A 232701-nucleotide genomic window follows, 5' to 3' on the forward strand; every position below is an offset into this window, starting at 1 on the left:
GTAACTAGGCATATGGAAGTGTAGTAGGTTCCCTTCGTTGTAACCTATTGACGAACGTTACAAATAAATTAATCGTAGGCTTATGTTGTAATGTGTATGCAGCGTGCTGTCAATGATAAAAGACGAGATATCCCTGAGGACAAAAGTGACTTGAGATCCCAACTAAAACCGTGTGATCGTGGCGTGAGGGCCCCGCACATGCCCTTTGCCTCGGGCCCCGCGGGGGCTAAGAACGGGCCTGCTTGAGGAAGCCATTTTGACATGTATACTACCTAGGTCTCAGTTTCCATGCATTTCGGATCGGTTACACTTCTTTTATTTTATATCAGGAAAGAAAAGTGGGCCAATCAAAAAATTGTGTATGAGAGACTGTGAGAGAGAGAGATTATTTGTTTTACATGATGAATCACTGAACGGTATAAATGACATAAACAGCCACCCACAAAGGTCACCTTTCTCTCTCTCTCTCTCTCTCTCTCTCTCTCTCTCTCTCTCTCTCTCTCTCTCTCGCCAGTTTTTAATCTTTTCGTTCTTGCTGACACAGCTTTCATCAATCCCACTGATCTTTCGATGATATTTCTTTGACATTAAAGAAAACAGTTTAGAGCATTGTTAATTTCCATAAAAAGACAGTACAGCGCTACTCAATTCTGCCTAACATTTCATAACAGGTATATAATACTTTAGCATTTCATTAAACTTACAAAAATTGTTTTTTGATAAAACTTTACATTTCGTTGATGTAGAGTTTGTTGTTTTGTTCGATTTTTGTTTTTTTTTTCTGTTTTTTGTTTGCTTGTTGTTGTTGGGTTGGTTTTTTTTTTTTTTTTTTGTTCCTGTTATTGATATTTTGTTGTTGTTTTTGTTTTGGGGAAATCGCTCTGCCAAGATTCAATCGAAATATCATCATCATCATCTGCTTTCTGCGGTAACCGGTCACTGAGGCCATTTTGACCGTGAGCCACCAGACCTGACGCCCTCGACAGGCCAACAAGTCCATTACACGCGAGGCTGCTTCGGTCATTTTGTCGACTTTCATGTTTGTAATCCACAGACAGATGGTGCGAAAGATAGGTCAGTAGAAGAATAAAAAACTAGAGAACACAGACAGCAGGCTCGCCACGCTCTTTGTCTCTGGTATTGCCTGCTGCTAATACCGATTTCAAGCAACGAACTAAAACATTTATGAACTGACAAATCAATCAAAAGAAAAGTCTCTTCTCACCCACCCACCTTCTTTCCCTTTTCTCCCGACATTTTCTCTGGTCTCTCTGTGTGTCAGTCGATGTGCATCTGCCTACAACTGACTCATGAACGCACATCACAAGCAACCAGATATACAAACACACAAAGATATTATATTCTACAAGTGACATAGACAAAAGAAATCCTTAAAATTCTCCGATTTTTAAAAAGCACTCAAAATGCACAGCTCACCCTGGCATCCATACATCTTAGTTGCCTTCTTGAGGGTTTTTTTTTCTCTCTCTCTCTTTTCTTTCATTTGACTTATTTTTTTCTGTGTCTTGAACTACAGGAACCCTGCTACGAATGCCCGTCTCACGGACTGCCCTTCACAGTTAAGAATTCTGACGCCGAGAGAGAAGTCAGCTTCTCCATTAACAATCCATAATGGAATTTCCACGAGCTGCTCCAACTCCTCAGATATCGCTGTTCTCAGTGCGAGGCTCGCATTACATCGCTGTCTTCCTTCTACCTTCAAACCTTCATCGTGCTCAGTGCATTATTTTCATGAAAATTGCTTTAGTTTCTTGGTCGCAATTTGCACTAAGGGGAAACTGCCGCAGGATGGAGTCGCAATTACACCCTTGTGCAAAGTAATTAAAACAAACTCCATTTGGTCATTTTTATCTCATATTTATGCTGTTTTATTAAATTATACACACAGTTGTTTTTATTCCATAACTTTGTAATGTGGAGCCAAAGTCAGGGATTGTGCAATAATATTATGTTTTGCGTCACGTGATTGCTTCATATTTTGATATAAATAGTATATCCGGTCATTTCTCAACCAGATACCTTCTAACATGATGTTACACCCAGAAGCGTGTAAGTATTGTGACTTTACACAGTGGAAAGACCTACAGAGACTGTGCCAAGACTTGGTGTCAGCTTCGCCATTGTCAACCCTATCATCACAATGATGTGGAAAATGTGGCAGAAAGAGAAAAACTACACTAAGAGATAACACCTGCTTCATCAGGGAAAGTGTAAAAGATACTAGAAAATCAGTGATGCCATACAATGTGATCAGAGAGCTAAATAAATAGAAATTCGTTCATTGACCGAAGGTGCCTCTTTGAGGTAGTATTAAAATCCTACAGACAGGTGAAAAAGCGATCAAAGCGATGAAAGTCGTTACAAATGAGGATTGAATTACAAGGACTGGACACTGGAAGCCTGTATAATGGTTGTTTTCAGTAATTAAGTTTATTTCTTCGTCCAGGGTCAGCGAGGTCATTCCGGTCGGAGGTTACCCGATGAAAAGCTAAGGAATGCCCTCATTGACCCACGTGCAACACCCGCAAAAGATGTTTTAGGAATGTTTTGGGTCTTATGATGTTGGTTCCTTGCACTCAGTCAATGACATGATGCTCTCCAAGCAATACATGGAACTACTCAGCAAAAAGACTGTTCCAGACCTGAACAGGTTATTCCCTGACGGATCTGGCAACAAAATCCGGCCCCATGTCATACTGAAAGAGAAGTCAAGAAATTTTGTCAAGGCCTGGAAACTCTCCTGATCTTTAACCCACTGAGAACTTGTGGTCTGTTTGCAAGCAGCCCCTTGATGGACTGAACTGCACTACCATGGGGAATCTTTCAGGTAGTAATAAAAGTGTGATACAAATATCCTAAAATCCAACACCACTTCTCAAAGTTAATGGATTCAATGCCAAATCGTATGCTTCTGAAGAATAGAGGAGTTCATATCATGTACTGATGTGAGTATGTAAATATAATTCTTAAAAAAATTGTTTTCTGGGTTTGTTTTGATTAATTTGCAGAAGAATGTATTAGAGGGATGGCGCTCGTGAATAACTATAGAGATTCTTAATCTCAGAGGCTTACTTTGCCGAAGACACGACAATCCTTCGATCGTTTTATTGGTGAGAATCGACTTGGAAAAGGACATCCAGGGTCAAGAGTGATGCAAGGTCCAAAAAAAAAAATTGAATTCCTGCATGCAGAAGATATCTTCTTGTTCTATATGCAGAACTCTTCAGCTATTGGCTGTCACTAGAGGCAGCAGTTTTCTCTATATTTTACGATATTATCGCAAGCTTCTTCCTTTCCTTCTTTCTTTCTTTTTTCTTTGAGGATACATAGTCGGAAGCGGAATAAACAGGTTATTAGACTCACACGCAGTGAAGCAATCAAAGGTTTTTGGCCATCTGCATGGACCTCGAGGACACCACTAATAGATGATCCGACTTGGAAAAGCGCTTTTAAGTAAAGAGCTGTCAAACTGCTCTCACGCGAGAATTCTTAAATGTGTTATTTTTAGAGAAGTCGATGAGCTGTGTGGGCAGTCGATGTAAGTGAATTTTTGAGGTAAATTCTGGAAGGAGAAATGAAGAGAACACAGTAAAAACACTCAATTATTCTAAATTGCTTTCACGGCAACTTGACTTCTTAATTAAAAAGAAATCTTTTCAAATTACTTTAAAAAGACGTATTATGACATGATAACAGGAATAAAATGTCCCAAATATTGTGCTTTTTCTGGATTGTTTGCATAGACAACGGCATTTTTCAGACTTCTTATTTGCTTGATTGATTTTGAGAGGTTTATTTATTCAAGCGAAGGAAACGTTACTCCAGGTAGATGTTTAATGGAGACCAAGTAAACCCTGAAAAGACGAATGCCAGAACCCAGTCCTGAGCAGCTTGCACCCATGAACCGTGTCTCAAAGACCTTCCACGAAAGGACATCAAGAAATAGATTAAGATATCCAAAAAGATAACATTGTGAAGACATGAAAGAAAGTCTGTTGAAAGTTAGCGTCCACTAACTTAATCTTCCGGTGTTGCACTGAAGAGCCATCCTTCATAAAGCCAAGAACCTTGAAGCCACACGACAGAAAACTACGAAAAGTATGTTCAAATAAGTTCAAACTTCTGAAATCGCAAAACCTTGAGTTCATTTTTTTTTATTGTTTCTTTACTGAATTATGTATGTGTCGCCGTGTATAGTCTGGGCACGAGCTTGTATTACTGGACTGCTGGCTGACGATTTTTGCCAGTTAACTACTAAAACGAGGCATGAGACTACAAAGCTTCCGGTTTAGTCACATTTTTTGTTTAGGCTCGCCGAGACTAACCGCGGAGAACTTCGCAAGAGACTAAGCGTTGGTCTTGGCAGACAGACAGCAGTCCACCTATACACGTCCATGGTCTGGATTTAGCTTGGACTCACATTGAGTCTAGTATTTGTCTAGTTTGTCCATGAACTCTGACACTAACCTGGATTGTGTCCGTGTCTAATGCTGGCTTTGTCCTGTCTAGTCTGGATTTGCCTAGTTAGTGCCTAGTCTGTGTCTAGTCGGTATCTAGGATCTAGTCAGAGCCTCAATCCATGTCTTGTTAGTGTCTTGCCTGGGTCTAGTCGGTGTCTAGTGTGGGTCTAGTCACCGTTCTGTCGATGGACGGTTATCATGCAATGTCGTATCTTAAAGACGAGGTCTGCTACTGCATTCACTCCACAATTCCTTCCCTCCATCCTCAGCAAGTGATGTCAGACAGGTGTAACATCGGATGCTTTGTTTCTGAGGGCTTTCGTGTTTTAGTCTGTAGCTTCTACTCAGTTCTTTGCTTTATTCTCTCTCTCTCTCTCTCTCTCTCTCTCTCTCTCTCTCTCTCTCTCTCTCTCTCTCTCCATACATATTTTAACCATCACTTTCTCCTTTTATATCATTGCTTTTTATATCGTAATAGCAACTTTCTCAGTCATTACAGAAACCTAATAGTTCAGCCTACTCTACCTTTTTTTAGGAAGAAGTAGAAAAGCATGTTCTGTTTCTTTTATCACGATCGTTAATAACAAATTGTTGTTATCGTTTCCTTTTTCTTTGCCTGTGTGTGTGTAAGCGCGCGCGTTTGTGTGCATGATACTCGCAGTGTGCTCAATACAAGGATTTTATAGTATTTTGTTGTTTCCTCGTTAAACATCCAGAAATAAGCATTGTCATCAGGCCAGTTTGTAAACAAATATCGTTCGGAGGCGTTGAAAGAGATAAGTGGATGGATTGGATTCAATCAGGCCAGAGCTAAAGGCTGGTTATAAATCTGTTTACAGTCGGCAGGTTTACCGACATTTGATTGTTATCACTGAGTAAATAAAGTGTTTTTTGTTATGCTGAGTCAATAAAGTGTTTTGAACTGGGCCCAAATGGAAGTTCATGTTTGCTTGGAATTGTCAACAGGTGAAGACGATACCCTCAATGGAGATGAAGGCTGGGAGACGGCTCGAAATGGGTGAGGTTCTCTTTAGTCAGGTAGGCAGCGCCATCTAAACGGGTAGAAAGAAGATGAATGAATAAATGAATGAATGACGAACAGAAACATCGGACTGGCAGATGTATATACGAAACACAAATTCAAAAAAGAATGAATTTTTGAATGGGTGGCTAGAAACAGACGATAGGCAGAGACAATACACAAATACACACACACATCATCATCATCATCATCATCATCATCATCATCATCATCATCATCATCATCATCAACTGCATTATTGATAGTGCATCTGCACTTAAGTTGTCCTCGGGTCAACTCAACCTATCCTCTCAAATACAAACATTCAACACAGTCTTGCAGTGAAGTATTCCAGCGATTGATGACGACAACAATACCTGCTCCTCGCTTCTCTGACTACAAGCTAAACAACAATAAAACTGTTTTAATATGTGTCCATTGCAATGCTGTAGGTAACATAATTCTTTCCAGATCATCAGCAACCTCTGGTAACAGTTTTGTGGATGAAAGGGGATTTATACCAGAGGAAACACAGATTTCATAAGCCAGTATAGCCAATCAGACAAACAAACTTAATGAGTGCGATTGTGTGGTGTGGATCACAGACGTGTATTGATACAAATTGTGGTGTGGATATTACTTTTTTTTAAAAAAAAAAAAACTCTAATGCTCCTATTTAAAAAATTTTTCAAAGCCACCTGGGAGTCACTTTACCTCAGTAATGATGTTTGGCGGCCTTATAACCTGTTCACTGCTACTTGTATCATGTAGCATCACTTTAACTGATTTAGAAACGAACACGTGACTGTCCCCACCTGCTTCTGCAAACTGGTCTCAGTATTCAATCTCATATCAGACCTGTTCGTTTTCTCTGGGTGACTGCAGCTTCTGTTGACGAAATGAAATAAATCGTCGATTGTTCGTTAGCCTGATGAAGAAATAATTCCAGAGTATGAATAATCTGTTCAGAATCGAATGTCGCCATTACCCTGCAACTGCTTTGGCTAAATGTCACATCAAGATGAAACAAATAACATTCTTCTCCGTTTTTAATCAGCATCAACCCTGTAGGCATCTGAGTTCTTGCTGTCCATTGCATTTTTTATTAATTTCGGTGCACTTTCTGCTTCTTACTTGCCACTCGGGATTCAGTGTTTGGTTTTGTTTTGTTTGTTTGTTTGGTTTTTGTTTTTTTTGGGGGGGTGTTTTGTTTTTGGTTTTGGTTTTTTGTTTTGTTTGTTTGATTTTTTGGAGGGGTTGTTTTTTATGTTTTTGGTTTTGTTTTGTTTCGTTCTTGTTTTTGTTTTTTGTTGGGTTTTTTTGTTTGTTTGTTATTTGCTTTGTTTTGTTTGGTTTTTTGTTGGGTTTTTTGTTGTTGTTGATTTTCGGTTGTTTGTTTTTGGTTGGGTTTTGTTTTGTTTTGTTTTTTTGGGAAGAGGGGGGGGGGCTTGCAAGCTTGACAAAACAGTAGTCGAGTATGAAAGTGTTTGCTGTAATTTAAGTTAGAAAGTCAGAGTAATGTTCACTCATGTTACTACAGTATGAGAAGAGTGCAACCATGTTTTTAAAGAGACAAGGCTTTCGAGGAATTTGACGAACAATCTAATCGCATACGGACAGATATGAATTATTATGACTGAATGGGCAAATGTGAAAAAAAGGAAGTCCCACACTTAATAAGTCGTTTGTCAGCTGTAGTTAAAAGCGACCGGTGTAGAGCAGTTTTCAAGAGGAATAAAGAAGATCAGATAAGCCTATTTTCCTCAGGCTGCTCCTCAAAAACCAGTTTCTTTTCCAAGATGTTCTCTACAAGTAATCCTTCTCTCAGCTGATGTGATTATGTCTACAGATGTATATAAATGAACGCATGTGCTTGCATACATACGAGATACAGATATTGACAAAACGAAAATATCAGAGTGTGCTTATCTCGCTTACTCTTTCGTTCTGTCTTTCTCTCTTCACTTTTCTCTCACACACACACACACAGCACCTATACTATATGAAGGAGGGGTTCATTCACGTATTTCACAATCACCGTACAGTCCGTCTCCTCCGACTGTCATGGCGTCCTTTCTCACACACGTAAGCGTCAGCAACCCTCCCTCCCGGTGTGTAGCTCACGTGCGATGCGCGTGCATGCATGCGACGTACGTGGTGGTGGCCATGATAGTTTCTCTTTGGTCGCCCCCAGCCAATCCCGGCGCTCGGGCCACAGATGCATGTCGGGAGCATGCAGCACTACGAGGACTCAAAAGAGGGCATCAGTAGCGCGCTCTGGCCATTGCCAGGCCAGCATCACCCAGGTGCCACCGCCACCTCACCTCGCCCGCTCTGACACACGGATCATCGTCACCATCATCATCATCAGTATCCACGACAGCGCTGTGGTTAATGAGACGTCGCGAGGGCTAAGTTACCGGACACCTGAACAATGATGATGCGCTGGCAAGGGCTGATGACTACCCTGGTGGCGTGGTTGCTCGCCTCTCAGTTCAGCAGTGCACAGGTATTCTGTATTATTAGTATTATTGTTGTTGTCAACGAATGGTGTTTAGCTGTTATTACTGTTCACACTAATTATCAACAGTTGTCGTTGCCGCGGCAGGGTGATACGTTCGTTCCAAAGTAGTTACCTGCGCGTTGATGGTCAACATTCTTGTCGGTTATTTCGCATTTTTTTCTGCCTTTTGCTGACTTTTTAGAGGTTGGACTTGCTGTTGCTTCTGTGGGAGGTTTTCTGTTCCACTTTATTCTCCACCTCCTTCTCCCTTTTCCTCTTCGTCCTTATTCGTCGTCGTCGTCGTCGTCGTCATCATCATCATCATCATCATCATCATCATCTTCTTCTTCTTCTTTATTATGTCTTATCGTCTTCCTTTTCCCATTTCTCCAGTTTTTTTTTCTGCCTTGAAAGTTGAACTGTCGTGGGATTTATTTCCCTTGAATGCATTTCTGCAACCTGAAAAATCTGCATGGCTCTTTAATTCGGTGTTGGCATGTCTTGATGCCATCGGTAAATTTTTCAGATGCTAGGCTGGAAATGATCAGACCTTCATTTTTTTTTTTTTCAATGTTATTTATTTCGTTCTTAATACGCACGAGCCGTTATCTCATGAGCAGAGTTACAGCTCCTGAAAATTGTCTTTCCACCCCACTCCCTTCTCCTACCCGCCTGCAGTATTCTGTTTCCTTGAGAGACAACATCGCCAGATTGATCGAATCTGTCATCGGCTGCAATCGCAAGAGAAATCAGATGCCTAGTCTCTAGGCGCCGCTCACTACAATACACGGACGGTTGCCTGCAACTTCCTGCAATGCTTCACATGTCATCCACTCTGTCTCTCTCTTTCTTTTTTTTTTCTTTCTCTCTCACACACACACTAACACACACACACACACACACATGCTAGTGTGATCAGGAGCTCGTTCTGATTTGCTCTTCTTGTCTTTTATAGTAGTTTATTAGCAGTTTATTACTAATTTATCAGTTTTAAATAAAATTCTAGTATTGTAATAGTAATTTAATGCTGCAGCTGGAACTCCTCCTTGTCCTACTATTTCTCTTCTTCTTTGTTATCACTTTATCTTTGTTTATTTTTTCTGTCTTCTTTTCTTTCTCTTATTCCTTTTTCTTATCATCTCCTATGTTTCTGTCTGTCTCTCATATACTCACGCAGAGCGGCCCGGTGGCGCAACGGTTAGCGCTGTTAGCGCCTGTCACCAATACAGTGAAGGTTGGCTGCCCTGAGTTCATTTCTCGTCTCGGGCAATCTGTTCTTTCTCTGCACGTGGCATCTGTTTACAGGGCTGGCTGCTTGCCGTAATATAGCCTTAGCTGCTGACACGGCGTAAAACACCAAATCCTCCCCCCCCATATACTCACGCATGTACATGTGCTTTCATACTATCTATAAGCAGATCGAGATCACGTGTCTGACAGTACAAAGAGCCTCTTGTCGGTGAAAACAATAGTAAAAGAAAACTTTCTGCAATCCCGCTTAATCTTGTTGAGTTTGAAATTATCCATAAGACATGATATCATAAAAGTGTATGTCTGTCTGTACGTGCGTAAGTGAATGTGTGTGGGTGTGCTCGTGAATATGCACGGGTATGCTTTCAGATATTGTTAACTTGTGCTAGATTCAATCAAAATATGTTGAAATGATATGATATCGATGTGAAGAGAAGCCAGGAAACCTTTGGGGGTTTTTTTTCCTAATTGTTGCTGTTTATTATTTTTGTTAAAGACTGTCATCCTGGTTCTCTTACCGTTCAGGTTGATCAGTGAATTTGTCGGTTGTTTTTTTGTTAGTTTCTCTTACCATTCCGGCTTATCTGTGAATTTACTTGGTACTTTCTACTTCAGGTTGACTGTGGAATGGACCACAATTATGTTACCCTTTGGTTTACTGGGTAACTTCATGATTAATAGCATTTCTACCCTTACTCTCTTCTGGTGAATTTTATGTAGTTTTAGGGTTACTAGTCATTTACTAGCCGTTTCTCTTATCATTTCGATACATTGGTTAATTCATTTTTACTTTAAAACTTTGAGCTGCTCTGTTTATGACATTACAACTTCCATCCTAAAAATTATCAATTTTTTTCCGAATAAACACCTGTACAAAAATAACTCGAATCACTTTTTGTGGCGTGTTTCTCGTCCTGCAGATTAATCTTGTAACTTTCAAATTCATCCTATTTGCATTGATGCCATAGAAAAAATAAAATTATTCAAAATCCGAGTTATTATAACAAAAATAGGCTGTGAATATCTCCTCGCTGTTTATTTCCATCTGAAAAATAGTCTCATCGCACAATCAACAGTAGTTTTCAATATAATCTATTTAAAATAGCCACAAAGCACTTTCAAATCTTTCCCAGAGTGCCTTGGTGTCTCAGATCACAAATGTTTTTGTTAATAATGAAAATTTCTAGTGATGTATCTGTCTTCTCCAGCCTACAATATTTCTATTTGACATCACAAAGTCCACAACTTGTAAGAGTCATAAATTCAGAAACCAGAAGAAATTAAAACTTCCATCAGAAAAGATGAAAACCCATTTTTTGTGCTAATTCCTACAGCGGAATTGCACATCAAATTTTGCTTGGTCCACACAGAGACTGCTTTGTTGGTAGGTATCCTTCATCTCGCGGCCATCAGAAGATGAACAGCTCTTAATACCTGGCGCCATGGCTTCCTGCTGCGAGGTAAACACGGGGAGGCAACGAGCGAATGTTGCTTGGGGACCTGTGAATACACCTTTGATTTTCTACTTCTGATCATGCTCTTCCATGCTTCCCTCTCTTTTCCTCTCTTTATTTTCTTTTCTTTCCCACTACTCTTTTTTATCTCTCTCTACCTCTCCTCTTCTCTCTTCCAGCTTTTCATTTTTTTCTTTTCTTCACATCCTCTACCCCTTCATCTTTTTTCCCCAATCTTTCTATAATTATACCTAAGTATGATGAAAAACTTTATTTTAACTTATTTTTTAAGTTTTCCATTTCTTTATTGATTGTATGTCGTTTTCTTACATGGGTATGTAAATGTTTTTAAGAGCGGATTTTTCAATATTAAGTACTTGCCAGTGTATTCACTGAATACTGACTCCCTTGGCAATGTGTTCTGCTCTTATATCATTCTTGATTTTTTTCTTTCCACTCTTTATCGGAAATTACAGCAACAACAGTATCAAATTTCATCATCGCGGATAAAATCTCGTGGAAGTCGATGCCATTCATAAAAGCAGAAACGACTGCGATAACGATTCAACGTGTAGTTATCCCCCTACTCACCTCCTCCCGCATCCTGTCACCTGTAACCTGTACCTGGCTGTCCACAATAGAAATCAGACTCGGCTGGCACTCGGGTGTAAGAGAACTAGAACCTACGGTGTGAAGGTAGCCAGTCATGCATGCATGTGTGTGAAACAGATTGGAATGGATGCATAATTACAGCGGTAAACAGACAGACAAACACAGAGAACAAGAGAGAAAATGTGAGGTTGTGATTCTGTATTGCCATTGGCCATTTTTAATTAAGCATGAGCCGGTGTACAGTCGGACAAGTTGGATGCCGACAGGTAAATTAAATTGCTCAGAAAATATTGCCAGGTTAGCTGACTGACAGCGGGACTGACCGGCCTCAGAATGGTAAATAAACAATAAGACCATAAAGCAAGAATAAAAGGTGAAAACTTCAACAAAATAAAAAAAGAAAAAACGGTCTCTAGGTTATAGGACTGTACACCGATTCTCGCTCAACGGCCAACAGTCACAAAGAATGAACACAATGATAGACTGACAAATATTTTGCCGACTTGTCTCCACGCGAGGGTCGGAGACGGGGTCAATGGCGCGGGTGACAAAATAAATGTTGATGTGTTGAGGTCCTCGTTGTCATCAAGTGGTCCACCGGACTTTGTGTTTGCCGGGCGCCGTGCTTCCGCTGTGAGTTATCGCCCTCGTGTGAAGACCACCAGAAACTGAATATCAGATGAAAGAAGGGAAAAGGAGATGAAATATTGGTCTGGTGCTGGCAATTCCACTCCTGGTTATTTCTCTGTTGATATGTTTGAGACTACAAATACCTTCATCTTGAATTTATTTCAATTTTGTCTATACTTACGTATTAAATTTGGTTTTTGTGTTTACTTTGCTCTGTAAAATATTTTTTTTAATGAAGAATCACACAAAATAGAAATTTTAGAGTTAGGCATATCTCAGAGAAGGTAGTATAACCAAGAAAGTTGGCCAGACTTGGTGATGATATCCTCAAGTATCTTTATGGCCATTCTGGACTTACGATCTGATGACGGTAGTGGATGACCATACCCGACTGACTACGTGTTCAGATGTGAATGTTTTGGAGGACACATAGGTACTAGTCTCTTTACCTTGAAAGCCGCATGCTAAATTCTTGAATGAGTCTTTATGATGAATTCATTACAGTTTAACAATGTTGGTTTATTTATTCTTCACAGTTTTACTTATTCTAACGGGTTTCTTTTCTACCTGAACGGGGAAAAGTGCTGTGATTGCTTTTAGCTCAACAAAAGCTGTTACCAAGGCAACAAATGAGGCTATTCTTTACTCTTTAAGGTTTTCCTGTTCATGTTGCCTTCATTCTTAACTTTTGAACTATATTGACATTTTATTTCTCGTTTACTCTTTTCGTAATTGGAGCTTGCTATCGCTCCGACCTTTCCAGGACATGTTTTAAGTTTTCTTTTCCTTCTTCGTTATGTCTTGTCTTGCGATGGCTTGCGTGAGCGTGTGTGTGCATTTCTTTATCTTTACTCCTCTTTAGCAGACTGAAGAACTGTGCTAGGAGATTCTTGGTACTAATCAATGATTAACAATAACTAAACACAATATTTAACGTGTAGATGGCGACTCTGGCATTGTCAAGGCTTTAACCAATGGAAAAGCAGGGTCATGGTCTTGACCTCTGCCTACATGGGCACTTTCTTACGATCAAATGTTGGTATTCTCTTTTCTTCTTCTCATTCCCTCCTCCCCCTTCCCTACACCACCACAATTAATAAACCAGGGCTTGATATACCTCCCGTCAATACCTACAGCTCTGTCCCCATGAAGACCATACACAATGGTAATGTTAACCTCTGAATTAGAACTACTGCTCCAGGGTCAGCCTCCCTCACTTATTGCCACGACTGAGCCTCGGTGATTATACTCGAGACAAAGTATTCTCACCTTCACTCAAGCTGTACATTGTACAGAGACAAGACCGTTACTTCCCATCCCACATTTCCCCTCCTTCTCTCTCTCTCTTCCACGCCTGTACTTATCTCCCCCTGACGGATGTTTCAAGACTGAAGTATCATCAAAGGCTGTAGCCTCATGGCAGAAAGGTTTCGGAAAGCCCTGGTGAGATGGCCGCAAGACGATATTGCACTTAGCCACTGATTAGCTTTCTGCCGAGAAAGGCAGTTTCTTACTGACTTACATGTACCTCCTTTCTTGAAGAGGGTGTGGGTGTAGTGGATGGGTTAGAGAATGATGAAGTGGACCCTGCAGTCTTTTTATTAAATACGCCGACACTACTTCCCTGCAAAATCTTTAAGATTTCGGCACCACTTCCGACACGCCCGAAACTTTAGCTACTGATGAAAAAAAAATGTAAGCATAAATATTTTAAAAAATTAAAGAAATGATCTCTGACATCAAAAGGAAAACTTCATCAATGGAACGAAAATTTAAAGTGTTTTGGAATACATGTAGCTTAGTAAGTTTATTAACAACAAATTAAATACTAACATAACGCACTTCACAAAACATGGCATTAGTGTCTATTGGCTTCAAAAAAGTAAAGAAGATGATGCTTCTGATGAAATTTCCTTTAATCAGCAAGTGCTTAACATGGTGGCAGATATGTGTGGAAAAGTCAGGAGAGAGAAAAGCTTCGAGGACTTTTAATGTTTTTAATTGTTCTTTAAGAACATGGACATGTACCAACATGAAGAAGACTAACAGAACCCAGCGCCGCTCATACCTTGCTGAAAATTCTCACCTGGTCAAAGACTGATAAATCATTTCGCAACTGAATATGGAACCAACTTTCCCACTCAGATAACAAAAATGTTTTGTCATTTTCCTTCCTACTTTGTGATAGTGGTTGGTCTATTATTTTGGCCACTAAAAATTACTTTGGACTGGTCATGTCACTGATCTGCCACAGTTTCCTCTAATGACACCAAAACCACTTGCAATAATCAATTAAAGTGGAGAAAAAAGCATAAAAAATCTTTTTCCCAAATGACATGGATTATCCTGAAGGCGTCTTGCTTTCTGACCCTGAGGATATGACAGAGTTGTTATCTCCTAAATCGCTAGGTGACTGATTGGTCCTTTGTGAAGAGGACAAGCTTGGCTTACCGCCACTTCCTAATGGTTATTATGCTGAGTGCTGCCCCCATCTTCTTGAAATTAATTTCTGGCACGTTGCTTTCTGTGGATACTCATGGCCTCTGGAGAGTCCAGGTCAAATGGATTTATCTCTTCTTCTTTTGCATGCCATCGATGTGAATTCATGAAATATAAATTACCCTAATTGTACTTGCCAAAGTGTTTGCTGTACTTGCCCACACGTAGAACATGTTTGCTAAACCAGAACACGTGTTACTTGTTATTCTTACGATTGTTTTACGACATAGACAGAAAGGTGAAGATTCGAACCAGCTGACGATCGATTGCTGGCCAAAAGTGCTGTTGTCCTCCTTCCCCCATTTCTCCCGCCTCCATTTTTTGACATTTACAAATGTCTTTTTAGCCTAGCAACTTAAATGCCTTTCATGGTGAGAAAACAGCAGCTTTTGTCACAGTAATCTCAGGCACTTCCCCTGCTGTTAATGTATTTTAAACCGTCTAAGCTCGGTTGTCCAGCATTTTTGTATTTCTTTTTTGGAGTGTCTTTATCGCACAATGCAATACACCTAAAGCAATAATTTTTCTCTCGGGGGACGACTAACTCAATTTTTGGAGAAGATTCTGGTCTGAAAACATTTGTGCTGGCATAATCTGACTTTGGTCAAAAGGATTTGGACTTCATCTGGACCAGCAAAGAAACTAGGACACGCCGGGATTTAAATATCCACGGAGGAAAATCGAATTCACACAAATTGTGGGCCGACATTCACACAATGTGTAGACTGTCCTTTGGTCGTCTGCTTTCATTATTATTTCATGTCATTAGTTTATGGGGTTTATACCATAGGGTAATCTATTTGCTGACATTTGAGTTTCTTGCATAGACGACTTTGGTTTGTTTGTAGTTCTTGGTGTGCAGCTCTTGATGATGATGATGATGATGATGATGATGATGATGATGATGATGATGATGAGGAGGAGGAGGAGGAGGAGGAGGAGGAGGATGTGTCGTGTCATCTAGCGTGGAATGCCAGCTTTGTGGGTTAAAAAAAAAGCTTACTAAAGAAAAGAGTTGCAATATTAAAATTTCCTGGGTTCAAAAGTAAGCAAAGCACCAGGATTATGAGAAAAAATTGAAAAAAAAGCCAACAAGACTTTTTTATGTTTTGTCTGTTACACCAAAAAATTCAAACTAATGGATAAAGTACGGAAAAGTTTCCTTCTGTTTGTTTGTTCGCTTTCTCTCTCTCTCTTTAACTCTCTTTCACTATTTCTTCCTTTATCTACCTCGATCTTTATTTCTCTCTCTCTCTCTTCTTGTCTCAGATGAGCAAACCACGAACAAATGTCACCCTGTCCTTATTCACCTCAAACTGATTACAAGCGAACCTCCTTCTGATGACCTCTGCTATTAGGCACGTAACTTTCTGATGGTCGGAATCTTCTCGGCATCGTGACGCAAATGTCAAAGGGCAAGGCGAATGCGTCAATCGTAAGCTCGTTGTTGTGCGCATGTGCTAATTCCTATGACCCTCCCGAGACATATTATCACCTCGCCAAAGTCGCCGGCAAGGAACTCTTCAATGCAAAATTGATGAAGTCTGGAAGGCAACTTCTCCTTCACTCTGTCTCGTGTTGTATGTAAAATGTAAGAGTCCTAAGACCATTTTGAGCTCAACTGATAATTAGTGTACATGTGTTTTCAAATAACTCGTGTGAACTCGGTTTCTCGTTTGGACAGATTTTCGTTAAAACAAAATTTTGCTGTTCAAGCAAGATAGAAATGAAGAAAGCAATGAATTTAAAAAGAAAGCAAACCAAAAAAAAAATGTTGTGATTTGTCCATCCCCGCTTCCCTCTGTAGTAATGCAGGTATATCATTTACTTAGTAGCGGTATGCTTTCATTAAACCTGCTTTCAGTAAGGGGCTTGACAATATTATTTCATCAGCTACTGTTTGTCTGGAACTGTATCCTTTACATCCCTCCACAGCAACAAGACAATATTGTAATCCCTAAATTGGAACAGCTTTGCAATCTGTTTCTGAAAATATTGCGAGGTCTTTATTATATTCTTGACTTTAGGATAAAATTCTGTTTTCTTGTTGTTTTTCTAAAAACTCTGTATACATGTGTTTCAAATAATACCTCGGCGTTCGTATTCGATGAATGGACTAGAGGTCAAAACTTTCCGGCAACTGTCAGCAGCGGCAAATCAGCAACTGTGCAACCAAGGACTCATCACTTGTTTTAATGACACATTTCGGCAAAAATGGCGAAAGTCCTCACTCGTCACGCTATCGTTTTGTCTGTTCTTTCAGCTCATCCTCGCGCGTGCACGCACGCACACACACCGTTTTATTCTGTGGCTTTGCATTACCGGGTGGATTGGGGGGAAATGATTCGTGTGGAAGGCAGGGAGTATTGCACTTGCTAGACACGTTCCCTGGCCTCCAACTTTCATCATCTGTGCTTTGTGATAACAAACTGTATAATTCTGCCATATTCGATGCGGATTGCTCCAGACACGCGTGAGGCCGCTTTACCATATTGCCTTTGATGATAGAACACATGGATGTACCGCAGCGGAAAATTATGTATTAACAAAATTCAGTGACTTGACTTCAATACAAGCTGGGCGATTATGAAGAGTAGAAGTTCCTTCATTTTTTTTTTTTTCTTTTTTGGTTTCCCTTCAGATTTTTACTTAGCGGTTTGTTTGTTTGTTTTTTTTTATTTTTTGCAGGGAGGGTAGTTTGTCTGATTTTACTTTTCGTCCTTATTTTCGTTATACTGTCTCTCTTTCTAAACCCAATGATTGGCAAAAGAGTTAGTTTCATGTTTCCTGCTAAAAGAAATAAAGTTGGTAAAATAACCATGAAGGTATATTCTGGGAGTTTGAATCACTTCTTGCAAAGAGCTGGACTTCTAAGAAACAGACTTTCTTTTGAGACTCGGTTCCCCTACAGACTATCCATCGAATTAGAAAAAAAAACCACGAAGTTCTAACACTGTTTGTAATTACTTTCTATAACGAGACTGTTTATTCATGTTGACATAGCTGGCTAGCAAGACTTTCAAAGACCCTCGCCACCCGACTGGAGACTCGTTCCACAGGGGACGGCATCTGTTTGTGACTCCTTGGCTTTGAACCCAAAGTACTTTTAAATTCGTCTACTTGCCTTCAAACCCAGTCTCCCACAAAGAAACCGAGTTACATGGATGAACAAACATTATATTATCATTACTGCATTGCTCAACAACAATCGTAAAGAACACGGATTTCTTAAGATAAAAGATAATAGTATCAGAAATACAATATTTGTGGTCAAGCAAATTTACGAAAATTTTGTGTCACGTGCCATATTTTTGTGAAATCGTTATCTGAGATTCTGACGGAATATTTTTTATCGTTTGGATAACATTATTATCCGGAAACTTTGTTCTTTTTAAGATAATAAGCTTTGTATTTCCGCTGCGAACAAAATCTGGCTTCATACGAAAAAAAAAATGGAATGTTATTTCACCTAAGAGGCTCTCTCAAGCCAGTTTCTTTTTAAAGACCGGAATTTCTCTCAAATTTGTTTACTTGGCTTACAGGAAATTAACTGAATCTTTCCCTTTTCAAGCAGAAGCATTAATTGAAGACTGCGTGCGTGCCTTGTGTTTGACTGGCCGAGACTGGTAATTAAAAACCGTGACTTTGTATGCACGATAATGAAGACGGACATCACCTCAAGGGAAGCTATTGCGTGTCTTTGTCCGATCTCTTTACTTGGTCCGAAATAAGCTCTCTTGGGTCAGGTTGCAGGAACTTTTCTATTTCCTTTCTGTCGATGTAACGCCCATAGAGTCTAATCACTGCCTGGAGATTACTGGCACCATCTTGGACGAAAAAAGTCCGTAGCAAGCTTCATGCACAGATTGTGGTCAAAACATCCTCTTGGCTTCCTTTCCAGAAAAGGACCTGTTATGGCAAACACCTAAGAAAAGAAATATTGAACAGGCTATGAGAATAATTTCACTAGGGAAAGCTGTCTGAGATGGGTGAAGCTAGCTTTATAAAGGTGAACAGTCGCCTTCTGTTCACGTGATTTGAATTTTCAAACCTTGACAACGGTCAAAATCATTTGTTGCGGTAACTGTTGTCAAGGCAACAATCAATGAAAAAGCTGAATGGTTATGTTTAGTCTGCTTACTTATCGCAGTAAATAACTTCCAAGCTCTAGCTTCATTTTATGTCCCAAGGTGATTTAAGAATTTTTTTGTATTTGATGACGTGTATCTTCATATAAGCAGCTGCAAATCTTTTATGAAGAAGTGTGAAAAATGTGTATAATAATATTTGTAAGGAGACATTAATGACATTTTGCAACAGAGAAGAAGCGTACCCGCGATCATCATTACAATCCTTCTCCTCCGCCGCCCTCTCCTCCTCATCATCATCATCATCATCATCGCCAGCAGCATCAGCAGCAACAATAACATGCAAAACGATTCATTGCGTTTTCAAGTCAGGTTTTAAACTAAAGAACTGGTATGGAAACTGAAGTGTTCTTTGCATTGCTCCTGATGTAGCAGCGGAGGAAGCGCGGCATTGTAGGGTTTCTGGCCAATTTGAGGTCCACTCCGAAATGTGGACAGAACAGCCTGCAGAAAGTGGCTTGACACTCGGCAAATGATAGATCTAAATTGCTGCAATCACAAGAGACTACAAGCCTCGGAAGGAAGCCACGAGCTCTGGTGAGTCAAATTATTCTGGCGAAAACTCTTGGAGAGGACTTTTCACCTCGTGACATAAAACGGCTTTGAGTCCTGCCCTCGAGGCCCTCTCTCACTCTCTTTGTCCACACACACATTCCCTCCACACACACAGGAGCTCCCCACACACACACAGACCCTCGCCTCTCCCTTCCATACACACACCCTCCCCACACAGGCCCTCGCGCCCACACACACAACCACGCAAACACACAGACTCGCACGCTCGCACGTGCACAACACCCACGACATGCACTCTAATTTTCTCGCTCTTTCGTGCTCACTCACTCATCTTATTCCTTCCTTCCTTCCTTCCAGCTATCATTTTCATTTCCGGTCTATTCTAAGCTTCGATTTTTGCAGTCGTGCAGCATTAGTTGCTGTCGTAAAAGCTGTTGATAATGAGTTCTGCTTTGTTATCATTCTATTGTTTATCCTCCAGCCTCTGTATTCAAACTTTTAATTGAGGCAGATCGCGGAGAATCTCGACCTTTGCTTTTTGTACAATTGCATTCGTAGTTCTTTGTCACAGTCTCAGTAACTACATCATACCACAATTAGTGCTTTGTGAAGCCAAAATACTGAAATAAAAACAATAATGATTTCAACACAAGAACAACAAAATTATTACTTTAAAAATGGTAAATAGTAGATAAGAACGCTCGTAGCGAGTGCAAAATGTTTAATTCATTTTTAATGAATTATTCAAAGATATTACAATAAATTAATACGGTGTAATTATGAAGTAAAAATTCTAAAATTTGAGAAATTCATCATGAGTAAACAAGATATTATATTTGGCTATACTAAACAGATGTGCTGGTTGTAATTACATGAAGAAAGACAACTGGACCTGAAAAATGCACCAAAAAGATTGTTGTATGTCATTACAGTCATTAATATTTGCTCAATGTTAGTCTATTTTCCTTTCTTTCAATCTGTTATTCCAGTAGGACTTCAAAACAGCTTTTAAAAATGTTAAATGTGTTTCCAAAGACCTCGCCCTGAAAGTTCTAAAAAAACGAAAATCATGGTCATTAGAAAGGTGGAAGGGTTACTTCAGTAGCACTTAGATGGTACTACCAGGCCAAAAAGTAGAAATCGTAAAATCTCCTGGGTTTATTCTTCCGACTAAGCTCTCTTTTGTTACTGCTCTGGAAGAAATCACAGGTAGGGCTACGTGGAAAGTGATAAAGATAATAGGAGCACATTTAAGAGTTTTCACTTCAGTTCTCTTTCTCCGTTTCGTTCTCTCTCCTCCTCCGTTTGTTCTTCCTTTCTGTCCTCCGTCAATTGAGGAGCTAGCGAGGGAAGAATGTTGCCCTTTGTAACCACAGTATTATCTGGTTGACAAAAGGTTAATGACTGGCCATAAACACTTCTGTGGCTTGACCAAGCGTTCAATTAATGAAATGGAAGTGTCATCGACTGGTTCATCTAGACAACAGACTCACCACTCACTGTCTGTAAGGTCGCTGCAATGTTGGGGCTGTGGACAGATGAAAAATCTGTTTTCACCCTTGGGGGCTGTTTTGACATTTTTGGACAGCTGTGCACAAATCTAATTTTTTTTTTTCCAGAAGCTGCTGGAAAAACTTGCGAGTTTTTTGAAACAAATGTCGAGCAGTTTTATCCACAACAGTAAGCAATTCCCTGTGTTAGTGATTTTTTTCCTTTTTTCCCTCCTACCGGCTCTCTATCTTTCTTTCGCTTGTCTGACAGGGTGTTTGTATGGTTCTATTGCTTTCTTCTTTATTATTTATTTTATCTCTTTCTTTCTTGCTTTTTTTCTTTTTTTTTTTCTTTCTTTCTGCGCTTTCATTCTTTTTTTTTCTTTTCTACCTTATCACCTATTGTATCTCTAAGACGCAATTCAACATGTACTCATCGAGCTCCCTCGAGTTTGTGTCATCAAGGACCTTACAAGATGTGTTTTCTTCTTCGCTCTTCTTCTGGAACAGTATCCGCGCTTCCTCGTACCCGCCCAAGGGGAGGAGGTGATACTCTGGGCGAAACTTTCATCTGCGGCGGAAGAAAGTATACATTATAAAGTAGCTATACTCCATGTCACATCTCTATGCTCGCATGTAAGGTGTAGTATTTCCTGTGATGTTAGCTTCTAGACTTTGATATCATGGGCACAACTCTCTGTGGTAATAAGGCCACCACATGATGATCAAACAAGCTCATCCTGCACTGATGTCTTCCCAGGATTCTGTAGGGACTGCCATTAGGTGCAACGTTAGCTTTATTTTTTTAATTAATCTTAATTAAAGTGTTAGATTACAGGTAAGATAATATGTAAGGAATTTCCATCTCTTGCATGATATCTTTTGTTGAGAATGCTTCTCTTCTAGAGTTTCTTCAATTTTAAGTCTTTATTGTTGGGAAGATCGTGTTAAATGGCTTTGAGAAGTTGTTTTTATTTCTCTTTCTTCGTATTTCGGAATCATTTCATTTTTTGAAACATTACCCCATGTAGATGGTGCATACAATATGTTACGAAATATGCATTGTGTCGAAAAGATGAATTGTTTTCTTCTTCTCTTCTTAAGAACAATTATCCCGCAGATAATGCTGTCCCATTTCTCTTTTGACCTCTGTCTTTAAAGCTCATGTTTTGTCCATACTTTTCTTTCGCTGTCTTCACCGCTAACAAACTTAAAGAACTAGTTGACTGCAATTGTTTCTAATGGGTAAAGTTCAGAGCAATATACTATTCCAAAAATCTGTGGGAAATGAATCTTTTATTCTCGACACATCCGCCTACACACTTCCCCATGCAAGGATGAAGATTGTACAAGGATATGGTTCCATAAAAGACTCAGCCATGGGAGGAGAGCTGTGAAGATATGTTAATTAGTATCTGTGTAAAAACATGGTGTCGTGGTTGGAACTTTTTTTCTGCATGGTATTGTTTGTGGGTGAATATCTCAGGAGCAGAAGCGGGACTATTCACCCGGATTTTAGGAAACTAGATGCTGTACCGAGCTTTATCTAATCAGAAAAGATATTTGCACCCAGGAGTCCTTTAACAGTTTTCCACTTTATGGCGACTTGGGTCTTCCTCTTTAAAATTATTTCCTGAATCAGATCTTCTTGGGCTTTTTTCTTTATTTCCATTCGTGTGAATGACACAAAAAGTCAAGCAGATATTATGTGGCTTCCACTCTCGTCTTTGGCATAATTTGTCGATACTTTTATGCGAAAATATTTTTCAAGGTTTCACCCGGTAATTTATCCTTTTTGCTAAATTTGTTTTGAAATAGTGGTGGTTGTAGTGTTTGTCGATCTCATTTAGCATCACATTGACCCCTTCCCTCCATTCAGTTTCACTGTTAGTTCTTCCTTCTCTGTTGTGTTGTTAAGAAGCCAGAGTTTGTTGACACATTCTTAACACCGCCATCCCACTTTTTCATGATTGTCCTCACATTTATAACGAGTGAAAACATTATTTCTATTATCTATTGTTTCTCATAATTGTACTAACTTTTCTAATGTCTGAACCAAGTGTTCTCAATGCTGCACTGACTTTTGGATTGTTCTTCGTCACGACTTCCTTAGTCCTCTACTCTGATATTCTTCTGACTAAACTGTTCTCAAGACTGTGCTAACTTTACTAACGCCTGCAATAGTTGTTCACATGATTGTACTGCTTTGTGACTGTACAATCATTCCCAACTGCTGTACTGTTTCCATGGCTACATTAAATTTTAAACGTTCACTCCCATCCATTCCCTTAAACGATCTTACAACGACCACCACCACCGCGTATTAAAGCTAAACTCTCACCTTTAATGTTCTCACAAACTACCACCATTACCACCACCAAACTTGAGTTACCATTGACCCACGACCTCGAGAAGGCAGGTCCTCGTGCAAAGCAATGCCACCAGCCGTTGTCTACAGGGACGTAACTTTCGCATTTTTCTGGATCTCATTTCTACGAAGGTAATTAGTTTCCCCGTTTACTCCGCTTCTCTGTTCCGATTTCTCATTACTGCAGAAATCTTTAGGCAGAGAATTCTTCTCATATCCGCCAACATTGTAATCCCAGATAGCAGATAGGTTGGCCATCGTGTCGCGGATCACAGAAGCTCCGCCTGTTAACGGACAGTATCGCTGTTTAAACAAACCTTCGCCAAGACCAGTGGGATGAGAGAATGGAGAAGGCGGATGGTTTTTCATTCAGGGATTAATTGCAAAATTGATTCTCTTCTTTTTTTCTATTCAAGGCTGTGGACATGAAGGCAATTTTACCTGGAAAATGTCGATTTTTGTCGCAGTTTTTTGTTTCTTAACAAAACAATCGCTATGTGTTACATTAGCCTTTGATTTTTGTAATGCTGGATAACTGTCACTTTAAACGAAGAAAACGTATTACTGAACAAGGATAAACATGTAAAGCGTATTTATTGTCCACATGGGAAAACAAACCTGCGCAATGAGGTGAAGACCTAATGACATCCAAGAACGAGGACAGACAACGAAATGATTCCAGATCTTCGTGTCCTCATATGAACTCTGTCCTCAAAAGAAAAGTATGATTCATATAACACAATCACCAGAAAAATAGTAAATATCAATTAAATATTCAGAGTAATATTTTAAAAGATGTGTCTTCAAAAGGTTGTAAAGTAAAGTATTGACATTATTCCTCCTTTGCTTTGTCGTTCTTGCCATCTGAATGATCAGCGATCATTCCCGAAATTAGTCAAATTAAAAGCCATGCTCTGTGACAAAAGCTATCCCTGCACACAAGCTTCTTCCTGCCTTGCGCCAGTCGTGGGTAGGTGGGTGGCAGCCAAGTGTACCCACCTTCCCTGTCAACTTTGCTTGTCCAGGCTTACCAGTAAATCGCGAATGTTCGATAATCCTCTCCCACGGACGGTTCCTGATTACGAGGCAGACGCTCTAAACTTTTTTCTTTGGAGTGACTAAAGGTGACACGTAGCAAATATTGCTGGCGAGGGTAGGCCATGCTCATGCAAGAACCTCGTGCGGCGAGAAGTGCAAACAAAGGGAAGAGAACTCGCTGCTCTCTCTCTCTCTCTCCACGAACGCCGAGCCTTTTAACCAACACGCTATTCATTGATTAGCTTTTTTTTTCTTCCCTTCCCCACCACCGACCCCTCTTTCTTCTTTTTTGTTTTCTTCTGTTCACTTTTCAGATCTTTGTTTTGTACCTCCGCTATTTTTGTAAGTCTTTCAAACATTACTTGCAAGTCAAAGTCACACTTGTCACCACTACTGTGAGAACCAACAGGTTATCTGTTCATGTCTCGTGTCAGGATAGTCTCTATGTGATTTATCTCCGTTGAGATTTCCATCGGGAAGGAAAAAGTTCTCACTTTCATCCCCCATATCCTCCATTTCCATTTACATTAAGAATTAAATAAACCAAACAGCTACTGAAACTAAATCCAGTTTGCCGTGTGCTGTGCTTATTAACCCCATCGTGTTTTTCCAATCACAGAGTGAAATAAAATAAACCAAGAAATCAGATACTGTTTAAAAGAAATCCAGTTGCCATGTGTTTTGTTTATTATTAGTTTTATGAGTCCTATTGTTGTGTTTCCAGAGGGGAACAATAAATAAGTAATAAGACGGGTGTGGTGGGCAAGTAAGGTCGGTAGACCAAAAGACAGAACGTTTGAATGCAATAACATATAAAGTACTGTACATGTCTTGCGATTGGATGATTAACTCAACCATCCCAATGTAGTTAGTCAAAATCAATATCTTCCATTGTCCTGCACTCCATATGTTTTTACTTGTTTCATTATACTTTCATTCTTAGTGTGATTTCCTGAAGCTGCAAGTTTCATTGTTATGGTGTTTCGAGGCTGAAACTGTTTCACACCTCCACTGAGATCGTTAAGCGGGTGGAATATGTCGATTGACACATTTTGTGCCCACATCATCGATCAGAGAAAAGTTGTGGACAGAGAAGCGATGGGGGATGGTAGGATGGTGTAGGCGACTTAAGCTCCTTGAAAGGCTTCTGTTAGACAGCAGTTAGAGCGGAGATTGGTCGAAGAAATGAAATGTTCGCATGGGAAAATTTAGAAGTCATCTCAGAAAGCGGCTTTTCATCTTTCCTCAATGCCAAGAAAATGTAGAGGCGACTGGTGTCGAAACTGTTCTGTGACCATATCCGTAGTGCAACAGCTTTTTCTACAAACCTTTGCTACTTCTTCAACAGAAGTCAGTTGACACATTCCACGGCAAACGTCCAAGCGATTTTGTAATCATCCGATCTTTGATGTTATTAATGGTCTTTCAATAGTCTTTGCATGTCTGGACAAGTTACTACTAAAGGACGATCACTGCAGACTTACTCTCGCTTCATTATCAGCCCCTTTCTGAACATTTTGTTTCCCTTGGCCTCGCAATTCTTCCTGTTGTTTCTTATTCTTCTCAAACATTCAGAATATTTAAACCACGACTGCTCTTTTCAAATGACAGATTTATTGTGCCCGTTGTCTTATTTATGCTTTATTTATTGTCTGACCACCATTCGCCATTTTTACATTTACTCCTCTTTAATAATAGTCCTTTCGACTCGCATTATTTATTTACTGCCAGAAGGCACCACCGCGATGTTGTTTTTCACTTACATTTATCACCTGAACAGCAAACAAAAAGGTTAATGTTCGAATCTGATTAAGGAAAAACGCATCAGTCGACATTACATTCACAAGACATAAAAGGACACGAACTTTTCCTGAAGCAAAATTGCAAGTGAACCAACATGTCGCAACATTTCCAAGCGGTGTTTTATTTGTATTTCGGGCTTATCCTTGTTTTCATTACATTTAAATTTTGCTCGGCCTTTTCTGTAGACAAATCTACCACGAAATGTGTGTTTCAGACGAGCTTTGCTTGTTTTGTTCATCCTTTTCTTTAATTTCCGACTCAGATGTCTTTTCTACACTCATTTCCTTAGTAATCTTGTCCGTAAAGCTTTGTCGTTGACAATAAAATTTCTGTAATTGTCTCTCTTTTCTTCTCTTACTAATTGCTACAGGAGAATTGAGTTTTATTATTTTCACTTTGTCCTATTTTATTCAGTATTCAATGAAGCCTAAGAAGGATATTTGTGTTACTCTTGTTTCTTGCAAAGTCGTTCATAGGGGTTATACACTACTTATAATGCATTAATATGTCTACAGAACCATCGACGGCTGTCTGACGACAGTGAGCTTAGTGCTGTTCATGCCGCGGGGCCCGTGTTTCACGCAGGCAACGAGGGGGAGACCGCCACCACCATCAATACTGCGTCTGAACTCATCCGAACCGGTCATTCCACTCTGAGACCTTCCATGTTGTTGGGAGAAGGCTCCAAGGCTTCCATACCTAGCGAGGATGAAATCCGAGAGACTTCTGGAACATTCTTCTCTCAGGCAGCGCCGCCTGGGGCCGCGGACCAGTTGTCCACCGGAAAACGTTTCCGTAAAGGTCGCAACGATTTTCTGCATCAATTTATGGGCACTGCACTCGACAAGGACAGGTCAAAAGATCAAATAATACCTGCGCTCGACAGAGACCCCCGTCAGAAGCGATTCCTCAAAGCATCTGACGACTTCTCGGAGATGCTGGCCAAATACCGTCAACTTAAACCCGCACAAATGTTGAGTCATGCGAATAGCGAGGGCAGCTTTGACAGAGCTGATACTACACGTGATGGCATGTCTGAGACGGACTTTAATCGTGGCGAAGGACGGTCAAAAAGAGAAGATAATGATCTTTGGTCTGACATGCCCGGCCGCGGTAAAACACCCGAGGACAATGGCTACCATTATGGCCGCCACCATTCCAAACAGTTGCAGACGACGCGTGGACACGAACGCAGTTTGGACACAAATGCAGGTGGGATCCGGTCTCCGGGAGATTCTGAACGCCGCAGTGACGCTGATCGTGTTAGGAGAGACGCGGATGCGAACCTGAGCCATCTCCTCCCCACAGAACCTTCCTTGGCAGCGTCAGCTAAACATGTCAGGGAATATACAGCCAACCGGAGATTCCGCCGCCATGTTGATTCCTCAGAAGACGAGCTGCCCCTAGCCGATTACTCTGAGTTGTCTGATTACCCCGAACAGTCTGATTATACTGACTCTTCTGACCAGTTGGAATTTCCAGTTGACAAGCGGTTTATGCGAGGAATGAATCCCTACTTGAGGCCATACTTGCTGAATGCCCCTAAGAAACGTTTGTTGAGAGGTTTTAACCCGTACTGGCCCAGTAGGCAGTCTCACTTATACGACAGAACATACTTTTCCCAGCCATACAATGTACCTGAAAAACATGCCTACAATCCCATGAATCTTCACATGCCAATGTTCGAGTATAATTATCAGAATGAAAAGCAAGACCCAGCAGACGACAGTGAGGATAGTGATGGCAATGGAGATGATGAGGACGAAGATAGTGAAGACGTGACACCTATGCGGTTAGACAAACGATTTAGGAAAGGTTTGAATCCTTATTTGGCAATGTATTCCAACCGCATGCCAATGAGAATCAATCCCACGGAGGATGGCGAGAGTGAAGACATCGTCTTTGATAAGAGGTTTCTGAAAGGTCCCAACAGATATCTCCAACTCTATGCTAGCCGAACTGCATCTAACCAGAAATACAACCCTCTAAACTGGCATTATCAAAAACGATTGAAAGCTAGCGCCCCTTGGGACATAGCAAGGGATCCAAGTCTGCTTCTGCTTGATGATGATGATGGACAGGAATTAGACTTCGGGTCCCACGCAGTCAGCAAACGCTTTCTCAGGGGCTTCAATCCATACCTTTATGCCCATGCCAGTCGTGGTTACTTTAGAAATTCACAAGAATCCAATACTGATAAACGCTTTAAAGCAACAGACCTGTATCAACCGCAGTCTCCACCCACCTCACAAGAGCTAAGTCTAGTCGATGAAAATGATGAGGACCAGACTGTAAGAGAAAAACGATTCCTGAGAGGCCGGAACCCGTATTTTCTGGAACTGCATCAAGGGAAGAGAGGCATGAAAGGTATCTTTCCGTATCTTCAATCCCGACAGCTATTAATAAACGCAGAGCCAAAAGAAAGCGGAGATGACAACGAAGTTTCTGGACGCGTGGTTCCATGGCCGGCGGAGAAGCGGTTCATGAAAGGTGGTAACAAGTACCTCCACTCGCACAGCTTTGGCTCGCAGTCGAGCGGCGACACTCTGGACCGTCTGCGTCAATACGTGGGAGACAAGCTGGTGATGGAGATCACAAAGCCCTTGAGGACTTCGCTGGACAATGCCAGACCCTTCCCGTCCAGATGGAGTGGCTGGGAGCTCGGAAAAGGTCACGCCGGCTGGCCCGCCCTCGTGTCCAGGCAGGGTTACTCTTCGTTCCATTGAAGCTCGCGCTAGCAGGAACGTTTCGAGAAACAGATTTACAAGAGGGCGACTGGGAGAAATGTCTCGTTGACTTTGTGGAGAGCGAACGCCCTCGTGATTCTTCATGAGAAACGAGAATGTTCTCTGCGACATAGCTCACTGAGAACAGACTGGTCCTATACTTCGTTCTTGGTTTTACTGAGAACACTGAAAAGAATGTTTACGCTTTTACTGTTTACTTTAAGAAAAATGTAGGTTTACTATGATTTATGAAACTGTTTGCCATTCAACACACACACACACACACACGTACACATATGAGTGAAATCTGTCATGAAATACTAAGATCTGCTTTGGACAGTTTTAAATGCGAAGACTTTGCTCTAAATTTCAAAGGCTACCACACTTCAGTACTTTTAAATTTTCCTTGTAAAGGAAAGATGCCTTTTTCGAGATTTTCTTCCAACAGTAAAGATTATTTCATTTCTCGAATGTCCATTGTTTGCAAAACAAACATTACGTGATCCTCCATGAACGTGGAAAGTTGGAAAACATAGACAGCATTTAGTAGTTAAAAAATATTCAGTTTCACTTCTGAAAGCTGCTCTGGCAGACGACTGGCTTTGTATTTTATTCTGTGTAAATTGGGGATGAAATTTAAAGAATTAGTTTTTTGCCGTATTTTCATAATAAAAATTTAACCTACTTCATTAAGATTAAATGAAGAGCGTGATACACTTAATTACCAGTATGGTGTGATTTCCCGTTGCAACTTCTCCCCCAAAAATTTTTATTCTGGATGTTTGTGGCCCTTATTCAAATTCCAGAGCAAGATCGACAAGAACATTTGTGACATGCTTCGACTAAAAACTTAGACCTTGTCACGTTGTATTTTCTTGTATGGGAATAAGAAGACGTATTACTCTGATGAACATCACTGTTTTCATGAATTTAGCTCCCCTGTTTTCTTTTTCCATGACATCAGAATAGATGATTGCCATCTTCCCTACGGGGAGAAGCTGCAGTTACCTATTTCTCTCTCACGAAACCACTGTATTGTTATATACAGATACAAAATAATTGTCTATTGCAAGGCTAATGTGTGAGTCGCTTGTCAGACGTGTCTATCATTTTCAACTGTCTACTCTCCTGTGTCATAACTGTATACTCTGTCACAGGAGGCTGTTTTCATTGCCTTGCTATTAGACTGTCTACTCTGTCACGTAAAGCTGGATAAAAAAACACAGAACATGTCTTAACCGATAAGCATGAGAACTTAAGTTTGATTCGAAAAAAAAATGTCATTTAAATGTCATTTTTAAAATCTTAAGAATATAAGAGTAACAATTAAATTGACTTACTCTATTTTGTATCTATATTATTTATTGGAATTTCTGCAGTGTCTTTTTAATATGTAAAATGCTTCAGTTGCAACATTTTTTTCGAAAAAAGTTTTTAATATTGCTAATGAATCCTTTAGGGATTTCTGGAAGTCACATCACACCGCATCAAACAAACCTTCTCAAAGAATTTCAAAGCAAGTATCTGTTGAATGGCCTGCACCTTCATGAGTTTTTACACAGTGTGCGGGCCATTACAGGGCTTCAACAAATTTCCTTTTCGCTCGTCGAACGCGAATGGAACAAACACTCGACGAGGGGCGAGGACACCTGACCCAGCATCAGGAGTTGAGCTGAAATTGTACTTCACAGCAGCACATCATCTTGAATAATTCGATAAAAGTCAAGGCCACAATGTTAAAAAATCCCACAAAAAAAGTAAAATCCTCCAGCGAATATGGAGCTGAATTATATTGTTTGATGATTTTTTTTTAAATTCTATTGCACTGTCCAGCAATGAACGTGTACCGAAGTATGCGTCGAATTTGACGACGACGACAGCGGCGATGATGATGATGACGCTGCTGCTGCTGCTGCTGCTGCTGCTGCTGCTGCTGCTGCTGCTGCTGCTGATGATGATGATGATGATGATGATGATGATGATGCATTGAGAACACAGCAACATATCACAGAAAGTCAATCCCCACATTTGCGGCCCTCAGGATAAACCTGGCGATGTCCACGATGAGGCCAGTGCTGAACCTGACCTGATCCACCTCCAGATCCGGAAAGGAGTCCAGCCAGTAGACGGTCAACGTGTCCTTCTGCCAGTCGAACTGCTGACCCGGCCTGTTCTGCAGGAAAGTCGACCGATAGCCCTCTTCCCACACCGGGTGGCAGTTGTGGTTCAAACATTTTACCTGAAAATGATAGAGAAAGCCAAGGATGTATCTGTCTCTAATGACACATTTTTTAAATCGAAATATTCGGTGGATTCAAAAGAATTAGTCTTTTAAAATTTCAAGGGATGTTATTTGTAATTTGAAGAATGATATACAAGCCGCCTTTGCGTTCTTCTTTGATCACGAGAGCCAACAAGTTTTTAAAACTTTCAAAACTATAAAACACTTGACATGTGGAATGAGAAGAAAAACGTAGGGCCCTTATTTTCATTAGCACGCACGCGCAAACTGGCACAAAGCTGGATGTGCTCAATGATAGTATCGTCCACCCAGAAGCTGAGTCCGTGATTTCATTCTCTATTTGCAACATCTTTTTTCATTTTCTTATTGAAAGTGTTAGTGTTTTGTCTTGTCACTACTCTCGATCCACTTTTCCATGGCATGTTTTCAGACTGTTACAATTACTCAACCACGTGCTGGGCCTACTCCATTTTCTTTTCTTCTGCATTCGATCTCTCATCTAAGGAAAATTTTTCAACTTTTTTTCAGATGTCCGTATTTTGCACTTACAAAACAAACAAAAAAATTCAAAATACAGCAGGGACAATCTGTAAATTTAAAAGGCTGCCTGATACCATCTGCAATTTTTCCAGCTAATCACCCATACACTGAAACCTTTGACATCTGTCTAGAAATTGTGTGATTCCACTGTAAAACCATATCAATGGAGTCAACGCTATGTTATAAAGAGAATCGGAGAGCATCTTTGCTCTCGTGTAAGGTACAAGTGATGTCACATTTATTTCCCCGCATTAAATGAAGATACTGTCCTGTACTCTTCAGTCATATGTACCTCGTCTGTCCGTTTTTCTGCTCGCCACCCCTTTCACTCACTCACTTACTCATACCTGTAACCGCGGATAGAGATACAAAAGAGTGGGATCCACCTCCAGTAGTCTGTAAGACAGATAGTGGTCAGGGAACCAAGGAGACTGTGTGTTGCTGTTGTCATAGTACACCTGTTGTGGAAGAAAAGAAATAGGTAGTCTCCTTCTCACAATCCAGCACCAGCAACATTAAACACCAGCGGCGTCACGGAGCAGCGACCTTCCTTACACACCTCCCCTAGCTAATCCCCTCCTTTCCCCTCCCATCCCCTCCCTATATTCCCCAGATTCCCACCCAAATAGTGTGAATTCGTCCCCCCCCCCCTTAAAAATAAAGCATAATATGTGTGTCATGTTATCAGGCTATGTCATAGACAAAAGGTAATTACTAAAGGCACAGAAAAAATCCTGGACCGTAAACTGTCACAGAGAAATGTTTACGTATTACTTCATAGAACAATAAACACTTACGTCCAGGAGTCTTTGCAAGTACAGAGCTCCCCCACGCGCAACGAGGAGGGCGTGGTTGATGGACTCTGGCCAGCTGCCGTGCGCATGCCAGTCAGGGGACGCCACTGCTTCGTACTCAAGCAATTCATCCGGAAGCCGCTGCGTCCAAAACACGTGACCATCGCTGAAGATGCCGCCATAATGCACCAGTATTTCTGTGCGCATGATGTAACGACGCATTTGGTTGGTCATTTCCAGACTTGGGTCTCTTGAGAGGGGGAACTCTCTACAGAATAAAATAATTAATAAAAAGAGGTGATTTTTTAAAAATATTAGAGTATGAGCATATTATGCAGCAGGGAAATCCTTCTACCTCTCTCAAATTGAGCTCACCTGTTCAGGTACAAGACTCTGCTCCCGACATCTTGCTGAAGTCGTTGCCACCAAGGTCCAGATGGCTGCACCGGCCCATGAATCACTGCGCGATCCAGTTCCCCAACATGCAGAGCACTGTTGGTGTGTACAATTCGATACATGGGTCTGCATGAGTGTGCAATAGTACATAGCTACCACTACACAGTATACATGGCGCCGTGTGAGTGTACAGCAGTAATATCTACACTACATAGTATACATGGCGCTGTGTGAGTGTACAGCAGTAATATCTACCACTACATAGTATACATGGCGCCGTGTGAGTGTACAGCAGTAATATCTACCACTACATAGTATACATGGCGCCGTGTGAGTGTACAGCAGTAATATCTACCACTACATAGTATACATGGCGCCGTGTGAGTGTACAGCAGTAATATCTACCACTACATAGTATACATGGCGCCGTGTGAGTGTACAGCAGTAATATCTACACTACATAGTATACATGGCGCCGTGTGAGTGTACAGCAGTAATATCTACACTACATAGTATACATGGCGCTGTGTGAGTGTACAGCAGTAATATCTACCACTACATAGTATACATGGCGCTGTGTGAGTGTACAGCAGTACATATCTACCACTACATAGTATACATGGCGCTGTGTGAGTGTACAAAACAGCTAGGCCATGTGTGCAGAATGAAACCAGAGGCAACGTGGCGAAGGTCAAAGAGAACTAAAGGACCAGAAACGGTCGTGAAACAACACGGCAACACTTGCTGCTAACAAAGGTCAGGTTTCTAGTCGATACCTTAGATACGAAGAGGACTAATACAGTGTATATGGTATAAGAGTCATAATAATTTATAGGACACATGGTGCTAGGATAACAGTACAGACATTGTTCTGCAATAAGAGGTACAACAGCACAGATAGATTGTTTAAATGAGTGATCTGGTGGTCAAATAGTCACATAAGGTCACAAGTATCACAAGGCTTTTATAATTGAATATCACACTCATGCGAGAGAGATTCTTTGCAAAATGAACCCACGATGAGAGCTAAAATTTTAAATCTTGTCCAGGACGAACCCTAAGCTAACAACCCTCTGACATCAATATTGGTGACGAGCAGTCTAACCGGCCCCATTCCCCTTCAAGCATATATTTTTAAACATGCAGACGGTAGTCTGTTATTCATTCTGTTCAATACTGAGGTCAGTTTAGTCCACTGTCCGATAGATTGATACTCAAAGTGAAACAAACCAGAATGTTACGAATTCAACATGACTTGGTGATGTCATTATATCAACCAGAAGTCAGCTTAAACAATTCAGACTATTTTAGACTTTATAAATTTTCAAGACAAACTGCAATAAAGTTTTGTGGTCTCTCCTTTGTCGAAAGGAAAACAAATGTCACATTACTGAATTTCCTACATGATAAAAACAGACAAAAGGTAGCTAAAGTGTGTGATAAAACGTCTGGTGCCCAACAACCAATCATAGCAAAGAAACAAATGATGATGACCAAGCTAATGATACCCGTGATGGATCCAGTTAAAAGGCCATCGTTCGGTCTGTCCTACCTGAGAACACTTAAATAAACACTGAAGGACAGCCGGCAGTCATCAGTGCACAGGTAGTGTGCGATGCGAGGCGTACGATCATCGGCGTATGGACTGCGCCTGGGCATCACGTAGGACGTACCGTAGGCTACATTCTTGCTGAGGTTGGACAGGCGGTCGTAAGAGTACCAGATGTCCTTAGGAAAGGTCACGGAATGCAGGCGCACGCAGGATGGCTGGGAGGACGGCAGCTCCAGGAAGCGGGCGTCCGTGATGCAAGGGCGAAGATCGTCCTCCTTAGCTTGACACTGGCTGATCCTGCGCAGAAGCTGCTTGTCCTTCTGAGGCAGACTGACATTTTGCACTGTGACCACAATCGCGCCCTCCGCGAAGTAGGTCAAGGAGCAGGAGGCCACTCCCGAGACGAAGTCTTTTTCCAGATGGCGCTGCGGGATCCGCAAGAAAATGGCGTCATCCGGAAGGTACATACCGCCGTAGCGCTGCAGGATGTCCAAGATCAGAAGAAAGCGGGTGGGTCCGCTAGCTCTGCACTCTCGCTGACTCGTCTTGTCCACCTTTAGCAGCATCACGTTGGGGTACTGTTCCTGCAGGAGGTCCAGCCAGGTGTAATATGACTCGGGGTCCTGCATGGGCAGGTAGTCATAGTGGACAACAACCTTCTCAGGCCGAACAGCCTGCAGCGCACTACGTATAGCCAGATAGTTCCGGAAGTCGAAAAGCCGTAACCCGCACCAGACGTAGTGGACGAGGCTGATCTTCGTCTGGCCCTTGAAGTCCGCGTCCATGGTTTTGCTATCTGCAACAGCCTCTTGTAGTCTATTTTTATCCTCTGTGCTTTCTTTGTCTGGGTTGGAGGATAGGGCAATCGCGCTGTCAATCTAGGAATCATGATTCACAATGTTTAGAAAAAAGTTTGGCGCTCATTCTAATGTCAAATAAAGCAAAAAAAAAAGACTTTTTGAAGACTATGAGAATCAAAATGACAGTTGTTCTATTATGAAGTTATATGACAACGGACACAAAGCTATTGGACAAGTCATTAAACTTACTCTACCAAAGTGTGTCACAATTCATTCATTCGTCCCTTGACTGGTCCCGGGAAGAGTACATGGATGTACGTGGCAGCCGACAAGGCCCTCAACTCAGGCGTGTTGTGGGCGATGTTGAGCAGGTCCTGAAGGGGATGACCAGTCTACACATTTGTAAACCAGTTTTTCATCGACATCTATCCAAGGAACTCTTGAAAAATAGTCGTCGAAAGGGTATGGAGCTGGGTCACATAGCCAGTGCATGGTTGTAGAGGTTAGGGGCTTCTGGTGTCCTATAAGCTGGGCGACTTTGCATAATACAAAATCATTGGCTTCATATTCCCTGTAAGAAACCCAAGGAAAGGTCCTTAGGCACTTGTTCTCGAATGACTGGATTTTCCTCTCCTTAGAAGAGTCCATATGTAAAGCAGGATCGTTATTGCAAGGGATTTGCACAATTTGTACTTTACAGTAAACCTGATTATATAGCTATACCAAACACTGTCCAGGCTAGCCATTGCCAGTATTGTTGTCCCGATCCTGATGTGGATATGCTCCCACTGGGCCATCACCAGTACTGCGCTTGTTGAGCTCATATACTACACTTCGATGACTTGAGCGAGATCCTCTTTGATGTTAAATTTCACCATCATATGCTATAGATTCTTGTGCCAGACTCTGTCATAAATCTTCTTAAAGTCCAGCCTGGTTTTCTGCTAGCAGTTCCTAAGCGGTGGTGCTGAAACGTTTCTGTAATACCTTCCACATGACTTTGCTTTAATGGACGATTAGTATTGCTGTTCGTTAGCTCTGGCACCTTTTGCCATGTCCTAAATTTTAGAAACTGGTAAGATTAATGATCACGTCCATTCTTTTTTGCCATTCTTTGTGTTTCCAGACTATGACACAGAGTAGTGAGGGCCCTTGTTTCATCTGTTCTTTGCTTGAGCAGTTCAGCTCTGAGGTTGTCAACGCGAGGTGAATTTCCTATCTGCATACCGATCTTTCAATCTCTTCAACAAAAGGACATAGGTCTGCAGGTTCACTGGTTCTAGTCTGGTTGCTTTAAAGTATTTTAACATCTTGTCTTTTCAATATCCAGTCCATATGTATTGTATGCAATGTTTTCTGTGAGGAGGCCACATCTGTCTTGGATGACTAAGATCTTGGTGTTGAGCTGTCTTATTGAGGGTCTTAAGTACTTGGTAGCCCTTTGCTTCAACTTCAAGCTCGTTAAGGTCATGGTACTCCATCTATGTTCCCTCTTATTGGCCTTGGTGATGATGGATTTGAATCGTTTGGGCAACGGGACGAAGACGATTTGGATACCGACCATCCTGTGAGTTCCGTACTGCTCTTCTTGAAAATTTGTTGGGATGTAAAGCTCTGGGATTCGATGGCTCTGCTCAAACCCGTCTGAGGTCTCTGAGGTCTGAGGTCTTTGTGGTTGGTTTCGCCAAAGCCAGATTTACCCACGGTTCCTGCCAATTGCTGGTAGGCGTCTGGGACGACCTTTTTATTCCTGTCACAGAGTACAAAGAAGAGGCCCGTTTTCGGTACAGCCTTTACAACCTTGTGTAATTAATACTCCCTCACTTCGTTGTCTTTGGCAGTCGGAACATATACTTGGACATAGGCAAGATTGTGAGGCGGCCTGACAGAGATACAAAAGATGATTAGTCTGCTCGATACTGGTATACATCTGACGACGGCTCCTACTCCGTCCCTATGTCTGAAGAAGCCTACGCCATGCTTGTGTTCTGCATCCTCCCCATTGTACCAAAGTTTGTGGCCTTGGTTAGATGTTGTTTCATCAAATCCTGGTCATACGACCCACGCCTGTCACACCAGTACCTTCTAGCTGATTTTTTTCACTTTGCCGCTTGCTTGTAATGTTCCACCTACCAGTGGATGTTCCTTTACTCCATGTTATATCTGCACTGGTTCCAGTTTCACTATCCCTATTCTGACTTTAATATAATTCTTGTGTTCTTCTCTTCGTCTTCTTTGTTTTTATCTTTCTTTCTTTCTTTTTATCGCGTCCATTTCTCTTTCTTTTGATAACATAATTATTCAGTCTCAGTGCAGAACTATCACGACCAGAATACATTAATGTAACCAACCCTGTTGATTGTCCCTTTTACTGAAAAATAATAAAGCCCTACTCTTCGCGTGTTTCTCGGCCAGTCAAAGTTTAAAATTAAAAATTTGCCTGCTCTCCCAAAAGGCCGAATGACCCTTCCGTTGGCGGTGCTGCCGGAAATGGCCGCGACAACGCTCCCGCCACGCTCAGCGTCAGGTCACGGTTGGTAGCGTAGGCGATGAGTGTCAAGGTCAGCAGCAACAAGGCCGCCATGGTGGTGCAGCACTTCATGGTCGTCACGGTCCGTGGCTTTGGACAACATCTCGCGCGGGGCACTTCTGCGCAAGAAAGAGTAAGATTTCAGACCTGTGTGTGTTGTTGTTGTTGTTTAGGAGCATGCGTATAAATTATTTATATTTTGTGTGGGAGAGAGAGATGTTTAGGAGCATGCGTGTAAATTCTTTCTATTTCAGTATCTTCCTGTAACCTTGATATACCAAAACAGCAGTTTTCTTATGTTTACTGCTCTGTGTATAAGCAGGGTCTTGTGCAAATTTTATTTTGGTGGTAATTCGATGCTAAAAGAACACAGAAGATTCCCACGCGCTCACCTACGATGCAAAAGAAAGTACGTGTAGTATTATCGGGTGGCAAGTGGTTGTGTTCATAAGCTTGGTGCAGTAGATAGTCTCATGACTTTACGGTTGTGGGAAGTGAAAACAAACATCTGGGGGTTGGTTAGCTTTTAGCAAGGGCAGTACCCTTCTCTTCTTATTTGACAGTTGTGTCGACTTGGGGAAATTACACACAGAGGTCTCGAACACACTATCACGCCTACATAATCAGAAGCCAGTTCACTAACCACAAAGCTATCCACCACTGTTAAGATCAAAATACACTATGAACAGTGAATCTTGTTTTTGTTCAGACTCGAACTTCCCAAAGTCGTCTTATTACGGTGCCTGGCGATTTGCCTATTATCCTCTCATTATCTATCATCTAGTTCCTAAGACAGAGCAATGACTTAAGCTGCTATCAGCTCACGTCAGGTCTGACGTGTCAGGACGTTTGTTGCCAAGAGCGAGATAACAGGAAGGTAAAACGTTCTAGAAAGAAAACGTTAGTGTGCAGTTGTCTTCCTGGGGCAAAGCTCGTCTTGCCGAAAAGCTGAAGTGTTTCTGGAGGCTGTGCTATTCATGTACCAGTCCTGTTGATGGCGACTTTCTTTCTTCCCGCAATGCTATTCTTCGGCCTGATGTCGGCTCCCAGTGCCCTGTATGATAACAAGATAATAACAAGAGTAAAAATAAACTCCACAAGCGATGTGGCGAACAAAGGAGGCGATTTCACCATCGGGTGTATTTTGTTCACAGCCGAGATGAGCACCGAGCGAAAGAAACGGGACACCCGAGAGGACGATTGGACAAATTCAGTCTACTCGTCGTCCTCGTTCTCCGGCGACGACGACGACGACGAAGAAGAAGAAGAAGTAGAAAAACAAGAAGAAAGTAGCTACAGCAGTGTCCAGTCACAGCATGAGAGTACCACCAGCCACTACAGCGAGCCCACTTCGGCGTTCAAGGTTGCCTCCGGGAACGCACTGCAGGCCTTGTTGTCGAGAATAAAGGTCCTAAACTTGGAGCTGTATCGGAGGGTTTCAGACAAAACAGAAAATGTGGCCACATACAACCTTACGACCCAGAAGGTACACGCGTTTCCTCACCACAAGATATCTTTGGTCGTGAATGGCCAAGAGCAATACAGAGAGACCGGTTCCTGGAAGATCTACACCGCGGAGATGACCGTCACGTTCTTCCGGGCTAAGTGTTCCGACACGGCTGACTTCCAATGCATCAGCAAACTCGAGCTGGACGGCAAGACAAAGTATGCCACTAATCTTGGCATCAGTGTCGAGGTCGAGTCCTGCGGGCCCTGCAAGGATGGCGCAGCCTTATTTGAGAACAACTGCTACAAAGTAATCAGCCAGGAAGCCGACTATGACACGGCGAGCAAAGATTGCAACCGGCGAGGGGATCACCTCGTCAGCATCTCGTCGGACGCAGAGAATGACTTCGTCACCAAGCTTGCCAGGACCAACGGCCTCTCCCGGCGCAATCTGTTTATTGGACTCAAGGACGATAATCATGGCAAGGTTTACACGTGGGACAACGGAATGAACTCCAACTACAGGTGACGTACCTAATGCTCATAGCCGCCGCCATTTCAGGCACTGTGTGTGTGTTTGTTTGCGCGCGTTCCGTATACATTTCGTAATCAGTAACAATGACGTAGATATTATTTTGGCAAGATGTGTTTCGAGTGGTAAAGAGATTTTTTTATTAACTTTTGAGTATTAATGTCAGGCTCTCGTCCGACCCCACCCTAGAAAAAGAAAAGTTATGTTTGGCATACTCAAGTATACAGCTCAACACATATTGAAGTGACACCATCTTTATACTGTTTCAAAACGATGTTCTTTTCTTGCGTTTGATAGAAAACATTCGCATTTTGAATTCACCTGAACCGAAACCTTACTTTCCTTTGAAGCAGTGGTTCAGTGATTAGTGATAAGAGGAAGAACAGAAGAAGAATCGATTTGAAGGAGCAGGAAACAAAGAAGGAAAAGAATGAGTAGGACAGCACAGGAAGTATAGCTGTGATAGGACAAGATGGTGAATAGAATCTGTAGAGGACGACTGCCATGATGGGGCCTCTCTCTCTCTTTTCAGACATTGGAGCCTCTATCAGCCCAGTACGACCTCTGCTAACAGCTGTGCATCCCTCGGCGGGGATGGTGCGTGGTACGAGGAGTCCTGCTCCTCCAAGCTTCCCTACATCTGCGAGAAGCCCAACAGCATTCAAACGAACGACAACAACAACAACTCTGCGCATGGTTGTCTCCCCTCGTGGCAGGAGTTCATGGCGGCCTGCTATAAGCTCCACAAGTTGTCCAAGCGCTGGGACGATGCTGATAAGCATTGCAATGGCGAGGGAGCGCGGCTGGTCGAAATAAGGAACAAGGAGGAAAATGAATTCGTCAAAGCTGTTGCTAGGCAACAAGGCACTAACGAGTAAGTCAGATTCTACTTTGCATTGTGTGTGTGTGTGTATGTCTTTCTTTTGTTGTTTTGTTTCGTTCAGGCTATATTTTGATTCTCTTTTGTATCTTTTTGTTGCTTTTTATGTTGTTGTATTTGATTTGCGGAGTTTATTGTTGTTGGTGTTTTGCATCATCATCGTCGTCGTTATAGTCATCATCATCATCAACATCTTCTTCTTCTTGATCTTCATCTTCTAACCATTTTTCCTTTGTTAAAAAGAAAAACTATACATAAACTCAGCTTATCTTAAAGTTGTTTTCAATTCTTTGTGATCTAAACTGATCGCCAGCACATAAAATGCTGAACACTTTACTTACCTTTGTGCTGGAAGTGTATCGTGCAGTCGAGTACGATGCATGGCAAACAACCTCAAGTCGCATAGAAACGCATCAATGCCAAGCCGCCCTTGCTAACATGTTATGTTCCTCGCAATAATATCAAAGTGTTCCCACAAACGTATTTTTAGTTGTCCTTCGTCTGTAACTGTAGTGAATTTTCTGTTCCTCTGTCTCATAATAATGTTCATATGTGAATAACTGTGTTTCTCGGTGTCTAAGTACTTGAACTTGCTTCTTTGTCCGCAAGTTTCTACATTGGACTTCGCAACTCAAATGAGCAGCCCAAAACGTTTTTCTGGCAATCGGGTATGGTCCTCAACTTCACCGACTGGGCCCCTGGAGAGCCGAATGGAAAGAAAGCGATGTGTGGTCACGTGTACTTAACTAACCTACAGTGGGACGACATGCCCTGCCATAACAGGCTTGCCTTTATATGCGAGATGCCTATGTACAGGAATAGTTAACAGCAGAGTGAGAAATACAAGGACAGACTGAATAAAGAAAAAAATGCATTGGGCCAGCAGCCGATTTCATCAAAAGGAAGGGCAGATAGTGAGGGACGGTTTAATAAACATTTTTAAAAATTTACAAATTTATCCTAACATCATGCAGTATCACATTCTAAAATATTATATCAATATCTGATCATCGATTTATACAACAATTGAACCAGAATTATACGATAGAAGTCCTATAGATGGTCCGTGGTACTTGGAAGATTTTAAACAATGATGTGAATAAAATTTATAATTATCTTGTGTTTCTGTAATTAAATGTCAAATGTCGCTAATGTTGGGTGGACATCTAAAGAACTTAACAAGTAAATATACTTCTCGAATATTACAGTATGCCGGACAGATTAAGAGAAGGTTTGGACTCCTTGACTGCAATGCAAGTGACTTGCTGTGACAGAATTATTTACATGCTACACATTCGCATGCTCGTAATAACACACACACACACGAGAAATAAAACACATGCAGGGAAGTGCAACTATAGAATTCATGTGGCACTGAAATGTGATAAAATAAAACTAGTAAACAGCTGACAGAAATAAATCAGAAAACAAAACAAACAAAAAACTTACTGGACAACCACATGTGTCGCCGACAAAACCTAAGAGTTGGGAATAGTGTAAGCTTGCACCCCAGCGCCCTCTTCATGCATCGCCTTCCATGTCGACCTTGCCAGGTCAAGCGAAATTACGGGTCATCAACAAAACATTTTTTTTAAGTGGAAAACGCAACAAAAAAAATCTTCAACTTAACAAGGCAATAATGTTATGAGTTGCCGATTCGACCACACTTTCGATCCATTCGACAAGGAATATAATTCGACTCAGACACGTTTCTGGTTTAAAGATTAAACGAAGTTGTGTGTGTTTTATACATATATAATGAGATGTTAAACTCGACTAAAATCCTCTACCTTTCTCATATGTGGCCAAATCGACTCAAAACGTGGTCCTACGTGACTATTGGCTTTCTCTATATTGACTTTTGGCTGTCATCGAATCGAATTGATTCGTCCGTGGTCGAACTGACTTGATCGAATTGGTAAATGGCCGAATCGACCAGCTCCAGTAAAAAAGAGTAACAAAAATCACAGGGGGGAAAAATCAAGAAAAAGTCATTGAAAGATCATGGAAATTAAATCTGGCGTGTAGTTACCATTGGTGAAATTAAAAAAATGAAAAGTTATGCTACCATGCGAATCAAGGAAACTGAAAAAAAGAAAAGAAACTAGAAAAAAATCTCGTAACATCATAAACTATAAAAGTATCGAGCAAAGAATTTTTTAATAAAACTTAAAATCATCAGCACATTAAATCAAATAATCAAAAAAGAGTAAGAAGTGCAAGAAACAGGAGGTAGGCACAAACGGAAGTATTAAATTAATTCACGTCCAAACTAACAAAATTAAACCAAAGAAAATCTTTTTACATGGAAGAATACACGCAGTCATTTCTGAGAAAATGCACTAACAAGGCAATCTGCCAACCGTCCCACTGGGTTCAGAGGTAAGTGTTTGCTTTCATCAGGAAATTTTTTTTTAAAAACAGCTTGTTAGAAATAAATCATAATATAATTTTCCTCAGTTAATGCTGTTTTCTAATTTGTACATTTTTGGAGACAGGTCAGCTCACCTTCTTCAGAATCAGTGGAGTCAGAATCAGAGGCTGGCGGATTATAGGAGTATGGGTAGGGAGCAGGAATGGAAATTTCTGGATCGGTAAAGAGACTCATCGTCCTTCTGCGCTTTTCTGAAAATGAGGGGAAAATGTAGCTCTTAGATATTTCTCGTGGGAATCGCAAGCATTATTGAACACTCACACAAAATTCACACATATACATACGCACACACTCTCATTCTCTTTCTCATATATCTATATATAAGGGTCGCACTCATTTGCACGCGCCTGTAGCACGTGTACAGTTGAATGTATAACACACCGTGCTCCTCCGTGACAAAAAATAATTTCGATCAAAAATTCAATACGATAACCTTGGCGAAACGAGTTGTCAAGAGGAACTCATATTAGCTCACACCTGTGTAGGTTTCATCGACCACAGGTGCGCTGGCCCAGGTAAACACATCCAGGCTCCAGACAACCACACGTTCGTTAGACATGTGAACGGCAAGCAAACGGTGTAACCGTTACAAAGAAATCAGTTAATCCCAATATGTAGGTTGTCCACAATAATTATGGTCATGAGCAACAATACTGTTTCAGGCATCTATCTATCTAATCTGTCTATTTAGCTACGTACCTGGCTATACATCTATCCGTATATCTAGCTAGCTATCTTTTAATATTATACTCGTACCCACCTACTAGCACTACCCGTTCCGTAACGAAATGCACCCAACCTGATGTTACGAAGTCGTTAATCATGTTCTTTGTCATGTATTCAAAGTGAGACAACAAATCCATTATCAACCAAACGTGGAGGAAAATAATGTATGAAATATATGGATATAAACAAGTCCAGTATGAATATTGTATTCAGATGTTCTATTCTTTGTAGTTTCTGTATGAATATTTTATTGTTATTTTACTAGTCGACCTTTGGAGTAAAGACTGGTGGTCTTAGATTAAGCTTTCATTACGAAGTTCTTTTCTTTTCTCTCTCTCGATCTCGATCTGTAAGCGCACGCTCACACACACACACGTACGCACGCACGCACTATGCACATACACGCATACCAGTGTTCAATGCGCCCAGTCTACACGATGTAACTGAAGTAACTGATATGATTCAGACGGAATTCTTCAACGAGCTCTTTCTACATCACAAGGGCACTTGTACTGCACACGAGAACCGTCGACCACTTAGTTTCAATTATTGGCACAGGGAGAGACTATGAAAAGATTGAGTAGGTATGAAGATCTCCGTGTGTACCCCCTACATAAAACCAATATTTGACTTTTTAAGTGTTTGAACATCCTGGCAACAACAAAACTCCTTAGAGACCCCGGAGTTGTTTCAGGAGAGAGGGATACAATACCAGACAGCTAAGGTCACGGCATTCAACAGGTACCTGCGGAATAAAGTTGTTTGTACTCAAGACTTGTCAAGCGCATAATGCTGCTATTTTCTAGATGTCAGTGATAGCGGGTGCGTGAATACCAAGCCAATCCTTACTGACACATATTCAATGCATTTCAAGTGTATGAACTGAATAGGAACAAGGAAGGCTACTCTATTCTTTCCTTTCTGTCAGTTGTTTGACATCGGGTTAAAGTGGCCTGAGCTCTTTCTAGGCAAACATGAAAGCCAGCTTGAAAATACCATGATGAAATGAATAGTAGGGGATCATTAAGGAATTCAACCATTAATATTTTTCCACTGCTCTTGTCATGTGACATCGGGTTTTATTCTTTCTCCTGTTCAATGATTGTAATTAAGGTAATGAGAGATTTACAGGAGGTTGATAAAGGTTGATATAACACTAAAAATTATTATCTCAAAGACTTTCACTCATCTTCTCTAATGTAACAAAGGCCACTCGCTACTGGCATGGCAACCGAGGAGATTTAACATCCAAGCAAAGTGTTATGGGTATAAGAAATATAGCAACCTTGAAGAAAAAGTGCTTGGGGCAGCTGCTACTTGAAGAAGTAGAATCAGCATAAAAGATAAACGAAACTTGGGCTTGATCAAAACTACATTGGTCGTTTTCCTAAAAAGCTAACACTTGAAAACATTTTCTCTTACGCCATTTTGGTGTTGTAATTAGGAGGTAAAAGGAAGCCTAGCCTATTTCAGCATTCTGATTAGCTACATCATGTGGAAAGAGGTCAGGGCAGGCAAGTCCTTATCCGGAATAGAACACCGTCCGGTCCTTTGCGAACCTTGCGACATCCTCGGAAAGCCTTGCGCAAGGCTCGTACTATAGCTCAGTGGTTCTCAAAGTATTTCGGACCGCGGACCACTTTACTTAAGTAAAAAATATGGCGGACCACTTTACTTAAGTAAAAAATATGGCGGACCACCAAGGCCTAAAAATCACTCTGTACTATGAATTTCAAATTTAAATTGCCGCATTTGTTTCATTACAATTCAAAACTAAATGTCCTTTTGTGACAGCAGTATAGTAATAAGTTGACATAAAACTACCTACCTCGTTCTTTGTAATTAAAATGTTAATGCGAGGAATGCATCAGTTTAAACATCACTTTGCTGACACATGACGACTGTCAGCCGCGGACCACCTGGCTTATGCCCACGGACTACTACTGGTCCGCGGACCACACTTTGAGAACCACTGCTATAGCTCACTGCAACTCCTGTGGTTTGACTAGTAGTTAAATCTAGACATACATTTGACGGATAAATATTATTAATCAGTCTAGACATAAAATTGAACTGCTGTGTATTTCAAACTAGACACACATTTTCTAAACCAAGTATAAATTTAGAAATAAAATTACCCAGTAATGACAACAGTAAAATTACTCAATTAAAATTACACGAAGTCAGTGGTGCACCGAGCCCACACACTGCTGGTTATTTCACCGAAGGCGATCGAGGAATCGTCTAGATCTCTAGATCTAATCCTGCTTCAGAAGGGCTCCAACACAGTTTGCACGTACACGAAACAAACCTTGGCTAGGAAAGAAATTACTTCTTAAGCGCTGGCATCTACGCTTCTCCTCTTAACTCACACACAACGTCCTTCTACTTCTATGTCCGTCGATGCCGTCTGCTTCTTCTATCTTTGTTTGCTAGAGTGATCTCCCTTTTCCCGTTGACATTCTCACTCATTCTCCATTACGTGTTATTTACCCTTGCAGCTCACAAACAGCGAAGGGGTTAAACTAAACTAAAAACATGGAGGCACGGACTGGTCCTTGACATTCCCTCAGATTTTCAAAGTCTTTCGGAATACTAGAAAGGGAAATCCAGCCATCTGCCAGGCAACCTAATCGATCCAGGTATGTCGTTATTGACACATCGGCTTCGGGACGCACCGCCCGAAATCTTTCTGTGTAACCCCCTTCAGTACTCTGAAATTTGAGAAGCAATTCTCTCCTCAAGTTTCCGTATGTAACTGCGCAATTTGTGTACCTGATATTATACTCACTTGCCTAAAGTTTTAGCTTTGATTCGGTTTTCTTCCACCAACAGCAGGACGTCTTCGCCAACCAGCACAAGCGCACAAACAACTTTGAAACGATGGTCTCCAAAATAGCGAAGATGACACCGAAGTGAGCCACCATGGCGACAAAACAACAACATAAATTATGAATCAGAAAAGCAAAATTTTGACATCACTTAACCCTTCAAAAGCAGTGAAATATAGTAAACATTTTACAGAGGTCGTATAAAAGTTTATGGAAAAGTCGCTTGATACAGTAGTCTTCCTATTGCCGGTTCAAAGCCCGGATGAAAAAATGAAAAGAATTTGGCATAAAATTGTATACCCAACTCAATTTTTCAAAATTTAATATTGACATCCGCAAAGTTGCAAGCAAGAATTCATGAAAACATGGCAACTTTGGAAGATCCGACCTTCATCGAAACTATACATAAAGCGAGATCCTGAAGTCTGTAGCATCCACAAGGCCGACAGCCTGCACTCTACCAGCGGAATGTATGGACCATGTACGTGAAAGGCGAGACATCCCAAATCACAGCAGAATTAGAAAATTACAAATCAAACCCTCCTAGAAACCATGGAAACCAGATGGATGCCCACAGTTCGGACTTAAAGTACTCCCCCAGGGTGAAATGTTACTGCCCTCAGGTAATGAGAAGGAAACTATCCCACACTCGAGGGTGTAGCAATCAAGCCATCAAAACGTCACAGAGGGCATCTTCCATCGAATGACCCCAGGTTTTAAAATGATTATACTATCCTCCATCCTTCCTCTGAGCTAAGATAAAGAAAATTAATCTAAATAAATTCGGTTTCAAATGATGTCGACGACGCATCAAAAAAAAAAATAAATAAAAAAAAACAAGTTGTATCACAGACTGCAAACAATATAAAGTAGAAGGGAAAGTATTTTCTTAATCATTTGGTAAAGCTAAGTACAAAGCATAGACATTCTGTCGCCGGAAATCACCCAGCAGACCCCGCATCTGTTTTATGGCCGCAAGACAGTCCGCTGGGAAATCCATCCACACCCCTATCTCTGTATCACTGACTTATCTCTTGTTTTCTCTTTCTCTATGTGCATGCATACGTGCGTGCGTGCCTTTGTAGGCTTATGCTGTTCAGCTTTCGATTCCACAAAGTTACCAGTGACAACAGAAATAACATTTCGTGTACCAGAATCTTAGGTACATCAACCAGACATAACAGTCTCATGTACTTTAAACAGATTGTATTCAATAACTATTGACTGCTCTACGCAGAATACCTTTCTGTATATAGTTGCTTACCTTGTAATCTATTGCTTGTATAACATCAGGATTGTGTTTTTTTACTCCGTTATTCAAGGCCATAAAACTGAAAAATAATAGAAATAGTTTCCTTTACTTTCAATATTCATAGTGTTGAAGCTCGTCTATCTTTTATGTCCTCGTTAACCTTCTGGGCCACGGCAAAAAAAATGTTAAAAAAAAACTTTCTTACCGATGAAAGTGCTGTGAAGATTTTTGAAGTAACTCTATCATCGACTTTGATGTCACTTTGTGATTCTCGTTCGCCTTTTCAGTTCTCTCTGTGGCTACCTGCATCGACGCCACGGGAAAGTTATATACGCGGGTGCAGTGCTTTGAACAGGGGTGTCTGCATAGCTGTACCCACTTAACCTCACCCGTCACATGCATGACTAGGTGCGCTGTGGAGCTATTAAGCAATGTTTGTCAAAGGGAAAAAACCATGACGACCGACGAAGGAATGAATAGGATCAACAGTCGAAGGAGTACTTGAATAGGGGTGGGAGGTAGAGAAAAATCAGATAAAACGAACTGTTCAAGCGGAGCTGGGAAAAGAACAGCAGAGCCTTGACAAAGTTTTGGGGGAGCACCCCCATCGGGTTCATTGCATTGTGCATTGCTAGGCTATCTATCCCATGATCCACTTGTCACTAGAGGGAGTTGAAAGATGCCTAAAATATCCCCCGTCAGCCACCTCCCGCTGCGAGGAAACACCCCCTTAATGTTCCTTTTACGTGACTGGGTGCCCCCGTGTCCACATCTGCCGAAGCCCGCCTTAGGGGTTAGATGCACGGGTTACCAAGGCAACGTGGTGATGATACGAGCACCTGGCGGTCACATCAAGCAGACAGTTGAGGAGGAGGAGGAGGAGGAGCGAATGAGCATCTACCAATGGTGTCTGAAGAAAAAATACTGAAACATTAATAATTGGGTCATTTATCATTTGTGTGATTTTGCAGTATTCGTTGTACTGCACTGTGGACTTGGGGTTGGTGAGATTGACATTGCAACCGATGACTAGCAACTTCTGTTCGCAATACCTTGTCAGACAACAAAACAAGTTGTGCAATAAAAAAAGTACACCGTATATGAGCCCCCCAAAGAAACCCAAAAAATGAATGGAGACCTGTAACAATGACAACAGTTACCTTTAAAACCGGGTGGCTCCTGTAATCAGCTGGAGCCAGATCGAGGCAGTGGCAGCAACTTGCAATCTCTGCTCTACTTCAAGCTACGTCAGTCTACTTCAAGCTACGTCAGTCTACGTGAAGCTACGCTGGGGGCGTGACTTTAGTTTCCAACTTGTTCCATCAAGCAGATCGGGTGAGACGAGTATGTCTGCGAGTGCTGACACCTACCCGCCTGGGAAGAACGTGCGAGATTACTCTTTCCCCCTTTCACGGTTCGATTTCTCTCCCAGAAATCAAACGACACGCTTTCTCTCACGGAGAGCCGAAAAGCACTGGGTCAGTCCCCACGTGAGAATATTCTTCATTGGGTGACATTGTTGAAAAGATGTGTTATAGGGTGGGGTTGATTGGCAATGGAAACAGACTTGTGGTGAGAAACACATGCGAACAAAAATGGAAACGAATGGATGGTTGACCGCGTGAGAAATACGACTGAATTGTTGACAGTCCAGGCTGTAAACAGCAGCATGGGAAAATCTCACCAGATGATGTTAATCAGTTTATTCAGTTTATTCCCGCCATGTCATTAGCACTGAATATACTTGGCTGGACTTTGATTTAAGCTATGTTTCCTCTCAAGGAAAGAAATGGGGATACTGGAGACATGAAAGTTAAATAAATATATTTATTGATAAACAAATTGGCAGCTGCTTTTACATCAGCCAATGCTGCATAGGTTAATTTTCGACAACACGAAATATGTCTGCCACAGCCCTTTCCCATTCTTCCAGAGTCCTGAGTCACCGCAGTCGACCAGAAGCACACGAATCTTTCCCACAATGTATGTCACCTGTCTGTCCCGTAATGGAAGTTCCTTGTTAGTCCCTCAACATTCACGTTATTATCATGATTCACTTAATACAAATTTATATTTCCATTATTCTCCTACATTTATTATATTTCGAGTTCCACCTGCGGCTGCCTTGGCCTGACCAGACCAAATGATTTTGCGGTCCGGACGTTCCCCACTCCTCAAGAAGAAAAATAGCAAGGAAGATAACATTCAGCAATATTTCTAAATTATCTTTGAGTGATACTTACATTCAGCAGACAACAGCAACAACCAGTGCCACTTTTGTTTTAGCAAATGTCCTTCACGAGATATTGAGATAAATGCAGATAGCTTAAGCTATCAGACTCACAATTATTCTCAAAGCCATAGACTCCTGTTGCAGAAAAGATGGCTGCTGCAGTATAGATATGTGGCGAGTATACATACACACACTTATCGGGGGACAATTAGTTGTATTGACCCACGGGATTGATGCTGGGCCATTTTTTTAATTTTGCGGCAGCCGTGACTTTATTGGCAACCATTGCATTTCCTAGGGACAGCAAACCTGAGTAACTAGCATCTGGTGTACGAGGGGGATAGATGAAGGACTCACTCACTGACTGACTGACTCACTCACGGAGGTGTTACTGACAGAATTGTTATTGCGATCGGTTAAGGACATTTACATGTTTGTGGTGCAATGCACAGTTTTATCACAATGATGAGGTGTGAGGGATCACAACCGAAACATAGACAAGTAAACTGCAACACAAACGTTTTTATCACCACAACCTCTGGAGGCCTTACGAAAGTCTCTACATTTACGTACGCGTACACACCAACACACACACACACACCGTGGCGTGAAAGATCCTCGTTTTATTTATTTTTTTTTTTTATTTTTTTTTTGAGGGGGGTTGGGGGAGAGGCAAACTCCATGCTGACAGTGAACGATGTTCACATTCTTGCACCCTCGGTATCTTTTTTGCCTTCCACCTCGGTTCCTACGCCACTAACACACACAATTTGTTACTGGCCGTCTGGGGCACTAAGTGAAAAAAGACATAGAGAGCAACAGCAAATATTGAATGAATGACAAAACAACAAAAGACAGGAAGGTAGGGTAGGAAAAAAAATTCCCATTTGCGGGGTGGGGTTTTCATCTGCAAAGGTGTGACAAAGGAAGGAGATGTTATGATGTGGGTAAAAGGGATGGTGAACAGATTCACCTGCAGGGAGGGAGTGGTCAGGTAGATAAGATGTAAGGATGGCACAATGAGTGTTTGTATGGGTGGCGACATCGCGTAGGCCAAATGGTTTCCGTCAGGGGAAGATGACTCCAAGACAAATTGCACGCACGAACGCACACGTCCACCCACAACCACACCCACACACAAAGAAAGCCGTTGCCTTGAGACAGAACTGTAAAATATCGACTTCAATCGAAACCATTTACAGCCTGGAGTTACTGCCGACAACTCACCTAAACGCCGCCATCTCAAGCTGAAGCTCGATGATAAGAGGGGACAATGACGAAGAGGTCCCACAAGTTATCTCGAGCTCCACGTCAAGCGGCTTTCACGTTTTTATTTGTTTGTTTTCTGTATCGTGACTGACAACAATGTTTTAAATATGGTTTTTTCCATATCTTATCATGGGTAATACTTTCATCAACTCGAATGTACTATAGTTTTTGTCTCAGTGAAATTATTTATTTTGTAAGCTGAACTTGCAAACTAACTTTAGACTGAAATTTAATATGAACAGTAAAGCTCTGTGTCTGTGCAGTTTAGTGGTACATGCATGATTGTATTGTGTAACGAGGATTCAATTGACTTTTTTGCTTATTACAATTGTTATTCTTAGGTGTTAATATGCTTGGTATCCGAAAAACCAAAGGAACGAAACCCCTCATCCACAGCGAGTAATCAATCGCAAACATTTGCTGTTCAAATTAATTGTGCACACACCTCCAAACCTGTTTGTGTGATGTTCATTAGAATTAACTCATTTTGTTTTCCAATAATTCTACTTACAATGTTGAAGGAAAAGTCAAATAGTGTAACTGCGTTTAACACTTACAGAGTTTAATTATTGTCACACTAGAAAGTGTTTTCACCCAGAGTGAATACGGCTGCTACTCTTTGGCTGTCATTTGCTCAAGTGACGCACTGCTTGCAGTTCTCGAAAAATTCCAGAAGTTGTTAAAGTTTCTGAAATCTTATCCCTCATCCTTCCGCTTTTGCACATTTTTTGTTTTTGTTAAGACAGACTGGGAGTATCAGTTCACCAATTTTGAGTACCTTTCAAGGGCGACCCATCCCCGCGCGATGTACCAGTTACCTGTAACAGCAGTCAGTATTACACAGAGAGGCTCCAGAGTTGTGATTGCATTACCCAAATTAATCAAGCTACACTTACCTCTGGACAAAATTATTGAATAAATGTGGTATTGATGTAAAATCCCTTCATTATTTTTTTTCTGTATATTTAAAAAGAAGTATTATCTTAGTTTCTTAAATGACTACCTTTGTGCACCTGTTTATCTTCTTAGTACGTGTATGGTTTTGTGTGTAGGTGTGCGCGCATTGCCAGGTGTGTAGGTGTTGTATGTTAATATGCAGGATGTCTATGGGGATATTAGTGATAATTACTTATGTGTGTATTGCATGTGCCGTTAAAGTGCAGGCGTGAATGTGATGCTTTTGTGATGGGTGTGTATGGATGTCCAGGCATTTTGTTGCTTGTTTGCCATTTTCTAGTCCATCCCTGTTGTTTACTTGTGTACTTGACTGTACGTCATGTTCAGTTTTTTTCCCCTCATAGTGAATTGAACTCGCCTCTACAAGGAAATACGTTTTACAAATTCTTGCATTATTTTGTACGGATGTACATTATGGAGAGTATGGTGTAGAGAACAGTGAGAAGAAATTAAGATACACAATTCAGTACGTGATAATCTTAATAAACCTCTTTGCTGTATAAATAATTGATGACGATGATGGTAATGGGCGAGTTTGTAACAACATCTAGTTAATGAGGAAGAAGAGAAAGATGCTGTCAAGCATTAGTTCAGAGAAGATGGATGGAGTGCCTATATGATCTTATGATTTACATGTAGAATGGTAGTTCCGGGTGGGATTTTGGTGGCATGTCACCAGTATGGAAGCAGGTAGCCGAGTGGTTTGCGCCTGAACTGAGGCATGCTGTTTCTATACCCGAGTAGCGCAGCAAACTTCCCCAGTCGACCCTGTTGGCGGAAATGGGTACCTGACTTCATAGAGGGAAAGGTGAGGCAGCGATGAAGAGAGGATATAGGCACTGCTCACATGCCTGCACATTCACATGCACTAACAAACAAAGGTGCCAAATAGCAAGTTTAAATAAAACCACACTTTTATTTTCAAAGTAGATCTATAAGAGGAGTCTTTATGTGCAACATGCTTTCCTGGTTGTAGTAGCACTGTTAACTATGAGTAAACTTGCTTCACGACCAGTCGACAAAGGGACGACCATGAGAATCGTGTTTCCCAGAAAAAGCTCCACATTCTCAATGGCACACTCATGTATGTAGCACTACTACTACCTTAAGTACTATTGATTACACATGTTACAGTTTGGAAGTAACCATCAGAATCCCTGGTACATTGTTTACTCTTTTTAGAATATCATCATAAAATATTGGTTCTTCAAAAACTACAATTCCTTTAGCTCCTAGATGACGTTTGTACTTTTATCACAGTAATGAAGTTGAGTAAAGTTGTTTCTTTTTGTAATTTGTTTATATTGACTACATTTACATGACTACATAGATAGCAAGGAGCTACAGAGAGTGACTTCTTGATCCTACTGGTGTTCTTCCCAATATACCTGATGATGTTTTGAGCGGTTTATCAATTGTCAAAAAAAGTACATCTCATTCAAATCAACATACAACTTTTAAAATATTTGTACACTTAAATCATTATACAGCATAAGATCTAACAGAGAAAAAGACATTAAAAAATTGTTTTAAGCAAAACCCAATGACAAGCTTTCAACTGAAATAATCCAAAAGGAAAAAGGCAAGGAAAAAAGAAAGATACTCTACTGGCTTACAAGTGCCAAAATTGCTAAGAAGGTATCACAGTCACTTTGTGTTAAGTACATTTTGTGTACATTGAGGCCATCTACCACGTAATACTGATAAAATATTAATCTAGTAAAATATGTTCATGCTATCAATAAACAGCTAAAAGATTTAAAAGATTAAAGTCAAGCAAAAAAGTAAATAAGAGGATATAGGTTAAATGACACAGCATAACACAGTGAGCTTATCCATCAAGCCAAATAGAGGTTGCAGCTGGACAGTGAAAAATAATGCTGATCCTGACTAACAAACGACAAAGATAGAAAAAAATTTACAGCAGAAAATGATTAGCAATAACAGAACTTGTAAAATTGCATTGTAAAAAAAGGTGACAAACCTGATGAGAGCAAAAGCTATAATTAGATCTGCTTGAATGTGTGCATCTTTTTGGTGATGACAACAGTAACCTGCCTACAAAGAAAAGTGCAGTGTTTGCTGCTGTGTTTGTTCACTAAAAAAAAAGGTGTCTTTACAGCATATTAAAATATTACTTTCAATCACAAGCATGGTCTACAAAACATCCTGATGCCATGGCCAAATATCTGTTCTCTTATGTGCAATTATTAATTTTAATTCCCACTGCAATAAAATTTAGCGCTATAGTGAATTGCCCTTCAACTCCTCTTTATCTAAAGAGCAGCATTTCAGCTTAACAGACTGAAAGGCAACACAGTTTTGTTGCATTTTGTTATAAGTTCAATTTGCTGACTTCTTCAGCAGGATGCTCTAATGAATTTTAAAATGTGTCCAAAGGAAAAATATGTGGGTGTCCCAGCCAATAAACAATACACAGGCGGCAGTTTAAACATTTTAACTAACCCGATTCAAAGACATAATTTCTTGACTAGGATCTGGATTTTGCCTAACATACTATTCTACACCATCTCATCTGAAATACTGTTTTGAGAAGGTATGCCTAATTTTGCTATATATGAATATTTTTATCTCATATCAGTTGGTAAACAAACAAAATTATTTATAATATCTCTTTCATATGCTATTCAAAGATTTTAGGACAACAATGAAAAAAGGAAAGAAAACAAAGCTGAGGATCACAAAAGTAATCTTTGTACTTTGTTCGTGCTAGTCAAACACCAAAAAAGGAAGCAACAAAGAAATCAACAGAATTCTCTGCTATGTAAAGCAATATGAATAAAAAACTTACAAAAAAGTCTTGCACATTTGAGATGGACGGATTAGTGGAAAAAAAACTCCACAACATGGTCTTATTACTACTGGAGAAAAACTTAGCAGTTTGTTCCCACATCTTGAGCCTAAACACTTGCTTTCAAGATACACAGTGCATAATCATTCATTTCTCACAGTTGTCTGATAAGATGCACATGCTACACAAATATTGGTAAGAAGTTACAGATTCATTCCAAATATTAACAAAGAATCTTCTACTGTATCACAGCTGTCCTACTCACCTCATTCTTTAGGAAAACACACATCTTAAGGTAATTACAAATGGAAACTGCACTCTTAAAAATGCTAGTCTATAAAAAAATTTAATTTATATTCGTCTAAAAAAATTCTGCTGCTACACAACTAAGCTACTTTGTATTTACTTCCATTTTTTATGGACACATCCATTTAAACAAAAGATGTGTCCACCAAATCATTTGTCTTCCACACAATCTATATTTTTCACTTTTAGTATACACAACTGTTAGATTTCCTTTTAGATTTGAATTATGACAAGTTCATAAACGTTAACAAAGAAATTTTCTAAATATATCTTTAACAAATACTGTAATTATTGTTAAATCACCTGTTTCAAGAACAGGAAAGCCTTTTGTTTGATACCTTACGTCTCTCTTGTTTCACTGCTTCAACTTGCGCCGCAGAATAGGACTACGACTAGGCCTAAAAGATGGAGTAGAAGTGACACAAGCCATACGTGGTGGAGAACTGCCCCGAACAGGTGAGCGTCGGCGACCTCCCAGGCGAGATGGTGAGTAACTGCTACGACTAAGGCTCTCATCCAGCTTGCGTGTCTCGTGTTCAAGTAGAAGTGGGTCAAGATTGATATCACGGCCGACAGTGGACAGTGAGCTATCCAGCTTGGAGCGAATGTCACGGATCTCTTCACCAGCACGAGTGGACTTGGAGATGTACTGCTGACGGCGTCGAAGTTCCTGGGACAACTGATCTTTCAGTGTGTTCACCTGTTGAGCCGTGTTTTTAAAAGTGAAAAATGACTGGGTATTTTCATATTCTTAAAATACTTTGAACAATCAATGATCTAATGTGATTTTAAAAGCAGCAAATTTCTTGCAAGTCTGACATGCAAATATCTACAATCTTTACCACTAGGATTCTTTACATGTGATTTCTAATTTTAGCATCAGCAGGGGATATCACTCACCTGCTCTTCTAGACCCTTGACCTTTTGGCGGTGAGTTAATTCCCTCGCCTCCAAAAGTCTCTCAGCCTGCATCTGTGCACTGCGCAGCCTCTCTGTTTCCATCTCAGTCTCAGCTCTGTGTCTGGTAGTCAAGTCAATCAACCTGCAGCATAGCAACACAGGATAATTAGCTGGCACAATCTACCAGTCCACTATAAAGTTTTCACAAAAGATATATATTCAGCTTTCAGCAGCAGGAATTTTATGGATACTTTGAAATGAATCTAACAATCTTTTCTTATAGTCTCTAATAATTGTATATTTCTAATTCTGAAAGGACATAACTTCCAGTGTCTGTTTTGATGCTAGTTTTGTTTCCTTTTAAGCATTCTACAGTTACCATGAATTGAGCTAATCGCGATAAACAGAACAACAGTAGGTTAAAAAGGTGCAAGAGGAAATCAAATTCTGTGAAACTACTAATGAGATCGATCATACAGCATATAGTAGTCACTGCAAAGAAACAATTTTTCGGTGATAGACGATGTTATCTACTACAACATCCAAGCAAACTTGCATTCATGCATTGCTCTGAACTCAGGTGATGATCTACACTGAACGGTCACAAAACAGCTGATGTCACAGTGAAATGTGAAATATGTGACCAACACCAGGCATATTGTTTCAAAAATTATTCAAGGGCAACGAGAAAATACCTCCTGAGATGATCCTTATTGAAATCTTCCAAACTTGGGAACAAAAACAAAATAATTTCATACTAAAAGCTGTGATTTAAAAACCAAACAAGCATGGTGAAATATAATTATGATTATATGATTATAGCAAAACAGCATTTGTTTCCATAAACTACAAGAATACTTTTCACTTACATTGTAGATTGTCCCAGAAAATAGTTTACTTTCTCTCCTTCCTGTCAAAGGACTTCTCATTACACACCAACTTGCAAGAATACAACTACTTTGATTCTTGTTCTCATGAATCATGTGGAAAAACTTTATCCCCGCCTTTCAGCAAATATATTTATGAATATGAAACAAATAATACAGAGGGAACAAAAACAAGAATGCTACACTGAACATTCTCAAATTTTCAAAGCTTTACACCTAAACATATCTATGCAAGAACTACACTCAGCACATCTCACTCACCTCTGTGCATGTTGCTGCTCAGCCTCAGCTAGCTGTGCTTGCAGCTGCTGAAGCTGGCGCTGCATCTCAATATTTTCCTCTTCCAGGCGCTGGATGCTGCGGTCAAAGGTGTTGCGATCATAGATGGTCTTGGTGGCAATCTCTTCTGTTTTCAGTTTTTCACGCTCAACCTGGACATTACAGACATGGTGTAAAACACTTCATTATCGTTAATAATAATAAAAATAGTTTTGATGCTGTGCGAATGAGCATGATTTTGAAAGTTTAAAATATGTTTATGTGTTTTCTGCAAATGTGTGTGTGCATACACACATGTATATATATATATGTGCATGTGTTCATGAATGCCAATGGACATGCAAGTTTAAACATCAGTGTGATAAGCATAATGTTTGTTACCGAACACTTTCAGTCGTTTTATCCAAGAAAACAAGAGTACCTTATCCAAGGTTTTCATCAAAGCACTCCTGTCCTTCTCCAAGCGCATGCTTGATCGTTCAATTTCTCGTTTCTCAAGCTCCATGCTGCTCAGTGTGCGTGACAAGGAGGAAACACGCTCCAACAGAACTTGTTTTTCTGATCCCAGCTTCTGGATGCGCTGGTTGAGCTCTTGTTCTGCCTCTTGTCTTTGTACTAAAAGCTGTGAAAAAAAATCTTCACCCATTTCATTCTTGGAAAAAACCCACATTAACTGTAAGAAAAGACTTATGTCACATTAACTGTAAGAAAAGACTTATGTTCCCTATCTGCCCTATGGGATAAATAAAGCTGCATTGATTTATTACCTCATTAATATGGTTCTTGTATTTCACACAGACTTAGGAGATAAAACAAGCCTCAAAACAGTTAATGAAAGATTTATTTGTAACTACTCTAGTATGCAAGAAGTAATTAACCAATACAACAATCCAATAACTATTCTAAAACACTTTTTTTTAAAACTCTTAAATTCAAGTTAGATGGACCTTTGGTGCCATGATCTAACTTGAATTTTAAAAAAATGCCACAAATGACATTAATGACAGAATGGTCTTACGTTGTTTGACTGGCGAATCTGCCCTTCAAGCTCTGAGCAGCGAACTTCTGAATCCGAAATCTCAGTCTGCATTGTCTGGAGTCGCTCCATCAGGGTGTGGTTCTGCTTCTTGGCATCATTCAGTCCTTGCCTGTAATAAAAAAGTTGCATGCCCCATTCAAGCTATATCTATTATCTAATTTCATATAGCTGCAATTCTTGCTTAAAGAGCCAATGATCTACAAAAAAAAGGAAAGAACTTCAGAATTAATGAATGAAAATAGCATCAAGAATGTGGATGATAAGGATATCATTTAAGGAATGGGATAAAAACAAAAAGCCCTTTTCAAATTATGAACACCTAATTGATTTATGCTAGACCTGTAGGAACAAAAACATACCTTGTGGCATCAAGTCGTTCCTGAAGAACACGCCGATCATGCTCGCTGTTAGTCAGTGCTCGCTGCATCTGGGCTACACGATCTTCCAGTTCATTGATCACTGCATTACTGTCTGATAGCGACATGTTCAGAGCTTGAACCTGTGTATATCCAAATGATATATATATATGGTTAGCTTTTTCTGTAATAATACTGCAGTAGATAACAGCAAAATTGTTTGGCTAGTTGTGCGACTGGGGTGAGGGAGTGCATTTGTAAGTCAAGAGAATACAAGCAATGAAAGATTACAAATAAAATCATTAAGCAGACCAAAACACAGCATAGTACTTTGTAAGAGAGCATGCAACCAAGTTTATTCCAAGTCATTATAAATCCTTTTCCTACAAGTGTGTCTGTGAGTGCATGCACACACATATGCATTAAAAAGTGCTGACATACATAAACAGCAGTTTTTTAAATTCCCATGCGTCAGGCCTTCAGAACTCTAAGCTCTAAGCATTAGCATTGTAAACGGAATAGCAGAACAATACCTTGTCCTTAGACTGATGGCTATCCTCCTCAGTTTTTGCTAGCGATGTGTGTAGGCGGTCGATTGTAAGTTGTAGTGACTGCGCCTTAGACTCTAGGTCCTGTATTTGCTTGACTAGACTCTCCACACGATCTTGTAATACCTGGACAGGTAAAAATGTAAATACTCTATCAGAATGTGAGAAACGCCTGGAGTAGGTTCTGTGACTTTTGATCTACAGTAATTTCTCTCTCATTGCAGCAGTAAGTGGAGTAAAAATAGATCATAACTGGAATGTCTCTTTAAAATAAGCAACATGTACACAGCAGTGAACATACATGTACTTGCAATTACTTTTCGCAAAAATGTCTGTGAAGTCACATGCGTGTACACATGTCATCACGTGCGCATTTCACGCACAAATCACATAAAAACAGCTTTTCCAGTGAGATTGTGAGCTCATAGAATCCAACTTAGAAAATGCCTTATCTCACCTTTAGTTCTCTGTTTCCACACCTAAGACATACCATTCTGTACTGATTGTCTTTTTCATACTGCAGCAAGAAATCCATTTGGCACAGGCAACTAGTATTCTTTCATTCAGAAAATGGCAGAACGATGTCAGTGAAAGGTGGAGACCACCCAAGAAACTGAGTTTGTACTGCTTAATTGAAACTCAGGGTTAGCTAACAACAAACTCAAACTGAAAGACTTGATACATTGATTTTAATGTGTCACTGGTAGTGAAAATTCTGACTTGCATTAGAAAATATCCAATATCCTTCAGAACTATGCCAGGACAACATGCTTTCAACCATTTCCCGACAGTCAGATCTTACTATGGCTTTGACTAATTCATAATTGGTTACATCCTTCTGACTACCACTGTAGACCTTATCCAAATAAATCTAGGCAATGGACTCACTATAACACCTACTCTGTGTTTTTCTATTGCAAGCTTAAAATCGATTAATTTACATTTATAAAAATTTTTAATTTTATCTGCGATTTTATTATTTTACAAACAGTTGTAAAGGTAAAAATAAATATTAAATCTGACCTACAGAAACTTATTCAAATGGTGTTTTAAAATGACTAGACAGCAGAGGAAAGGGTTTTTACACAATGGCTATAGTGTGGTAAACTACAGGACTAGAGGACAGTAGGTGATTCTAGAAGATGGCATGTATTTGTACAGACCACATCCTCTCCTTCCATCTCCTTGGTAACATGGGAAAATGGTGTTTTAAAATCCCACAACCAAGCAGGCTTCAAACCAAAGACCTGCTGCTCCTCAAACAAGTGCACTTACCACTAGGCAATGTGCTTTTACTGAGACAAAGAAGGTAAAAAGAAAAATCGAACTGATCTGCAAGAGACATGAAAAATAAATGTCCCTTAATTAAATAAGGACATCCTTGTGTTGCTGAGTGCCTTTAGGGGCACACCATATTGAAAAATAAATCATTCAAGAACTAGAGAAGCCAAGGATGGCAGGCCCCTCTCACCAGCAACCCAAATGACTACTGCTTTTATGATTTCTGGTGGATTGACAAGTTATTGACCACTGCTGAATATATGAACACTTCTGAATGAGGCTAAATGAGCACCTGCAGTCATGTGATTAACAGCAAACACCACTTGAACTGATGCATGTTAAACATCATGTAAAGCACAGTTTATTTGAGCAATAAAATTTTCTTATTTTTCTAGAAACATCAAACTGGTATTAATATCTCTTCTTTAGAGAACCAAAAGCAGCCATGATTAGAAAACATCCCGAACTAAAGGGAGCCATAAATAATTTATATTTGTAGTGCTAGCAGATAGAGAGTGCAGTCATTCACTTTGCACCAGCCAGGCTCAAACACTTTACATCTGGATAACCCAACATAAACAAAAGCTCATACGCACACACGATTTTAAGGTTAACACCAAACGCCCCTCAACGCACACACACAAACAGATTCTCTCTCTCTCTCACACACATACAATTTTCCTCTACCTAAGCTATAGCTGTGGATTTCCCATATAGGGATAATTAGTGTGAAAGGCATGCTCCATGGCCTCCATCTTTCAAAACACAAAATCACAAACATGGATGGACACAACACACACAAGATGGAGAAAGAGTCAGCCTTGCAAACTCATTCAGGAGAGGTGTGCTGGAACTAAGATACTGACTCACAACACAAAATTCTCATTATTGTGGTGGCAGGTGCTTAACTCTTCCCATACAGTATGCACCTGTGAATGGGAACATCTTCACAGCTCTTTAGCTTAACTGCATCAATATATCTGAATGAGTTAGGCCACTGCACCACCAACCATCCCAAATGAAAAAAACTTTTTTTGATTGGAGTTTCTGTTTGAATGAAAATTTCTCAGAGACATGCAATCTTTCAAAGTAAAGATCAGGAATTACAGATCTCTGAAGATGAAGTCTCCCTATGCTTCAAGACATGCCATATTATTACTGTGACCAAACTGTAATGACAACACTACTTTTAATGAAGTATTGGCACTTCAACCATAAACACAGTGAATCCAAAGCAACGCAGACTTCTTCTACAACTCAGCAATACGGTTTTTTAAAAAATCTCTTCAAAGAATTATTGAAACCATTTGTTTTACACTATTACATAACATGTTGATAATTTTATTATAGTCAGCTGTCATTTTGTATTCAGTGCTAGTAACACTATTAAAAAACAAAGCTTTACTATGTTGCCACAAATAGGTCTACCAATGTAACAATGATATCAGTTTTGAGACAACCTTTATTGATTTCAGGTCTATGGTCCAAGGTTCTTTCTTTTAGGATTTGTATTTTATTTGAAAATTTTGCCCCCTGCATTCAAGCATCTGTTTTCTCTCCAAGAACAAATTCTCTGTAGTTTTCCTGCAGTTCTATTTCCTGAAGTAATCAGAAGCCATGGTCTATTTCCAATATCAATCTTCAACATGACAATTGCTTTTCCTGACATACTATTTCATATTGATTTAAATACTGACATCTACCACTGTACTTCATTACAATAATCAATTATTAATGATATTATAATTATAATAATAATAATTTTAATAATATTTATTTTTGTATTCTTTACTCTGATTAACTGTAGAGTAACTTGCAGGGATCACATGTATGTTAAATGTGATGCTGTGTTATGCAGGCTTAACAAATTACAAATTTTTTCCAAATAAAAATGAGCAGTTTACCTGATTCTCAGTTTCTTTGTCAGTCATGGCTAGCTTCAGCCTCTGCAACTCTCCGTCCAAAGCACGACGAGCAAGTTCCAGTTTGGTACAGCGTGACTCTGCATCATCCAGTCCCACTCTAAGGTTTTTCTTGTCTTCTTCCAGTTTGGACTCACTTGTCTTCAGTTTGGAAATTTTCTCCTGCAAGATAATTTTTACAAAATTAAGATTAAATCTCATCCAGCAAAGAGCTAACAAACTGCAGCAAATATTCTCCATAATAAAGCCCAGACCACTCCTCTCAGAAATGAGGTCCTTCAGTTTAGCACCAATCAGTCATTTCCTAGCAGCACTGCAAGGGAGATTACAAGTAACTTCCTTTGCCTCCATTTCGTTGCCTCACTCAGCCTATCTGCCTCTTCAGCAACTCTTCATCCAGGCTTGTGCTTCATTGCTTCAGCTGCACTATTTTCACTGTCTTCTAAAGTCTATTATGTAGCTCTCAGTTGCAATGTCTTATGTTGATCACTAAACACTTACCTGCAACTGACGTTTTTCAGACTCTGCTGCAGCCACAGCTCGCTCTAGGCTGTTGATCTTGTCAGCCATGGCTTTACGCTCACGTTCATTGCGACGGATTGTCTCTTCCTGCAGCATGAGGGCAGTCTGTGCACTGGAAAGTCGGCCATCAATGCCACGCTTGTCTAAAACAGATTTTTTTTTAAAAAGTATGACTGTTGAGATATACAGATGATAAAAACTTGTCTTTTTAATGTTCTCTTACAAAAATTGACTTAATGATCAGCCAAAAAATAGTGAAATACAAGAGACTGAATCATGGCATCTGAATTTTGCTCGCACCTTCTTCGGCATCTCCAAGAGACTTCTGCAGCACCTGTAATCTGTTCTCTGTCCGCTCCCTTTCTTCCTCCAGGTCCTTGATCTGAGATGTTACACTGCGCACTTGGGCCAGAGCATCATCCTGCACAAGAAACAGAAGCAACAGTTTTAACAGATGTATGTAACAGAAGTAAACACAATAACAGGAAGTGTGATGCATCACAAGCAGTTTGCAGTTGTCTCCATTCCTCACATTACACTGACAACCAGCTAACATGTTTTAAAAAAGTCTTTTCAGCACTGACAGTTCACCAAGTGAAGACTTGTGTCAAAAGTATACACCTGAGCTTCTTTTGTCCTATCTGAAGAATCTATGATGAGTAAATCAAAATCCAGCATGTCTCATATTTGAGAATTCTCACTCAGGCACTGTGCATCTTATAAGCTTGCACATACTTCAAGGAACACCAAAGCACTAAGAGTTGCTGCTAGGAAAGATCTGTGCTCCTAATACAAAAGAAATTACCACAGATATTCAGACACCCATCAAAGTGATCCAGAAATCAACTCTGGTTTTTTAAAAAAATTCGCCAGAAAGCCTGTCTAATACCCACCCTCTCACGCTCAGCATTGGCCAGCTGGTTCATGAAGTCTCTGAGGGCCATTCGCACAGCCTCAGGGTCAACATCAATGCTTTCCATGCGGCCAGGGGATGGGGTTCGGTGGCGAAGAGGGCTACCAGCACGACTAGGAGATCCAACGCGTGGGATAGGGCTGCCCTTTCCTTCAGTAGTAGTGGCATAAGTACTATCAAAACCTGTATAGAACAAAAGGAATGTCTAAATTAAAGTCAAGTCATACTGGTCATTACAAGTCATAAGAAAATGTTGACCGTCTTATTTTAAATTTACTAAATAGACTACATTTTGTATGACGTACAAAAAAAATCATGTGCATATGTTTATTTACATGTGCACAGTGTCAATGCATGCATGCATCCATTAAACTTAAAGTATTTTTAGTGATACTACATTTCATACAGATGTGTGCTTTTATCTCCTGATTCTCCAAATTAAAATTTCTAGAAAAACAAAAATTACTATATCTACATGAAAACCAGAATATAAAAGCAATGCAGAAGGAATAAAGCCTGAAATTTTCAGTTTGTATAACTGTTTATAAGATGATGACAGTGAAAATATCCATAACACCAGCAGATCATTTCAAAAGATTGAAAAGACTACAATAGCACCAAATACAGAACTGAATTAACATTACACACCTTTAGAAGGTGAATTGGGTCTGGACCTGCGAGGACTTGGACTTCGTGATCTAGACCGTGGCATTTCTTGACGGAAGCCAATGGTTCGTCGGAGACTGGACAAAATGCTACTCAGTTTGAATTCTACATCCCTCTTTGCTCCCTCCAAGCGAGCCAATGTTGTTTCCAATGCATTCACGCGACCCTCAGCTCCACTCAGTTTGAGACGAAGATCGCTAATGTCAGCACCTGCTGATTCAAGGGCAAATTCTAAGTTCTTGCGCTGATCATCCAGACGGCATTCTGAGCGGCGAGCATCTTCAAGAGCAAGTAGGTAATCCTTCTCTTTGAGAGCTGCTTCATCAGCAAACTCAGCCATCTTTCTCTGGATGTTGGCCAGTTCCTTGCGGAGGGCTTCACGCGATGCTTCTGTCTCCACTACCTGTAAGGATGAATGGATATTTTTACAATTACTTATAGTTACCAAAAAAATGACACATGCTGACCAAACAAGCAAAAAAAAAAAACTGAGCCTACACCACCATTGTAATTGTCTTCTAGAGCATCATTCTTTTCTTCTTTCTAATCTGTAAAGTCTGAAATTTTCCATGTGTACTTAAGAAAAGACATCAACATATAAATTTACACAAAAACAATAATAAATGCACAATTTATGTAGTGCACAATCATGCTCACAGACAAGAACAAGACATTGACACCATATCAAGAATTGAAGAATGAACTACAGCATTGACAAATAATAAAAGACAAACACAGAAGACACAAAAAGGAATTGGGTAACAAACAGTAAGGACTGAGAGTGAGTAATGTGACTCTGCAGAGAAAGACGAGCAGGTATATATAAGCCAACTGATGGAAGGAAAAGTGAGAGAAAGAGTTAGAAGATGGACTAGCATTGTGTAAACTATTGTTAGTAGTAATTCTCATGAAAAAGATGTGTTTTTAGTGCACATTTAAAGGATTCAATAGTAGTAGATATGGAAAAGGAGAGATTGGAGAGGAGTAGCTAAAAGTCGTGCGACCATATGCTATTATTATGGTGACAAGGATAGCATACAGTCATTAGTCAAGCAAGCAATCTCCAACCTTTTGCTTCAAATCAAATGAAGTGCGTCGAGCCTCCTCTTCTTTCTCCTCATCACGAGCAACTCTCATCTGAAGGTCAGTGACTTCTTTTCCAAGCTTGGATCGCTCACTGTCCAGCATTTTCACTTGCCGCCTCAAGTCTTGCAACTCTCGCCTTGCCTCCAGCCTTGCCTTTTCCACCTCCCTAAGGTTTACCCGCAAGTCATTGGCCTCTTTCACCAATCCAGATTTCTGTTCCTCAAGCACTGAAGAGCAAGTACAAAGCACAGCTTAGTAATAACGCTTCTACGGGGAGTTGGGGGAAATGGGGAAGTTGACTTAAAATATCTATCTTTATAAGTAATTTTCAAAAACTACAATTATGCTTATAAGCATTAAATATGTTCAAATCTTTGGTCAATTAGCATGTTGCTGATTAAAATAACAGTTAAGGTATTATCGGTTCCAGCACATCATCTTGCTTATGCCTACTTAGAAGTACTTGCAGGATTAACCGATTATTTTATCATTGCTTACCCCTAAAATTTTCGGAATGGAGTCAGCAAATCTTCCGAATAAATTAGCAGCTGTCTGGAGTATAAAACATATCCTGTACTTTTTACTCTCCTATTAACAACTTCAAAACAGAAACATAGCCTGGGCAGGAACTTTCTAAGCACAGTAACTGCTGTACTGCTGCCTGTCTGTTCATGTCAATCCACAGGACAGCCAATAGCACAAAAGAAACTCATCAACATCACAATGTTCAGGACCATCCCTAAACATATGACCTTGCCAAGAATATAGCACACCATTCCGCTTCACTGGCTCCCTACAATGCACCATTGTGTATCCATTCAGAAACTGAGTACACCTGGCTGCAAACATTGAAAGATCAACTGAAGAAACTTAACCCTTATTTCTGAAGCAACTCAGCCAAAAGAACCAAGTAGAAGTAAATTAATCATTCTATAGTGTCTCTTTTGTGACCAAATTCCTTGCCTAGTGAATAAGAAAAGGAGAAAGTCTAAAGCAAAATCAATAGGCACTGCTGGCTTGTTATTCTGATGAATCAAATGACAGCAGATGGAGTTGTGTTCTGGGAATGGGAAAACTGAATAGAATATATTTTAGTACTCAGGACTTGACAGTGATTCAACTTATGATCTATTTTTGAAAGTGTGCATCCTAGAAACATTTGAAACGATAAACAGTGTAACCACACTAAAGGTGTTTAGTTGTATAAAGATGTCTGTTTATGTCAGTAGTTTAACTACACTACAGGTGTTTATAGTTATACAGCAAGTGTAAATGTCTCAGTAGTGTTACCACACTACAGCTGTCCATAGTTATATAGTGTGTGTGTAGATGTTTCTATGATGTAACCATACTAAAGGTGTCTTTAGTTGCATGTTGTATACACATGTCTCAGGAAAAAAAAACTCATTAACTTGATCTGTCTAAAACTAGTTCTCTCATTATACTTTCACTTGCATGTCATCAGCCAAACACAATATATCTTAAATAGATAAATGAATAAAAATAACATATAGCTAGATAGCTTTCACACCTGTATGAACATTAGTGATCATTTTATAAGTTTAATTATATATATACTTGATGCACAAGATATACAGAGGGAGATAAAATGACTACTGAATAGTTATTCTACATGTCTATGGACTAGCTCGAAAACCTAACTGCCTATAGGCTACAATCCTAAGAAACTACAACTGCAGCTTTGTTTTAGCTAGGAGGTGCTAGGACACTGCCATATTCTACTATCATGAAGCATTATTTGTATTATTTTAATCTGCTATTTCAGCTTATTCAGCACTGAAGGTAACACATCTTTCTGTCCACTCACCATCTACACGCTGTTTAGAATCTTGTAGGGCACGGCCAAGATCAGTCTTTTCCAACTCTGACTTTTTCACTTTTGTCCTCAAATCATCTGCTGTGCGTGCAACAGCTTCCTTCTCACGGATCTCTTCATTGACTGCACGTTTCAGGTCTGTAATGTCCTTTCGCATCAAATCACGTGTTTCATCACCTAACAGAAAGGTAGAGAGTGTGGTTAGATCAAAAGCAAAGAATCTTGTGTCAATACAGTATCTAAATCATATCTCTATAAAGATACTTTGTGTGTACCATCACCATTCAGTACTTACTTTTTTAGTGCATCACAATTTGTTGTGCAGTTTCGATGTGGATGATTAGCCCATCAAACCCAAGTCTATTTGCTGTTAATTCTACTATCACATTAATAGCCAGCGACCAGTGTGTTAAGGTGGTAGTTTTAAATGGTAATTTGAAGTTTTTAAAGGCTTCTATAATGAAAAAAAGCCAAACTTGTTCACACCTTCACGAATTGCACGATTAGCATCAATGAGATCTCGACGGATGGCATCCCGTATCTCCTCTACCATTCTGAGCTGAGTCTTCAGCTCAGCTACCTCACGCAGTGCACTTTCACGTTGCCTAGCAACCTCTCGAAGCTGCTCGTTGAGGGTCTTGACTTCGCGTTCATGGGCGTCACTGCAGGGAGACAATCACAGCAATTTTGGACTATGGTAACAACGTCTTATATCACTACCCTTATGTATGTGCCACCTGTAAAGCATTTGTGCCGTTTGCATCTGAACCAATAAAATTTATATATCAACCTTATGCTTTTGTCACCTCAAAAATGATCTTCCTTTCCTATGACCATACATGCTCATTCTTGAAGAATTATAAAAACTTACACAAATTTAAATCTACAATTTAATTATGCGACATTTAATTGCTTTTCTTTAGGGGGTTTGTTTGTTTATTGTTTGTTGCCTGTGACATTACCTCTTATTACTCTACCTAAAAGACTTCAAGCCCAACCTGCTTTACCCATGAGAAAAATAAAATCCACAAAAAATAATGCAATTACGTTGCTTCTTCAAACTGCTGGCGGAAGTTCTTGAGTTCTCCTTGCAGCGCAAAAATGTTGGAACGATCTGTCTCAGTACGTGTTTGTGCTTCCCGTTTCAAACGGTCATATTCAACGATGGCATCAGTCAAGTCCTGCTGAGTTTTGGCCAGTTTTTCCTGCAGAATTCCTTTTTCTTGTTCTAGAATGGAGATAGCCTGAAAAATTGAAAATATCAAATAAAGACTTCCAATTTAGTAGCTGCTTTGAATAATGATGATATTAAAGAAGAAAAATCCAAAGAACAAAAGGACAATTTAATGGGAAAAAAGGCATACCTGTTGCCTGTCATTTTCAGCCAGAAGGAGTGCTTCATCTCTGTCATGCTGGATCCTGGCAATTTCCTCTTGAAGATCAGCAATCTCATTATCTGCCCGAGACTTCATCTCCTCCTTTTCCAAGGAATGGCCATGCAGTAGCTGTTCACGGTTGTTCTCAAATTCCAGGCGCTGACGATCCTTTTAATAGCAAAGAACACAAACTTTCCAAAAAAATGCAGCAACCTCATTTACATTAGTTCACAAAATCTTCAAACTTCCCTACTCATCTTCCTCTGCAGAATCACGATACACTCGGTGCTTGTTCCTGATTCCTCTTTGTGTTTTCTATATTTTCTTTTATTGCTCCTCTTTTATCAGTCATCAGGACTGTTGCTTATCCTTCCGTCCTTTGTATGTTGTCCATGTCTCGTTCTTGTCTCAAACACTAACAGCATGCTCCTTATGAGCATGAGAATGCACTATATAAATCATGCATTTATTACAGTTTACAAAACCTGACAATAAACCTCAAGCAGTTGGCTATTCATCAATGGAAATGATCCTCCACTCTCATCACCTCTCAACTGACATCTTTCCATTACAAATATTTTTATGAGAGCTATCTTCTGATATGTTTATCAGAGGTGACTAATTATCAGAGAACTGCAAAAAATTTAACAGCAATTAACTTTGTTGTACCCTCTCTGTAGTGAGTCTTTCAACATCCTCTTCATGAGCTTGCTTTTCCTGTGCTAATGCCATCTGTGAGTCTCGCTCTAGCTGCTGTAGGCGCTGATTCAGTTGATCTTTCTGGTGCTCAAAACGCTCCAGATCAGCAGCTTTCTCCTTTTCCAGGCGACTGATTTCAGCTGTAAAAGACAAAATTGTAAGGCATAATTTTTTCACCAACTGGAAGTGTGATGGTTGTTGAGGATTTCTCACATATCTTCTTAAAAGATATTGAACCGTACAGGTGATGGGGCTACTGGTGTGTGAAAGACCTGTATGACTTGTTGGATGAAGGAGCAGTCAAACAGGGGATCTTCTAGACCTGTATGACTGGAAAACTTTCACTGCCCAAATGCTTTTACTGGTATGTGATTTTTTATCACAGAGCTGAATGGGCAGAAGAAGATGGCTTTGCCATGTCCTTGACACAGTGGACCACTTTCAGTTCACTGCCCCTTTATTCCACAACTACACTTTAATTCTACCTAAAAACATATTTTTTCAAAACAAAATTATTGGACGTAAGACATGATGAGGCACATTAAAAAAAAAAACTAAACTTGTTTGGAAAGAACCGCAACAATAAATACCATCCTTTAAGAAAAAAAAAGGGAAGGCAGCAAAAGAGACAGGAAATTGGTTCACAAAAGATTACTCATCATAAATGGGTTATCAGTTTACAAATAAATAAGAATTTACCCTGGAGATTTTCTTTGCGGACAATAAGCTCTTGGTTTTCTCCTTCCAGCTGGGCTTTCCTGATCTCTAGCTGCACAACTGTCTGCTGTGCCTCATATAAAGCCCCTTCCAGCTGATCTTTCTCACTGTGCAGACTGGCAATCACCTCACTCTGCTGTCGATTTTCCCGCTCTGTTGCTGTCACCTGCAGAGAGTTGCAAGATGCTGCTGACAACTGCACTTTATAATGCTCCACAAGGCTTCTTATATTAAAAAGCAGTTAAAATGACAGGAGCAGTGGAATTTCCATTATGCAAACTTATACGTTGATTTATATCATACCTGCACAATGAGCTCTCCTTTGTCATTATTGAGAACCTCTTTGTCTTTCACTACACGGTCATATGCCTGCTGAGAGCGTTCTAAGTCACGTCGGGCAGTCAAAAGTTCTTCTGCCAATGCTTGTTTTTGACGTGAAACCTGTTGGCAAAACCAGTCATTGATCATTTCCTTTCTGTTATCACACAGGTTTACATGTTTGTTTACATGATATTATTTAAATTGTCAGCAAAGACCAATTCTTCTGAGAGTTTTCCTTATGTCACACTCTGCATAGTCTGCTGCATTTTTGAAAATCGAGTGCAATGAGGAAACGAAATAAGTGAAAGTGTTAGGGATTGTAATAAAATGTTAATCTGAGCAAGAATAACTGATGTTAAAAATTGTCAGAAAACTCTGTCGATCACATGTCTATCAACATACGAGAATAAATCTGATGTGTCAGAAAACTCTGTAGATCACATCTGTCTACCATTATAAAAGGATAAAGCTGATGCAAGCATACAGCCTGTCCAGCTTACTAGAGACAACTGTGAAGTGACTTCCTGTTTCTCACGATTAAGCATCTGAATTTCTTCCTCTAGCTGTTGACGTGTAAACTCTGACAGCTCCAGAGTATGATTGAGACCTGGTGAGAAAAAAAAGACAAGTTTCAAAGTTCAAATGCTTTTAGAGGCACCTAAAACAAATTAAGTGTTCTACAATGTATTGTTAGCACTGTATGATTTCAAAATTTTAATTGGTAAAAATACAAGTTCTCTCTCTCACTATCAATCCAAAGCAGATGCAGAAATCCACTTCTCTACCCCACAACAAATGTTAAATTTTCAGCTCAGCTGCAGATATCTTACCATGCTTTTCAGTATCAAGATCCATCTTTTCCTGTTCCACTCGTACCAGTTCTTCTCTGATACCGCACTTTTCTTGCTCTAGTGCTGCCTTCTCGTTCAGCAGGTTAGCTTTTTCTCCTTCCAGCTGAACACACCAAGTAAAAGATACATTTTAAAAGAGGAAATCATTGAGAACAAATCAGGAAAATCAAGGCCAGAGAGAAAACTAAAGTAAGCAGCCACTTGCTCCAATAGATATCAGGAAATCAATGGTTAAAAAAAAGCAAAAAACTTATATATAAAAATCCATCATGCAACATGAGGAGGATACCACATCCATTTCACATAAACAGGGGTCAATGATAAATCACAGTTGTGATGGTACTTGTGGCAGTATTAGTATGCAGTAGTAATGACTGTGATGAAAGCAATGATAATGGTGGAGTGCAATGTCTGTAGTGATTTTGTTTAATCATGCTGATGATTTTTAACATCAAGGAGCCAAACATCATATCCATGAAGATCGTATGGAGAGACTGGAAGCAATGATTATAATGTTGGAGTTATAGGCAATGCAGAGATTTGTAGCTTTCACTTTAGAAAGTTCTCAGTCAAAATATAACTCACCTGAATGATGATCTTGTTGAGCTCAATCTTGTCCTGACCAAGACCTTCATTAAGAGCCTGCATTTTGAGCAGCGCATCTCGCAGTGTGGCCTCCTCTGTCTTGAGCTTATTGATCTCCACCTCCAGCTCTGCCTTTGACATCTCAGCTTTGGAGAGGGCCTCCCCTGTGTTTGCATGAAAAGTAAACTGTGTCAGTAATAGCTAATGCACATGGCTGACACAAACATTTTTACTAAGCTGAAAAAAATGCATTAGAATTAACAAAAGAACTTACCAACTTCCATCTTTTGTCCCTCCAAAACTTCCTTATCCAGCAGAGCACGGTTTAGTGCCTCTTTTGTTGCTACCAGTTCCTCACGTAGCCCTGACACTTTGCTGTCCAGCTGATCAATCACTTTTTGACTGTAATTTGATATATCTTTATACTAAAAAGATGTCATGAAGATTCATTTTTATTGTTTAAACAGAAAAATATAAAATAAAAATCAATCCTAGAGAAAATGTTGATGTAAATACACAAATATCTTTTAATTCACCATTTTTTTGCCTTTAATGTAGTTTTGTTCAATTTTCTCTTCAATAAATCCTTAAAACTTTGTAATTCCCAGCAATCAGTTTACCACTTCAAATTTATCACATTTTGTCATTTATAATGCTTGTCATGTATATGAAATCATTCAAAAGGCAACTCACCATCTCTCGTTTTCTTTGACTTGTCGCAGTTTGTCTTTCTCTACATCCTCTTTCTCATCTTCAAGACTGTCTCGCTGGCGCTGCAGCTCACTGTTGGCTGCCTGAAGCTTTTCATTCTCCTTATGCAGTGACTCTATCTGTTCATTCAGCTCCTGTCGCACACGTTCTAACTGTGTTTTTTCTGAGCCAGTTACGTTCAGTGCATTTTTGATTCGATCTCGGTCACGTGATGAATCATCCTTTTCACGGCGTCTGGAATATGGATGATACTTCATTGAAAATAATATTCATAATTGTCTTTGACCAATGAAGCATCACAGGAGCATCTACTTCTTACCAATCATAGTAGCAAAGTTAGTTGTAATACCATGGCAATAATGGATAATACTTGGGATTAAAAGAAGTCATAACCATCAATGAAAAATGAAAGTTCTACAGCAATGCAAGTAAAACAGAGTTTAAGTGTTTTAAGTAAGAAGTTTGCATAAAAGTGTCAGTAAAATACTGCAGCCTCTTTATTATAATGCTACATTCAGGATGCTTACGCCACTTCTAGATCTTCCCTCAGATTCATGATGAGATGCTCAAGGCGGCGTTTCTCATTTTCAGCATCATCAAGATGTTTACGGATTGTGGTGCTTTGATCCTTGGATGCCTTGAGTTTGACACGCAGCTCCGAAACCTGGGGATTATCATAACACATGAAAAAGTCCATTTTTTGAATAAACTATTTTTGGGACTGACCTTATTCTAACTTTTGCTATCATTAAAAGCTGCAACCCATGAAAAGGTTGTAAGGTTTTGCCACAAAAGAAAGCATCTTTTTCTGATGGCATGGGAAATAAAGATTTGATCATTTTCCACAACACAGATAGGAATTTGGATGTTTACTCATATTCTGTGAAGTAGCATCTTGTAATAAACTAAACCTATCATCTAGAAATGATTTGTATAAGGTTAGCTTTAGCAACTACCCACAATAATTTATTTGCGATAAATAAACAATACTTGCCTGCATCTGACGCTTGCCAAGAGCAGCTTGCACTGCAGAAAATGTTGCATCAGCAAAAGCAGGTGACCGTGACCTTCCTCGAGGAGATGGTGATCGATTGCGCACAAGTGGTGACTGTGCACGGGCAGTGGGCGAAATAGAACGTGGACGATATGGAGAAATGGAACGAGGTGCTGGCAAAGCGTCTTCCCCACCTTCATCATCAGTTCTTGTCTGGTCCGCATCATTGATGACAGCTTCAGCGATGTTACGGAGAGCAAGGTGCAGAGCCTCTGTCTCTTCTCTCACCTGGCGAGCTGTGTCTGTTTCTGGCAGATCGTATGATCCCACCTGCACCTCCAGGTTACCAACTGTCTTCTGCAGAGTGGCTATTGTCTTGTCACGCTCATCCAGCTGAATTTTGAGTCTCTCATTTAGCATAGTCAGCTCATTGATTCTGTCAAAAAAAAAATATTTGTCTGACAAATATTCAGCAATCCATCTCATCTCCCATAATCTAGTTTTTTTTTTAAAAACAGACATCATTTTATCATATTCCATCAAAAAAATTTAAATGTCTAAGCCAACTTAATTTTGTAATCATATCATTTTAAATATATAATAGTCATAAACATTAAACAGATGACACATAACCATTAAGAATTTTCTACCAAATTATGCCAGTCACTAAAATGTTCTGTTTTTGGACATTGCCATTCTTCATTTAAACTTTGCTGTCACATAACAAAAGTTCCTTCATCTATCGTCATATTTAAAGCAACGAAATCATAAAAACTGCCAGCTTCAATCATTGATCTATGATTATTTATAAGTACTTTAAAAGGCATCAGACAATTAGCAAACAGCTACACTAACATTTCATTTCTTACAACTGATAAAGCCAAGCTTAAAAATTCTAAATAATTCCAAAAAAAAAATCATTTCTAGAAAGACAGGAACCGAAAAGGATTTTTAAATAAAGAAAGAATGACGGTTATGTTTCACTATTAATGTCTTCTTTGTATCAAATACCACAAAAATGTTAAAAGGTGAGTGACTATATTCCATATTCCTGTCACAGATGTGCGTAACAATGTCATATCTATTTATTGCAACTTTTTCATCACAAGATTTGATGTAAAAAGATTCCAACGCAAAATTTGCTGCATACTGTAGACAATTTAAAGGCCCTCCTTAAAGTCTGATTCTTGATGAGTACATGTTTTATTTTACAGAGCAATGTGTGCTAAGAGCATAATCCTTAGGGGTGTGAGTATGCGCTTTACAAATTTTGCATTTATTATTATTATTATTTTACACAAGAATGGTCATTCACGTAAGCCCCTAAAATATTGGGTCAATGGTAAACTATGCATATTTCCATTAGCCTAAGATTATGTCTGAAATATAGACCATTTCAGAGAAGGACTATAATAGTCATGCTCAAAGCTAGCAAGCAAAACTATTCAGCCTAGCAAATGATATGAATGATGTTACTAGAAATAATTTACAATCACACCATAATGATGACATCTGCAAATTTCTAAGGATTCTAATTTGGTACAGTAATTATATACTACAAAGGCACAAAACAAAATAAAGCAGTATCAGAAAAAATAAAGATTTTTATGAAAAACAAAGAAAGTGTAAAAGAACTTCCAAAATTTCTTAATCCATTTGAATGGTTTTTTTTTTAAATGAAAGACATCTGAAAACATGTGAGTGAAACAGCATCAATTTAACAAATTTAATGACTAAGTGAAAATTGAAGAATTTTTTATTTTTGTTCCACCATGAACCTCTATTCTCTTATTTAAAAATACATTCAAAGCTTTGGAAATACTAGCTGAGTATTTTGAGAAAAAAGTGATCAAACTTGTAATTGCTGCAGCAAAAAAAAAAAGAGCTCAAAGATGGAAAAACTAAACTTGAAAAACTTTAAAGAAGAAAGGCAAAACACAGGAAGTCATACCAATACAAGATATAATCTGTAACACCTAATGCAAATTTTCACAGGTCGTTAAAAAGGGACACTTATGTATGCATTCTGAGGTCAAATATATCAATATAATTACCCATATTAAGAAACTCAAGTACCAGTATAACCTAAGAAAATCCTTTCCTAAAGGAGTTCCTGATAAAAGATGATACTGTGAATGTAAAAGATGGACACAAGGAATAAGTAAATGATAGAAGTAGTATATTTGAGTTCTTTAATCTTTTGTTACCATGAAAAAAGTCCTCCTAACAATCAGAATTTATCTTTTTAATAATGTTCTAAATGACACACCCACTGATGGCAGCTTGATTTAGGAATTACCACATTCACATCGTATGTTTTGGCACTACAATGACACTTAAATGTCTTAATCTAAGTGAATACTTAAAACTTTCTTCTCTCAATGACCTGATGCAAAATTAAAAAGAAAAAAAAATATAAATCATTACAAGAACAGCAATCATGCTGGATTCTAGATGTGACTGAAACAGTAACCAGACTTTGTCAGCTCTAACACTTTTGCACAGCAACTATGTTCAATCCCTTGTTGCAAACTTCTACAGAAACAATAAGCCCATAACACAACCCCTAAAAAAAAAGTACATTTTCATAAATAGCACTAGTCTGTATGCAGACTATACTATGGTTGCCTGCTCTTTCTGGCAAAAGTGGTGTGACTTCCTGAGTGTTTACCTGGTTCCCCACTCCCGGCTCATTGCATCATACCTAGCCTGCATTTCAGACAGCTCGCGAGTGCGCTCGCGTAGCTGGCCCTCAACTGACAGTCGTTCACTGCGCTCACGATCCAGGGACACCTGCAGCATGGTGATAGAAAACACAAAAAGTTATCAGAAATCCTTAAAGAAATGCAACTGCTAGCTGTTAACAGCCAAAAACAATTTAAAAAACAATGCTTTCTAACATGTGACTATTAACTTTTTCATGATCTTGTAATTTGGAGCCAAAGAATACATTTTTCCATGAAGACAACAATCACTTTTTCCACAGGAAAAAAAAATCACATTTTTATGTTAGCACCATACACTACATAATTTTAGCACAACAGCTATTCATTATCTCTATGCAATGTAATGTGTACTATTAACATGCTATGTATGTCTTACCTGTGCCTGTGTGTCCACGCTGCGCATATTTGCATTCAAGTTCAAACAAGCAGACTGTACACTGCGAGCAGCCTTCGTCATGTCAGCTTTCACACTGGATATGTCACGCTCTGTTGAAGACTTCAGCTCCGAAAAATGACGCCTAAATGCCACTACTGTTCGCCACAATGACAGAAGTCGGCCATGTTCTGCACTGAAGTATTCATTGAAACTCTGAAAGAAGATCACAACAATTTTAAACCCCAGAAAGCGTCGGCTTAATATAAAATTTAGAGAAAAATCTTTTATCTAGTCAACCTACTATAAAATTATTTTACTGCCTGTAATCAACATCCCTTCTAAATCTGACAAAATGATCAACAATTTCTTGTACAAAAGAAGCTTCAAATAAAAGTCTGATACATGCACTACAATTTAGTGGCTTACCTACACATAACAAGAATGTGAACCAAAGACTTGTTATTTGTTTTCGACAAGATCAAGTCACCAAACTCAAGTTAACAAATAATTCACTTACTCTGTATCATATTACTGCACAGAAACACAATTCAAATCCACGTGTGCAAGTGCCCAGACATAACAGAAAAACACACCTTCTCCTCTTCACGCCATTCAGTCTCCTTGGCTTCCAGTTCCTCACGAGCCCGCTGCCAGTCTTGGGTCAGCCTGTGAATGTCAGTGGTCAGCTGCTGGTTTGCTTCTGTTGCCTGGTCCAGCTGCTCTCGTAGCATGCCATTCACATGAGCAAGACTGGCACTCCTAATAACAGCACACAGCATGGTATCATAATGAACAAGACTGGCACTGCTAATAATGGCACACAGCACAGTATCATGGTAATCCTCATCATGTAACAAAGAATCACAATGAACAAGACTGATAATACTAATCAAGATACAGCATCACAATGAACAAGACTGGAATTCATCATGCAATATAGAATGCATTATACTGCATTGTTCCTTTATTAAATTTGTTTTTAATTTACATCAACATTCATGTCTTCTAGTCACTCTGATTTCAGACTTCTGTACATTCTCAAACACACAAAAACTATTTTAAAATGAAACTGTAATTGAGGTACAAAGAATTGTTTTACTGAGTCATCTGTAATTATGAATGACAAAAAAATATTAAAGTTTAAAACATTCTACTATTTAAAAAACCCGAACAAGAAATGGAAAACATGAGATAACTTTACTCCCTCTCACTCTTGCGCACACACATATATATAAGTACAAAGGTGCACACATAACCTGCATGACAAACATCATGACATCTTTCATGATAAAATTTCTACTTACCTTTGCTGTTCTTCCTCCAGCTTAATCAGTGCACTTTCCAAGTCAAAGCTATGCTCTGTTTCCATTCTTCTAAAGCGGCTCTCACTTCCCTCAAGCCTATCACTAGAGGTTGTCAGCTGTAATTGCCATTTGGAAAATTCAATATTTTTTTTAAAAACCCTCCTGGCATTTTCATTCCTATCAAACATATAGCCAGTCTCAGCAATGAAATGCCCAAAAGATATAATTTCCAATTCATTCTTACATATTAAACAATCCAAGCATGCCAAATGAAAAGGCTCTTCAACTAAGCAAACTTTTGTTTAATAGTAAGTTGAGCCATTGCAACTAAAAGAACTTAACTTTCCAATCAACCACTCTTCTTTGAACTGCCCTTGAAAGAGGAGTAATAAGATGGTAAATGTTTGAAACTGTTGATGTGAGTATAAGCACATCATCATCATAATCCTTATCCTCATCATCATCATCATCAACGTAAACCTCTAGAAATTAATGCAAAAATCAAAAATTACCCAAAAAAATCCATTATTTCACAGCACACAGTTTCCCTCAATAATTTTAGTAAACATACACAGATTTAATCCGAGATGACAATTGATCGTTGTGCAACTCAAAGGCACCATGGACTATAATGTTTTGTTTTGCTACGTTTCTGGACATGAAATAATAGAAGAAGAATGGGTGTAGTAAACTTGCATTACACCAAGAAGCAATGTTAAAGCTTTTCTGCTTATAGCTAAAAGCAAGAGTAAAGCCAAATCACTATAAATTTCTTCTTGTGCACCACAAAATATAATCACTCTACATTTTGACTTCCTAACCTGTATTTTGTATCAATAGAGATAATTAGAAATGTTTAATGTCATTGTACAAAAATAATGTTCAAAAGTGTATGCGTGACAGAACTAATTATAACAGTCAAAGCTAGTTACTTTCTGCCCATCTAAAGTAATTATGTAAAATCTAATCTTCTTCTTCATCTTTCTCTAACATTTCCTGCTTCTTCCAATCCTTTCATTTCCTGTCCCCTTTAAATCCTTTTATTTTTTTGTTTTATCCCAGCCTAAATTTCTGTTTTAAATTTCCATAACAGGAAAAACCAAGCCTCTAGAATATTATTCCATGTGAATATAAAACCAAACAAACTTTGAAAAGCTATGAACTAAGTGAGGGAAGAACTATGTTACAAAGGCCTAACATAAATAGTGAAAATGAAGGATGAAACTCATAAAAATTAGCCAGAACGTGATCAGATGTATGGTCTTAAACTATTAGATTAGTAGTTAACTAAAAACTTCAAGCACAAGAGTAAAAACTCAGCATCTGTTCTCACAACTTCACTAGCATTTTGCAATAGATAGAAAGAAAATTCTAAAAAAGCAAGGATAAGCACTGGAAACAAAGATCAATCAGAAGTGTAAACAATACTTTAAACACAATGGTTTTTTGTTAAAAACTTCAATCTGTGGAAAACAGTTCCCTGGCATCTTCAAAACAATGACAAGTACATAATTTTAAAACAAAGCTAGAGAAATCGGACAATACATAGCCATAATACCATGGGGATCAAAGAGTTGCTTTATTTATTTACAAACTTCGTCAAACTTCTTAAGACAGCGACAATAGAAGTTTTCCTACTAGGACAATGCTTTTGGGCACAGCGTACTAAGAAAGTCTGCAATGCAGTGGCTGAAAGTGAACACACGACAAAGAAGTGGCCAAGTGTAGGATCCATCACACACGACAATCTGAAGACTGTCTCACCAACTGAACAGAGCTGAATCTTGCTTTCAAGTCAGAGTATTCTCCCTCTAGATCCTCACACTTTTTCTTGTACTGCATCACCTGAAGAAATTCATAGGCGGGTTTTCAGGTAGAGTGAACATCACCTAAGCAAGTATGATGGTGGGAGATTTACCTTAAAAGAAGCATGATGGAGTTCTCTGTCCTTGTTTCGCATATTTTCTTCCAAGTCTTGACATTTCTTCTTGTACTGTAAGAGCTGTTAGTTGAACACATTCAGAACTGCATGACAACATACTGCATGAAGATAAGCACTTCTTTCAAAAATGAATAAAACAAAAAATTCACAAAAGCCTTAAAAAAATTCAATTTCAGTGACAAAAAAAATCGACTTTACAGATTATAATAAATATTGATATTTCTACAGCACTGAAAAAGAACAAGAGGCCCCAATAGTCATAAGAATTGCAATTCCTGACTTTTTTTCCACACAGCACATTTCTAACATCATTTTCTGATTACAAAACCTCAGTTCATCGGAACACAACTTGCTATAAAGCTACCTTTATAAATATGCATGAATCCTGATTCTGTCAAACTCTTGTTCATGCAGTATATGCAAACAGCAAATGTAAACTTCCATGTACATGTGAAAATATGTGCTACGAGGAGATCTACAGAGTTATCAGAGCTGAGTGAGTGTTTACTGTACAGGACAGACTCCAGATAGTTTACGTGGAGGCTGTCATAATGGAGGTTCTTCACTATGTCAATATTGTGCCACTAAGTTTTCCGCATGCCACTGCATATGACGTGGTGGATACATGATCCCTAAAGGCACTTTAGTCATCCCTAACCTGGATTTTGTGATAAGAGCTCCGAAGATCTGGAGTGACCCTATCAGATTCCAACCTGAACGTTTCATTGGAAAGGACAGCAAAATGTGGCGACCCCTAGAGTTCTTTCCCTTCTCTATGGGTTTATAGCCTTAGTTGCTGGCACGGCATTAAAAACAAACTCTATGGGTGGGCACGTCTGTTTGGGTGAGATGCTTGCCAGAATGGAATTATTTCTATATCTGTCAACAATGGTACAACTCTTCCAATTCCTGTCTCCGGAAACTGAAGAGCTTCCACCATTGCAATGCTTGATAAGATTTTCCTATTCTCCTGAACATTTCAAGGTTAGAGCTGTGGGTAGGATATGTTCCACAAAAAAAACATCTGAATAAAAACAATAATGGAGCTGATGTTACCATCTCAGAGGGCACCAAAACATCTACAGTGATTCTACAACTTTTTTTCCCGTTCTAATTATGTTTTTCTTATCTTTCTTTTTTTACTGCTCTTTTCTCTTTTCTTTTCCTTTTTAGTATGCGCTTTGAGCCTGCCTTTAATGGTAGGAAAAAAGTGCTATAAAAATTCCACTTATTATTTAAACATAGATCCTCACCAAAATATTTTTTTTTTATCTCAATGCTTGTTTTTTTTTTTCTTTTATGACCCCAGTTTTATAAAAGTATTGGTATCAATAAATTAAGATCTACAATTATAATTTTACTCAGATTCTGCCCTTATGCTTTTGCTGGACCTGTCTGCTGCATTCAACACTACTGACTACTCTCTGCTCCTTTAAAGACTCCACACCCTCTATGGAATTTCTGGACCAGCACTAGCATGGTTCAACTCCTATCTCACTGATTACCCAAACTGTAATCATCCACAGTTAACCATCTTGCCCTGCTCTTTTTATTGTGGGGTTCCCCAGGGCTCAACACTTGGCCCCACTCTGTTCATTTTGTACGTGAAACTGCTGTTATCATGCATCCCAGTGTCGCCATGTTTCTCATCATATGCTGATGACACACAATTGTACTGCTCCACTCTGACAGCTGAGTCTCACTCTGCTATTAGCACTACAGAAGCCTGCATTAGTGACATTGAAGACTGGATGGTAAAATATAAACTTAAACTCCATGATGATAAAATGGAAGCCCTCATATGCTCGAGAAGAAGAAATCAATCATTGCTTGTCAGTCTGCACAAGAATGTCAGAGTAGGCAAAACTAACATCCCCTTTACCTCATCCATCAGCAATCTGGGATTCATTGTCCCTGTTGACATGAGCATTGATAAACAAGTTACAGCTGTCTGCCTATTATGAGCTACGTAAGCACCATCCGTCACATCCTCTGCAGTGCACACTATCAACACTCTTGTCTGTGCATTTGTTCTTTCTCGGCTTGATTATTAAGGCTGCCCCTTATACCTCATTCATAAACTCCAGAAGATACAAAACTCTGCTGCACTTTAAGTGCTTAGAGCTAGAAAACAGGACCATATTACTCTCCTTTTGTCTGCACTGGGTACCCATCCGTTTTCACATCCAATACAAACTGTCCAAGCTATATTTTAATTTTTTCGCTGGTTCTTCCCTATTTCTCTGAACTTCTCTTCCCCTATATCCCAGCCAGACAACTATGTTCTTTGTGTGATGACCGTATCCTAACAATTCCTGTCACCAGAATAACAACATACAGTGACAGGATTTTTAGTTACTGAGCAGCAAAACAATGGAACTTCCCCCCTTTCTATATCTGCCACACACCCACCATTGAATCCTTTAAATGTGCCCTGAAAACATACCTCTTCCTTGAGCATTACTCCTAACAACAGTCCACACACCGCTAATCCTTTTAAACCTCACCACTCTTTTTTCCATTTATTGCTACTTCCCTACTTGTCTTCCTCTGCAGAATCTTGACACTCAATTTCTCTTTGTGTTTTCTATATTTGTCTTTTATTAGTCATTAGCAATATTGTTCATCCTTCCATCCTTTGTATGTTGTCCACGTCTTGTTCTTGTCTCAAGTGCTAAGAGCAAGCTCCCTATGAGTGTGAGTATGCGCTATGCAAATCATGCATTCATTATTATTACTAGACATGTTGCAATTCACATATACTTAATATATGTAGTAATTGTTTTTCTACCCTTCAGTTACATACTGACAGTAGCATCAGCAAAGGGCAGTCTGATCCCATCAGTGAAAGGCATCATTTTGTCTGCTGTCACAGTGCTGACGTATATCCCACCTTACAGACATGCACAGCCACCATGTCGTGGCAGCAAAAGCCTCACCTTAGCCTGCAGCTTCTGCACAAGCTGAGCCTGCCGCTGCTGACCATCCTGGTATGCTTGCAGCTTGCGCTTGTAGCTAGAATGCTCTTCCTCCAGCTTCCTGCGCAGCTCCAAGTTCTGCTGCACAAGAGACCTGGAGGTAGTGTCTCCTCCATCCCCACTCCCATCTCCTCTCAGGTGCTGCTCCAGCTGCTCAGAACAGACATTGTGTTTATTATTACAGCTACTATAAAGCAAATAGTTTGTTGGATTAAGTGCTCCAGCTCTTTATAACAGACATATTTATTATTACAGTTTCCATAAAGTCAATACTTTGTTGCAACAGCTGCTCCAGTTCTTCAAAACAGACATATTTATTATTACAGCTCCCAAAATACTTTTATGCAAGCTCTTCAGAACAGAAACTACATTATTAAAGGGACAACAATGGGATACTTTGTTTCAAGAACTGCTTCAGATGTTCTTATAAGTGTACCCCAGCTTAAAAAATTAAATCAATCCTTTAACTGATCTCTTAAAGTGATTATCAACCAAAGATCAGCATTTTACTAGGCATGCAACAGCTCATTTATCTGTATTAAATATTAAGAATTTGTTAAGTCAGAAACTTCTTTTACTTACTCCACCATAAATTGCATGAAATTGTTAGGTCTGTAGATTAAAATGCTGATTTTTCAGTTACACAGATGATTTGTGTTTATGAAGTATTTCAGCTTGTGCTGACTAAACATTACAAAGTGAAAAGTATTTATACCTCCCCAACTATCAGAGAAGAATGGATAAACATTAAGTACTTATGCAGGTATACTTTAAGACTTTTTATTCTGCACAATGCTTTTGGCTGTAAGACTATAATATCTCACAAATATATTTTGCACCATGCATTATAAAGCAGTGAAAGCACCAACAAAATTGAGTGCTGCACTAAAAGGGTATTATGAAATAACTAAAGATCTGGCAGAAATAAAGGAGATGTGTTATTTAAAGTAATGACACTTTTGTTGAAAATAAGCACACATTAAAGCCTCCAATAAGAATATAAATTGAATACAATCCTAGGCATAAAAATATTGGCATAAAAATACTTCAACCAAAATAAAACATACACATGTTGATCAGAAACAGTAAACATCTCTAGAAAGAAAACTAAAAGTCTCTTCAAACTCACCCTTTCACTTAAGGCATTGTATTTGATGCTTAGCTCATCCCGTTCTGCCTTTGAAGCAGCAAGAAGATCCTCAACTCGATTTAGTTCAGAAGAAAGCAAGCGATTCTCTTCCTGCAGGACTGTGGGAGCTGCCATTGAAGAGGGTGTGTAGGTCAGCTCCTCTCCAGACAGATTTTTGGTGATGATTTCTCTCACCCTGGCCGGGATCTTGGCTGGACTGCCGTCAATGCCCCGTATTGTGTACTCTTCTCCACCCCGAAGAACTGAATCTTCCAATCTCTGCCCCCACAAAAAATAATCAGAGATATGATACATTAGTACGTTTTACTTCTAATAAAAGATAATGAAGTGAATAATTTATAAAATACTGTGCAAGCTCTTGTCACTGAAAGGAAGTCATATTGTCATACCTTCGTAGCTGATGTTTACCCCATCCCCTACATCCACACACACTTTCTCTCACTCCCCCGCCTCTTCGATCATCTCTGCATGAGAGCTAGCTGGGGGGTTATGTGTTATATCAGCATATAATAACATTTACTTAACTAATGGAAGTTAAGTTACAGAGTAACTGAGAACAGCAAATATTCTACAGTGGTACTGGTAATAATCTTTCTTTTTGGCGAGAGGCGTGGCAAAACTACAGTCGAAAAGTCAATAGTTTAGTGAAAACTTAAAAAAAAAAAATTAAGCTACTTTCTCATACCGAATCGCCAAATCGCTCGTCTAATCGACATTTAACTTTGTCTGCCCTGTCTCTCACAGGTGGCGATCCTCTCTTCGCAGAATAACTCATGTTTAAAATATTGCAATCAGCATGGCTTTGTCAATAAAGTTGGGGGTATCCTGAAATTTTTTTTCTCCTTCTTTCAGACTCGTCTGCATCCGGTGACCCCACTTCCGGTTTTCTCCAAAGATTTGTGAGTAGTCCCGCAGTCACAGCGTCCATTACCATGACAACGTCAAGCTTTCGCATTAGTTCGCCCATAAATTGTACGCATGGCCCATGTTTCGCATTAGTTAGCGTACTGGATGTCACAATTAAACAACCATTCACATTTATATCACGATTGACTTTGGAATCATGCACTAAGCTCCCCAATGTAATTAATGGTGAAAAATGATGTTGCCGAGAGCAGCTGCACTGCAAGTGCCACGTACGTACTTTGGAAACTTTTCAACCCAGTTGAAACTGGACATTTAAATTATATAGTTTCTTGGGGTCTTACATTAAAAGTTTGCATCAAATTTTATTCAAAATCAAGAAATCTTTTTAAAATATTTTGGTATTTAAATAACTATATACTGTCAATGCATCCTTAACCATACTGATACTTAAATATTACTGCGATTAAATTATACTGGTTTTCTGCGATTAAAGTGAACGGAGAATCGCACTTATTGTTTCGCAGAAAGGGGGTTTAATGGTGTATCGATCTACAGCGGTTGTACATTTGATGATAGAAGCCAGCCATGCATGCAGAGAACAAAGATAAGCTGACGAGAAGATAGTGCTCTATAGTCAGCATGCATCCCTATGAACAATAAATCAATGGCGAGCTTTGGCAAACGTAAAATGGAAAGGCAAAAAAGCGAGGCAAAAAGAACACAGCGGTGAACAATGGGACCAACACACATAACGCGCGCGCATGCACGGACGCACGCACGCACACGCACGCTCGTCCATTAACACCGCCTGCCTATCGCTTAAGTTATCACTACGACCTATATACGAAAAGAATCACAACATCGTGACGTATACGGTTAAGACAAAGGTTGCATTGTGAGCAGATATAGGTTTTGCTCATTGTTTTTAACTCAGCACACGTACCAACTAGTTCAAGCTATATCTCTCTTCATCAGATAGAGTCAGGTACAAAATATTAAAACAACTTTACATAAAACTTCTACAAAAAGTCACTTTTTCGACTCTTACCTGAATAACTCTTTCCAAACGATTATCTCTGTCAAACGACATTGGTGATGACACACTCGATCGCCAGCCTGTCACTTCACTACTACTAAACATAACCAAGTCGGTGACGACAAGGTTTCTTCTAAAGAGCTTCTTGCTGTGTACAGCAACACACACGCACACACCTACTACGACTTGCACGTGCCTCACAGTTCTTTCTCGCGCGTGAAGTAAGAGCTACTGGGGGAGGCGTGACTGGAAGCCGAAACGAAAGCAAAAGGACGCGAAAGAGTCGCAGCAGTCAATCCAGTCATTCTTCTGTCCACGCACGTCATGCGGGCCGCCGGCGGCCAGTGTGCGGACCGGCAGAGGACGCTCGCAGCGAACGCGGCAGTCAAGTTGACGCTTGTCTCGCGCTTTTCCGCGCCAGGTAAGTCGCTGCTAAGTCAGACAAAACGCCTTGCTTGCAAAGGTGACAGACAGGCCATTTTGAGGAACCGCTGCTTGAGGCACCAGTCCGTTTCATGCGTTCTCTTTAAATTCTGATGCCCACTGAAACCGTCAACAAAGGTTTATCCCCCCACCTAAACCTCCCCTCTCCTTTTCGTGTAAACTCAGAATGAAAACATGTACAAATGTGTGTATATTTTTCAGTCTGATTAACTATATATATATACTTAAATGCGACGTTAGGTTAATCTTTCACTATGCATTCTTCCTTTTCCTTTTTAAGCGATAAGGAAGTAAACCACTTTTCGATGTTGTATTGTAACTACCTGTGTGTGTCAATTTAAGCAGTGTGGTTAGCTGCACAAAGTTTGAAAGCGTTTGGTCAAATTAATATTTAACAGACTACCGCTCTTTCTCCATGCACGCATGTACGCGACTGTGCAGATTGACTGAAAAGAGATAAGATACATGACACGATAAAAATTATTGGGACGTTTACACATATCAAATCCTACTTGTTTGTTATGAGTACAATTACTCTTCAAGTTTACAGCAAGCATAAGGTTACTGCTGTTTTGACTAGCACTATGCACTCATCTTAAATTACTTTGTTTTTCCGATGTACGATTTACCAAGTCTGATGTCAGCTTAAAGTACTGATTTGAGAAAAATTTACAAGGATGCATATTTGTAGTCTCCAGTATACCCCCCCCCCTTACACTTCTTTTGTTCGTGTGTATATGTGTGTGTGTGCGCGCGCGCAGTGGTAAGTAAAGGTCCGCAAATACACTTTTTGTTTTACTTCGTTTTGTTTTTTGCGTGCTTGCCTACTTTCAGTTTTGTTCAGATTTGTGTCTTCCTTCAGTGAAGTCGACCTGGCTTCTCTGTCCAGTGCGCAACTGACCGCGTCCTTAACAGCCGCAATTTTTCTACTTCTGCAAATAGTTTATAAGCATGTAAGCACTGAAGAAACTGTAAACGTTTTAACACTGACAGCAAACAAAAATGGCCAACCGTTTCTCGCGCTAATTAAACTTTAAAACAAAACTCAACAGGCCGGTCAATCATTCACTACGCTTTCATTGGTACTCAATCGTGCACGCGCAAAAATGTGTAGATGCAAGTCCCTTGTGCTTTCACCTTTTCATCTATCAGGAACTTTTTCAGAGAGAGAAATGACAATGACAATAACAATTTTTTATTTACAAGAGGTAAAATAAGCAAGAAAATGCTTTTTCTCCATTTAGCCCTCGCACTTTACAGAAAGAGAATGTGTTAACTGACACAAACAACCCGCACCCCATACGGTCGTATGTATGGATGGATTACACATGTATTCCTCAAAACACGCCGTATGCGTCTATACTTTTGCCCTGGTCCCTGACCTCCACACGTGTCAATTTTTTTAATCCGTTAGTAGTAATCAGTACGGCCACCGAAGTGGTCTCTAATTGTTACAAACATTAAAAACAGGACAAGCAAGAGCAATCGATACTGAACTATGTGGAGTCTATGGGAGCCGTTCTGAATTAACGAAATATTTTTCGGGGATAGCAGGTGGTAGTCGTTCACTCCAAGTGTATTGAGGTTTAATAATAGGAGTCGTAAAAAAAAAAAAAAAAAACTAACACCGGAATAGCCACCTCAACACCCACAAATGCCCAGCACGGCACTCATAAACCTTTTCTGTGAGGCCACCGAGCATGCGTGATTGTAGAAGAGCCACCCTTTCCACAACCCCTTCCCACATCGTCATCCCGTTTGGAATTCACAGCTGCAGTAGCTGCATGCATACGTGGGAGCTGTGTACTACAGGTCGTAGACTATCAGCCCCGGCTCATCAAAGTAAAGCCATGAATGTCAGCCATTGACAGCTGGGTGGATTAACTCAGTCACCGCCGGTCTCGTGTTCAAAATTTATTTCAGCTAAAAATTACACAGACAACGAAGTTCGAATCCGTTGGGCAGTACTTCGGCTTGTTTCTCCGGTACAAACAACAGTAAGAATTTGAAGAAACTATAAGTAAGTATACCATTAAATGGATTACATCGTACTGCTTATCAAAGTTTTGGTGAATTAGCATCAAAAAGTCTGTCAATTCTCACATGTATACATGTTTGGAACTATCCCCGTGACAGCAGCCTAAACGCTGCATTCGAGGTCAAAATTGAAACAAAAACCCATACTACTGCCAGTCTTTCATTATTAGTGTTATTTATGTAAACAAATATACAGTGGCCTTTGAGTGTACTCGTTAAATGCATGGATGAACGACTGGGTTACGAAGTTTGATTGTTCTCTTGGTGCCTCTGTTTCTAGACTACTGGGTATTAACTGACCTTCAAATGTAGTACTTATGGAATTGTAATTGTCACATCTGTCAACAAACTACACCTTCTGAGTTTGGAGGAATGATAAAATACCTTTTCTTCCTCCTCCCCCCCCCCCTCCACACACACAGATTTTTAATTTGTACATTTGCCTATATCTCACATCTCCAAGTATGCAGGAATGCTGCTAAGGGAAATGGACAAGATATGTTATGGTCGCCAGTTCCACCAGTGCTAGGCAATCTCTTAAAATCGGTGAAATTTAAGGAACTCGATCTCAAGTGCGTCAGACTTCAAGCAAAGTCGGTCAACAAGATTAAGACTTGGTAAACAAAGAATTAAAAAAAAAAATAGAAGGGAGGGCTAGTTGAGGGAAGAGTATCGCTGAGTCAGCAAGCATGTGAGACGAAAGCAGAGTAGCAGTACTAAAGAAAAGTACAGTAGAGTTAACGACAAATACTTTCCGAACACGCTTACACACATCTACAGTCTACATCTGCCATTCTCGTTGGTCCGTCTATACAGTGTTCATACAATGAAAGAGGGAATGGGTTTTCCTATAAGTAGACGTAATTCAAAAGCGAAATATCGTACTGCTAGAAGCACTTGTAAGTAGTTCTATTCAACACGATACTATGGATTCAGAACTAATTCTCCCAGAGACAGCGGAGAACCATTCATTTCACGTTTTTAAAAAAAACACGGCGTTCGGTCTGCAGCACACCGTACATGTTTAAGATACAGTAAAAGTCGATCAGCAGACGTACGAAGATCAGCTCTCCAACAGGTATTCGTCTTTGAATGCCCCAGTGCTCAAACGCAACTACCAACATCGTGAAGTTTAGGACAGCACGGTTCACTGCCTTGTCATACTAATATGGCAGGACGACCCCCGCTTGAAGGTGTACTACCAACGGCTAGCTCAAGCTTGAAGATATCCGATACAAGCCGCAGTCAGTTACCTCCATTGTTCACGAGGGTTTAACATCTCGTACGCATGTCCGCACCAGTGCCACGAACAGCGAAGGGTGCAAGTGCGATTAGACCGTTAAAGGCTGTGACCCAGGACATGTAGTCGTCAGGAACGGCAAAGATCTGGTCTTTGGTTTTATAACTTCGATCAGGAAACTCTAGGTCCCTACTGGATCCCGACATAACTACACACACGCCCGTCTAGACCACGTCTTCTAGTGTGGAAAGGGAGGCAACACCTTTAAGCGCAACGTAAGATTGGCCCTTGCTAGCTAATGTAATTGTGTGCAAGAAATATGAAATTTAACCAAACTGTTTTAACAGTGATCGACTACTGGGGACATCATTATTCTGTCTATCATTATTCAAATCAACGCCTAAACCGCGACAGGAATGAAACTTCTTCAAACAAAAAAGCGAACACTCAAACTTTATTTTAGTGAGTTATCTTCTTGTAGATATATGCCTGGTTTTTTTTTCCTCTTTCTTTTTTAATTTTTGTTTTGCCTGCTCAAGACACAACAACCAGGAGATAAAACCGAAAATGTGTTCGCACTCAGAGCTCAGGAACTATAGCACTACCCAAACGCTCCGCGTGACAATGGCCTTTAAACGCATTGTCAACAACCCCATTAATACGATCTTTCACGCCGCATATTAGCACAGCCAGTTGTGTCGGGTTAGTCCACACTGAAATACGTGAATACCCATTACGACAAACTTTTCCCCGCCAAAAACCATTTTCATTTATTTACTCATTTATTCATTCGTTGAATGCGTGGTGCAACAGTAACTTTTTTTCATCAGTTTCCCTATGATCCATATTCACTCCTTCTAGTGCATTCTCCACTTAGCTCAATATTTCTTCTTGTAGACGTTAGCATCAGATCAATATCATCTTAAAACAGCCTTCTGTCACGCGTCAGTGGAGAAAATGGAGGTGCAGTGTTGTCAAGAGTGGTACATTAAGGCGCTAATGTGGTGTCGTAACTTTGTAGAGATTGGAATCGATAGTTACTCGTGGACCTGTGTCAGCAATGCAAGACGGGTTCCAGCGACTCACCTATTAATCTCTCAGTTAAATATTTTATAATTATATAATTGTAATTTTATAATTACAAAAGCGAGGATACCAAAGTATGACTTTTCTTGCACTCAAACATAATACACCATACACCTACAAGTAAACTCATCAAACCTCCAGAAACTAACATACCTTTACACAGTTATACACATAGGGGCATGTATGCAGATCTATACGCACACGCAAACACATGAATATGTACACATGCATGAATACACACATACACAGGCCTGTACATGCATGTCTACACACATACACTCATGGGTATACCTACACAGAAAAGAGTTGGTGATACACAAGAGAGTCGCGAGGACGCGCTTGGTGTTCAGAGCTTACCCACAGGGTCGTGCTGTGTAGTAGCCAACATTAATCGCGCATTAATCACCCCAGGTAAACAACGTACACTTTCTTCACCACAGCACCTGGCAAGCACCTACATATGACATATCCAGGAACTACCTGGAGTGTGCTCACGCTGCGCGCTACCTACCTTATCTATCTACCGTTCTCACCCCTTCATAAGATATGGATCTAAGGTGGCTTTGGTCGGGATTATCTTACAGAAAGGGTGTATATCGTACAGAGTAGGTCAGTGTTTACAAACTGTAAGATATGAGCGGTCAAAGGGTTTCAGATGGCATTAGTCACTAACTTTCTGACAAAATCTGGACAGCGGTCGCCGAAATAAAAAAAATCATTAAAAATGGTTTGAATGCATTTCTCCAAACACTTTCGAAACCAGCAACACCCCCCCCCTCACATACACACACACACTCTCTCTCTCTTACTTACTTGCTCTTACCATTAAAAAAAAAATTGTCTGTACCCCGATCGATTCAGATATGCTGACACCTGCAAACAATCAGGTTTTCATTTGTTGTAAAGCTCTCAGTCAAGCTACAAGTTATGACTAAGCCAGGTTTCAAGTAATCTAAAGCGGTGTGGTACACTAATCAAAGATCAAACCCAGCGGTGTAAGACTTCACTTTGACCCTCATGACATATTCCTGACCTATCAAAACTACAAAGCGCCAAAGGGGACAACCTGCCTGAACTTGTGCTCTTTAGCTAGCCATGCTTTGTTTAGAACAATACCTTCTTAACAACTGAAACTGTGAATGAAGTTCCAACATCGTATTCTCGAACTGAGGCTTACAGACTGTGCTGCATCGCCCTGACTTGAATAAAGTTCGATTATCTGATAAAATATGACACCAACATCATAATCATAACCTAATTTAAAACACACACACACATATGCATCACCATGAGGTCAGTATAAAATTTGACCTGCAGACAGCACGCGAGGAACGAATTATACAGCACTATAAATTACATCGAAATAGTCACTCGGGGTCAGGAGTCAGCTTGGAGACTGTCAAGTGCTGCTGCAAGTCGCTCAAGAGGTTCTGGGACACGAAAGTTCGATCAGCGAGCTGGTTTGGTTCTTTCCCCCTCTCCCCACCCCCCAATCCCAGTGTTTCACAAAAAATAATAGTTATCTCAAACTGGATAAAAATCAAGATAATACGTTTACTTCACTAACTCAGCACATATCATGGCCATAAATACAAAAAAAAAAAAAAAAAAAAACATTGCGTTCTGCAAGAACACCAGCATGTCAGTGCTTGGCTGAGATACGGCGAGGTAAGGCGAAGGAGGTGACCAGACGTGAGAGAAACCGGACACCATGATAAAAAAAAAATTGATATAAAACTGTAAGGGTTTTACTGTACTTTGAGAAAGGCCACGTCAGCTAGGGGAGAACTGCGGGAGGCGGGCAAAAAAATTGCTAACGGCAGCAGTGCACAGCACTTACATCAACAAGACCCATAGCAATACAGTGTTGTTCGCAATCAAACAGTGTCTCTTCGGGAAATGTTTTTGTTTGTTTGGTTACTTTTTAATAGCTTCTGGCTATAAGGTATGCTGCAGCTTCCCCCTGTCTCTAATCAAACCTTCGTTGTTTGGTCAAACCGGGAGACTCGAACGCTCGATGAAGTCTCCGAAGCGTGCATTGTGTTTGAGCGGATCTCCGCTGAAACAAAACGGCTTTAATAGTACTCGACACTCGAGCGAGGTCTGCCCTGTGAATCTGTTTGCCCCACGGCGTGGAAACCCCGATACCCTGGACACGAAATGGTTATCGATAACGAGAAAACAAGGGTGTGGGTATCGGCAACAGCGATTCGGTAATTTTTCAGGTCTGCAGGTGATAGCGGTCACAGGCTGAAACGGTTTCCATTTGGAGAACAATCAATGTGGCTACTGTTAAAAAAGTACCCCTTAGTTTCAACCTTCGTGATTGTCTCCTCTGTAGGCAACAATACTTATTACATCTGGATATTTGTCCCCACGATGTTAAAATATTGTAGAAAGGATTAGAGAGGTGAGGTTCCGGAAAGTATCAATAGACAATATGTTCCAAACACTGTTCCAAGTTGCCTATCAACAAGATTTTTTTTCCCAAACCCACCGTCCACCCCTTAAACACCTCTGTTTCCCCACTTCCCTCTTCCAACTCCCTGCGGAAAGAATCGTTAATTTAATATGAAGGGCTCTTTTTTGTATTTTCCTAAAATTCTTAAAATATCAATACAGTCTCAAACGGTCGTTGAATGCTACCCTATCATGTATGCTCTTTGGAGATACAGAAATCCAGTCAGGGCGGCACGTTTCAACAACGATCTAATTCTAAAGTGATCTCGATACAGGTATATTACAACAACAAATGACGTACTCGTCGCCAGGTTTAAATTCGCTAATTATCGACAGATGTAACTAATATTGCCCTCGCTAAGACAAGGAACATGTTGGACTGAGATATTGCTGAAACTGCAACCGCCGTCCTGACGACATCCAGTGTAGCGTCCTTATCACCCCTCGGCCCTCGTCTAACGGGTGCAGATTGCAGACGAGAAGGGAGTCGTTAGACTTGCCAGTAGGATAGAGCTGGAAAATGATACAATGCTTCACATATGGGAAACTCATAATATGAGCCTTTAATTGCATGACAGTGTATATGAAAAAAATCTTTCCCTCCTCATTCCGTCTGCAAACATACAAGAAAGATAATTAGTGACTGTGTTTTCGGTTATTTCCCCATATCCAGTCTCAAAGCAGGCAAAAGATAATTAGTGTTCTCGAACGCACTCTCCCCTCCCCATACCAAAGCCACTTATAAGATATTTACGGCCAATTCTTTGACAGGTCTCGCTGCGCGAATGACAATAGTATCCGGTCTCAAGAAATGACCTCACTGCCACCCTACTCTGTAACCTTTCCAGTAGTGGGGCGTGAATAATGGTCCTGACCAGGCGGTCAGTCGCGAATGTGACTACAACAAGTTGACCACAGAACCTTAGCAACAGTCATGGCGCCAAGCTGGTTTATACCTGTCACAAGCAAATAAAGTGACTTGGCGGTTACATGGTAACAGGATCTGCTAATGTATTCTACCTTGATTTTTCTTTTATTTCCCGGTCCTTTTCAGAGCTTCGAGCTTTTTCGATTTATTTTACTGTAACTTAAAATTGACGATATACGAGCAGCCGACACAAGACATTGATAAATGTACAGTGAATAAAAATGTAAATGCAGGGAAAAAAGATTCGTTGTTTCAAACTATGGACATCCGCCACCAATATCTTTTATGGGGGAGGGGGCAGGCCCTTCTCACTTCAAAATATCATTCAATAAATACTTGTATTAATGTAGAACAGAGTAGGATTACTTATTTGCGAACAGACAAAAGGCAAAGAAAGGACTTTGATGAGGGCCGTGCATGAACGGGGGACATTTTGCACACCTTTATATATAACATGTTCCCTCGCCCGTAAGTGTCTAGAAGCTTTTAACGTCAAGTAGTAATGATATTCAACTTGAAAAAAAAAAATTCCGGTCACACTTTAGCAGTGGTCACCGCATGTTTTCACCATTACAGCGCACATCGGCACGATTTATCTCATCATTACCTTGTCATTACCGCTGTAGACTACAATCCATTACCGTAAAAGCATGTGAGAACTTACGAAAAGTAGGAAATAAAAAAGTTATGCAAAGGAAAGAGTACTGCAAGCTTCCAAGCCTTAAAGCTAGTAGACCAATAAAAGTTAAGTGGTTTTAAATATCCAGATCAGTTACTGTTGTCCTCCAGCTGTTCGACAAAACATTTTAATGATCACTTTTTAAAGACTGTTCAAACGGTTTTCCAAGAATATCTGAATCAGAACAGGAACTGTTCCAGGAGTTTTCTGAAATTTGTTTTCATTATAACAAGTTGCTGAGTGACAAGTACCCGTGAAGATATAGATCGAGAGGAGAAAAAGAAAAAGAAAAAGAGAGGAGGGGATAAAGAAAGAGATTCCATGAATATAAATTACAAAATGAACAAAATCTTTACTATGAAATATTGTTAACTATTTCAGAAAGCGAAAAATAATTACTATTTATTCTTCATGTTCTTGGTTAAGAAAATCACAGCTTGTGCGCTTCACATTGTGTTGATCATAGTATATACTATTGACGCATAGCAAGCTGCAACAACACCGCCTGAGAGACACTCCACTCTAAAGCTCTCAAGTGAAAAGACTTTCCAAAGGTTGCCTGCAGTTAGGGTACAAAGCACCTGTCTGAGGACCGCTCCTTTTAATCTCACAAGACTTTTGTTAGCAGCTGCCACTTAAATCAACTGATCTCTGTCTCTAAGGACCTGAAAGCATAACAATACCAGGATATCACGGACACACCAGGGAAATAGTATACTGTTCTTCAGTTGTGCAGGTGTCGCCATATTCAGAACTTATACTGAGCCGAGCCATACTTAGTGAAAGTGTTAAGTGAAAGCAAAACTGCACGATGGGCTAAGCAGATAAATGAAAAAAATGTTAACGATAAGCTTGCAGGGTTTAAACGGTAAATGCTGATCCTTTTGTTCTGTAATGTCCTACTAGTGTGAGCACACTAAGATAAAAAGTAGAAAAGGAAGGTCACCCAAGGTGTAATAAGATTATCGTCCTCGACGGCATGCCTACCACTTTGATTGTCAGCTCCCCGTGGCTCTTACTACTCAGAAAACTATTTTTAAAAACTATAAAAAAAAATTAATCACTAAACTGTAGTATATTTTTGAAACCATCCACATAGCAAGAATCGAGCGAAGGTCGCCAGAAAGAGGCACTAGACCAGGTATTTGAGAGCTACTCTGCCCCTGATCTGCTTATCTATGTGCATGTTGCTTTTCATATTTGACAAAAACATCTTGACGTTAATGTAATACCTAATTATTAATCTGAAGCTGTCAAAAATCGGTTGAGCTGTAGACCAACAAGGTTCCAATAACTGATTCTGTTTGCCATCAAAAAAGACGTCTGACCACCAACAAAACTGCGTAACCTTCAACCTTTTACCCACAACCCCAAATCTCTATCGTCTGAAAACGTGACGTTTCCGCAACTCAGTCCTGCTTTCTGCAATGAATTTTACTTAACACGCTTTTCTTTTAGACCGTTACTTATCTTAGAAGTTGGGATTTGAAAAAAAAGACGAAGGAAACATACTGAAAGTTTTTTTCGGGACAACGCCAGGATCTCTCAACCTAATGCAAAAATTCGTTTACCAACAAGTAGTGCGAACAGAAGATCTTGAACAACAAGAAAATTATGAAAATAATAAGCACAGAAGTAAACGAAAGTCAAGCAAAATCACAACAGATGTATGCTCTATGACTAGCTATAGACACAACAGCATTAGTTACCTCATCAAATTCATCCATATCACAACTGTATGCAACCTGGAAGTGTACGGTAATAAATGTTACTGGACATCAAAGCTATTTATTAAAGTCTCCCAGCAAGGGACAAACATAAAGACGGGGTCTCTAAGTCTTAAAAAATGCCATGAATGATTATCAGCATTGCAATTTGTAAGTTTAAAAAACTAATCCATTACACTGTCAAGATGCATGCGCCTTAACCCTTTATTTGATGGTCAAAGATCGAATTGAATAACTGCTGTGCATGAGGCTTGAACTTTAAAAAAAAAAAGTAAAACTGACAAGGCTGATTAATATACAATTCCCTGGGTCCGTAACCTCTGCATAAATCCTGTGGAGAATATTCTGCAATTTCCCCTTCACCCCTTGCGCCATGAGCAGAGATAATCAGCTCAGCACGCAAGCCCCTACCCTTGATGAATGACACGTCGCCCAGTTACCCTGGGTGCTGAATACCCGAGGTAGCCGGCGCGACGTATGCTACGTTGTTTCTCCACTTTCCATATCTCCAGCCATGACAAGCTATTCTCTGCTGTCTTGGCTGCGCAAAAATCTATTTCCGTGAACGATAACCAAACTTCGCTCAATGCCAATACTTTTTGAACAAATTTCTACTGCTGAATATTATCAAAACGGAAGGGTATGGAATACATTTCACTTAATTCTGTCATGGGAAATAGAGATTTTAGCAACTAATTTATCAGAAGAATTGGGATGAAATTTGCAAGGTATTTTAAGAACTATTGGACAAAGAATGCAAAATATTGCTCTTTATATATATAACATAAATCATACATTTATATAATGCAAATAGAAAAAATAAATCAGCAATGCGTAAATACAAAATCACAACAAATCAAAACATTTTCAGTCAGTTCAGTCTCTTGATCTGAATTGATCTGAAGGGGTTACTTGACGGATGCAGCAATTAACACAGTCACAGCATTCAAATAACAGATATGTCTGGTCAGACATATTAAAATAACATGCAGCAATGTACGTAAAATAAGAATAACACTATACATATATAATGCATACATGAATATGAACACTTATAATTGTCGAAAGAAATCGATGAATTCGATCCTTTTTATGAAGTTAATTTGCACAATACCACATTATTACAATTTTAAATCCAGAAAAATGTTTACATTTGTTTATTATATTTGTGTCTTCACTTGTTTCTGACTTCTATAGAAACAACAATTGTGCAGTAACTGCATGCACTATATTGTCCACTTTACATGTGGGTAACATATATATATACTGCAGGTACCACAGCAAAGCGTAAAGTGAACAGACCTTGTGCAGACAAAGTACAGTATAAGCCTATGAGTAATACAGGTCTTGCACATACACGTTTATATATATATAACATCCATATTATATTACGTACCCCCCACTAATGGCCCACGCACGCGCGCTGTCAGCGTGCGCAACTATATAAAGTTCTGCTGTGGTTTCGTGGCATATCGAACATGAGTGTAAATTACCAAGTGGTAAATCTACAGAATGTACGAAAGCCTCAGAACTACACGAAAAAAATTTGTTATAAAATTTATCTTTCGTGATTGAGTCGAATAAAGGAAAAATAAAACTACCGAGTTTGTTGAACTGCAGCAGACGACAGACACAAAAATGTAACGATTCCTACCTCAGTCACACTCGTTTCGGTGTCGGCGAAATAGTGGCGGCGAAAACTGACGAGTTGGAACTAGCAGCCAAACGGAGCTAAAATCAGCTGGGACAGGTTGTAAGACTTTTACCTGTCAAGTGAACGCCGGCTTCGTCTTATCATGTGCCCTTTTTTTTCCATTCACTATGATTTGCGGATCAGCTAATCCGCACAAGAGATCTCAGCAACAGCAAGTTTCATTGGCCAGATATGACCTGTTGCCTGAGAAATGACCTTAAGCGTCATTCGTGGAGCATTGCCAAACTTGTAATTGCCCAAGTTTATCCAGCGTGGAACAGCTAGGCTGCAATCTTCTGCATTTAAGAATGTTATTTATACCCAAATATACTTTTATTTTCATGCGACGTGATGTGCAAAATAAACATTTTTATTCTAGTTTCGAATACTTATAGCTTTGGTTTATCTCAACCAACCAAACATTCTCTCTCATTTCTTCTGATTGCCTGTCAACAAAGCAGCATGGCAGGTGGCGGAGCACTGCGTGTCAGTCAGGTATTATACCATTAGTACTTGTTAATATAGCATCTGCAAGCAGTTATCTATGCTTTTTTTCCTCGTGTGGCTTCCCAAATCTATTACTGGGGTTACCAGTTATTCGCAAAGCGTTTATGATGAAGAAGGACGTTCACGACCTTTGAACTCTGTGTGCGTGAGTGTGTATACGTGTTTGTGGGTGTGTACACTTGTGATGGAAACTATCTTCATTTCTTAATAGCAGTGTTGATGGTGCATGTATATAGCGTTTTCGACAGTCTAATAAATAAATAATCGACATAGATAGCATTCTAGAAACGTTACGCTGAAAGACTTTTTACACTTTAAAAAATTATTCGAGCAGTTAATTGCTGTATATAGTAATGAATGGATGAATAACATTGACGTGGGCAGGTATGTTATTGACTATTGTTTAATCAATCACTTTTGTCAGCAGTCTCATTTAGAGGGGTACTTTTCAGACGAATCTGTTCTAATATTTTTTTCAGCTCGATTCTGCAGAACTGGATCGTGAAATGGTCACCGTCTTTAAGACGCACTTCAGTCAGCTCTTTAAATATTTTCAGGTGGTGTTTCTTTATTCGCTTTAGAAAGCTCGCACAGTGTTTGGTCCACTTGAGACACTTCGTGCTACAGTAAAGACTCAGGATATTAGACAAACACTTCAACAGGTTTCTGCCTTGAGCAATTTGACAAATGATAAAAAAATATTTCTACAACTTAAAAGTTTGACATTTGAACAACAGAACAGACATATAATACCATTCTTTGCTCTTTACATGAATATTGCTACCTATACTCTCTTATTATTTTTCAACTTCTAGTATTTTGAAGTGCTGGTTTCTGCTTTTTGCATAGTTTCTTTTCAATCAAAACTGAACCCACAGTATTGTGTATCAAAAGTGAAATGTACTTAATGTAAAATGTAATTCACAAATAAGTTTTGATTTACACAACTTACAAAGTTGTAATGCTCTCATCAAAAATAGATTTAGCATACCTTTTTCTTGAATGAAGGTAGTACTATTAACTACTATCCATGACCTCCACTATCATCTCTACTTCCATGACATACTCAATTCTTTAAGAAACCTGTCTGTTTGTTAAGAAATGCTCCAAAAGAGACCATTTTTTCTCCTTAAACATTTTAAGCAATAGGGGAAAAGCTAGCCACAAAAGTTGTGTTGCTTTATAGGACACTGCTTTAACATTTTTGTAGAAAACTGCAAATTAGTATTTTCTGATCATTTTATTCAGTACAAGTAAAGATAATAGTCCTCATAGATCATTTATGAAAACTAGTCTTCTTAAATTAAAACTATCATCAGCATGTTAATTAAAATTTTCTTTCCAGACCAGCTTTCTGGGACGGTTTGACCCAGAAGTGACAGCACTAATCAAATTGATAATATGGAAGGTAAGTGAGAGTGCACACACATGTATACATAAAGTGATAGTTTATGGTTACAGTAGCCATTGCAGTTGCTTCTGCTTCTGGCTAAAGCTGATAAAGATGACGCAGTGAGGTCTGGCAACATTGGTGGCTTAGATTTCCCTTACTGAAACAGATGGTCTGTAGTGAATTCCACACTACTATGAAAGTGGGAACCATAAAGTCCTGGTTTCAAACCTTGGTTTAGGGCATGTACACTTCTCCTTGAATGTGACACTCGTGCACAGCCTGCCCTTTGGCATTTTCTCCAGGTACTATCTCTTCCCTTTCATCATTCCTTCCACTCCTCCTTCAAACTTTTAGGAACACACATTAAACATCCCAATGACTTTTTTCTGTGATATCATATACTTGGCTGCAGTTTTTGTTTTCCTACATCTCAAAGTTTTTCATTTAATTAATCGTTTCGGTAAGGTAGACTTTATAAATACAGGCTTTGTTTGACTGTTTCAAAAACAAAATAAGTGGTGCTACAATGTTTTTAGCATATCACACTTATACAATATTTCAGATATATATGCTGCATGTAAGTCCAAAGATTAAAGTCGCTACAGATTTATCACATTTGTTAAGTCTTACATGGATCTTTTATGCCTTGAGAAGGAAAAAAACTTCAGATTATTGGAAAATACAATCTTGTCCTGAGCTTAATGATTTAGAAAAATTATTTTGTACTGTAGTAATCCTTTAACCCTCTTAGCACAATAGGCCATGATCATGGCTTTGAGGGAAGCACGGGGAAGGCAATTTTCATAACTTTTATTGCAAAGTTCAAGTTTTCTCCTTTCCAAAAATGTATAAGTTTATTAGTGTAATGTTTACCTCAGAGCATCAATAATAAAAATAAATTTCACCCACTGTTGTCTTCACAATCTTCATTCATAAGCCAGTCATTGTAATGTTATATTTTTATATGGCACTAAGAGGGTTAAAAAGCTTAGTTTATTGTTTGTGACCTAACACCATTTAAAAGCGAAAGAGTACAGAAGGAGGCTCTCACAAGAAAAAGTGAGAAACCTTAGATCTCAAGAAATTCAGTCTGATTCAAACAAAACAGGAGCACATGGTATGTGAAACTTTATGTAAGAGGATTACTAGTTTTAAACTTCTTTGCTGTTACTCTGGATTCTTCCTTCTCTTATGACTGAGCTGTTTGCTTGCAGCATGAGAGATGGGTATAACAATAAGAAGAATATTGCTATTATAGTATTAGATATGCCTTGAACCAAGTAATACACAGCATAAAAGTTATTAAAGTGGTAAAAGAATACTTAATGCGGCACTGGTATGTAGCACTTTGAGTAACTCTTTCTCTACACTCCCACCCCACCCATGATATTATGGACCAGTGAGTGGATATAAAGCAAGAGGTTATTACCTTTACTTTCATGATTTCTTTGGTCATTCATTCATGCATCATGCCATATCTATGCATGTCACTAAGGTGGAAGTGTCAAAGGACTTACCTGAGCTTCATCATCATCTAGGTAGTAGCCCACTGGTGTTTTGATGACCAGGTAGCTTTGAGGTTTGTAGTCAAATGCTGCAGGATGGGAGACTGGTGACCTAGAAGACTTATATGCTTTGGTGGAAAACTGTGGTTTTTCAAGCTTTTTAAGTTGACTGGGAGATGGAGAGTCCAGCAAGATTTTTGCCCCCGATTTCCGCCTGTGCGATTCTGCCTCCTCAAAGATATCACTGATGATAGAGTGACCATCTTCCAAGTTCAGCAAAAGTTCATCTGTCTCTGTCAAGGAGACTTTCTCTCGTCGTGGTGGAGGCAGCCTCATGTAGCAAGGGCTAGTCGTGTGGGTGTCATACTCCTCCAACATGTCGCTTCCAAAGTTTTCTTCATCACTGACACTGCCTATGTTCTCTTCTTCTGAGTCTGCGGTTTCTAATGGAATCTCTGCCTTTACAAGAGTTTCTTCAGTATCATGACCCAGGTGTTGTTCGTTGTATAGGGGAGACTGTTTGGTCTCTGACATCAGTGACACTGGCCTGGAAAGGTACTGCTGCAGCTGCTGTGGCTCTGGTGATGGTGGTGGTGATGCTGGTGATTTCACCTCTTGTGCCTCATTCTCAGCCTCGCTTTGTTCCCCATCTTCTTTTGTATCCTCTGTGTCCTGCTTTTCAACTGGGCTTTTCACACCATTAGATGCAGTAGCACCAGTTGCAGCAGGATGCTGATCTTCCCCGAACTTGTTGTCGGGGGAGACAACTTCAGCGGCAATAACCACTGACTCTTCACTGCCCTCAGAACCAGATCCTTCCTCAACCTCATTGTCATCGTCGTCATTATCAGCAGCATGAGTCTCAGTGGTGTCATCGCTTTCAGGATTTCTGGTTTCCGACACGGCTTGGTTCTCCATATCTGAAAACGAAAGTTAAAAATCTCGGATATTTAAAACCGCGAAGCCGTACGGTACTGTTTCTAGTCTCTTCAGGGGCTTGTAAATAGTGAAGCTGATAAATCTGTCGGCACCGCACAGCACATCACACAAGACAGGCCATCAGGACTAGTGCCGACACTAATGTCGTACCGCTGAACCCCCTCCCTCCACTTGGAACCCACCCACCACCATTACCAGTTCATGCAGGTCACCGTCAGAATGGCGTAGCAGAGGGTAGACTCCCCTTGCTGGCGGAAGCAAGATGGCAGTGCCACCGTGTTACCTCGCACGGTTCTGACACTTGTCACATACAGTAGTTATCGACCACCGATCACCGGCTCACCTTATTGATCTGGTGCGGGCACGCTTGTATCGATCGGGTCCTAATCGGTTCAAAGTAGGCGTAATCTTCTCCCCACCTTCCACACACCCTTTCCCCCTGTCCTACTCTCCTGTCTTTCCTGCCAGCCCACCTGCACAGAACAGCAATAAGTCGCGTGCGTCTCCTGGCCCCAAAGTCCGTACTCGGGTTAATTTCTGATGAACACTATAGCCAGTTCGCTTAAACATTAAAATTGTAAACCAGTTGACGTGCTTCACTGACCACCACCCTTGTTTGCTAACATTCACTTTATGTTCGAACAGCTAGAGTGACCAATTAAATAATCGATTCTGAAAGTGTTGCAGAAGCGGGCTGTTCTAAGAAAGCATAAAGCTACCTCTCAAAGTATCAGCACGAACGTTCGATGAGTGTGTTAGCCGTGCGCAAACAAAGTGAGTGGTACCCGACTAGGTGACCATTCGTTGTCTGCCTAACTGTTCGCTGGCTAAGTTTTGGATTCATATATCTGCTTCGATCACTTTTAGTGTGACGTCCATATTGTCGTTAGGTTGATAAAAGGTCTGGGGGTGGTTGGTAGGGGAGGAACTGGGTAGCTACGGTGTACTGCACCATTGTTAAACGAGCTTCTAGACGAGACAGGGGTGGCGCTGACACAGGTATACTTGGCCTGGCAGATACATCGCGTGCTTCACCCTTGTCTGCGGGTAGAGGACGTGTCCTGTGTAGAACCCTGAAGAACGAATGACCTGTTGTCCTCCCAACTCTCCTAGTGCTGTCAAGAGGGTGTGTGTGTGTGTTTAACATAGTTCTAGTGCCTGCATTGGAAACAGATACCTTCTAGACAGTACTCCTTATTCATTTTACTTACGTGTGGTTGACCGTTTACAGCTCACATTACATTTTATTCTGTATTTTATTTACTGTATTGAAACATTTCTTCCAGTAGGAATGGTCGTTATGGCTGAAAGGCGCGACTTGAGCACTGTCCATCGTTTCAACCTGCTTTTTGTAATTTCTTATCCCCATGTGAAAAACCTTTGGCCGATCTGTGCGCAGATTTCATGAAATCAACAATTATTTACAGTAGATAGAGATTTAAATCCCCCAGCCCTCGGAAACCGAGGCTTACCTGGTTAGGCGGCTTAGAGAAAAATGCTGGTGCAACAGTTCGATCGCTGCTGTGCTAGCATTCTTATATCAGCTGTTTTTTTATCGCTTGTGCATAAATGCCCGGGTGTGTTGGTTGGTGTGTGCATACTTCCACAGCTAGATTCTTTCTCGAAGAATATGTGCTTGCAGAAAGAACTGTCTCCTTTCCACTCGAGCGCAGACGTTCGTCCGCGCATGTTTCTGTACATGCGTGCGTACGTACATGCGTCTAATCGCGTTCACATTAGCATATCAGCTTTGTTTTGCTATAGAGACTAGAGAAACGCCCAACCCACCTGCACCACCACCACCCCACCTGAAATACCACTTACCTAAGGGAGCGACACTGTGTGCTGACTGGTGTATGTTTACACCCCTTTTACCACCCGGCATGCCACTTACCCAAAGAAGCGACACTTGGTCTCACCCGTAGACAAGCAGCAGGCCACGACGATGTCGACAAGGCACTGCCGAGGACCTGACGAGATCAAACCGCTTTGTCACGCTACCCGGAACCGGGGGCCAAGTCCCGGCGGCCAGCATTGCTACACGGAGATCAATAGGTAAGAAGAAACTCCGTTCCTTCCCAGCCACCCACCCACCTACCCAGCCCTCACAGCCTGGTGGTCAGCGCAGTCTATCTCCAGGACTTTTTAATTTGACTGCGTGTAAATATTTATCAAATAAGGTCACATATTCGACAGAGTGTCTAGACATAAAGGTCCTTCTTGACAGGACAAATATGGACAAACGTTGGACCCAACTTTGACAAAGATTTTACTTGACTGTTATACCTAAAGCACACACACAAAACAAAACTTTTGCTTTACTTTGTCACAAACGTTCGTCCTTATTTGTCTGGTTAAAATGGCCCTTTAGTGCTATTGTTGGATGAAGTGGAAACTACCCCAGGGATTGGCCGCGGGGTAACCTGTTCTTGTGAGAGCGTGTATAGTTCCTGAAGGCTGCTCTCCCCTCTCTGAACGGAAGAATAACAGAAGGACGTATTGTTTTTTTCTGCAGATTGATTTGTTGGTAGGTGTGAATGTGCCAGTTTATATCACTACTGATAAGAACCATTTGTCTGGCCCTGTGAGCGGAGACTGAGCCACTGTTTATTTAAGTGTTACGTTGGTCAGGGTTATGGTGTAGAAGCAACATTGCTGTTACAAAAATAAAACAAAACATTAAAAAATAATATATTTAATGGAGAAAGGGGAGAACATTTCTTCGCCAATGTACTTAGATTTGCACACGGGCATCTGCACGTGCTTAACGCGCGCTGTGATATGATCTGTGTACAACAGTATCGAGAGTTTAAAGCTTAGAGGATTCGTTGGTATTCTTTGAGTCAGGTATTTGGTATATTTGGTATATTACCAATGTATGGCGTGTTGATGCACGCGCACACAGAGACTTACATTCAGTCTAAGAGAAGGACAAACAGGATGTAATTCTATTATATTGGTATCGAACAGTTTATGGATCGCCCATAACCAACCTTGTTACTTCAGACTATGATTAGAGACTAAGAGCAATAGTTCCTTCGGACAAAGGTCACGAACTAGTGTGAACACGCACACACGTCTAACGGCTAAAATGGAATTCACTAGAACAGGAACGCGCGCACACACACACACACAGCAACTCACACGAAAATTCTTCTCTTTCTCTCACCCACACATACACACGCGCGCGCAGTCATCTTCGCCAACGAACCTTAATGAGTGTGAGGACAAACACATATATATATTTGATCTTATCTTGCCTTTTAACCGTTTTTATCGTAACTTACAGATTACAAAAAAAGGTGTGAGGTAACCATGATTGTTCGCTTGACAAGAAAGTAAACTAGACGAACTTTAAACGTGCGACAACGGGAACTTTGATGAAGTAGGGGTGGGGTAGGGCCTGAGGGGCCTGAGGGGCCTGAAATGTTATCACGTAAGCGAACGTTGCCTGTAGTATTGTGCACACTGGGGCCCCGAAAGCTTCTCTTCCACCCTTCTACCCACTTCTACCGTCACTTTGTGTCTCAAAGATTTGTGAATCCGCGGGTGTTGGGGACCACAGGGGAAAGAGCGTTGCTTACACCGTCACGCAGTATAGCCGTCAATGGGACTTTGAGTATGATGGAATGGCGTGCTTTTCTTGCCGTTCTCTTTAGTAGAAGTGAAGGGAGTATGATGTAATTGTTGTTGTTAAAGCCCACAATGTGATACATAAACATGACTAATTAATAATTACGCTTTGTGAGTAGAAAAACGTGCTGGAGGTGGGATAACATGCATTTTGCTTCCTGCTTTTTTGCGCGCGCATGAGTGTGTGTGTATGTGAGAGAATGGGGGCAAGTTTTTTAAACAATATTTTGTAGATAAACCTTGCTTTAGTTGCTGATTGCTTATTGTAAACATTGTAACAATTCCAAAGAAGTATTATTTAAAATCAAGCAGTGGGATAAACACTTCTGCAGGTGCTTGAGAGCTAATTAACCTTTCGTGTTTAGTTGTAACGTTCTTATTATTTCAGTCTTTTGCTGCATTCGTACCACTCATGTGTAAACTATATATTTAGATAAACTAAACGAATACAGCAAAGCCTTAATTCTTATTGAGACAAAATCCACCAATTATCAGTGGTGACGAGAGAGGGAAATCGTCCAGTTTGCTTTCATTCTTCAGACACATATAAATTCAAGTTCATTTATTTAAAAACAATGCTCCAAAAACTCATATATAATACATATAATCATTGCAGACTGTAATCATAAATGTTTGCAAGATGTGTTTTTCCTTCAGTTGTCCTTATTAGACTGTAATGCAAGTCTGGGCCAGCAACTTTTGGGCATCCGCTATGGTCAGACACGTGGAAAGGACACGGGCAAGTGGATGTCGCTGAATCAGAAGATCTGGTTTGCAGTTATTTCTATAGGCTGTCCATGGTTACGGGAACGACTTTCTGTATTCATGAACTTTTCGAGGTTGTCTAATTGGGAACCACAGGTGAGGAGGAACAACTCTGTCTTCTCATCTGCCTGTTATTTTCATTTCAATAATACTGCACATGCTGTTATTAACAATAGGTCATGATCCAACTAATTTTTGTAATGCTGTGGAGCTTTTCTATGTAATCTTAAGATCATCGGGATGTTGTCTGTAATGCTGTTGATGTTGCATATATGTGTAATACTATGGATGTCTTGTAACTTTTTCCTTCCTGCTTTCTTTTGTCCATTTATTTTTATGTACATCTGTGAGCTAACTATTTTATGTGATTTTTCTGTCACAGACTGAGCACATCTTACAGTTAATAGAAACATGTCTCAAGGTGGCATCTGTTATAAATTTCCTGATCTTCCTTCGGCGTGGTGTGCATCTGTCTATTACAGAGCGTCTTTTGGGTTTGCGAGCTCAATTTCCTGAAAGACAAGCAATTCGACAGGCTAGTAATTGTCAGATTCAGTTAGGAAGCTGGGGAGGAAGCAGAAAGATTTAGTGGAAAAAAGTGGAGAGTGAAAGAAAGAAATAATTTTGAAATAACAGTCAGCCTTTCATTTTTATTTATGTGCAAGTTATCTAAATACATCTATAGTTTGATTAAATTTTTTTCTGCTGTTTTGCTTGGAGACACGGAGAAGTCTTCACAGATATGAAAACACTTTGATGGGAGTTCTTCTGGTTACTAATGCACCTCTGTTTGAAATAGTGGATTTTTTTTTTCTTTTTGTGGACAATATATAATGTGATCTATTAGCATCAGCCTTCTATTTGTGACAAGTGTTTGACATCGTTTGTTTTTCAGGTCAGCTTCGAGTTCATGACAAGAGAACTACTATGGCATGGCTTCGCTGTAAGTTTCAGTCAAGATTGTCCTTCTTGCGATCTTTATTAAAACTGGTGAATTTGATGATATTCATAAAATTTGCTCTACACTTTTGTTTGCCACTCTAGAAATAGGCTGGATAATGATTTTAGTTAATTGGCTTTGTCATACCAAATGTATCCTTGACCTGTATTTCATTTTTAAAGTGAAAATGCTGACCTTGTTACTTCCTTCTGAACAGTTTTGGTTCTTTTCTTTCACTCTGCCATTTCCAGGAGCTTCTTGCATTTATTCTACCACTGATAAACCTCCAGAGGGTGAAGAACACTGTGTTACGTTGGATGGCAGCAAAGAGACAGAACTGGCAGTCTCTTGATACAAGAAGTCCTGCTGACCTCACTGCATGTGTGGTGTGCGGAGAGTGGCCAGTACATCCTCATCATATAGGGTGTCGTCATGTCTTCTGTCACTTCTGTGTCGCAGTATGTACCATTGTGTCATCATGTCTTCTGTCACTTTCCTGTTGCAGTATTCATTTATTGGGTTTTGTCATGTTTTCTCCCACTTTTGTTTATATTATGCTGAGTTTTATTTCATTTAAGAGCACCCAAATGATTTTTTTACACCTTGTGTGTTATGATGAGGTCTTTGTTTCTGATTATTTGTCAAGTCTGACAGTAAATAAGAATAGCATTACATTCAGCTGTTGAGTGATATACTTTGCTTTGAAGGGCACTAATTAATAAATGTATGGATGTAAGAACAAGAGAGATCTGAGTCAAACTACCACACAGCAGATGCAGGCACAAAAAAGATAAATTATTGTAGGATTTGACACAAGAAGTGTGTCATTCTTTCTGAAATGCATTGAAGGCTGACTTTAAGCTTTTAGCAAGTAAAAAGAATTGGATTGATGAGATGTGGCTTTTGTCATCTCCATTCATACGCAAAATTTCAAATCATCTTTTTTCATGTTTTTATGCTTAGTTTGGAAACTGTTTTAGCCAGGCTTTAAGTCTTCATAAATGACATAATACTAAAGTTGTAATTTCAGGTTAATTATATTGATGCCTTGTATCATATTTTGATCACAATAGTATGCAATCCAAACACTTGCATTTAGGCTTGACTATGTCATCATGTCTGTTTATACACAGAGCAACCTCAAAGCAGACCCTGATTACAGCTGTCCTGTGTGTGGTTCTGGAATCCTGAGGACTGTAATGGCACCACAGCCAGTCAGGCTGACATTAGGTCATATGGATCTAGCAAGTCAGGCCAACATTAGGTCATCTGGATCCAGCAAGTCAGGCCAACATTAGGTCATATGGATACAGGATAGCCAGCTCAACACTTCATCCATCTGTACATACCAATGCCAGCATATTCATTTGTAATATCATTTGATACTCTGTTGAACTCATTAAATTTGATATGCATCTGTTTTTAAGTAGAGAGTACATGTGTGTGCATGCGTGTTTTAACAAACACACCTTCATGCATACATTCTGCAATTTTAACAACCATATCTTCATGCATACATTCTGTAGATTTTTGCCAAGAAGATGATGTGGGGTTGTGTGAAAGGGTGGAATACATAATAACACCAATACTCTTATTGTTGAACAATTGTGGGATCATGGTGCCAGACACATCTGCTTACTCCAATTTTTCAATTCCGGAAAATAGAAGAGCACAATGTCTAGGATGCAAGGGTGTATTTCTTTAAACTAGTTGGCTAAGGATAACTGGACACACAATTATGATGGGAACATTTGCAAGAAAACTGTGGTATTTAAAAGAAAGCAAACAGCAAGATAACTGAGTGATTCCCTGTTTGATGAGAATAAATATGTTCACTTTCTTCTGCATCAGGAGTACTTGCATATAAAATGCACAGTTCCTTAAAGCTCAGATCTGAGTACTGAGATGAACAGTCATATTGATGTAAAAGCAATGTTTCTGGAGAATGACAATATCTTCACCATCTCTTGTGCTCTTGCTGCAAGACAGTTAAGCAACACACTCATGACAAGTATACTGTTGACATTAAGAATTTCTGTGCAATCAATCCACATCTGCTTTGCTTCGCTTCTAGATGTTGTCTCCCAAAGAGCTCAGTTTACTATTTTGTGAGAGGCTAAGAGTTGGTCTCCACAGACTTACAGCAATCCAGTTTATAATAGTAACATATATATACAGAACAACATTGACTAAGCAATCAATCTCAAAAGCAGCATTTTCCTGATGCAGGGTTCTGGCCATGAGACCAAAAAACTGAAGTTTGAATTATGAATATATATATTTTACAAAAATAGACATCACATATCCCCCAAAGTTCCAGACCCTTCATCTCAATAAATGAAAAAAAGAATTCTAAAGGTTTTTTTTTTTTGCATTCTGTATTTGGCAAATATGACAACCACAGCTGAGAAATTATATTTTTTTAAATAATTCTACTAGCAACATGAAACATTTTTAAAAAGGTTACATTTCTTAGATATGTCAGTTTGTGACTTCTAAAACTATAATTTACAGCTATGTTAAGTAGAAACTGTACCACCAGTAGGCATTTTAAACCAATATGCCACAACATCCCAAGAAGTTGAAAACAGCAGCATCTACACCTGTTGTCCCTAGCTGAATGTCCCCAAGTAGGAGACTAGATAATCAGGAACACAAAAATTAAAGAAAGATAAAACATTTTCATTTTAAAAGATCACTATTCTCGCTGTACTTTATGCTGTGCGTGAAGGAAAAAATAGCAGGAAGGAAAACTGCAGTCTTGGCAAGAACAAGTTCAAAAAGAAAAGAAAAAGAAATACATCACAAAACAAGCACAAGGTTAATAAGTTGTTTGGCAAAAAAGGTAAACTTAAAGTCTAAAGCTTAGACATTGTAAGTGTCATCAATCAGCGAAATTAAAAAAAGACATGGCCTTTCTAGTGTGGTCTTGTCTCGGGGGAGGGGGTCAAACCAGAAGGATATGCAGACTTGAAATAGTTCTTGGAATAACAGGTAATACTTGAAATCTGTCATGGAGGGATACACCTCTGAAAACTAAGCTCTCTGATGCTCTTACACACACACATATATACCGTATATGCATAAAGTTATCACTGGGGAGAAAAGCACCAAAGCACAGTCTGCACGCACTTTAATGATAATTATCTCTCTGAAATCTGATTTAGCCCTCCACTACATTAATAATCAAGGAATCAAAACTTTATATGACTAAACTTAGCATGCCCAGTGAGGGTGTAGTTAATTCAGTCTCATTAAAGCTAAAGCTATAAAGATTGAATAATTTTCAAGTTTAGGTTTCTATAGCATGATGGATGGTGCTGAAATACAATACAGCATGATTACATTATGGCATTTGGCATTAACTGGCAGGGGATGGAGAACAGGAATGGGAACCATTTACACGAAAAGTAAGATGTCATGTTTTGTCTTGTAGTAGTCAAAAAAGCAAATGCTTTTCTTAAAGAGACAAGCCAAATAATAGCTTAAGACTAGAGAACAGTGTACCATCATATCCATGCCTAAACCAGGTCATGATGGTAAAATAAACTTTTCATGCATAGATTGAAATCTTCATGGATTTGCATGAATCCCAATGCCACAGGCTCCAAAACAATAAAAACTCATTTTAGCAGGCAACAGTAAGCACACCTAATTATAGGAGTCACAGGCATACAAAAAACTGCCTAAAGCCAGATGTATTATTATTTTAGGCAGCAGTTTGCAGAAAAACATTATTTTTTTTTTTTTGTTGAGATCTTAAATAATGACTTTTTGTTTTAGTGATCTTTGAAGATTTTTCTACAAAAGTGTGTTTCCAGTTACCCCCTTGAAAAGAGAGATAATTATTCATGAAATGAGATGGATTTCTGGATGAATAGAGATGGTTCACAATGAAGTGGGAATCAATTTACATACAGGAAGAATATGAGAACATAGATTCACTTATTATGCTAAGTGGCAGAGGCAAAAAAATACAGTTATGCATAATCAACTTACTCGTTAAACCCAGTAATTTCCTTCATGAAATGGTTTGCACAATTTGTAATAATGCTAGAAACCTGTGAAGTTTGAACTGTCTGAGATCATCTTCAAAAGAATTGACAAGCCTAAAAAGTACAGGAGCTAAGGATTTTCCAGAAAAACCCTCACTTCCAATATCAAACTACTTACTAATCTTTGAAAAATACTTGTTAAATTTACAACCTTGATGGAAATGCTGGCTGAAGATGGATTTTTAACCCACAGCAGGTCCTAGATTTGTAGCACATGAATATTGTCTGATAGAAAGTGACAAAATACCATTCCCATCTTCTATGTTTTCCAAATGTATCTGAAACCTGCAGCGATTCAAGATAGGATCATCTTCCATTCCCTATTCTTGAATGCAGTACTTACTCCTCCGGAGAAATAAAATTCCTAAATATTCTAACTACAACAAAGTAAAAAGTATTAATCAAACAATAAAATACCACAAATGCAATCTCCTTATTTAAAGTTGCCACAGCAAGGTGTGGGCCTTTAAATATGTAAAAATCATTGCTTCCATTGCACAAAAAATAAAAAAGCCATTGTTCATGATAGTTATGCTGAAGGCACAAGGTGTTAAAGATAATTTTATGGTGTGTGTATGTGCAGCCAGTGCACTAAACCTCCATTATTGCACTTGGCCACTTGAACAGTTGCGGTCTGAATAAAAGATTAGTGCCTAGGAAATGTGTATCAGGAAACTAACTTCCATTGGCTCTCTGTACTTCTAAAACTACTAAAAAAGAAGAAAGGTCTCCCCTCTGTTGACCTGACAAATCATTAACTCATGCAAATAGGAGTCAGGATTCAACATGCATACACCTAAGTTCAAAGCATTTTCACAACAGGTGTACAAGCTCACTTGAGCTATAATGTAATAAAAATATTTTATAAGTTTTAACAAAACAAAATGGACACGTTCACAATATTTAAGTAAGAAAATGGGAAAAGCATTATCACAATAGGGTTGAAGAATATACCACTTCATATACTGTGTTGTGGTTTTCAATTCATTGCCCTTTTTGCAGATTGCAAATTGGCAGGATTCCTCCATATTCACACATCTAACAACATGTTTTTACTATTTACAAAGTTTGCTGATAAAATTTCTTTTGTTAGTCAAACAACATGAAACAAAAATTTACATAAATGACATTCTTAAAGTTTGAGAAAGATCACGGACAGAAGAACATCCACAAAAACTGATCATAACACTGGGTTAAAAAAGGCTAAATAAAGCCTTTCAAGTATCTGACTATTGCACGCTGTATAATATCTGTGCACCTTTTAGCAGCCCAAAGGTATTTGTTTTGCAGTTTTCTTATTTAGTAAGGGTTAAATGATAAGGATGGAAGGGTTAAAACACAATTTCTGTCTTTTCCCATTTGTCTACGAGTCTGGTAGCCATTTATGAGTCAACAAAAACTCAAATAATTTCTAGCATTATCTAGAATTTAAGGTTTTTGTGTTGTAATACAAGCAATGCAGCAAGTACAATAACTGACCAATTTAAACAGGGTCATTTATACAAGTAAACAAATTTTCCTTCTTTCCTTCTGTTCATTTAACTCTTCCTATACAATTCGCACCTGCAGATGTAAATGTCTTCACGGCTACAGTTCCATAGTATTGATTTTGTCCATATTGAGTGAGTTAAAATTTTCTTTATTCTTTCTCATCTTCAAAATGATGCAAATATTTATGCTTCAGTTTGCTGGTATGTAGCAAAGCCTTTCAGTAACGAGAGGGCAAATACTGAACAAGCAGCCTAAGCCCAACCACAAAAAGGGAAAGCTAACCGCATTCTCTCCAACTCACACTGATGATAGCAAGCTTGCTATCTCTTAATCCTTTCTTATCCTCAGCCACATAATTTGAATAGAGTATAGAACATACAGATTATCACAGTATCAAACAACCATACAAAAAAATTCACCACAAATACAATGTTACATTTTTTTCAAAGCCATATATTTTCCCATGAGTTCCCAATTGTTTTTATTGTTTAAAAAAGAAATTGCATTGGGTCCCTCTTTAGTCTGCACACCCTTACACAGACCAGGAGATGCACCTTTAGTTGATCCCATTGGCAGCATATCCAATAAAAATTTAAAGTAAAAAGTTTTATCAAAGTGTTTAAATACCAAGAAAAATTTAAGATTCCCAGTCCACATTAAAGACATTAGCAAGCATCAATGTATTTCTCATAATCATTATCTATGCATATCAATGTGCATATTGACATGTTAATATGTGTATTCATAAGAATAGCACAAATAAAAGTATGTTCACTGTCTCATGATCAGGGGTAATCAAAAATGTGAAAAACAAATGCAGTAGGATAATGTGATATATATGAATTACAATCACAATGCCTCCAATGAAAATGTAGTAGCATTTGTCAGATTTTAAAAAATGGCAAAAAATAAGAGCAAGAAACACCACTTAGAAAAATTATTCTTTTTGAATGGGAAGCAAATGGTAAATATACATCAACCTATCTCCTCTAAATTTCATTAGTAAGACAAACTGTACTGATGACCTACCTTTTTAGCTGATTTTGTAACACATCCATAAAAAAGAAGATTCTCTTATCTGCCCTTTTAATCACCGGCTAAAGTGAGGAATTTAAAAAAAAGGATAAGTTTGGCTCAAGAAGTTCTCTGTGGCAAATGATCGAAGACTTCATAATGGTATGTTACAATTTACATTACTGCAAACAGCAAGTTCCCACCAGGAAAGGTTCTGCTTTGCCACAGCAGATTCTTGACTGTCACCATTTATGTCAAAATATACAAATAAACACAGCCACCTCCCTGTCTCCATTTCAAATATTAAAACAGCAATACCCAGTGAAAGTGAAAGCTTCAAGAATGCCCCTCTTACTGTCGCTTGGTCCACCATCATGTGAATGTCCCAACTATTTTCTTCCCCTCCACCATTTCCTCTTCTAATACATTATCTTGCTGGGTCTCAGGCATTCACTGCATAACAATGATTCTTTCATAGGCAATTTTTTGTTTTGTTTTTGTGCTAAACTACATGTGAATAAAACAAGGTACTGATGTCTATTGATGATCTGCAGAAACTCTAATTAGTAAATTTAAAAAATCCTCAATAAATGACAATGGCCTAGGCAAAAAGTGTTATTAAAATATTTAGAATCGAAGTATAAAAAAAAACTTAATATACAAAAACTGTATTCATTTCTTGATGAGTTGCTTTTGCTTTCTATTACTTGATGAGTGAACAGGAAAATTTTACCAAAAGAGTGGCCAAGAAGTAACTCTGCTGTAATTTACTGCTTACTGCCCCAAACAATGCAGTCTTCAAAAATGTTCAAGCACTGTCTAGTTTCATGGAATGCAAGCATTTTTGTGCCAAAGCAAAGCATTTAAAAGAAAAGTGTCCCTTTCTTCAGGACACAAAGCCCAGCCTATGCTAGCATGTCTAGAATCAAGACATTCAGCATCTAGACAGCAGAATCATCAATGTGCCCCATTGCTGTTCATGCTAATCGAGATGTGGTCTGAAGAGTTTGTTGCAGCAAATACAGTCTGTCCAACTGCTGGCCACCCTTTGCAAGCAATATCATTTTGAATCTGTTTGTAGCGAGACGGCTTCTTGCGGCCAATTGCGCGGTACAAGCACTTCATGAGTCCACTGTCCACAAACAGCCACTGGAAATTGCAAGGAGTCAGACAAATTAACAATTCTAGGACAAATATTTGTGGACAAAGTATTTTCTTCACCCTATCTTTATTATTATAGTTTCATAAAACTGCACACAAAAAAGAATTTAGCAGAAATTATTATAAAAAATCTAAAGCATTGTTTGTATTTCTGGTTACATTATATTTTATACTATAAGCAAATCAAGAAATAATACATACCTCCAAAAGACTTGACAGGATCACAAAACCAGAACTAATACCAAATATTGTCACGCGGAAGGTGAAGTCTGTCTCATGCAAAGGCTTCATCTGTTCAAAAGCAAGAAAGAGCATCAGGGTAACATCTCCCTTAATAAATTTCTTTTTTAATTACTGAAATTTTTAATTATTTACTACTCAATTTGTTTTTTATGGTTGTATTTACTATTATTACAATTTTTGGGATGGATGACAACAGTTTTTAAAGAATGCAACCAAAATGTCCCATAGCTATGTGCTTACTGCATCCGACTTCAGAGCAGTAGGTTATGGGTTTATGGCTCACTTGGCTCTGTGAGCAGAAAACTCCCTCTCCAACCAACAGTAAACAGGTACCTGCTCTCCCAGAAAAAGCTGATGGTTGCATAAGAAGATGCTTCATCTCTGCTTTCTACATGCTATGAACAAGACACAGTTACCCACTCACAGCTCACTGCTGTAATGGATTCCAGTCTACACAATCATGCTCTTTATAAGAGAAAAAGAAAATGGTGGACGTATAAATGTGAAAATCTCACCTCAAAGAAGTTTTCAATTGGTGACAAGGGCTTCAGCAGCAGGAATGTAGAGAAGGAGAATAACAGGATGATGGAGATGAGGAAAGGAACTGTGGCAAAGAAAGAGTGCAAATGATGTAAAAACAAAAACCAAAGACAAAAATAGAACAAACTGCAAGCCTTTTATTTAGCCAGTTACTGTCACATACCCATAGGTCATCGTTTAAATCGTTTAAAAAAACAATAAAAAAATAATTTTAATGTTAAACCAGATTCCAGCTCTTTATCACAGTGAACTGACATGCCATAACTTTTCATAACTTTTTTAGAACTTCCTTTAGCTCATTAACAACAGAATAACCTCAATGTAATACAAAACAGATTTGAAGTCATGAAGGACAAACATCTTTCCACTGACCATTGGTGTAAATAGGCTTCCTGAAAGGGGGTCCTTTGGAGAAACTGATGGCCACAGCTATGTACATATATGATGAGGACAGGAATAACACAGTGCTTTCCCATGTCTTGGTCTCGGATTCTGACTCCTCATCGTCATTTATAAAAAACCTGTACACAAGTAGAATGAACATTACCTAAGCAATTTTGACAGTTAGAAGTGGATTTACAGTGCGAAGATTCTGAGGTGGAAAATGACCCATGCAATATTGGGTTTCTATAGAAACATGGTCACAGCTTTCCAACACTTACGGCTGTTCTCGCAAGTAAAAGAGGACGCCCAGCTGGAAGGCTGCTGTGACCAAAACCTGAACCATAATGGACACTATGTTGGAGGTCTTCATCAAGCTGTCTGGTGGCTTCTTTCTCACTAGTTTTTCATATGCTCCTGTGTATCCCACTGTAACAGAGGGTTTTCTTTTTCCATGATGTTGATAGATGTGAATAAATCTTGCTCTGAGATGTACATCCCTCAACATGCTAGTTCTAATTTCTTACTGACTTTACTTCAAAGCAGAAACTAAAAATAAAATGACACTCAAAAGTCAAAATAGAAAAAGCTCTACACCAGTATTTTAGGATGCAATAAAAAATTTTTTTAGTTTTGGAAGACAGTTTTGTATTTTAAAACAGGACTTTCTGAAAAATGACAATAAGATGACAAGGAAAAGTGACAGTTTAATGTAAGTTTAAAATGTCGTTATCATCCCACTTACACAAGACTGCAATGGTGGTAGTGATAACAAGATCAATGTAGAGAAACTCCAAATCTGACAGGTTAGTCTGGAACTGCAAAGGAAAAAAATATATAGATTGAAGATCTGAGGAACATTTAGATATTTCAGCTTCAAAGTGAATTTGGTTTTTGGCTGAGCAGCATTTTACCTTTGGCTTCATCTCCAGACTTGTTAGGGTAAGGTTACGGTCAATACCTATGTTGGCTCCTGCATATGACCTTGTTTTGCCTTGCTGACGCTAGATTTGCAATGCTAAGGATGAAGCCAACATTTATATCTATTGCTGATAGGCACCTGGGCCAATCCTTGCATTCCAGTCACTGAGTACACCGAGCTGTTCGTAAAACTTCTCTACATGCATGGAAGGAAAAGTGTAAACTTGGACATTAACAGTTGCTCACAGGTGAGTTCTTTCACATTACTGCACTGGTATAACATGTGGACATCCCAGATACTAATAGATGTTCCTTTTCTCTACTTTAAAGCTGTTTTGGATCCAGAAGCACATTTTTTCACTGTCCCTACCCTAGAGCTTGCCAAACAGCTTATAATATCTTGACACAAAATCATCATCTTTCATTCAAATTACTTACAGTGTACAGGATGAGGACGGAGATAAACTGTATGAAACTGTAGAGAGCCATGTACTTAAAGGCACCAAAGGATGTTACCAGGGCTGCACGGCCCTCTCTGTCAAAACACAAACAACAAAACAAAAAAAACCTATCAGTTAAACATAGCAACAAAAGGGAAGCAATTAAAAACAAAAGGTTGTACATGATGCTACTTAAAGGTCAATTTAAAGTCACTCCTTCCCCTGCAAAATAGCTAGTGAAGAACTTTCCTATGTTTAGTACATTAAAACAGTTTCGATTCCAAATTATTAGTCACAGTTCACTATACATCTTGTACAAATGACTGATTTCATGGAAAATTTTATTCTATCCATGTAGTCTATCAATTTTTTGCAGATTTAATCATAAATATTTTTATAGGTAATTTTTTTATGATTTTCCATGAACTAGAACCCGTTAAGTCATGACTGACCACAAAGAATCACGACCCACCTCATTGCTGTGACCACACACTCTATGTTGTTGATGCGTGATGTGAAAGGGGCAGCAACAGAAGCCTCAGCTTCTGACAGCGAGATCCCTGCATGTGCAGCCTTCAAAGCCTGTCAAAATCACATTGAAACAGATCTGAAGAAGTTCCCAGCAATGTAAAATCTCTTTTATGGTATGACAAGGAATGCTAACTTGCACCATTCAGTGCCCTTTACCTTACAATCCATAGCAGAAGTAGAAAGCCCATATAGCATGCATTAACAAGAATCAACATTACTTGCATTTAGGTAAAATGCACTTTAAAACATATATTAGAATGTAGGGGAAAACATCTGCACATTTAGACAATTAGTTTAAGTTGAATGGACAACATTTCAGTAGTACAGTCTGCTGAAAGAAAAGGTATCATTATTTTAAACGTCGCCATGAAAACAATTACTATTCTATAAAGGAGTAACTGCAACAAGAAAATTGGGAAAAAAACCACCACTTGAATTTCATGTGATGTGATTACCACAATCTTTTGCATTGACAAGTTTTCTGTACAATCTGTTATATTAATGTATTTACCTCACAATCATTGGCACCATCTCCACACATTCCTACAATGTATCTAGAAAAGAAAAGAAAAATTTCATCACTCAGACTGCAAGACTGACCACCATCAACTAATTATGAAATAGTTTAGTTGCTTCACAGCAGAAATTATACTAACTAAATTGGTAACCAAAATGACATAAAATAATAACTGAATTATAATTGCCAGAACGGCTGATTATTTACAGTAAGCACTATCTCCTCTGGCAGACTAAATGAATGCAATGTAAGATCATGTAAAAACAAACAAGTTAGTGATATATTCATTCTTTTTTTTATCTTTGATGTAACACTTATGCTGATCAATCCTAAAAAGGGTGAACAATGAATAAAGTTTTTATGTTTCTTTCAAATTAAAGCATTCACTTCGTAAAAAAAAAAAAAATTAAAAAATAAGATTATGCTTTATTTCTCAACATTTAAATAGTAAGTGAAGACTAACTCATATTCTTGAAGGTTTTCAATCAGCTGGCACTTTTGATCTGGAGACATGCGGGCAAAGATAGTTCCCAGAATACACACTCTAGGTAACAATTCAGGGAAGTAGTTAGTAACAACTGCGAAGGTACGGCCTGTGACTGCCAGGTGTGTTCTGGGCTCTTGCTCTCCAATTTTGATAGACCGATACCCCTGCAAGTCACAAAACACCACATCAGACTGACATCCAATTATTCATCATCCAGCATCATTATGATTAACTGCAGGCAGAGAAATATTCCATTTATTTTCATCTGTTTGTCCTGCATACCATAGCATGTACTCTTCTATATTTTTATAGTTTCTACGCATCTTGTAATTCTGCATAAATGATCATTTCTTCAGCAAAATCTGTGACAGCTATAATAGCTGCTTTAAATGAAAAGTTTACTGGCTTTCTTCTTCACTCTTCATTTATGTATCTCTTCCAAATCTTAAGGATGCAGTCACTATTTCTAATCAGTTTATAAATTATCTCTATAATAAAATCATACATGCAGATAGACCATGATGCTAAAAATGTATCATCATACATAAATTAATCATCAGCCAGACTCATTAAGCCTGAGATGCACAGTAATGCATGCTGAAAATTATGTTAAAAACACAAAAGAGAAAAAAAAAATGGGCAGCCATAAAAAAACAAAACAAAAACAAAACAAAACAATCATGACAAAGTCTTCAGAATGAGATAAGCATAACAAAATGCAAATATCTAAATTTTGGCTTAAAACACAACTTTCCACTGTAGAGACAACAACATTAATTCCTACTTTTGAAAGAATAAGAGTCAAGATAACCTAATGCTTCAGCTAAAATGCATATACAGCTTATTACAAAGCAAAAAATGTCTTGTATGACAACAAGCTGCTACTACTCAAATATTATTAACTAAGATTATACAAAATTATATTACTTTGCACAAATTAAGAAATGCACTTGCAACAGCAGTATGAAGCTCTATTTTTGATATGGCATTTACAAATTCACTTTGCCAATTCATCTTCTGAAGATTCTTTTACCAGACGTCTCAAAATATATAACATGCATTGGGGTGAAAAAAGGATCACAAGGGACCACAAAAGACATCAGTATAAAGGAAGAATAAATGAACCAGTTCAATTGTCCACTGTGGTTGATAAAGTGATATTTCAATAATTTATGAAGGATACATATATATGCAATAAACACTGATCAACGCCTGATCTTATATGTGCCCAAAAATGTCCCACTCCCCACAAATCCTGTAGATTATTGCTTGAGAAAGTGTTGCTCTTTAATATTCTCAAGTCATGCAATTTGAAATGAACAACAGGACAAATACACGCTGAAATGCATAAATAAGAAGAAACAAAAATCAAATATACCAATATTTATGTCGGTTTAAAAATCAGTTCTTCTTCGAAGGCAGACTTTCCATACCATATCACCCAGCAGCAATGACTTATCCATTACAAACTTTCACCAAGAGCAATGCAGAAAAGATCACCGATGGATAAACTTTACCTACCACCTTTGCTTACTGACATTAAAAACACACACACACAACATCAATGACACACCAAGCAGAGTGCTAGCAATGATGGAAGTTTTTCGGGTGCGCCACATAACACCACCAAAAACAACAGGTTGATGTCACAAGGATGCCTCTGGATTATGAACCTGTGACAAAACGACAGAACAGCAGAGACAGCGTGATTCGGGAAGCATGAGGTCCTCACCAGCCCCTTCTTGCTTCACTGACTGCACAAAGTATAACACAACAAAACTAGCAAGATCTGATGAAAAAAAAAATGTTCTACTTTTCTTTGAATGCTCTTGCATTATTTCTAAAATTGTCTAAAATTTCTGTGTCCACTCTTTGCAACCGTTTGCATTGTTGTGGTGGTAAGCATATGGAGTATCAACATCAATAACAGTCAGTAAGAAAGCTGTCAGTATATTTGACAACGGGCACTGTATAAAATGCAGGCTTGGATGCATTCCTTTCTTACAAGATTCAAATTTATAATGATGACTATTAAATGTGACTCTAGTTTCTGAAACAATTAAGCAACAATATTTCACTAATGCTTCTTTTAAAGAAACTCTACAATTAACTTTCCTGAGAAAGATCATTTGTGAATGACATCAGCTTTGATTGTTCAAAATATCCTTGTCAATCTCTTCTCTGAGAGAAATCTGGTACTTAAGACTGCTGGTATTAAGTGCTAATGTTCCTTTTTGATACACTTCTCAGCAGTAAAATAGATGTGAGCAAAAACTGCTATTAGCCAAGGTCACCACCTTCGCATTTCGTCAACAAATTCAAGGGAAAATACAGTGGTACCTCGACATACGAGTTTAATTCGTTCCGTAACCTTGCTCGTATGTCAAATTGCTCGTATCTCAAAGCAATTTTCCCCATTGAAATTCATTGAAATGCCATTAATCCATTCCAGCTCCCAAAACACCACCTCAGTTGTTTTTGTTAAGTGTTTTTGAATAAGAAAAAGTGTATTTACAAGAAGAAACATTTATTTATGAATAACAAATACATATTGTATAAAAACATATTAAATTCTTCGTTTGTGGAAGTGTGTGGGATCTGCTTCAGCAAATCACCGTAAATCGCTCGTGCCTTCTCACATATGATGCTTTGTGTTAAGGTTCCTCCTTGAAGCTGCTTCTCTGTCACCCACACAGTCAATAGTTTCTCCATCTTTTCATGGAGAGAAGTCCGGAGCTTAGAAATTACTGTAATGCCCCTAGCTGGCGTTGTACCCTTTATCAACTCCTGTTTAAGCTCAGAACATATCATTGATGTGCTACACCCGTACATCCTCGCCAAGTCAATTACTCGCACACCTTGCCCATGTTTTTCTACGATTTCGCGCTTTAATTCAATAGACATCATCTTCTTCTTCGGACCCATGGTTATAAAAATAAATGTGATAATGTCTTGTAAATGTACAAAAAGCAAAAAAACGCGAACCCAACTTATCAAAAATGTTTCGAAAACGAGGGAAACAAGCACACAGACTGAGGTCTAGTCTGAGGTGGGAGAAACTGTTAGACGCTGCACACGATCCCAGGATGTTGGGGTCGTGTGCAGCGGTGTAGTGTGCGATTCCTCGTATCTCAAATCTTGCTCTTATCTCGAAGCAAAATATCGCTCGCTCGGCGGCTCGTATCTCAAGACACTCGTATGTCAGGGCACTCGTATGTCGAGGTACCACTGTATTCATGCTTTAACAAACTGTCCAGTGTTTTTGGACATAAAATTTTTTACTTGAAACACACGACAATTTAATTATTGGTAATAGTCACATTTGCACATTGCATTTCACTATGCAGCTTTTGTGTCAAATGTTGAACAAATGCAAAGGAATTGCCCAGGCCATGTCATACACTTATTTACTACAGTCTAAAGAAAACAAAGAGTTTTGTGTGGCCACTGGAACTTCAAATTTCTGGTAAGTATAACATCTGTGTACATGAGTGCACATGTATGCATACACACTTCATCAGTGAGGACATGCATGAGCAATACTGTGCCTTCATTTGAGAATATTTCTAAAAGAAATGCACATATACACATCACAAAATATTGTAATTATCATGATACAGTGACAGAGATACTAAGCGCAGCACAAGCATTAAAGTGTTAGAGGTTTCTGTTTCTCCACATTAAGTAGTCTTTGAACTGTTACATCATTTAACCTAGATTCTTAAGCAGATCGTTTTCATCGTCTTAAAATTTCTGATTACATAAATTCTATCTTGAGCCACTTAAAGTAAATGAAATCATCATCACAGCCTTGCCTGATTTTAGATACCCTGTTTTTATAGTCCTTAAGAGTACAAAAAAGCTTACTTAACCCTATATAATCTTAACAATGTAAAAACACCCTTGTCTCCTTTCTTTATGGTTTTACATACTTCATCTTTTTATCTTCATGAAGTCAACTCTGGTAACATTAGCCATACACAAACCAGACATCAAGACCAAAGAAAGGAAAAAAAAAGACAACAAAGATTAGTAATACTATTTCCTAAAGAACAGAATGAATGTAAGACTGCACTCCAAACCCCACCCACTGTTGAGTCAGAAAGGTCTGAGCATGTTCCATTATGCAGGAACAGCAATGCTGCTCACAGGGTGGGTGCGATTAGCTGAGTGTCAGCAAATGCAAAACAACAGAAACATGCATAAGGCTTTGCTGATCACTGACTGACCTTGTCTGTGCTCTGGTCTGTTTCATTTTCACTTCTAATCAGCTCAGTGTCACTCTAAGGAGAGAACACAAACAACACTGCTGAATGACCAGCTTCCCTGAAAGATTTGAAGACTAGCAAAGAATGCAAACAGATAGCTTGAATCTTTGTAGCAGGTCAGCCACAATACTGAAACTACCAAACAGTTGTTGATACTAAAGCCTTTAGCTTTGCTGACAATCCAGACTTGCTCTCTAGCAAGTAAATCGAAAATGGAAAGGGATGGAAAAGGCTTCAGAACATACTGGTAAAACTGCTTGTCACCCTTATGATGAATGGCACAAAAAAGAATGGCTTTGCTCATACAACAAAGACAGTGGAAAAGAAGTAAAAAAATTACACGGAATCTGATGACTAACATGATATTAGTAAACTATAGTCTCTGACAGAAGTTGCCTACCTCAATTTCAAGCATTTTTTTAAATCAATTATGCCCCTTCAATTTGACAATTACATACCCTAGATGTAACACCCTACAGCCTGACACTCAAATTAGAAATAAGATGGTGAAAAGGTACTACACTACTCTCTTTTAATACTCCATTCTAATAATCGATCTATTTAAGGTGAGCATGATATATTTAAGGAGCATCCTGTGAAAAGCTTTCTTACTCGTCTCCAGAAAACGAACATCGCAACTTTTTAGACTAGAATGACTGAAACATTTGTACCAAAGCCTATGATCACTGATTTCGCTATGCTCACAACTGGCAACAAGACCTGCAATAAACTTGCATAAGGAAGAAATCCTGCTAAAGCTTTTTGGTGGATACTTCATGAACTTTCTGCAAATAAACAATGAATATTTGCCTATTTGGTACATTTTTGTTAGCATCCTATTCTTTTGTTATGTTACACCTTTTGTTATTGTAGTAGTCAAGCAGTTTAGCATACTTTTCTCCCTTAAGGGTGAGGGCTACATGTAAAAAAATATTTTTTTAAGAAAAGAAAAAGTCATCCACCTCTAAGATGTTTCTCAAAGCCTTGCTTCAGACTTTTCTTTTTTGCTGTCACTAAGTCATTGACTAGTGATCTCAATGTTATTTAAAAAAACACACTTCAAAAGAAACATAGTTCTTCATACCACCATCTACACATCCCACAATCACATCCATCCTAGAACAATAAGTAAACTATCCTACATGTAAATATTACAGGAAACAAAAATCAATCAAGAAATAAAGTATGGGACCATAACAAATATACACAGTTTGTTTTTTTGTATTAAGAAACTGATGGCAAATTATAACCCCTAACCATATTCTAAACACTTCTGGAACAAAACAAAACTAAAAAGGACACATTAAATGCCCATGCATTCTACAGTGTGAGGGGAAAATACGCACAGGAAAAGAAAATGCAAAAAAACATAAGCTATGTTTTTGATGGGTAAAAATCAAACCAAGTTTTATTGTTTTCTATACCAAACAGTAAAGCTCTCAAGCATCCTAAAAAAAATCCAGGAAAAAACAAGTTTCACCATGCCCCTTTTCCTCTTGCATACACATGCACACACACATGCAAATACACTCACATGTATGCACATTTCTTTTTGCTTCTTTATTCAGGAAGCAAGTCACATTCACCAAAAGCAGACATTTTTTTCAGAAACACCCATCATATGTTATTAGTTTTCTTTGGACACCTTCAGAACACTGTTTACTAAGTCTTTGTGTCAGTCTTTAAGGGGGAAGAATGTGAGAAATCAGTATAAAGCCCCCAAAATATTCTCAAAACTAAAGTACTGCTGGCCCATTAGTGCACACTGTGAGGTGCATCATTACAAATCAATCAACGGAATTAAAGCTGAAATCAACATGACTTGACTCCCAGTCTCAGAAAGTTAAGGGACTACATGAATGACACACTCACTGACCATCAGTAGGGATCTCTGTAAGCCTACAATAGGGACAAGAAGGTCACTTAACTCTTATAGTTCAACATTATAATAGAATATGCAAAACTGAAAAACCATATTCATTTTCCTGCTGACCAAGAAATTCCAAACAGCAAGTAGTTATAAATGTGCAAATGATGTCATGCTTTTCATAAGCATATGCTAGCTGGCAAAACTTCAGCTCTGACAGGTCAACGGAAATATACATATGAAAACAGGCATTAGTAATTTTATTTCTGATAAATGTCTCTGGTAAGAACAAATAATTATGTCTTGCCCAGTGGTCAACCCCTGAGTTCCTGGAGTATTTCATCCTGTATATTCAAGGGTTTCATTCATTTTATCACTTAATATGGAAAAGCTGCTAGAATAAAGCATTCGTATTATGCTTGCCGTAAAGGCAAGGAAACAGTTTATGTTCACACATTCTCATGGGACAAAGCTGCATAGTGTAAAATGTCAACATTCCAAGCTTCTTTATAGATGTGGGGTCAAATACTGCATTGTGTAAGAAAGCTTCATGCACTTTTGCACTCCCCTACCACCGCCTAATGAGTGGCAGACCAAAATGTGAAGTGCACACATGCACACACAGGGTATAGGGCACAAACAAAACCAGCCCCAGTTCAAGTTATACCTTTATTAATTCCTTATGCTGCATGTCAATAAGTTAATTGACTAATCATATTAACAAGAATTCTGGCATTCAAAACAATGCATACGAAAAATCTAGATAAGCAACCCTTACTATTTAACAGGAAACTGTTGCACATCAACCTCAATAACTTCTGCATGTAAACAGTTAATCCTGCCAGAAAGCGCACACCTAGATTTTGGAGTTAACTTGTTACCAAAATGAAACATATGGTCACCAGTTTTTTAGTTCTTTTTATCAACAAACAGTGGAACTCACTTCCCTTTCATATCCACCACTTAACCATTAAATCACTTAAACATACATTGAAATCTTCGGACATTTTCCCCAAAGCACTACTTCTAAAAAGAGCCCAAATGCAAGTTGATCTATTAAAGTTTTATCTTATTTTGACTTCTATGGATTAATCTGTCAGTAGGGAAAGAAATCTCTGAAATGTGTGTTGGAAGGCCATAACTGTGCACTACACATACTCCCCTTATGCACAATGTAGTGATCAATAATGTTTGATGTTTCACTTTTAGCTGCAATATACCATATATTCTTACAAGTTCAAGTTTTTTCCTGTTAAAATGTGCTCACTTTAATACTGAAGAAAATCAGTTTAAAATATTACATCTACAAGAAAGTATAGATCTCTTAAAGCTGGTTAGGGTATTTAACATAAATAAGATAATTCTCATGGTCTAGTGACTGTAGTGGATTGAACTGATTGTAGTTTACTCAGTCTAGAAGATATGTGTGGAAGGTGAGCCCAACCACTTCCTTCTGACACCTTGTACCTTCTCTGGTAAATCGGGTACACATTCACTGCTGAACTGACACTTATCTAGTATCTTGCCCAAGAAATCTTTGAACATGTCATCAGTTCTGACCTTAAAACATGCTAACCATAGGACTATTGACTTTCTCTCTTATTTGATTAGATGAAAGAATATATGCTTCCTAACAGCCTTTGGTCAACTACTAACAGTTTATCACCTGTGGAAATAAACATGTTGAACATCAACACAATTCCCTATAATGCAGAACTAGCTGTAAATCGGTGATACAATCTCAAAGTCCTGTCTGCTAAAGGCACAGAAACATCCATGTTAGTATCTGCATCAGTTCAGACACAGCAAACATTAATGGCAACACACATCATGGTTGAAGTCGACTCTCTGCAAAGAGCTGTAACTCCTATCATAATTAACTGTCTCACCTCACTCTGTTCACTTTCATCATCGACTACTTCAAGGTCCTCAGCAGCTTCTGCTTGTTCAAATTCAATGCGAGCTGTGGGATTCTCTTTGTCTGGGGGGAAGCCATGAACAATGATGACCCGATCACTAGGATGGACCATGCCACAATTTCGTCCAACACTTAGAGCAGTCTGGATCATATCTCCTGGGAGGAAAAAAATATATATATATAGAATCATCAACATGTACAAAGTTAAATAAGAAACACTAATTAATAATAAACAAAAGCTAGAGATGAGCTCACCCACCAAGAGGTGATTTTACTTCAGACAAAAGCTTATCATACATGCAGTACACCCAATCTTCCTATGATTCTAGAAGCACTCAGGCAGCACTATGCTAATCTCCACAATGAAGACTTGTTACTAAGATTTATCATGTCATCACTTGACTAACCAGTAATCATGACTGTACGGATGTTTGCCTTCAGCAAGGTGTTGATTACTGGTGTTGTCTGTGGCTTTAACTGGTTTTGCATGACCAGGAGTCCCAAGAACTGAAGATCACATTCAACCTTGTCCCTGCACAATGTAGATGCATGTTTGATAAGTTACTGTATGAATGAAATAAGTACTATAAGCAGCTACTTAATGGGTTAATGGAAAACTTGGTCAAGCAAGGAATATCCCAACAATTTTTAACAAATGTAAAATTCTTCAAACTTTTATAGTAGCTGCTGCTAAGGATTACTGTTCTGGTTTGGTGCTCATGGTTTGGTGAGGAATAAACCAGATTTTATTCACAAGATTTTTTTTTTTTTATCAAGTAATGTTTTATCCTGTATTTTTTTATCCTGTACAAATGAATGCATTAAATCATACAATCCAAAGCTCAGAAAACAGTTGCTAATTAACATATTGTATAATGGGATAAGGCACCTTAGAGCAACTACCTCCTAACCCTAGGCAACAGCCAGGCTGCAGGCATCCTGATTAGCTGTTCCACAGAACACATATTTTTCAATTACTCCTTCAGAAATGCTAGCACTGAAAAAGTAGGATCCCTAGTATTATCAGACCTGCCAATGCGCTGCACCTGGTGCCATGTAATCTTGGAGTCCAGTTGTCGGTAAGCCAGTGCAAGAACTCGAAAGCCCTGTACTGTGTATTTATGAAGAATATGGTGGAAATTGTGGGGTACTGAAATAGAAAGAACACTCAAACATTTTTGACTAGTCACACATTAGATCATCTGGAGTAGTCTGTAGGGATGCAAAAGTAATGCATACACTGCCCCATCCCCAGCAGTGTTTTTCTGGGTTTAATGAGTTATGGCGTTCACATCTTGCCTCTGGTACATATTATTTCCCTCTGGATCTGAAATAAGTTTCTCTTGCTCACCATGATGTAGCCTCAGATGTTGACAACATAAAAGACCAACATCCAACAAACTCTACCACTCTACCATAAACCACACTAGTTTTATTACAAATAGAGCATTTATTATTTCTAACTTTAAATTAATTAACTGGAACACATTTAAACAAAATTATCCAGGAAATTTACAAAATGACACAAATCTTAGATTCTATTTATTTCTATTAAACTTGCAACTAACACATTATTTGGTCTAAAGAACACCAGAGTGTCTTATGTCTGGAATATTTTTTCATGCTTATTCCTTTTATTCGTCAGCAAATCTTTCTTGTTTGAGAACCTCATAATAAGTGGTATCCCTTGAAAGTTCCCTAACCAAGAACCTCCTATTTAATGTAGCCTAATTTTGTTTTAAGTCCTCACATGTGTTTTCCTGACAAAGACTTGCGATTTTCTCTGGTGCTCCCTTGCAGTAGAGCTCCATGTGATCCTGGCCAATAGTTCGTGTGATGACACTCATGCGTTGAGCGGCTGAGGAAAAGGTGAACTGTCTGATGATCCCTACCTCAAATGGATGCTGCAGAAACATCAGAAAACTCAGTTTTATTTAGCATAAAGAATATATTTGAAAGAAAAATTACGGAATTATAAAAAGACTGTAAGTATACTTTTATGCAAAAGTAACAAGTATTGAAATTAGTAATGATTGCAATTATGCATGAGCAATATTGTTGACTCTAAAATATACCTGTACATATATAGGATGTGTTCACACAAAAATAACTACACATGTGCATGCAATATGTATGCTTTTTCTCCCTCTCTCTCACATGCACATACAATCATGTGCATGTTTAAAACATTTACACAGTTCATGAAAACACTATCATAGGTGTCTAAATAAAATATTTATAAAAAAATAATTATTACAAAACTCAAAGTCATAAGAAAGTAAAACAACACATCTAAAAAGTCAGTCTAATCTTTGTTACTTCTGATCATTGTATAATAACCAAAAACTTAAAATTTACCTAGAACAAGCTGGTTGTTTCATAACATATCCTTTTCAGAAATAATTCTATAAGACCATAACCCATCGTTTAAGTTACTGGGCTCTGTTTTGTATTATAGTCCATGCTGAGATAGCCACAACGGACAATGAAGCTATAGCCCATAGCTAGTGCTCCAACATATTTTAACCATCAGCTCATCAGTGTGAGTAGTCTCCATACACATTACCTCAAACCACATGAAACACAAATGTCATCCTATCCTTTAAAAACTTCCTTTCCCATATCTCCAAACCATTTGTTTGAGCAAAGGGAACAACAGCCCTTGCACCCACTGGAAATAATATCTGTGGAAGGACGGTTATTTTTTGTCTGCCCTCCTATGTTCTTCTCTTTACACCACTTGTAAAAATAAAATGAGTTCACTTTACACCCAAACTACTGTCACTTTCTACTCTGTCTCTATAATCATAAGAATTCCCTATACACCTAAAACTATCCTTTTAAATCTCTATAATCAAAAGAAATAGACATCTAAAACTACTGTTGTTCTTCTATTCTGTCTCTATAGCTGAATATACCAAGCCCAACAAAAAAATCTCTTACTGTCACATTAGATTATCTTTAGTTTTTAATTTTATTTGCCTTTATTGTCTATTTATTTCCTATGCAAAGTTTTAATGAATTTGAAAAAGTTTTTTCCATATTTTATGATCTTGAAAAATGCCTAGAGAGGTCAATGCATCCCACTTTGCTAATAACAGAAAGCATTTGCTGCATAGAGGGTTGTGAAAGGGTATGAGACAAAACCAACTTATGCAAATTTTGGCATCAGAACTGTCCGAAGAACGAGGGAAAAAACCCCTGCAGATGTAACAATACTTTAAGAGACACAAATAAATAAACTCCTGAAAGAAAATAATAAGTATTTTTCTTCACTTAATTATTTGTTGGACAATTGTGATGCCGCAAGTCAATTTTGTAGGTGGTATATTAAAAGCTGAAGCAAAACCATAAAAAAATCAAACACAATCTCTAAAGCGGATAAAATCCTTTTAAAATCAAACCTATTTTTTGCAGGATTCAATGCAATTAACAACAAGCTAAATAGCAATCAAGAGACCTTCATAAATATATCCTACTAATATCATATCATCATCACAGCAATAGTTTAACAAATGAATTACTAAGTATTTAATTGTATATTTTTACAGTAGGAAAATCAGTAATGCTCCTCAACATCCACTCGATAAAATGCAAAAATTAATTATATACAATTATGCTAAGTGTATTTCATGAATTTAAAAATAAATTATAGTCAAAGAAATATTTGTGCAGAACTTTATCCTATATGATCCATAATTCAATTATTAAACAGGATACACAGCAGATGGTCACTATATGTTGTCGTATCATCAATGAAATATAAGGAACTGAAGCCTTTACATGCTGCTAAGAGCTCTAAACAGGATCAAACACATTGCTGTTACTTATTAAATCAAAATGGAGAGCTAGCTGTGCTGATTTCTCACATTTCACTCAAAATTGTGTTAGGATAAAACTGTGCATGCTTACCACTTTCTTCTCTTCATCCTAAACACAAGTGAAAGTAACTTCTACCATGCACTGGGCAAAAGGTATGAAAAAAATCAAGAGTTCTGTGTGTATTGTTTATCAATCAGCAGTTGTGGTTTAAATCTGCAGGTCTGTGCTCAGAGCATGTAAAGTGAGTCTTATAACAAAAGTACAATATCTTCACTTATATTGGAGGGGACACAATTTACTATTGAAAAAGAAACATGATAAAAATGTATTAGCAATTTTAGCATGAACTGCAGTTTCATTCTGTTATCTGCTGGCAACAGAGTACATGTAAACCAACTTACATGCTTGCAGTTAAATCAGATACACAAACTGTGTACTGTTAGATGCAAACAAAAATACTCTGAAAAGCAAAAAGACACATTTATATGCACACCAACATCATGCACAAGGAGGAACTGCAGAGTGCACATCTCCTGTCTCCCAGTCATATAATGACAATGATGCATCCTGACACCATCAAATATAAGCATTCAGTGAGCTTGCAACAAAGGAAATGCTTAGCACACGGGAACCACAAAGGCTGTTATCTACTGAACACCAGGAAAGACATCTAGTCAGGAAGTTAACACCTGAATAATTAGGCCTTTTGTAAAATTATTTGCTGTTCTGTACTTTAAAGAGAAATCATGAAGCACTCAAAAAAAGGATAGAAACTTATAAAAAAAAATGGAGAGACAAACTGAACATGTGAGACATTTAAAAGAATCATGTCTGCACTTGTGTAGTGTAAACTATGGATTTACAAATTTGAGGATCTGAAAGTATGTGATCAATTAAGAAAAAAAAGAAAACAAATTTAGAAGGATGTACAAAATTGAACATAAAAAAAAACCAGAAAGTTGATAAGTAGGGAAAATGTTTAATTAAACAGTAATAGCAGATGTTCATAAATAAAACAGGAAAATTTTATTTAAACATAACAAGGGTTTTTTTTTTCTGCAGGGTGCATTCTATGTGGTTTCTTAAGTTAAAAAATTCAGCCTTATCAGTAGCGAAGCATGAGACATCATTTTCTACACCATGCCAAGCACACAAACTGATAATGCAACATCTCATACCTCAAAACTTGATGTTTAAAGTCATTTAAAATAAAATATAAAACAAAACTCATGCAGAGGACAGGGAATATGCTAGCTGACATTTGCATCTGATGCAAAACATGACATTATTAGGACAGGTTAATGGATTAACGATGTACCTTGTCCCATTTGCCCTGCAGTGTACTTTCAAATATTTCATTTGAGGCATACACCTCATCCTGAAAGGAAGGAAATGCTTTTAGGCTTTAATGTCACAATAAATACTTTATACCAGGGGTCATCTCATTGTTTTTCAATATGCATGCTGCAAAGTTTGATATCATACATAACAAAAGTGTGAATACAACAAAGGCAAAATGTATTTGGGAGAAACAAAAATCAATAAATGAAAAGTTTAAAAAAAACATTTAAAGCTTTTCACTACCTGTGCATAGCCACCACAAGCTGAACATATCCCTCTACTACTCTACAACAAAGGTAACAATAAAAATAAATTAAGAATGACAAGAAAGGACACCCCACGAATAATGACCCCCACAAGCATACCAAAAAAAATCTATCTGGAACAAAAAAACAGTAATGTCTTAAATGGTATATTTAGATATGTATTAAAACAGCCCCTTTGAACCTGCCCTCTTTATGGAATTACTATATTTACTGAATAGTGACAATTGCTTTTCACCTCTTCGCCAAGAAACGTGTCACGACTGTAAGGTCTTACAACAGTTGGCATAATGGTGTCATACTTGCTGGTATCAGATCCTGGTTCTTCAAGATGCTGCAAAGATGCACAGAAGTCTCATTAATTCTCAGATACCATGAATCACAGTCTTATATTTTCTATATTTTTCTAAAACTATTAAGCGAAAAAAAGTAACACATTAATTACGAAATTACAATGGGTATGATAAAGGCCTTTTCTTTCTCTTAATTTTAGCAAGTATTTTGTGGTAGCTGGTCAACATGGACTAGAGAAATGGAGCTTACAATTTACAATTACAAGGGTTACATACTTAAATCTCATTAATTTGATGTTACCGGTTAGGAACCTCCTAAATTCTTATTATCCTCAAAACAAAAGCAAAAAAAAAAAAAAATAGTGATCCACCCATATTTTTCATGGAATTGGATCACAGGACCAGTGTATACATAATGAAAGAGGTACAAAGGGAAGCTCTTTGGAAAAAAATTAGCACCTATCTTCCCCCTCTTCTATGATCATCTACAACACACTAAAAGCAAGGACAAACTTCTCACCCATTTAATTGAATTAAACATGATGAGGTCCATTGGATCACCACTTAGCTCTCCATCAATGATGGTCAGAGAGTGACAAGTGGCCAGACATACAAGCAATGGGGTACGTTCCATGGCAGAAGGATCATGAACAGGTTCGTGAAAACTGGAACATGCACACACACATATATATAATAATAATAATTTTTAAAAATCAAATGCAATCAAGTTATGCTACATACTGTCAAATGTTACTTTATGAATGTTCGTTGTTGTGATGTAAATTTATCTTATCTCTATTTTAAACTACTAATATCATTAGCTTAATAAGACATTTCCCATGAATAAAGTCACCTTATGTGCAATGTTCCTAAACATGTATTATTCGAGAATGATTAGTGTTACTGGGGAATTAAACAAGGTATTTGAAAGCTGAATTAATTCTCCAGAGAGCTACCTCTCTTAAAATCCTTTTTGTGCTGAAAGGGTGGGTGGGTGGGTGCTTGGGGGTATGGCAAATCTGGCTCCAATTCATAAAACAAAGTCCAGAAACTGCTAAAAAAATACAGTTTCTCCTACAAGCATGCTGCTGAATGGATGCCTTTTAAATGATTACTGGCTACGTACTTTTCCACAAAGAATAAATGAATGTAATGGTAGTACTCACTGAGCATTTTGGCAAGGGACCACACCCCACATGTCCAGTCCATCTTCTGTTAACGTTCCAGTCTGAATGAAAGTTTTTAAGTTGAATGAAATTTAAGAATATTTGAATCTTGGAATACACTCATCTACTGTTAGATATCATGCTTTAAATATTTTTTCTTACTTTCAAACCTTTCTTTATATACCTGTGCATAGATCCATGAAAATAAGACTGGGTTTTATATCCATTCTTGATCCAAAAGAAGTATTAGAGCTTATTTATTCTAATACAGTCATGGAACATGTTCTTCTGGAATATCATCATTACTCATAGCATTATTTATTTGTATATTAATATCATTACCTTATAATTCAATATCTCCATCATGTGTTTCAACTGACAAACAAAATCCATCCATCTGGCTGATGACCTTAACTAAAATCATTCTAGGGCTTTTTGGGGGTTAGGTCTTATTTTCTGGGAAGCATGGTACACAGATATATACCATAGTACAAATGGGAATACAATAAAACAAGGCATTTCATTTTAACATCAAGTATAAGATTACTTCTCAAACATCTGCATTTAGCACAAAACAAAGTTTATCTCACCTTGTCAAAGCAAAAGACATTGATTCGTCCACAAAAGTTTATGCGAGGCGGAGAGATGCAAAAGATGCCATGTTTTTTAAGACGTGCTTGTGCGTACACAGTTCCCACTGTCATGGCAGCTGGTAGGGCAGGAGGAACAATGATGGTGATGATGTCCAGTAGCCTCTTGACCATCTGTCCAACCTCTGCCTGAAATATGTCCAATCAACAATATCTGCACTAAAGATGGACTATTGCTGATATTATTCTTGTGCAAAACTGCTACTTATTTTCGTAGTTGCAAATGTCTTGCATATTCGTTCAATACAGCCATTCAAGATGAATTATCTTTTAAATGTTTATTTGCATACCAAAAAAGTGTAACCAAGCAGTAAAAAGAGAAATACTCTTGAAGAATAAATAGCATAATCACATGTAAGGATGCACATACAATTGGCATTTACACAATACAGCATACTTACATTATTCCTGATGTACATGACCAAAGAGTAGGCCATGCCAACCACAGCCATGCATGCCAGGAAAAGGATAAATTTAACAGAATCCTGGTAGAATCTGAAGTCAAGAGGCTTCGGATACAGAATGGCGCATACCAGTTCCCCCTTTGATGTACAGTAACCTTCAGAGACATAATCATTTCTATACTGCATGGATGGATGGGTGTATGGATGATCAGACTGATGGACAGACTGCCGTATTTGTGAATTTTTACAAGCAAACATTTTTCATGAACACATTAAAAAATGGTTATTAAAAAATATATATTCATATATACAGATGACAACAGCTAAACAATTTTACAAAAATGCTCTATTAAACTATTTAAAAATGTAAAAAAATCTCCAGCTAGAAACAATGAAAGTCACCTGTTCGAATAACCACTGCCAACACTTTGGCAGTACCATAGTATCGTGTCTGCACCACATGCGTCCCGGAAAACAAGGTGTGACGCTTGTGCACCTCTGGGTGGTAAATTTCATCATCTTCTTGGTGTGTCAGAGGGGTTTTAGTCACGGGAACACTCTCACCTAGCAAAAAGTTAACCTTCATTAAAAATATTAACATCTGTGTCAAGCAGGCCAGACTCCAATAAAACAGTAAACCCTTCATCAACAGTCAAAAAAAAAGGCTCTTGAAGGTCTTACTTAGTACAGTCAACTGATATAAACCAATTATTTTTAATTGATCAAACAAAATTGGCAAGCTACATATGTAAATGTTCTTACTCCAAATATAAAGTTTGAGGGAAAAACATTTAATGTATTTGTTAGACACAATTGGTTCACTGATTATAAAGGTCTATTTGCTGTTATGAAATCAGACAATACTCAGAGTTTAAAAATCCTTTTATTAGTTAGGTGTTGATATTCTTTCTATAAATATAATATGACTGCTGTGACATCGTAAATCTTATAAACCTATACACACTGTTCGTTCCCAACTTTTAGTATGGGTACAAGTTATCAATATTTGTAACTGAACTCACCTGTCAACATGCTCTCATTTACAATACAAGTGCCAGTAATCAGCACAGCATCACAACTCATGACACAACCATGGGCGGGTACAGCAATGACATCACCTGGTACTAAATGTCGTTCTGAAACCTCTATGAAATCTGCAAGATGAAGGGAAACATTCAAAATAATCTGAATGATCTCATGAATGCACCATATTTATTTTACTTTTTATTTGGCTTCCTCTCCCAAATGATTAGCCAGGTCAAGGGACTAAACTTGTTACAAAATTATATTTACAAGATATACACTTTTCTTCCTAACACATTACCTTTCTTAAAAAGAAAAGCGTTTCGAAAAACAAGTAAAGAATAATTGTTTGGGCAAGGGGACAATCTTACTGCAGTAGAATAAATTAATTGTTACATTTCTTTAAAATTAATCAAAACTAGATTCTTCTTCTCTGTCATTTAGAGGACATAGAGAATTTTTTTTTTCCTTTGATTAAAATTCTATATAGACTCTTACCATCTCTACCATTGCAGACAGTGATGTTTGCAGGAGGTGTTGAGACCATGTCTCTCAGGGTAACACATTGCTGAAATAAACATGAATCAACATGAGTATAAACGGTAAGTATAAAAATGCTAATACTGTATCTTCATGCTATGGGTCCTATTTATTTAAAAAGACCCCTTTTTCTTACCCAGCATCCTAGACAATGAATCAAAGACTAGTCCTGTAATGCAGGCATGTCAAACTGAGGGTCCCCCAAGAACCACATGGGTCATATTTGTGTTGTCACAAGGGCCCCACACAACAACTAACTGAAGTCATTTAATAAAAATTATTACAGAATATTTTTATTACTTAAGCTTAAAAACATACAATGTGTATACAAATGGTTTAGCGGCTAGCCACATTCATGAATACAAAGTTATGACGTAGTTTAACAAAATAAATTTAAAAAAAAAAAAAAAGGGAATTTTAAATGGCATCATAGACTTGTATGTGAAAGCAATGCATACATTGTACAAAAATTACCACACTTCAAAATCAATGTTTATTTATAACTATTTTTTAGTGTTCTGTCCTGAGGCTTAACACCTCTTTGTATTAACAATTTTTGGTATGTCTGGCTGAAAAGTCTATGTAGTTCTTTCATCAGAGATGACAGGTGTTGATCAGTTAGTCTTGCTCACTGAGAAATGTTTGATGATTTCATAAAGGAAAATAACTGTTTGCACATAGGTAGAACTGAACATTGTCATAATCCTTGTGGAAAACTTCCTAAAGTTTTTAAACTTCTCAGGAAGGTATGAAAAGACCTATATAACAGATTTTGCAAATCACTCCAGTGTTCTTTGTGCAGGCTGCAGGTGTGCATGCTTGACATGCCTGCTCTAACACATATAAGTGGTACTTACCAAAAGTATATATATAATAGGATAATATTTTAAAAAATATATGAATACTATTTTATCTGGAAGAGAATTGCAGTTCTTTAGTTTAAGGCAGATGAACATGTATAACAAGACTAGAGGAGGTTCCCTGTCACCCCAAATCTGTCTGGGTAAAATCTTGGCTGATGATCCCTTGTTCTGAATAAAGGTACTCTTTTCTCGTTAAACCTTATTTGCATGTGCACACGCACACACACATCTCATTTACCTTTTTGGTCTCATACAGGGAAACTCCTATGGAAATCATTGAGACAATGAAGATACAAGCTGCATAGTAATAATATTCATCAGAAAGCCACAGAATGATGCTCGCTATCTGGAAGATGTAGTATGGATTCAGCACCTGCATCAACATAAATGCTATTTATATGACCATTTAAAGTGCTCCAACCTGTCTACCATGAGGTGCCCAAATCAGAGCACAAAGCCATCCACTCAATCTGGCTAGATCCATCACACAAACTTCTTATCAAATATACTGATTGTACTAGGAAAGCCTCTGCCAACATTAACAGCTAAAACAGGCTCTCCCACACTTCACAATCAACAGAACACTGTATATAAGTACAAAGTTTGGGGTTACATTGCAAAGATTAAGCATAGTTTGAGGATTTAACATTTGTTTGTGAACTGAAAGGAATACTTAAACAATGACCATAATATGATACAGAACATTTAAACATATTAAAATACCATATACTGTTGACAGCAGTAAACAATCTCAAATGATTATAAAGATTCTTCTGGAAGATAGGAAAAAATCAAACCTCTTCAATGAAGAGCCTCCAGTAGGACTTCACTTCAATGTCAATAGCATTTTCTCCATAGATGTTTAGCCTGCCAAGAGAACAGCAGAAATCTTAACAACTCAAAAGTATCAACCAGACAAACACAACTAAGAAAGATGCAGAATGTTTAAGGGGAAAAAAGTGTCTGAAGTCTAAAACAGCATGTAAAGTATGTGCAAATAAATATAAATATATTATCTTGTAAAGAAAAAAATTCAAGAACAGATAATGTTACACAAGCAAAAGCACATATACACACCTCTTTTCAGAGGCCTACCTGCTTTTGCGCTGTTCTGAGGTGAGTCCCTTTGCAGCCTCAAGAATTGCCTTGCAAGTTGTATTTGCAGACATGTTCCTATTATAAATTTATAACTATGCATATCAAAATTGGCTCTTGGCAAACACTGATGCTAAATCTTAACACTGAAAAAAACAACACTGTATTTTAAAAAATAATCTAAAAGGTTTTTAAAAGTTTTAAAGAAAATGTATCAAGTTTAAAATCAGGATTTCATTTGTCTTCACAGGTAAATTTTTACTAATATTATTTAAAGAAACAAACAGAAAAAGGGCCATACTCAAGCTCTTTGAAAGTTCCCTTTTGCGGATCCCAGATGTAACGGTAGTGTTGATAATCAAAGCATCGCAGTTTCCCATCATGATTGGATGATAGAACAAGCATTTTCCGGTCATCAACATCAATTCGAGTTTCTTCACTTGTGCCATCAGCCTCTTGATAAGATACTGCACCATCATACCTGGCATGAATATAAACAACCCAGCCAAGAATGAAACATTACTTTAGCAACAAACATCAAAAGTCCCTTTATAACACATTTTCTTCCTGCTTATACACAACCATGACGGTAATAAAACACAAAATCCAACCAAAGGAGCATATGCATACAAATATAAGTGTTGCACAAATATGGTACCTACTTATACTATTGTCTTCTTCTACGTTAATGAAACTTTGATACCATGCCTTGAGTTAGCATGAAGTTTAATCCGTGCTTATTTTTCTCTGTTTTTACAGATATTACTGGCTTTCTATCCTACCAAAATCTCAGGACTATGTCACACAGTGCTTCTCAAACATATTTTTGATCACCACATTTCCAAGACACCGATTTACCATACCAGGTTCTACAACATTCTCCACAAATTATTTTCCTAGTGTTCTGTGTTTTACAGTATGATCTTTTCTTATACAGAGCTTACAGCATTTCCAAAAACATGATCATATAAATCACAGTGCAAACTCAGAACCTGTAGGGGAAACACTTTTAAGATTTTCGTCACTCTTGGTTTGCCAGTCCCTGCTTTGCAAATCTTGTCTTTTCAATTTGTGTAGTCTGCATAACACTAGCTTTCACAAGCTGATCAACTTGTCAAGGATGTTTAATATTTTGACAGCATGTGAACTATTGTCTTAAATTATTTTCAACATAATAATTCTATGGTTTTTAATGTCTAGTTTCCTACAATACTGATAAATTATTTTGCTTACTGGCTTGGTTGTTTATAAGTTTATCAAAACCCCTGTGACACTGATCACACCTGCTCACATCTAGCCAGGTTATGCATCGCTTAGCATGAAACTAATAATTAGTCAGTTGACTTACTTTGCTTCTGTGGTTGCAATGAGTTTGACGGGTTCAACAGCTGTAACACCATACTTATCCTGCAACCAAGCAGCCAAACAAGGATTGAAACATAGATCACAGGAACTGGTGAGTTAAAATACAAGCACAGCATGAAATAACAATGCAAAGGTAAAATGAATAAGCTGATATGTGTGTGTGAGAAAGAAAAAGATGGAGAGAGAATAAGAGAGGAGGAAATATACACCAGAAGACAGTATGTTAAAAATAGCATCTGTTAACAAATGTTCCTGCAACAATGTATTCAGATTCAGAACTTTGTCAACTATCAGCAGAAATTTTGTGAATAGTGAAGGTTATGAAATTGATATTTTGATTTTGATGAGTCAGCTACTGTTATCTCTGAAAGCAAGTGAATGTGAGAGAAATAATGAAAAATTGTGAATAGGGACATTTCTCTCCTTCGGGTTAAAGGGTTTTTGAGGGGTTGATGTAGCTTTATCTTCCTAGAGATCATTGAGTAAATTTATTCCTATCTCCTTTTGCTCCTCTCTTGCATACAAAACTTGTTAAGGTTAGTTAAATAATGAAACTGTCTATGATATGTAAAATTCTTTGCAGGCTCCTGCCTGGACTATTTTTCTGAACTTCTCTTTCCCTACATCCCAGCTAGACCACTATGCCCTTTGTCTGTCTCTTCGTCTAACAACTAGTCTCCTAACTATTCCTATCACCAGAACAAAATATGGTCACAGGATTTTTAGTTACTGTGCAGCCAAACAATGGAGTCTTTCCATATCCACCACCTACCCACAATTGAATCCTTTAAAGTGCACTAAAAATCACCTCTTCCTTAAGCACTACTACTAATAACAGGCTGGGAGCTTTTTTCACACCCTCCCCTCTTTTTGATACTTCCTTTATTGTCTTCCTTAGCAAAATCATGATACTCTTAGTCCTTGTTACTTGGTTCCTCTTTGCTTTTTCTGTATTTGTCTTTTATTCATGATTGATACTGTTGTTATTCTTCTGTCTCTTATATGTTGTCCATGTCTCGTTCTTGTTCTAAACAGCTAAAAGCATGCTTCTCACAAGTATTAGTATGCACTATAAAAATCGTGTATTTATTATTTTTATTAAATACATTCTAAATTCACAGGTTTCTTAGTCTGATGGCCATGTAAAGAGCTTGAGGGAAACGAAAGTGATTACTCCACTATTTATGCAAGTCACACATGTTTATCACATTCTACATGATCAAAAGACCAGAAAGCCATAACACTTAGTCAACAGGATGAGGAAAACTTTAGTTTCCTGAGCTAAATAACATCAAGTGTGGACTATCCCAAAACAATGCAAAACAGGATACAATGAACCAAGCTCTACTACAGTGCTGTGAAATGGACCTTACAGGTTAATCCAAGTCAAACTTGAAATAAACTCAAAGTTGTAAGCATGTTATCAAAACATTTTGCTGCACTGCTATTAGTCTCTTACAAAAATGTGTAGTAAATATACATTTTTTAAAAAGCTCATGCATGTCTGAATATCCTCTCTGGCATCACTAAAGGGCCAACAGGAAAGATTTTTGAGCATGCTCAGGAGTTACGGCTCCACAAGAAATAGACACCATTCATGACACTAAGGGAAAAACCAAGTGACAACAACTATTACGTGCAAAGGCTTGTAATTCAGACAAAATTTTTTGCAGATATTTTTGGAATCAATCAGCATCTTTTAATGAAATAAACCTGCTCATCTGAAATCAATTTTCACTTGGATAAATTTTTTTTACTTCCCTCTGTTAACATTGTCAGAACATTTTTAACGACAACCAGACTTCAAGCACCAACATCAGCAATGGAATCACACATTTATTCCAAAACACTGACATGTACATGTACCGCAGCTAGCTTTCAAAAACACTTTTAGGTATATTTGTTGTAAGTATAATTTTATATGTCGCTGCCCTACGTGCCGACCCGCATAACGGGCAGTAACATAATTTTATGTCAGTGATTGAACAAAATTTTTAAAAATAATTGAAACAAGCTGGAACCAGATGGTGTCTTAAGTCCTTAAGGGCACTTTATGGCTCAAAAATATTAACCTCATTTTTTTAAAAATAGAGCAGTCTGTAACCTTAGAAAAATAACATTTGCTTTATCCCTAAACACTTTATTGCCATTAATTACCTTTCCAGTAGATGATAATATTCACTTCGCTTAGTTTAAATGTTGCTATACCTTAGAACAAGTACATACTATCCTGCTGTTGTATAACACCAATGCTCTGATAATAGCAGATTACTAACTTTATGAATTATGATGCATACAAAGTGATTTTTAATCTAGGAATGGAAAATGCAGACAAATCATTTGTCAATGTTTGCAAATTATCACGGTCGCATTCACTTCAGGAACATACCCTATCAGCATGGAGTGGTACCTACTGTATAGGCTTACAAGTACTGGTGGTATTGATCTGGACATCCACCTCAACATATGTTACCAAAGGCAAATAGCAAAATCAATAAACAATATTAAAGGCATCCTGACATGGACAGTGCCACCGACATCCATCGGCAGTAAACTAGAAGCATGATGCTTCTTGCTCAAAAACATTTTTTTTAAATAATGCGGTTTTCATTTTGCAATTTTACAATTAAAAAGCTGTAAAGAGAATTGGTAATAGCTATCAAAATGCAGAATCCAGTAAATGGTTCTTTTTGCCAGTAGGGACTTGTCGTTTATATAATTTCATGAAAGGTTATATTTTGTGTCAGCTGCAGGTATAGAAGATTCTACCGGTATACTGCGTACAGTAATAAGTACCTCAGGAACTCATAATTAGCAGCATCTGTTAACATCTTCCTGCCCCACCTGGGTGAAGCCCAACCCACACGATGGATCAAGATAATGGATGTATTTTCTTCCCACAAGATGTCTCTGCATTCGTCAGCAGAATTTAATAGCCCCGTTTAATGTTATTTTCCAAGTTGTCCTATTGAATAGCTACCTGATTACGAGCTGAGGCAGCAAGGATAAGGAGATGGGTACCTACTTCCCTTAATCTGAGCACACACAAAAAAATGTCTCTAATACTCACACCCAACTGACCAAATTGTTAAGGAACTACCTATACTTTTTTTCCCACAAGAATGTGCATTACGATTAGAAAATAACATTACATGTCCTTACAAGAGAGGAAAAAATGTTATCTTTATAGTAAAATATAAATTATAGGATAATACACAGAATAAATATCAAGAGGATGGATTGTGTAGAGTGTAGAGAAGAACATATTTAAGATACGACTAATTTTTAAATCAATGCCTAAAAGCATTTTTACCCTCTTTTTTTAAAAAAAGAGAACGTTTCTAAGTATATTTTTTTCAGTTTTTATTGGAATAAAAATATTATTTGGCTGTTCTGACAATTTCAGCAACCTTCCCATTTTGGAATGAGAGCACAAATTTGATAAAGAACATTAAAAGACCACAAAAGATGGTAAATTCATCATGAAAAATTATTTCTGCAATTGAAATATTGACTCATAAACTGCAAACTTTGTAAGAAACAAACCACTGGGTAGCTACACAACACGGCATATGAAGTTCCTTTTGCATTTTCTCAATAATACCTCACCGAGATGTTTCGTGCATGTGTACAAATTTTGATTTTTTTTTCTCTTAGTTGAGTATGGCAGGGAAGAGGAATGTATTTGTTTACTTTTAAGTATTCAAGTCATTGTTTGCTAAATCACAGTATGTGACACATATCTCTAAGTAGACTAGCTGAAAAATTGTCTGTCAACCTTTCTCATAATGCTAATCTTTTTTCACACCAGTCCTTTTGCAATATGTTACTCTCAGCTCTTGTTCTTGTTATTTGGTTCCTCTTTGTGTTTTCTGTATTCGATTTTATTCTTCGTTTAGTACAGTTGTTTATTCTTTTATAGCTCATATGTTATTTATTTGTTTTCTCATATGCTGTCCATGTTTCATTCTTGTTCTTAAGCGCTAAGAGCATACTCCTTGGGAGTGTGAGTATGCCCTTTACACATTTTGCATTATTATATGCTCAGCAAATGAGACCTTAAAATCTAGCCACTATTTTGGTAAGTTTAACAAATGTACAAAAAAAGCAACTAAAAAACAAGCAAAGACAAAAACACACTTGCAAAGATAAAACACAAACCTTGATGAGGACCACATCAGCATCATATAGGGAGCAGACTCGGCGCTTAAGATAGCACTCAAGTTCAGGTTTCCAATAAAGTACCAGCAGCAAGATGCCAAAGGTAAGCACTACCAGAATGTAGAAGACAACCTTCTTCAATCGATCCTCATGGTAGCCTGTGATAGACTGAAGAAGGCAGGAGGAGGAGATAAAGAGTTGAAAATTTTGTTTCTTTGCAAAAATCTAAAAGTTTAGAGAGAGTGAGAGAGAGAACGAGAATCATAAATTTAGAAAGAAAACAGCTATTGTAAGAAAAACAGAACAAGCAAGAAAGGGAACGAATCAGAATAACTCAGAGGGAAAGTAGTAAATTAAAAATATTCCTACTTCAAAAAGATATTTTAAAATGACTTATCCAAATCAACAACTAATCAATTTAAACTTCAGTTGCTTCATCATGGCTGCACACACATAACAACACAGGACTGTGAATGTTTGAAATGGGATGTGTTCATTGTGCACTTGGGCCACAACAAAACCCCAGTCTGTCTAAACCCATATTTTCTGATATTGACCAATAAAAGTTAGATTTGATGGTAACATATTGGCCCTTTGCATTCAATTACAGTGTTCAGTATATTGGAATCTTTATATTTTAGTTTCCTTTTTACGCTGTAATCTATCAAAGGGCAAAATGAGGGTATTACACTTTCTAGCACTAATTGGTTCATTGTAATATGTTGTTTTATTAATTCAAATGCAATGTGACTTTTTTGCTAAGTCAGCAAAAAGTTTATTTTATCAATGGGTCAATCAATCCAAGTATCACATTATGAATGTAAATTGCTGATTGAACCTGTCAATATAATATAGCATGATTTACTGCTACTGCACTGTTCAACCATTGGCAGGACATTAATGGCATGGTTTTTAAATTAAATGTAGTAATTGATCCATGTTTTCCTAAACATAATAAAGCAATAGCCCAAAAAGCAAAGCGCCTGTTACACAAATGTTAAGAGCTGCTTCATAAACTGTTTTGACCTCCACTCTGGAAATATTTTTCTAAGCATTTACTATTGTACATGCATGCGTTAATTTTGCTTGAGTGGACCATGTAATTAGGAATACAGTAGCAGTAATTGTAGTTATTCTGGTCTTTCAAACAGGTGTTGTGCAGGCAAGCCAATGAGCAGCCAAAAAAAAAACACCTATTAGAGCTATTTTATGACTAGACTTGCGGTATGGACAGGAATATTTGAAGCCTGAATCACAGCTTTTCAAATGATTTGTGCACACTGATGCAGCTTCTTGCTAGATATCATTCATATTAACTGGCATTCTGTAGTTAACAATTTTGCATATTATGTTGCATGTGTCCATGTTTGCTTTGTCTTTTTTTTGTTGTTGTTAAGTATCATAAGCCTGCCCATAGGCGCAGGATATGGCACTATATAAATTCACTGTGTTATTATTATAATAGCGTTTAGAACAAATGCAGTCCAATATATTAACCCCATTCCACTAAGCCCAAACCATTATTTGTCTATCTGATCCTTAATCACTCTTTTAAAGAGTTTACAACACACATTTATTTGCAAAGTTTGTCTTGTTACTGACCTTTATTACTGTTCACTTACAGACAATCTTTCTACTTAAACTAGTTATTCTGGATCCATAAGTAGTGATAATACAGTGCTTAGATACCTATATAGATGGGATGCAGCACTTGTATTTCTTCAGATTATTTTGAGCAATGTCATGTTCTGGAGTAATGACCTCTTTGAGAACTTCCTTATGATTGTACACTGAGGCATAAAACTGTAAATCTCTGAGCATGGAGCATGTGGTTTCTGAAAGAAGTGTTAATGTTATTATTCATAAAGTAACAATGTATTTTGTATGGATTTAAAACGGTCAGTGTTAAATGTTGATAATTATGTAGGGGCATTTTGCTAATGTGGAATACTTTATTACCCGATACAGATGCAGTCACCCCAAATGTTCAGGCCATCACCATAGCTCTATTGTTTTATCTATGTACATAAATAAGTGGGAGCAAGAGCTAGAATCTTTTTAGTGCATGAACCCAATTTAATGAATCAACAGATAAAACATATATCATGTTTTCTTTCAAGCTAAAAATTTGGGGGCTGAATAAAAAATAATCACTGACTTTTCCGTTTTTCCCCCTTGAAATGATCAGAATTAAAAAACTTAAAAGCCACTGACAATTACTGTCAAGCTTTTTCTCCATTTTACAACTTTCAAAAGCTGGATCAATATTCATGTTTGACTTTAAAAAGTAAAGGTATTTGTAATTATTTCTAATAATAATTGTTCAACGTAGAGGTGAACTAAATGTGCTACAAAATGTATGCACTTGTTTGTAGCCACTTCTACTGACTGCTCTCCCACTGCATAGCATCAGTTAATTTTGAAATTAAAATCAGCTGATTTTAGATAAGTAATGCTGTTTGTTAAAAAAATGCAATAAAAATTTAAATGTCCTTATGGTCTTCCTTCCGCTTCATGCTGTTAGTGTATGCAGGTAGTCAATAAAACCATTTTCAAAACATTTAACTCCAGGGAATGTACAAACTTTTGTAACTAATACAGTGAGGATAAGGTGCTTTGGATTCGAATTTTGTCAAATGCAGTTTTCTCTCTAGGCATCCTGATAAAGCCTTAGCTTCTAAGCACTGAGATAATCAACTATATATATATATATGTGCTCTATATAAATCTTCAATTTATTATTATTATATATATTAGCTACTATTGCTACTTCTTTTATAACTCGATTAAAATACAAAATCAAATCTAGCCCTGATTCAGTATGGAACAAGAAACTACTTGGAAGTGAACCTGGAATGAAATTCTGGGTTGCGAGGTTTTGTCATATAGTCAAACCTTGATATCATAAGTCCCAGTAAATAAATTCCTGCTATAAGAAATCAAGGCTTTTAAAGTCCTACTACATCATTAGTAGTAGGTCCTGCTATTCCCCACTAAAGCAGATAAAACAAAAACAAAGACATCATCTGCACTAATAAACTGCATCATTTGTCAAAATATAGGCAATGTATTTTCCTAATTAGCCTAAACTTTAAATTTATTCAGTGGCTAATTATAGCATAATTTCTGTATACCTTCTTTTACATTATGCTGACCTATTGGTTTGATAGATTCATGAATGCTATAAAGTGTGTAGAGAAAGTGGGTAAAGATTGAGGTGTGCCGGAACATGTTAGGAATTATTCTGATACAAATAAAGGTAATAAAGCTCTCAATACCAGAAAAAAATCACCATAAAAACTATTTTTCTAGACTTACGTATTTTCTTATTTTCCATTTTTTTGTCACGTAATCACAATAATTTACCACAATGGCTTAACAGTTAATTTTTATGCATCGTTAAGTACCATTGTAAGTACCAAAATAACAGGAAAAAAACATTACCAGCTCATCATCAGTGCCTGCATTCAGAACTGCATGACAACGAAGCAGAGTGGTGCTTGCATCACCATTCTGAGAGCTGCTATCTGTTACATGAACAAAAACAGACAAGATATTACAATGCATTGTTTGTATGTTTGTACAGCACTTTAAACAAACATCATTAAATAACAACCTGGTTTTGAAGACATCCATTAAAAACACTATAAACAATGTCACTATGCAGGCTACTAATTCAAAAGATGTGTCTTGATTCTGAGAATGAAGTATAACATTCTATTTGAAGGCATTGGACCAAGCTGTCAGAAATGGATCAAGGCAAAAGTATCACAGAAACAGGAATAACCAAAAAGGATACTGAACAATTCTAATAAATATATTTTTAATGTTTACAAAACTACAAACACTTTTTCGGAACCACTGCATATTCACTTTTCACTATTTGTAGCAAGGATCCTCTGTGTGTGTGTAGAGGAGTGCAATAAATTTTCTTTTAACAATCTGTTTCTTGTTTACTGTGGATTTTACTTTTGCACAGTTCAAACAATAAGTTTCTCAAAAGCAAGTCACACTATTCACCGCTGTTACGTCTATTAAGCTGCAGTTGTAGAAGTGGCAATTTCGGAATTTTTTTTTTCAACAAAAAGAACTTTCTTTAAGCTACAGACCTAATTGCTTCCTTGCCCCCATCGTTGTGAAACCTTGTGCGTCGAAAGTCTTCTATCTGATAGTTCAGAATCTCTTCCCTTTCTCCACAAAGTTCCACTTCAAAATTCACACTGATAGCAATCTCTAATTCTGAAACTTCTATCATCTGACTTTCTTCTTGTCGGGTCAGAGCAATGTCTTTGCTAGCAGGCGATGGCGCCGTAACTCGAGCTCTCCCACCGACGTAGCTGTTCTTTCCTTTTTTGAAAAAAATTTTTCGTCACCAGACTTGATAACAGCATGCACTGTTTGTTTGTTTGCTATGAGATGCAAATTCGATAGCTACAACGTTTTCAAAACGCTGGATTTTCGACGAAGAAAAAAAATGGTCAGGTAAAATCCATTGATGTGCGGGCCACCCACTATTAACAAAATGAGATGATCCCCTCTTTTAAGCAGTTGGCGTTTTTGTGCGTGTCTAGTATGTGGTGGGTGGTTAAGCTAATTTCTTGCGATTAGGCGTACGTGTAGGTCGGTAATAACGCTGACAGGCGCAGCTGGAGGCAGATAATTGCCGATGGGGCAGTCGGACTGTGTGAGCATATTTGTCGCTGACTGCTCCCTCAAAAAATGAGTGCAGGCCGCACACCTGTGCTGAAAATCGATGACATGATGGAGATCATCTATCAATATATACAATACCCCTTGCTCCTTTATATACGTCACGCAAGCTATTTTTCTTGCAGATACTTATTCACTTATAACATCTAATAGCAATGGTGGTAACTCTATAATTCCGCCTCTTAGCACTAAATGGTTTGATACAAGAGGAAGATTTGATGATGTGACAAGGAGGGAGAGGGTACCAAATCACGGTCAATTCTCTTAACACTTGTGTGTTCTGGACCGCACGGATGTTATGTCTGTGCGTTCCACTAGCACCATCTAAACCGGATATGTATATGATATACATGATGCATTGTCGAATGTGTCTGGTCAAGAGGTGTCATATGGAAAGCCTTTTATTTTGATCCACACACACGCGATGCACAGGGGCGATCTTTAGACACTAATTAATGATTCATATGTAAAGGAATCAGAGATGTCAAGCAGAGCAAAATCTAGTTCAATTATCTTTTTTTCTTATTTTATCGCACTACATGTATAATATCCGGACCAAAACTGTGATGCTAACGTCGGCCACTGGCATTGGTCGTGCGATGGAACTTTGACATCGATATAAACATCGTCCAAGTATAGGCGAAATATGGCCGCAGAGAAGCTGATATACCGCTTTATGTTGAATACATGTCTGTTCTGCTGGCTCCCATACAGCCATACCCTAGAGAAATCGACCAAGGCGATCTAACACGAGAAAGTTCGCGTCTTTGTCGCAGATGAGAGCAAAAAGCGAAAGGAAACATCACGAACTAATATCCCACGTTCATGGAAACATCGAGCGAGATTACCCCCTCTCACCCAGCCGTCTCGACGAAGTAGTTGAAAAACTGCTGATGGCCTTCTAAAAATTGTCTCAGTTAACCATCAGAGTTTAAATACGAGACAATCATACACAATGTGCTAAATGTCTGAAAGTTTCGACGATATCGTGACTTTGCACGGAAATGTGTTGAGGATATTCTACATCAAAAGAAGAATTGGTTTCAACCAAAGATTAATACTATGTTATGATTAAGATGCCCGTGGGAGCTGGTAAACATCAAGATCATAGTCAACATATAGAAATTGCCTGCTGCTGTGAACATTCGCTACTGTGTGTAACATCAGAAGGCAGAAAGCCAGAAGTAGTCTCCAGGACAGTAAAGACAACAGCGCCCAGTGTTTTTATTGGAATTAATGTTTTCAAAATAATTTTGCAAACCAGTTAACCAAACCTTTAAAGTAGTTGGGTGCAAAATTTTCTTTTCAAACTTGGGTAAAACTTAATTGATATAAAAATTGTATTTCCCCAAATCTGAGTGAATAACACTTCCATTCTTTGACATTCTTTTCTCCACAAAGGGAGCCTGCCGTCCCAAGCCCAGATAAAGGAGGAGGGTTGGGCATGGGGCTAGCAATCCCACCTCATAAAACCCCTGCTATAAAAACTGCAACACCAACACTACCATGAGAGCTGCATAGGAAGATCCCTCTTAGGAGGGGCCTATGATGTGTACTGGTGAAAGCCTTCCGGAAGTCAACTCCCCAACCCATCTTCCCCATCATCTTTGATATTGCTCTTCAAACATCGCTATACACAGAAAGAGGTCAAAATTGTGAGGTCATAATATGACTAATTTTCATATGTTCTCAGCTCTACCATTAAATGAGGCCTTCATACTGTAAATGTATCTATGCACTATCCTAACATTTGCGGTGTTGACCTCTTTTCGGCTAGAAAAAACATTTGTGTCACATGAGTCCTTTGAACTTGCAGACTCTTAACTCTGCTGGCTCTCATCTTCAAAAATAGTAAATCTACTGAGCGGCATATCTTAATGTTTACCCTTATTACTGGATAGTGTTTTGCACACATAACCAAAGAGAAAAATATCTGGCTGAAAGCAAACTTTAAAAAAAAAAAAAAACAGCTTTCAAACTGGAAGGCTGGAACAAAGAAGCCAATGCCTATACTAGTGACCATTTAACAAGAATGCGTGTAGCTATATTATACATAAGATACTTTATACGCAAGCTATAAAACAAGCATTCCCATTACAAATTAGTGATAAAACTAGCAGCCATTTAAACATTCAGCAGCCACTTTGGAAAGCTAAACACAATAAACATGCAAAGATAGTGCTTTCTGGTGTAAAGCAGCTTTGATCATGGCATTACATCAGTGCAATCAAAGCACAGTTTTTGAGTTCAAGTAAAACCCAATTCCTTGTTTCCCCTCTGTTGACCTCTGACTACAAATTATTTATCTTTATGTGTGGATTTATTTCTTGGCCTGCTTTAAATGTGTTGTTGCATCTCACTTTTTCCCTCCATGTAAAAACAAAAACAAACAACTCAAGATTACTTAAAAATTATCAGACAAAAGAGTTTAACTTAAAACCAGCCCCCACTGATAACAATGAAACCTTCAACTAATCATCAGAGATAAAAACTGAAGGTGGGGGAGGTGGAGAAATGATCAATGCATAATACATGGCAAATAAAAGATTTTGTTAACTAAATAATGCTATTTTCTTCAACTGGCCTTTAAATTATTATTTTATTGATCATCTTTATATTAAGATTATAGTGTAAATTGAACATAAATATGGATGATAAAAAATTTTCACTTTAGCTTTAACGGGTACACTATCAATAACACTGTTGAACTTATTCAAAGATCAGATATCAGTTATTATCATGCAATTCATCCTATAACAGATTTAGCTGGTATAGGATTTCTTGTTAGCCATTTGCTTTTCTTTCCTCTTTGTACCAGACTTGCATTCCCCTATTATTACAAATTGATATAGCCAAAGCTGCCTGACCTTTGCTTTTGTGTACTGTGAGTTGTGGCAAAAGCTATTGCAGTATTTCTTTTATTTGTTTATACATACATATGTGTATTTAAGATAATGTCTGCTAAATGGGAAAACTGATGTGATGTCTGTTGGATGCATACCCAGTGATATCATCTCTCTGTATCAAGAAATGAAAAGACCTATTTTCCATATCATTTTCAATATAACTCTACCCCTTGCTAAAAAGCTTGTGCCTTCAAGCATAAAAGTAATAAAACTATATGTATATTAGAAATTAAATGAGGGTGCATTTCATAACAAAAATGCAAAGCAAAGAGCAGAAACGGCACAAATAGTGTCAAGAAAGATGATTTTTGCCTGTTTCTTTCCTTGCAATGTCAAACACTAAACTTCTAAAAGACTCACAACCTGCTGCATAATAATTTATAGTTAACAATAAAAGTTTTATATAAACCCACAAGCCTTCATATATAGGAACATATGACAGTAACAAGATAGCAGTAATAAAATGAAATTTTATACAGAAACTACACATAATAAAACATCTTAGTCCAGCACTATGCAAACATATAAATATTTTACTGCGGTACTTTCTTTCATATTCTACCATTTTAAGCTACTGCTTTTCTAGGAATGCATAATTAAAAAATATATTTTTATTTGCATCTTAGTGCTGTTTTATGGGTAAAACTTAAAGATTTCATAAGTTATCAATGTATGATATTTGGAGAACTCAAATTAAAAAATTATCTCATCTTCAAAATGGACAATTTGTGGATCGATTACTATATCTTGCATTAACATTTATGATCAGAAAGTCCCTAATCTAAATCTGATAAATAAATAAATTGAAATTTGTTATTGTATCCAGAAGGTACTTCAAGAAATGTTTTAATTAAAGATGTATGTCCTTAATGTTAGGTGCACTATACCAATCCTGCTTATAGCAATGAATGTCTCCTTTTCTTTTATCACCAGAGTGACCAGTTCTAAAAATCTGGTAATCAAAGAAGGAAGACAGCTTTCCATATATGATGATATTTGGTATTTACTCTTTGAAGTCACATGCAAACTAGTTTACACTTTTCAATTAAGTTATGACATGATTCCCCACATCTCTCATGCACATAGAAATAATGCTTTGACTAGAACATCAAATAAAAAATAAAAAAAAGACTTTGCGTAAGACTAGATTCTGTGTTACCATTCTACTGAAATTTACTTTCACGACAGACACATATCTCTGGATAGTTGGCTGTCTGCTGAGACCAATTCCTACTCAGTCTTAGCCTCTAGCGAAGTTGTAGGCTGTCAGGTCTCAGTGAACCATTCAGCATTTTAATATCCAGAACGCAATAAAATTCTTAAAGTCAATAACAGATTTGCAATAAACTTATTATTTAGTTAGATTTGTGTGTGCAAAAGTCCTTGACCTCCACTTCCTATGACCTAAAGCCAATAAACTGAACACACAACAGTCCATAAAGCTTAAGCTTTTGTAGCTCCCTCAATACAAGAGTTCACATTATATGCTCATCTTCCTGCCGTTGATAGTTAAACCAGAAGCGAATTTGTACTTGGGCCTCATTCTAGAAGTTATGCCAAAAACGTCTTCAAGCAGTCCAGTTATATATATGTGTGCTCTTGTGCTTATCACCTTCCTGCTAAAGGAAACTGAAAAGAAGATGACTGGAGATTTGCTTTATACTTTTAGGTTCTTTGCTTTCCCATGGGGAATGTCATTAAAAATATAACTGCTTCAAGTTTTATTTTTAAAATGCCACACAAAAGCTGATTAATAATTACTTCATTGCTTCCTTGTCAAGTATTTGTAACTACGTGATTATGAAAAATATCAAGCACATGACATTCAGTGTGGTGGCAACAAAACAATTACATTAGCAATTAACAGTTTTTCAACAGTAAAGTTATGTTAAAAAAGGTTTCGAAACTTGTGCATAGTGCAGCTGTAAGCATTAATTTGTAACCATAAATTTTTTGGTGAATATCACAAGGTCAGCATCATTGACATTTAGCAAATCTAAGTCAGTGGTTACAGGGGCTTACATTCTTTATTTCTTTCTCTCTCACACACAGCACACACATTTACACACTCACCCAGGAATACAGACACAAAGTGACACAACCAGGTATACTAAAATAAAGCCATGTGGTTCGACATGATTCTCCTTTCACCAACATATAAAAAAATGATTCCATTCAACAAAAAGTTAGATTTAAAAAAATTAAGTTCCAAACTGGAGGATGCTACACACTATAAGTAAACTGTCCGGCGAGCTATTCTATGTACAGTGCATCATTCGCATTTCTGAATGATCTTTTCAGTCTCTCCTTTACAATCTGTGTGCTACATTAAAATATGCCATTTTATCATTATAAGAGCCCCTTAAAACCATCTTCTGTTAATTTTATAAATATATCTAATCGAATTGCTTGGGTTAAACATTAAGATATAGTGATACTAAATATGAACCCAATAACTGCTGGATAGGAAAAAAATCATCAAATTGCGTTAAAACGAAAAAAAAAAAACAATACTTGCCTGTATGGAGACTCATATTTGTCGTTGTAAAAGCGAAATCGCATCGTTATTGCACCTATGTCATCACAGACGATGTTTCGTCGCTTCTTAACAGTGGTATGTTCCAATTAAGAACAAGGTAGGCGAAGCATGAAGTTGTGTTGTCGTGGCTGTTCCGTCTACTGCCGAATATAACTACTGAACTACGTACAGCTTTACTTCCACAATCGTTTGTTGGTAGTTGACTTACACAAGCTCTCTTGTTGTTGACAACATTCCAAAGCGCTACATTTATATAGGTTTAATATTTTTAAATATGCTTAACTGTTTTTATAAGCGTAAAAATAATTAGTATCAAGTTGATGGAATTTTCGATAGGAAAATAGTCCACTAACAGCTATGACCTAGGGGGAGTTACCCAGGCAAAGAGTTGGTAGTTATCTTTCCTTCGAGATTTAGTGAGATCATGGACGGATATTAGTTCGTGGTGAGATTGTGGCGCCCCGGATGTAATACTAGCTCGAGGTTGCGCTCATGGCAAGCATGCAGTCGATGCAGCACCTCCGGTCACTGGTGACTCGCAGCATAGTATAGACTAACCAAAATTGAAGCAATCAAACAGACAAAAGAGAAATTATTAACTGATGTGACCTGGAAGACTCCACTGCAGTCACGTCAACTCTAATGTCGATCTGCTAAGAGTCAACTTGACCAGAGCAGTCGCTATAAAGATATGATATATGAGATGATATAAAAAAGAACTCAAGTTCTCGAAAAAAATATTTCATTTTCAACCACTTTCTACTTCTGATAGAATTATGACCACAAGCCAGTCCAATTACTATGTGATCATTAACAGCAAGGTTAATAGCTTAAGCTGTCATCAAACTAAAATGATGAAACCATGTCAAATTCACAATACCCCATACAGCGCCCAGCAGTATATCTGCATAGTACTGTAACCAGGAAAATTGAAATGATGACATGCAGTCCTTTTTCGCATTGGCATAAGCCAAATCCCCAATCCAGATCTGACCAAGGACATACATGTATACAGTTCGTGATCAGAAGCAGCGCGGCTGTCGGTGAACTCGCCGCTGATGCCTGTGAACTCTTTGAAAGAGTGAATAAAAACGAACAAATTACAGTTGAATGATGACAAAAGTGTATTCTTCTAACCTGGTGTAACTGTAATAGTAGAGTTGCATCACTTTCCACGACTCTTACATGCTGTGAGTATTTCACTCTTCCATATCGTGAGAAATCTTGGTGTGACGATTGAGGCATCATTCTCCCTCAAGAATCGCACATTAATGCAGTCTGTACATGTTTTCTAGAGCTTAGCAAAATCCACTATATTAGACCATTACTAACAGTTTACTCCACCAAGAAACTTGTGTCTTCGAGTTTGCTATCCCAGCTGGACTAATGCAGCTCCTTTTTTCTCTCCCTTTTATTTTCATGCCTTCCACTCCTGTGTGCACAGGTGTCTGTGTGGGGAGGAAAGGGTACATTTTGTGTGCAGAAAGCTATTGTTAAGCTGATTATGTGAAAACTTGCTGCTGGAAATGCAATACAGAAACACTATTTGCATTGTTTTATGACAGCAAATTCCATTTTCAAAGCGAAATCCTTTCCTTATATGACTAGGTAAAGCTCCTTGCAATATACTGTTTTAGAACCATTTCGTAATCAGGTGCACAAAAATGTCGTTTTTTGAGTTTATCTGCCAGAAAACTGGTTCCTTCTGTAAAAGTAGACTACACCCGTTGAAATGTACATTTATTTTCTTTACAGATGGTCAAGCAGTACAAAAAGAGGGCGACTGGGCAAATATCCCATTTTCCACACAGTACTGGTTTATTTCAGCAGTTTTGCAATTAATGTTTCCCACTTTATAAAAGAGACTTAAATATTGTTTGGGGTGACATATTTCACTTACACACTTCATTACTATTACCATGTATTTTGGTAATTCTGAAAAGGAAAATTTTTTGAAGGCATTTAATTTTTGCATTTATAGTGTTTAAAACCTTATCAATTCATACTGCAACAAGTGATTGGCAAACATTTGGGTTAACTAACACAAAACTGCAAGTCACAAGAATATGCACTGCTAGGAAGATTGCTCCCTTGACAGCAATATTTGAAAATGTTAGCAATCTTGCTATATAATTTATTCAGCAAATATAATAGTAGAAGGATAAAGTATCTGTGCATTGGTATGCAACACAGAAAGATTGGCTGATGGCTAGTGCATGTAATTCCAAGCATAAAATCAATTATGTGCAATTTTATTTAAATAATTTTGCACTTTTGTTGGGTAAAGGAGCTAATAGTGCAAACAATTTTTCATTATTTTAGTCTGATGAAAATCTTTGATTTAGTGCACATTATATTGCCTGTTTTAGAGGTCTACACCTCCAATCAAATTAACCCAATTTAGATAAAAATTTACCGTTTGCTTGCCTCTCTGTACTAATAAAAGTGATCTACCAAAACGTTTGTTGCGCTTTACAAAATAGTACAGATGCACACTTGCAAAGTATGTCAATAGAATACCAGATCTCATTTTCGTCAATGTTGGGTCCCATGGATAGGAGTTTATTTCCACATTGTTTCTATCAGTGCCATCCAAGATATTGATCCCAATTTTAAGGTGTGCAGAAGTCTGCATTTCACTTGTAAACACCAAGGAGAACATGCTTAGCAAGATACTTTTGAAAGGTTTATACTTTCAGATTTCTTAATGTGCAGCCAAATCACAAAGTAGAAATTTGTAGCAAACAGCACCAAGTTTTAAGCTCCAAATTCCTGAAGGTTACACCTCACACAATCATACTGCAATCGATGCCTTTACCAAACTTTCAAGCAAACAAAGACGTAAACTTCTGAAGAGAGAATTTTATTTCCAAACAAATTCTGGCAACGTTTACTCGTCACCCTCTTCTTCTTCCTCGTCTTGGTTGATCTGGAAGTAACGCAGCTCAAAGGCTTCCTTTGTACTAGCAACCACTCGCAGCCAGTCACGAAGGTTATTCTTTTTCAGGTACTTTTTTGTCAAGTACTTGAGATACCTGAAACAGTAGCACAGCAGAATATGCAACATTGGAGCAATGGTACAATATATGTAAGTGTTCCATAATTGAATTTCAACCACTATGCATAGCAAATAAGCTTTCAGAACACTAATTTGACTTTAGTTGGAACTACGCATGCCACTTGATATACAGCCTTGCTATCTGCCATTTTAGTTCCTTTATCACACCACAAGAACTTGTGCAGTACACTGGATCATTTTATCTTGACATCAGCATTACCTTTTAGAAAAGGGGATCTCTGATGTAAGCGTTATCTTGTTCTTGTTACGCTCAAGGGCTACAGCAGTGCCAAAGTTGTTAGTCTTGCCTTCAACCTTGATACGCTCATGAAGATACTTCTCCTGTAACAAATAAGATGCCGGATAGGACCAGCAGATTAGGGAAGATGACCCTAATCAGACTAGGGAAGGCGACCCTAGTCACCATATAAAATGTAAGGCAATAGCACAGAAATCCAAATAAATGTAGTTTAGTCAGACAGTGATAGGAATGAAAATATAAATGTAGCATAAAATTTGAATATATCGATGGAAGGGATATTACTGATTTTTCTTAGTCTAAATAAAGTTTGGCTCACATTGTTATAAGTTTCAAAACCTACAGAAGGAGAGAACATAGCCACTTTACTTACAAAGTTTGCAACATCCATGATTCCATCCTCAACAGGGTGAGTACAGTCAATCATGTATCGCAGGGTAGTCTTCTTCTTTTTGCTCTTGCCAGACTGGGCCCTCCCTGTGCCTTTTACTTGTTTTGTCTACGTGTTATATGGAAATTTTAAAAAATCCATATAATGTACAATAACCATTTTATCATCACAAAAATTTTTAATTCCAACTAACACATGGTCGAATGGAAGACACCACAAGCACATGGTCACATTCACATCAACAAAAAAACGAATAAAACGTAATCAGGAAATTTGTTTAGCCGCCACATCTTACAAATTGTCGTTACTCTGATACAGCTGAACTATTTTTATGCCACTATTTTAATGCTAATCTTCGTAATATTAAAAGTTCATGAGGAGTGTTCAACTCACGGGTGCCATGTTCACCGATCGCCACCAGAAAAGGAAGTTCTGCTGTATGATGGGAACGTTACTCCCGCCGACGAGATATATACATTTTTTCTAGTAAAGAGTATTAAGATCTTTACGTATACAAAATGACAGAAATATATATATATAACTAAGATAAGTTACTACATAAATAAACAGCACTTTTAAAAAAAAATAGTAATTAATAATACGGATTGGAAAAAGACACCCTTAATACCATTATTATTATATAATATTTTAATTTCGTGATATTAAACAGAGAAGAATAACCTTCGTATTAAAGTTATTATAAAATTAAAATTTTTATTATATCAATGCTAGTTCTTACAACATTAAGCACTAGTAAATATAAAAAGTTATACTTTCTCGCCATTAAATGAGTTTCCGGTTAGGTGGATAACTTGGTAATGATGGATACACCCCTTTTACCGGTAAGATTACACCGTTCATATCTCGTAAAACTGGCCACATAAGTCAACGATTTATTCAAGTAGGACCTTCAAGAGGAATTAGGTCTAGTAATTATTGCAATAATTTTTATAGAAGATACAAAATTATAATTATATTGCAAAAGATTGCTATCCAGATCCATGTGAACAAATGCATAGTAGGATAAATATACACCATATAGATTTGATCCCTCTCTTACAAAAGCAAGTCTACACTATGTATATCGATTAGTTGATGCATTATTTAAACTCGATTTATGTGTTTTTCAATAATAATATATATTTGAAACAATTGACATCGCCTCGTCTCTGACTTTGACGATGGCATTTATTGTTAAATTGCTGTGACCGAAAGATAAATGTACAGATAATTAAAAAGCATCGCATTATAAAAGGGTAGGAAAACTGTGCGGCAATTGCTGGTACATAATTCCAGATTATTTACTATATTTTTTGCAGTGAAGCAAGGAGAAGACATTCATAATGATTGGTGGGCTTTTTATGTACAATCATAAAGGGGAGGTACTTATCTCACGGGTCTTCAGAGATGATATTGGGTAAATCCAGAGTTTTCACATTTTTTTTTAAATCACATTTACCTTCTTTTTTTTAAACACTGTATAAATATTTTTTTGTGTAACAAGTATTTTTAGACAGTGGAAGAAGAAAAAGGATAATGTTTCTGTGTTGTGCTTTGTGCTAAAACAGGATTTCTTTTGCAACTAAATTAAAATTATTTTAAAATACAGTTGTTACTTTTATTTTTTATAATATATTCATTAAGATGTTTCAAATAGATTGAATATTTCAAGTTAATATAAAATATAAATGTTTTCCTGACTGCTAAAATTCACTTGTTATATTTTTTTTCAAATCCTTTGGTATAGTTAACACAGCTTACATTGGTAACTATATATATATATAAGTTTAGAATAAATTGTTTAAAATGTAGCTTTAAAATAGTTTTCTTAATTTGTATATGTGTTTGTCACTTTCCATTATAAGTTCTCTGCACAAGATAGCATGGTAGATTTTTAATAATCCTTTCAATTTCAGACGAAATGCAGTAGATGCATTTCGTGTCAATGTCATCCATGCCCGACAGCAGGTACGCTCCCCTGTGACCAACATTGCTCGAACCAGTTTTTTCCATATCAAGCGCTCTAACATTTGGGTGGCTGCAGTCACAAAGCAAAATGTAAATGCTGCCATGGTATTTGAGTTTCTGCATAAAATGGTAGAAGTCATGCAGGCATACTTTGGAAAAATCTCTGAGGACAACATCAAAAATAATTTTGTCCTGATTTATGAAATTCTTGATGGTGAGTATAATTTCTAAGTCTGGTTAGGAGTAGATAAATGAGGTGCAGTTTTTGCAATAAATGATTGCAATAAATCTGCCATTGCCACTTTTGTTGTAGTCATGTATATGTTGTTTTAAGAATAGGTAACATTTTCTTAGGATATTCCTCCCATCTGCATCCAAGAGGCAATCTCACTACCTTTTTTCTCCCCTTAAAGTTTTGGCTGGCACCACATTGTATTACCCATTATTTGTTGTCTGCACTTTCACAAATTATATCTCATATCCAATAATGACATCGTTTGTAGAAGCAGTTTAGTAAGTTCAATGTCTGCTTTGAAATATTCTAGCGATTTTCTCATTTGGTATACTGATTGAATTTTTCTGCTATATTACATTTCCTATAATTTTGTCAGCAGCTTATTCTATTAAGTCTATCTAGCAATTAGTAAATGTCAGGGGACTAAACTGAATATTTCACTTTTCAGAAATCTTAGACTTTGGGTATCCACAAAATACTGACACTGGAATCCTTAAAACCTTTATTACACAACAAGGAGTAAAGTCACAAGTGAGTGAACATTATTTTAGAGTCATTTCCTTCTTTTCCATTAACACCAAATCTCCTGTTAAGTTTATACATATCTGTTGTCTCTCTGTGTAACTACAAAGTCTACAGGCAGATGTTCAAATTTTTCTGGTCCATTCTTACTAACTATACATGAATATTTTATTTTGCACTTTAATTATTTCAACATGATAGAAAGATTAAAAAAATGCGCCTTGTCCAAAATGATTTTATCTGTAAAGTGCTCAGAATTTTCTGATAGTTATCTGTTCCTCAAAGCAAACAGCCTCCAGTACTTAAAGCTTTAATGAATCAGAAAATCAGTTGCTGCTCCATGTAGGGATATAGAAAATAGAAGAAAACATAAATATTGCTTGCTTATCTTGCTAATTAATTATATTGATATTGTGACTCTTTTACTACAACTTGTGAAGACCAAAGAGGAGACTGCCCAAATCACGTCACAAGTAACAGGCCAAATAGGCTGGCGTCGAGAAGGTATTAAGTACCGTCGTAATGAGCTATTCCTTGATGTTCTGGAGTCTGTGAATCTACTCATGTCACCACAAGGTAGAGGAATTTATGATTAATTCTTTCACATGATAAGACCAAATTATTTTTAGAGTGATTTGATTCCTAGAACTAATTCCTCACAAAGAACTCTAATCCATAAGCGAATTGCAGATCATGGCATTTGTTTTGAAAAGATATCAAAATTTATTTTTAGTGGTGACCTAACAGGTCTATTAATCTCAGCAACTTAGAAGTTGTTTTTTTTTAAGCTTTAATTGTGCACTTGCAAAGCATGCATTATTCATTATTGTGTTAAAAAACAAATTGAAGGAAATGTTCATTCATAAATAAATCTGGGGTTCTTCAATCAGGACAAGTGCTGAGTGCACATGTGGCAGGACGCATTGTGATGAAGAGTTACCTCAGTGGCATGCCAGAATGCAAATTTGGGATCAACGACAAAGTGCTGATGGAGAGCAAAGGGAAAAGCAGCCTTGATGATTCCAGTCGTATGGGAGGAGGCAGCACGTGAGCAGCTGAATTAGTCATGTTTCAGTCCTAATTTTGGCCAGCACATACATTTATGCACATTTTCACACTTCACAAGTGAAATTGAGTGAGGTTTTTTGTCTTTGTAGAATCAGCGATGTACCTTTTCTCGTGAAGACTAAATGCTAAACAGTTACATTAGACATATTTTGATTTCTTTAGCTTGTATTTTAGAAAAGAAAGGCCTTGTAAAATTAGAAAGTATACTTGTTAGATATTAGTGTGCATACTGTCCACAAAATTTTTGACTATATCTGTTAGAAGAGAGAGACCATGTACAATCAAGCATTGAACTAAAGAAAATATTTTTGTCATGAATCTTCATCCTATCTGAATAATTTTCTTGACAATAATTGATTTTAAAAAACACAGAAAAATGTAAAATACTTGACTTGAATGAAAATAAGGAGTGAACTCTGACAACATTCATCACTTGCAGTTAGTGAATTATTATAATTATAATTTTTTTTATTGGGGAAGTTGTGGTTTTGATAATGAGATGCAGGCACAATAATTGATGGTGACTTGCATAATCAAGTTTGCTTTTAAATATTTCAGAGGAGGTAAAACATCGATTGCCATTGATGATTGTCAGTTCCATCAGTGTGTCAAGCTGAGCAAGTTTGAGACTGAGCATAGCATAAGCTTCATCCCACCTGATGGAGAGTTTGAACTTATGAGGTAAGCCTGTTATTTCATTTGAGAAAATGAATGAAACAAAGTGCATGGTGGGTGTGCTAATACTTTGGTAATTTTCCAGTGTGTGATATGTTACTTTGCATGTCCTAGTATAAGTCTGTTTTCTTCATATTGATGAGCTTTAACTTGAATGCCAGAGCTTTAGGCTCTCATATTAATAGAAACTTAAAGATAGTGACAGATGGCTGGACAAAAGGCAGTGATAAAGATTATTATGGGAAGAAAACCTATGCAAAAAAACTCAAAATCATGTGGTCATTTTTTTTTAAGCATTTCACCTTTATTTTCAATCATGGTATCCTCCATTCACTGGAGCCATTTATACACTAGGTGTACTATCGCTTAACATTTATAATTAAAGTATTGATATTGGCATATTGATAAATGTCTTCTCTTTACAATTGTATGTGTAACCAAGTTATTAGTGAGCTCTATTCTAAGATGAAAGCCACTATTCAGTCAGTAATCTTGGCATGTATTTGATCATTACTCTACAGATATCGCACTACTAAAGATATTAGCCTTCCTTTCCGTGTCATACCACTTGTTCGTGAAGTTGGACGACAGAAGATGGAGGTGAAAGTGGTGGTCAAGTCAAATTTTAAACCATCTCTTCTAGCTCAAAAGGTTGAGGTTAGTATGTGAGTTAAGGCAATGTTATTTCCTGCATTGCTGTCATGTTCAACATGAGATAAATATAAAAAAAATCATTTTTGCAAAACAAATGTCACATTGTAGTTTGTGTGTTTGATATCATGATATGTAGCGTTGTCGGTGTCTTATAGTTGATGCCAGCTTTTCACAGTCTCATCTTTTCTAGTATTTTGATGTCAGAAAGCACTTAAATACAGTATGTTCATGGAGTATGGTTGAAAAATTGAGTTTTTAAGAACTGACATCAGTAAAAGGTGAGAGCTAATACCTTGGGTTGTCTTTAGCTGAAAAAAAAGTTTCTTTGATTGTTCGGCAGGACGAGGAAAAAACACCCTAGTTACCTTGGATAACTAAATTTCTCACAATTTTTTTACAGGTACGCATTCCAACACCACTTAACACTAGTGGTGTTCAGGTAATCTGCATGAAGGGCAAGGCAAAGTACAAAGCGAGTGAAAATGCCATTGTTTGGAAGTGAGTACCTCTTGGCCACTATCATCAGGCTCCACTTTTTTCTTGTGTAGAATTACTCTAGTTAACAATCTTCTCACTAGTGATTTTTGACAGTGGATGTGTATGAATGGCCATTTTAATGCAGAATCAAGCGCATGGGAGGCATGAAGGAGTGTCAACTGAGTGCCGAGATTGAACTGCTGAGCACAAATGACAAGAAGAAGTGGACTCGACCACCAATCTCGATGAACTTTGAGGTTTGTCTTAATTTTTTTCATTTTTTTATATGTTCTGTATCTTTTTATTAAAATGAAATTTATGGTGTAAATTTCAGTTTTGTCATAGAGTTTGATTTAAGTAGAGAACAGTGTTCTAGACTGCAAGATTTTGAAATTTGGGAATGTATGCTAAAACTGCAGATAGAGCCATAATTGTAAAATCTGGAGGATAATGCATACTTTGAAATCAATTTTTTTTTTACTACTCTCACTAGTGAAAGAATCAAGTTTGCCATATTTTAAAATTTAATATCCATGAAAAAATAGTTGCACGAAGGAGCAAGAGCACAAAATAGTCATGTTTTAAATATTTTCATTACTAACAAATTTAAGAAGTATTGCTTGTTACTTTGCTTTATATTTTAGGTTCCATTTGCTCCATCTGGCTTCAAAGTGCGCTACTTAAAGGTCTTTGAATCCAAGATGAATTACAGTGATCATGATGTGATCAAGTGGGTACGCTACATAGGTCGCAGTGGATTGTATGAGACAAGATGTTAGCATACAGACTGATGTTCATCAAGGGCTTACCCACGGGGCATTTCATCAGTCTAATAGAACTGGTCAGAATATTTTCATTCCAAATCTGGTTTATTGTAAATGGAAGAAGCATCTTTTTGTGGACCCAGGAGGAGAGTTATGAATTTTAAATGATTGGTAGTTTCATACATTTTCAGTTTGTGTCTAGTTTGTTAAGCAGTGAGAAGGTCTTCTATTAAAAAAATTCTGTGGGTGTGTTTCAATTATGGTATAATTTGTAATATGTATGTGATATCAGTGATGAAAAAGTATATAAAGGGAGCATGCATCACATAGACAGCTTTGCCCATAATCTAGTGCAATAAAACTAAAGGATATCGTGTGCTGAAGTATCATCTGCAAGGTGACTTATGTACAGCTGGAAACAGTCTTGGAGAAGCAATCTTGAAAAAGAAATTGAACAAGGAGTATTGAAGAACAAGATGAATCAAGAATCAAGTCATCTGCTTCTAACCTAGAATGTAATTGCCAAGCTGAAGTAGTGCATGTTTGTGGGCCCCTAGTTCCTGAAGATATTGGCATTTCCTTGATAGTTTGATGCTGAAGTAGAAGCTAACAACAAAAAAATGTTACATGTTCAAAATCATGTTACTTCTTGGCATTGTTGTTTTCTTATATGACTAGCATAGTTCTCTTCTTTCTCTATGGTGTAGTGATTCAGGTGGTTGTACTTCAGCGCTGAACATGATACAAGGACATATCTGTTTAGCAAATTAGCAGTTGTGAAAAAGAAAAAGTGTAAAAACCTTCAACAGCATGTGTGTTGTGAGTTAATAGTGTATGCATTTGGTATCATTATGCCCTGTAATTTTAGTTATCACTACGTTAGATTGTTTATAGCATTTTATCTATTATAGTGTAAATTAAAAAATGCCTTCTGTTGTACTTAGGGTTCGTGAAACTTGGACAATCTTTTGAACAGAGTAGAGAATCTGAAGATCAACAATTGCTTCTTGCATTCAGATCATATAAACATAGAGATGTTCCTGTTTGAAGCCTTGCTTGCTGTGTATAATTAAAATATGGCATTTCAAAAAATTCTTTTTTTTGTCTATTGAATAAGCCACACCTGATGAAAACTTTTCACTCAGTCAGTTGTTAGAAGCATGTCTGTTTTGTGGCCTCACCTACTCACCTCTGCAGTCATCTCCTTTCTTTAGTTTTAGTCTTCCAAGCACTGTAATGTACCATTCTTTTCTATTCTATTGTTGGACTCGGAAGTGTTAACACGAAAACTTATTAAAGACATTGTAATTACTTACTTTTTCAAATTAGTAAACCTTTCAGAAATAAAGATTTGTGTGTCTAGCATATAAGATTCTGGATGGGTTTTTTTCCTACATTCTGTTGTGATGGCAGGTATGAAATGCAACTTCACTCTGCAGAGATATTGTGTGACCATAAAGTACACGATTTTCATTTTTGCGGCATAATGGGCCTATTTAGAGAGGGAGAGCAGAGAGTATGTGAGTGTTCATGCTTTGATATGTGACTGGCATGAATGCAATGAATATCTGTTTTAAAAAATGCAATGCCTGGATAGCTTGATGTGATCCCTTAAGTGGTAATACCATTGTTTTTACTTTACTGAAATCCTAGGGCATATTTGCTGAGCACAGAATAATGTTCAACAGGATGATACACTCTTTTTATTTTTCAAAAGTATGATTAATCTGAAATCTTTTCCTTGTAAATTAATTTAACATGCATTTTTAAAAGAGGTTTTTGGTAAAACTTCAGTTCTTGTTCAAAGTAGTTTTTGTCTTAACCAAGGGGTGTCCGGAGAAGGTACCATCTACCTGATACGTTCACAAATTTTCATAAATTCCACAATGTTCCTGGAAAAGTTGTCATCAGCAGAGTTGTCGCTTGCAACAACAGCTTTCCGTCCAAACTCTTTTGCCTGGAAGAAGAAAAGTGATTCACATTGATTTTATTCATGAGTATGGCTTCTATATCAGACATCCTCAACATTTTACAATCAAACATTGTAGGTCATAATTTTTATGTAGCTATTATTGCTGCACTTGTACACTATTTACTCCAAACAAGGCACAATGGACATTTTGGATCATTAGTCCACGTAGAACCAGATGTAAACAAGAGATTCATACTATTACACAGTTTTGATGAAATAAGTCACTAATGTTAGTAGTATTGTCCCTAAGAAAACACTATCATTGTGTAGTGGAGAAATAAAACAAAAATTCAATCATGATCTACAACACTGACATCTTGAAGAACTGGAACAGAACAAGGCTTTTCTGGACATCCATCGTAGACTAGGTTTTACATTATAACTGGGTTTACAAATAGAATCAAACTATCGGTTCTAAAAAAGACATTATCTTCTTGGTAACAATAATTTTTTTGCCTGTTGATGGTTTTGTGATGCAGCTAGTGTGTTGGCAAAGTGTCTAGGTGCTTTCCACTGCTGGGTTGCAGCCTGAACTGCTGGCTGGTATTACTGTTTTGGCAGCACTTGCAAAACAAGAACCACCTGCATGTCTCTCCTGCGAGTTTAACTATCCTCTCCACATTGTCCTGTTCGGTGCTTCCATGTGACCCCCTAGTCAAACTGCAAGAACTCAGAGGAGATTTGACTACCACACGTCAAGTATGCCTGATTCTTTGTGGACACACCTGGTGCTTTATGAATCAAACCCCCAGCTGTGGGAAAACATTACCAGGGAGAAGGTTAACTCTAGAAAAAAATGGCAGAAGATATTTTTTTATCTGTGGCATGCAAATCTCTATGAAGGCAGATGCTCAAAGATGTCAGATGCTGACCATGGCATGGCGAGAGCTGAGCATCGATGCATCACACCCTTTTAGTTGTTTCTTTTCTAAATATGGTATCACAGTTCCAGGCCCTAAGCCTCAAAGGGGCCCATCGTTAGGTACTGGCATCTCTAACCCTAAAGGGTCCTAAGCACCTCCCTAGATGACAAGCTTTGGGGATCAGCCACCAACCTACACTTGACAGCAGAGTTCACTGCCTGCATGGGACAGAGTATATATTTATATAAGACAAATAATCGAACACAGAAGAAGAAAAAGCTACCTAAGGTGAATGTAAGTGAAATACTTTAAAAAGATACATCATGCACCTTTTTAATGTCATGCAGAACAAAGTATAGCATTGCCAGTGTGTAACACACTTTAGCCATTCCTAGGGGCTGGTAAATGGGCTGGTGCTCTTGCATATCATAGATTGAGTTCAGAACTTGCACAGCCTCAGCTTCTTGTGCTTCATCTGACAAAACAAATTATCAATCAATAACAGGAGAAAAAATACATCATATTTAAAGATGAATTTAGTGCAAGAAAGGTTCAAAAATGTTTAGGTGTGTGCATGAATAAAAAAAAACACTAAATAAATAAATTAAAATTCCATTCCATCATTCACTAAACAAAAAATATATATGCATCTATAACAGTAATGTAATAATTTATCAAGTAGCATAATGGTATTTTAAAAATTACACTTAACTGTTGCCACTAATTTGATAGTGTACTGAGTTTGTGTGCACAAACTGAGCTTACAGATGAAATATACATAGTTTTTTATGTGGGTTTTTTTTCCCACAAATCAGCAACTAAATGTTAGATGTTAGTAGAGTTTAGCACACTGGTGCTTGAGGACCATACTGGGCATGATATGAAATCTTTCAGGCCGAATATGACATTAAAAATGAAATTATGTTGTGTCTGGTTAAAACGAGAGGGCCGCATGATCGAGGCACCTTTGCAGGCCGAAGGTTGGGCACCCCTGGATTAGCATAACTTTTTTTTAGATACTTTTGTAGACCTTGATTAGCATTTATCACTAAAAATGTTAGCATTACAATAAAAATATGTGGATTTCTCTCAAAGTGTTTAAAATCAAAAATGAATGGTAGTCACAAGACAGCATAATCTCTACTATCCATAAAGTATTTCATAGGAAGTTTTGCTGCTGTCCTAGAATGAATTAGGCTGTTGATGCTGACCTAAACCCTCTTCTTTATCTTCCAGTTTTTCAACAGCCCCGGGTCCCACTCCTCGAGGAGTTGGAGGTGTCTGGGTGCGACACTTGACAATGCGGTCCAGATAAGTATGCCAAATATCTGTCACCTGATAAAATAAAATGTTTTATTTCATCTGCATAGACTGGTTTATTACCATAATCGATTTGTTAAATTGGTATACTTTGCAATAAACTTTAGTAAAATTTATAGAAATTTTGCTGCAAAATAATGTGCTTAAACAATACTCATCACTGAAAAGCACAGGCACCACCGGAAATTTTAGAGACTAAAAAGGCTTTTGATCCCTAATGGCCAAAGGTACATCATCCAAGTCAATATGAAATTTACAGAAATTCCAGCAAGTTCTCACAATTAGATCAATGACTTTTTTCCCTATACAGCTATTAAGGCTTCCTTTAGCCAGTCCTCTCACAGATCATGGACTAAACTTACCCCTACACAGCGAACAATTCTTGACACAGAGAGGATGCTAGCACATATCACAGGCTAGATTAGAATGTTAATTCTTATGTAGCCTTGGTTTATATTTTAAAAAAAAAATTTAAGCCTTCATTTTCCAGTGTCTCTGGAGTGGCCAAAAGTTTAAAAATGACAAAAATTGGTAAGTTTAATCATTAATAATAATAATAGCACATTATACCATAAAGGATGGTTTTAAAAGGAGTCAAGCTGCCTGTTGTGAAATGTCTGTACACAATCACAACTAGAAGTGTTTACGGAATCTTACCTGATTATAAAGAGAATCAGCTATGTCCCGTTTTCCTTGGCGAAAGAACACATTGGCCATGTGGAAGTATCCTCCTGATGTTCTGATGTCATCTGTACCATATTCTTCAGAAGCATTGTAAATCTATGAAAAGTTACATTCCAAAAAATCTGGTGGATTTATCAAGTATTATATTAAATATATTTCAATTGTTATACAGAGTGATACAATATACACATGCAAATCAAAATATTTCATAAAAGTGATTTACTGCAACCCACATCATCAGCTAGCTGGCGTAGTGCTTCTGGAAAATCCCCCTTAGCAGCATTCAGAAGCCCCAAATTGCGATGCAGTTTTGACTGTATGGCCTTTGAGGAATTTGGTGTCTTTAGTATTGTCCAGTTAGCCTGAGCCAGATATTCATCAGCCTGGGACAGTTTCCCTAGACCTAGTCAAAATGGAAATTAAAAAAGTGATATCCTTAATAAAAGTTTATTGTTATGTTTGTTCTAATGAAGATAGTACTTATTACAGATTAAAACAAAATCATTTGTAACCATACATAACGTGTTGTTGTTGTTGTTGTTGTTGTTGTTGTTGTTGTTGTTGTTTGTCCTTAATAATCCCACTTAATTGTTCTCTCTCTCTCTCTTTCATTTTTTTCCTTTTTGGTTTCTTGTTCATATTACAGACTATGAGACCATTTTTTTTAACCAAAAATTGTTTACAAGCAAACAGAATACAATACAGTACAATCAACACATTAGTCTTCATTAAAAAAATGTTTCACTTGCAAAATAGCTAAAGTCCTAAGTTCTGTTAAAGAAATAGTAGTTACATGTATTTATGTTTACCATGGTATCATTCATTTGCTGTTGCTTGTGTTTTTGTTGTTGTTGTTATGTTACTTGTTGGTTCATTTGTATTCTTTCAGGCACAGAGTAATGGACTCGCCTTAACATAAGGAAATGGAGAATGGTGCTCTACAAATTCTTCTTCTTATTATTATTATTATTTACTTCTTTTGTGTTTGGTATATGTCTAGCTGGTTTAAAATGTACATTTATAATTTATAATTCCAGATTTTTGCAATCAGCATTAGGCTGATCACATTACATCACAAAAGGAAAGCACACCATAAAAATCACCATCTTGTACTATTTTTAGTGTGTTTCTTATTAAATATATGTCAAACATATTCAGCAAAGCTTACTTTCTTTTTGAAGAGTTAGCACCTTTCTGCAGAAACATACTCACCAATGCAGGATTCACCAAGAATAAGATAGGATGGCACAAGCTCAATGCTTGTCAAACCATACACTTCTATTGCAAAGCGTAAAGACTGCATGGCTGCTGGCACGGATTGTTCATGCTTTCCCTCAAAGAGAAGCTTTCTGCTGGTTGTTCTAGTCAGATCAATCATGTGTCTCTAAAACAACAAATTATGGGGTTTTCTTTTTAATCCTTTGGTTGTCATTTCTTTCCACAATAAGAGATAATTGGTTTTAAACACAAATTAGAATTATGGTAGGCACAGACAGAGAGCAAGAAGTTATATATGACATGTATCGCATAGCTAGCATATACACACAAAGAAATACACAAAGACAGCTGAGACAGAGGCAAAAATAAAAAGAGGCAATTACATATATGCTATTGTTGATAGGTGTACCTTGGCTCAAATGGAAGCTTTTTAAATAATAATAAGAAGAAGAGGGATGTGAAGAAAAAGTAGATTTTTATTTCCCCACTTAAAAGTATAAGCTCAAAGTGCTGTAAAACAAATCAAATATAAAAATATAGACTCAAAATAACTAATCAGAGACACAGCAAGACAGCATTATCTTCTGTCAGAGTATGCATGTCCTGAAAGAAGGTATGACCAAGATGTTCAACCCCAGTGATATCTGTCCGAGATCAAGTAAAATATCCAAGAAGAGATATCATGATGTAACAGACTGGATACTGAGGAAAACAGGCTAGGTATCAATTTGAGATTTATACCTTTTCTTCTGCAATAGCATCTGCCCACTTCTTTCTTTCTTCATGGGATGGGAGGAAAGGTTGGGGCTTTCTTAATGACATGAGAGTCTGGCATATTTTTTCATGTATTCCAATCCAGTCAGCTCTTTGGTGTTCAACACAGCTGGAGAAAGTCATCCATGTTCACAAAAAACTAAAAATACATATTTGTTTCATCTTTTGATCTGCGTGCCATACGTTTATATGATTCTGTAGATTTATTATCAATAGGCTTATATATATACTTCGTGGTTATTTTTAAATCCTGCTGCACTATAATATAATATAAATAATAAAAATGTCACACACATTCTCTAGCTAAACGATAAAAGACAGTCAACAGTTCTTTAATTATTTATATAGTTCTTTTATTTATAACATAGGTACATTTTATGTTACTGTTTTTTGTAAACATAACAAATATAGAGAAAATGAAAGAACTCACCAATAATATGTAACTCGGCATTGAGTGCACTGCATATAAGCTGGCTTTTGACAAAGTTCACAAAGATATTTGACACCTTTAGGAAATGCGAGAGGATTCAGTGTCATTGTGGCTTGAGATGAACGACAAACACTACGTATCTTTAAATTCCTGCGATTCTGTGTCTAAGCAGCCATCTTCGCTTTAGTCGTTGCTACAGTCATTACGCATGCGTTTGGTGTGGGACTCATGGGCAAACCTGTTCCGGTCTCTAGTTCAAGCATGAGGTTTTGCTCCGAGTTTTGATCACGAACTTGCGTTTCACGTCCGTGATTGGATAATGATGGACATAACAATGTGGGCTTTCGTAGTTGTCGCTGCATTAAGCATTGCATGCTTAATATACAGAGCAGTTCGGTAAGTATTTTTTAAATAGTATTTTAGGCCTAGAACCAGGAGGTATGAAAACGCTATTAAAACTTGAATAGCAAATGACATAGGACTGGAATGAACATTAATTATTAGCAGTAGTAGTGACTGGCTTCTGACTGCTTAAGCCTCTTAGCCTTCTAGTATAACTCATATTAATGTATTTTAGCTCTGAACCTTACTTTATTTTTCATCAAAGCTTTAAAACAGATGCATGAATTTTTGAATGTCTCCTAAAGAGTTCTTAAAGCTATTTAAATTCTGTGCATAATTAATAACAGTTGGGAGTTCCAGTTGGTTGCAGTTCTTTGTAAAAAAAAATGGAGTTTACATTTATTAATGTTGCAACTTTTAATGAAGGCTTTTCCTTCAGAATTTCTAGGGATGTTAGTTTGTGGTGAGGAGAAGAATATACATTCATATCAATGTCAGAAATTTTAATAAATTGAAACATGTGCAGGCCTAAATTGTCCGTTCAAGTCAACTGCTGGTTCTGTAACCAAGATAGCATGGTGCCTTATGGTAATCAGAACTGCTGGGATTGCCCCAACTGTGAGCAGTACAATGGTTTTACTACAGTAAGTGCTGGCTTAAATTGATGGTGTGTGTGCTTCCTTTATAAACATATTTTTGTAGCTGTGTTGTAGCATCTAACAGATTAATGAATTCAGATAAATTCCATATTTTTTATTCGGTACAAAAATGAGCAGTGATTCATAGCTTATAGGATTCTGTGCATAAACTGCCTTCACCTGTTTTGTTGCAGAGTTGATCTTTCTTTTATTTGTGATGGTGCCCTGTATGACTTGTAAGATGTTCAACCTTAGGCTTCTTTTTTTAAAAAAACACCTATAGTATAGTTTCGGCAAGATTCTCACTTGTCTTCAAAGACATTAAGATGGCATGATAGTCTACAATCATTGCAACATTTGTGAAAGAACTTTCTTAACTTTTATCCTTTCTATGTTATATCTATAACTATATTTTTTATGTCATCTTTGATATGTTAACTATCTACAGGATGGAGACTACAACAAGCCAGTGCCAGCCCAGTACACAGAAGAAATTAACCATCCAATTACTTCCAGTTCTTCACAATTTTTAAGTCACAGTGAAGTCCTCTGCAGCTCCTGCCAACGCAATCAGTTATTGAAAGTCAGGCAATTAGCCACTTTTGAACCACTTATAGAGGTATTAAAACAAAGCTTTTCACATTGTATAAAAATCTGTGTTTTTGTGTATACCAGTTGCTGGTCTTGAGTTAATAAGTTTGAGAGTTGCTGTACCCAACTTGGAACATGGTAGAGCATATATAATTGTCATATAATATTTTACTAGAGGTTTGTATGTATCATTTTTAGTTCAGTCAAACTTGTTCAGTTGTAATTGTCTGATATGTTGTTGTTATTTTTAAAATTGTTAACCTATTTATTTTAGAAACATTTTTATAGTGAATATATTGTAACTCACCTATTTGTCATGAAAAGTAGCTATAATTTAAATTGATGCAGGATAATTATGATGAAGAGATTTCATTTTACCGGCAACATCTGGAAAAAGTATATGCATTGTGCCCATCTTGCCAAAAAGCTGTGCAGCAAGAGTTATCTCGTCAAAATCACCTTTTGCAAAAGCAGTACCAACTGGTTCAACTGGGTTCTTCATCTTTTCACGAAGACCACAACATGAAGGTATGACATTTTGAATTAAATGTGATATGCATCTATATTAGCAGGTTTTTTTTTTTTTTTTTTTTGCTTTTTGGTTTTTTTTTTTTTTTGCTTTACAGAGCTATTTATAAAGCTTAACTTCTCTAGTTACTTTTCTCTTTAAACATGCACTAAGCGAGAAATTGTAGAACAGTATGGTCATGGAAATAGATTTTTCCTACATAAAACATAAGTTGCTAACACTATTTAGTGACTCATCTATGACCAAGCATAGTCAAACATGACAATGGAAAAAGATCAGTTATCCCGAATTGTTTTAAGGATTTGAAAGTCGATTCACCTTATAAAAGACAACAAATTTATGAGTGGCAAGTGACTTTGGTGTTATGACTCACTGGTGAGTTCAGAGCTATGACCATAGGCAAAGCAGTTATTAAAAGATTGCAAATACATTAGTAAATGTTGGAATTAATTATTTATTTAATTAAATTTTTTAACTAAAAATCTCTCTCATAATTTTACATGGACATGACAATAACATGATTTGAATAAAAAGCCTTTGAAGATAATGCCAGATTTTTTGCTTTCGTCTTCACTAGGAGCACCAAGCCAGAAGAAGTGTTGACAAACATTTTACAGTATTCTCAATAAGCACAGTAATAACCATAGTGTGCTCCTGTCTTTTCCTGTGGCTTAGTATCAGTCACCACCTACTACAGGATACTTGGATACAGTTGCCATATATTTGCCACATCCTGAAGCAAAGTGTTCCTCCATCAGCTTGCTGTAGCTGTGGGCTGATTGTCTGTGTGGCGTCTAAACTGCTGTTGGGAAAAGAATGGTAGGGTTGATTAACAACTGAAGATAAATATTTTTGGTGCAGCATATCTTTCCTTTAAAGTTGATAGACTTTTTCTGTTTTTTCCAGAATATTTATATTCAGATAGCTTCATTTTCTAAAAGAAGACCATAAAGACTTTAGATCTGTAGGAAGAAGCAGATTTTACCAGATGAACATATAACTTCAGCTGATACTTAGCCAAAAAATCTGATTTTCTTTTCTTTTTATTTTCTCCAGTATATATATGCAGGATGCTGTGCACATAATGGCATGGCTTACAGCATTCATCATTTCCATACCAGACATCATGCTTTTTCCTGTCCACTTCTGTACTGGTGTTCCTGTAGCTTGTGTTCTGTTGTTGTTGGAGTTATTGGTTTGTCTTCAAGGTCACCAGCGAATAAATTTCACATTTCCTGTTATAAGGCGGTAGGTGTGAACAACCAATTTTAATTTAGGACTGTTTTTATACTTTTAAGTACATTTTTTGTAAAACAAACCACAAGCACCATATCAAAAGTAATTCAAACACATCACAATTTGACAATTTCTATTCTGTCAAAACATTTTTTCTCCCATTTTGCTTTTACATTTAATATGGTACTTGACTATTGTATTATCATCACTCTCATCAGTGGTTTGGTAATAAGTGAACAGATCGTGTGACTTTATTAGGGTCTATACACTTGTTACAAGATGGGGAAACTGAACACGAATGATGATTTCATCAAGTCAGAGTTTTTAGTTGAAAGATATTCTTATTTTCAAATTATATAAAGTATTATTGCATATTTTGGTTCATTACAGTTGTTCCTTCAGCTGCTCAGCATCCAGTGACATGGGTAAAGAAGAGACTTCGTCTGATGATATATCTTCAGTAAGTGCTGACCAGCATCCAACAAAGGAGTCTCTTAACAATACACCAATGTCACAAAAATCTTCACTTGCAAAAGCAAGTAACAAGGTCTCTGGTGAGCCAGAAATGGACAGACTTGGAGAAGACTTGAGTTGTTTTCAAATTGGCACTTCAAGCCATGGTCATAAAGGTATGAAACTACACTCGGAGCAGCTTCCCTTTGTGATAAACACACAAAGAAGATTCAGTTAGCTCTTGTTATTTCAGTAATTGCAATCAAAGAAATAATAAGATTCATAATATACTGATCAAGCTTGAAGAAATTTGGCTTTTAATTAGTAAAGTCTAATGTTCATTTCTGAACATGAAAACGTTCTTGATACAATTTTTGTTCTTTTCTTTGCCACAGAATGTCAGTAGTTTGATCATTCTTACTTATATTCTGATCAATTGCTTTTCCACAAGAAAATATGTTATCCATCTTATGTACAACATTTCTTGCATTTATAAAATACAGTTTTTACCTGTCATAAGCACATCCTCTTTACCTAAGGGCAAGTCCTTGTTGTACAGACTTTTATAGATTTCTGAAAAAATTTTAATGCACACTTAAAACTTCAATCTCTGATTTAAGCAGTCAGGTTTAATTAAAAATATGACAGAGTTTGTCTTTTTATTTAAAGGTTGAGATAAAACTGAATAAATAAGTAACAAACAAATCTTGTGTAGGTCATCCAAATGAAATCGGTGAAGATATTTTCAAGCAAAGTGCAAGTGTACCTAAGCTAAGTTCAGGTACACCCTTACCTCGACCATTGATTTTCCCTGCTAAGCTGGATTTTGTCTCCTTTTCAAAGCTTCCAGGTACCTTTATTCATTTTGTTTATTTTGATTGAAGTGTGCTTGTCTGATATAAACATATATTTGTGTGTGTGTGTGAAGATCTTGGAGATAGGCTTAATGTTCAGAAATATTTGTAGCCAAATGTAATTCTTGATTAATAGAAATCATGTAGCTATATGACTTATTTATGTTAACAATATTTTATAATGTTTATTTTTGCCTAAAGGTGACTACATTCTGGCATTCAGTAATGTGCAGGTAAAAGCAAGCTAACACAGCAGAATGTAGCCTTGTCTAATGCAAAGCAATGCATGACTGGTAGTAAAAATATGTGGCAAACCAAAAAGCTAGATATCTTCTTTTCTAAGGAAATTCAGATAGGTAAGCTTAAATGTTTTCACCCATTTTTTTCTAACCAAGCTTTGACCTGATCCTTTTATTGCTTTATTAATATCTGTTAATAAGTGGAATTATTGCATCGAGCATGATAATTATCTAGCTTTTTACTCTGTTGCCACTTTGATCATTTGGGGTCATCTGGAAGCATATACGTCTTGTCTGCATTTCCAAATGGAATGGACAACATCATTTTTTAGCTTAAAACACCTGACTCATTGTGTAACATCGGTGAAAACAGACGAAGCTTCATTCATGTGTGTTTCGTTGTGTGTGACTTGCAGAACCTCAGCAAAAGCTCCACAAGACTCAAGGTCTTTTTGTCCAGAATTGGAACACTTTGTCTCAGCCCACAGAGAGTGTTTTGCTCAAAGTGCCTGGTCCTGGCGAAAGACTAAATGGTGACTTGAAGTCCAAGTCATGGTGGCGAAGTAGCTCTGATGTTGCAGAATCTAACAACTACAAAAAGGCAGCCAAAGAAAAGTCATGGTTTGTGAATCCTACGGAATGTGATAGTACTACACCAAATTTACCTGACATTACATCTTGCCAGCGAACACATACATACAGGCAAAGCTCTCAGCTTCCAGAATTTTCAGATGATGAGGAACCATTAACAGCTGATAGGTCTTCTATATCTGGGAGCATTCAACGGCCAAACTCAGGTGCATATTATTTTCCCAAAGAGTTTTACATGGATTAAATTAATATTTAAATTGAATTTTAAATGAATACTGTTGTCAAGACATCTTTATTTTTTAAGGTTAAAAGGTTTCTGTGATGTTACCATGTGAACGAGTGATGGGAGAACAAAATAAGAGTCAAAGTAACCTGCATGCTCTTGACAGTAAAGCTCCCAATTCTCACATTTCCTTCATTGTTGCTGCATTACTGAAATTACTATAACCACTTTCTCACTGTAGCTTTCATGATATTTCCCTGTATGTTCATGATATCAGGGTTTAAATGTCTTTTTCAGGCAATGGTCCTTTTTTGTACTGAAGCTTTAAGCCATTATGTTAAGCATCTGTCCATTTTCTGAATGGGAAAAATACAAGGCTATCTGTATCCAGGCTTTTTTTAAATGTAGTCACTTGTAAGGGGAAAAAAATCCTCCAATTAATTTTTGACATTTCTGTTCATAAGTAATAATTAACAAAAAAATCAGTTACAAAAAAACAATAGATAACAGTCACTTTACAAAAGAAAAAACACAGATTTTAAAAGGGATCATGATTGTCTTGTGAATTGCTTATTCAGTCTTGAATTGCTTTGCATAGTCCAAGATTTTAGTTGTATAGTTCAGAACTGCTCTATGAAGGGAGTTATGATCGAGTGATGCCATTACGAATGATATTGGAAAGAATTAAACAAGAAAGAACTTTTTTTGGAAGAACTATCCTTAAATGGACTTCTGCCTCTGGAACTTAAACTCATACTGTACGAACAATTAACTTAACAATAATAACAATTTTACTTACTGCACAAGTATATCCTGTTTTATTAAAAAACTTAAAACTTTCGTTTTTCGTGATCTGTCAATTCAACTAATTTGTACTACCACTCGGTAGTCTCCATTAATATGTGAGGAGAAGTAGATTCTGAACTTAAAAACACTTTATTTATTTCAGGTCTTTCATATCAATGGATTTTAATGTGGATTACAGTGCTGATCAGTTTGGCAACAAATGCATTTCTTACATGGATGATTCTGGAGAAGAGATGACCATAAGAAACAAGATTTCTACATGGTGATACAAATATAGAAATGAACATAATGAGGACAAGGCACTAAAATGTGATGCCCAGTCTTAAAAAAACATAAATCTGTGTTAAAAAATTATGTGATTTGTGCTTTTTTCAATATTCAGGGATACTGAAACTTACTGTGTCATCATTGTAATTTCAACTCTTCTTATTTTCAGTCACTGCCATGAAATATACCCGTTGCTTCTATAATAAAATTATTTAATATTTAATAAAAATGTTAAAAATGAACATTGATGAAGATTTAACACCATACACTACCCTTTTCAAAGTTGCCGAGGTTTGTACAACTAATATTCAAAACCTGTTAGATGCATACATGAGATCTCTTACTGTTGCGAGATGTTTAAGGATTATTATTCTTAAAAAAGGATATACATTTCATAAATCTGGACAATTTAAAGAAGAAAGGAGGGTCAACGCAAATTTAGTTCATGGCCCGGTGATTCATGATGCCTAAACCTCACTCAAAAGTATGATGCCACATCAAAGGCAATCCAGCTCCTGCACTTATGTGTGCTGGCTCAATCCTTCAGTTCTAAAAGTTTGCACCCCATTTGTATTTGTATCATTGTTGTGATTTCTGTTATAAAACCAAGTCATTTGTGTGTTATCCAATAGATTATTTATAAGTTTTAAAACATTATCTAAAAGAAAATACTTTCCACTTTGACAAACCATGTACAATCAAAACATGATCTCTTGTACTGCACAGCTACTTACAAACCAGAAATAATTAAAAAAGATTTTTAAAGAATGAAGATGAAGTCATATCAGCATTCTGAAAGTAAAAAAAAAAACCTTTATTTAAATGTGCTAGTAGAAATATATGGTTATAGGTAATATTTGTAGATTTGGAAAAATAATTTATAATTTGGAGTATGCAACACTACCTTAAATTTTCATGTGCAAGAGAGAAAGAAATGGCTGGGATGAGGGTGAGTGTAGGCTAGACACTGTATTACTGTTAAAATAAAGATTGATACACCAAAACATTTCGCTTGTTTTTTAAGAAGCTTATGTCATTTCTGTGTATAGATAATTTTTATATAAATTTTATACATTATCCTCCGTTTGCTTGTTGTCCAGCTTGTATGTTTTTTTCTTCTTGCTGTACAGTTGCATATGGTATTGCATGCAAGCTTTTCATTTTCAGAATGTATGTGATAATAAAATTTGTAAAGTACCTTTCCTCGTGTCGGTGTGTTGCACACAACTGAATACAAACAATGAATCGTACAAGAAATACAAACATCAGCAAACAGACGACACCTTGGCAAACATTATCTAAGTGCATGTATGAAGAACGAAAGACAGAAATATTACACTTGATGAAAAAAGTTTGTTTTTTTTTTTGTTTTATTAAGTTGAGTGAATTGTTGGCTATCTCCCGGTTGTAAAGCTTACTGAGCTTCAGCGGAAATACAACTACGTTCATTTATGATGTTGAAATAAAATAATTTGTGCAGACAAATGTTTTACAGCTACTTAGAAACAGATTTGTCTCGCTCATGTTTATGGAGAGGGTGAAACAGCTTATTAGAGGTCCTTGTAATGGATGGAGCTCTTACACGAAAGCAAGAAGGCGAGCTCATGAAACAATACTGCTAAATGGAAAAAAAATACTGTTTCTCTCTCGCTCATATATAAGAGAAAGAGACTAAAAGGTTGATATCTTGTACGAAAACAGTTACGCAATTTATTGCTTATATCTTATTTAACATCAATGAACAACCGACTACTAGGAACTACCCTCGTTTTTCAAGAGGAGTTGTTTCCCTTCTATTTCCTGTTTGTGATATCCGGAGCGTTACTCAAACTTGCGGTACACACAACATCATCGTTGGATTTTTGTTTTCAAACAAAAGGTAAGGCTGTTTGTAATTTGTGATTAGCATAATCCAAAAAATTATCTGAAAAGTTGGTGTATGGATCGTACATAAGATAAAGTCTCGAGTTTGTCCTTCTCAACTATAATGTATGCACACTGTTCACACGGACGTATATTTAGTTCGTGCACTGTTGATAACTAATATTGTTTGTACTCATTTCCTAATTATTCAGGTTTCTCTCATTCTCTCTCCTTATCTTCAAGCGGAGAGAGAGAGAGAGAGAGAGAGAGAGAGAGAGAAAAAACAGCTACAAACTAACCTTGGGTTTAAATATTTATCTTCTTTTGTTAACAAGTATCATTAGCAGTGAGAGGATCTATATCGGTGATGTCAGAATCCAGCAGTAGCAGTCCGAACAGTCCATATGAGCAGGGAGAACTGAAATCTAGTCCAGAACATCCCTGGAGGCATAGCCGTGAAGATCATGAACATGAAAGATTATCACTGTCACCACGATCCCAGGAGGCATTGGATGACCTTAATGAGGATAAAGAGAAAAAGTATTTATCACATTATGTTAATGTTTCGATAAGTTACTAATTTATCTTAACTGATACAGTGATTAATTTGAGCATAAAATATGTATTAAGAGTTCATAACCACAGTCTTTGGTTTTGAGACTAACTGTGTTTTCTTTTTGGACAGTGCTTTGAGTCTGGCTTTTATGGTGGGGTAAACGGATTTAAAAATCAACTTTATTATTATTTATAGTAGTAAAAGAGATGACTTACATTTTTGGCTTATGGTTTTCTTTCCATCTTAAAAATGTTTGATCATTAGGGAGGTGATTGAAATCATGTCTGATGATGGCGAGGTAGAACGAGACAGTCTACACATTAAACCACCACAAGCACAAGCTGGCAATGTGCGAAGGGAAAAATCCCACAAGCATAAACATAAGACAGAACGTCGCAGAGAGAAGCAACGGCCCCGTGACCGAGAAAGTAAGCTATTTACATCTGATGCGGCATGTTTGTTGTCTTGCTGCTTAAACAGTTTTTGAGAGGGGTTTTAATTCTTCTGTATTTGTATATCCATTTATACATCGTGTGTACACACAGTGTTTAAATGTCTGATTCAGGGTACAGACGTGGTGCAGACTATCATAGAGCAATAGATGCAAAAGACAGAGGAATTCGAGGTTTTAAAGATGCACGGGAAATGTTGAGAGAGCGCCAGAAAGAAAAAGAAAAACGTGCCAAAGATGTAGTTCGTGAAGATGTAGAGAGCAAAGAAGACAGAGAACGGAAAGAGTCTTTAAAGGAGAGGTGTGCATTGTCTTTCTTTTAATCATTTTGCTTTAGTTAATTTTTGTCTTTCATCAAGAGTCCCATCTGTTGATTTGCAATTTGTGTTTTGTTGAACAATTTTTTTTTAATTAAACATTTTTATGCAATTCACCATTAATTAAAAAGACTTGAAATATCCACATCTGGTAGGTCTGCAAGAGATATAAATGTTGTTACTTGAAGTGACATTATTAGGCTGTAACGAATACTCCTTTCACTTCTACCTTCTTTGGTAATAATTATTCATTATTGGTCATAATAATTCTTAAAGGCTACAGTTACTCAAATAACAGATATCTATTTCAGGGAGAGATTAGAGGAACTGGAAAGGAAAAGGCAGCGTGAACGCAGGCTGAGAGAGGAAAGAGAGAAAGCAGACAAGCAGCGCCGTAAAGAAGAAGAAAGGCGCATGCAGCAGCGAGGAGAAGGTGTATTTTTGCTTCAGTGCTGTGGCCTTTTATGGATTACAAGCAATAATCAACAAGCGGCTATCATTTTCAATTTTATTCCATCTTCTTTCAAAAGCCTTTGTAACTCTAGATGAGTGCAGAAAACCCAGAAGACCAATCTGAAGAAACTTTTCACTATAAATTAAACCTTTTCATGATACTGAAACTGCTGAAGTTTCAACCTTGAGTTTAATGGTACCAGATAATATATCAATTTACGATTGATTTAATATCTTCTTGGTACTATTTTGTTTTCAGTTGGCAGGGTTGAACTCTGTATGTGCTTGATTGGTGTCTTGGTAATTTGGTGGATGTTCAAAGTAACGCCTGCCGCTTGGCAGATCACAACATTGTTCATCTGCTGCCCACATACAGACAGCTCCTTAAATGCGAAAAGCCAAAAACACAATGTATTAGGACCTGGACATTGGAAGCAACTAAGATGCTTAGAGGCTGCCTCAAGGCCACCATTTGGGATTTGTTCTTTAATAGCAGGACAACCAGGATTGTCTGGCAGACACAATCACCTCTTACATCACTTTGTGTCAAGAGTCTGTCATCCCTACCAAGCAGATCTCTTGCTATCCGAATAACAAACCATGGTTGGGTAAAGAGCTGAAACACTGTCTCAATGAAAAGAAGACAGACGAAAAGTAAAAGAAAAAAGGAGTTAAGGGTAAAGGCAAAAACATCTAGTGGGGAATACAGAAATAAAGTAGAAAAGTGACTTATTGGGGGCAACACAAGAGAAGCATTGAGGGGCTTGATCACCATGATGGGTAGAGAACAAAAAAAAACCCAAAAAGTAAAGTGTGCTGACCCACTCATGTTTGTTAATGAGCTCATCACTTTCTATGCGCAATTTCACATGAGAGACTTCAGCTGGGAAGTAGATAATGACTGCTGTTCACTGTTGACAGCCACTGTCACAGTCTGTAAAGGAGATGTCATCAGAATTCTATCTCATGTTAACCCATATAAAACCTCTAGACCTGACAATGTGAGAGACATGGTTCTCAAAGAGTGCTAGTCAGCTAGGTGGGGTCTTTACCAGTCTTTTCCAGCTTTCCCTTGAGTCTCAGTGTTCCCCTGCTTATGGTGCACATCAACAATAATACCAGTGCCAAAAAAGCCTAATGCTACAGACTTGAAAGATTTTCAACCTGTGGCTCTCACCTCTGTTGTGGCCAAGTATTTGGAGAGGGTTTTGGGAAGTTTGGTAACCTCTACCATGGCTGATCGCCTGGATCTTCTGCAGTTTGCCTACAAGCCATGTAGTAGGGTGTCTGATGCCACTCTCAACTCTTTTAGATGCTATCCTTCATCACTTCACTGCCTCTGGCACCTATGTTCAGGTCATGTTCGTGGATTTTTCTAGCGCCTTTGACACAGTCCAGTCACACCTTTTTGGAAAGAGCTTACTAGACCTTGATGTAAAGACCAGTCTAGTTCTATGGATACAAGGACCGACCACGGGGGGTGAGTCTCAGACTTCCACCGACAGGTACTGTAGGGTCTGGCTTGTCTGAAAGAGTAGATCTGTCAATGAATGGAAGGATTCTATCAGAAAAGCAGATTCTCAAAGTGGGATTCCCTCCAGGGATGTGTGCTTTTCCCCATCCTATTCTCAATATCCACAAATGTTATTCTCAGACTTGTAAAGTATGCAGATGACATGGCCCTTGTGGCCTGCTTCACAGACATGCAGTCCCTGTCACAATACCTGGGCTGGGTGGGGGAACTGAAGGATTGGTTTGACCACAGCTTTCTGGAGCTGAATGTTGAAAAAACGGAGGAGACAGTCTTCGGGAGAACACACGATGGAAGAAATGGCAGTTCCCCACCAATTCAAATCAAAAGACAACAGGGCTGCTAGTTTTAAGTATTTTGGTACAGTGATAGTTGGAAGGCTCTCCTTTAGTAAACCAAGTGTACTAAAAGGCCCCACAAAGATTGAGAAGGTGTAGGTGTGTATTTGTGTTGAATGTTGTGTATGTGTATGTAGTGTATGTGTTTGTATGTGTGCAGTAATGGTGAGCAAAACAAAAAATTCTGTCTAGGAATTCCTTGGACAGACATAAAATTTGATTTGATTTGATTTGACATAGTTTAATTAGCTTATTCCTTGTTACTCCTCGGGGAGCTTAGGGCCGCAACAACACCTCACCAGGGGACCCAGTTTTGGGCAGCCCCCTTCAGTTGGGTCCATGTGGTTCCGACTCCTTTGCCTCATTTTCTACTGATAATCTGAAATACTGTTTTTAAAATAACCCTTCTGCCCTTGAGATACATACCTACAAACCATGCATCGAAAAAGAGGCCAGAAAAGTAGACATCAGATATACATTGATGTGTTCGCATTGTCAAAGGCACATGTATATGTTAGTAAGGAGACATCACTGACATCATGATGCCACAGGCGTAATCTCTTTCTGTTGTTGACTTAGACTTTGATAAATTCTATTTAATGCCAAAGTCTACGCAGTTATTTGAATAACAGATTGCACCACTAGGTCTTTAAAATTGTAGTGTTGATGGTAAAGCCATACATGTGTGTTTGTTTATTATTCATGTTTTCTCTAGAGTTGAAAAAGTGTTTATAGGTTAGATCTAAAAGGATGATAAAACACTTTTTATTTTGTGAAAACCAAGGCTCTTTTATATCACAGTTACAGATCTAGTGAGGCGTGAGAAGGCTGTTCGCAATGACCGTGGAGCAGATAGGCCAGATTATGATCGAAATCGTTCTAAGCTTGCACGTCGCCACCGGGGTGATCGAGATCGTAGTGACATTCGTAGTCAAGAGAGGAGTAGAAGTCGTAAACAAGAGGAGGAAGAAAAAAGTAAGTGAATTTATTACTCAGCTTAAAAATGCAGAATTTGTTGAATTTCACAAACTCATTAGTGATTGATATACAGTTTAACAAAATAGTATATGAGTTATTAATGAAAGTTGGTAGAAAATATTTTCAGAAGTCACAAAGACTTGCAAAGATGTAAAAAATGAGCATGCTGGTGGAAAGTAGGCAATTGCACAAGAGTTGCTCATTTTCAATTCGAAGTATTTTATGGAGTACTGGGAACAGAAATATCACTTTTAAATCACAATAATGAATACTTTTTTGTCATTTGTTCAGAATATGGTGAAATTTTGTGTAACTGGAAGAATAATGTGTATTTTGTGAAGATAGATGGTACTTGACACGAAAATCAGCAACAGCACGGTGGCCATTTTCCATGTGCTTTCGAAACGCTTTTTTGATGGTTGAGTCGGTATTTGTGCTTGCATTCACAAGCTTTCCCATGGATATTGGATACATATTGATTTAAATCAGCAAAGATTGGCGAAAATGTCTATGTATCTTTTAATGAAATTTAACAGTTCTAAAGCACAATAAAAGACAGTGCTAAATATTTGTCAGCTCTGAAATGACATAGCTCAAACCACATACAAAATACCATGTGGCTCCTTAGGTGAGGATGAAATAGCATTTTCTGCTGACTCCAGTGGCATATGACAGCATTTTTGAGTTTATAACATCTATCCGCATGACAGGCGAAGAGACCGAACCTTTTTTAAAAAGTTGATACGAGCGTTCAGTCAAATGGCATCTAACCAGGCAGTAACAGCAAATAGTTCTAAGGCAGCAGGATACATATTGAAATAAAGACCATCAAATATTTATTTGGATGTGTAATAAATAGATTTTTGATATATTGGTCTCATATTGTCAGCTTTTGTTTAAAACAATCCCTATTAACTTACAAGATAATGAAACAGAAGGTATGGTGTCGTTAGTCATCAAAGCGTTAAGTTGAAGCAGATGATTTTTTTTTAAGTTTTAGTGTGTTTATATAGCAGTTACTGTAACTTTAACTATAAAACTGAAAAAGAGGGTAATTTACTTATTGTTATATGTCGATAGCATCTTATCGTTAGTGATACATTTTAGCTCGAAGTTGAATTGTTAAAAGAAGCTGTAAGCTATTCTTAATATTATAAATAACAAAATTTGTAGAACTATTTTACAGATAAAAATTATACCCAAACCTTCCTCATAATTTTTGGTTTAGTTAGTAATATATAGACTAAAAACTTGAAGCTTGTATTTCTCAAGTGTAGCATTGATGATTTATGATAAATTCATGAAAATATATATATAGTTAAAGAAAATATTCAGGCAAGGTTTGTACTTTACAAACACACTAAAATAAATTTTTATGATTTTGGTTTACTGTCTGAAAGTTATTCTGAAAAAATAGGACATTTTTTTAATTGACCATGGTCAGAATTTTTATCACAACCATTTAAAACATATTTTTTAAGATAGTTATTTTTTATTTGATTATTCCATCACTAAATTTAAAATAAAAAATTTTTCCCAGAGTGTACTGTCACCTTAAGATAGTGTCTTGTTTGCTTAAAATATTTGAATTTTTTTTAAATGAAATGTTCATGAAATCAATATTTTCATTCTATTTACTGTAGAATATAACTTTTTCTAGTTGGATTCTTATTTATTAACCTAAAATGGAAAAAAAGCCTTAAAAACACTTGAAATGGATTTTCATTTGGAGTGGACCTCAAACCTTAAAATAAGGAGAGTAAGAAAATTTTCATTCTCAGTTTTACATATATATTCATTGTGAAGTACAATGCAAAAAAAAAAACCTGTCATTTCCTCTGTTTTTAGGCCTTACACTCTTTTCACACTATAACAGTAGCCAGCTCTTATCATGTAAAATAAGAATGAATGTCAGAAAACGCTGTGAACTAAAATATAAGTTGTATTAAGATTTAGAATGAGATTCGAACCATTGCTGACAGGTCAGTCTTCCAAAGGTTTCAATAGTGCTGGGGAAGATCGACAAGGATGGCGGCAGACTGAAGAATTTCACTCAGATGGAGAGAAACAAGCATCTAAAGAGGAACCCAGAGAAGAAGAGGAAGAAGAAGAAGAACAGGAGGAAGAAGACGAAGAGGATGAGAACATGGAAGAGCCATCATCCCCCCAGCATGCAGCACATTCGGAAGAAGAGCCAGAACACAGAACACCAGAACATGAGGACAACAACAGCAACTCTTCCGATGAGGAGTCTGACTCTGGTGAGAGGCAGCTTTTATCTGATTTGGTGTCTGGCCATTGCACCTTGGAGTTTGCTTTTTGTATCTGCTATTGCATGGATAATCAGCAACCATGATGGTTTTCTCTTGTCAGATTTGAGAAACCACCTGGTGGGATTTCTTCTTGCTGTTCATTTTCTTTTTCGTTTTTTTTTTTTTTAATGTTTATATATATATATACATTTTATTGAAGCGATTTCACTGTAAGTAACAGTTAATTTAAGGCGATCACTCTGCAAGATGTGCATGTGGTCTTTTTGCGATTTTATGGTATTGGAAGAGGACTACTTTTCATTCTGTTACTGAAGTGAATTTGTGAAAAACCTGTGCACAAAGGCGACAAAATATACTTTGATTTGCACTTCCCTCCAGAAATGATGTTCTGCTACCAGTATTTTATGACAGCAGTAGATGCATTTTACCATTATTTCTTGATGTTGTCCTACCAGAAATGTAGGTAGAGTAAAGGGATAAGGTTTTTGTGGGGTGTTTTTTTTTTTTAAATTTAAATGGCTATGTTTAAATTTTCAGAAAGCAGCAGAAGCTCAGGTAGCAGGTCAGAGCACAGTTCTGAAAATGACAAAAGGAGAGTAGGTATGTGCTAGAGACCATACAGAAATGGAGTGAATGATGGATTTTTCCAGTCATAGCAATAAAGACAGATTTGCTTATTATTGTTGAAAGGCATCCTGAAATGATAAAGTGTCACTGCAAATCTACATGTGCTGTTGAAAGGGGAAAAATTGGTGGGGGATGGGGGATGTATATCATGTGCATAAAGGGAAAAAAAACGTGAACCTTGCAAAAAGCAATTTATGTGCATGTCTGACCAGTTCATGTCAGATCCAAGTTTGACAATGAATCAGAAGAGGAAAGAGAAGAAGGGGAAAAGCATTCTCATCGCAGCCCTACGCGTTCCCCTGTCTCAGATGACACAGATCATCGCAACTATGTTGAAGACTCACCACCGCAGTCTCCAGTTGAACTTGCTGAAGAGTTACCCCCATACTATCCAGCCATTCAGGTAAACTTCTAGGTTTTAAATCTTCTATTTGTGGGTTGTTGGTTGTTTTTTGTTGTTTTTTGTTGTTGTTTGTTTGGTTTGTTTGGTTTTTTTGTATTCTTGATTTTTTTTATATTTTTTTTTTAGCTATGTTGACATGTTTTATCTGTTTTCTCATATATTTGACTGCATTTTTAAACTTTCTTAATGTGTGCACATTGCTAATGAGCTGTGTGTATATAGATAAGATGCATATTAAAAAAAATGTAACAGAAGTTTATCTCATCCTTCTGAACAATACAATTTTAGGGGTGTCGTAGCGTGGAGGAGTTTCACTGCCTCAACCGTATAGAGGAGGGAACATTTGGTGTTGTCTATCGAGCCCGTGATAAGAAGACAGGTGAGATTGTGGCCTTGAAGCGGCTCAAGATGGAGAAAGAGAAAGAGGGCTTCCCCATCACATCACTACGAGAGATCAACACCTTACTGAAGGCTCAGCACACAAACATTGTCACTGTCAGAGTGAGTTAATTGATCCTTGGAGCATTCTTATACAGTATTATAGAGCGTTTTTTTAAATCATCCATTTCCTTCCTTTTAGTTGAAACTTGCATAGGATCTAGATTTTCTAAGGATCTCATTTTTTGTTTTCTAGGTAATATTGCATCCAGTTATGTGTGGAAAACTCTTTATCATCCTCTTACTATTTTGTCTACAGGAGATTGTAGTGGGTAGTAACATGGACAAGATCTACATTGTCATGGACTATGTGGAACATGATCTTAAAAGTTTGATGGAAACCCTCAAGTCTCCTTTCCTTGTAGGTGAGTGGCAGTCTTTTAGAGCTGTATGGACAGTTGGCGCTGCAAGTGCTGCCTTAACTATCTTACAAGTGTATCTTTTCAGACGTGTATATATCAGTTAACCTGGTGTGCCCCTAAATTCTTTAGCTAATGTTGTTTGATCTTTGGCCAAAGCAACCCATCTAACCTTACATTTCTTGATCAGGTGAGGTGAAAACTCTTATGAAGCAACTCTTGCGAGCTGTTGCTCATCTCCATGACAACTGGATACTGCACAGAGATCTTAAGACCTCAAACCTGCTGCTCAGTCATAAGGGTATCCTGAAGGTTTGGCAGTTTTCCTTGTATATGTATCTTTTAGCACTGTTAACAACTTTTTTAGCTGTTTTGGACGTCTTATTGCTTGTGCTGAAAACGAGATGCTGAATTTGGACAATAACCATGTGTTAGATTTAAAATCCTGTGAAGGATAGTTCATAAGGGTTTTTTTTTGTTTTGTTTAAAATATTGAAGATCATTTTGTGGGGGTTAGGGAAGGGTATCACAATTACTCTTGGATGCTTGGAGACCTATGTTATTAAAGCAGCTTATAGCCTATGCTGTAATGTAATGACTATAATAAAATTACTTGATAAATAATGTTCACAGTATGTTTTGAATGAAAAACAGTTTATGTGCACATGCTGGCAGAAAAGGCATGCTAGGGAATTTTCTTTATCACAGCTTTATGGATGCTACATAAAGTTTGACTACATCAAAAAGAAAACTTGCATTTTTTGTGTTAAAAATACACTTCTCAAGAAGGGAATCAGCAAGAAGGTAGTTAAAAAGCTATATGAATTCTAATAGAATGTAATATTCCACAGGTAGGTGATTTTGGCCTGGCTCGGGAATATGGCTCACCCCTGAAGCATTATACACCCATTGTAGTAACATTGTGGTACCGGGCTCCAGAACTTTTGCTGGGGACTAAAGTAGGTATTTTTTGTTCATTAGTTTGGTGACAATACTACCACATCGTGTCATGCCTACAATTATAATTACATGACCTTTAATCGCTGCACACCAACATAAAATTATGCAGTGAAGTGCTAGTGTCCAGTGAATTACCAAGATAAAAACCAGATGTAGTGCTTAGAATAAAAGCTTCATCTTCTGAGATTTTTGGAGTCCTTGTTTGAAAATTATTCCTAGAAATAGTTGTCATTTTTAATGCTTATAACTGCTAATAAGCATGATCACTGCTTTGTCTCTGGTTGTGCAGGAGTATTCCTGTCCTATTGACCTGTGGTCAGTTGGATGCATCTTTGCTGAGTTTCTCACCCTGAAAGCCTTGTGGCCAGGCAAGTCTGAAATTGACCAGCTCAACAGAATTTTTAAGGTGAGAATTTCAATGGATCTTATATCTCTGGGAACAAAGTGGTTGAAACTTGGCTTTTCCTATTTCTCTTCTTCCATGTTCTTGTCTGAAGTGTGGCACTGCATCATCTCTTTCAGCTGGGTGGGAGCTGATGTTGAGGTCAGAGAACTGATTTTATGGACCAGCTTTCTAACTAGTACTGACTATCTCCTTTCTTAAAAGTGCTTCTCTAGAAGTGTCTCTGAAATAACAGGAAATGTATATTTCAGGATTTGGGTACCCCCAATGAGAAGATATGGACAAGCTGCATGGAACTGCCTGGCATGAAAAAGTGCACCTTTACCAATTACCCTTATAACTCCTTACGCAACCGTTTCAGTTCGGTGGTTTTGTCAGACCTTGGCTTTGATTTACTCAACAGGTATCATTTGACATTGGTTTAGTGACCTTTTTTCTCTCATTTATATTTTATAAAGTTCTTTTTCAGCTAATACTTTAGTATATTTTCCTGTTACCTGCTTCTGAATTTTTGGGTTAGTTGATAAAGACTAAAAACTTGAAGCCTTTTATTTCTGGTGTAGTATTGATGATTCACGATAAATTCATGAATATAATGTTAAGAAAAATATTCAGACTTTAAAACTCATTAATCTAGAGGTAAGTGTGTTAACTTAATTTTCTTAATTTAAAATACCATTTGTTAAAGAACAGTTTTTCCTGGTTAGGTTTTTGACCTATGACCCAAAAAAGCGCATTGATGCCAAGACAGCCTTAGAACACAAGTATTTTGCCGAGTCACCCTTACCAGTCGACCCTTCGATGTTTCCAACATGGCCAGCTCGCAGTGAACAGACTAGAGGAAAGCATGTTAGCTCACCAAAGCCTCCATCTGGTGGAAAAGCATTTGCTAAACTTATGGTGAGTATAACCCATTATAAGGTCTGTACCAGTAGACTGGTTATTGCTCAGTTTTATTTCACTGCGCTTTTGTTCTCACGTTTTCTTTATCTGGTGCTAAACAGAAGTGTTCAATTAATGATATCTCATTTATCATCAGTTTCAATTTTCAGATACAGGGCTTCTGCTTACGCAAAAAATTGCGTACAGTACGCATTAAAAGTTCGGAGGACCCCTTCAATTTTTGTCAATGGGGTCCCAGGGGACCCCTTCAAATTTGGGCGAAGAACAGGGACCCCTTAAAAATCTGAAGAAGGGGTGCCTGGGACCCCAAATAATTTAGCCTTAGCAGAAGCCCTGAGATACCCGGTTTCAGTAGACTGAGAGATAACGATTCTTAAACAGTTGTGTATCTTTGATATAGCTGGACAGTAAATCTTGGTGTTTTACATAGTCTCTTTTTCCATCAGTCTCTAAATGTTTGTATTTTTACTGTGCCTGATGGTCATGTGTGTGCATATATGTGTAAAATTGCAGTCACACTTTGTGCATGTTGAAGAAATCTTTAATTGTGTTTCAGGATGATGATGAAACTCTTGCTGCTGGTTTCCATATGGACACTGCTGTTAAAGGTGCATCAGCACAAGGGCATGGATTCCAGCTTAAGTTCTAGAGGTTTTCTGTGGCTGGCCATATGGAGTTGTTCCGCTGTAGCATGTTAACTTGTTTATGTGCAGACTGCAAGCTGCAACTTAAATAAGTGCTTGTGACATGAAACTGTGCAAAAATCAGAGTAACTCTCGAATTCTAAAGAAAGGGACACAGATTTGTTGTTAAACAAAATTGCATCAAAGAGCCAGACTGATTACTTCTCCCACAAATGAGGTTAAAGGCTATATTTGAATGTCAAGGGAGATGTCAAGGCAGCAGTGTTTTAGAATGATCTTTGTGGGACTAATGGCATGCATGTCATTGATGAGAGGTGAGGTTTTGGTGGGAGAGTAATGATAAGCTAATCATGAACTATTTCGTTGTTCTTTCTTAGATCATGTGTGCATGTGATTATGTTATATTGCAGACTGTGCAGAAACGTGATCTCTAGATAAGGGAAGATAGGGCATGAAGTGATGATGGTAACTGGTTCTGCTTATCCTCATGATCATTATTTGCCTGTGTAGTGGATAGTTTGTTCTTGCTGGCAGACCAGCTAATCAAACCATGTAATGTAGACATTCATTCAGATGCCAACTTTGACTAGATAGGAGTGAAATCTTGTTTGTGACTTGTGTTTTCTTTTCTGCTTGTATAATGATAGATAAACAAATGCAGTATTCACTGGTTTGTCCTGACCTGTGTTAAAACGATGCAGATCTTTGCAAGAGAAAAAAAATCAACTTTAACTATATGAGAACGTTTGTTATTTGTGCAACACAAACATTTACACAAAAATTTAGCCATTACCATCAGGTGCTTTTGCCATTGCTGTACATAACTAAGAAATGTAAATAGTTTCTGAAATTATATTTAGTCTTTTTGATCATTGTTCACAATAAAGCTTATTGAAGAATCATACCTTTAATTTTGTTTCCTTTGTTTATAAAAGTAGGTAGACTTGACTAAGCACAATCTGGGCTGGTCGTTATGCTAAGTCAGCTACTGTGGCTTATTATAGCTAGTCCAGCAATGGAATTAACTTGGTGCTATTTAAACATTAGACGTGTTTTACACAAAACATAGTCGTACATTACTTTTGGAATATATGCTGAACTTAAGTTGCATAGGTAATGATAGTAATGCATTTTCAGACAAACTAGCTTTCATATGAAGTCAAAATAAAGTAACAGGTAATGCTTGTATTGGAAAGATTTGATTTGATATCCACAATAACTAAAGGCAGAATGTCCGAAAAATATGGGCATAATTAAGATGAGTATACGGTGTGCTTGTATGAACCTTCCCCCCCCACCCACCCACCCACACAAACATGATAAGAGTTTGGGCATGTGTGGGACTTAACCGTGAGCAGTGCTCGTCACAGAAAAGGTGAGCCATTTCAAAAGGGTTTTAACTCATTCAATACGGCGCTGCAGTAGCCCGTTCGACCCCGGTGTACGCAGCAGAGAATGACCGCGAATGAAATCTCGACTGGTATTTTTAAAAAAATTATATTTAATATCCTACATTAACAACAACTATGTGTGATACTCCGTTTTAAAGATCATTTAAAATAGATTTACGTGGTGTACATTTTAACAAATATACGTTTTGTTGTCTTGTAGTAAAATCAACTGAAAGACTGTAACTGTATCGGACCGAGAACTCACAAAATGGGGCCGTAGGTCAAAAGTTCGACAATCAGAAAAAATATTTATAAAATATATACACACACAAAAGCTCAAAACAGGCATATATTTAATGAGAATATACCTTTGAATTTTAATATTACTTACTGTTTTCTTCTCATTTTCGGTTGTTTGAGTACAAATCCACGTCGAATTGAGTAACCTGCTACGAATGTCAAAATGGCGCTGAAGTAAACAAACCTTCGCGTGGTTTTAACATGGAGAAAATACCTGATTGGTTGATTTTTTCAGACTTTAAAGGGAAGTAATCGAAAGAGGAACAATTCCTTAAGGTTCCCGTATTTTCTCCCCTTATGTATTCGTTCATTTACGCACAGAACTAAACACTCGAAAGACTCTACTGTGGTACAACAGTGCGTAGTACAGATTCAGGCGACGCGTGGGCTGCGACGCTTAGCGCCGTAGTACAACCGCGTACTACGCGTGGCGAATGATTTAAACTGAATATTCACACAGGAAGATTTTTAAGTTGCTTTATCTCTGTAGTACATCAACTTTTAAAGACGAACATGAATGGTTTGCATTTTTTTCAGACATCAGTACATTGAGGTGATCTAAACCCAATCTGTAAATTTCAGCCTCCAAAAGCCATCCTTTAATTCATTATCCATGATTTGCACCTACGATCAGTAAGTGCTGTAACAATGTACTACATCATGTTAGTGCACCATTCACAACATTGCCTGCAGTCAGCACCAATCAGAGAGAGAGAGGATGAGTGACAGTTCGGATTATTAGGACACTGACAGTCTGCATTTCTCATGGTTATGAAAAACTGCTACTTAAGCATGAGAAATGGAGACTTTCAATATCCAAATAATCCGAAGGTGCAAATCGCATGCTTTGGTAGGGGATAATTAACTGACCGGTTTTGGAGACTGAAATTTACAGGTTAGGTTTATATCGCCTATATCTATCAATATTTGCTAAAAACGCAAACCATTCAGGTTGGTCTTTAACAATCCTCTTTGCTGGATGTGATGGGACCTCTGACAATTGTTTACAATGTAGATAATGTACATTTTATTAATTTACATGTAACTTACAATGTACATTTTTCATATACCTTATTAGGAGTTTTTGAAATAAAATTTTTGCTTTAATCAGAGGTGGAAACACCATGTATACCTTATACTTCATTGGGAATTTCACGTCTTTCCACAACAGATAAAACAGCTAGCAATGAGGACTAAAATGGTAAAGATTTCTTTAAAAACTAAAATTAATTATTACGTTATCATTGGTGCACAAAATAAAATCATTATCAACAGTTTTAATACTAAAAGAATACATACCTGACATGAACATCAACAATCTGTTGAGTTTCCATTTGTAAGCATCAACTACTTTTTTTAATAACCAGCCATATTGTTAAATATATGGTCAGTACTTTTAGCCAGTTCCAATGAGGGAAACTTAATTTTCTTTGGTCATATCTAAAAGACTCTCCACTGAAGACTGCAAGACAAATAAAGGTGCAATCTGACAAGCTTTCTGGTCATCTTCAGTCCATTTCTTCCAGATGCACAACACTTTTATCTTCTAGCCCTGCATCTTTGATTTTTTGAGTTAGGTCTGTGAATCGCTGTTTCAGGCTAGGCACAATGATGATGTAGTTGCTGAAGTCCTTTCCTGAAACTTCCTCTGCATAAAGCACAATGCATCGTAACTGGTCATCATGTTTAAAGTACTGCTTGTGTCGTGAACCATCAGTTGGAATCTTGACTCCTAACAGAATCTTACCGTCTCGTTCTGCATCCAGAACACTGTCCAATGCATACTGTGACAAAGTGGTGTGGCTTCTGCCCATCGATGCCATAACTGTTTCTGCAGACGACAAACTAGCATGATCCATTAATGGTTTAGCAGACAGATTCTGACGCTTAGGACTAAAACTGACTTCATCTGTGGACTGCATGTTACTATGATGTCTAACTGATTCATGGGGTGTCATAATGCTTGCTGAACAGTCTGATGAGCTGCTGGAGTATCTGTTTGCTGTTCCAAGACCCTTGCAAGGGTCAACATCAACATCAGTGTGCTGAATACTCCCAGAGTACACTGTGTCTTGGTCCACAGAAGTGCCTACCACAACTGCACTAAAGCTGTCACTTCTGTCTGTTGCTAGGATACCAATAGACCCCCCAAGTGAAGGCTCTGTGCTGGTACCAATTGCAGGAAGAATGTCATATTTACTCAAGGAGGATGGGCTGCGTACTAGAAGCTTAGGATTTTTTTCTGCTGCATCTGAAAAAAAAAAGCCATTACTTAGCTTAAGAATTCATTAGTGATAATTAGACTATATCATGAAAAATATTTGTGGAAAAAACTTTAAAAGATTCCAATGAACAGATTATTCTGCCAGTTTAATTGTTCAAGGAAGCATTGTATGCAGAAACCACATACTTTTTATAAAAAGTGATTAAAAACACCATTTTAGACTATTATAGCTTGTGGCAAGTAGATATCCACTAAAAAAAGGCAATGATGCCTTCACATGTCTGGGTAAAAACTTTCTAACAAGATAGGGAAGCAGATAGCTGAGTGTTTAGAATATGCATCCAAACTGAGAGGTGCACCGGTTTAATACTCATGTTGTGCAGCGATTAATTCCCCAACCCCCCTTCCCAACCCAAAGAGGAGGGTTGGGAGCAGGTAAGGCAGTGAGGGAGAGGAGATGGGTACTGCTCTCCCATAAAGATGGACCCAAGTGAGGTCTAACATCTCACCATACAAACTTTAAAAAGTTGGGATGATATTTGCCTTTACTTAATACAAGATCAATTTTACATAAGCTTTCATGTATGCTTTTATGCAGTAAAATTTTTGCAAGATGGCTTCAAACAATTGGAATAAAAGCTTTTTAAGCCACACCTTCGTCACTTGTTAGGTCCTTTGGTGACCTCCTGTCTGGAGGTCTCTGCCCCAAGATTAGCCTCCGCCTTGCACTTTCTTGCCTGACATTGTGAAGACTTGGAGGCACAGGAGGAGGAGAAGGTATACACTGATAATCTGATCTACCAGACCATGGGTAATTTGTCTCAGTGTCTTTAATAGGTCTGATAATCAGACAATTTTTGTTAATGTCTTGTAAGCACAATCAATGGTTAAGCAATGAAAATGATCAATCATTAATGCTCTAATTAATCCTTTCACATATATTTTATGCTCAATTTACTATCTCATGTTGGATATACACCATGAAAATCACCAATAAGAAGCATAAGGATGGAAACCAAAGCTCATTATAATAAAGTCTTGACTGAAAATATTATGAAAGCAAGAATTTAATTAACATGAATTCATTTGAGACATTAATAATTGACACCTGACTGGGATTTGTTTACATTAAAATAAAGTGCTACATGTACTCACTTCTCAGATGGTACATTGAACATATGCACTGCAACCATTGGCCTACTTGAAGCAGAGCCAGGATGAGTTTTTTGCAGACTCAATTTCTGTGCATGCATCACTTGGTTTGATTGAATTCGATGTATCTCTGTAGACCAAAGTTCAATTTCATAGGTGATAGTTTTGCTGTCTCTTAGGGGATCTTGGCTGAAGTACTGTTTTCACACACACTACACCAAAATCTACACATGGGGTTTACACACTCTGCTTTATTTGATATAAAATATTAAATTGATATAAGATGGCCAAATTGTGCATATTTTACATGTCCTTAAAATAATTCTTTTGGTTTACATAAGGGGGATCTGGGATGAAGTAATATCTCAATTTGAAATGTGACTGATAAGAGAGAAATGGATAGAGGAATTGGGAGAAGTGATTTAGTCAGAGACAAGGGGGAGAAAGAGAGAGATGTGGAAGAATGAGCAAGGATGAGTTTCATTGTAGATGGCACCCTAGTGCATTTTATCCCCTTTTCACTCAAAACTTCATGTCACGATTGCGGAATATGAGCTGTTAACCTGTCAGTCTATGGAAGGAGCATCAAAAGTAAGAGTGTTTCATTATTTCACTAGATTGATGCAGTGCACTAATAAGATTTACTTAACCAAAGCAATGGATCAATTATTTTTTAAAAAGATATCACACTAGGAAGGGTTAGGAGCAGAAATCAACCTGGGTGAAGCAAGGAACCCTGGGTAGTTAAAAAATAATTCAAAAGTAATTTTATTTAGACAAGCAGAAGCATTAAATGTTCTTAATAACTGACATTATAAATTTGAACGTTTAGTATATTTGTTACGATGGGCATAACATTAATTTAAAAGGGCCCAGGGGGTAGTTGCACAAAATGCTTCTTAAACTTATAACTGTTCTAAAGATGCAACTTAAAAATTATTTTTCAAAAATTGCTTCTATGCTATTTAAATTCATATGTTGCCCAAACACCTATATGTAAAATGTGCGGACAAGACCAAACATTTGGCTTAAGCAGTTTTACTTCACTTAAAACAATTTTAGTTAAAATAGTTCTTAACTTATTCTGTGTTTTTATAAAACTAATATCTAAATAGATTTAGGACCTAAATCCTAATAAGGATTTAAATAATTAGTTGTGCAGTGTCCAACTAGCTCCAAGACACACTATATATATATGACATTTTTTACAAACCAGAAAAAAGAGGCTGTTAGGAATAAGATTATGGGGAGGATTAGGTTTAAAGATAGGGTCTTTGTTAGGGTTAAAACTAAGGTCAAAGGTTGTTTTTTCAGTTTCAAGGTGTATATATATATTAAGGCGTTAATAACAATTAAATCTATGTCAATGCATGATGCACCCTACCACAGTTGTTCTACCAATTGTAGACGGTATCGCATTCATCCTGTGTCCATATATCCATTCTTGGCATTAACTTTACTGCGAGAGGCGCGTATTAGTACACTAGGTGCGTAATTGTTCAGTTCCTTCAGATCTCTCGCCCTTACCCTTACCTGTGTGAAAAAGACCATAGAAAAAAAAAGGAGATACAGCTTAATTGCCGCATGTGAACAAGCAGCAGATATATTTTATAGCAGCAACTAACCATCTGAGCCATGAAAACTGAACACAGATTGTGAGGGAAGTTCGTCTGCCGTGCCGTTTTGAGGGTGATCGCTATGATAAACAAATCTCCCTTGACGACTAGCAGGTCGTCCATGCGCCATATTGTTTACAAATGAGCTGTAGTCAAAAGGTTTCATTTGATTGGGTTAATATAATTAAATAAATAGTTGAAAGTTAAAACTTATTTATTTAGCAACGTAGTTAACAAGATTTCAGCAGAAACATTACTTTAATTTATATTTGTTTTTATTTGCGTTATACTTCAGTATTCTCTGCTGACTTGTCAGACTTCGAGAGCTTTGGACATAGCGATCAGGATGCATGCTATCCCTTTCGCCAAATATGACAGCTCTCAGCAATAAAAGTAATTAATTAAGCACATGGTTAGGTAAGTTCATGAAGAAAAACTTCATTATGAATTAGATGAAAGACAAAACGATAATTCTAACCAATTCCACAATGAGCAGACGATTAACTAAAGGGAGTGAACTTATTAAATCCTACGGAAGTGGTAATTTGAATGACAGAATATTTAAAATACCCATTTAATTAACACTCATTAGTGTTAAACATTATAATCATTCACATAATATTATTTTTTATTTATTTTGGTAGTTGTAACAGTTCTCGCTATTTCGAGATATCCACCATTGCAATCCAATGTACACAATACCTAACTTCAGCTGGTTGTCAAGAAAGAGCTAAGGGTCCACTGAAAGGTAGATAATCTTCAGAAGAGTTTAGTTTATAATTTTCTTATAGTCTGTTGTTTACGTTAGAAGCTGTATTTTAAACACGTATTACCCATGGAAGTTATTTCTGGGTTATTATTTACCTTTCCTTGCTTGTTTTCTCAAAATTTGATGCGTTGTCACTGATTAGATGATAATTCACAATCGTTGGCATTTGAAGCCTAATAAATCAAGAATATTCAGGGTGTGTAATATCTTGAAACCATGAAATTTTAGTGGAATAAGTTTATTGTAAAGTTGAATGGTGAGTCGACTTGAAATGAAGCAACATTTTAAAATTATCTTTGGCCCCTTCAAATTTGAAAATAATCTTTTTGCTTAGCAAATAAATATAACACATCCACAATTTTCACATGTCCCATGCATGGAAGAACTGTCTTTACAATTATGTTCAAGATTTTTTTTTTAAACGGAAAAAATAAAATGTCTAGATATATTAAGTTTGAAGGATACTTTTGTGTTTATGCAGTTGGACTAGGATGCCACACAAGCTGCAGTTTCGGGTTGTGCATGCTTCTGGAGAGGATGATGTACACAAGGCAGGTGACCTGAATTACCACGGCCCTCTTGCTCAAGGATGGCAGTCTTCTAGGTATATAATTTTTTTTTTACTTCATAATTTAGTCAGAGTTCATTAAGATTGAAATTTCCACCCATGGCCAGCCCTGATGAGAGGGAGGGGCAGGAAAGGATGGTATACTAAGCCCTGTGGCTTTGAAGGCTGCCCAGCTTGGATCAGTATTTTTTTTTCTTTTTTCTTTTAATCAAAAGCAAACATAAGAGGCACCATAAGGAAAAATAAAGCTAGATTTCAAAGAATGCTATAAAATGTAGACTTCATGAATGCTAGTGTTAATGCTACCTCCAATAATTGTACCCAAGTCTGTAGTCTCACACATGCATTTGGGTGAAGGATATAAACCTTGCATTGTCTTTAGTCTGTCAAATTTTTCATGCTCACGTGTTACATTTTTCTATAGAAGGGGTGCAAATAGTTTTATCTTTGTGCATCATTTTCCCTTATTTACTTACCACTCATGTGTACACAGCTCTAAAATGTTTATATCATGTAGTGTTGTAGATCCTAGTTGGGTACATTTTTCCTAATGTTTGCTGTCTATATCATTTTACTAAACAAAATGAAATGTTGATATTCATATTGCCAGTCAAGTTATAAATTGTAAGCATACTGTTATATATTGGGAAAATAATAAACAATTGCAGTTAATTATTATTGCAAGGAGCCTGGAAAGGTCGTCTGCCTCAGGGCCTGTGCTGGCTTTTGGCAGCCATGCCCAGGCTTTATATTAAAGGGCATGCTTGATAATTTTCATAATTAGAAACAGCTCTTTGAGAACAGTCCAGTTTCAAAATGCATGAGTATGGTGTTTGTGTTGGTCTGGCAATATTATAGTTTGAAACATTTTTTTTTTTAGCAGAGTATGCATCAGGTCCCTTACTTTTGGGCTGAAAATATTTGTTTTCTTGAGTAATAATATTATGTTAGTGTTTATTAATGGGTAATATGGTTGTTAACATTTTTTCACATTCAGCTCAAAAACTTTTATCTTTGACCAGTGATATAAGATAAAAAAAACTGATTAAGCTAATGAAGAGCAATTGCTTAGAATAGTATGGGAATATAGCATACTTTTTTAAACTTAAGACATTTTCAATGTATAATGTGGTATCAATTGCTTCTTTAACTTGCTGTTATATTAATAATGCATACCTTTTCTAAATATTTTACAAAAATTATCAAGCATGTGTGTACATATCTGTTTGTTAAAAAAACATTAAGTCAGTCTATTGAGTTTGCTGTCAGCAGGGAAGTGCACTATGACATTGCTTTTAGCATCATTATTATCCATTAAAACATGCAATTTGCAGTCTATATTGGGCCCTTAAGTTTTCTTTGGAGGTCATTTATTTCTGAAGTACGTATTTTTTGTCTTGTAAGAAGTACATATTTTTATCTTGAGGAACATTATTTGGTCAGAATAAATGAATTCTGATTTATCACTCTTTCTTCTTTCAAAACCCCTCTCAAATCTTTCCTTTTTCACTTGCCATGGTTTCAAGTTCTTCTGCTTGGGGATAGGCTGTATGCATACACATTTTGATATTTATTTTAAATGCTTGCATTATTTTATGTACAAATATATGTGTGTGTGTGGTGGGGAGAGACATGCATGTGACATGTACATGTGGCATAGGCTATGTGTATACAATACAATACAACTTTATTAATCCGCAAGGGCAATTACAGGTATGATGACACGCCAGCACACTAGAGGGAAGATTATGTAAGAGATTAAAGGGAATAGATTCTGGCGACATACACACACACATGTGCACAAACACCCACTCATATAGTAACACAGCAACAGGAGGTTCAGTGGGCACAAGGTCACCTCAGGCTGACACATCATCATCATCATCATCATCATCATCATCATCCAGAATGCTGGACTGTCCAAAAACACAGTGCCTAAACTCAAACTTTGCATCATGCTGAAGCAAAGACTAAAAAGAGGCTAAGTCCACAAGCTGCAGATCACTAGAAATGAAGAAAACTTACCAAATGCTATGGCCAGAAAGCTGCAAGATATCACCTGCATTCAGTATGGCATTAAGGAGCAAAGGAAATCCTATTGCTCAGTTTACTCAGCTACTCTGGAACAGCTTGGACCAACCACCTGCTGTCATCAACTGGTTTGATGAGAGAGGTAGATATCCAGGCCTTACTATCAGAAAAATACCATCTTTTCTGTCCACACTAGAATGATCCAGCATGCGTGATAAAGTACAGAAAAGGCTCCTTGAAATGCACAATACCTGGCTATGGAGGAAAGCCGATGAACTCCAGGGCTGTGCTGATAAAGGAAATGCTCTTACACAATGCTCTTTAGGCTTTCTGTGATCCAGTCAACTGGATCTTTCTCCATCCTCAATGTTGGTGGAGTAAAGCTCTTAACTGAGAAACAAGACATTCTGGAGAGATCAGCTGAGCGCATCAACATTTTCCTCATCTTCACGTCTTCTATTAAAGATGAAACCATTGCCAGCTTGCCCCAACTGGAAATAAAGTATGACCTTGACACACTACCTACAGAAGAGGAAGTCAATAAGACCATTAAGCAGATGGCAAATGGTAAGGGCCCAGGATCAGATCTATCCTACCAAGATCTACAAAACAGGGGTTTGGCCTTGTTGCAGATGATGACTCAACTCTTCCAGTCCATGTGGAATGAGTTCATGGTCCAGAAACTTTAAGATGCCAGTATAGTCCATATCTAAAGAAAGGGGAAACATCAATCGTGCGATAATCACAGGGGTATCCATTTGCTTTCTATAGCAGCATGACCACTGGCATGACTCAACTGATGTTTTGCAGGTTCTGCCTATATCCCCAGGATATTGTAGTGCAGCTGGAAGAAATAAGCCGGATCAGAAAGATACAAATCTTGAGTCACCAGTACTTGATTCGTGAGTAAACTATTCCAATAATGCCAGACTACAAATAATAATAAGAGAATTTGTAAATTGCATTTCCCATGTAGAGGTGAGTTCAATGTGCTGCACATAAAAGACTACCAATGAACCAACAGGGAATCCTGCAAGAAACACAAGCATCAGCAAACAGACACTACAGTTATTATATAGGGCAGTTGGGTCAACCAGAAACAGTCTGTTTTAAAATTTACTTAAATTATTTGGTCATGTTGGGGAGGTAGACGTAATAAAGATCACATTGATATAGCAGAATACATCTATGAAAAAAAAAGGGTTTGCAATACAGAAGGTCTTGAGGTTTAACTAAGTGCTTTTTCCACCAGGAAGGACTTTGAAACTGGGCTTTTGATTATATTCATTCAGATTTATAGAAGATCCTTAATTACCATTCCTGATGTTTTCAGAAGACTTTAGCTTAAAATTATTTTCTAGTGATACCTTTAAGAAGGAGTTATACATCTCTGGTTACAAAAGACCAAATTTTAATCTGTTAACATTCAGTTTCCTCTTAATATCAGCTTTCCTGATTAGGCTAATAGTTAAAATTATAGAAATCACAAGCATACTCTTGGAACAAATTCTTATTATATAATGTTTCTTGAAATTTTGTTTGCTACAGCAACCAAGATTGAGTTTTTTGTTGGTGATGTGCCAGATGGGACCCCCCTTTTACTCGAAAATGCAAGATATACACGACTTGGGTTGGTGGCCTTTCTTTGCTTCTGTATTTTGTGATAGACATGGAAAGAAATTAGTCTTACACCAAGAAAAAAATTATTTGCTAATTTTTCAGGAGGGAAGACTAAAGAGGAAAATATTATGAAATAAGTATATGATTTAAAAATTTATGTTGAATTTGGTGATGCACAATTAAGTTCTGTCGTGCAATTCTCCCTCTTCCTTAATCTTATGCCTCCTGTTCATTGGCCATATATCCCATGCACATGCTAAATGCAACATTAACCCCCACCCCCCAAATCTGTCCTCCTGTATGTTTCAGGTATGTATCTCTCTCTGACAATGAAAAGACAGGTTTTAAAGCTAGGGAACTCAAGTCGGTCCATGTTGATGCTGTGGGAAGATACCTGAGGCTAAACATCCACAAAAATCATATCAACAAACATAACCTTTATAACCAGGTACTTGTTTCTAATAATGATTAGAATGTCAAAACAATATTTTCATATGGGCATTTTTTTTTCTTGATAGATTAATTTTATGGAATTTGAGGAAAAGAGCATTGCTTATTCAGTACAAAAATTGTTTACTTATGTTTTAAAACATGATTTAGACAACTTTTTACTTATAAGTAAATACTGACGTACAGCTATTCTTCTCAAACGCCATTTGCAGGTTGGCATTGTAGCCATTAATGTTATTGGGGATGAAGTAAGGAAACCTGGTGATATCAATGATCCAGTAAGTTGAATTCTTATTGTGCTTGGCTTATTTAAGAGATGGAAACTGTAGTCTTTCTTTAATTTGTCAGTCAGTTTTTTTTTTTTTTGTTTACCAGTGGTTGAAATTTGGCAGATGATAAAATTCAGATTTCTTGGGATGAACTCTTTTGACTTTTGAGAGATGTGATTGCAGATGTAATTATAAATGAAAATTGATAATTTAGACTTTGAAGTAAGCCATGTGTGTCCTGATGGAAGCTGTTGCATTTCCAGGATTTATTCATTGATGTGAATGACAATCGTGCAGTTGACAGAGACCCAATTCTTGATGGATTATTCAACAAGTAAGATTTGATTATTTCATTCCATCTTTAGAGAGCAGCCTTCTATTTTTTTGGGAAAGGGGGGATATCTTGACTATAGTAAATTTAAATTAACAGAAGACCCAAAGTAATCTTATTTGATCAATTTGCAGACCAGACTATATATCGCCATTGGATGACCTTGCCTTTGACATGTACCAAGATCCTGAGATTGCCCAGATTATTCGGAAATTAGAACGCAAGAAACAGGAAGCTGTGCTACGTATGTATTCTATAACATTTACCTTGGATCTTTTTCTTAAGGCTTGTTCCCATTTCTTATTTTTCCATTGTGTGTGTGTTAGGGAGAGAGAGATAGACCAGATGTATACATACATGAGAAACTGTTTTAAGTGTATGCATGTGGACATAGTTGCATTCTTTTAACTGTAATAGTTGACATTTATGAAGAGATGTGCATTCATTGTAGCATATTTAATTTTGTATGCGTCTTTCGTGCATAGCATATTGCGCTTGCCTCCACATAAGAATTGTCATTGTCATTGTCATGGGGAAATGTACTATACAAATTCACTTACTAATTTTACTACTACTAGTCTTTTAATTGCCTCCTTTTTTTCTTACCCCCCACCAGAGGAGAGATATGACTATGCCAAAAGGTTAAAATTGGCCATTGCTGAGCTGCAGAAGGTTGGTATTTTAACCATTCTTTGATTTGGCTGAAAACCTTCCATAGTTAATGATTCACATTATTAGAACTACTAACCCAAAGAAGAGCAAAGTAGTTACATGTTGGATGATATTGATGTTGGAAGTTTTTTTCCTCATGATTGTTTCTCCTGCTGAGTCATGAAATCTTGTGACTGTGGTCTGTGGCTGTCCCTGTCTCATTCCATTCCTTTTACCTAACCATTTTTAATGGTTTCTGGAGAAAGCACTATTTCTCTGTTTCTAGCTACAGATTTTGGTGGTGCATGTGAAGGATATCATCACTTATCCATAGTATGTCACATTTCCCTCACTCACAACACTCATCCATTGTAGACCTTTTAAAAAGTAGAATATGATTAGTTGAAAGTGCTCTGTTTTGAAATGCATAACAATGCTGTTTATGTTTGTGTCTGGCAGTATTAGAGCTATAGCCTGGCAATATTTCTCACAAAATGTGTCTTTGAACAAAGAAAGAATATATCAGGTCATTTACTCTTAGGTTGGAAAAGTTTGTCTTCTTGAATGATAATATGCTGTTGATGTTTATTAATGGGTAATATGATTATGAAAAATTGTTTCAAATTCAACTTGCATACTTTTCCTCTGACTAGTTATACAAGATATATAAAAGCCAAGAAAGTTAATGAAGAGCACTTATATAGCATATTATGGGAATAGAGCATACATTTTAAAGCTGAAGACATTTTTCACTATATACTGAATAAGCCATTGTTTTTTATTTTGCTATCATATTGTTAATATTTACCTGCTTTAAATATCCTTACAAAGTTAATCAAGCATGTTAGTTAAAATGATGCACAAAGAGCTTGGAAATATCTGCATGTGCAAACACACAATCATTTTACCATTATCATCTCGCTTTATTGTTTGAACAATAACATCAGGTAAAAGGTAACACTGAACTTCTTTTAGTAATCTGATTTGTGTAATCTTCAGTATAAATTAACAACTCCATTTTTAGTAGTCTTTTGCAAAAAATGTAACTTTTAAGCCTAGACCAACAGGATAACTGAAAGTTCAAATTGTGGATAAAGTCCAACACTTACAGAAGAAATATGATGGCATCAACTTGACCTGATTTATGTATTCCTTTTTTTTTTTTGAATTATAGACCTTTAACTTTAGCTCTTCGCTTAGATTAATAACCTTAACAATGTGTTTGATAAGACCTCTGACTGCATTTTATATGGTTCTAAAAAATAATAATAATACTTTTATTTTTAGTTAATATATTGACATCTTTAGACCTATAGTACATGTATTTTGAGAAGTTTGATGTAAAGATACAATATCCTTAGTTGTGTTTATGAATGAAAACTATATGGACTCATAGGTTGGGGAAAAACTGGGAAAGATGGAAGTTGAAAAAAGGCAGGCAGTGGAAAATGAAGACTATGATAAAGCCAAAGTCAAGAAACTTCAGATGGATGAATATCGCCTACAGATCTACAAAGATCTCAACATCAATGACCTGTTAGAAACCACTGGGGTATGTGTCTTAGGATTTACACATTGCTGGGGACTAATAAGTTTACTTTCTATAGGTTAGGGTCATGGAGTGATCCGTAATGTATAGCTTTCCAGATGTGAAATTCAGAACATCTGCTGAGGGTGTTTAGATGCATATCCATGCTTGCAAAACATTAACTGTTACTTGTAATGGAGCATGCAGACGCACTGTAGATGAATGCTTGCATGCAGTTTATGCATGTATGCAGAAACCATATACACGGTGGAGGTACACTGTATGTACATGCAAAATGTATTTTATGATATTAAACCTTGTCAAATAATTTATGTGCAACTCAACGGTCAGGTTTTGCTTTAAATTTTTTTAGATCATGTGTTTAATGAATTTAAAATGGATAATTTTATTAAAAAAATGTTCAAATTAATGATATAAGAAAATCAGTCTTTTTTGTTATAGAAATTTGTAGCACATTTTCATCCACCACAAGTCCTCCAGAAAATATGTGTCCTAATTATTGCATTGAGACTAGATTAGTAAACATAGAGCTTCAGCTACTGGAGATCACATTTTGCTGTCTATTGCTAACACATTTCATGTAAAACCTTTTTCAACCAGTGCTGTTTAATTTTTATTTAAACTTGCTTTTCTTACAGTATTTCTAGCTCCTGAGAACATTTGTGAAGGGAAAAGGAAAAGTTGCTTGTGTAAGGACTAATAATGTAGCTTCATCTAGGAATAAAAACTCTTTAGTTCAAAGATTTATTAAAGGCTTTGTTACTTTGAAATAATGTTTAAGCTCAAGCGTTTCCAATGTTTTCCTAATCTTTATATTATTTTGTCATTTTCATGTCTCCCACAGACTCGACATTCAATGAAAATTGATTTTGGTAAGTAACAGAAGTTTTTAGACTTCGTTCTTGTTGGTAGAAAGATACTTAAATTGCACCCCAAACTATTTGCTGTTACAAAAAGTCATATTTATCTGTAAAGATTCTACGTTCTTTTTTTTTTTTTTTTTGCCATAAAATCAGCAACAATTGAAAAAAAATTATTCTGATTACTTATGCAAAAACAGTTTTAAACATACAACTTTTTGAGGTGGAAACATTATTGCTATCAAGTTATTGTATTTATTTTAGTTAAACCATGTTTCATTCTAGAGCAAATCTGAGGTAAGTGAGTCAGTAGGAACCAATCTCGTCCAGTTCTTTCTGGGATCTTCACTTGTGGTACATCTGCCTCACCAAATATATACTGTTAAAGCTAGATGTCTTATATTGTGAAGGTTTCACCTGTTGAACAGCTCAGTTAACAAAATACCATGTTATTTCGTAGTGCTTTGTATTGCTAGTTTATTTCAGCTTAGAAGACTTGATTCTTCCCCTGTGGGACCCCGGGGTATGCTTGCCTAGCAAGCATTGCAAGAATAGGGTCCCTGCCATCCAGCCAGGCATGTCGTAAGAGGCGACTAAGGTGGACACCTCACCTAGAGGTAAAATAGGTTGTGGTAGGGCTAACAACCCCACCATGTAAAAAAAATCCTGTTACAGAAACTAAAACCAGAGAACTCGTCACAGATGGCGAAGGTAATGAAGCACACCAGGAGACTGGACTAATGACGGACGACAGCCAAACCCGAAAGGGAGCTGGCGCCCCGACAGCGGATTTACTGAAGCCGAGGCAGAAGTTGAGGGTGGGGTGCTGGAACGTCCAGACCTTGTACCAGACTGGCAGGATGCTCCAATTAGTCAAGGAGTTTGACAACTACAACTTGGACATCCTGGGAGTCAGTGAGGTCAGATGGACCGGCACGGGAAAGAGGAGACTAGCGTCAGGACATACCATCTTGTTCTCAGGAAGATCAGACGCTCAGCACTCTGAAGGAGTAGCTCTACTCCTCAACAAGAAAACGGAAAAGGCACTGCTGGAATGGAAGCCTTATGGACCAGGCTTTTGAGAGCAAGATTCCATTCCAAGTACACCAAGCTGACAGTGCTAGCCTGCTATGCACCAACAAATGACTCTGAGGCAGAAGACAAGGATGCTTTTTACGATCAGCTCCAGGCAGCCTCAGAAAGCGTTCCAGCCACGACATGTTGCTCATCATCGGCGATCTCAATGCCAAGGTGGGAAGTGACAACACCTGCAGGGAGCATGTCATGGCAAACATGGAATCGGAACCATCAATGACAACGGAGAGAGACTGGCAGACTTTTGTGAAGAAAACAACCTACTGATTGGAGGCACACTCTTCCCACACAAAGACATCCACAAGGCAACATGGACATCACCAGATGGGATCACAAAGAACCAGATAGACCATGTCATCATCAACCGAAAATGGAGGAGCTCACTTCAAGATGTTAGAGCCTACAGAGGAGCAGACATTGCCAGTGACCACACTCTTGTGATAGCCACAGTTTCTCTGAAGCTGCGTCGATCACGAGGAAAACAGGCACGTCAGCAGAGAGTGGACTCCGGCAAACTAAAAAATCCAGCCACCGAAAGGGCCTTTGCTATGGAAGTAAAGAACAGGTTCCAGGCACTAGGAGACCAACAAGAGATGACCTTAGACGACTTCAATCGAGTCTTACAGGAATCAGGAGAAAAAATACTGGGCTTCCAACGGAAAAAGAAAGAACAGTGGATCAGAGAAGAGACATGGAAGAAGATAGAAGAGAGAAAGTCAGCCAAACAAAGAATCAACAGCACCAGATCTGAACGCCTGAAGGAACAACACAGACAAAGATATGCAAAACTGAACAAAGAGTAAAGAGGATGACAAGAACTGACAAAAGATATCACATAGAGAAACTGGCAGATGAAGCAGAAAATGCAGCAAGTAAAAATGACCTGAAGACACTGTACAAGATAAACAAACAGCTAAACAACGGGTTTAAGAACAGTGATGTGCCAGTGAAAGACGTGAACGGTAATGTCGTCGAAGGAGAGCAGGAAAACTACAGCGCTGGAGGGAGCATTTTGAGTCAGTTCTGAACAGACCAGATCCCCCTCAGCTTGCAGACATCCAGCCAGCAGCTATAGACCTTGACATCTGCACAGACCCACCAAGCCTGGAAGAAGTGACAGCAGCAGTCAAGACAATGAAGAGCGGCAAAGCACCAGGGGCAGATGGAATAACAGCAGAGATGTTGAAAGCAGATATAAATGTGACAGCTCCCAAGCTGACTGAAATCTTCAGGCAAATTTGGGAATCAGGGCAGGTCCCTGTTGCGTGGAAGACAGGCTCATCTTCAAGTTACCCAAGAAAGGAGATCTTGGAGACTGCAATAATTGGAGGGGCATAACACTTCTTTCCCTCACCAGCAAGGTCTTCAGCAAGATTGTTTTGTCAAGATTGACGGCAACTCTTGAGAAAGACCTCCGACCACAGCAAGCAGGATTTCGCCCTGGGCGATCCTGCTCCGAACACATCTTCATTCTGCGACAGATTCTGGAGCAGAGCAACGAATGGAACACACCGCTGTACATCAATTTCATAGACATGGAGAAGGCTTTTGACAGCATCCACCGCGAGTCCTTATGGAAGATCCTGAGGCATTACGGAGTCCCTGCAAAACTTGTTCAGGTCATTGCAATGCTGTACAGCGATTTCAAATCCCAGGTTGTCTGTGACACAGAGCTCACAGACCCCTTCAACGTCAGTACTGGGTGAAGCAGGGCTGCATTCTGTCGCCGTTCCTCTTCATCCTGGCCATGGACTGGATCATGAAGACTTCCACCGACAGCGAGAGGAGAGGGCTCAGATGGACCATGACTATGACAGCAACAACAGCACTGGAAGACTTGGACTTTGCTGATGACATTGCCCTGCTGTCACACCGCCACCAAGACATGCAGGAAAAAACAAAGGCCTTCTCAGAAACAGCTGGAAACCTTGGCTTGAAGGTCAGCACAAAAAAGACTAACAGTATGAGAGTGAACGCCAGAGTCCAAGACAGCATCAAACTAAATGGAGAAGAGATTGAGGAAGTTGACAGTTTCACCTATCTTGGGTCCAAAATGTCAAACACTGGGATGCGGAGGTGGAGATTCGAGCCCGACTGGCGAAAGCCAGTCAGGCCTTTGCCTCACTCAGGAGCACATGGAAGGCAAAAAACATCAGCCAGAAGATCAAGCTGAGAATCTTCAAGTCAAATGTGATCAGCACCCTCCTTTACGGATCAGAATCTTGGAAGATGACCAAAACCATCAGTAACAAGCTTGACGTCTTCCAAAACAGATGCCTCAGGCGCATACTTAACATCTTTTGGCCAAACACCATCACCAACGAAGAACTCCACCGAAGAAGTGAAACCGAGTCCATCACCACGCAGGTTCAACGAAGGCGTTGGCGATGGATTGGACATGTGCTCCGCCAGCAGACAGCAGACCTTTCCAGAGTCGCCCTACGATGGACTCCAGACGGCCGAAGAAAACGAGGCCGCCCAAAGGAAACTTGGAGAAGAACAGTGGAAAGGGAGATGAAAGGAAAGGGCTGGACATGGGGTCACCTAGAGCGTGTTTCAGCCGATCGACATCGGTGGCGGACTCTGGTTGAGGCCTTATGTGCAACCTGATGCACAAAGAGGAATAGATAGATAGATAGACTTGATTCTTTACCTTGACAGAATTTTAATCTTGTGAGGGAGTCGCTTGTTTTGCTTGTCTCCAGTGTGCCTAGTCAAATACAATTTTACTAATTACAGAACAAAGAACTTTTTATTAAAAGGAGTGTTTAAAGCAAGGGCATTGTTGGCATCATTTAATCAGACGTGATAAGGAATCTGTTGGTGATTACTAGGTCCTGAGTCGTACCGGCAACCTACTCCACCTCGGCTAATTGAAAAAGAATACAGCCCCCCACCTCCGGTGCTGCACTCACCAACACCACGAGTAGCTTATGATGAAAGACCCTTGCCTGCAGCAAAGAAGTAAGTTTTTTTTTCCCCTTTATAGAAATGCAGTTTTCTTTTTTCCCTTATACCAGATCTTTGTACATAACTCTCATGTTCACCCCGTCAACGACAGAAATAATCTTTCTTGTAGTTGGATTATGTTTTAAAAGTGCTAGATAAAACTCCGCTTTTGTAAATCCTGCCTTACACTTTTTAAAGAATACTTCATTGTAGAGCATTCTTTATTCTTTGATGATGCTTAAAACAGCATTCTCAATTTGTAGAGCATACTTAAAGTATAAAACCATTTAGTACACTTTTTTCAATGCTTTAAGTTCCAGGCGAAATTGCTTAATTTTGCAAATGTATTCTTAGATGCTTCTTAATATACCAAAACATTAATGATCATTTTAGAGCATGTTCAACATACAAAATCATTTTATATTTATTTGGAATGCTTAAAATTTTAAGGTAGCTTGTATAATTTCATAGCAAGTTTAGAAACTGACTTAATCATGTAAAATAGAAAAGAATTTAGCATTTTCTGAGGGTGCTTTATATTGCAAGTATAATTAATAATTTTACGTCATTTTTTTAAACCTGATGCCTTTATAGAGTTACAGCTTGCAGTAACAGCAACTTTGAGTAATTTTAATTGCAACATTCTGTTTCTGCAACAGCTTTCACCACATATGCATCATATCCTTTCTTGCATTGATTGCTTACCCTGGTCATGAAGAATCTGGGTAGGGATTTCACTGAGCAGAAAAAGTATTCAAGAATCTAGGAATACTGACTGAAAAATATAAATTTATCAAAGTGTCTTAACATTGAGAAGAAATAAAAGGTCTCATTTTAAAAACAAAGGATGCTTACTTGAGAGCATTCATATATTAACTGTCCCTTCAGTGTTTGCCTGTAAATTTCAGGCTTTCATCATATATTGCTGCTTTATGGAGGTTCTTTAGATTTTCTTTAGTCCAGGGTTGAGCATCAAATGTCTTGCTTAGATAATACTTTTAATTGCTGAACTAGCAAACCTCCTGCACCACAACCTGAGCCTTCTCAGCCTTCTGCTTCTCCTAAGACACACAGTGAGCGCAATCTTCCAGTTCAGAGGTAAGAGAAAAACAAAAGAGGGTATTGATATCACATGACTGTGGCTTGTTATGGGGTGGTTGGTGTCAGGAGGGAACATAGGAATGCTTTGTTCATTTGTGTGGCTTAGCCCCTGTGGGCACAGCTTCTCATGCTGGGGGTGAACACCCAGCCTTTCTGTGGCTGGGTGACTAAGCTGACCTACCCCTTTCTCTTATGCTAAAACTTTTTTTGGTACAAAAAAATCTGTAATTCTTACCATATTCTAATTTGTTTGTTATGTAGAAAAAAAATATTGTGTACAGTATGGTTGAGGTTAGCATAACTATATACACAGTTTTTAAATGTTTTATTAAGCAATGATTTATTAACTGCTTATTAAATTATAATAATGAACAATGTACTTTATTAGTAAAAAGTTGCATGATTTGCAATTAGCTTGACAGCTAAGTCAATCTTTCCTCTCTGTTTTTTGCTTCAAAATCTTTATTTAAATATTCAAGTTACAACAAATCTTGGATTAGTCTGTCAAGAGTTTATTGGAGTTTATTTAAAGACACTGGTGTAAAAAACATGTTCAAAATGATTGTTTTCGTTTTTTTAATATAAATATGACCACCTCTTTAGAAAGAGCTGAAGCAAGATGTACAAATATTTCAGAAATTTTTTTTTTTTAATTTTCAGACCCATAGTTGCAGAGGAGGAGTTAGAACCAGATATAAACCAAGGTGGTAAGTTTAATTTTTTCAAGTACTTTTTCCCCACAAAAGCAGTGGGAAATATACTAGGCTAAAAGTTCCACAAGCAAGAACCGCTCGATATCTGCACTCTTTTATTCTGGCAGCAGTCTGCATGTACAGTCAAATCATGGCTAGAACATGTCTTTGAGTGAAGGTTCTCAGACTTCTGGGTTTTCTTTTTTTACTTGAAGTATCATGTAATGTCTAATGTTATATTACCATTGCAGATAATAATTTCCTGAAAGGGATTAATAAAGATGTTTTGTTTTTGTATTTGTAGTTCTGTGTAGTTGTTAAGTAGTGAATCAGTAATCCATATCATGCTATTAGTGGAAGTGGCATATTGCACTTATTTCAGCAACAAACAACATTCAAAACAAATTCTGTGCAGGAGTTTTAGGTTCCTAATCAGGTTCATTATCTCAGTTTTCTGTATTTTACTTATATTTTTATACACTTCTCTGTTGTCTTTGTCATTTGAAGAGCCTGAGCCTATGACTGAGGTAGATCTGAGGGAGGCATCTTCTGCCATTGATGTCTTTGGACTTCCACTTGTAAGTAAATGCAGATGTCACTAGAGTTAATAAGTCATCAAGCAAAAATCTGAGCACTGTACTGGGATTAAGAAATATGTGATGCTGCTCATATTATAAAAATCTGATTGTTAGACGATTGAGTCAATGAGGTTTTTATTATTGCTAAATAGTCAAGGTACATGCTAATAAGAACCTGCAGGTAACCTCTAGTAACAGCTAATCACCTTTTAAGCCAAACATCAGAGAAACCAGTGACTTAACTTATTGTGCTGAACCCAAAAGTGTGTAACGCTGGTTAATAAGACTTTATTCTACAATTAATCATCCAGGTGTCCAAGGCTTACTCCAAAACCTGGTCCTATCGTGAGGATGCTCTGCTGGCTGTGTATAAACAGATGCAAGAACTGTCATCGTCTTCCAATAAGGAAGATGCAAAAACTATGATGCGGGCAGCCATATTTTTGGTAAAAAAAGGAGTTGATGACAATGTTTATGCAGTAAGTATATATTGCAAATTTTGCTTTTGTGTGTGTCTGTGGTGTTGGTCGGGGAGGCATTTATTCACATCCTATTTTTGTTCTCTACAGATATTTCAGGGTTTTTTTTCTTTGTGACATGGGCCCCTTTACCTTGAAAAAAAGATGTGAATTTTTTTTTTCAGCGATGTCACCAGGGCTATAGATTATAATGTTACAGAGAATTCTACATTTTCAATGGAATTCTTTTGACACTGGACTTTTTTTCTTTTAGAAACCATCTGTACAGCAGCATAAAGCTTGTGACACTGGACTTCTGGACTTGTGTCACATGTGCCACAGATTTTACCACTACAGAGAATTCTGCATTTTTGTTGGAATTCTTGTGACATCAGACTTCTTTTTCTTGATAAAAGACTTGTCCTTGACAGTTCATGTCGGCTGTGCTAGAGAACTTTCTGCTAGAGTTTTTCTATGCTTCTTGTGTCAGTCGGCTGCCTGATAAACTACCTCGGTTCCCAGCTGTGCTACGGCTGCAAGTCTTTGGAATAAGCCGTTGTGTTTGCAGTTCTTGATATGTTTTTCTTCCGAACCTTGTGACACCAGTTCCCTTTGGTCCAAGTAGCATTGGACGTAAGTGTGCCGTGATGAGCCATCTCAGGTGGGATCTATGTCATGGGGAAGGTACCATTGGCTACAAGTAACGCGAGATTTTTGTTTTCTTACCCACTAGCTGTTGCGGGTTACAAGTGATCCTTTCGTCTGAAACGCCTTTCTTCCCTCTTGTGATTGTCCTTGTTTGGATACTGGGGTTTTTATATGGACTAGGGTTGGCTGGAGTCACTCTTCATATTTCAGGATTCTTTCTACCTTCTCAGATGGTTGTTTCCTCCCTTCACCTGACTTTTATTCTTGTATGGTCATGCTATCAGATACAATCAAAGAAGAAATAAAATTTTGAGAGTAAATTCTCTTTCTTTGAGACTTACCAGATGACATGACATCAAGGCCCTCCAGACCTCCCCACTGTTTAGGTAGTGTTAGTAGAAAAAAAGCAGATGTTTTGGCCATGCATTTGGCCTTTTATGCTTTTATAGGGCAGTTGCTCACCTGACTAGTGGAGTGCTCTGCATGCCAGTTCTAGCTCACTGTCAGGGAGACAACTTTTTGATGATTGAAGAGCTAATATAAGCCTTTATCTCCTAAGATTATGTCATCTGGTAAGTCTCGAAGAAAGAATTTACTCTCAAATTTTTGTTTTAGGTTTGTAAGCTACTTGGTGTGATAATATATCATTCACCCTTTTTGTTGTGATGCAGCCTTGCAACTTATTTGTGATGTTTGAGATATAAGTTAAAATACCTTCTGAATATTTCTTTAATGTATAGGTAGTCAGAGGTATTCAGGTGAATGTGTTAAGATTTTGTGTGATCGGATACATGATCATTTGTGGATAAACAGTTTTTATTATCATTTGTTCTTAGGTGTTCAAGGCAGCTCTTTCATTACTGAAGATGCTTTTGACAGAGTTTGTTCCCAAGCATAAGTAAGTGGCATGCTAAAGGAACATTACTTTTGGAATTAGATAATGAGTGATAAGCTACATTCTTTCATGATTTTTTCTAAATTCTTCAGCTTTGAAAGTTATATCTTTGCCTGTATACTGTTATGAGGTCACAGCTTTGACCTCTTTCTGTGCATGAGAATTTCAGTGTAAGGTTTGTTCCTTATTTTGAGAAGAAATGTCTTGTAGTCTGTGAAGTTTAGATATTTTAAAAATTGCAATTAAACCTTTTCATTAGTATCAAGATATTGGTCCTAAAAATGAAAAATCAACATGCTGACAAATTGATATCACTATTATTGATACCAGTAGCATTATCAAATCCCTATTCCTTCTAATAAAAAAGAGTTGTGAATTATATTTTGCATGTATGCGTGGAGTGTAAAACGGCAGGGCTTCTGCTTACGCAAAAAATTGCGTACAGTACGCATTAAAAGTTCGGAGGACCCCTTCAATTTTCGTCAATGGGTCCCCTTCAAATCTGGGCGAAGAACAGGGACCCCTTAAAAATCTGAAGAAGGGGCCCCTGGGACCCCAAAAAATTTAGCCTTAGCAGAAGCCATGAAACGGAATTTATATTATGTCATTCAGCCGTTTTTGTACTTGGTAACTGGCAATGTAATGTTGTATATATTAGTATTTAGAAACATTATTATTATTATCATCACAATTTTGAGTTGCACCATTTGTAAAACACATGGTTTTTCTAGTTTTTGTTATTTCAATTTCTTTGAAGTGCAGCTGAAGACATCAGGGTTAGATTCTAACATCTAGTCACTGAGAAGTTTAAAAAAATAATCCTTAGTTTTAAAATTATTTAGTACCTTTTGCCCATGATTTCTTGATACTCTCTCACTATAGTGCTGGAAGTTTTATTTTCAGGTTTTGGATGTTCCTGAAGGAATTATAAACATTTGTTAATAGCATCCCAACTTTTGTATACTTAGGCATGTGGATGGCAAACGAAAACAGTTTTAATGACATGAGTTCAAAAAAATTCTCACCCATAAACTACAACTTCCATTTAAGATTGTGATCTAAATAATATCTGTTTTATCAGGATTCCTAAGCAAGACACGTCATCTGCTGTCGAAAGAAGTCTGCAAAATCTACTTCATAAAACTGGAGACACAGTAAGTTACATTTTCATAATTTTTTTTTGTTTTGTTTAATTTTGTGTCTGCTGTATTTCACTACAGATATAGGGAATGACTATTTTAGATATGGTTGTGTACATAACTGTAATATGGATTAAAAAATTGGAATACATTTAAAAAAAAATTACTTCAGAATCTGTTTCACAGGATATAACGTTAAGAAATTTATTTCCCCTGTCCTCCAAGTCAAATTCACATAAAAAGGGCATTAATGCTAGAATCTTGACCCAATGTATTGGCAGGGTATATTAAGTACAGTTTGTTTCTAAATAAGGGATATCTCAGAAGGATAGTCTTTTTCCTGTTGCTGTAGCGCATTTATGTTTCTTTTTTCTTCAAAACACACTGCCCACAACATGTTCTGACTAATACATATTCAAGGTCTTATCTTTTTAGTACAGTGCATTTATATTGACTTCTTTTCAGGCTGCAAGGAATCGAGATGATGCTAAACTGTTTGTTATGGATATGGCCAGATTTCCAGAAGTAAAGGTAAAGGTTAAGGAGAAAGGTGTGAAAACAGGGAGTGGTTGGTGGGGGGAGGGGGAAGGAGGAAGGATTAAACAAAAACAAAACAAAACAACTTTATTGTTGTTTGGCCTATTACAATAACCTTTCAAACTTTTGCATTTTTGTCATATGTTTGTGATGCATTTATGTAAAGAAAAGAGGTAAGACATAACCCCTCCCAAAAAAACCTGCATGGGATAGAAGTGTGTTCTATACCATACATGGGGTTGCATAGCCTATTGACTTCAGAAGTTGATAGTGTTATTGTGTAAAATGTCCACAGCCTACACAAACAGTTCCTCACGAGTGTGTCAAGCCATTCAAGTTGAATATGGCCCCACGCCAGGCTCAAAGTCGTGCTGAGATTGTTGAGATGCTATACAAAGACTTCAGACTAAAAGAGTGAGACTTAGTGTTTATAGCATACCTTGAGCTATGTGATGCTGCTTATGGTTTGCCGCCATACACAACAGGTTCTCATATGATAGGTGCACGTTTGCTTGATGATGAAAACCAGCAAAATGTTAACTTGCTGAATATCTCTGTCTGTTGTATCTTAGACAATATTGATGGAATAGATCCTGAGCACGGTAATTGACATATGAGAATGCAGAAACAGCAGGTGTTAAGAGTTGTGTATGTGTGTTAGTGTATTAAAATCGCTTCATAAGTGAAGATGCACAAGTTGTAAGTTTCACACACACAGTCCAGTGCTCTAGCTAGGAATGTTAGATTTGTTTGGCTTGTCTTTAGAAGTTAATGTCTGTTTCAGCGGACTCACCCTTGACAATATCATGGGCTTCTGCACAGTAGCTTTGCAACACACAGCTGGGGAAGTGAGAGAAGTTTCTGAGCGAATCATCAAGCAGCTGTATCGGGATGTGGGGGCTCCTGTCAAGAGTTACCTTCCAGTTGATGATGAAAAGACACGCAAGAATACTCTATGGCGAATGCTTTTTGAATACTTTGATAAAGTGGATGGAAAGCCTAGCAAAGCAGATATAAAGGTTTGTTCTGATTTTTCAGTAATCATTGTAGTTGTGGGCAGACTCATTTTTTTGGTAACCTAGCTAAATTCCAACAGCATAGTAAAATAACATAAACAATTCTCAGATGTGTTCAGATGTATCACAACTTGCAGAACCCAGACTTGTGTTTGTATTGTATTACAGTGGATTTGGGAAAGCCCATAGAACACAAGCATCTGAGGCCTGAGTCACGCCCATGTGTGGTGCAGCATACATTCCCCTAGTTGACTTAACTGTTGCATAGATTAATTTAAAAGAGATTATGGAAGGAAAGGCAGTGAGTGAAAGAAGATGTAAAAAGTCATCATGATAAAGACTAGCTGCTAGAAAAGCTGAGTCTCTAATACCTCCCTTCTCATTGATGGATACTATTTATTTACAACGGACTTTGAATCTTCTTAATAATATGATGCAGAAGCATAAAGCAGAGGAAGAGGCCAAGAAACAAGCGGAAATTGAGGCCTTACAGAAACAGCTTAATGAACTGAAACAGCTGACTGCAGCAAAGGTATTCCCCTGATCTATGTTTATAGTTTTGATCTGGCAGTCTCAGCATTTGTTTATTTGTCAGTAACTGAAAAGTCATCCTTTTTGGAACTGCTGATTATTTCATTACTAAACCTGAAACATGTGTGAGCTGCAATGATGCATAAAGAAGATTCTTTCTAAATATAGATACAAAATATAGGTTTTTCCCTGTTTCCTCCTTTGAATTCATGATATTTATATTTTTGAAGTCAAGTTGTTTTGTGGCTTAGAAAATAAAAGTGTGCCAGATTTATTTTGTTAAGCTTGTCAGCAACTCTTTGTTTTACAGGAAGGAGGGAAAGATGGACCTAAACCGCAGAAAGTAAGTGTTTAAAATAAAATAAACATGGATGGTAAATGTCAACTGCTGATGCAAGAAAAGAAAAAAATTATCTAGGGAAACACAGTTCAAGCTTTGGCAGTAGTAAATCCCCACTTTTGAAAGATGCGATAATGATAGAAAGCCATCAATGAGATGGAGCATGGTGAGTGTAGTCCTACAAGTTTCAAGGTGTGAAAGATATATATTTCGTAAAACACTGGGGGTATGAATCTTGGCTGATTGAAAGCGCAACATCCAAGATAAAAACAGATATGACATATTAATAGATTTATCATGTGACACAAATGTCTAATTCGGAATAAATCAGCTCTTCCCATCACATAGAAACATACATAAATCATTCTAAATTGCTTTGAATCACATTAATAAAATTTGTTTAAGGAGTCTGAACATGTAAATAATTTGATGTCAGGGCATCTGATAATGCATAAATCCATAAATCATGACAGGAATAAAGGTCATGATAATATAATATAATAAATATAATATAATAAATATAATAAAGGTCATGAGGATAAGCAATGTAGGATAAGAGAATTTATTTCCCAGTTGAGGATTTGGAAATCTTGAGCGATTTAAACTGAGTGTCTAAAAACCCTGCATTTAATGGATGGGGGACCCTGTAAATGATATGGCATTTGATATATAATGTTACGAAGACATTCTCTAACCATTTTTTTAAAAATTGAAATAATAAATAATGATGGATAGGCTTGGGGTTATACTTAAGGTATTTTTATCAGATTTGTGTTGTCCGAATCATTTATTGGAGCAAATGTTCCTTTTCCTTTATAAGAAAAAGCCAGAAGCAAAGAAAAATGTACTGCCTCCAAAGACCAAGAAAGATGATGATGAAGCATCTACTTTTAATACTGACAGGTAAGCATTAAAATTGTGCATTCCTATGAGTTACAATTTTTATATTTATGTTCTTGATTCTACATTTAACTTTTTTCCCCATGTCTCATGTCCAGGTTTCTCTTCAGATGCCATCTTAAGGTCTTTGATGTTAACTGGTTCAAGCACCACTGATTAGTTTTGCAGAGAATATTTATTTTATTTTATGAAGTATATGTGAAAAGTTAGACTTATTACCAAAGGCCATAAGAGCATAAGAAAACACTTTAGCATTATGACTAAAAAGTCTGAGTATATACTTAGTATATTGCTTAGTTTTGATTCAGTACTTATATAATTTTAATGAAAGTGAGATCAGATTGTCTATTTGAGAACAAGAAAGTAATAGTCTACAATGTCTTTTCAGCCTTCACAATCAAAGTATACCAGGGTAGGCCTTGATGTTGTCAAAATATGTCCAGTTCCTTGTCATTTTGTTCTTTCCATTGTTTCTCTGTAATATAGGGTGCAGCCATGCAAAGAGTTTAATATTTGTCTTTTCCTTGTGCACATGAAAGATAGATATTCTTCTCTTAAAATCATTGTTTAACCACCAAAATGTGCTCTTGTGTCAGGGATCTTATCTGTTATAAACACAGTTTCTATAAAGAGCTGGTTCAGGGCTCAGTAAATTTATTGCCTCCAGCTTCTTGTTCTTTTTTTCATTAGCATTCTAGTTATTCAAAGGAAAAGCTCTTCTATTGGATTTTCAGACCACTTGTATGCAGATAGTGTGAAGGCATCACCTGCAAAAAATAAGCAGTATTTCAGAGGTGTTTGTTGAAATCATACCAGCCATTTTGAGAATTTATTATTATATCATTCAGGTCCATTTATGATGTGAAGTAGTGTTTGAGTCTCATACTTGTACAGAAAAGCTTTTCATGTTTTGTAAGCTTAGAAGGCATGTATTAAAATTGCGCTTGGTAAGTGTGTAGGGAGGCTTCATAGCCACTTGGCCTGGCGTGCATGACTTGAAAATCAACGGTTGTAGATTTGATGTTCACTATGGCCAATAGCCATAAAAATATCCAACCACTAGTGAATGGGTGCTAATCTTTTAGAGAATTTTGAGGCAGCAGCTTGATATACCATTATTTATGGGATTTGGAACTGAGTGAAGTACATATCAATGGTTGCTGAAGATAAAAAGTTTCATCAACTATTGTTAGTGCTTGTAGCTGCTTTTCTTTCATTGTTTACATGGTCAATTTTCTGTGCTTTTCCCTCCTGTTTATCTCTTACAGAATCAGTAATTACTACATGCATCTGCTTCCAGTCTTATTTTAGACAAGGATCAACTTCTGTTTGTTGTCTTTTTTTAATGCACTTGTCTTGTCATTTGTGGAACAAAATTGATTATTTACACAGCTTACCTAGATTTAAAAAAAATTGTTATAACCCAAATTTCTATGAATATTTTCTTGTTATTTTTAACCTTCTATGTTGGGATAAAATTTGTGTTATGTGTGGACAGATTTTTTTTTTCTTGGGATGTGAGAAGGGTTGACAAATGAAACTTGTTTCTTCAGGCTGCTCCAGGACTTGCTTGAAATGCTCTTGATGGGACCTAAGGACTGTTAGGTTTTCTCATTTTTATTTTCTGTTGCAAGCGCATGTTTATCATTGGAAAACATTTATCACATTTCTTTATGCTGCAGTCTTTGATGATGTAATGCACTGAATTACTGCCCCCGTCACCACAAAACAGAGGAAAGCTTACCTTTATTCCTCATCGCCAAACAGTTTAATGTGTAACAATCTGTAACAGGATCTGCATCTTCTGTGGAGAACGAAACGAAGCATTCACGGAGGAGGGCCTGGATATTCACTACTGGAAGAGTTGCCCCATGCTAAAACGTTGCGCAAATTGCAAGCAGGTAACTAGCATCAGAATAATGCCTGTATCATAATTCCATTTCTACAAAATTTAATTGCTTACATCAACAGGCTTTTCTACATAATGTAATTGCTTACATTGACAGGCTTTTAGTTTTGGGAATCAAAACATCTATCATTACAAAGTTTAAATATACCTGTTGCAATACACTGTTTTCAAACTACGTGGTTGTTAATCTGCACTGATAATAGCAGAGCTTCAGGCTACCTGGAATTCCATTCCAAAAAATTGCATGTGAATCTTACCTTGGGGGGTCGGCCACATTATCTGATCTTATCCTTTTTTTATAGGTGGTGGAGATAGCTACCTACACCGAGCATGTATTAACAGAATGCGAGGCAAAAAGTAACTTTGGAAAGTGCCCACGCTGTTCAGAGGCCATCCCTCACGCTGAGTTGGATCAGCACATAGCAGACAAGACCTGCAACCGTAAGCTGCCCATTGCATCTATTGTAGACTATTCACCCCTGACTGGTTTTAGCGGGTCAGTCATGTCTTATATAATAGGTCCCGTAAAAGCGTGGCAGTATAGATGGTTAAATAATTAAGATCAAACATTTTCTTCATCGTTAAGGCAGGCTCTTTACTTTCACATATGGAAGTTTGACAAGAATTATGAGCATTGACTATTTTAGTAGTGCAGATAGAATAAAAACAGTTTTCATTTGATTTAGAAAAGTGACTGTTTTAGTGACAGGTTTGCAGTTACCATTGCAGAGAAGTGCTTTATGCCCTTATATGCACCATTTTGTCTGTAGCTGCAAAACCAAACATGAACCACTGTCCACTATGCCATGAGAACTTGCTCCAGGGTGAGGAGGGTTGGAAAGAACATTTAATGGGACATGATGGCTGCAAACAGAACCCACGACGTCTTCTTGCTGTCAACAAACAACCTGGTACACTTTTCAAAGGACACCAACTCTGTGCTTTTAATTGTGGAAGACAGAATCTCTAATATTTAATTTGTGCACCACATTTTTCTGCATGAACACAGACTTAAGTTCATTGTTGGATTCAGTAATATATTATAACAGAAAATGAAATTGTAAACTTTGTGATAATAAATAATTTTTACAGATAGCTGCTGTCATCATGCTTTATTTTTTTATTTTCCTTTTGTCACATCCAGGGAAAGGCGGACAGCCATCCAGGATAGCTAAACCAATCAAAGCTGGGGGAAAGACTCCCAGATGATGAGCTGACCAAGCTGCTGTAGAGGTTGTTTCTTTAGAAAACTACTGTAGCGTAGTGTACAACATTTCAAGAGTGGAAGACATCCACAATGACTGTTCTTCAGCATGTTAGTCTTGCATTGTATTGCTAGTCTTGTATTGACAAGATATTTTGGGAACTCTGTGACCTGATGACACTAAATAATAAAAAAAGAGGCATTCAGACACTGCACTGCATTTCACACTTGCCCCAATCTGAGCTTGCTTTCTGAAAAGTATGGATGGCTTTTCCTGTAGCCTTCCTCCTATTCCACCAGTTGGTGTGTGTGGGTAAAAATATGACGTGAAGATATTATCATGCTCTTATGAAAAGATATTCTGTCAGTTTTTAGAAAACATAATATCAGAGTTTCAGATGATATGCTTCAGAACAAGTGGCAGTTGCTGTCATGGAGTATCGGCAGGAGGTGGGGGTTTATTTGTTTGCTGCTGTGCTTTAAGAGCTGTTTTGTGATCTGATGCAGTGCCTTTCCAGAACTCTCCAAACAATAAATCTGTACATTAATTTTAATACCAACACCTTCAGTTTGTGAGATTTTTTTTTTTCGAGTATGTGGCAGTGCAGAAAAACTTCATTGCAAGAAGGAATTCTCTTGTTGCTATGAAAAAAAACACAGATTAACTCATGATTACCTTGAAAGCATGTCAAAAAAAACTTCTACTCAGTGGCTGAACAAGAAACCCAGAGCTGTCAGGAGCTAAAGAAACTGTATTCATGGGTCTTTTCTAATCAGCTGGCGGTGTTGGTCAACACTTTCTCATTGCCTAGCCAAGATGAAATGGAAACAAAAATAAGAGGCATTATACTTTTTCTCCTATACTGCAGAGGCCAAATGTGTAAATTCTTTCTTTCATTGTGATTCCTCTTAATCTAGGAGAAAAAGATGTATTTAAATATTGCATGAATGTAGTGTATTGTGCAAATGAGATTTATGTAAGTCTGGATAAATATTTTTTTATTGCAAGCTATTATTTTTATTCCTAACTATGTGTAATCTGATGTAATTAATACAGCAACATATAGGGCATACATGGAGAAGAAAGCATGCATGCACGACAAGAAGATGAACTGTCTATTTAATTTTGTTCGAAACTTAGTTTGGAACACTTTTTTTGGTTAAATACGCTTAATTCACAATACTTTGTTTAGGAGCTGGGCAGTACCTTGGATGTCATATTTGTTCACTTTAAGCATTTTTCATCTTTCTCAAAGAAACTCCACTTGACTAACATTTTGAAATGATTTATTTTTTCATTTAGTAATTTTTTTAGCTCATACATGGCCAAAGGAGAGGGTTAGGTCCACCTTCCACATACTGTGCTTTAGACATGAGAAACTGCATAAAGTTCACTCTCCTACAACCACCAAGCTACCTGTTTCTTTAAATGTACACATTTAATTTTTTGTTTTCATTTTCTTCTTCATAAAAAATACACTTAAACATTGTCTGACCTATTTCTTTTAGTCTATTGCCATAGTTGTAGTCATGATCAAGCCTATTAACTCTGGAATGCAGTCTTTGGCATTCTGGTATTCTAACACGATTGTTACTGTACTTTAGTTTTAAGATCAATTGCTTTGGGATGCAAAGAAATATCCTTTTCATGTCCTACCATTGTGAGCAAAGAACTACAAGGGGTTCTGAGAGTGGCATATTCTGTCCATAAATACATGTGTAAAAGTGTACATGTGATGGTTTAACTATATAATGACTGTAGCCAGAATTTGGTGTTTATGAAGCAATTTATGATTTTCTAAGTATCAACACATGGCTATGCTTGCTCCCATTACCATCAGAACTTTCAGTCTAATGGCATGATAATACAGAAATAAAATTCATTCAGGTACTGTCTTTTAGAAGGCACTAGATCTTTCATAGAAGAGTTTTTGTCATACATTTCTCAGCTATGGGTAAAGATGGTAATATCTTGCAACCAAGAATAATCTTAGAAGCATTGAATATTTGAGAAAATATTTTCACTTCATTTTTTGCTTTGAGTAGGAAATTTCATATATCGTTAAACTTGCTCTGCTCCAAAAATGTTTCCCGTAGGATATAGGTTTTTTGCATTCTATATATAATTTATACTATGTTCAGTTTATTTATTGCATGATGCAAGTGATATAGCATTTACTTGCATATTATGATCTGTAAACTGCCTTTTACAGTGTAACTGCATTTTCTAAAGAATGCTTCTACTTGAGAAAAACAGCTAGTTTACTTATTCATTGAAAATTAAATTTCTTTAAGCATCTCTAACAATTTTAAAAAGTAGTCAAACATGTATTTCTTTTTTGTGTGGAATGGTACAAACAACAATGTCTCCAGATGATGAAAATTGTCTGTGCCTCAAATACAAAGGTTGGGTCTAATTTTATCAATAAATCCAGACGGTTCAAACAATTGTCAACAATGTTGGTCAATGAGTGAAGACTACAGTGCAGTTTAAAACCTTTGATCGTTAGTGTCAGTATAGTTTTTGCTACATAATCTTTATAGCGCCGTATTTTTCCGTGGGTCAGAAGTCTCGGTGGTAATATTAGACTAGTTGACAGTAAAGAGCCTTTGATCGTTGACTATTTTCAAGTTGCAGAGGACTAAACAAACGCATATGCAGGCAAGAAAGAACTTAGCCCTTCTGTGGTTTTGACTTTCACCATCAAAGGCACCCTGATTGCAGTACAAACTACAGAGCGTGTCCAGTCCGCCAGTCTTAAAGGTCCAGCGAAGTGTATTGGCTGATGATTGTAGACGTTGATCCTGAGAACGGATTTGGGGAAATATACCATGTTGTATTGATCAAGCTTGATTCATCATTTAAATAATAATTTAAAAAACACCCTACTAGACTTCTAAAGCAGTGAAGACTACAATATGACGAGAAATAGCCTTGTAGAAATACCATGGCATAGAACAAGGGAGCATGGCTGGTCCAGACGCCCGTAAGGAATATAAGGGTTCTGTGCAGATGCATGAATTGTCTGTGTGGCTTGCGGCGGTGTGAGTCACGTGATTCAGAAAACGCTAACCTGACTTAAGTATTTCAAACACGTCCACACATTAGGAGGCACCATGTTGTTGGGGCGCTCGTCTACTAGCATGTTAACCATGCAGGTAGCTGTTTCGATGCTTGGGCCTGCGGCTGGAAACTTTCCCTGCCCACCAAACTACTGCTTAGGAGAAATGGGCACCTGATTTATCGAGGTGATAAATGCTGCGGAAAGACAGGATTGGTCGCCGCCTTCCGCATATCGTGTCCTAGACACAGTGAACCACTTACGTTCACTGCGCCTATATGTCCACTTCGCTAGAGGACTATACCTTTCCGTTAGCCACACATGTACACATACGCTCATACCTGTTAACTTGTTTGGATTTTGTCATTGCTGAGTTTCTTCGTACACGGTGTAAGTGCCAGCTTAATGATTTGAATCCATTTCTATTGTTGCCCCCGAAATGGGCATCTTTACACAAAGGTTACTAATTGTAATCCCTCTGCAGGTATTTTATGGCAGAAAATATATTTTAGAAATAGCAATAGATAACCATAGTCACATACATAGATTCCACTTACGACTTTTTTAAAACTTGTTTGCGTGTAACATTTGGCGACTTTGATACATTGTGATTGCCTTTTGACATTTTTAATGTCGCCTGTTATAATAATAATAAACACATTGAAGTCTGATGCAGAGGATAAAGTGCTCTAGAAAAATAGTTTTTCTTTTGTGCAGGCAACCTTGTTTTCTTACCCTTTTTTTGTGTCTCCCTCATTCTGCCATATAACCCCTATGCCTCGCATTCCTCATTCTCGACGGTGAAAACTTAGCTTCTTAGGAAACCGGATCTCATTGCAGCCCGACAAGCAACATTGACAAGCCACTGCGCATCGCCTTTCTGGGGAGGGTTGAGAATAGGGGGACCCGACATCGTGTAATCTTCAATCCTTAACGACAGAAAAAAGAGGGTGAGCCATCCATCTCCCAATCTTATGTATATGCATGCCCGTATTTCAGGAAAACGAAAGAAAGAAGCTATGGACTTTAAATGTGGGCTCTTTTTTCTTCTTCAGCTTTCAGAGTCGGCACACTTCTTTTCGGGTATATTAAAAAAAAAATGCTTCTCGTGAATCCTCGACTAGACTCTCTACAGAATAATTTGCTTTCGCTGCATGTCCACCCATACCGCGTCTGTCGGGAAGAGAACTTTCTCGAGCTCAGTTAACAAGCACTTGCTGTATCCAAAAGGGGTTTATGGCCGATTTTCACAACTTTCTGCTGTACCTATTAGCAATGTTTAACTGGAAGTCTAATGCGATTGTAAAATAAAGTACAAGGTGAAGAGGACAACCGTACTTTACTTACCACAAGAGCTTTTCTTCATCTGGGATGATTGTAAAGTTAGAAAATGTTTTTGACATCTTAAATTCTGTCGAGAAAGGACAACTGCAGGTGTATTTACCACCCCTTCCCAATGTCATATTCTCCAACTCTTTTCTGAGACATTTGATCTTCGACCAAGGTTTTTCTTTTTTTTTTTTTTGCATGTCGGTCAAATGTTCATTTACATTTATCTTGTTTAGAACGGCTTTAGGCTAATTGCTCTTTTGAGAAGAAGAATGAAAAAAAAAAAAGATCCAGAACTCGAGAAAGAATTTCGTTGACCGGTCCTACACCAGCAATAACAGTTGCTAGCACTTTTCTGAGACATAAAATCTGGAGCCTGTGGAGTATAATGAAAAACCCGTGTGTAACCGACTTTCACAAGCAATTACAGTGGAACCTCGGTTAACGAACTTAATCCGTTCTGGAAAACTGTTCGTTATCCGAAATGTTCGTTATCCGAAACAATTTTTTCCATAAGAAATAAAGGAAATAGATTTAATTGGTTCCCAGCCCCTGTTGACTCGCTAATATTTGAAAGTTGCAGGCTATATAGGTATTTGTTTTAATGAGAACAGTTATAATGCAGTTTAAATGAAGTTAAACATAAAAACATTAACGAAAGCATCTAAATATCAGAAAACTTGCCGTTTTGACGGCGTGGATGGAAGCAGGTGTGGTGAGGAAGGGGTGGAATTACTGCTTTGATTCCCCCTCCATGAACACGTGACATTATAAAATCGGGGGTAACCTTTTTCTGTAGCTTTGAGGTTAAAGGAAAAAAAACTTGTCCAGTGTCTGTTGCTTCTGCCTTTTTTGTAAAACTCTTCGGTAATACATCACATATCCGACAGACGCATGCCACCTTCATACTTTGAAATCATTTCCTTTTTCAATTCATTTGTTGGCCGCTTCCTTGTCATTACCTCACTACTATTAATCTTCTTTGGAATCATGATTGAGGATTATCTTATTAAAATAAAGCAGAACAATCACTAAATAAGAAGGATGCGCATGGATAAGGAACGACCGATCGTAACTGTGTCTCGAGCGCGAATGATGACATGCTGGTCGGTCACGTGTGGTTGACGTGGCTGTTCGTTATCCGAAATTTTGTTCGCTATCCGAGACAAACTTTTAACGAAATTTTTGTTCGTTAACCGAAATATTCGCTATCCGAGGCGTTCGCTAACCGAGGTTCCACTGTACTTGTGTCGAGGATCAGGCTTACACTTCCAATGAAATAAACTTGACAGTGTAAGCTGGTCAGCATCAGCCCTCGAGACGTTTAATGAGACATGGGCTCGGTCCAGTCGGAGGTGACCCATGGCAAATCCCTTTTACCCCACGCGTTTGGAGTATTCAGTTACCCACCGGGTGTCCGGTGCTGGAGGAGGGTTAGCCGGCTGTCATCTGTCTTCCCCTCGGGTCATCAGTTCCAACGGCGCGACCCAGCTTAGACTCACCTGTCTTTCGTCAACTGTCGTTCCTGAAGAAATAGTGTCCACCCCATCAAACACCAAAGAGCCGGACTACACGGGTGGGCGGAAAAGGATATCGCCACCCGGAATAAATACGACCGGCGGACAGTCAGGGTCTCCACGTGTGTGTTCCCTGTTGTCGGCCAGGTCACGTGCTGCACTCGCCATCGCTGACTGCTTTCTCGCGGCGTGATGTCGACTTGTCGCCGAACACGTGTTTCCTTGCTGATATTTAATTAAGGGTAGTTCCCTAGCGCAGTGATAAAACGCCCCATCGTCATCTTAGAGTGAGAATCCTGAAGTCGTCGGTGTGGACCTGGTATCGGGTCGAACACGTGTACACGTCCTCTCTGGATGATATACTTGCTGACAGAGATGGCCTTCATTTTTTTTTTTTTTAATTATTTGTAATCCGTGTCCTCAAAGTTCCTCGAGTCCAAAAATCGAAGCTTGATTCTTAGCGACTTGCATTATCCAAGCTTTAAAAAAGACCCATATTATATATATATTTTTTACCTCTATGTTCTCGGGTACCGTGTTCCACCCCACCCCACGTCCCATCACACAATTTCTGACTTACTCTATTATCTTAGGATCTGATGATAACAGGTTTGCAGACTGGAGGGGTTTGATGCCTCATGGCCGAAACACGAGCACCAGGGCCATGCCCTACCTGACATCAATTGTTCATTCAAGTCAGTTCTTTTATCCCCAATTCCTCAACATAATTAACTTTGCCATTAAGTACGAGAGCTCATTACAGCTAGCAGGGAAGAGAAGATAAAGTATCTTGCTCATGGGAGACACACCAACACCTATTTTTGTTGTCATTTTTTAAACATCTGACAACACAGTGAAAGGTCATCAGAATCTGTGATTAGAAAACTCCCCGCATCCCCCTCCCCACTCACACACCTAGCAGATTTTTCAGAGAAGGTGAAAGGCATCGGAAGAAGAGGGTTTAGGGTTCACCTTCACACTGTGTGTGTTTTGTTTTCCAAGCAGACGAAATATTATGAGACAGCTTATTGTAGAAACGTTGAGCCACTCACGGTTTGTTGTCGTTCTGATGTAACAGCGTCTCTAGTCATCACTGCTATGAATTATTGATTGATCTTTCATGTTCATCATGGAAGAAACAACACTTTTACGATTGTTGATTGTAACGGTACTAGACCAACATCTTGGTCTATAAAGATTTCATCCAGGTGAGCAACAACGAAGTCTTCCAATAACTGCAATATTTTCGTCTTTCTTTTGTATGTTGTGTTTGTTAAGCGATGTGAGCCGCGCTGTACAAGCTTACAGATGATGACGATTATTATTATTGACTAGAACATCCACCTGTCAATTCCTACACTTACTTAGGCATAATGTACCTTTTTTTTAAAGTTTACCATGCGCAACACGCATGACTTCTGTCTCCAATCAAACAGTTTGTATTTTTGCCAGCTCTGTTTTTTCGTTTTGTCATCCTCCTCATTGTACATTGTCGATGTCATGATAGTGGGCTGATGACTTCATTGCTCAACAAAAGAAGCGCTTTATCGTATATGAGTGAGGTGCAGGAGATGACAGGGGACAGCAGCTGTTGTATGCACCAAAATTGTAAACAAAGCGGAGGGTGCAGGAGGAAGAGAAAGGGGGCTAGGAGGAGGGTGTGGAAGTCTCGGGAGCAAGCAACCGAGACATCGCTCTCTCTCTCCCTACCACAGTCACGGGTAATGGCAACACAGATATCATCGCTATTCAGGGTACATGTCTCAGGTGTTTGGAGACGCTCGTCTTCCTGAGGTAGGTAGAGAGAGACTTGGGGCTGGAAGAGAGAGGTTATTGCCCTAGCATGTGTGTGTGTGTGGGGTGGTGGGGTGTGACTATACGTACAGTCGGTGTGTGTGTGTGTGTGAAATATTACGAAACAACTTGTCCTTTTTCCCGGGTTAACTCTTTCTCCCCAGATGTTGTCTCTAACAGACTCCGGCATGTGACTTTTCCGTGGCTGAATCAAAAGTTTGTTTCAACCACAGATAATTAATTTCAAAAATAAAAATGCCAAGTGTGGTTCTCATTGTAGTTTTTCCATCCTAAATTTCTGCTGAAATGTGACTTTTTTTTTAAACGACAGACATTTCAATATGCATGCAATATTTTCACAAATGCACCTAATTAACATACGATCCCCGATTGGCGGAAACCTTGACGACGTCAGTGAATTTATGGCCATTCGTGACGTCACGTTTTTAACCTCTTTGTGGCCCTGGTAATACTTGCTGACCTTTACCTTGAGAATGAAAGTGGTTAATCACTCAGATTTTGTGAAAAATTGATTGTACGGAAATGTTATCTGATTTTTTTCAAACTCTGATGGATATTTGAAGCAAGTTAAGCTGATAGAATAGAGACAGGACAATGGGTCAGGATGAGTGAGCTCGCGCACACACACACACACACGCAGAAAGCAAGAGAAAGAATTATGTTCCGAATGTCTAAACACTCAAAAAAATGAATACATCATACAGTTGGACACGT

At 37.8% G+C, this 232701-nt stretch overlaps 13 protein-coding genes across 38 annotated transcripts; 7 read left to right on the top strand and 6 right to left on the bottom strand.

The window, feature by feature from the left end:
- The first annotated feature begins 7489 nt into the window (after positions 1-7489).
- LOC112557219 lies at positions 7490-30321 on the top strand. Of its 2 annotated transcripts, XM_025226948.1 has the most exons (3): positions 7490-8011; positions 26330-26522; positions 26601-30321. In XM_025226948.1, exons 1-3 carry the CDS (start codon positions 7937-7939, stop codon positions 28538-28540), a joined length of 2208 nt encoding a protein of 735 aa, XP_025082733.1. In that variant the 5' UTR covers positions 7490-7936; the 3' UTR covers positions 28541-30321. The 2 variants fall into 2 exon arrangements, with proteins under 2 accessions (XP_025082733.1, XP_025082732.1); XM_025226947.1 differs by having other exon boundaries at positions 26330-30321.
- A 165-nt stretch (positions 30322-30486) lies between these two features.
- On the bottom strand, positions 30487-49900 carry LOC112557220. Of its 4 annotated transcripts, XM_025226950.1 has the most exons (10): positions 47701-47940; positions 47508-47574; positions 42761-42877; positions 41702-41797; positions 37305-37513; positions 34065-34942; positions 32492-32608; positions 32120-32384; positions 31670-31780; positions 30487-30779 (listed from the first exon to the last, which is right to left on the bottom strand). In XM_025226950.1, the coding sequence occupies exons 3-10, from the start codon at positions 42858-42860 to the stop codon at positions 30546-30548; spliced, it is 2010 nt and encodes a 669-aa protein (XP_025082735.1). In that variant the 5' UTR covers positions 42861-42877; positions 47508-47574; positions 47701-47940; the 3' UTR covers positions 30487-30545. The 4 variants fall into 4 exon arrangements, with proteins under 4 accessions (XP_025082735.1, XP_025082734.1, XP_025082736.1 ...); XM_025226949.1 differs by lacking the exons at positions 47508-47574; positions 47701-47940 and adding an exon at positions 49739-49900; XM_025226951.1 differs by lacking the exon at positions 47508-47574.
- Positions 38348-41374, top strand: LOC112557222 (C-type mannose receptor 2-like). Its single transcript, XM_025226953.1, has 3 exons — positions 38348-39365; positions 39905-40246; positions 40862-41374. Exons 1-3 carry the CDS (start codon positions 38389-38391, stop codon positions 41076-41078), a joined length of 1536 nt encoding a protein of 511 aa, XP_025082738.1. The 5' UTR covers positions 38348-38388; the 3' UTR covers positions 41079-41374.
- Positions 49901-52846: 2946 nt separating the features above from the next.
- LOC112556330 (rootletin-like) lies at positions 52847-104479 on the bottom strand. 9 transcript variants are annotated; one of them, XM_025225207.1, is made up of 36 exons: positions 104404-104479; positions 101653-102560; positions 84018-84296; positions 82850-83038; positions 79733-79813; positions 77969-78084; positions 77258-77423; positions 76665-76877; positions 76234-76355; positions 73563-73998; positions 73096-73232; positions 72551-72802; positions 72132-72259; positions 71858-72021; positions 71252-71375; positions 70922-71028; positions 70404-70541; positions 70083-70266; positions 69354-69523; positions 68673-68852; positions 68356-68552; positions 67795-67970; positions 67300-67485; positions 65454-65698; positions 64368-64788; positions 63700-63902; positions 63107-63227; positions 62786-62949; positions 62267-62446; positions 59067-59207; positions 58537-58676; positions 58157-58286; positions 57560-57760; positions 57121-57290; positions 55973-56114; positions 52847-55772 (listed from the first exon to the last, which is right to left on the bottom strand). In XM_025225207.1, the coding sequence occupies exons 1-36, from the start codon at positions 104462-104464 to the stop codon at positions 55428-55430; spliced, it is 7317 nt and encodes a 2438-aa protein (XP_025080992.1). In that variant the 5' UTR covers positions 104465-104479; the 3' UTR covers positions 52847-55427. The 9 variants fall into 9 exon arrangements, with proteins under 9 accessions (XP_025080992.1, XP_025080993.1, XP_025080991.1 ...); XM_025225208.1 differs by lacking the exon at positions 79733-79813 and adding an exon at positions 79887-79970 and having other exon boundaries at positions 76267-76355; XM_025225206.1 differs by lacking the exon at positions 79733-79813 and adding an exon at positions 79887-79970.
- On the top strand, positions 98607-109334 carry LOC112556340 (peroxisome biogenesis factor 2-like). Its single transcript, XM_025225237.1, has 8 exons — positions 98607-98730; positions 99222-99299; positions 100088-100150; positions 106870-107073; positions 107360-107512; positions 107873-107920; positions 108169-108375; positions 109051-109334. Exons 1-8 carry the CDS (start codon positions 98698-98700, stop codon positions 109213-109215), a joined length of 951 nt encoding a protein of 316 aa, XP_025081022.1. The 5' UTR covers positions 98607-98697; the 3' UTR covers positions 109216-109334.
- A 942-nt stretch (positions 109335-110276) lies between these two features.
- Positions 110277-155286, bottom strand: LOC112556331 (probable cation-transporting ATPase 13A3). 7 transcript variants are annotated; one of them, XM_025225216.1, is made up of 33 exons: positions 154872-155286; positions 148182-148264; positions 144738-144905; positions 140560-140618; positions 139513-139692; positions 139212-139289; positions 138914-138983; positions 138355-138489; positions 137212-137281; positions 136713-136844; positions 136093-136254; positions 135688-135845; positions 135227-135415; positions 134637-134698; positions 133991-134135; positions 133416-133511; positions 132892-132951; positions 131664-131681; positions 129502-129655; positions 128781-128901; positions 128159-128283; positions 127723-127907; positions 123928-123981; positions 119675-119862; positions 119206-119248; positions 118636-118745; positions 118162-118258; positions 117548-117620; positions 117084-117231; positions 116794-116942; positions 116397-116485; positions 115840-115929; positions 110277-115626 (listed from the first exon to the last, which is right to left on the bottom strand). In XM_025225216.1, exons 1-33 carry the CDS (start codon positions 154885-154887, stop codon positions 115435-115437), a joined length of 3699 nt encoding a protein of 1232 aa, XP_025081001.1. In that variant the 5' UTR covers positions 154888-155286; the 3' UTR covers positions 110277-115434. The 7 variants fall into 7 exon arrangements, with proteins under 7 accessions (XP_025081001.1, XP_025081000.1, XP_025081003.1 ...); XM_025225215.1 differs by lacking the exon at positions 154872-155286 and adding an exon at positions 148847-149301; XM_025225218.1 differs by lacking the exons at positions 131664-131681; positions 132892-132951; positions 154872-155286 and adding exons at positions 133158-133199; positions 148847-149299.
- A 2453-nt stretch (positions 155287-157739) lies between these two features.
- LOC112556341 (60S ribosomal protein L22-like) lies at positions 157740-159142 on the bottom strand. Its single transcript, XM_025225238.1, has 4 exons — positions 158994-159142; positions 158583-158708; positions 158171-158292; positions 157740-157927 (listed from the first exon to the last, which is right to left on the bottom strand). Exons 1-4 carry the CDS (start codon positions 159000-159002, stop codon positions 157783-157785), a joined length of 402 nt encoding a protein of 133 aa, XP_025081023.1. The 5' UTR covers positions 159003-159142; the 3' UTR covers positions 157740-157782.
- Positions 159143-159321: 179 nt separating this feature from the next.
- On the top strand, positions 159322-166333 carry LOC112556337 (AP-2 complex subunit mu). Its single transcript, XM_025225232.1, has 11 exons — positions 159322-159442; positions 159920-160017; positions 160517-160782; positions 161252-161334; positions 161766-161901; positions 162216-162372; positions 162952-163074; positions 163590-163725; positions 164123-164220; positions 164345-164456; positions 164844-166333. The coding sequence occupies exons 2-11, from the start codon at positions 159944-159946 to the stop codon at positions 164976-164978; spliced, it is 1320 nt and encodes a 439-aa protein (XP_025081017.1). The 5' UTR covers positions 159322-159442; positions 159920-159943; the 3' UTR covers positions 164979-166333.
- Positions 166334-166646: 313 nt separating this feature from the next.
- On the bottom strand, positions 166647-172442 carry LOC112556339 (zinc finger MYND domain-containing protein 12-like). Its single transcript, XM_025225236.1, has 8 exons — positions 172225-172442; positions 171762-171903; positions 171015-171186; positions 170036-170205; positions 169776-169898; positions 169010-169133; positions 168128-168273; positions 166647-166920 (listed from the first exon to the last, which is right to left on the bottom strand). The coding sequence occupies exons 1-8, from the start codon at positions 172329-172331 to the stop codon at positions 166813-166815; spliced, it is 1092 nt and encodes a 363-aa protein (XP_025081021.1). The 5' UTR covers positions 172332-172442; the 3' UTR covers positions 166647-166812.
- On the top strand, positions 172402-179741 carry LOC112556335. Of its 2 annotated transcripts, XM_025225230.1 has the most exons (10): positions 172402-172620; positions 173093-173210; positions 173653-173823; positions 174144-174323; positions 174902-175143; positions 175381-175572; positions 175951-176189; positions 176729-176863; positions 177523-177903; positions 178870-179741. In XM_025225230.1, the coding sequence occupies exons 1-10, from the start codon at positions 172544-172546 to the stop codon at positions 178962-178964; spliced, it is 1830 nt and encodes a 609-aa protein (XP_025081015.1). In that variant the 5' UTR covers positions 172402-172543; the 3' UTR covers positions 178965-179741. The 2 variants fall into 2 exon arrangements, with proteins under 2 accessions (XP_025081015.1, XP_025081016.1); XM_025225231.1 differs by lacking the exons at positions 177523-177903; positions 178870-179741 and adding an exon at positions 177069-177265.
- A 650-nt stretch (positions 179742-180391) lies between these two features.
- LOC112556334 (cyclin-dependent kinase 11B-like) lies at positions 180392-193395 on the top strand. 2 transcript variants are annotated; one of them, XM_025225228.1, is made up of 17 exons: positions 180392-180873; positions 181193-181397; positions 181678-181841; positions 181979-182165; positions 182493-182614; positions 185305-185478; positions 187464-187742; positions 188292-188354; positions 188594-188784; positions 189073-189285; positions 189482-189587; positions 189772-189893; positions 190433-190540; positions 190831-190947; positions 191196-191347; positions 191652-191844; positions 192404-193395. In XM_025225228.1, the coding sequence occupies exons 1-17, from the start codon at positions 180732-180734 to the stop codon at positions 192494-192496; spliced, it is 2631 nt and encodes an 876-aa protein (XP_025081013.1). In that variant the 5' UTR covers positions 180392-180731; the 3' UTR covers positions 192497-193395. The 2 variants fall into 2 exon arrangements, with proteins under 2 accessions (XP_025081013.1, XP_025081014.1); XM_025225229.1 differs by having other exon boundaries at positions 180717-180873; positions 187479-187742.
- A 1250-nt stretch (positions 193396-194645) lies between these two features.
- Positions 194646-199334, bottom strand: LOC112556338. Of its 2 annotated transcripts, none has more exons than XM_025225235.1 (4): positions 199184-199334; positions 197562-197688; positions 197061-197203; positions 194646-196433 (listed from the first exon to the last, which is right to left on the bottom strand). In XM_025225235.1, the coding sequence occupies exons 1-4, from the start codon at positions 199302-199304 to the stop codon at positions 195691-195693; spliced, it is 1134 nt and encodes a 377-aa protein (XP_025081020.1). In that variant the 5' UTR covers positions 199305-199334; the 3' UTR covers positions 194646-195690. The 2 variants fall into 2 exon arrangements, with proteins under 2 accessions (XP_025081020.1, XP_025081018.1); XM_025225233.1 differs by having other exon boundaries at positions 197061-197245.
- A 141-nt stretch (positions 199335-199475) lies between these two features.
- On the top strand, positions 199476-226712 carry LOC112556333 (centrosomal protein of 104 kDa-like). Of its 5 annotated transcripts, XM_025225224.1 has the most exons (30): positions 199479-199591; positions 199819-199922; positions 200425-200547; positions 203353-203444; positions 204091-204172; positions 204472-204610; positions 204825-204890; positions 205145-205215; positions 205347-205456; positions 205829-205884; positions 207260-207415; positions 208257-208284; positions 212202-212331; positions 213331-213414; positions 214078-214124; positions 214617-214687; positions 214999-215166; positions 216630-216691; positions 217770-217842; positions 218293-218358; positions 218660-218778; positions 219149-219383; positions 219820-219912; positions 220222-220254; positions 221072-221154; positions 221540-221563; positions 222944-223052; positions 223363-223501; positions 223831-223971; positions 224205-226712. In XM_025225224.1, the coding sequence occupies exons 3-30, from the start codon at positions 200435-200437 to the stop codon at positions 224267-224269; spliced, it is 2655 nt and encodes an 884-aa protein (XP_025081009.1). In that variant the 5' UTR covers positions 199479-199591; positions 199819-199922; positions 200425-200434; the 3' UTR covers positions 224270-226712. The 5 variants fall into 5 exon arrangements, with proteins under 5 accessions (XP_025081012.1, XP_025081008.1, XP_025081010.1 ...); XM_025225223.1 differs by lacking the exon at positions 199819-199922 and having other exon boundaries at positions 199477-199591; XM_025225227.1 differs by lacking the exons at positions 199819-199922; positions 207260-207415 and having other exon boundaries at positions 199476-199591.
- The last annotated feature ends 5989 nt before the right edge of the window (positions 226713-232701 follow it).

Source organism: Pomacea canaliculata, linkage group LG2 (assembly GCF_003073045.1).
Source record: "Pomacea canaliculata isolate SZHN2017 linkage group LG2, ASM307304v1, whole genome shotgun sequence".
NCBI classification, from domain to species: domain Eukaryota; kingdom Metazoa; phylum Mollusca; class Gastropoda; order Architaenioglossa; family Ampullariidae; genus Pomacea; species Pomacea canaliculata.

Bases quoted from the DNA above. Each gene is read 5' to 3' on its own strand.
- LOC112556334 (XM_025225228.1), top strand. From the start codon at position 180,732: ATGAACAACCGACTACTAGGAACTACCCTCGTTTTTCAAGAGGAGTTG. The intron at 188,785-189,072 runs GTAAACTTCTAG...ATACAATTTTAG, and splicing joins CATACTATCCAGCCATTCAG to GGGTGTCGTAGCGTGGAGGA. The intron at 190,948-191,195 runs GTGAGAATTTCA...TGTATATTTCAG, and splicing joins AGCTCAACAGAATTTTTAAG to GATTTGGGTACCCCCAATGA.
- LOC112556337 (XM_025225232.1), top strand. From the start codon at position 159,944: ATGATTGGTGGGCTTTTTATGTACAATCATAAAGGGGAGGTACTTATC. The intron at 161,335-161,765 runs GTGAGTGAACAT...CAACTTGTGAAG, and splicing joins AACAAGGAGTAAAGTCACAA to ACCAAAGAGGAGACTGCCCA. The intron at 164,457-164,843 runs GTTTGTCTTAAT...TTTATATTTTAG, and splicing joins CAATCTCGATGAACTTTGAG to GTTCCATTTGCTCCATCTGG.
- LOC112556331 (XM_025225215.1), bottom strand. From the start codon at position 148,868: ATGGGGGCAAGGAAGCAATTAG. The intron at 128,284-128,780 runs GTCTGATAATAC...TACATTGTGCAG, and splicing joins CAGGTGCAGCGCATTGGCAG to GGACAAGGTTGAATGTGATC. The intron at 117,621-118,161 runs GTAAGTAATTTG...TTTCCTTTGCAG, and splicing joins CCGTCCTCATCCTGTACACT to TTCCAGACTAACCTGTCAGA.
- LOC112556333 (XM_025225223.1), top strand. The intron at 205,216-205,346 runs GTAAGATTTGAT...ATCAATTTGCAG, and splicing joins CTTGATGGATTATTCAACAA to ACCAGACTATATATCGCCAT. The intron at 223,053-223,362 runs GTAACTAGCATC...CTTTTTTTATAG, and splicing joins GTTGCGCAAATTGCAAGCAG to GTGGTGGAGATAGCTACCTA.
- LOC112557220 (XM_025226949.1), bottom strand. From the start codon at position 42,860: ATGAGTCTCTTTACCGATCCAGAAATTTCCATTCCTGCTCCCTACCCA. The intron at 37,514-41,701 runs GTAAGTTTTTTG...TTTCTTGCGCAG, and splicing joins GCGACACATGTGGTTGTCCA to AAGTGCCCCGCGCGAGATGT. The intron at 34,943-37,304 runs GCAAATTTTTAA...CATGATTCCTAG, and splicing joins TCGGCCTTTTGGGAGAGCAG to ATTGACAGCGCGATTGCCCT.
- LOC112556339 (XM_025225236.1), bottom strand. From the start codon at position 172,331: ATGACACTGAATCCTCTCGCATTTCCTAAAGGTGTCAAATATCTTTGT. The intron at 169,134-169,775 runs GTAAGATTCCGT...TTATTTTATCAG, and splicing joins CTGATTCTCTTTATAATCAG to GTGACAGATATTTGGCATAC. The intron at 168,274-169,009 runs GTCAGCATCAAC...TTGTTTTGTCAG, and splicing joins AGATAAAGAAGAGGGTTTAG to ATGAAGCACAAGAAGCTGAG.
- LOC112556335 (XM_025225230.1), top strand. From the start codon at position 172,544: ATGATGGACATAACAATGTGGGCTTTCGTAGTTGTCGCTGCATTAAGC. The intron at 173,211-173,652 runs GTAAGTGCTGGC...AACTATCTACAG, and splicing joins AGTACAATGGTTTTACTACA to GATGGAGACTACAACAAGCC. The intron at 174,324-174,901 runs GTATGACATTTT...CGTCTTCACTAG, and splicing joins ACGAAGACCACAACATGAAG to GAGCACCAAGCCAGAAGAAG.
- LOC112557219 (XM_025226947.1), top strand. From the start codon at position 7,937: ATGATGATGCGCTGGCAAGGGCTGATGACTACCCTGGTGGCGTGGTTG. The intron at 8,012-26,329 runs GTATTCTGTATT...ATATGTCTACAG, and splicing joins CTCAGTTCAGCAGTGCACAG to AACCATCGACGGCTGTCTGA.
- LOC112556330 (XM_025225206.1), bottom strand. From the start codon at position 104,464: ATGCCGGGTGGTAAAAGGGGTGTAAACATACACCAGTCAGCACACAGT. The intron at 79,971-82,849 runs GTGAGGCTTTTG...TTCAACTAACAG, and splicing joins TGCAGAAGCTGCAGGCTAAG to CTCTTACAGTACAAGAAGAA. The intron at 55,773-55,972 runs GTGAGTGATATC...ACGGCTCAACAG, and splicing joins TCAAGGGTCTAGAAGAGCAG to GTGAACACACTGAAAGATCA.
- LOC112556340 (XM_025225237.1), top strand. From the start codon at position 98,698: ATGGCAGGTGGCGGAGCACTGCGTGTCAGTCAG. The intron at 99,300-100,087 runs GTGGTGTTTCTT...TTTTCTTTCCAG, and splicing joins AGCTCTTTAAATATTTTCAG to ACCAGCTTTCTGGGACGGTT. The intron at 107,513-107,872 runs GCTAGTAATTGT...TTTGTTTTTCAG, and splicing joins AAAGACAAGCAATTCGACAG to GTCAGCTTCGAGTTCATGAC.
- LOC112556338 (XM_025225233.1), bottom strand. From the start codon at position 199,304: ATGGCGCATGGACGACCTGCTAGTCGTCAAGGGAGATTTGTTTATCAT. The intron at 197,689-199,183 runs GTTAGTTGCTGC...TTTGGTCTACAG, and splicing joins CAGTTTTCATGGCTCAGATG to AGATACATCGAATTCAATCA. The intron at 196,434-197,060 runs GTGTGGCTTAAA...TTTTTTTTTCAG, and splicing joins GGACCTAACAAGTGACGAAG to ATGCAGCAGAAAAAAATCCT.
- LOC112556341 (XM_025225238.1), bottom strand. The intron at 158,293-158,582 runs GTAAGTAAAGTG...TATTTGTTACAG, and splicing joins TCATGGATGTTGCAAACTTT to GAGAAGTATCTTCATGAGCG. The intron at 157,928-158,170 runs GTAATGCTGATG...CTACTGTTTCAG, and splicing joins GAGATCCCCTTTTCTAAAAG to GTATCTCAAGTACTTGACAA.
- LOC112557222 (XM_025226953.1), top strand. From the start codon at position 38,389: ATGGCGACTTTCTTTCTTCCCGCAATGCTATTCTTCGGCCTGATGTCG. The intron at 39,366-39,904 runs GTGACGTACCTA...CTCTCTTTTCAG, and splicing joins GGAATGAACTCCAACTACAG to ACATTGGAGCCTCTATCAGC. The intron at 40,247-40,861 runs GTAAGTCAGATT...TTTGTCCGCAAG, and splicing joins AGGCAACAAGGCACTAACGA to TTTCTACATTGGACTTCGCA.